This window comes from Mirounga angustirostris, unplaced genomic scaffold (assembly GCF_029215605.1).
Source record: "Mirounga angustirostris isolate CCGP_5_RB_7025 unplaced genomic scaffold, mMirAng1.0.hap1 SCAF_7, whole genome shotgun sequence".
Classification (NCBI taxonomy): domain Eukaryota; kingdom Metazoa; phylum Chordata; class Mammalia; order Carnivora; family Phocidae; genus Mirounga; species Mirounga angustirostris.
In genome coordinates this window covers 128,639,556-128,887,900 of record NW_026991715.1, presented here as the reverse complement: position 1 = coordinate 128,887,900, position 248,345 = coordinate 128,639,556, and the positions used below count along the sequence as shown (strand labels likewise).

Here is a 248,345-nt window from a genome sequence, read left to right as displayed (position 1 = left end):
GACACAAGAATACTCTCCCTCATGCAAGCATTTCTTTCTTCCCTCTGCTTTCTCGCTGTTCTCTCTTTACTTTTCCAGTTCATTTCCAACCACTCTCTTTCCTCTTACAGTCCCTCTTCTTGTTGACTGCTTCCTTCCACCTTACCTCCCATCAATGCATAAGTGCTCCATTTCACCTCCTCCTCATCTTCTCCATGCCCATGCCCCAGACCCTCTGTTACTGGTCTCTCCACAATGTTTATTTATTTACTTATTTATTTTTAAAAAATAACCATTTTTAAAAAAGTTTATTTAAGTAATCTCTACATCCAATGTGGGGCTTGAACTCATGACCCCAAGATCAAGTACAACACGCTCCTCCAACTGAGCCAGCCAGATGCCCCTCCTAATATTTAACATGAGCATTAAAAAGAAATGCAAAGGGTGAATCAGAACTCACTCATGAAGTTTAGGGCTTTATCCCACCTTCTTATGCCGCAGCAGAAACAATACCTCAATTCTTACTTGTGCCAACCTGGCTCCCCCACACCTCCTACAAAGGTATGAGTTCTAAGAACCTGTCTGATTTATCCTCTTTTTCAAAAAAGAGAAAGTGCAGAACATTGGGGGAAAAAAAATCAATGTCATTGTTTTTGACAATACTGATGGGTTTTGTTTTTTTTTTTTAAGATTTTATTTATTTATTTAACGGAGAGAGACACAGCGAGAGAGGGAACACAAGCAGGGGGAGTGGGAGAGGGAGAAGCAGGCTTCCCGTGGAGCAGGGAACCTGATGTGGGGCTCGATCTCAGGACCCTGGGATCATGACGTGAGCCAAAGGCAGACACTTAACGACTGGGCCACCCAGGCGCCCCAATACTGATGTTTCTCTAGGCAAAAGTTATTTGCAGTCCAAGTGTGTTGCTAGGAAAAAGTATCTCCTACACATAGGATATTAGAACCACATTTTAAAGGTAATTTGTCTTGAACTTCATGGAGCAATAAAGCTTTTAAGGCACTGACTGTAACTGCTTTGATAAACTTGTACTATTAGTTACTAGGCTACTTGAATAAAACTGGAGGAGAAAAGACAGGTGTTAATCACTTGCCTAAGAAGATTATTTTTAGGCCAGTTTCCTGCTTGGCTGTTTGGCAGGCCTTTAGAGAATGGAAGAGGGCTGCCGGCACACCTCAGTGAGCAAGCAGGTAACTAGAAAGAGGAAGGTGTGCCTCTTCTCTTTGGTAACTGTTCCTAGAGTTCAGAGTAGGTGTGGCAATAGTGAAAATTGTTTACAACAGTGTACTCTTCAAAGAGGGAATCTGTAGGAAGGGCTCAACTTACCTTTGGCATGGGTTTATTTAAGGAAGGAGTTTGGGATGGGCTAAATCAAGAAGCCTTGGGTCCTTTTCCTGGGTATTTAGTAGTGGAATGGCCTGAACACATTATTTAATCTTTCTCAACCTGTATGACAAGAATAATAATAACATCTCCTCACAGGACTATGGTGGGGGTTAAATGAGGTAGCATTTCTATAAAACAACACCAAGCACAGGGTATTTATGTAAAAAGAACTAGGTGGGATGATTGTGAATCCTTTCAAAATCTACCTTCTAGTAAATGAATGCACTGTGCAAGTCACTCACCTAAAACCAAAAAGTAGGTGGCTCTGCCCTAGGAGGTTTTATGTCCCAGAGTGTACCCAGTCTAGCCAACATGGTAATATGTAGTCCTCTAGACCAAAATCAGGTGGGAGACTTGACTGGAGGAAGCCAATTATAACATCCGTTATCCTTCATGTCCAGAAATGGTTGGCATTGGAATACAAAAAATTACACTTAGCAGTCATCACTAGATGTGCTAGAGTGATGGGTTCAAAATGCAAATCTGATCAAACTCTTCTATGCTTCCTCTCACTCTTAGGACAAAGCAAAACTCACATGGCTTACAGAGTCCTGTGCAGTCAGGCCTACCAGCCTTTTCCAGCATCTTCCTCCTTCTTCCCTTCATTCCAGCCACCTTGGCCTCTTATTTACCATGCTCCCTCCCACCACAGGGCTTTGCAAGTTCTGCCTGACTAGAATGTTCTTCCTGCCTCTCTTCACCTAGTTAACCCTCATGCTTCAAGATCTCCACTCAGTCAATTGCTCCTCAGCCTTCCCTGACCCCTTGATCCATCAGACCCTTTTTATGCTCTCAGAGCCCCAGGCATCCCTGTTAATAATGATTAACATTATTTCTGCCATCAAACTACAGCTTGATGAAGGCAGGGTGCCAATATCGGGTGCCTGGTGATAGGCACCCAGTAAGTACTTACTGAATAAATGAACCAGGCAGTGCACAGCTTAATCTTTGATGATTCAGAAGGCAGTTTCAGGAACCTGTAATGCCTCAGGGTCATCATTAAGACTTCAATTAGCATCTGAGGGCAAATGAGAAAACGTTAATTGGCAGACCCATTAACCACTAGGTGGAGCTAGCCTGAGAAGGCCTGTCCCTAAGCTCACCCCAAATACATCTAGTCACCTTTAGTCACACCTTTGAGTCGAGACCTGGTATCCTGAAAGGCCTTGTTAAAACGCGAACCTGTCAGCCAGAAACGATAGCAATATTAGCTACTCTACATACCAAGAGAATATGACATGGGGAATGAGGGCTTGGTCTCTGAAGCTGGACATTTGGCTTCAAATCTCAGCTCCCATTAACTGGTAGGGCTTTAACAACTTCCTAGAGGTAAAGATCTTAGATCAATGCAGGGTTCATTGCAAGTACTGTGAATGTTGGTTGGTTATTCTAACCATCACCCATTCTTGTGCAACCAGAGATGAAGCCAAAGGATGGATTGGGGTTTTTTGGTAGGGGAAGGGGAAGATCAAGCCCACAATGGCACAGAATGGGCGGGACTGGGATAGGGAAGGGGGCACAGAGGATCATAGGGACGCATGCAAGAGGAGGCAAGGGGCAAACTGCTGCTGCGTCATTATTTCCCTGAGACCCCAGGGAGGGAGCATGAAGGCCACGAAACTCACTTGGAACCTGTGATGGTCTCCCAGGATAATTACAATCATTGCATTTGGGGATAATAAAGAAAGAACAGGAAATGAGGCTCTAGCTCTGGGCATGATTTGGGCAGGCTGAGACTCCAGGCATTCTGGGACCTTACCAACATAGGCAGATGGTGCTGGGAGGGGACAGTGTGTGGAAGACAACAGAGTCAGGCTAGGGAGCTGACCTAGCTGTCACACTGGCTCTTAAGGGCCAAATGGGTAGGACAATGTTCACGATTCAAAGGGAAAGTTCTAATTTTATTTTTATTTTTTTAAAGGATTTTATTTATTTGACAGAGAGAGAGAGAGAGAGCACAAGCAGGGGGGGCGGCAGAAGCAGGCTCCCCACTGAGCAGGGAGCCTGATGTGGGGCTCAATCCCAGGACCCCAGGATCATGAACTGAGCCAAAGGCAGATGCTTAACTGACTGAGCCACCCAGGCACCCTGGGAAAGTTCTGATTTTAATCAAGAAAACTTTAACTGGGGGCGCCTGGGTGGCTTAGTCAGTTAAGCCTCTGCCTTCAGCTCAGGTAATGATCCCAGCGTCCTGGGATCGAACCCCGCATCGGGCTCCCTGCTCAGTGCGAAGCCTGCTTCTCCCTCTCCCACTCCCCCTGCTTGTGTTCCCTCTCTCGTTATGTCTCTCTCTGTCAAATAAATAAATAAAATCTTAAAAGAAAAGAAAAGAAAACATTAACTGAAGGATGTACTCCAGGTGGTGGTGTGATGGTGAAAGACCAGGAAGCATTCCCCTCTAAATTCTTCCGTTCCCCCCTCCCTTTCTCCTTCTCTCCCTTCCCCTCTACTCTCCTCCCTTCTCTCGGAGGAATAACTGTGTAGTCTAGGAGATGTGCTGTAGTAAGGATATTCTTCAGAATCCAGTTGAAGTTCTTTCTTGAGTTTTTGGCCAATGGATGGTGGATGGTGGATAAATGGATGGAGACATGAAGGACTTTGAAAGAATTAAGGAGCAAACTGAGAACCATAGTCCAAGGTCAGCCACTAGGGTAATCCACAGAGGTAAAATGCATCCTTGATAAACACAGTGACACCTACTGGTGCAAATGGGGGTTTAGCACAAAGATGATGTATTTCATCTCTGTAAGAGAGTTTGTGATATAGTGGTTTCTTCTAGGAGTAGGTTTTGTGGATTCAAATCCTACCTGCACCATATACCAGTTGTGTAGGCCAAGGACCAGTTCTATAGCCTCTCTGAGACTCAGTTTCTTCAGGAACTCATAACACCTAGTTCATATGGTTGCTATAGACATTAAATGAATTAAAACAAATAAAGTTCTTAGAACATTGCTTGGCACATAGCAAGTGCTCAGTGCAATCCTTTTGGTTACCACAAAGACTGAATAGATATTAGCAATGTCTCTGGGAGTAAAGGATCTTTTGGCACAGATAGTCCCTGATCTCTGTCACCCTGTTACACTAAATTTTTTCAATTAAATATTTTAATTGAAATATAATTCATTTACCATAAGACTCACCCTTTCAAAGCATTCAGTTCAGTGGTTTTTAATATATTCATAAAATTGCAACTCTCACCACTGTCTAATATCAGACCATTTTCATGACCCCATTAACAAATCCTGAACCCATTAGCAGTCATTCCCCATGCCCTGTTCCTCTGAGTCCCTGGCAACCACTAACCTATTTTCTGTCTTTATGGATTTGTCTATACTGGACATTTAATATAAATGGAATCATATAACATATAGCTTTTTGTATCTGGCTCCTTTCACTTAGTCTAATGTTTTCAAGTTTCCTTTATGTTATAGCATGTATTGGTACTTCATTCCTTGTTATGACTGAATAATATTCCATAGTTTGGATATACCCCATCTTGTTTATCATTCATAAGCTGATGGACATTTGGGTTGTTTCCACTGTTTGCCTATTAAGAACAATGCTACTATGAACATTTGTGATGGCTAATTTTATGTGTCAACTTGACTGAGCCAAGGGTAGCTGGTAAAACATTATTTCTGGGGGTGTCTGTGAGGGTGTCTTTGGAAGAGATTAGCATTTGAATCAGTAGACTAAATAAAGATGCCCTCACTTATATAAGTGGGCATCATCCAATCTGTCAAGGCCCTGACTAGAACAAAAGGGCAGAGGAATGGGGAGTCTGTTCTCTCTGCTTGAGCTGAGACATTCATCTTCTCTTGCCCTGGGACTTAGAGCTCCTGGTTCTTGGGCCTCTCAGCTCCAACAGGGACTTACACTATTGGTTCTGATTCTCAGGCCTTCAGACTTGGACTAAATTTCGTTACCAGCTTTCCTGGTTTTCTAGCTTGCAGATAGCTGATTGAGAGACTTCTTGGCCTCCATAACAGTGTGAGCCAATTCTTATAATAAATATCCTCTTATATATATCACTGTATATTGGTTCTGTTTTTCTGGAGAACCCTGACTAATACAAAATTTCGCATTGACATGTTTTCAGTTCTCCTGAGTGCAATTTCTGGTATACACACACACACAAAAACTTTCTAAATGTCTCAAGTTCTCTTTCTCTGCACAGCCACTGCCCTAGTTTTGTCTCTTGCCAAGGCCATTCAACAGCCTACTAATTGGTCTTTCTAAGGATCTAATCCTCTCAATCCCATTCTCCACATAATTATCAAAGGATCTAAGTTTGAAAAAATAACAGTAATAATAGTAAGAACAACTATGTACATTACAATAATTCATTCTTTTAAAAAAAATCTGAGGTAGAGGGATGCCTGGGTGGCTCAGTCGGTTAAGCGCCTGCCTTCGGCTCAGGTCATGATCCCAGGGTCCTGGGATCGAGTCCTGCATCGGGCTCCCTGCTCAGCGGGGAGCCTGCTTCTCCCTCCCTCTGCCTGCCACTCCCCCTGCTTGTGCTTGCTCTCTCTCTCTCTCTCTGACAAATAAATAAAATATTTTTAAAAATCTGAGGTAGAGACTATTACGCTTATCCCATTTAGAGATAAAACTGAGTTCACAAAGCTGGTAAATGCCAGAGGCAGGATTTAAATATAACACCAACCTGATTCCAGAATGCCTAACCTCTATGACATACCACCTTCCTGAAACACCTCTGGCCAACACGTCACTACCCTGCTGAGGACCTTACAAAGATTTCCACTTGCCTAAAATAAAAACATGGCCTATTACTTATTGTACATGGCTATATCTCATTCGTAAATTCCTGGAGTATTTGTATTATCAACTCTCTAATTTACTCTGAAGCATCCCATACTTTGCATTTCCTCACATACATCAGACTTGTCATTTCTTGTTCAATGTCTTTCTTTCCCCCAGGAGAGAATGTAGTAAGTGCCACAGAGTCAGGAACCATGTCTGTTTTATCCACTGTTAAATTCCCAATGTCTAGGACAATGGCAAGAACATAGTAGACACTTGATAGCTATTTGTGGGATGAACGAGAATAGTTCTGTGTTCTTCATCTCTTGAGGACAATGGCTTTATGATATGTATCTTTGGTATCTCCCTCCACTCTCCTCCAACTCCCACCTGGCACAGTACTAGGCACATAAGAAAATGCCAACCTGTTTTAGTCCTCCTAGCTCCCTTGACATTTTAGCACAGGTTATCTGCTGCCAAGTCTCAGCACCAGTGTTGTAAGGGTTTCTTTGTGTCAGTAACACATTCTGAGGAATCGGAAGAACATGCAGAATTCAAAATAGCCATGAAGAATAACTATTTAGGGGCTTGGAGAAGAGTTCTAAGCCAGGCTGTGATCTCATTTAGAGATTGATATGAAATTAACGAGTGATGCTGAAGGGCATATTGGTGACAGAAACTAAATTTTTAATGTTGTTTAATTTAAATACCCATATTTGGCTAATGACTACCATATTGGAATAGTACAGCACTAGAATCAGATGACCTGGGTTCAAATCCTGACTCCACTTTGTGACTGGCCAATTTATTCAACCTCTTTGTGCCTGCTCTCCTCATCTATAAAATGGGGAAAATAATAATAAGACTCATGTCATAAGTTTGGTGTGAGGATTAAGTGACTACATACACACTTCAAGCTAGCACTGGGGTGGCTTGGAAAAGAGGTCAACTGACATACAAAAAATGGGTCATCTGGTCCACCTGATTAATAGAGTGCTGCCTCTGCTGGGAACACCCTTTTGTGGACATTTACATGGTGTATTAGTTTCCTATTGCTACTATAACAAATACTACAAACTTCTTGACCTGCAACCACACACATCATCTTACAATTCTGTAGTTCAGAAAACTTACTGGGCTAAAATGAAAGTGTCAACAGGGATGCATACTTTTAGAAGGCTCTAGAGGAGATTCCATTTCCTTGCCTTTTCCAGCTTCTAGAGGTTACCCACATTACCTGGCTCATGGCCCCTTCCTTCATCTTCAAAGCCAGCAGCAGAGCATCTTCAAATCTCTATCTGACTCTGACACTCCTGTCTTCCTCTTTTAAGGACCCTTGTGATTATATTAGGCCCATCTGAAAAATCCAGGATAATCTCCTCATCTCAAGATCCTTACATAATCACACTTGCAAGTTTGTTTGGCTGTGTAAGAGAACATAGATTTGGGGACCATTATTCTGCCTACCACACATGGGATATGGACATTTTCACATTCAGTGACCATTCTGAAAGGTCCATCCAGGTATCTCTCCCCTGGATCTTCCAGTCACCATCTTCTAGGCTTGTTCTTACTCAAGTCCCTGCTCAGCTGGCCAAGTTACTAGCCAGTGCTCATTAATAAATATAGATCCATGCTCAGTCTATCTTTACTTACACATGAAGTAGATAATAAGGTATACACCCTAAATCCTGCCCTTTGGGAGGATTTTCCTTTACTACTATATTTCAGGGCTACCCTGACTGGGGCAGTAGGACAAAATCGTCCAATTCTAGCTGGAACCAGTATAGCATGCAGATTGATCAATGATTCTTCCACATTTGCCTCTTTCATTAACGGATCATAGGGAATTCCTGGTGAAGCTAAGGATGGCTGAAGGAAGAGAGGGCAAAGTACTAGGAACAGTTACAGGAGAATCCTGGGCCGCCTGGTTGTGATGGTGTATTTGTGCCTCTGGATTGCTCCAGCCTGGTCTCATACATATACCACTTCTATTTTGGAATGCTGCTATATGTGTCTAATTTTACAGTTTGGTGGATAAGATAATACCCAATTCATGATGGACAGTTCTCATAGGTACTTGGTGTCGGGTCCAGAAGCCTCCCAGGCTAGAAGTAAATTTTTAGTAAATTTCAGTCATTTCATTGGTTCTAATCTGCCATAGATTGTAAAAGCAGCAAAGAAAATAACTCTGCCAATAATAATTGTAAGACAACATTGATTATAATTATTATGTATGCATTCCAAGTTCAGAGATATTAAAATGTGAAAAACAACAACAACCCACAAACCATACATCTTAGAATCAGTAAAATAAGATACCACCTAATCCATTCTTCCATTGTATATGTAAAGAAATAGGTCTAGAGAGGTAAGTGACTCGCCCAAGATCACAGAACCATGGTGGCACATCCAGACACATCTGACTTCTACTCCAAAGCCAGTTTCATTTCAACATAGAGATTTATTCCTAATGATCAGTATAAATAATAGCAACCCCAACTTTGCAAAATAAACTTACATTAAGTGCCCTTATTCTCCTTTATGTCAGAAATAACCAGGAAAAGTAGAGGCTGGGTCTCTCCGGACTGTGCTCCTTACACCTTCCCCTCTGAGTCTATGCTTGCATAATCAGGTAGCTTCTAGAGGACTTGCTTTTCTCTGGGGAAGGGGCCTGGAGGACCAGACTTCCTAAGAGGTGAAGGAGACTTGATTTGCCCTTTTGTGGTGGTTGAAAAGTTTTCCTTGCATAATGAATTGATTTTTAAATGAAAAACCCAGTTCTAAGTACATCTGATTTGCATACATCTTGGAAATACAGTCATTTGTACCCTGGCTCCCCCACTCCCACCTACCTTGAATCTGCTTTCTAGCCGTTACACGGCCCCCTCATCTCCCCTTCCTCTGCCCACTCCACACTCCATCTGTGCGGTCCATCTTGCCTTACTGCAGCCACGCAGCTGAGCTGGAGGCCAGGAGCATCTGAGACCCCTTCTCTGCCTGGAAGGCCTTGGAGTTGTCATTCTCCCTCAGACACACAGTCAGAGCTTCAGAGCCCCAGAGCCTCCGGGTGTGGATGTGACTCAGCCAAGGTTTCTCCTGCCCTTGCCAGCAAGGACCTGAAGTAGCAGTCAGCCTCCGGGACCTTGAGAAAGGACTCCAAGCCTAGGTAGCCACACTCCTACCTTCCCGGGTTCTCGTAGCCACATCTCAAAGCCCCACAGGCAAGATTCTGTGTAAGGTGGGGTGGGAAGAATACATTTAAATGTCTAAACATGCAAGTGTGGAGCAAGTGGAGCTGTCTTTTTTTTTTTTAGATTTTATTTATTTTTGCGTGCACGCGCGCGCGCGAGAAAGAGCGAGAGCGAGAGAGCGAGCGCACAAGCGAGCAGGAGCTGGGCTGGGGGTGGGGTGGGAAGGGACAGAGGGAGAAGCAGATTCCCTGTTGAGCGGGGAGCTGGATGCAGGACTCCATGCGGGACTCCATGCAGGATCATGACCTGAGGGGAAGGCAGATGCTTAACAGACTGAGCCACCCAGGTACCTTTCAATGACTGTCTTACACAAATCATTATTCATGCCCTGGGGTTCTGTTGCCAGAGGTTTCCACCCATTATAGAATAAGGGTTCTGTTAGGAAAGAAAGGGAAAGGCTGCTGTATTCGTCTGCTGGGGAGACTGGGTGATTTCTGCAACCTCGAACTGGAGGCTGTAAAGTCCAATATCAAGGTCCAGCAGGGGCCAGTTTCTGTTAAGTATTCTCGTCCTGTTTGGAAACATGTGTGCTATGCTCTCGAATGCTCTCCCTTTCCTCAGGGTGTGTGCTAGGAGAGGGAGAGAGAGAGCAAGGTCTCTGATGTCTCTTCTTCTAAAGGCACTAATTCCATCTTGAGGGTCCCACCCTCATGACCTCGATTAACCCTAGTTACACCCAAAGGCCTCATCTTCAAATATCATCACGTTGTGGGTTAGGGCTTCAACATAGGAAGGTGGGGGTGGCGGTGGGACACAAACATCCTGTTCATAACAGCTGCCAAGTAGGCAATAAATAGTGTCTGCCATTCCTTCTCTGTGGGATGATTGGGTGCTCCCAGCTTGGTAGCAGTCTGGGGAATATGTCGGTTGCAGGCGACATCAAAGATGCAGTTATGGTACGCTCAGCAATAGTGAAATCATGTTTCTTTCTTTCTTTCTTTCTTTTTTTATTTGACAGAGAGAGACACAGCGAGAGAGAGAACACAAGCAGGGGGAGTGGGAAAGGGAGAAGCAGGCTTTCTGCAGAGCAGGGAGCCCGATGCGGGGCTCGATCCCAGGACCCTGGGATCATGACCTGAGCCAAAGGCAGACGCTTAACGACTGAGCCACCTAGGTGCCCCTGAAATCATGTTTCTCTAGCCACTCAGGCCTAATACATTTTCTCACATTCTCCTTCACAGACCTCCAGAGCTTGGGACTCCTAGTGAATGGGCTCTATCCACAGACAATGTCCTTGATTATCTTAGTCATCGTAGGGCAGGCTGGGTGTGGGTGGATGTTGCTTCTGTCATAACAAGACCTGGTTTATCCCAAAGAATCTAGAATCTATGACGATGTGCAGTAGACTGTTGGCAATTTCCTGAGTTCCCTGATCATGTACTCTTTGTCTTCCTATGCCCACTGTCTCCACCACAAACAACTTCACAGTTATCCACGTTGCCCAATTTTGAGGCAAGGCCTGGGGATGGATATTTCTAGTCTCCTGAATAAAGGAAGTAAATATGACAGATTTATATTTCACCAACAGTAATCTACATACTTGCTCACTTGATATCTTCAAATGTCTTCATTTCTACCACCTTCACCCCAGAAAGCTGGACCTGAGTCATTCACTTCTCTGTGGGTATAAAAATTAGGGATCTTTGATTACAAGTAATAGAAACTAACCCTGGCTGATGAAATCCACAGGGGACTTTAGAAGAGGCTATAGAAAGCTCACATGCTTAGCAGGAAGGCTGGAGGATCACGCTTGGAACTGGATAGAAACAGTCAGCTCTGGAAGGTAAAGAAGCCGGAGCTGCAGGAATAGCCTGGACAGACACCATTGTCTAATGAATGAAAGCCAACCATTTTCAATTCAATTCTCTGCAGAACATTTGAACTAAAGGCAGGATCAATTTCAGATGGCCTGCAAATTTAAATGTGAAAGGAAAAAATCAATAAAGCCTTTAGAGGAAAACAGAGGAGAGCCCTTTTGGGCCAGAGAGGACAGGGCAGGGTGTCACATACAAGCCAGGCTTGTCTAGGGGAGGACTCCTAATCTAGACCAGGAATGGGAAGTGGAGGCAGACCCCAGAGGTTTGGAGGGGGCATGTTTGTGGCTGAGGGGTTTGAGAAGCAAGCACAGCAGATCAAGGCCTGTGGCAGCCTGATTGATTCCAGATGCCTTCCGTGGTGGCGTTGGTATTCCCAATACCCCTTCATTCTTAGAAAGGGTCAGCTCAGCCTGCTGGAAAAAGGCCTCAAGGCCCACAGCTGAGCAGGGACAGATATCATGCATCTCTTCCCCCGGTGAATGCGCTCAGTTAGCTGGGGGCAAAGGATAGGAAACCAGCTTCGCAAGTGCAGAAATCCAGCATTCTCAGGGAAGCTCTCTGAGAAAGTGCAGCATACAGATCAGAGATCAGAGAGGTTGAAATTCAGGGCCCCGGGTTACTTCAGCCGTGGAATAGAGCAGCGGAAGCAGAGACCACATGTTTTGCATATGTTTTCATGAAAAACAACTATGAAGGGCGCCTGGGTGGCTCAGTTGGTTAAGCGACTGCCTTGGGCTCAGGTCATGATCCCAGGTCCTGGGATTGAGTCCTACATCGGGCTCCCGGCTCAGTGGGGAGCCTGCTTCTCCCTCTGACCCTCTCCTCTCCCATACTGTTTCTTACTCTCTCTTTCTCTCTCTCACATAAATAAATAAAATCTTTTTTAAAAATAAAGAAAAACAACTATGACTATTGTGCCAGACCTGTTCTAAGCACCTCACATGCACCATCTTTTCAATCCTCCTGATAACTCTGTTGTGTAAGTTACTATCACTCTCTTCATTTTACAGATGAGGAAACTGAGGCTCAGAAAGTTTAAGGCACTTGTGTTGGATCACACTCTGTGTCAACTTGACTGGGCCAAGGGGTGCCCAGACATTTGGTCAAACCTTATTCTGAGTGTGCTAGGAGGGTGTTTTGGGAGGAGGCTAACATTTGAATCAGTAGATTGGGTAAAGCAGTCCGTTGACTGAGTGAAGAGACAGAGCTGGGATTTAAATGTTGACAATATGGTTCCAGAGATGCTTAGCCACTGTACCTTCTATTGCCTCTCATGGAAGCCAGGCAGATAAACATAGACCCCAAAGCAGACTATTTGGACTGGCAACCAGAATGACTCAGAAGTCAAGGAGACACTGATAGAGATGCATTCCAAGTTTGAGAACCAGAGAGCCAGAAGGGGTGCAGAGCAGGAGGGAATGTCATAGAGCCCGGGCGTGAGAGCGTGACCGTGTTGAGGCACAATTCCATACAGCCCTCATTTACCTTGTACCTCCCTTTGGAGGGCTCCCATATGTGTTTCTTTCTTTCTTTCTTTTTTTTTTTTTTTAAGATTTTATTTATTTATTTGAGAGAGGCAGGGAGAATGCGAGCAGGGTGAGCAGGGAGGGGCAGAGGAGAGAGAGAGAATCTCAAGCAGGCTCCACACTGAGCTCGGAGCCCAACAGAGGGCTCAGATCTCACGACCCTGAGATCATCACCTGAGCTGAAATCAAGAGTCAGACACTTAACCAGCTGAGCTACCCAGGCACCCCCCTTTCTTTCTTTTTTCCTTAGGATTTTTTTTTTTTTTTTTTTTTTTTAGGATTTTATTTTTTAAGTAAACACTTACACTCAACATGGGGCTTGAACTGACTCCCCAAGATCAAGGATTGCATGTTCTACCAACTGAACCAACCAGGCATCCCTGCCCTCCAAATGTGTTTCTTAACATGTATGTGAGACTTCTGACACTAGGCTGATAGTGAGAATCTTAGGTTCCTTCAGAATTCCATAGTGGAATCTGTCCAGTAAATCCTACTGCTTTGAGCATACAACATCAGACTTCTTTAATACCTGCCTTTTTATCTTGGTAAGCGTAGACAGTGATTCTTATTTGCTTGTAGGATAGTGGACTTATTCCTAACCCTGGTCTCTAAAACTCTGCATAATTCAACAACCCCAAATCTCAGCTGCAGTCTGCCCAGTCTTCACTCTGAACCCCACATAACATTTTCGTATTCCAGACTCTTCCACTTTGCTTTGCTGGCATACTCTTTCACCTTGTCTTTAACCATTTAAATGCCACCAATCCTTCAAGGCCTAGCTCAAGTTCCATCCCCTCCACTTAGCCTTCTGCATTAGGTTTTGCCGAGAAACAGAACCAATAGGAGATATATATGTATATCACATTTGGATAATATGTGATATATGTGCTTATTGCCAGGAAATGGCTCCTGCAGTTACAGAGGGTAAGAAGTCCCAAGATCTGCAGTTGACAAGTTGGAGGGCCAGGAGAGTTTATGTGTAATTCCAGACCAAGTCCAAAGGCCTGGGAACCAGGAGACTTGATGGTGTCGGTTTCAGTGAAAAGCCCACAGGCTCAAGAGTCAATGTTCCAGTTTGAGTCCAAAGGCTGGAAAAAGGACCAACATCCCAACTCAAGCAGTCAGGCAAGAGGAGTCCCTTTTTACTTGAAAGAGGGTCGGTCTATTTTGTTCTATTGTTGATTCAATGAAGGCCATCTCCATGAAGGAGGGCCATCTGCTACATCCAGTCTATTGATTCAAATGTTAATCTCATCCAAAAACATACAGCATACCCAGAATAAGGTTTGACCAAATGTCTGGGCACCCGATGGCCCAGTCAAGTTGACACATAAAATTAACCATCAAGGGGTGCCTGGGTGACTCATTTGGTTGCGTGTCTGACTCTTGGTTTTGGCTCACGTAGTAATCTCCTGGGTTGTGGGATCGAACCCTGAGTTGGGCTCCACGCTCAGTGAGGAGTCTGCTTGAGGATTCTCTCCCTCTGCCCTCCCCACTCTCTCTCTCTCAAATGAATAAATAAATCTTTAAAAAAATTTAACCATCACACCTTCCTTCATTTTTGAATTGGAACTATATGCTCCAAGTCCCAAATTGTAACCTATGGTTACTCCTAAAGGGTGTCATTCCAGGAGGAGAAGGGAGAACTTCCATTTTTATTCTTTCCTGTTCAAAAAGAGGGGTAAAAGTAAGTAGTAGAACTTTGAATAAAGGGTGCTTTTTAATTTTTTTGTTAAGTTTTCAAATGATCTATATTAAAAAATGGTGCATTCAAAAAAATGATCCAACTCCAACTGCCAGTTATAGAAAATGCAGAGGAAAAAGGAACATGTTTAATAAACCATGTGATACAATAAGCAAAACCCATGACTATTGGGAACTATTCAGGATAAACAACCTAATTTCTTCAACAGAGAAATTGCAAGTGTTATAAAAAGAAGTAAGGGGAAAACCTATGATTAAAAGAGATTTTAAAAACATAGTGACCATTTGCAGTATGTGGACATTATTTGGATCCCATTAAAAAAAAAAAACCCAAAAAATGAAAATGGAAATATTCATAGCATTTATGAGACAATTGGAAATCTAAAGGACATTTGACCCTATTAAGACTTTTTTTTTTTTTTGAGTGTAATGATTGTATTGTGGTTATATTTTAAACACTTTTAAAGAAACATACTCAGAATTTTAAGGATGAAATAATGTTATGTCTGAGATTTGCTTCACAGTAAATTGGACAAGGGTGTGGATGGGGCACGATTGTCATGGTTGATAATTTTGGGGATTAAGTGATACACAGAGGGCTCATTATACTATTTGGTCTACTTTTGTGCAAGTTGGAAATTCTCTATAAATAAAAAGATTTTAAAAATTATGATATGTCCAGCACAATTTAATTGTAGGTAATTATTTCTACCCCAGCAACTGTGAAAGGCTTATTTAAAAATTTAGAGGTTCACTCAAAAGATAGTTGAAAATTTCAGATCCTAAGAAATTTCCATCTCCATTTTCCTCCTCCCACACAACATAATTGTCATTCCGGTTGCAGAACCAAACTCGTGTGAAACCACGTACAACACAAAGTAAATTGTCAACTCACTTCTGGTTTCTGGCTGCAACTCAGCCCTGAGTTGGCTGTGTTCCTTCAGGTTCCCAGCTGAAGTCTCGGGTGAGACTTTTCCTGCTACAGAGACAGGAGCCAGACCCCAGGGCTTATGCAAAACCCAGAGGGGTCACCAAGATGATTAAGACAGGGCCCTTGCCCTCAAGAACATGAATCCACCTTACATCCAAATGGAGAACCATCCACATTTCTCAGGGCATCTTCCAGAGTGTGAGATTCCAGATACATCGGATCCTCCTTAACTCACTTCTCTCACTACACTTGCTCCTTCGAGAAGTCATCCTGCTTCACAGCTTTCCACGCATCTAAAAGGTGATGCTTCCCAGGTTCACGCCTCCAGCCCTCCTCTCTCTCCTGATTGCCAGCTCGAATGTTCGACTGTTTTTGTGATGAAGGCGCTTCTCCAGCTCCCGTGTAACAGGGCTCCAGCCATTTCCTCAAGGCGCACCGCCACTTCTCTGCCCCTCCAGGGAAGTCATTCCTGATGCTTCTCTTTTCTTTGCTGTCCACATCCAGCTGCTTATTAAGTCCTAGGGACTCTACCTTCAAACTGTTCCCCAAATCTGACTCCTGCTCACCCCTTTACCACTACCATTTGGTCCAAATCACTAGTGTCTCTCATCTGGGTTACTGCAGTAACCTTCCAACTGGTTTTGCTGCTTCTTGCCTTATCATTTGTATTGATGAAGATTAGGTTTCAAAGAGATTAATCAGATTATGAGTCACCCCCCTACTTCCCTCTTAACTCTCTCTAGTGGCTTCCTTTTCTAATTATAACAAAATTCAAATTCCTTCCATGGCTGACAGGCTCCTTGACGACCTGAACCCTGCCTACCCACTGTTTCCCACTCCCTTTGGCTCATTCTCCTCTAGCCACTGGACTTGATTATGCTCTTTGAATGTTTGCTCCAGCCTCAGGTCCTAGTATTTGCTCTTCCTGTTCCAGTTTGTTCTTCCTTAAAACTTCTTATGGCTTGTTCCCTCCCTTGGTTCAAGTGCCTACTTAATTGCTAGGTTCTAAGAAATGCCTTCTCTCTGCCCTACACAAAAGAGCCCTACCTCTTATCATTTACCCTCTTTTTTGGTATAACACTTATTGCCACTTAAAATGATATATTTATGTTTATTTCTTTATTTTCTGTTTCCTTCCCCTCCTCCTCCTGCGAATGTAGGCTTCATGAGGGCAAGGACTTTGTTTGTTTCACCATTGTATTTCTAGGGCTTAACTCAGTAATTGAATAAGTATTTGTTGAGTGAATTGAATGAATGCATCTTCCAGGACTGGTCTGATACAGACTTACCTTCTCTAGAGAATGGGAAAATGAAAATACCAGCTTGTTAGCCTACTTAGAATCTCAGAGTGCAGGCATGAGCTATGGAGTTCATGTGAATTTCTACATGCGCTATCAGGATTCTTTTCTCAAAAGAGCCTGGTACCTGGTACACTGGGACTGACACCTGGCCCCCAGAGCTGGACCCACATTCAATTAGAGATTATTAACTTCACCTTAACCTCTCTGCTGGTATTCTAAAAGGAAAGCAATTCACCCCAACGGGAGCGCTCATACTTGGCCTGTGAGCACTGGTTAGGTTGCTGAGGAGAGAGGGTTTGAATGCAGCCTCGGTAAGAGTCTCAAATCATCTTTAGGCCCAGCTGCCTTGTAACTATCTCCTGGGGAGAGAAGTCTTGTGCTAAAATGCAAGAATTATTTAAGCTTCAGAGCTGTAAAAAGCAGCACAGTGTGGCTCTGTTTCGTGGCCTCATGCAGTTCAACCCAGGTCGGAAGAAAGTAAGTGTTTCATATCAGCTGGAACTGAGGGGGCTTGTACCTCACCTGTGACCCCAGAGACACGAGAGATATTATCGGGGATGGTGGGGGCACCAGCCATAGTGGGGAGGGTAAAGACCTGTGCAGCAAGTCGCAGCGTGTGTCTGGTGAGTAGTGACTATCTGAATGACAGGCGAGGTGCACGGTAAACACCGGGGATGTGCCCAGCAAGGGGCTGGATTAAATTATGTTTAGAGCCCTTTCATGTTTTTTTTTAAAGATTTCATTTATTTATTTGAGAGAGAGAGAGCATGAGCAGAGGGGAGAGGCAGAGGAAGAGGGAGAAGCAGACTCCCCGCTGAGCAAGGAGCTGGATGCGGGGCTCAATCCCAGGACCCCGAGATCATGACCTGAGCCAAAGGCAGATGCTTAAAAGACTGAATCACCTAGGCGCCCCTAGAGCCCTTTGATTAAAAAAAAATTTTTTTAAAGATTTATTTATTTATTTTAGAGAGCGAGAGAGAGCATGCAAGCGAGGGGAGGGGCAGAAGGAGAGAGAATCTCAAGCAAACTTCCCACTGAGTGGGGAGCCCAGCATCGGGCTTGATCCCCCGACCCTGAGATCATGACCTGGGCCAAAATCAAGAGTCAGATGCTCAACGAACCGAGCCACCCAGGCATCCTAGAGCCCTTTGATTTTTAAGACAGGTAATAAATTATATATCTTAGAACAATTTCTATTTCTATTTTTATTTATTTATTTTAAGATTTTATTTATTTATTTGACAGAGATATAGCGAGAGCAGGAACACAAGCAGGGGGAGCCAGAGAGGGAGTAGCAGGCTCCCCACTGAGCTCAGGAGCCCGATGCAGGGCTCCATCCCAGGACCCCGGGATCATGACCTGAGCTGAAGGCAGACGCTTAACGACTGAGCCACCCAGGTGCCCCACAATTTCTATTTTTAAAAAGTAGGGGCTGGGGGCACCTGGGTGGCTCAGTCATTAAGCGTCTGCCTCTGACTCAGGTCATGATCCCGGGGTCCTGGGATTGAACCCCGCTTCCGGCTCCCTGCTCAGTGGGGAGCCTGCTTTTCCCTCTCCCTCTGTGCTCTCTCTCTCTCAAGTAAATAAATAAAATCTTTAAAAAAAAATAAAAGAAAAAGAAAAAACAAAAAGTGGGGGCTGGATCAGTCAGGTTTTCCTGCAATGATTTTGTGTAAACAAATAAACTCAAATTTCAGAGGCTTATAGCAACACCACCACATCTATGCTTCTCACCATAGGTCACTGGAGTGGTTCTGCTTCAGGCTGTGAGTCTGGTTTTGGGTCAACTCCCCGTGTCTCTCACGCTGGGACCAGCAGCTTCTCATGGCACATTGCTGAGGTCCAAGAAGCCACGCCAGACCTTGCAAGCACATTTAAAGCCTCTGCTTAGGTGACGTTCATGAATATTCCATTGACAAACAAAAGAGAGAGTCCAGCCCGACATCAATGGGGCATGAAAAGGTACTGCACTGGGAGACCCTACAACGTCACACGGAAAAGGCTGTGGATGTTTCTTTTTTTCTGCTGGGAGGAAGCGAAGGAGCAGTAACCCAATATCCTACAGGGCCCATCAAGGCTGTTTAGAGGCACAAGTGAGAACATCTTGAGTGAGAAGAGTAAAATCTCAACGGTAGGGGCATGCAGCCAAGATTGTTCCTTTGTTACTGTTACTTTGATACATATTCCTTGATTTTTACCCTCCAGGCTAAAATATGAGCCTACTTGATTTTTGCCCCCAGGCTAAAATATGAGCCTGTGGAAGCTCAGATTACAGGGTCATGAATCTCTGTCTCTGGCAGGAAGCACCAAGGCTGAGAACTTGAGCACATAGAACTTGCAACTTGTAATGTAAGGAGCTGTATGCTCAGGCAGTGAAATGCAGCAACCAGGCCTGGCATGGAAAAATAAAGCTCTTGGGTCTTTTTCAAGTTTGTTTAAAATGACAGGTAAGATCTTCCTTGCTCTGTGTTCACGAGCTTGGTTCCGCCATGATGTCTTTTCGTATCTAAGAATTACAGCAACACTCGGTGTACCGACATTGTGTGAAAATCAAGGTCCCATGCAACTGATATTTCCATGTAATGGAAACTTGCCCCTTCAAGTGCCAAAACAGTGTTTATTTTAACCACTTAAAAAAACCAGAAATTGTTTTAAAGTATGTAACTTGCTAACTGTCTTAAAAAACAAAGGGGCCTAAACATAATTCAGTCTTTTCTTAAAGATTCAGGATATTTGGGGTGCCTGGGTGGTTCCGTGGGTTAAGCATCTGACTCGATTTTGGCTCAGGTTGTGATCTTAGGGTCCTGAGATCGAGCCCTGCATCAGGCTCTGCACTGAGTGTGGAGCCTGCTTGGGATTCTCTCTCTCTCTCTCTCTCCCCCTTTCCCTTTGCCCCTCCCCCTGCTCTCACTCAAAAGTAAGTAAGTAAGTAAGTAAGTAAATAAATAAATAAATTATGGGGGTACCTGGCTGGCTCAGTTGGAGGAGCACATGACTTTTGATCTTAGGGTTGTGAGTTCGAACCCCACATTAGATGTAGACATGACTTAAAATAAATTAAAAAAAATTTTTTTTAAAGATTTTATTTATTTTTTGACAAAGAGAGACACAGTGAGAGAGGGAACACAAGCAAGGGGAGTGGGAGAGGGAGAAGCAGGCTTCCCGCAGAGCAAGGAGCCCAATGCGGGGCTTGATCCCAGGACCCTGGGATCATGACCTGAGCTGAAGGCAGACACTTAACGACTGAGCCACCCAGGCGCCCCAAAAAATGTTTTTAAAAATTAAAAAAAAGTAAATTATGACAACCTGATAAAAATAAATTTTCTGTACTACCAAAGATACATATTCAACTTACAAAGCAAGCAAAAGACTAGAAAGAGTAGTTATCACAAATATAAAAGGTGAAATATTAGCATCCAAAATATATAAAGAATGCCTACAAATTAATAAGGAAAAGATAACCTAAAAGAAGTATGGGCAAAGGAAATGAACAGATAATTCTGTGAAGAGGAAATACAAATGGCCAAAAACATAAAAAGATGTTCATTCTCCCCTGTGATAGAATCATATATAGCAAACCAAAACAAAGAGATCCTTTTTACCTATCATACTGGCAACAATTTAAAAGATCACTTATAACCAACATTGATGAAGATGTGGGGAAACAGTTATTTACACACCTTCTGGCTTAAGTGCAAATCATGTCTAGCCTTTTTGGAAAGCAAATTGTCACTCTTCATTAAATTTTTTAATGTGTATACATTCAACCTAGATATTCACTTCCAGATGGCTTGCCTGAGGAAATTTGCATGTGTGCGCTATGAAACATATAGGATCTTCCCTGGCACCTGTTCACTGGGTGAAAGACTAGAAACAATCTAAATATCCATCAGTGGGGAGAGTGTTAAATAAACTCTGGTAAGCCCATACTGTATGTTGGGGGAATCTCCATTTCTTTTCTGGTCTCATATTTCCAATGAGAGGAAATTAGAGTCTCCCTCCCCATTCACACCTCTCTATGGGAAGAGGGGACGTCTATGATTAATGAATTTGGAAGAAAGAACTGGATATGTTCAGCCAAGTTCTTTCCTTTTTCTCTTTTCTGATGATCCTCAGGGACACTGCATTTTGACCTGTTTTCCACTGCTTGACACGGTAGTAAATGAATGAGGAAGCCTATCTATTTCCACCCCATCTATCTAATTATAGGCTGAACTGCTTGTAGCCAAAGATTTGAATCCATGTTCTATCCAATGCTCAGCAGTGAAAAAGCAGACACTGTGGTCTACTGTCTATTTTTCGGTTGCTTCTGTTTGGGGATTGGAATAAAGAACTGTAAATAGTAACCTTCTAAAAACCCAACAACTTGGAACCTTGAGCAGTAGACTGGGATTGGCCCTAAGAACAGAAAAAAACACATGGGGAGATCATGCTCCTGGCACAGCCCTGGCTGCTGGCATTAGGCTTTGCTGCCGTCGTAGGAAGGACAGGGCCAGGGTTTCTTTTGCCCTTGACTGTTTGAAATACGGTTTGAAATGTGGCCACTTTTTATAGCAGCTTTTAGGGTCAAGCAGGAAATGAACCTCTTAGATTCATTTGGCTTGTCTACAGGTTAAAAGTCACATCCACCATGCTGACCAATTATATAACCTCTGACCATGACTTTGGATTTTAGAGACTCAAAAAATATAGCTCCATCATCAGAATGAATGCGTGCGCGCATTCACATATGTGTTTAATAGACTTTTTTTTTTTAAAGATTTTATTTATTTATTTGACACAGAGAGAGAGAGAGCACAAGCAGGGGGAGCAGGAGAGGGAGAAACAGGTTCCCCACTGAGCAAAGAGCCCGATTCGGGGCTCAAACCCAGGACCCTGGGGCAATGACCTGAGCCGAAGGCAGATGCTTCACCGACTGAGCCACCCAGGTGCCCCTTTAATAAAAAAATTTTTTAAAAATTAAAGTATAACATACATGCAAAAATGTGCTCAAGTGAACACTACCAATATCCACCACTCAGATCAAGAGACAGAAGAGTATCTTATTAGTAAGCAACTATGCCAACCTCTTGGGTTGAAGTAGAACAACACCTCAGTAGGATTACTATAAAGCCAAAGGCGAAGAAGGTGATTAAAATACCTATATCTAGGGACTCTGAAAAACAAACAGGGTTCTAGAGGGGAGGGGGGTGGGAGGATGGGTTAGCCTGGTGGTGGGTATTGAGGAGGGCACATTCTGCATGGAGCACTGGGTGTTATGCACAAACAATGAATCATGGAACACTTCATCTAAAACTAATGATGTAATGTATGGGGATTAACATAAGAATTAAAAAAAAATACCTATATTTAGGAGTCAGAGTGTCAAGGAAGAACTAGTTGTTTCAAACTAGGTTTGAAAAATCTGCTTTAAGGGGTGCCTGGGTGGCTCTGTCAGTTAAATGTCTGACTCTTGATCTCAGCTCTGGTCTTGATCTCAGGGTCGTGAGTTCTAGCTCTGTGTTGGCTCCCATGCTGGGCGTGGAGCCTACTTAAAAAAAATCTGCTTTAGAATAGAGCAGTGGAAGAATACAAGCAAAATAAGGAGAGAGAGATTCCCTTCAGAGAAGATTGAGATCTGAGAGCCTTGGAATCAATGTGTGGTCCCCAGAGCAGTAGCATGAACCTCACTGGGAACTTGATAGAAATGCAAATACTCTGGCCCTTCCCCAGACCTATTTCATGAAAGTTCCAGGGGCAGAGCCCAGCAACAAGCCTTCCAGGAGATTCTGATGCCTGCTAAAAGATTGAGAACTATCTTAGAGCATAGGCTAGATGGATTTGAAAGAGAAAACGACAAATTTTGTCATGAACTGTCATACCTCCCATCTGTTCTTCTAAGGGCCCATTCATCTTTCCCCACAACCATTTACTCTCCTCAGGAGGCCTACATCCCTCTGCCCGTTTCCCCATTAAGATAGTATTTAACCTTGAATTCTAAAGCCCCTTCTGGGAGTTAGTCATTTTCTCCTGGGTATTTCCCATGTACACACGAGGGATACATGTTAATGGACTTCTGTTTGTCTTTCTCTTGTTAATCTGTCTTTTATTACAGGGATCTCAGCTAAGAACTTGGAAAGGGTAGAGGGGTTTTTTTTTTCAATACCTACCCCCAAGGTGGAATTGTTTGATTCAGGAAGATGATATTAGAATTTGTTTGCTTGTTTGAAAATGAAGGCTTTCAGGAAACCCAGAACTCACTAATTTAATGTCTCTTTCTCAGGGACCCCACAAGATGAATTGCAGGTGATTATGTTAGAAAAACAATATCTGGGCCAGAAAGCAAAAGGCTGGTGGGGATGAAGACACTCAGGCCCAGTGAGCAATATCAGCCACGTAGGAGTTAGAGAAGAGAGTGAACGGACATAAATAACTAGCTAAACTGCTTAAAATCTTCCTGAAGGGGGATGGGAACTACAGGGAATATGGAACTCCAGAGGTTTACCCCACTACTACAGAAAAAGACCGGGCAGAAGAAGTAATTCAAGTCCTGAAATTCAAATATAGGACCTCAAAAATATGCAAAGCCAAAGAAAGCCTAGGGCTTGATGGAGAACAGACAGCAAAGGTGTGGGCCCTCTGCAGGCCTCTAGGAGAGTGCTTGACTTCCGAATCTGCTGGAGGTGGCTAGTGGAAACAAAAGTGGGTACTGGGGAAAACAGGCCCTGAAGTCCCAAGGAATGCTGGTGCTGAACAATGAGAACAGCTTTCCTGGGGCATCTCTACTGAATTTAAGCCCTGCACAGACCTGGGTATCCACAGCAAGAGGAGCCCAGGAATGTGCTGTGTCTGTTCAGGAGAGAGTGTGAAGGCTTTGTCACCAGACAGAGCATGGAGTGGCCAGGAACACAGGGGGAGATGGGAACTAAGAGTTTGAAAGTCAGTTGGGTGGCTAAGAAAAGAACCTCAGATAAAACATGGTGACTTTGCAAGAAGACAGGAATGTCTCAAATGCTATCTTCCAAAGGAGACATTTTTCTTCTATGTATACTAAATGTATGGTTCTCTAACTCACTTCTTGTTTTTTTTTTTTTTTACATAGTTTGTTTTCAGGCTATCGTCTCCAGATAGCTGATGTGGATGATTTACTTTCTGGTAGGGCTAGAAACAAAGATTTCTTCAACTAGTCTCCTTCTCTCAGATCCCATGGCCTTGGTCTTTGGTAATCATAAGTTTCTAGATTTAGGTTTATGTACTTACAGCCATCATGGGGTGTTGGGAATTGCTTGAGTTCCCAAAATATGGTAGGTATGTGACTGGTGCTATGACAGTCTTGTGAATCCTGTTTACACTTTGGACTCACTAAGAGAGAGGTACATTAGAGTCTTACATTAGAGTCTTACCTCATTCAGTGTGTGAAGGCTTAATAGAACTACACTCATTCCAGTGGACACCAACAGGAATGCATTTTGCTTCGCTCTACTGGGCATCAGTGTGAGAAACTTCCGGCAGAAACTGAGCATAAGTCAATCAGAGAGGAAGAATTTTGGATTTTAACTGCAAACTTTAAGTTACAAGGTTAAGGGAATTCAATACCTGGACTTTAATTTTTCTATGAGATAGCCATCCTAGGAGGGAGAACGTATTCAAATCTCTATGTTACAGATGTTGTGTTTTTGGTTATTGTGGCAAAATATACATAACATAAAATAACATTTATTTTTATTTATCTATTCAGGCCCTGAAAGAATTGGATGATGTCAGCTTGCACTGGTAAGGACTGATCTTCCTTATTTAGTGTACTGATTGAAATGCGTATCTCTTCCAAAGAAACCCTCGCAGACACACCCAGAAATAATGTTTTACCAGCTAACTGGGTATCTCTTACCCCAGTCAAGTTGATTCATAACATTAACCATCTCAAAGTCCTTTGCCCATTTTTAATTGGGTTGTTTGTTTTTGTTGTTGTTGAGTTGTAGGGGTTCCTTGAATATTCTGAATATTAATCCCTTATCAGATACATGATTTACAAAAATTTTCTTTCATTCCATGGATTGCTTTTCACTCTGTGATAGTGTCCTTTGATGCACAAATGGTTTTAATTCTGATGAAGTCTAATTTATCTATTTTCATTTTTGTTGTTGCCTGTGTTTTGGTGGCATATCCAAGAAATTATTGCCAAATCCAATGTCATAAAGTTTTTCCCTATGTTTTCTGCTAACAGTGTTATAGTTTTAGCTTTCATATTTAGGCCTTTGATCCATTCTGAGTTAATTTTTGTATATGGTGCAATTTCATTCCTTTGCATGTGGATATTCAATTTTCCCAGCACCATTTGTTGAAAACATGCTCCTTCCCCATTGAAAGGTTTTGACATCCTTGTTGAAAATCATTTGACCATATATCTGAGGACTTATTTCTGGGTGCTGTATTCTATTCCATTGGTCTGTATGACTGTCTTTATGCCAATACCACAGAGTTTTGATTACTGTAGCTTTGCAGTAAGTTTTTTTTATTTTTAAATTTTTATTTATTTATTTTTTTAAAGATTTTATTTATTTGCTTGACACAGAGAGAGAGAGAGCGGAATCACAAGTAGGCAGAGTGGCAGGGAGCGGCAGAGGGAGAAGCAGGCTCCCCGCTGAGCAAGGAGCCCGATGTGGGACTCGATCCCAGGACCCTGGGATCATGACCTGAGCCGAAGGCAGACACTTAATGACTGAGCCACCCAGGTGCCCCTGCAGTAAGTTCTTTTTAAAAAAACTTCAGCTTTATTGAGGTATAATTGACATATATAATTGTAAGATATTTAAGTGTACATCATGGTGATTTGATGTATGTATACATTTGAAATGATTCTCCCCATCTAGTTAATGAACACATCCATCACCTCACGTTTATCTTTCATTGGTGAGAACATTTAAGTTTTACTCTCTTTGCAAATTTCAGTTTTGCAATACAGTGTTACCAACTATAGTCCCCTGTTTTACATTAGATCCTTGGACTTATTAATCTTATAGCTGAAAGTCTGTGCCCCTTTGCCAACCTCTCCCTTTCTCCATTCCCTAGTCCTGGCAACAACATTCTATTCTCTGTTTATATGTTTGATTTTTTTTTTTAATATTCCACACATAAGTGATACCATACAGTGTTTGTCTTTCTTTGTTTGGCTTATTTCACTTACTATAATGCCTTCAAAGTCCACCCATGTTGTTACAGATCTCAGGATTTCCTTCTTTCTCATGACCGAATAACATTATATATATGTGTGTGTGTGTATCTATATAATGTGTATGTATGTATATATATGTAATGCATATATAGTATATGTATATGTGTGTATAGATAAATGATAGATCAATCGATTGATCAATCGATCTCCATTCCTCTGTTGATGGATACTTCAGTTGTTTCCACATCTGGCTATTATGAGTAATTCTGCAATGAACTCAAGAGTGCAACTATCTCTTCAATATCCTGTTTTCATTTCCATTGGATGTATACCCAGAAGTGGCATTGCTGGATCACATGGTAGTTCTATTTTTAATTTTTGAGGAACTTTCATACTCTTTCCCATAGTGGCTGCACCAATTTACATTCCCACCAAAGGCGCACAAGGGTTCCTTTTACTCCCCATCCTTGTCAACACTTGTTATTTCTTGTCTTTTTGATGACCGCTATTCTGCCTGGTGTGAGGTACGATATCTCATTGTGGTTGCAATTTGTATTTTCCTGATGATTATGAGTCTGTTGGCCATTTGTATGTCTTTGGAAAAATGTCTATTCAGTTCCTCTGCCCATTTTTATTTTTTTAAATTTTTATTTATTTATTTATTTATTTATTTATTTATTTATTTATTTATTTATTTATTTAAAAGATTTTATTTATTTATTTGAGAGAGAGAATGAGAGAGAGAGACAGCATGAGAGGGGGGAGGGTCAGAGGGAGAAGCAGACTCCCCGCCGAGCAGGGAGCCCGATGCGGGACTCGATCCCGGGACTCCAGGATCATGACCTGAGCTGAAGGCAGTCGCTTAACCAACTGAGCCACCCAGGCGCCCCCTCTGCCCATTTTTAAAAATGGATTTGTTGTTTTTGTTATGGAGTTGTATGAATTCTTATCTATTTTGGATAGTAATTCCTTATGAATATGTAAGTTGCAAATATTTTCTCCCATTAGGTAAGTTGCCTTGGTTTCATTTGCGGTGCAGAAGCTTATTAGTTTGACATAGTTCCACTTGTTTATTTTTGCTTTTGTTGCCTTTGATTTCTGTGTCAAATCCAAAAAATATTTGTCAAGAAGGACATCAAGGAGCTAACTGCCTACTGTTTTCTTCTAGGAGTTTTATGGTTTCAGATCTTACATTCAAGTCTTTAATCCATTTTGAGCTGTTTTTTGTGTCTGGTGTAAGTTAGTGGTCCAGTTTCATTCTTTCATAATTGGCTGTCCAGTTTTCCCAACACCATTTACTGAAGAGACTGTCCTTTCCCCATTGTATTTTCTTGGCTCCTTTGTTGTAAATTAATTGACAAAAAATATGTGCGGGTTTTTTCTGGGCTTTTTATTCTGTTCAACTGATCTATGTGTCTGTTTTTATGCCAATACCATACTGTTTTGATTTCTATGGGTTTTTAAAAAGATTTTATTTATTTATTTGACAGAGAGAGAGAGCACAAGCAGGGGGAGTGGCAGGCAGAGGGGGAGGGAGAAGCAGGCTCCCCACTGAGCAGGGGATCATGACCTGAGTTGAAGACAGTCTAGTCTGCTTAACCAACTGAGCCACCCAGGTGCCTGATTTCTATGGTTTTTAAATCACTATGGCTTTGTAATATAGTTTGAAAACAGGGAGAGTGATGCCTCCAGCTCTGTTCTTCTTTCTCAAGATTGTTTTGGCTATTTCGGGTGTTTTGTGATTCCATACAAATTTTAGGATTGTTCTATTTCTGTGAAAAATGCCCTTGGAATTTTGATAGGGATCGCACTGAATCTGCAGATCACTTTGTGTAGCATGGACATTTTCATAGTATTAATTATTCCAATCCATGAGCATGGAATACCTATTTATTTGTGTCTTCTTTAGTTTCTTTTATCAATATCTTATAGTTTTCAGTGTACAGGGTTAAATTTATTCCTAGGTATTTTATTCTTTTCAGTGCAACTGTAAGTGGGATTTTTTTCTTAATTTCTCTTTCTGATAGTTCATTATTAATACATAGAAATGCAACATATTTCTGTATATTGATTTTGTATCCTGCTACTTTACTGAATTTGTTTATCAGTTCAAACAGTTTTTTGGTGGAGTCTTTAACCCTAAAGACAATTATATATGATATATATAATACCATGTTATCTGCAAATAGTGGTAATTGTACTTCTTCCTCTCCAATTTGGATGCCTCTTATTTCTTTTACTTTCCTAATTGCCCTGCCTAGGACTTGGAATATTATGTTGAACAGAAGTGGTGAAAGCATGTATCCTTGTCTTGTTCTTGATCTTCGAGAAAAGTTTTCAGTCTTTCACTGTTCGGTATGATGTTAGCTCTGGGTTTTTAATATATGATCTTTATTATGCTAGATATTGCATTTTCAAAAGAAGTATCTTTTTGCTGTATAACCTTTGGTGAGTTACACTGGACAATGTGGGCATATTTGTGATGGGAAACAAAATATGGAGCACATTTTTGTTTAGATAACATCAAGGCCTAGGAGTCAATTTAATAAAAGGGCTGTCCTAACCCACATTAGAGTCTTCTGAGGCTAAATTGTAAACTTCACAATGTAAAATTCAAATGTTCACAAGACAGATCTATAAAGGAGTAGTCACTGGTATTGAGGGAATGGATTCATGAAGGCAGAAGCCAGGAACCTTCTGATAAATGCTTGTCCTCTGCTCCAGGGAGAAACGGGGAGTCAACCATGCCCCTGTGCATTTTGGTCTAAAAGGGTTACAAGAACAAAAAGCTGGAAAATGATCAGGGGAATCTCCATTTCCCTGGCCTCAGTTAGATTCTAGGTTACACTCCTGTCCTCCTTCCTTTCCCTCATCCACTTATGCATTCCTATGAGGAGAGGACAGGTTTGCCTGATTGGGAGTTGGGTAGAAGGGGCTGGGCATCTTAGCTCAGCCCTTTTGCTCCCATTTTCCAAGGTGTCTGCCTGGAGGGCAGTGCCCTGCTTTGTAGTAAGCTCTGAAGACTGAGGACATGTGGATATCCAAGGATGCCTGTGACCCCACAATCATTCAGGGGTGAAATGCAAGTCCCTCTAGATGCACCTGTAAACCATGTTTTCCAATCAGCATGTTAACAACACAGATGTTTTGACTTCTATAAGTTTTTGATTTATATCTGTCTTTCCCCATTGATCGTAGACTTAGGAGAGAAAGAAAGGAGTATTATTTTGGCTTTCTAAACTCTCAATACTATGGAATAGTATGTAGCAGTTAAAAAGAACTAAATGGCTCCATATATATACAAATGGAAAGATGTATTGATAAAAGAAGTCTTTTAAAAATATTTTTAATTTTTAATTTTAATTTTATTCAATTTTTTAAAGATTTTATTTTTAAGTAATCTCTACGCCCAGCATAGGGTGTGAACCCACAACCCTGAGATTAATTATGTCACATGATCTTCTGACTGAGCCAGCCAGGCACCCCTAAAGATTTTTTTAAGAAGATTTTATTTATTTATTTATTTGAGAGAGAGAGAGAACGAACAGGAGGAAGGACAGAGAGAGAAGCAGACTCCCCACCGAGCAGGGAGCCCGACATAGGGCTTGATCCCAGGACCCTGGAATCATGACCTGAGCTGAAGGCAGCTGCTTAACTGAGCCACCCACGTGCCCCACCCCTAAAGATTTTCTATTTTTAAATAATCTCTATACCCTGGCAAGATAGCTATCTCTATACCCAATACAGGGCTCAAACTACTCATAACCCTGAGATCAAGAGTCGTATGCTCCACCAACTGAGCCATCCAGGTGCCCCGATAATAGTCTTATTGTTAATTTAAAAAACCAAGCTGCAGAAGAAGATAGGTACAATATGATCCTATTTGTTTTTTTGAAAAGGCTCCACAGGCTCACGAATCTCTGTATTTCTCTATGTATGTTTATATATGTAAATACATATAAGTTCTGGATGGACATACTCCAAACTAATAACAATGGCTTCTGTATGGTATCCTTGATTTTTTTTTTTAAAGATTTTATTTATTTATTTATTTTGAGAGAGAGAATGAGAGAGAGAGAGAGAGAGCACATGAGAGGGAGGAGGGTCAGAGGGAGAAGCAGACTCCCTGCCGAGCAGGGAGCCCGATGTGGGACTCAATCCAGGGACTCCAGGATCATGACCTGAGCCGAAGGCAGTCGCTTAACCAACTGAGCCACCCAGGCGCCCTTTGATTTTTTTTTTTACAATAGAATATATCTGTGTAATTAATAGTTGAAAAAAAATTCTTGTATGTGAGTAGAATGTCTGGCTAAAGGCCAGCTTGTTTTGAAGGTTCAAAGGCCTTTTTTCTATTACTTTCCAGTTAGGAGTTGTGAGGTTTTCCCTAATTAGGGTGGTGGGGATGGAGTGGACCTGCAAGCCAGATGGAGCCCAGGGGCCACAGGGTGAATGCAAGCTCTGTCCCTAAGAGCAGATTCTGGGGTCCATAATGAGAGGTCCAGACACCACCAAGGAAGGGGGAAGCTGGGCAGGCGGGCCTGGAATTATAGTGGGAGCTGGTGGAGTGAAAGGCCCACACTGAACTTGGGACTTAATTTTTAACTGGTGCTTTCTGTGATATACATGTGTAGGTTGGCCTGGTTCAGTGTATTGAGTTCGTTTAGGCAAGAAATGTGCATTTAAGGGCTGCTACATGTCTGCATTTGTAAAGTACCAAAGTACCCAAATATTCCAGGTGTGTGCAATAAATTGTGTAGCTATCACCAGAGCTGATATCCTTACCTATAAAACGGTCCTGATGTATCTTTGAAGAGGACTCTGTACCTGCAGCTCTGTCCCTGAAAAATATCTGCGTGGGTGTTAAGTAGTGAAACCAAGAATATGAAAACTGATTTTCTTCTAAGGTAAATTGTAGTTTACCTTTTAACCACCAGGGGGCGAACGCATTTCGGTCAGCGACCTGGTTTGGGGCTGGGCAGGAGCCAAGGGGGATAATTACCTCCAGGTGTGGAAGACTCTGCAGCCTCTTCTGGAGGCCATAGAAATTAAGCCTTCAATTGTCCAAATGGATTATGTCTTTTTGACTATTGGTTCTACCCTATGATTACTGGCTCTAAATCAGGTTAAGAAAGACACCGAGTTAACAAATTTCATTTAACTCTTGATTATCCCAGCGTTCATTTGAGAACTCTCCCAGCTGGTTGCTTCTTCTTTCTTATGTGTTTAGGCCCTTTGCTAATATGGCAAAAATTGAGTGAGAGAGGAGACGACCTGTTGTCCTCGTTTTTGTCATCAAAGACTAAATCACAAAAAAAGAGCCATTTCCCGGTAAATAGAAAGATAGGAGAAAAACAGCACAGAATTCTAAGAGGCAACGTTCCATCTTTTGTTTGTCTCTTTTGTTTAGTTTTAAGGTTGTGGGCAGATGGCCTCGCTACATCAATAACACATGAAGTCAGAGCTTACTAGAAAAGAGTTAGCTGGAGATTCTGGAGGGCAGGCTGCGCCAATAGCTCAACCCATCTCCCTGGGGCACTAGTTTTCTAAGTATAGTCTGCTTATTGCATCTGAACCACCTGGGGGAAGGAGGGTTTATAAAAATGCGGCTTTCTGGGCTGCATCCCAACCGACTGAATCAGAATCAGGATCTCGGAATTCGCCTTTTAAATAAGTTGCCTAGTTGATTTCTTATGAATGAATATACATTACTTTTGAGATATGAGGTAAGCCTTCTGGGGTGAAGTAAGAGAGGAGATGTGGCAGCAGGGATATTTCTCTGTCAGGTTTCAAGGACCTTACCCTGAGGTAAAGGTCACATGTCCCAGGAAGCTGCCCTGTGTAAAGCAAAGTGGCAGGAAGCTGGGCCTGAGGATGGACAGGAAAGGCTGTGAGGCTGTAGGAGATAGACTGGTGTGTCACTGGGAGCCATCTGGAAGGAGACTGGGGATTATTGGACACCACAGGAAGTCGCCCTAAAGCATCCCTGAGGACTCCTTGTTCTCCGCCACTCAGAAGCCCCCAGTAATCCCAAACACAATACCCAACAATATTGGTATCATCTGCAGAGTACCTGAGAAAAGTTTCTCTTGCCCCCCAGGTATCTCCCTTACTTCAGGAACTCTCGCTTAATCACACTTCCTGGGATTTCACCAAGTATAGCTTCATTTGTGTGGGATTTGTGTTTTGTTTTTAAATCTTCTTTTCAAGTGCAAATCCTCCTGGGGTAATGAAACTTCTATTCACACGCTGGAGGGAATTTCCTTATTACTTGTTGTTGCATGGTTGTGATCTCTCACACTGAGAAGGAAAAGAAACATCTTCATTGAATTGAGAGAAAGAGGTAATTTTAGAGCTGGGGAAATTTGAATGAAGATGGAAGAAGGGGAATAGATCATTGATTCCAGGGACATTCGAAGCAGGGAAAAGTGCAAGGGCTGCTTCTGGTCCTTGTAAGGCTTCAAGCCCTAGGATAATCCTGGCCAGAAGAAATAAGAAATAGTGAGTACTTGCAGCAGGAATGAAGTCTTAGTTTGCAAGCTCCAGAACGGAAGACATAGAACTTTCATGATGTCTCTATGTCACCCCCATTTCTATTTTGCCTCCATGTACCTATCTATTGACTAGGTTAGTTATGACAACAGCCTCCAAATCTCAGGGGCTTACGACGATGGAGGCTTGTTTCTTCTTTATGTCACCTGTCTGGTCAGCAAAGGAACTCTACGTGCTCTTGTCACTTAGGGATCCAGGCTGAAGAACTCATCTCCACAAGTGCTTCCACCATTATATCCCCAGTGTCTAGCCCATATTAACACGGTCACAGAATATATATTAATTAAATGGATGAATACAGAATAAGTAAATAAATTAGAGGGAAATTTCTCATTTGGGTGTCCGGCATTCGATTCCACCTTAAATGTGCTTGATACAATGAATATCTTGAAGTCAATGCTTGTAGACCTGGGAAGGAGTTTCATTTATGAGTCTTACCAACAAGAAAAGAAGAAGCTGAGGAAACTGTTTTATTCATGCAACCATACAGGAGGAGAGAGGAGACAAGCCTAATCCCATTTATTTTATTTTATTTTTTAAAGATTTTATTTATTGGGCGCCTGGGTGGCTCCGTTGGTTAAGTGACTGCCTTCGGCTCAGGTCATGATCCTGGAGTCCCGGGATCGAGTCCCGCATCGGGCTCCCTGCTCGGCAGGGAGTCTGCTTCTGCCTCTGACCCTCCCCCCTCTCATGTGCTCTCTCTCTCTCATTCTCTCTGTCTCAAATAAATAAATAAAATCTTAAAAAAAAAAGATTTTATTTATTTATTTGACAGAGAGATAGAGGGAGAGCACAAGTAGGCAGAATGGCAGGCAGAGGGAGAGGGAGAAGCAGGCTCTCCGCCGAGCAGGGGGCTGGTCGTGGGGCTCAATCCCAGGACCTTGGGATCATGACCTGAGATGAAGGCAGACGCTTAACCGACTGAGCCACCCAGGCGCCCCCCTAATTCCATTTATATTTCTTTAAATTATTGAATGTATTAAACAAAGTAATATAGGCACGTGTTTTTTTTTTTTTAAGTTAAATTCTACAGTGTTGTATACCTCTTATTGTGCACCAAGAATATACTCTGCTACCCAGAGGCAGCCTCTCCGGTTCAGTTTTTTTTTTTTTTTTTTTAAAGATTTTATTTATTTGAGGGGCGCCTGGGTGGCTCAGTCGTTAAGCGTCTGCCTTCGGCTCAGGTCATGATCCCAGGGTCCTGGGATCGAGCCTCACATCGGGCTCCCTGCTCTGCGGGGAGCCTGCTTCTCCCTCTCCCACTCCCCCTGCTTGCGTTCCCTCTCTCGCTGTATCTCTCTCTGTCAAATAAATAAAATCTTAAAAAAAAAAAAAGATTTTATTTATTTGACAGAGAGACACAGTGAGAGGGAACACAAGCAGGGGGAGCGGGAGAGGGAGAAGCAGGCTTCCCGCGGAGCAGGGAGCCCGATGTGAGGCTCGATCCCAGGACTCTGGGACCATGACCTGAGCGAAAGGCAGATGCTTAACGACTGAGCCACCCAGGTGCCCCTCGGGTTCAGTTTTTGGGTGATTTCCTCCATGTGTCTATTATGCTCACAGTGCTGTTTCTTGTTTTATCAACTTTATTTTTTAATTTAATTTTATTATTATTATTTTTTAAGATTTTATTTATTTATTTGACAGAAAGAGACACAGTGAGAGAAGGAACATAAGCAGGGGGAGTGGGGAAGGAGAAGCAGGCTTCCCGCTGAGCAGGGAGCCCGATGCGGGGCTCGATCCCAGGACCCTGGGATCATGACCCGAGCTGAAGGCAGATGCTTAATGACTGAGCCACCAAGGCGCCCTGGTTTATCAACTTTAGACACTATCTCTTGACTTCCTGTTGTGAACGATAAGGATTTAGGCTGCTCATGCTCCTCTCCCAGTAGATGTATATTGTCATTTTTAGTTCTTCTAGTGGTTACTGTTTTGACATTAAATAATGGACATACATGTCTCTTTCTCGTTCCAAAGATTTTAGGTAGTATCTTCGTGACTTTATTAAAAGTCCAAAAAGCTTGCCTTTCTCTTAAACTCCTCTCTCCATGCTCTCTTTCCCAATTCCTGACATCTGTCATTTGTTTTCACATTGTCCAGCCTGGTAAGGTTTACATTCTGTCTCGAAACCATAATTTGTTGTTCTAAACTTTGTCTGTCCAGCTTGATTCTAAAAGATCAAAGTCTCTGGGGGAGGAGAGGAATGAGGAGAGCGATTTGGGAGGGCCCCTGACACAAAGCCTGACCCGAAAAGGCCGCCCAGATGGGATAAGGGGCTTTATTTGAGGCTTCGGGAAGTGAGTGGTAGCTTAGTTATTACCTATCGTTCCCGCGCTCAGGAGCTAGGGCAGCTGTGCTTTGAGAACTTCTCAGTAGTAGCCAGCACCTCACCCAGCGGGGGGGGGGGGGGGGGGGTAGGTGGTGGGTTGGGAGAGGGAGAAGCAGGTTTCCTAAGTCATGGCAGCTGGGTGACATCTGTCTGTCCCCACACCTTTGCTCGGCCCCCATTTGTCTTACCATATATATATATGGCTAATCCTCAAAACAACATCCTGAGACATCAATAAACCCACACAAAAGGAGACTTAAATCTCCTTAGGAGCAATCCTCTATGCTGGTCCTGAGGTCTGAGGGGCTGCCAAGGGACCCAGCTCAAGACTCCGCATCCAACCACCCCCAGGCTGGAGCAGTGGTTACCCGTCCTCGCCCCTCCTACAGGCCTTTAGTAGACACCCTGTTTTCCTCCTCACTTCTCCATCTGCCTCTGTCATATCCACAGAATGTTGGGAGGCAATTCTCCAAGGCATTTCTACACATTTTATGACAGCTTTGGTCTGTTATTTGCATAGCAAACATTCTTGGACGCTAGAGATAAGGTCTCTCTCTGGGTCAGAAGTCAGTTTTGTTTCCTGACTGATATAATGAAGATACTGTCTTCCTCTGGGACATGGGGTGGGGGTGGGGGGGAAGGTTTACTAGTAGTTCCTTTATAAGATTGGGGGTTTCTCAGCTGTGACATGGATCTCTGTGTGGGCACTATTCACCCCAGCAGGCTCCACGGCACCCTCGGGAGGCTGGGGGGCAGGCAGATCAGATGCAAACTTGGGGCTCATGCTGCCTGCCATGCTGTGAGTAATAAACTACGTCTGCTGGGGCTGGTTCTTACCTTACTGTCTATGGCCGTGTGGCAAGTCAGTAGACCTGGGGGCGCCTGGGTGGCTCAGTCGGTTAGGCGTCTGCCTTTGGCTCAGGTCATGATCCTGGGACCCTGGGATCGAGCCCCGTGTCATTCTCCCTGCTCAGCGGGGCGTCTGCTTCTCCCTCTGCCTGCCGCTCCCCCTGCTTGTGCTCTCTCTCTCTCAGTGTCAAATAAATAAATACAATCTTTAAAAAAAGAAGTCAGTAGACACAGCAGCTGCAGAGTCATTGCTGTTTAGGGACAGCTTGACCACTTGTTGCAGACCCTCAGAGGGGCTTTAGGCTTCTTCCCGGGAGTTAGACCTTCCCTGTGTATTCAAGGCAGTGGCTTCCTCCGTTCTCACGCCTGCCTCCAAATCCCTTTGCTGTCGTGCCTCCCTTCCGTTCTCCTCCTTTACCATCAGTGAAAAGGTGTTGGGTGTGGTCAGCGATAGATTATTAATGCATGTGCTCTGATTACCTAGTTGGACCAGAAACTCCATTTGCAATTCAATGTAGACGGAAGAAATAATACAGAGAGGTCTTTTTGAGATTTTCAGGAGCCTCAAATCACACAACATTCAACTAGTAAATTGCAAAGCATATTGAACCATGAAAAGGCATATTTTTGCTGATTCCAAAATCTCTCTTTTTTGCATGGCTCCTCAGATTTTCACCACAGGGATCAGCAGAACCTTTTTTTTTTTTTTAAAGATTTTATTTATTTATTTGACAGAGAGAGACACAACGAGAGAGGGAACACAAGCGGGGGGGGGGGGGGTTGGGAGAGGGAGAAGCAGGTTTCCTGCGGAGCAGGGAGCCCGATGCGGGGCTCGATCCCAGGACCCCGGGATCATGAACTGAGCCGAAGGCAGATGTTTAACGGCTGAGCCACCCAGGCACCCCTCAGCAGAACATTTTGAAGACGAGAGGCTGAATGGTATTTTTCAGCAGCGTGAAGAAAGCGAGGCAGGGGAGACAAGACGCCCTCCACTGCAAATCTGTGGATTGTTTTCCAGAACACCATTCACACATTCCTGTTCACAGGGGCTGGAGAAACCTTCAGTTACCAGACTCCTGTGCAGCTAGGGCTCCTCAGAGCACTCATCCAGTGAGTCTTCAGGGTACAAATGAGGCCCTGGCTGAGGGCTAGGAGACTGTGTTTTCCAGAAAGCATCATAGTGGAGGTTTTGATTCTTCTGGAACAACAGTGATGGGGTTTCTATTGTTTAATATCTGATGTCATCGCATGGTTACTGCTAAGTTATACAGCATCTTTGTATTAACTAGAAAAAGATACCTAATGCAGCCTAAAGCACTTTAATTCCAACTGTCAAAAAATTGTCATTAGGGGGCGCCTGGGTGGCTCAGTCAGTTAAGCATCTGCTTTCTGCTCAGGTTGTGATCCCAGGGTCCTGGGATGGAGCCCTGTGTTGTGCTCCCTGCTCAGCGGGGAACATGCTTCCCCCTCTGCCCCTCCCCCTGCTTGTGCTCTCTCTCTCTCTTGTGTGCGCGCACTCTCTCAAATAATAGATAAAATCTTTTAAAAAATTGTCATTAGGATATTGATGCCTTAGAATAAGACACCATCTGTTGGAATTGTAATCAACGATCTAAGATGCCTACCAAGTGAATAGCACATGCCCTGGGGTTATAAAGAGAATCCTGACTGTGATGCTACGTGGTCTGCAGTGGTTAACGGCGAGGTTCTTGTTAGCTTGCGAGGATGCTTCCCTAATCCGACGCCGCTTCCCTCCATAGTCCTCTCAGAAAAGCATCAGGCTACCTGATACCTTTAATTAATCCCTTTCTGCCTAAACTAACTAGAGGGGGTTCTTGTCAGCGACTCACAACTCTGATCAATACAGACAGAAAACAGCGAAGGTAGCAGCAGTGAGGCAGAGAGCGGCAAAACAATGTGAGTCTTTGGGTCTGCAGGGAGGAAAAGAAGGTCTCGGGAAGAGAAACATGATCTTCCACTTAGCTGCTAGGAAGACAGGGTGACTTCCTTGAAAAGGACTCGTAATCTACATATATAGGGGAGGGTTATAGGTTCAATAGAGGAGAAAAAATACATTTATTTGAAAAAATGAATGTGCTAGATACTTTTAAATCAGCAAAATATCCCTTTATATGATGTCTTACACTTTGCAGGGTACTAGTTGAGTGATTTTGACATAAATAAACATGTTATCCCACTGGTTTACCCCTGTGTTGGAAAGGAAGTAGCTGTCCGATCCCCGCCACGAACTGAAATGCTGATGAAGCCCAGACACCAAGTCTGGAAGGATGTCCATTAGAAGGTTCACTGGGCTGAGGGTGGGGGCTGCTGGAGATCTGTCCTGTTTCATCAGCTCCCCTCCTGGTTTTCTTCACTGGTGTGGAAAATCTCAGCTTAGAACTATTTGAGCCAGATTGCTTCTTCTTCCCTTGCTATCCACCTTTTAGTTATCTTATTTCAGGTCAAAGCGAGGTGGAGGAAGGGCCAGGTCCTTGATTTTGTCATCAGTGTAAAGACTGTATTTCCACCCTTAGCTGTATCTTCTACTTGCAGACGGAAAACATATGGGCCCCTAAAAGATAGCAAAGAGACCCCTTGCCCTCATTTTCTGCCCCCTTGGATTTCTTTCTTTTTTTTAAACATTTATTCATTTATTTGAGAGAGAGAGTGAGCAACACACACACACACACACGTGGGGGGAGGGGCAGAGGGAAAGGATCTTCAAGCAGACTTCCCGCTGAGCGGGAAGTCCAATGAAGGGCTCAATCCCACGACCCATGAGATCATGACCTGAGCCAAAACCAAGAGTTGGACATTCAACCGACTGCGCTACCCAGGCGTCCCTGCCTCCTTGGATTTCTTATCTCCTCTGCTTCTCCACCGTGGCTCTTCCTTCCCTTACCCCTTTTGCCCTCTTCCTCAGTTTGAATTCAGTACCCCAGCCTCATCTGGTTCTTTCTGGATAGATCCAGGGCTTTGGGCCAGGACGGTGCTGGGCAAGAGGGCAAGAGAGGCCTCTGGGAGGGACTGCCCTTGGGAAGTGGCAGAGGAAGGTATCTAAACCTTTGACACTTCCCAGTTTAATGAATCTTTAGGTTATTATGTTAAGAAGTATGGCTGTCTCCTTCTGTTATTCTAATCTATTTTGTGTTCAACCCAGGAGGAGGAAGGGCACAGGAGGAAAAAAAAACCCTTTCCTGCCACATATAAAATATTGCAGATGTTAGCTGATGATTACAAAGACAGTAAAGCAGGCCAAGAAGCTGTTGGGGGAAGGGGGGTTTGCCAAACTGACTGTTGAGGGCAGATGCTCTGGAGGATTAAATTACAGAGAGTGACGTTGTTGGTGCCATTCCCCCGCCCTGCTCAGTAGGGCTGGCAGCTATTTCAAGTCCGTGGGAAAGAGAGAGTCTGCACTATTTGCCTTTAGGAGGCACTTTATTTTATTCCTTGTTTTGGAAAATGATACCCACCTCTGCATGTATGTGGGTGCCTTTCTTATGAAGTGTTACTCAGAGATTCAAAATGCAGAATAGTGCTGGACTGGGCATGTGTGCATTTTGTCTCTCTCTCTCTTTTTTTTAAAGATTTTACTTATTTATCTAGAGAGAGAGAGAGCACACATGAATGAGCTGGGAGGGGGGAGGAAGGGGCAGAGGGAGAGAGAGAATCTCAAGCAGGCTCCATGCTCAGAGCAGAGCCCCATGCGGGGCTCGATGCCAGGACCCTGAGATCATGACCTGAGCTGAAATCAAGAGTCGGACGCTTAACCGTCCGAGCCACCCAGGCGTCCCATGGATTTAGCCTCTTCTGCAGCCATTTCCCCCTCCTCTGGCAACAGCCCTACGATTTTGTGTGGGGAATACCTTTCTTCACTCTCAGTTTCCATAATCAGTGAGACTGAACCCCACCTGACCCGCCCCAATTCCAAGCTGGCGCTTACATCGACATATGCCGTCTGTCACAGTGAATGTACTGGGGTGTCCGTGTGACTTAAGTTTGGGTTGATGAGCGTCAGCCCCAGGACTTTGCTGTCACTGTGTGAAAGTGGGGCTTGCCTTCTGCTGTGGGTGCTGAATGGATGGAATATAAGTCTGGAGCAGCTCCTGGCTTCCTCTGTGAAAGCTTGCTGGAGAATGAAGGCCCGTGCAAGACATCCAGTTGTGTGATGAAGAGAGAAGGTCCCTGAGAATGTCGTCTGAGTGTCCGCATCCAGCTGCAGCTGAAACTGGTACCGCCCAGGACTTTTCCTAACGTGCGCCCTGAAGTCTTCCCTCCTTCCCTTGATCTGCACCATTTTGCATTTGAGTCTCTTGTCACTAGCAACGGAAAGGGTCCTACCTAGTCCACGTGGCTCCAGAAAACTCAGCAGGTTCGTCGTGGTTGCTGTGTTGGGCAGAACAAAAATGAGGGCGGCTCTGCCTTGGCCTCTGACGCTGCTCTTGTGGTGGAGGAAGCATGCAGGCTGCTTTCCAGGGCCTGCTGGACTCGGAGTGCACAGCTGCCTCGGAGAAAGCCTGCCGGCCAGGAGTTAGCATCCAAAACTCAGCCAAACGATCCACATGCTCAGTTCCGTGCTATTGTCTGCCAAGGACACCCATGAACGAAAATGAATGCACATAATAAGTGTCTGACATGAGTTCAGAAAGCCCCAGTTCCATGTGCACCCACGTGAAAAAAAAATTTGTTCTCAGACCCCCTGGGAGGGACAGCTCTTGGCTCACTGACAAGAGCTGATGTGAAAATGTTCCTTGAGTGGAAGGCAGCAGCTGTGACGGGTAGAGCAATGGGAAAGGAGAGGCCACTTTAGTATTAATTTGTTTGTCCAGCAAACATTGATTGAGTGCCTTCTATCATGCTACGGATAGAAACACTAATAAAAGACAGAGTTCGGGCTCTCAAGAAGCTTGCAGGTAGGCCAGGGAATCAAGCCCGAAAATTGATGCAGAAATGTAATTAGTGATACTTCAAATGGAGATAATGGAAATAATAAGAAGGTGAGGCCCAACCAACGGTGCCCATTGCTTCTTCCTTAATTCATAGAATCCTGATTTTATTTGAGGAGGCAAGATGCTCAGGTAGGTGGGCCCCTCCCCAGGCTCGGGATGAACCATGATAGACCCAAGCCAGCGATTTTGGTAGGCATCAGAATCACCCTGGGGGAGCTTTTTTTTTTTTTTTTAAAGATTTTATTTATTTATTTGACAGAGACACAGCGAGAGAGGGAACACAAGCAGGGGGAGTGGGAGAGGGAGAAGCAGGCTTCCCGCTGAGCAGAGAGCCCGATGCGGGGCTCAATCCCAGGACCCTGGGATCATGACCTGAGCCGAAGGCAGACACCTAATGACTGAGCCACCCAGGCGCCCCTCAATAAGCTTATGATTGGTAATGAAACAAATCTCAATAAATTTTATTTATTTAATTATTTTATTTTTTTAAAAGATTTTATTTATTTATTTGACAGAGACACAGCGAGAGAGAGTGCACAAGCAGGGGGTGCGGGAGAGGGAGAAGCAGGTTTCCCGCGGAGCAGGGAGCCCAATGTAGGGCTCGATACCAGGACGCTGGGATCATGACCTGAGCCGAAGGCAGACACCTAATGACTGAGCCACCCAGGTGCCCCTGGGGGAGCTTTTAAAACACAGGATCCCAAGACTCACCTTGCGTTTCTGAGTCACTAGGTCTAGGCGAGGCCCAGGAATTTGTATTTCCAACGAATTCCAGGTGATGCTGCTACTGTTGACCCGAGTCCCGGTCATCGAAATCAAGCATGGTCGCCTGGTCGGACTGTGCTGGGCTTTGGGTTAGGGTGGGGCACACGCCCATGTTCTGGCCAATGAAGTAGCAGGAACCCTCTGCCTTTCGCGCCCGCGGTTCTTGGTCACGGCGCTTCAAAGAATGAAGGGGTAGACCGGACGAAGGGTGGTGGGCAGCAAAGTAGAGCTTACTGAGTGATAGTACAAAGCTCCCGGAGAGGGAGGGGGCCCGAGGGGGTTGCCACCGGAGTTTCTAGGGTTAGGGGTTTCTATGAGCTCTTTTGCAGAACTATCTTCAGCAATCAGGCTGTGCTGAGTTGTGCCAATCAGGGCTTTGGTCACGTATCCGTCTACCTATTAGGTTACTGTCTACGTGCTGAGGGTCTTTTTGCTGACATCTGGGAGCTTATGTCTTAACTGCCCCTTGCCGGAGATAGTGATGGATGCTTTGTGGTTAATTGTCTTATTTTAGGACATTTTGCAGAAGTCATTTCTGCACAGGTTGCAAAGCAGAATGCTAGTGCGCTCCTGTCTAAGCTCCAAAACAGGATGTTAGTGCTGTTTTATCTTAGCTGTCCTGACTCCATATTTTCTTGTTGGGGTCCCTGACCCTGACTGCCTAACTGTCCAACTAACTCCTAACAAAGTGAAAGGGAAAGCCTTTGGAGAAATTCCAGGAAGAATGTTTACTTCCTGGGAAAAAGTGAGTTGAAAGGAGGCCTGCCCTTTCATCCAACTTTGGAGTTACATGAGGAGATGTGGTTTGCATGTTCTGACTGCGTGGACATGGCCAGGAGACTTGAAAAAATCTTGACCCAGAGCCCTGACATGGTCTGGAACCACCCACCTTCAGACTCAGCTGTGTGAAATAATTAAATGATATTCCCATTTTCATTTAGAGCTGGAAATATTCCACCTGATTCTGAGGGCCACTGATCTGAGACTGAGTGGGATGGAGTATCAGGAAAGACTTCCAGGAGGAGGTGAATCACTTATTTCCCAGTGCTTCAGGAAGAATGGCTCCCATTTGTGCTTTGGCAAAATGACAAATGATTACACTTTATAGACTCACTATTTTACAGAGTTACTTTTGAACTGCCTAAAGGAGGAAGGTGAAATTTATCAATGCCAAGGTTTTATTTCACATATAAAAAACTGTGTGGGAACAGAGAATGAGGAAAGCATTCAGTCTACCTGTGATAGAGTCAAGGAACAATTTATGTAGGAGGTGACCTTTGGGCCAGGCCAATTGACAGCTGGTGCCAGGTGGAGGAAATGTATAGTGCTAGAGTCTAGTGTGTAGTATGTACTCATATGTTTGTAGGGCTTACGTGATGTTAAGAACACATCAACCAGGGGCGCCTGGGTGGCTCAGTTGTTAAGCATCTGCCTTCGGCTCAGGTCATGATCCCAGGGTCCTGGGATCGAGCCCCACATCGGGCTCTCTGCTCGGCGGGGAGCCTGCTTCTCCCTCTCTCACTGTCCCCCCCCCCCCGTCCCCCGCTTGTGTTCCCTATCTCTCTCTCTGTCAAATAAATAAAATCTTAAAAAAAAAAAAGAACACACCATCCAGAGGAAATGGCACAGACAGGACAGAGCTTGGTGTTTCTGGGTAAGAGCACACGCCCTGATATGGTGACCTAGAGGCCGTACAGGTTGGATTGTGCCATGATATGAAAAAAGTTGGAGAGCATCGGATTAGATAAAATTAGAAAGCAAAAATCAAGGATGTTACTTAACCAAAAAAAAAAAAAAAGGACTATCCCAACTCTCAAAGGCTTCTGAAACCCAAGCCCCTGAGCCTTCCCTGCCTCTGGTGGGGGGGGAGGGGGAAGGGGAAAGGGTAGAGGGGAGGGGGGCCTCCCCCTGAGGCCAGTCCCTCTGGGGGAGGGGCGCCGCCCCCTACTGAGCCAGTCCCTCCCTTGGAGGGGGAATTGTTTCTTTGTTTCATGCCCTACTTGTCATTTTACAATGCCTGGTAACCAAAATCTAAATACAACATGGCCTGGGGTGGAGCAGAGCAGGGTGTAAAATGAGTCAGGAAATCATAGAAGATGATCATTTGTATAGCACGCTAGGTTAAACAGAGGAGATTGCTTACAGCTGGGGATGACCGGTCCTGGGGCTCCCTTCACCCAGCCCCACCCAACCACCACAAGGACAGGTGGACCAGTAGCTCCACACATCTGTAACCCATTGCTTATTTACTTAGAAAAGTCCTGATGACCTATCTGAGAATGGATTTGAGGATGCTTAAACAAGCATGATGGGATACAGTTTTAGTTTGGGCTGAATTTAGGGAAAAGGGTGCAGTTAAATGCTAGCATGGAGGGGCGCCTGGGTGGCTCAGATGGTTAAGCGTCTGCCTTCGGCTCAGGTCATGATCCCAGGGTCCTGGGATCGAGTCCCACATCAGGCTCCCTGCTCCTTGGGAGCCTGCTTCTCCCTCTGCCTCTCTCTCTCTCTCTCTCTCTATCTCTCATGAATAAATAAATAAAATCTTAAAAAAAAATGCTAGCATGGACAGGAGAGTTTGGCTTTTCTCTTTTTCAGCAACGAACATAGCTTTTGAAATGATGTAAAATAATGCCCATTAAAACCCTTCAGAAAACTGTAAATCAGGATTCACCTTTGGTCCCAGGACATAGGCGCCTTAGACCCACTGCCTGGGGAGGGCAGCTACTTCCTTTTGATCCTTAAGCAACAGCTTTATTGAGATATAATGGCCAGATAAGATTCACCTTTGTAAGGTGTACAACTCAGTGGTTGCGGTATATTCACAAGATTACGGAACCACGCCCTCAGTCCAAGAGGACTGCCCCAGGGTCTGCTGGGACCCAACCTAAAAAGTCCACCCGAGTTGAGGGTTGAGTGGCAGGGAGAGGCCACACCCCCATCTCCTGGGGTGTGGGGTGTAGGAGGAGGAGGAAGGTAAGATAGTGAAGAACAGCAGAGAACCTCCTGAGCAGCCCACCAGAGGTAACCCAGGGAGAAGTGTCATTTTGATCATTTAATATGTTCAGAGAAATGGCCAGTTTGGAGCGGTCAGAAGTCACAGAAAGTAGGAATGGGGTGGTGGAAGGGTTGGCAGAAAGTAAAAAAAAGGAAGCACCAGGACACCTTTCCTTAAGCGGAGGGAAGAAAGATGCTTTAAGTTTATACCAAGCTGGGGGTTCTAGTTATTACACCCGACAAGAGATTAATTTCTAAAATTAGATTTTTCTTGTGGCTGAAAGCAATCAGAAAATGTTTTTCTTTTCTTAGAGTAAGTGATAAACTAGTTTGCCCAGGTTTCATTCTGGACAAACAGTCAGCAAGAATTAGCCCCACAGACCGTATGGTTCCTGTTGTTCAACATAGAAGTTACCCTAATAAATGACTTCAGGGAGGGATAAGTGCTATGACGAATAATAATAGTTCACGTGAGAGATGATGAAGATAAGAAATAAGGTATTTGGGGAAAATGGAGAAAATGGCTTTAAAAAAGGACATGATGGGGTGCCTGGGTGGCTCAGTCGGTTAAGCGTCTGCCTTTGGCTCAGGTCATGATCCCTGCGTCCTGGGATCGAGCCCCGCATTCAGCTCCCTGCTCAGCAGAGAGCCTGCTTCTCCCTCTCCCTCTGCTGCTCCCCCTGCTTGTGCTCTGTCTCTCTCTTGTGTCAAATAAATAAATAAAATATTTAAAATAAAATGGACATCATTTGGGGTGTCTGGGTGGCACAGCCGGCTAAGTGTCTGACTCTTGGTTTCCACTCAGGTTATGATCTCAGGGTCATGGGACTGAGCCCTGTGTTGGGCTCTGCACTCAGGGCAGAGTCTGCTTGAAATTCTCCCTCTCCTTCTGCTCCTCTCCTGAACTTCACATGCACTCTCTCGCGGATAAATAAATAAAATCTTAAAAAAAAATAAAAATGGACATGATTTAGTAGCAGATTAGGTGTGAGAAGTGATAAAGAAGGAAAAGTCAAAGATGGCTCTAAGTTTTCTAATTTGGGGGATTAGGTGGATGATGGTCCCAATACCTGAAATGAGGAACACAAAAAGAGGAGCAGAATTGGATGGGGAGAGGAAGAAAAAGTTTTGTTTTGGACTGAGTTTGAGGTGCACGTTTCCCAGGAAGGCCAGGAAACAGTTGGAAATCGTCTGGATCTCAGGTGACAACTCAGACGGTATGGATTTTGAGTTTTCAGGACACGGAATGCAGGGGAAACAAGGCTAGATAAAATCCTGTAGAGAAAAAGCACAGGGCGAGAAAAGGCTTGAGGAGCCAACATTTAACAGTTAGCAGAAGGTACCAAAGCTACTGCAAAGGAGCCAGTAGAAAGGGTAAAGGAGGGGGGCACCTGGCTGGCTCAATCATTCTTTTAAATGTGAATGTGTAGTATATCGTATTGCATTTTTCTAAGGAATGAGGCTGAATACCTTTTCTTATGGCTATTTGGATGTCCTTTTCTATAAAGTGTCTAGTCAAGTGTCCATCTTTGTATTGAGTTAACAGTCTTTTCTTTTTTAATTTGTAGGAGGTTTAAAATTTTTTAAATTTAGTTACTACACCAATGTCATACCATATTATACTATAGTCTTGTAATAAAACTTAGTAATGATAGAATATGTGCTCCCACCATGTACTTTTTAAGTGTGTTTGGCTATTTTTGGCCCTTAGCATTTCCATATACATTTTAGAATCAGGTTACTATTTTTTGCAAATACACCTATTGGGATTTTCATTGGGATTGCATTGAATCTATAAATTGATTTGGTGAGATTGACGTATGTATAACATTGAAACGTCTAATCCGTGAGCAATGTACATACTTCCATTTATTTAGGTTATCTTCAATTTTTCTCAAAGTTCTCTAGCCTTCTGTGCAAAAAAAAAATATATTTTTTAAGATTTTATTTATTTATTAGAAAGAGAGAGAGAGCACTGAGCTGGAGGAGAGGGAGAAGCAGGTTCCCCTCGATCAAGGAGACTGATGCAGGGCTTGATCCCAGGACCCTGAGATCCCATGACCTCAGATGCTTAACCGACTGAGCCAACCCAGATGCCGTAGCATGTGACTCTTGATCTTGGGATTGTGGGTTTGAGCCCCATACTGGGTGAGAGATTACTTAAAAATAAAATTAAAAAGTTAAAAAAAATTAAAAAATTAAAATTAAAATTAAAAAATTAAAACTTAAAAAATTAAAAAAATTAAAAAAAAAAAAGGAAAAGAGAACATGGTAACCACACCCCTAACATAGGGAGTGAGGGAGGATGTCGGAGCCATACAACCACTCCTTTCAATAGTGCAAACAAGTTAAATATTGGTGATGACTGATCTAATAGTCATAATGTGCTGTTCTTCATAGCACATCAGCTAACACACTTGACCCAGTGATAAGATGTGGCATTTGAGCAATGGATGAACTTGTAGAATCCCACCTGCTCTTTTGCCCAGTGATTCCTTAAAATCAGTGACTTGACCCTGCAAAATAATTGGATAGAGTGGTTTTTGGACCAAGGTCCAGAATGAAGTCAACTGTTGACTTCTGGATCATTTATCAGATCCAAAATGCTTTCACATGGGATAAAAGGCCCCTCCTGCTCTGACTACTGATTCTTTTTCTTTTTCTTTCTTTTTTAAGATTTTATTTATTTGAGAGAGAGAGACAGAGACAGAAATAATGACAGAGATAGTGAGAGAGAGCACGAGCAGGGAGGAGAGGGAGAAGCAGGCTCCCCACTGAGAAGGGAGCCTGATGAGGGGCTCGATCCCAGGACCCTGGGATCATGACCTGAGCTGAAGGCAGATGCTTAACTGACCTAACCACCCAGGCATCTCTACTGATTCCTTTTCAACCTTGTTTTTCACAGTTCCTTTCTGTTTACCTTACCCTTCAGGCAATCCATTTACTCCAGTGTGCCAAGTGCCCCCTCACCCCTCATGCCTTTCCCTATGCTGTTTTCTCAGCTTGGAGTACCGGTCTCCAGCCTAAAACCCTTCGTCAACTTCCTTTTGGTCTTAGAATAAAATTCAAACATGATCATGTATGACCATAACCTTGATTCTTGATAAAGAAAACCAACCCCCCATAAGGAAGTTTCATGTTACCTCAACTGCCAATTAGAGGAGAAGCTGAAATCTTGAGAAAGTCCCGGCTCTGTAAGTTTTTACCAGTGTGTTCCATCGATAGGTAATGCATCCATTATCTTTCACTGAAGCCAGCCTTTTGAATTTGCTAACTTATAATCATATTTCCCTTCCTCTGTGGAATAACATGACATCCTTCTCCCTAACCTCAGTTTCATGACCCTTCCCCTTCTTTTCCTGAATGTCACAAAATCTCTCCTCCCCTAAATGTCACAGGACAATTGTCAGCCAGGTTCTTGAGTATATCTATGTTAAAAGAAAACCTGTCATATCGTCTCTGTTGTTTTTTTTTCCCCAAATCTATACCTTCAGTTTAATCCTGAGAAACCATCAGACAAACCCAAACTCAGAAACATTCTATAAAATACCTGGCACTCTTCAAGAGAAATACAAAAAGACCAAGAAACTTTCATTGCCCGGAGGAGATCAAGGAGACATGACAAGTGACAAGAGCCAAGGTGGTGAGGCCCACAGGAAAACAAAAGCTGGGAGTGGGAGTGCAAATCCCACAGTCCCCAAGGGCAAGAATGGTGCTGCTTCTCCAGCCAAAAAGGAAATCCTGAATTTCCTAATCCTGGATTAGGTCCTGGAATAGAAGGAATCATTTAGTGGTAAAACTGGAGAAATCCAAATAAACTGTAGTTAATAGGACTGTACAATATTAATTTCTTATTTTTGAGAAATGTGCCATGGTATGAAAGATGTTAACATTAAGAAAGCTAAAAGAACTCCTATAGATAATTTGACATATTAAAATTACTAAGGTGTGGGGGCCACCCAGCTTGTGACTGGTGAACCCTCCTCCCCTTCTTCCTTCCTTAGTTCTTAGTAAATGACAAGTACTGACATTAAATTCTAAGTTCCACACTACTTCTATGATCTTATCCCATGCCATCTTTCCTTTGATTCATTTCACTCTAGCCTGGGCCTTCTAGTTCCCGGGACACCAACCTCCCCTGCAGGGTCTTGAGCTTGTCATTTCTTTTACCTCTCAGCTCTTTCCCCTGCTTCTTTGCAGGGCTGGTTTCCCTCCTTCAAATCTCAGCTTAATGTCTTTCAAGGAAGGAGAGGCCTGTCTTGACCAGGTCTCCCATCGATCTGTCACAGCATCTTTGGTATTTTTCTTCATTACACATCATCACAATCCGTAATGTATTGATTTATTTACAGATTTTCTCTCCTCCAGAATGTTTGCTCCATGAGGGCAGAGACCTTGTCTATCTTGTTCTCTGTTCTATCACCTGCCCTGAACACAGTGCTTTGCCTGTAAGAATTGCTCAACACATATCTGTTAAGGGAATGTCAAAGGGTAATTTTCCAAGAGTTGAAAACATGATGCTCATCAAACATATAGTGAGCATGTATCAAATATTTACTTAATCCATTTAATGAAGGAACCAGCAAGATAATACAGCTGGTCTAAGGAGAATTCTAGGAACAGAGTCAGGAGGCATGATGAGATAAGTTGGTTTGGTTAGAGGTAAATCTGGTTAATGTCCTAAAGGGCAAGAAACTGTAACATTTGGAGTTATCTTCTCTTCTGAATCATTTGCATCTCTAATGGACAAAACCCTACAAATTAACAGGTAACTTCACAGAAGCTGGGCCCCAATGATAATAAGTAATAAGTCAAACAAAGGTACATTCTTTAGAGGAATAATGCTTGGGTAGGTCTGCTGGGCAATGCTCCAACATGACATTGGAAGGACATGGAATCATCTTTTTGCCTTAATTCTAAGTATTGGACAATTAAAAAAAAAAAACAAAAACAGAATGAATGAACAAATTGAAAATTTCCAGTTGAAAGGGGGGTGTTCAATGAGTCAGGGAGCAAGGCAGCAGCTACCTGCTTTGAATTTGATTTGCATTTGACCAGCATCATTTGACTTAGCATCTCCTTCAGGAGTCAGCCCATAAGATCCTTCCCTTCTCTGGGAAGTCTGCCTCGAGCTTCCGCTCACCCCTGGTCAGGCAAACTGAGGGATTCAACCTTGTTATTGAGACAGTGAAGTTATCCAAGCCCTAGATTTTTTCCCCGAGACGTGTGTAGCCCTGCCTTATGCCAAGACACCTTACTCCTGTTGTATCCCTTTGCTTCCCAGGCCATATTTTTGTTCTGTGGATATACACGAGACGTCCCGTGGGGATTCCCAGAAATAACTGAGGTGGGGTAGGGAGGAGACTTGGAGGGTGAGATCCCCCATCCCTGCAATCGGCAAGTGAGGCCTAGGGGTCAGGACAAAGTAATCAGAACTATAAAGAGGACCTCATTTGTATTATGGCTGGTGAAATCAGCTGCACACTCATCAGACAAATATCAGAGCTATTTCTTCACTGCTCTCTTGATCCCATGAGATACTATTCTGCAACAGGTCAAGAGGCCAGCCTCCCACGGGTATCTTTCTCTAGTTTTAGAATTTATTCGGGGGGATAACAATCTCTGGGACCGAACTCCTGAGCATCGAACCACGGACTATTCCAAGAAGAAATCATTTCAAGGCGAATAAAGACTCAACTCAAGCTGAAAACAGTCCCCTTAGTATATCAGAGGGGACCTTTAGGCAAGTGGCATCTTGCCAGCGAATCGACTCTAAACAAATCTGTAGCAGCCCGGAGGTGCTGGAGGGGAGTTTCAGAAACAGTCGGCGCTGGGAGGACAGTGCAACAGTTGACAGGAATTGCCTCACTCCCACTTGGAGGCTCATCGTCTGCAGATCTCTCTGCTCATCTCTGCAGCTTCAAAACAGCACGCAGGAATCAGAGACGGTTACATCAGGAGATCAGGAGATCAGGAGACCCTGGAGACATTCTAGTCCATCTCTTTGATTGCGCAGCCGAGGAATCCGAGGCACAGAGAAATGAAAGGATTTGCCCCAAGCCACACAGTGGAGAACTGTGAACAGAGCCTGGATCTCTCGTTCAAGTATTTCCAGGCCCTGGTCACTTATGTATCAGCTAAGCAGGAGACGTGGCGACACGCGGCTTTGCTTCCCTGCTGATTGAACTCTATTCCTGGTGCAGAGCTCGAGCATCAATCAACAAACAGTAGGAAGAGAGACGTGGCCCCAGCGTACGGGAGCGGCACGTGATGGGCCCTTGCAGACGTAAGTAATTCGAGGCAGTGCCATGACAACCAGCATTCACGCTGGCCCCAGACAGCGCCGCAGGCTTAGGGCTTCGGAGGATAATTAAAAATGGCTTCTCCCTTGCTGAGCAGGGTGCTCCGGCCTCTGTTTCCCCTGGAGTGAGTGGCTCTAAAACATACCGAGCCCTGCCTAGTGCAGCTTCTTTTTTTTTTTTTTAAGGTTTTATTTATTTATTTGAGACAGAGAGAATGAGAATGAGAGAGAGCACATGAGAGGGGGGAGGGTCAGAGGGAGAAGCAGACTCCCCGCCGAGCAGGGAGCCCGACGCGGGACTCGATCCCGGGACTCCAGGATCATGACCTGAGCCGAAGGCAGTCGCCCAACCAACTGAGCCACCCAGGCGCCCCCTAGTGCAGCTTCTTTACCGAAGGTTGGGCGTGGGGTGTCTGTGCGTGTGAGTGCGTGTGGTTCCAGCAAGAGAAATAGACTCCAAGCCTCGGGAATCCCCGAGAATGACTATGTCTGGCAGTATACGGTTTTGCTTCCTCTTAGGCGGATGCATTGTTTCAAAATGTGTTCCCTGAACACTGATGTCCCAAAGAGGTGCCCTGGGCGGTGAGGGGAAGGTAAGGGGGAAGGGCACCACCGCAGCTATCTTTCTTTCTTTCCTTTTTTTTTTTTTTTAAGGTTTTATTTATTTAAGAGAGAGACAGAGAGCACGACCGGGGGAGGGGGCAGAGAGAGAAGGAGAAGCAGGCTCCCCGCTGAGCAGGGGGCCCCGATGGGGGGTTCGATCCCAGGACCTGGAGATCACCACCTGAGCCCAAGGCAGACGCCCAACCCACTGAGTCACCCAGGTGCCCCGCCTATCTTTCTTATATACTGCAGGTTCTGCTGCTACCAATTAATAGTACATCAATTGTCAGCCGTGGCAGTGGACCGGGAGGGGTGCTGGGTGACCACTGAGATGCGGAGGCTTCCTTGATTTTAATTAATTAATTAATTAATTAATTAATTAAAGATTTATTTATTTATTTATTTGAGACAGACAGAATGAGAGAGAGAGAATTTAATTAATTAATTAATTAATTAATTTTTTAAAGATTTATTTATTTGAGACAGAGAGAATGAGAGAGACAGACAGCACATGAGAGGGAGGAGGGTGAGAGGGAGAAGCAGGCTCCCTGCCGAGCAGGGAGCCCGATGCGGGACTCGATCCGAGACTCCAGGATCATGACCTGAGCCGAAGGCAGTCACTTAACCAACTGAGCCACCCAGGCGCCCGCTTCCTTGATTTTAACCTGAATGTTCATGTACTCGGCAACACAGAACTCCTCAGACGACCATCCGTTGTCCCTGAATGTGTGCTTTCCCCTTCTTTTTCTGCGTTTCCAGTTGGGCACCTGGGAATACAGACCTCCAGCTTCCCTGACACGTAGGCATGGGCCTCAGACATGTAAGTACTACTACACGTCTACTGAGTAGACGTGCCGCTTTCCTGATGTGCCCTCTCCCGGGCCTTCTCCTCTTCCCTTCGCCTGCTTATAGTGTGACAAACCCCGATGGGCCATGAGGATGAGGGCCCCACCACAGGAATGGCAGAGCAGAAGGTACACTTTTTTGATCATTCAAAAATATTGCTACTTATTTTACCAGTACTAAAAAAATAAGGTAGGAAGTACTCAGTATGCTAGATACATGAAGCCTGGTTCTGAATGAAGCTCTTGAACCTGAACTGCCCTACTAGCCCTCTATTTTTTTTTTTTTTCCTTTACGTAGGCTCCACACCCAGCATGGAGCCCAACACAGGGCTTGAACTCACAACCCTGAGATCAAGATCCTAAGCTGAGATCAAGAGTTGGATGCTAAACTGACTAAGCCACCCAGGTGTCCTCTGCTCTATTTTTTTTTAAATTCTTTATTAACAGCTGAATCAACATCCTATGATGCCCCCACACCCATCATGCTAAAAGTCATGCTAAAAGTGTTATTTAGGATGCTTTGGGGGTACAAGTAACAACAAGCCTGCTGAAAACAGTTTTAAAGCATAGGCATTAAAAAAATGATGTCACTTCAGGGGCATCTGGGTGGCTCAGTCAGTTAAGCGTCTGGACTCTTGATTTCAGCTCAGGTCATGATCTCAGGGTCATGAGATCAAGCCCAGTGTTGGGCTCCTTGCTCAGTGAGCGGTCTGCCTGAGATTCTCTCCCTCCCCCACCACTCTCTCTAAACAAACAAACAAACAAAATCTTGAAAAAAAAACCAACACAAATTTATTCTCTTACAGTTGTGGAGGCCAGAAGTCTGCAATCAGTTTCACTGGACTAGTGTCAGTTGGCAGGGCTGATATTTTCTGGAAGCTCTAGGGAAGAATCTATTTCTTTGCCTCTGTTAGCTTCTGAAGGCTGCCCACATTCCCTGGCCCGCGGCCCCCTCCTTGAGATGCTGCAACATCGCACATCCTGCAGTCAAACCCCCCTCGGCCTCCCTGTCCTAAGGACCCTTGTGGTGACAGTGAGGGCCCACCCAGAAAATTCAGGATAGCCTCTTATTTGAAGACTCTTAATTGCACCTGCAAAGTCCCTTTTGTTAAATAAAGTAAGATTTGCAGGTTTCGGGGATGAGAACATGGATACCTTCGAGGACAGTTGTTAAGCACCCAGGCTCTTTCTGTTTTCCTGCTCTGCCACTCTCAACGTTTTGGTGACATCTCCCTTCAGGATTTTAAAAAATTAATTAATTTTAAAATTCCAGCAGGGTTGACATACCATGTTCTATTAGTTTCAGGTGTGCAACGTAGTGATTCGGCTCTCCCTTCAGGGTTTTAAAATCACTCTGGGGCTCCAGGCATCACAGCCTCATGAGGCCTTGTCTCCAGCAAGAAGAGCGGAGTGTTCCCAGCCGGTCTCTTCGTTTATCAAGGAGGCCCTGGTTTCGCAGAGGTTCTCAACAGAAGCCACGGCAAGTCCCAGGAGTAAGGACTGGGTCACCTGCCTGTGCTCGAGCCCCAAACAAGGCTGGTAATTTGCTAGTCTCTGCAGCAGGACGTGGGGGGCCGATGCCGAGAGGGAGAACGACTGCGAGGTGGGACCTCACTCTGGAACGTCTTGCTGTGGATTCCACAGGCGTGAGTACCACTGAGGAGCCCTGTGTTGCCAGGCTGCCACAAAGGCAAATGTGACGGCATGGATGGAAGAAAAGATATTTAACTTGTGTGTGTGTGTGTGTGTGTGCGTGCACACACACACAAAATCATCAAACATAATGTTGAACGACTATGGTCGCGAGACATGAGCTCTTTAAGGATAATGTGGGATAATCGAGTTGTCTTTCATTCATTCAACTGACACCTGACTCATCTTTTCTGTGACAGACTTCTCCATCAAGGGCTGAAGTTACAAATATGAGTAAAAAAAGTCTCTGGTGTCGGGTGCCTGGGTGGCTCCGTTGGTTAAGCGACTGCCTTCAGCTCAGGTCATGATCCTGGACTCCCTGGATCGAGTCCTGCATCGGGCTCCCTGCTTGGCAGGGAGTCTGCTTCTCCCTCTGACCCTCCTCCCTCTCATGCTCTCTGTCTCTCATTCTCTCTCTCTCAAATAAATAAAATCTTAAAAAAAAAAAAAAAGTCTCTGGTGTCAAAGAGATCCTGGATAATCACGAGAGAGACAATCTAGTGAAGACACAGTGTTGCTCTGAGGCAGACATAAGATACTGGGGTGATGCACAGGGGTGCTTTATGAAACCCAGTGGCTCCCAGTATCAGGAGCCAGGACTGGCCGGTGGTCTCTCACTTTCCTAGCTCATAGTTTCTTCCCTCCGTACCTTCTCTCTTTCTCCTCTCTGCCCGCGTGACTGCAGTCAGACGCCCTACAACCGATGGGCTCCCCCGCAGTTGCCTGTCCCACCGAGGTGTGGCGAGGTCACAGTGTGACATAGTGTGGCTGTAGCCATGCTAGGAGGGCTGTAAGTGCAGGAGACCCCCGTACGTACCTCTGCGAGATGATGAAAAGAATGAGGAAGTGCGGGGCAGGCTGTAATTTGAGGTGGTGCTTGTGATTGGAGTCACTTATGTTAGCGGTCTGTACCCACTTTCAGACAGCTTGTTCCACTTCTTTGAGCCTGGAAAAGAGTGAACAAAAATCATGCTGGGTTTGGAGGAGGGGGGAGCAGCCCACTGCCGTCCCCAGGGAGCCCTGAGGCAGCCTTGGAGAGGCTTGAGGCAGGTGTGGGGAGGTGGGGCTGGCACAAGGCCAGCCCCTGTTGTTTTTGGGATTAAGTAGGGAAAGTTCTTGCCCAGAAATAACAGAGCTGGCAAATGTGTGTGGGATTTCCTTCTTGTGCTCAGCGGGCTTCTCCCTCCATGCTGGTCTCACCTCAGGAAGGGGAAGTTGGGGTGCTGTTGCCCCTGGCAGGCCACTCCTAGTCCTGGAATTCCTTTGACACTTCCACTTCCGTAAACAATTACTGGGCAAATGCTGTGAGTATGAAATCGTCTTTCTGGGGTAGACATTTCTGGTCACACAAAGACCTGGAATCTTGAGGGAAGCTGCCCTTCCTCACTGGGGAAGGAAGGGGTGGAAACGGGGACCCTATCTTAGCCGTTATTAGCGGGCATTTTCCTCAAAAGCTAACACATTTTTCATCTTGACCTCAAATTAAAAACAACGTTGGTAAGAATACTTGGGTAGGAGATGCGAAGGCTCATCTTGTTTGAATACAGAGCATTTTGCCCTTTTCTGTGGCCCCAGGAATACCTCACGGGGACAGGCCTTCATGGGGTTCACACTCCCCTCCAGGGAGGGAAGGTGGAGCAATGTTTTGAAAAGTGGCTTCTCCTTTCCCAGGAGAAAGTGGGTCAAAAAGAGAATGGCTGCTTCTTCGTTGCTCTTGAGACTTTAGTTTTGAAGGGTCAGGGAGTTTTTTTCCTCCTGGCCCATTAGAGGCAATTTTGAGGAGAAGAAAGAAAATGAAGAACGCATAAAGAAAATAGGATGTTTGAGGGGGAGAAGCTGGGGATTCTGAGGAGAAAAGGTGGAGGCAGTGGTGAGAGGTTCTGCTGCCCTAGAGGTGCCATAGGAGGGCCCCCAGAGGAGGGTCATTTGGAAGCTGTTCTTGAGTTGAAGTCGCCCCAGCTTTCCTCTGTGCCTTGTGCAATTTTCACTCCACATTCTGGCTTTCTTTATTTTCTATAACAACTGAATTCCAAGTGCCTAATCCACCGGGGCTTCACACTCAGTACCCCGGGCATTTATTTGAGTTTAAATCTGCATCTGTAGGGCTTATGAACGCAGAAGTGTGATGATGGGGGCAGGGAGGGTCTATCTGATCTTCAGGTCATCTGTCCACGTAGGTGTCTGCCAGGACCATCCCTCCAACATACCAGTTGATGCAGGTTGCACCTGGGATGCCCCTCATTCCTGTCCACTTGGTTCCTGCAAGTCCCACGGCCTTTCCCGTGTTACTCCATTCTTAGTCTTGAGGGCAGTGGAATCCCCCTGAGACATGAACTTCTCTGCAGCAATTAGGGCACAGAGCCCCAGGCCCTTGGCCTCAGTGACATCTGAGGATACTGGTTGTCCATCCCTCTTTTTACCCAGCACAAAGCAATTTTTTCTGGAGTGGAGAAGTGCCCCTCCTCCAATCCCACTTCCAAACATCTGGCCCTGACTGACTCTTCTCAGTACCACTCTGGGCTTTAGGCGTCTAGAAGCCACAGTCAGGAAGAAGTTGGCCTGTCTGTCCCCCTCATTCTTTTTTGCTTTTGCCCTCCCAAATGGCAAGAGGCATGAAATAGATTTATGTGCTGGAAATGGGTAAAAGAGAGAAGAGAGAAAAATGGAAAAAATTAGTTAAGGGTTCAAAATATTATTCTGCACACACATAGGTGGGAACCTCATGTCATCTGCCCAGAACTAAACCAGTTTGTACATCTGGAGTCAGAATCACCCGTGTGCTTCCTGAAACTATAGAATCCTGTCCCCACCCAAAGTCTGCTGAATCAGAAGCCTTCCAGGCAATTCTCCTGTGCACTACAACTTGAGAGTGTCTTAGTCCCAGCCTCAGTCAAGTCATCTACCGGGTTTTAACATCGAGTTGTGCTTGTTCCCAAGCTGGTTCTGAGCACTTCAGTGCGTGTTCAAATCACGCAGGGATCTTGTTAAGTTGCGTGGTGGGACCTGAGATTCTCCATTTCTAACAAATGCTGCTGCTGGTGGAGGACCACATTTTGAGTGGCAGAGTGCCGCAGAGTCTATGTTGCTATGCTTTGCAGGCCTGTGAAGCTGTCTGTCCTGAGACTTCGCAAGTCCCTGGTGCCGCGGTTTCCTTGAACTGGGATTGGAAATTGCTGTACATTCATGGATACCGTGCTTTGTTGACTGGGCTCTACCTCGTGGTCATCTAGCCTCGCTCTGCCTCCCTGTCCCCCACTTCCCTCCCCTTACTGACTCCTACTCCCACCCCTACTCTGCTACGCCCGCTCTGCCCTAAGGGGCAACCCCACTGCCATACCCCGGTCTTCCTCACCCTCTGGGCCTCCTCTGACTATAGATAAATAGCTGGAAGTCTCTAGAGAATCTTTAAATTTGCCGATATGACAAAGTCCTTTCTGTAAGAAAAGGGGAAGTAAAATTTGAGCAAGCAAATAAAGGTGAGTCAGGAGTTCTTTCTCTTTAGGTCCATCCTCAGTGGGAAAGAAACTTGACTTCGAAAGATGAGCTGAGTCTGAGTCTGTGGGAACTCCTGCCCCTTTCTGGGAGGTGGAGGGTAAAGAGGAACCTTAAACTTTCTTGCATGGCATGTGCTTCTCCCTCAAGTCCTTGGGGAGTAGGGAGGACAGTCATAGAATGTAAGAAGTGGCGAGATTCTTTTCTGCATCCACGGAGAACTTCTGTTGTTCAAACTAGCATGGCTTCAATCTCTGTTACCTAAAATAAGGAAGCAGGCCTAAGGTAGAGGAATTGGGAAAAACTGACCTGTGGTGCACTCCAGACATGGAGAATCACTGGTCACATTGAAAGGTCTACAGTTGGAGTGAAGCCAGTAATGATCAGTGGACTGGAATGCCAATGGATCCAGAAGGAGAGCCCTGACCATGTACCTCTGGACCAGAGTGAGATCCCCTAGGCCTGGGAGGATAACCATGGAAGTCATTGGCCCTGTGTCCAAAGACAACACTTCTCAGGGCAGTGGAAACCAGGCAAGGGTCTGTGGAAAGCTCTGTCAACGTCACCCAGGGAAACTGAATAACAGCAGTTCCAATGCTGGCCCCAGAGAGGCTGATTCAGCACGGCCCAGTGGACTATATTTTAAAAAACACTCGTTAAGGCAGTTGATACACACAGTCAGGTTTAGGAACCGATGCCTTAGTACTCGATTTGCCAAATTTTTAGCAGAAAGATTCATTCATTAGGTACTTACTGAGCCACTGTTACGTGTCATGTATTGTTCTAAGTCCTGGGCAAGCAGTGGTGAATAAGACTGGTGATGTATTTGCAGAGCTTCAAAATATGAAACAGATAAAAACGAGGAGTGAATTTTTCAGGAATTTAAAATATTTATATGAAATGTTCAGGGACGCCTGGGTGGCTTAGTCAGTTAAGCGTCTGCCTTTGGCTCAGGTCATGATATCAGGGTCCTGGGATTGAGCCCTACATTGGCCTCCTTGCTCAGCGGGGAGTCTGCTTCTCCCTCTCCCTCTGCCTGCCGCTCCCCCTGCTCGTGCTCTCTCTCAAATAAATAAATAAAACCTTAAAAAAAAAAAAAGTTCAGAATAAGAAAATCTATAGAAACAGAAAGTAGGGGGCGCCTGGGTGGCTCAGTTGGTTAAGCGACTGCCTTCGGCTCAGGTCATGATCCTGGAGTCCCTGGATCGAGTCCCACATCGGGCTCCCTGCTCAGCAGGAAGCCTGCTTCTCCCTCTGACCCTCCCCCCTCTCATGTGCTCTCTCTCATTCTCTCTGTCTCAAATAAATAAATAAACTCTTTAAAAAAAAAAAAAGAAAAAAAGAAATAGAAAGTAGGTTAGTGGTGGCCAGGGACTGGGGGAGGGAGTAGGGAGTGACTGCTGATGGGCAAGGGGTTTCTTTTGGGGTGACGCTGATGTTCTGAAACCAGATAGTGTTTCAGCAACACAATTTTGTGAATATACTAAGACCCACTGAATTGTACACTTTAAAAAGGTGAATTTTAGGACATGTAAATTATATCTCAATCTAAAATTTTTTTTAAAAGATTTTATTTATTTATTTATTTGAGAGAGAGAGAATGAGAGAGAGCACATGAGAGGGGGGAGGGTCAGAGGGAGAAGCAGACTCCCTGCCAAGCAGGGAGCCCGATGCAGGACTCGATCCAGGGAGTCCAGGATCATGACCTGAGCCGAAGGCAGTCGCTTAACCCACTGAGCCGCCCAGGCGCCCCCTAAAAATTTTTTTTAAAAAAGAAGCAACCACAGACAATAAAGCCAGCCCATGGGGCACCTGGGTGGCTCAGTTGTTAAGCATCTGCCTTCGGCTCAGGTCATGATCCCAGGGTTCTGGGATCGAGCCCCGCATCGGGCTCCCTGCTCTGCAGGAAGCCTGCTTCTCCCTCTCACACTCCCCCTGCTTGTGTTCCCTCTCTCGCTGTGTCTCTCTCTGTCAAATTATTAAATAAAATCTAAAAAAAAAAAAAAAAAAAAAAGCCAGCCCATGTTCTGTGTCTAAGAACTAAGACAAAGCTCAGAGCCCTTTGTGCCTCAGCTAGGACCCACAGGTGGCCGCAGAAGGGGACCCAGGGTTCAGATGACAAACTTGGCCAGGCCCAGGATTGCCTTTCTTTGCCAGGGTTTGAAGAGTGTATCAATCTCTCAGACAAGAGCGATTGGCGATGAACCAAAGTATGCCTGTTACACTTAAAATAATTCTTGTTTCTGGGCCTACATTGTTTGTATGTTTGTATTCAAGCCATAGGAATGGTATGTTAATTTTCAAATACTTAATTCATTTTGCTATTTTTTCAAAGACCCAGTTCCAGAAGCCCATTCCGGTTGTCAGAAATTCGGTGCCAGGTCCTGGTACCGTGCAGGTTGGTGGTCTTGGGGACTAGACGTAACTCTCCCTGGAAGCCCGCCAGACAACAGGTACACAGGCCTTGATCGCATACATCTCCTTGATTGAGTCTCACAGGCTCCTGTTGGGTGGGTGAGGAAAGTATTTTGAGGAGAAGCAACTTGGAATTTACATGCTGTATGAAAATGCCTTCGGGGGACAGAAGGTGTTTTTAAGCATGAAACGTTTGGATCATCGATGGGAGAAAAGGCCTGCCAGTGAATCGCAGTTCCACTTTCTGGCTCATCACTGCCTTTGGGTTTTCTCCCTTGACTGGTTCTGACAATGTGCCATGTTACAGAATTTGTCACTCTTGCTTCTGAGCTGCCACATTTGCTTTGCTGCACATCTGGGGTTACTGCAGAAGGTTTGCAAAACCCATTAACAAAAATCTTTTGAATTTGCCTTTAGCATTTTGCAGGGAGGTGGCTCACCAGCTGTTTGTTTATGGTCTCTAGGAGATTGCTTTGCACATTATCAATGAGTAGCATGCAATTACATCATCATCATCATCATTATTATTATTTTTAAATTTCTTTATTTGACAGATAGCACAAGGGGGCAGAGCGGCAGGCAGGGGGAAAGGGAGAAGTAGGCTCTCTGCTGAGCAGGGAGCCCGATGCGGGGCTCAATCCCAGGACCCTGGGATCATGACCTGAGCCGAAGGCAGCCGCTTAACCGACTGAGCCACCCAGGCGCCCCGCAATTACATCATTATAATGGCAAGTATAAATGGAATTCTCAGTAGGTGTTTCTGGGAGAATAGATGTACTCTTTCTAGTCCCAGTGCCCTAAAGAGATTCCATAGTTAGACAAACCAGTGGCTTTAGGGAGATGAGGGCCCCGTGGTCATGTTGCCAAAACTTAGGGCTTCTAGCAATCCTCAGGCCATTAGCCAACAAATCTCAAATGTAGATGGCACACCAAGACTGAGGTTTGCCAAGAAGACCCATCTGAACCTCTTGTTACCCGTATTTTTGATCCAAATTATTCATGACAAACCTCCCTTCTCCTGGAATTGACACTGAATTAAAACGATCCCAGTGATCTGGATGTAATTAGAACCTCATTTGTTCATGCATTTTTTAACAACAGCTTTTATTGAGATATAATTTACATATCATAAAAGTCACTCTTTTAAAGTGTACGATTCAGGAGTTTTTAGTGTATTCACAGAGTTAGAATCTCTCCTCTTGAATTTTAGAACATTTTCATCACCCCAAACAGAAACCTTGTACCTGTTAGCTCTCATGCACTCACTGTTCCCTCTCATTCCCCCCTCCTCTTCTGGCCTCTGTAAACCACTCGTCTACTTTCTGTCTCCATGAATTTGCCTCTTCTGGACATTTTATATAAACAGAATCATACAGTATGTGGTCTGTTGTTACGGACTTCTTTCACTTAAACTAATGTTTACAAGGTTCATTCATGTTGAAACATGTATCAGTACATTCATTCACTTAAAAGTTTTTTAATTGTGATAAAACCCACATAACATAAAATTTATCATCTTAACCATTTTTAGGTCTATAGATCAATAGTGTTAAGTATGTTCACATTGCTGTGCAACCCATCTCCAAAACTCTTTGCAACTTGCAAAACCAAAAATCTATGCCCATTAAACAACAACCCCTCATTCCCTGCTCCTCCTAGCTCCTGGCAACCCCCATTCTACTCTCTGAATCTATGAATCTGATGATTCTAGGCGCCTCATATGTGTGGAACCATATAGTATCTGTCTTTTTGTGACTGACTTATTTAACTTAGCATAACATCCTCAAGGGTCATTCACATTGTAGCATGTGTGAGAATTTCCTTCCTTTTTAGGGCTGAATAATATTCCTGTGTGTGTGTGTGTGCGTGCACACGCACTTGTGCATAATATACAAATCACATTTCGTTTATACACTCTTCTGTGTTGACGGACACTTGGGTTGCTTCCATCTTTTGGCTATCGTGGATAATGCTGTTCTGAACATGGGTCACTGCTTTCAGTTCTTTGGGGTAAATACTCAGAAATGGAACAGCTGGATCATAGGATAGTTCTGTTTTTAGCTAATTGAGGAGCTCCACTACTGTTTTCCATGGTGGTGTACCATTTTACATTCCTGCCAACAGTAGACAGGGTTTCAATTTCTCCTATATGTCTCCAACATTTGATATTTTCTGTTATCATTTTTTTGACAGTAGCTATCCTGGGGGTGTGTGTGGGGTGGCACTCCTTCATTCTCAGTGCTAGGTGGGTGGGAAGAGGGGCTGTCAGTAAGGGAAAAATATAAACAAGATGATAGACATAATCCTTGTTTCAATCTTAAAATTCAATTAGGGAAGTAAGAACATAATTTTAACTTTAACATTTTTAAAAAAACATTTCATTTATTTCTTTCTCAGAGAGAGAGCGAGCGAGCACAAGCAAGGGGAGCAGCAGGCAGAGGGAAAAGCAAGCTCCCCTCTGAGCAAGGAGCCCTGTGTGGGGCTTGATCCCAGGACCCCAGGACCATGACCTGAGCCAAAGACAGACGCTCAACCAGCTGAGCCACCCCAGCATCCCTTAACTTTAACATTTTTAAAGCAATCACTATGTTCCAGGCACTGTGCTAAATGCTTCCCTAATTCAGAACACTTTCCGCAGCCTGTGTGGTAGGTAGGATTGCCGCCATCTTGGAGCACAGGAACCTGGGACATCCCAGTGCTTTGTCAGCTGTCTCCAGGTCAGAGTGAAAGCCTAGATGAGCCACCTCTCACTCTGAAACCTGTGCTCTCTTTCTAAATCAGAGGATGAGGTTAGCTTGATCTTGTCAGCCCAGTCTTGCAAGGCTGGAGAATCTGGTGTGGCCTGTAGAGGCAAGGATAGGTGGTGCTAGGCTTACATTGGAAATGTTCGTCATCGGTTGTAATACGCTTTTACCCACTGTCTAGAACTAGAACAGAATTTGTTTGTAAGTGGAAGGGATAGAGAATCCACCTACAGATGTCCTCTGTCCTCTCCATTGGTATTTTTACAGAGGAGGGAAAAGGGCCCCCAAGGCCTCTAGCTTAACTGATGTCATATAGATGGATATGGCAGGAGAGGTGGGATAACAGGACCTGAATGCTGGCCTATTGACAAGTCTGATTCATGTTTATTCTAGGATTGTATTGTTGTTTATTGCCTACACTGAATATCTATCTATCTGTCTATCTATCTATCTATCTATCTATTTATCTATCTATCTATCTAATCTATCATCTCCAGGTTCCTCACATTGCCACTGAAATAATTTTTGTCCTAGACCCATTTGAAGGGTCTAGCCAACACTCCTAACTTTGAATTAGTGACAAAACCCAGCAAGCCCTCATAGAGGGGAAGGAAATTGTGGACTCCAGGAGGAGTTATAGTTTTATTTATCTATTTTTATTTATTTGAGACAGAGAAAGAGCACAAACAGGAAGAAGGATCAGAGGGAGAGGGACAAGCAGACTCCCTACTGAGCAGGGAGCCTGATGTAGGGCTCGATCCCAGGACCCTTGGATCATGACCCAAGCCAAAGGCAGACGTTTAACTGACTGAGCCATCCAGGTGCCCTGGGAGTTATAGTTTTAGAACAAATATGAACAAGATGAGAATGGGGAAGGCATGTGGCAGGCAGAAGCTACCATTTATCCAGTTGGGTTCTCCAAGTCTAGACCATTGCAGAGGGGCTCCCTGAAGGCAGTTAGTTGCCTAAACCTCCGCTCTGATTCAAACCCTATTGAATCCAGTTCTATTCCACTAGGTGGGAATTTAAGACTACAGTGATGATCAATTTTATGTATTAGCCCGGCTAGCCTGTGACTGTGTTAAACACCAGTCTAGACGTTGCTGTGAAGGCATTTTCAGATGTGATTAACATTTCACTAAGTAGACTTTGAGTAAAGCAGATTACCCTCCATAGTATGGGTGGGCCTCATCCAATCAGTTGAAAGCCTTAAGAGCGAAAAACAGAGGTTCCCCAAGGAAGAGGGAATTCTGCCTCCCACCTGCCTTTGCACTCAAGACTGCAACATGAGCTCTACCCTGGATCTCCAGCCTGCCTTGCCGATTTCAGACTTCGTAGCCTCCACAATCATGTGAGCCGATTCCTTAAAATCTCTCTCTCTCTCACTCTCTCGCTCTTGCTATGTGTGTGTGCATGCAGGCGTGTGCGTGCACACACACATACACATCCTATTGGTTGTGTTTCTTTTGGAGAAGCTTGACTAATAGAACTAACTCAATGTCCAAAGATATATGGCTCTGTGCTCCTATAATTTGGTGTTAGGGTGGAATTTACAGCTGATGGGGGTAGCTCAGCTTTCAGGCCCCATCTTACTGGGGATAAGGCTGTAGGAAAAACCAACAGGAGGCACAGAAGGAAATACAATGCACATTGACAGCCCAATTTAAGCAGTATACAGAATCCTTAAAGCAGCTTGTTTTGAAAGAACCTTTTATTAAAATCAAAATCATGCTCTTTTTTCTCATTATAGCTTTTTGTCTATTTATCTTTCTGATGCAGTTTGTTTTTCCCACTCTGGTGAGGAGTCTGCAAGATAGCAGGTCCCGTCCCCAGGCTTCTTCATGGGGGGACAGTCCAGGCAAGGTCCATCTCTGTTCTTTAGCAGAGCTCATCACCCCACCAGCTGTAAAGAAGACAACAGGGAAGACACAGGGAAGGTACTTTACGGGTGCTCAGAGGCCGGCTTGAAGCGGTTGAAATGGAAGTTCTGGGAGGAGAGAGCTGCAGAGGCAGCTGCAGGCAGAAGCAGTAGGGGAGGGCAGGAGCTAGAAGCAGGAGAGAAGACGGGCCTGGAAAGCCTGGCCTCCTTCAGCGATGCCCTGCCCTTAAAGTCCAGGACACAGAGTGCAGGAGCTGCAGAGGGGGGCGATCCTGACTGGCGATTTCTCTCCAGGCGTCCTGCACATCCCCTCCCGTGACGGAGGTAGTGCGGGGCCTATTACCCCTGGGGCCATCATGGGTGCCAGACACACAAGAAATGACACTAATCACTCTCCTGCCTTGCTGTGGGCATCCTGAGAGATGCTGTGTGTGGAAGCACCTGCAGCTGTACCAACAACACCCATTTTACTATGACCTTTGGTACCTGGAGAAAACGAGCTATAGCCAGATTGCTGTGCCAAATGGAATAAGACATATATTAGCTACCTATTTGCTTCTCTATAGATAGATAAATATTTATAATTATATATATAAATTCCCTGCATTATAAATTTTAAAAGGTTATTAGTTGGGGCGCCTGGGTGGCTCAGTAGGTTAAGCGTCTACCTTCAACTCAGGTCGAATGATCCTGGGATTGAGTCTGGCATCGGGCTCCCCTGCTTCTCCCTCTGCCCCCTGCTCCCACCTTGTGTTTTCTCTCTCTCTCTCACATAAATAAATAAAATCTTAAAAAAAAAAAAAAGGTTATTAGTTGTAGCCATTGGCATCATTTTCAGACAAGAGGAAAGGAGGAGGGAACATTGTAGGTGAGTTTTGTGGATGGAGATGTGTGTGGTGCTCGGAAGTCTCTGTGAGGGGCATAGCAGGGCCCCTAGCTCCCTCCTCCTACACAGCCTCAGGGCTCCCACATAACATATAAAATATATCATTGTAATATACTTTTGGATATAATTTTAGGTTGACTAGAATAATGAGTTACTGTGATATGTCATCTTCTTATTCAGAATTCAGGGGAATGAATGTCCTATGATGGGAAAGTCGCTTTGATTAAGTCAGCTGAGGCACTGACAGAGCCCAAAAGCAGCAGTTCTCAGATGGGGACTATTCTGCCTCCTGGAGGATATTGGGCAATCTTTGGAGCTGTTTTTCGGTTGTCATGACTGGGGGAGGGGTGTCCTTGGCATCCAGTAAGGCCAGGGATGCTGCTAAGCTTTTTACAATGCACAGAAGAGCCCCACCACAGAGAATTACTCCACCCCGTAGGCTGTAGGGTTGGGGTTGAGAAACTCTGCCCAAGGGCCAATCAGCAATCCTTCAGACCGGCCCCTCTTCTCAATCTTTGTGGGCAACAGGAACATTGCTGGCTTCTGTCTTTCACCTGCGTTTTTGGACCCCTTTGTCCTTTCTCTGAGATAGCCTCCTCAGGAGAAGCTACATGTTCTTAAAAGTAATGAAAACAAACAGTCCTGTGTAGACTTGGATAATGTCAACCCTTATTTCTTCTTCGACTTGCTTTGTTTTACCAGCACGTTAACAGGTGAGGCATGCAGGGGCAGCCCACATGATGAAGGTCACACAGAGATGTGAGGGCCCGGCCTCCGACACACCTCCCTTGGTCCCCAAAGAAACCTGCTTGAGGCCAGGCAGGCCCTGGTGCAGGAAGGGATCCTGCAGGCAGGGGCCTCCTTTTGCATTTTTAAGGGACTTGAACTTTGAGGGAAGTTAACCTAAAGCAAATGGTGGGAGCCTTTCAGCTTCTGTTTGAGGGCTCCCCTGCGTGAAGGAATGCCTTGCTTCAGCCCAATTGTCTAGACTCAGAAATTAAAGTGTTTGTAAGGGGCCACGGTGGGAGGAAGGCTGATAAAGTATACAGCTTAAAAGGTCCTACTTGACCTTGTTCAGGTGTACCCCTCAAGGCCTAAGCAAGCCTTGCTTATCTAGAAGCTCCCCAGGCCTGGGTTTAGGAGAGAAGGCAAGGGGCCTAGGGCACCAACTCCACTGAGGCACTCCCTCTCGGGTCCTGTGAGTTCAGGGGCACAGCAGGACCGACTTGAGAGTGTTCCAGCTTCTTCTCCTGCCTCCTCCCAGTCCTGGCCTCTGGGTCCCCTGCCTTCAGAGGGGCTGGAGCTGCTGCTGCTGCTGAAAAGGGTGTAGCAGGGTACAAAATGCTAGTAAGCAGACATCCCCAGGGGCCTGAGTGATCTTGAATCTCCTTTTGTCCAGCTTTGGAGATAAACCCCAACAAAGTCCCTTGGTCTCAGATTCTTCCTTCTAGTTCTGACCCAGCCTATTCTTAGTCCAGATTATTTTACTTGGTTCCCTAAAATGTCCATATTATTTTTTCATTTCCAAATCGCTTATGCTCCTCTTTTTTTTTTTTTAAAGATTTTATTTATTCATTCGAGAGAGATAGAGCGAGAGTGAGAGAAAGCACACATGTTCTGGGGGGGGTGAGTAGGTTGGGTGGGGGGAGTGGGGGAGGGGCAGAGGCAGAGGAACAAGCAGGCTCCCCACTGAGCAGGGAGCCTGACTCCACTCGGACTCAATCCCAGGACCCCGGGACCATGACCTGAGGCGAAGGCAGACACCCAACCGACTGAGCCACCCAGGCGCCCCTATGCTCCTCTCTCTGACTATCCAAGCAGTATCTCTCTTGGACCTGAATTCCTATGGTTCTTCGTGTGCTCTCTTAAATTTTTTTTTTAATTAAGAACAATTTGTTGTTGAGGTATACTTGACATACAATGTTATATTAGTTTTGGGTGTACAACGTACTGATTCAACAATTCTACACACAGTGCTGACCACAATAAGTGTCATCTCCATCTGTCACCACACAATGTCATGAAAGTATTATTGACTATATTCTCTATGCTGTACTTTTCATCTTCATGACTTATTTATTTTCACCCAGAAGCTTGTACCTCTTAATCCCCTTCATCTATTTTACCTACCCCCCCTTCCTGCGGCGAGACTGGCTTGTTCTCTGTATTTAAGAGTCTGTTTGTTTTTGGTTTGTTCGTTTGTTTGTTTTTTTTTTAGATTCTACATATTAATTTTGCTCTTTATTCAAGGCACTTGCCAATGCTGTCATCCTTTTTTTCTTGCACTTATTAATTTATAACTTACCATTCCTGGCAGGCTGAATAATGGCCACTAAGGATATCCACCTCCTAGTCCCTGGAACCTGTGAATGTACCTCACATGGCAAGAAGGACTTTGCCATTGTGATTCAGCTTGGGATCTGGAAATGGGGAGGTTTTCCTGGATTATCCAGATGGGCTGCAAATGGGATCACGAGGATCCTTACAGAATTGATTATAGCAGGAGATGTGATATTGCAGGGACTCGAGGAGGGGGCCAGGGGCCAAGCACTGTGGGCGGCCTTCCGAAGCTGGAGGCTAGTACGACCAGGAAACATATTCTCCTTTCCAAACCTCCAAAAGGAAAGATACCTGCCAACACCTTGCACTGAAGCTCAGTGGGAATGATTTCAGACTCATGGCCTCCAGAACTATAATAGAATAAATCTGTGTTGCTGTGTCACCTAGTTTGGGGTTATTTATTATAGCAGCAATAGGTAACTAGTGAGCTCCCCTTGTATTCTGGTAAATAGTATGCATGTTTTTCCAGACTATATGTCTACAAAGGAGTCAGCGTGGTTTGGGATTAAGGGTCATGGCTCTGGGGCAATCAAACCTGGGTCCAAATTCTGGCTACCCCTTGTAGTGGACATTTGCCAATGTCTTGTCTGCTTAGGTTTTTTGAACTTTCTTCCTGTGTGAGGCAGACTGTGTGACCTAATGTTCTTTTTCCACTTTCCATTACCAACAGAACTCCGATTTTGTACGGGGGTAAGTGTGACGATCTTACTCACATTTCACGCTCTCCTCTGAAGCTACATTAGCCACTGACAGTTCTTGCCTTCTGGTCATTTCTGGGGGGGCTTCACAGGAAGCTCTTTAAAAGAGATTAATTCTGACTGGCATGCACCTTTGTCTTTTGACTTACCCTTTTTTCTCAGAAGCCCACATGCTAAGGATGGTGGAATGGAAAGGTAGACATATCTGGGGTCCCTAATGGAATCCTGGAAACAGGGTTCCAGCCCTGCTCTGCACACTTTCGGGCTTCTTACTTTGTGGGACGAATAAGCCCTTTATTTGGGGAAGCCACTGTTTTTTGTTTGTTCTTGCTTTAAATATTTCTTTGGGGGAGGAGGCACCACGCTTCTCAAATAAGGGAAATATTTTACAGTCTAGAGGTCTTTTATTTATTTTTTTTTTGCACTAATCATGCCATAAATTCATAGGGAATGTGTTTCAGCAGCTCAGGCTCCTTTCTGTTGCTTCTCACAGAGCCCACTTCTTGGGTGGAGCAGCCTGGCCCTTCAGTTGAACCCAAGTACCTTCTCTTTGGCTTCCTCTTTTTCTGTTCATTTTCCTTCAGACGCTTCAGCAAACTCTCTTTGCTCTTAGAGTGCTTAATATGCTCACTACGTACATCAATTCTCTTGGCAAGGCTCCTGCCCTTCACTTGTTTGTTTACAGCAGCCAACAGCACGCTGGGAACCACTGTAGACTCTTCCAGTTTTGCCATGGTAACGTTTGTGGGGCATTCCTTTTTGAACAGTGCTCATTCCCTTGATGTCCACAATATCACCTTTCTCATAAATTTGCATGTATGTGGCTAAAGGAACAACTCGATGTTTTCCAGAAGGCCTAGAGAACGTATAGCCGGAACTCTTCCTCTTTTCTCCTTGTTGGTCATCTTGGGGCATTCCTGGAAGATGGCGGATCTGGCTGAAAGGCTAAGCCACTGGTTTCTTGAGTCCTCTATTACATTAACCCTGTGATTTATCATTTGTTCCACTCTGTGGAACTTAGCCATTTCTATCTTTGATTCTAGTATATTCTAGTCCACTGAACACATATCTATAACCAGGCTCTAAACTTCTTGAAGGAGGCAAATGACCAGCGGGTAGGAACACAGTCTCTGGCGTTCCATAGCCCTGGGATATTTGTTAGGATGAGTGGTGCCAGTGTTATAGCAGACAAAACTCAAGGTCGCTGTGTCTTTGTGCAATAGAAGCTTACTTGTTGTTCACAGGAAGCCCTTTCTGGTGTGCATTGTCATTCAGGGAACTAGGCTTTCACCATCTCATAGTTCTTTACTGCTTAGTTTCCCCGGAGTGGTTTTCCCATGTGCACAGTTAAGAACTTGGGCAGATACAGCTACTCATCAGATTGAGCTGTAAGAAACTGATGATGTTTGAACACAAAAATAGCCTACAAAATGGCAGTTTCACATGATTCTGCCTAATTTTACATGTGTGATTTTATTTTATTTTATTTTTAAAATTTTTATTTAAATTCAATTAACATACAATGTATTATTGTTTTCAGAGGTAGAGGTCAGTGATTCATCAGTCTTATATACTACCCAGGGCTCATTACATCACGTGCCCTCCTTAATGTCCATCACCCAGTTACCCTCTCCCCCCAGGCTCCTCCCCTCCAGCCACTCTCAGTTTTACATGTGTGATTTTAAGCAAGAGACTCTAAATCCATTTCCTCACCTGCAAAATGGGGTACTAATACTTCCTCTCTCTAGGGAGGTTATCCAGATTAAATAAGAGGATGGATGCAAAGGACTCAGGAAAGGCTCTAACACGTAGTAGGTGGCTCAAAGGGCTAGTGCCTAGCGCAGGATCTCTGGCACATACTAGCTACTCTTTAACTATCTTTAAAGAAATTGAGATACAATTCACATACCATAAAATTCACTCTTTTAATGAAACTTACATTTACATTGATGTGGTTGGAACTGGAGGGGATTATGCTAAGTGAAATAAGTCAGTCAGAGAAAGACAATTATCATACGGTTTTGCTCATATGTGGAATTTAAGAAACAGCACAGAGGACCAGAGGGGAAGGGAGGGAAAACTAAATGGGACATCATTAGAGAGGGAGAAAAGCCATGAGAGACTCCTAACTATAGGAAACAAACAGGGTTGCTGGAGGGGAGGTGGGATGGGGTAACTGGGTGATGGACATTAAGTAGGGTATGTGATATGATGAGCACTGGGTTTTATATGCAACTGATAAATTATTGAACATTACATCTGAAACTAATGATGAGTATTATATGTTGGCTAATTGAATTTAAATTAAAAAATTTATTTTTATTTATTTATTTTTTAGAAGATTTTATTTATTTATTTGAAAGAGAGAGAGCACACAGAGGGAGAGGGAGAAGCAGACTCCCCGCAGAGCAGACAACCCGACACAGGACTCGATCCCAGGACCCTGAGATCGTGACCTGAGCTGAAGTCAGATGCTTAACTGACTCAGCCATCCAGGTGCCAAAAAAAATTTCTTTTTTAAAACTCCCCCTTTTAAAGTGTACCATTCAGTGGGTCAGTGGGTTTTAGTGTATTCACAAAGTTGTACAACAATCACCACTAATTCCGGAACATTTTCACCATCCCAAAAAGAAACCTCATATCCAATTAGTAGTCACTTTAATCATCTTTTAACTGCTAGCTCTGGAATCAGTCATCTTTTTTCTTTAATATTATTATTTATTTACTTGCTTTTAATTGAAGTGTAGTGGACGCACAATGTCACATCAGTTTCAGGTGTACGACATAGTGATTCGATAACTCTAGATCCTATGCTATGCTTAACACAGGTGTAGCTCCCATCTGTCACCATACAAGGCTATTAGAATACCACTGACTGTGTCCCTATGCTGTGCCTTTTATCCCTGTGACTTTATTCATTTCATAATTGGAATCAGTTATCTTTTGAAAGAATAAACTTTGTTGAGACTACCTTGCTGAGAGGACTCACTCAGTATTTATTAATTTTATTGGCATGTCCTATAGAGTTAAAGAAACATTCCTTGTCGGGGCACCTGGGTGGCTTAGTTGGTTAAGCGACTGCCTTCGGCTCAGGTCATGATCCTGGAGTCCCTGGATCGAGTCCCGCATCGGGCTCCCTGCTCGGCAGGGAGTCTCCTTCTCCCTCTGACCCTCCCCCCTCTCATGTGCTCTCTCTCTCTCATTCTCTCTGTCAAATAAATAAATAAAATCTTAAAAAAAAGAAACATTCCTTGTTTATTCAACGACAATCGATAACCCAATTTAATGTGCGTGCGCATTTGTGTGTTACATGTAATCACAGATATCTCACGCTGAAGCCCAGGAAATCAGATTCTCCCACACCAGAATAATAAAAAAGATGGAAATAAGAACAACAATCTAATGTTGGTAACAATCCTGGCTGTGTATTTAGGAAGACATAAGGAAGGCTTTGTGAGGCTGTGAGGCTATGGGGACCTCCACGTCCAGGTCTGGGAGAGAATCACGGGGGAGACTAGAAGGAGGAGCGCGGGTTGCTGTGTTCTTCTCCCAGGCAATGACCTTCTTCCTCTTCCCGGTGGCAGCCACTGCAGCTCCTGGAGCCTCAAGAGAAGAAACAGAACCAGTGTTTAGGAGGGTGCCTCGAAAGCTCCTCAACTGTATTTAATCTTTTATTTCAGAGCATTTATTTATTTATTTATTTATTTATTTATTTATTTATTTATTTATTTGACAGAGAGAGACACAGCGAGAGAGGGAACACAAGCAGGGGGAATGGGAGAGGGAGAAGCAGGCTTCCCGCCGAGCAGGGAGCCCGATGTGGGGTTCGATCCCAGGACCCTGGGATCATGACCTGAGCTGAAGGCAGGTGCTTAACAACTGAGCCACCCAGGTGCCCCCAGAGCATTTTATAAATAGCACTCTTTTGGGCACACACAACGAAGGGCAAGTCAAAGTGAAAATAGTCCTTCGTAGCTAAGAATGTCTATGTTCCACACCTGTCAGATTGGACAGGACGTGTCACCGGGAGAGTTTGCCTGATTCGGGGCGGGCACAGCTGTAGAAGCAGATGCATTTTTGCCTGCTTTACGTTCTTAAAGAAAGGTCATCCTGGAAAACAACCCACTTCAGTATTTACATTCCTCGGCATGGTGGATGGTTTCAATAGCTAATCACTATACTATATTTATTTTGGAGACGGTTCATTGCTCTGATTTCGAAACAGCCCTGCCGTCGCACCTGCTGTGGTTACCAGCGCGTTGTTCCGGCTCGGGTCCTTCCTTAAAAGTTATGAGCTGTCACCTCCGAAGGAACAAGAAATGCTGTGCCACTAGGATAAAATCAAAATAGTTTCATTATTTTAATTCCTGATGCCTAGGAATGAACAGACAGATACAAGAGAGAAACTTTTTTTTTTTTTTTAAGATTTTATTTATTTTTGACAGAGAGAGAGAGCACAAGCAGGGGAAGCAGTAGGCAGAGGGAGAGGGAGAAGCTGGTTCCCTGCTCAGCAGGGAGCCCGATGTGGGGCTCGATCCCAGGACCCTGGGATCATGACCTGAGCCGAAGGCAGACGCTTAACCATCTGAGCCACCCAGGTGCTCCCAAGAGAGAAACTTTTAAATGTGAATGTGACCAAAGCATTTAAAAAATTGAATAATCAAGATGAAACTTGCAGACTAAACAAAGCAACAAAAGTGAAATCAAAATATCAAAATAGCCTGTGGTGGGTCCCGCCAGCTGGTTACACAGTTGTCTGGAATCACAGGGAATATTTAGTTTGACTGCTGGCAGAGCAGGAACCTGAGACCCAGAGAGGTGAAATGACTTGCCCCAGCACTATTCTGGTTGATATCACTGTTGGTCTCTGGACTTGACTCTTTAGCATTCTTTCTATTACTCTGTACAGCTCCCCATGTATCAATCCTGAGTGACAATAACACAGAGTTTGGGGACCTGTAGCTCTTACCTTGAATTCAGCTGGCCTAACACTTCTATTGGCTTATGAAGTCTGGAGCAAGCCTGAGTAGGTTGGGGAGTCAGATGGCCACCAAAACCACTGTTGAAAGCATGGACTATGGGTTATGCTTGATATTTGGGATGCAGGCAACTGAGATCAAACTCCAGCACCTCTACTCACCAGCTCTGTGAGGCTGGCGTCCCCAGGTTGCCTTAACAAATGACTAGCTGGCTTGAAGAAACTGAAATTTATTCTCTCACAGTTCTGGAACCAGAAGTCCAAAATCAAGGTGTCAGAGGCATCGTGCTACCTCTGACGGCTTCAGGGAAGAATAGCTCCTCACCCTTTCCTAGCTTCTGGGCCTTCCAGCGAGGTGGTGGCCGTTGGCTTGGAGACACTTCATTCCAGTCTCTGCCCAGGTCGTCACATGGCTCTCTTCTCCATGTCTCTGTAGCCAAATCTCTTTCCTCTTAGAAAGACACCAGTTATTGGATTTACAACCCACTCTAATTTAGTATGATCTCATCTTAACTTGATTATTTGTGCAAAGACCCTATTTCCAAATGAGGGCACATTCACAGGTACTAGGAGTAAACCACTAAACCAGCCTTGGGTCAGAATACCAAAGAATTGATAAAAATTACATAAATGACCTGAATGAATGTAAATTTGTGTAGAGTGTTTAAAACAGGCAAGTTTTATTACAAAACTGTACTGGAGAAGACATGTTTGATTTCACAGAAGACATATCTTGTTTTATTTTTAAAAATTTTTAAAAAGATTTTTGTTTACTTATTTCAGAGAGAGATAGCACAAGCAAGGGGAGCAGGAGAGGGAGAAGCAGACTCCCCACTGAGCAGGGAGCCCGATGCGGGGCTCAATTCCAGGAGGCTGGGATCATGACCTGAGCTGAAGGCGGACGCTTAACCCACTGAGCCACCCAGGTGCCCCAGACATATCTTGTTTTAAAAAAAGATCTAGATCTTTCGAGCAGAGACATTAGTAATCTGAGAATATACTTTTGCAGAATATAATGGGATAAGGGGTCTCCAGAAGTTTCTTTAAAGGTAAATTTTGAGCAACAGCTAAAAAACAAGAAAAAGCAGAGAAGTAAAACAGCAGAGTTGTTGAATTTGCTTAATGGTTATAAGAGTTGAAGTTCTTTTAGGGAATAAGTTGAAAAAAAATATTTGGGAAGAAATCACTTACCAATGACTTTTAAATCATTTAAATTTTAAATCGTTTAAAATTATTCATTCATGTTTTTCATTAAAAATAATTAAAATAAAGACGATGGTGCTGATTTCTTCACCTTGCTATGTCCCTCTGTGTTTAGGTCCCTGTTTTCCTTATTTGGTTCTTTTTTTTTTTTTTTAAGATTTTATTTTTAAGCAATCTCTACACCCGACATGGGGCTTGAACCCACAACCTGGGGATCAAGAGTTGCATGCTCTATTGACTGAGCCAGCCAGGTGCCCCGATTTGGCTCTTTGTCCCAGTCTGACATAGATATACTTCTAAGTGACTTTCTAAATTCAGCATTGTCATATTAAGGAATATAAAGTCAACGATATCCTAGGCACCACCGTGAAAGAACAGAACTACTTAATGCTTGCAGTCCAGGCCTAACAACCTAGCAGAAGCCACTGAGGGACAAGGATGTCCACATAAGGTGTTACCAAAAAGTAGATCTTTTAACAAACAGAGAGAGATACCAGAATCTATATACCTATGTTGGTTCCTCAATCATAGTTACATGTTTGAAACTGAAAGTAAGAAACTGACTGCTTTGAACAACATGTAATTACTAAAGATAGAGTGATGAGAAAAGATCATAGTTCTGAATGAGATAAAGTGTCATTGTCATGTTGACCCTGGTCTGTAGGTTTCTGTGATGGTCCCCATCCTATATAGCTATCCTGGATAGCTTCATAGCTATCTTGAACTCCAGTACTGAGGTATTACCGCATTGGATTATTTGGGTTTCTCAATGCAGGCATCACTCAGCCCTGTGCTCTCTGTTTAAGTGGCTTTGTAGGGCTGTTGGCAGGTAGGGTTCTTGCTTCAGCAGAGACCATGACGGTATTTGATTGTCTGTTCAATCACTATGCCTACCCTGTTGCCTGATAGAGCTCATGCTGTGCTCACGGACAGTCTCCCTGGGGGTGTGATGGTCAACCAGCTAAGTAAACCTTATTGTTGGGCCCCAGCTAAAGAGGAGAATGCTTGGATTGGATTTTCATATTGGTTTCATTGATTATCACAGACCTAGCAACATAGGATGCATGTTAAGTATAGAGCACTCCAGAAGTTTGACTAAGCAATACAACACCTAAATGGACTGTCCTCCATGGTAGTCTCCTTGGGAGGTTATGTACTTGTTCATACAGCAATACCACATTTACACTCCAATTCTTCTTCTTCTTCTTCTTCTTCTTCTTTTTCTTTTTGAGTTGCCACCAGGGCTAGTTAGTGATCCATATAAAGATATCATTTTATGAATGTTTTAATGACTCATATAATCATGGACCTGAGACTTCTTTTGCTCTTTACAAATAGAAATTGACCTCAAAACCTAAGTATTTCCTGGGCGCCTGGGTGGCTCAGATGGTTAAGCATCTGCCTTCGGTTCAGGTCATGATCCCAGGGTCCTGGGATCGAGTCCCGCATTGGGCTCCCTGTTCCTTGGGAGCCTGCTTCTCCCTCTGCTTCTCTCTCTCTCTCTCTCTCTGTCTCTGAAGAATAAATAAATAAAATCTTAAAAAAAAAAAAAGCTAAATATTTCCTGTTACCAGGGACATATAAAAGACTGTGCTTTAAGCTCTGACAGCTATTCTTAAAATGGAGTTCTGGAAGTTAATTCTGACCTATATCAGAGTCTTTGTGATAATCGTACAGCTTCTAAGAAGATGACTTCTGAAGGGAAAAACATTCATTCGGACGTAAGTTATGACATATTTCCTAGAAACTAATCACACTATTTTACAGAGCATTCAATAAGCCAGGTATAGATAGTAAGAGGAGTTATGCTATTCATCTAGTAAAAATGGCAGGTATATTTTTGCTATTATAAAATGCATTCTTCTATAAAAGGTGACATAGAATTTCTAATGAAAGTTTGATCTAAGAATAGCTCTACTACCAAGTTCAGAAAAGTCACCCTAGGGGAAAAATGTTTAGTAGTTTGTATTTAAATAGCCTCCTTAAATACATTCCTGTTACTCATTGCATATGACCTTACATATAATTCATATTTGTTTATAATTACTTGAGTGAGAAGAAGTATTAAACTTTGGGAACTATAAATTATTAACTTTTTGATGTTCTACTATGAAAGCTAATTTCAGCAGATAAAAAAAAAAAAAGCCTGTTGCAGCTTGTTTGGTAGAAGAAAATTCTGGTGAGTAGGGCATAGCCCTGCACATTCAGGAGCAAACACAACCCTCCCTCTCTCCCCACATTCCTATCAGTTTGTCCACTTTGGTCTCCAGCTGTCCACAGAGGAATTTTGCTCTTTGCTTTTGATTGCTGTTGGCTCTTTCATCTGATGTTACTTCTCACTGAAGCCAGGCTCACATAACACTGAGTGAATATTCTGACTGGTTCCTTCCCTCTCTGTCCTTAGACCTAACTTTCCAGACTCTTAGCAGGGTGGGAAAGGGAGAAGAGAAACTACTTTCTCCATCTTCCTCAAAGCCTGTGAAGCATGACTTCTCTCCCTTAGCTTTTTCTCACTTCTCGACGTCTGAGGGATGTCGCTCATATCCTGCGAGGATAGATGCTTCCAGTGTCTCCTCGTAGGGAGAGGGTGCACCACCCTGTTACATTACACTGTCTCCCTTCCCAACTCTCCAGCATCCCCGGGCTTGCTTGCACTTCTTTTCTCATCAGATGCCCTCTTCTAGGTGTTTCCAAGACCTCTAGATGCCCCAAACCACTGACACTTTAATATTCAAATGGAATGGTGGTTGCTACCACTTTATTTGCTGCAGGATCTCCAGTAGTCTCGCTAAGTTGTCCAAAAATCTTCTGGAGAGAATTATGGTCTAATCATTCCAGTCTGCTTCCCTATTTCAGCCTAGATGCTCTTGACCAGGGGCTCTGGGCCTCCCTCGGTGCGCACCCCATCCCTGGCACATGACTCTGCTCCTCTTCCTTTATTTCTTGTCCCTTCTTCTTTGTTACAGGTACAGCTCTTGTGCTACAAACTCAGGCTCAGGAGAAATGTGACTTTCTTGATCTTTCTATCATTGTATTTAACAATCACCATTTGTTCTGTCTAGTGGCAGAAACTTCATCTTAGCCAATTTTAGGTTAAACTCATGATTTCTCCCCTTCCTTCTTTCTCCCATTCTAAATTCTGGGCACAGGTCGGGTGGGCTTATATGCCGTCAGAGCATCAAGGGTGGTGGTGGGGGTTCTAGCCTATTTCCCCTCTTCAGCCCATGCAGGTCTTCGGTTAAGAGTTGGTCATGTCTGGTTTTTGTCTTTCTTGCTTCTTCACACTGGTATTTGTTGAGATGTCCTTTGTTCTGTCCAGTCTATCCAGATCATGGCTGATGAGATCTCCTTGCCTTGACTGCAAGCCCAGATCTGCTGGTTGCCAGTGCCACATCTGGGCTACTCTTGGCAAGGAGTCCTGCGGCACCTTGGTGGGTCCCAGAAATGAGTGAGGCTGCCATCCTCGGCACACAGACATCTTTACCTATACCCTGTGGGGTACAGAGGACCTCTGGAAGCTTGTCCACCTGGCTAGCTAATCACTGGTTTGCTTCGCTCTCAGATCCTCAGACTCTCTGGAGATCATCCCCCAGGGCTGGTCTGAGGACAGGGCACAGGGGAACTTCTCAAAGACACTAAAGAGAACTTTTATCTCATTCCTCTCTGACTCTCCCTTTCCCTAGTCTGGAGAACATCTCCAGGGGTTTGGGTAGGGACAGAAAGAACAGGATTTGACTCATGACATATTGTTTTAAATCTATAATTTATGCTTGGATTACTAAGATTTTAAAAGTCAAAAGCCAAGAATGCAAGCCCTGTGCTCTGCTCTAACATCCTTCTCCTGGTGGAATGCTGTAGCTGGGAAAGTGGGAAGTCAGGGAAATGATAAGGGTCAGAAAGTGGGTAGTGCTGGGAACAGGAACTATACTGGGTAACATTTCAAAATTATATCCTGCTGCCCGAACATATCTTTTTCTGAAGTTTTGGAAGAACCTGGAGGTGTTCTCAGTGCAGTGCATGCAGGGAACCACTGAACAGTCCTCCCCACCCCTCTAGGGCTCTAGGTTTTTCTCCCTACCTGTCTCTTCCTCAAGCTCTGGTCATCCAGCGCAACCGAACTGTTTCCCTCACTCTTTCTCTTCTCTTCTATGTCTGCTCCCCAAACCATGTCCCTTTCTGGTCTACCTACAGACACTCCAAAAGCTCATTTTGTATCATCTGCTTCTTCCAGAGCAAGACCTGGAGTAGGGAATGGGGTCCATTCACATCCAAAGTTCCCTCTAGGATTTTTCCTATAAAAGGAGCAATTCCCAGGGCGCCTGGCTGTCTCAGTCGGACGAGCTTGTGACTCTTGATCTCGGGGATTGTGAGTTTGAGCCCCACGTTGGATATAGAGATTACTTAAAATAAATTTTTTTTAAAAAAGGAGCAATTCCCCACCCTATCCTGTACAAAGGCACATGAATTCACCTCCCTCCTATTATTTGAAAGCGACTGCAGTCTTGTATTGCTGTAAATTAAAACAAAAAAACTTCCCTCCTCTTCCACTTAAATGTAAACACTTATTTTTGTTAACTTTTTGAATTATATATATATTTTCTAAAGGATGGAAATCACTTATTTTCAAGGATTTGCTAACAGTTTCCCCAAATATCAAAACCCAAGAAAACAGCCAACTGCATTTGCATGCAAAGCCTCACATTTCCCTGCTTCTAAAAATTCATACTTCTTTCACAGTTCTCCTCCTCCCAAAGCTCAGAGAATCGAAACCCAAACCCGTTGCAGGCATATTGCCCAGTTCCCTCAGTGACACAAAAACTGAATGAAAACTTTTGTTAAAGGGGGAGAGGATGGAGACGCAGAGGACGCTGTATTTATTTATTGGTGGTTGGTTTACCTAGAATATTAAGCATGATTTTGAAGGAGACCAAACTATGTCATCCCAAAATATGCCTCAAAATTGACATCAAAATTATTTTGAGCTAAAAGCACTTAAAAAAACCCTGAGCTGGTACAAGGGCACTCTGACTATCCCCTTTTTCTTCCTAAATGCAGAAGATAAAACCCCCCATATGGAAGATGTCTTTCCCAAACCAGAAGGAAAGTAACGTTCTTATCATCAAGACAGGAAGTTGAGACTGAGAGAATTCTGTACAAATAGGCCTTGTTCAAATAATTCTTATCTTTCTTTAGCCTCCCCACTTAACTGAGTTGCTTTTCCGCAGTTACGTCTACTTCAACCTAAGAGAAAGGCCTGGAGGTTTTGCAATTACTTTGAGTCTTCATTTCCTTATGAGAGCTGCCGTGCCATGCAAAACTTACATTAAATACATTTGTATGCTTTTCTCCTCTTTATCTGTCTTCTGCCAGTTTAATTCTCAGAGTCAGTGAAGACCCTAAGAGGGTGGAGGTGAACTCTTGCCTCTCCTACAATTTTGTTAGGTAGGTGCATGTGAGAGAGAGGGGAACAAGTGACCACCACCCGCCCCGGGGGGTCAGTGGGCTGTGTCAGTGTTTATTTACATAGCTACTTTTATTTCATTATGATTAGAGTTTCATACACACGCACACACACACACACAATATATATATATGTATACATATATATGTATATATATACACTATATATGTATATAGTGATTTATTTATTTATATACTTATTTATTTTTATTTTAGTTTGAGAGAGTGCATGCACACATGTTTATGAGGGGTAGGGTAAGGGCAGAGGGAAAGAGAGAATCTTAAGCAGGCTCCACGCGCAGCAATGAGCCCCACGTGGGGCTCGATCTCACGACCCTGAGATCACGACCTGAGCTGAAATCAAGAGTCGGACACTTAACCCACTGAGCTACCCAGGTGCCCCACAAAATATATATTTTAAGGAATTAACTTGTGTTTTTATCTACATTTAATCTTTTAAAAGTCAAATAATCCTAGAAGGGGAAGGGTCTGGGGAGGGATGTTATGCATGAGTGTTCAGACTTCGACGCAGCTTCTCAATTCAGTTTGTTCCTCAAGCCCTGCACACATGCCATCCTCCCTCCAGTTTCTCCAGAGAAGATAGGACTCCCTCCTGTGAGACGGGGTGGGATCTTGCTCCATATAGAGTCCCCACCATTCCCCACTTTTCTCATTCCCATCCCGCACCCCCAACCCTTCCATGGTGTCTCAGGCCTGCAACTCTGAGCTTCTGTAGGATTCTGCATCTACTTTGCCAATTCCCTTACCATTCTTCTACCTGCTGTTCTTCTTCATATTTTGGGATTCTGCACCATCTCTGTTCTCTGCTATGGTGGCCATGAGAATGCACATCTCTGTTCTCCTACTTACAGGGAGTGAGATCGACCCAAGGTCTGGTGGTCTCTGCTGGGTACTGTTTTTCACCAAGCGTTGCTCTGCTGGGGTCGTGGCCTCCTCTCTCTCCTGGGTACTGCATCCTCTCTTGTTGTACATTGAGGCCTAGGAGTTTATTTTTGGTGGTCACCTTGAGCCCACACAATTCCACAGTGGTGCCGTAAACAGTGGCAAAGAAGGAAAGTCGACTGTGTTTCCTCTGCATGTAATGCAGGCAAATGGGTTTTACAACAGAGTTGCTTGGACCCAGTGGGTTTAAGTTCAGAACAGATCTTTCTTCTCCTTATTACTCCTAGTGGTCTCTCTGTTGGACCCAGACATGTGCACAGAGAGCTCAGGGGGGCCGAGTCCATATGACAGTCACTTTGATATTCTAGAAATGTATCACTTCTTATTTTAGCAATCAGAGAAACCTCCTCTACAGTGTTTCCAGCCTCTAGCTCTTCTTTCTTCCTTCTTTAGCCCCATGTTCATATCACCCCAGACATTCCCATTTTAACTGCCCTGGCTCAAAAATCTTCCACACTTCACTGTCTTCTTTTTCATATGGGATAATCCAAACTCCTTGGACTTCATTTAGGACATCTGGCTTCATACTACTTTTCCAAAGAATTGCTCACTCTTCCTCTGTGCCAACTCTACTCCAATAGGATTGACACTCATAGCTTCTCAATGTGCATTACTCCTTTTGTGGTTCCACCTTGCAGAGTGTTCCTCTTTTCCCAGTCCACATGTTTTCTCTCATCCCTGCTAAGGCTGTCTTTCTCTTCAAAATGTTCCCAGTTTATTCCAATCCGGAGGCCCAGCTATCTGCGGGATTTTATAGTATTTGTGGTGGTAGCTGTCATTTGATGGTTGTACAGAGCCTTGCACTCTTTCATGTAGATTGGTACCTCAAAAAACAAACCCCTGGCTAACACAGATCCATTTCTGTGGGCACAGACACCGCTGGAGGGAAGCTGTGGGATTCCTTGGTGTTGATTAGCAGCGATGAGGAAGGTGGAAAAGGCAGAGGTGCTGTCTTGGATCTTGGAGAAAGGTGACAACTGGGCCCGGCAGCTCTGCAGAGCCGGCCTGTCCTAGGACTGGGGCAGCCCTGGCACCGAGCCTGGGGAGCTGCTGGGCGGGCCATACCTGTTGTAGGCCCTTGTCTCTGATGGACTTCTACATCAAGAGAACGTTTTGATCTTCAGACTCATCTGGACCTTAGGGCCTTTAGTCTGCCTGAAACTCCCAGCACCGGGGTGCCTGGGTGTCTCAGTCAGTTAAGTGGCCTGACTCCTGGTTTTGGCTCAGGTCATGATCTCAAGGTCATGACATTGAGCCCTGCATCTGGCTCTATGCTCAGCGTGGAGACTGCTTGAGATTCTCTTTCCCTCTGCCACTCTGACTCCTGGGCTCATGCTCCTACATGCATTCTCTCTCTCTAGAATAAATAAATAAATCTTAAAAAAAAAAAAAAAAAAGAAACCTCCAGCACCAGAATTTTTAGCCCAGCTGTCCCTTTTCATTCAGGTCCCTGTCTAAATAGTTCCATTTCATCCCTAATCATATCTAAATTAACCTCACCCAACACTCTGTATGGCATCATCCTGTTTTTCTTATCTGAAATTATCATCTCTATCTAACTCTTTGCTTATTTATGGTCTGTTTCATGTGTTTACAGAGGCCCTATCAATCTTGTTTATTCCTGAATTCCTAGCGCTCAGAGTAGTGCCAGCATATAGTAGGTGCTGGACACATGTTTATTGAATGAGTGAATAAACTAGGAAAGGACCTTTGGGTAGTGTCTTGCATTTGAGTAAAGAGAGTTGTAACTCTATTGTGGAGAAGGAAGAGGGGAGGTTGGGAGTCAGATGGCTACAACCAGTGCTCTGAACCCCATCTCTTCTCAGCCAGCACCGGATTTCCAGGGAGAGCCACATTCGTGGCTCTCAGGGCCGGGGCAGCCCAGTGATCCTCTAGTTACCCCAGTTATATGAGTTCAGTACAACCAGATACCCCCCACAATGCCCTAGGGCACCCATTGGCCTCAGGGGAACTTTGGTCAACTGGCCATAGTGTTGGTGGGGGAGCTCCCCAAACTTCCTTTGGGTGTACAAGCTCTAGGCTAGCAAGCAACCATGCTGGAAGAGTGGTTGGTGAGTACTTTCCATTTTTTTTTAAACAAATTAATTTAAATGTTTTTTACTTTTTCATTGTTCCCATTGAAGTGTATTTCATGTACTGTGAAATGCACAAATACTAAGTGAAATCATACATCTGTGTACACCTGTGTAACCACCACCAACACCAAGACATATGCAGCATCCTAGCAGATTCCTTCATACTTGCTCCCAAGTGATATTCTCCAAGGGTAACCTGACCTATATGCCCATAGATTTTTTTTTTTTTGCCTGTTTTGGAACATCATATAAAAGGAATTATACAGTAAGTGTTTCATTTTTGAAAAGTGGTCATCTAGCCGGATGCTGCATGAACAGGAGAGGGGTAAGAACTTTTGCATTCTCCCCCAGCCTGCAGCAGTCTGAGTCAGGCAGGCCGTGCAGGGTTTGAATGGTGACTCACTCCCAGAACCTCCAGCAGCTTATTCAACCTTGTTGACCCTATAATTCTTTTTATAAAATAGAATAATTATTCCTACTTTGGAAAGTGCTTTTTAGGATGAATGATAATGGTAAAGTGCCTCGTGCAGTGCCTGGCACATAGTGGGTGCTTGATAAATGTGTGTTGGATAAATAAAACTTTATATATATTCTTGGCTATAGTAGGCATTCATTAAATATACACTCAAATACTCTATTGGTCATGTTCCTGCTTGTACTATAGATTTCTCTTCTGTGAACTACCCCCAGGACTTCAGTTTAAGGATAAGGGTGTGTGTGGCCAAGGACTTCTGTAAAGACTTCTTGCACTTTCTGGAATTAAACATGTGACTTTGGCTTCCTTCCTTTGGATTTTACCAGCCAGAGTAAAATATTGGGAATGGGGGTTAAGGACCATTTCTGAGAAAATGGGCTTTTACAGTATGAACACTTCACTTTAGTACAAGAAACATTTATGGAACAAGTGCAAAGCTCGATGTTTCTCATTCATGTTTTCTTCGTGCCCTCATTCACTCACAGGTCATACTTAAACTTTGATGTATTTCACTTTCAAGGGACTGGCTGAGGACGAGGGCCGGTCCCTTTAAGGCCCTGGAAAGGGTCTCGGTGTTGGTTTGGGCAGGGAGGCCACGCCCCATCACGTGTGCGCAATCCCCCCCCGAGGGGCGGGGCCGGCGTCTCTGGGCTTCCGTCACTTCCGGTTCTCTGTCAGTTGCAAGCGAGCGAGCAGAAGGAGGTTCGGCTGCGAGAGTGGAGCGTGAGTGCTGGGGACCCCGCCCCCACCCCGCGAACCCCTGCCTGTCCGGCCCTCACCCTCCCAGCCGGGCCGCGAGCCGCTTGCGGCCTCTACCCCGCTCGCAGGCGACGGCCGGGGGAAATGGCGGCGTTGCCAGACCTCCCCGCCTCGGCCTCCCCGGACCTCCTCCTCCGTCGCCGACCCGCGCCCCATACCCTACAGGCCTCTCCGCGCCAGAAGCTGCCTCCCGGGAATGGCCCCGGCGCGGCGAGTGCGGCGGCCCCTGGCGGCGGGGCGCGGCCGGGCGGAGGCGAGGGCCGCGCGGAGGGGGCCCGGGCGCCCCCGGGACAATGCCGCGGCGGCCCGGGCCACGGCGCGGGCGCGTGCGGAGCCTGCTTCTCCCCAAGCCCTGGCTGGAACTCAAACCCCGGCATCCGGGGTTGGGGGGGCGCTTTCTGGGGGAGGGAGAGAGCGGACCCCGTCGGAGGAGGGCTGGGGGGTTGGGGGAAGGATGGCTGGTGTGCTGGGGGTAGCTAGCGCTTCGAGAGAAGAAAATGGCGCTTGGTGCAAGTCCCTCCTCTTCCCATACGGTCTCCTCCGCACTTCGCCGCCTCCCACGCCCCCGCCGACCAACCTGTCTCCCCCTGCCTCAGCCGTTGCCAGCCCCAGGGTTCCAGCAGCTTCCTGGCACCGCGCGCCCCCCGTCCCCGTCTTGGCGCTCGTCACCCTCGTGTTGTACCGAATTCCTGTGCCCTTTAGTCCACGTTTAATTTTCACCTCGTTTTTTCTAATCTTCCCTCCACGCCATCATCACAGACCGAAATTCATTATTTCAGTTGCGTTTTGTACATATTTTTCACTAGCGTTTTAGTATCACCTTCCTGAATTACTGGCCTGCCTCCTTCGAACAGTGAAGATTCATTAAGTAAAAGTTAAAATCTGTCAAAAGTTCAAAGTGGTTTTAGTTACCATTATCTTTTTTGTTGTTGAATGATCTTCTAATTTGGGTTAATTACGAGGTCGTTCTTTGAAATGATCTTAGGCAGCCCCCCCCCGCGCAGCCATTATTAATAGACCTATAGTTATGCTTGACTGTTTCAAAGTGAGAAAATAGGTTATGTCCAATTTAATTACCTTTTAAAAAGTGTTTCTTGGCATTATTAGCTGCTAGCATTAAAAAAACCTAAATTGCTTTTGGAGTTTAGGTTGTAAAATGGAGCAGTAACAGGAATAGTACATAAAATCTGGTTCTGAACGTTTCTGGTCCCCTCAGGATTTACTCTTCTCCTCAAGAAATTACCAGTTAAAATCAACATGGCTGGTTGTGCATGTTTGAGCTTTTTGAAATTAGTGGCTAGAATTGGGATGGATGGCCCACTTCTTTTACCTTGACCTCCTAATGTGGGACACGTTTAGTGTTAGTGCCAAGGCAAGTTTAGTCTAGAGAGCTGGATTACTTAGGATTTTTTGAGGAGGAAATGAAGTCTTTTTTCCTTTATTCAACATTTACAGACTGTGTGTTGTACATATTGGGCCCTTTAGGGCATACAAAAATTAATAAGACTCAGTCTTTCTGGAGACGGGGAGAGCTAAAGATACTTTAATAATAAGTGGCTTACCACCTGGTATTGTTAAGTGCCTTGAAAAGAGTGCCTTGGAATTCCTTGAAATTTGGGCTTTAGCTTTTTTTTTTTTTTAATCTCTGCAAAAGTAGATGCACAAGGCTCTCTGTCTTGCTGTGCTCAGGCACTCAGTAAAGATCCACCTGAAAGCAAGATAATTGGGTTATGTACCTCTGTTTGGGGGGAGTGAGGGTCATAGTGGAATTTGAGAAAAGGTTTTGCCCCTCCCATAAGCAGATTCTTCAAAATGTAGTTACATTTCAGAGTAGAAAATCAGTGTAAAATGTAATGAACTGTAAAAATTATGTTTAACTTTGTGAACTCTGAATTAGTGCTTGTCATTTTGATGGCATGATCAAAAAGCCAAAGAAAATTAAGAACATTTACAAAGTAAGAAAAAATAGGGTTATACTGGCAAATGAATTACATCTGTAGAGTGCAGCTGTTCCCCATGTTGTGTGAATGTTGGGGTCAGTTCCTGCAGCGAATACTTCTGTTAGGTCTCATCAGTGAGAAATATAAAGCAGTACTGAGAATATTCCTATTCCTGTTTTAACGGAGATTGCTGTCAGCTGCCTTCTTACAATTTATTCTACCTGTAAACATCTAACTCCTCTAAAATGAAGTATAAAAAGACCCAGTGGCTTTGAGAAGGAGGTGTAGGAGTGTGAGATGTGTGTGACATTTAATTCTTTCTCCTTGCTGGTTCTGAGTGTTATTTTCAACTTGGAAGAGTATAAATTAAGAGTATAACTTCTAGCATTGTGCTCAGCGTAACAACTCCAGTACCACAAAATGGTAGAACCATGGAACTTTTTGAATTTTTGCTTGGGAAAGAGTCAAGTTGAAGGTAGTAGAACAGTTTGTAAATTATTGTGTATAATGTATTTTTCTTTCAGGATGCCTAAATCAAAGGAACTTGTTTCTTCAAGCTCTTCTGGCAGTGATTCTGACAGTGAGGTTGACAAAAAGGTGACTATTAATGCAAGTCATTTCTGTGATACTTAATTCAGCAGTATTGCCCACATCCAGTTCTGAAGGACAGCAAGGCATATCAGAATGGTAAAATGAGCGCCTAGGTGGGTGTTTCTCAAAGTGCGGAAGGCTCCTGGACCACTTGACCAAAGGGCCTGGGGTACTTGTTGTACATGCACACTTCCAGCCCCTGAATCAGGCTGGAGCAAGTCTTACAGGAACCCCAAAGCTGCAGAACCACGGCCTTATTCCCTCTGGGGAATAGCATTAGACTGAGGCCAAAGCTGCTATTTGCCATTATTTAGGAATCTGCCTAATCTCTAGGTGTTGTGTGTTGTAGTTGAGTTAAATTACCTGAACTCTTTGAATGCAGATGTCAGTTTTGACTGCCTTCTCAGCCGTTGATTTTTATCCAGCCCACTAGGATTACTTAAAATGTAGGCTTGGTACATTTTAAGTTAGAATGTTATTTACTCTGGTCCCCTCCTTTTAGTTAAATCAACACCCAGCAAAGCTAACATGAAATTCCCCATCTTGACAATAGCCTTTTTCTACCTTAGATGACAGCTGTGCTGGGAGTGGTGTATTTCGCTTAACTGAGCCGCTCACACTGTAGTCAGAGCTTCTGTGCAGAACTGTTTTTTTAATTCCTAGGAGCTTACATAATTATGTCTCTGAGTTTAGTTGGCAGTGTTAGTTAAAAGAGCTTATGGGAGAATCTTGGAGAAGATGGACCTGTATAGGGAAATACAGAATATATAACCTAAAGGTTGAAATAAGGCCTCGACATACATAGCTATACTCCAGAAGGAAATATCTCTTAGGTTTTTTATTCACACCTGGTATGGCCTTTGAATTTGAAAACAAATTTGAAAAATTTGAAATAAATTTTTACTGAACTTTTATGTGTCAGTCCATGGAGAATATCCAGCCCCTATATAAAGAATAATCAATGACTTTCTACTTTTGAGCTGAGGTGATTTTTGCTATTTTTGCTATTAATAGTACATGAATCCTGTAAACACAGTAATACATTCACTTTTTCAGTTTATATACATGTGTACATTCTATTTTACCTAACTTCATCTAATTTAGTAAGACATTAACATATTAGTTTATACTTTCCACTAAGGAACATGACTGCCCTCTGCTGTTTAGGTTGGGAACTCTACTAGTTTTCATAGGCTGTTAGGTCATTTTAAGAATGAGGCTATATAAAAAGTTTTTACAATAATGTTGCTTTATTTAAGACATTGTCTTGATTTTAGATGCTAATCTAACACATTGCTGTCCACCTTCAGTGGTTTTTGTGATGAAATTCTTGAGTTGTTGACTTCTAGTGCCCAGTATAAAATAGCTTTCTTAGCTTTGCATACTCAAAAATTTTCAAAGTCAATTTAAGTCCCTTTTGGAATAGGCAGGGAATAAATAACATATCCTGGATTGGAATAAGTTGGCTGTATTCTTCCTAATTAATATATATCCTATGTAAAAATATAAGTTGCTGACTAACTTTAGTAGACTTGGGGTTTCCAAAATTTATTCAAAAGCAGCAGGCCTCCCCATCACTTCCCCACCCCCCCAAAGAAATTGGATATGGGATCCTGGTCTAGAAAAGAATTGTTTCTCTGGTTATTACCAGTATGATGCCTGAAGTGTTTTTTGGGTTTCTGAGAACACATTTTGAAAACACTGTGTTAGATATTAGGTTAGCTCCATAGTTCTGTTGGCAAGTGAAACTTGCCTGTGTATATGTTTATGATTTTTTCTTAATAAATGTAGTATTTTGAGCCTTTAAGTCTTAAAAAGTAATGAAGTGTTTGCACTTGAGATGTGTCTTATTCTTATGTGTGCACATTTTAACCATTATGCTTGTTTTTCTTTCAAGTTAAAGAGGAAAAAGCAAGTTACTCCAGAAAAACCTGTGAAGAAGCAAAAGACTGGTGAAACTTCAAGAGCCCTGTCGTCCTCTAAGCAGAGCAGCAGCAGAGATGATAACATGTTCCAGGTAGTGTCCGAGATCCTGAGGATTAGTGTCTGGCTTGATCTGATAAATGTTGAAAGTACCTTAATTTAATATAAGGATAGTCATTGAAATATAGGAGCAGGTTCATTGAAATGAAAGTCATTTGTAAGGTGCTAGATTATTGTTAAAGACTAGAAACCTGTAGTTTGGCTAAGTGTTAAACAATTTAAAAGTGATAGATATCCAAAAAAAAAAGATTGAAAACAGCACATTTAGGAAGCAGTTTGGAGGAGATAGGTCTAGTATTGGGCTGTGAAATATGGATGGGGTATTATTGGAGAAGAAGCAACAGTAGGGCCTGCAAAGTTTGGGCTTGATAAGAATAGGAGAGGCGAGGGGCGCCTAGGTGGCTCAGTTGGTTAAGTGTGGGACTCTTGATTTCTGCTCAGGGTTTTGAGATTGAGCCTGTGTTGGGCTCCGCCCTCAGCAGGGCATCTGCTTGAGATTCTCTCCTTCTCTCTCTGGCGCCGCCCCCCCCCCCCCATGCTCGCTTGCTTTCTCTCTAAAATAAATAAATCTTTAAAAAAGAACAGGAGAGGCAGGTGAATTTACTGAAATTGGCCCTCTGTATATAGTGGGGAATAAGATTGAAGATCGAGTTATAGCAAGGGAAGTGTTTCAAGAAGGGGGCATAATTATTAGTTGAAGCCAAAATGTTGGAATGAGGCTGCAAACATTTGGCTGGAAAAGGCTAGTGCATATATATGTATACACACATACATATATATCAAATGCATAGTTATATATAAAATTGATACATATTTTTAATTTTCTGATGGTCTCGAAAGACTGTATTTCATCAGGCCTTACTGAGTTCTGGGTGTGCAGTGATGAGCCAAGTAGACATGGTTCTCTTATAGTGAGGCAGTTTCCATTACCCCAGAAAGTTCCGTCTTGGCCTCCCTTTGCAGTCATTCCCTCTACCTGAGGTAACTACTGATCTGATTTCTGTCACTATATATTTTTCCTGTTCTAGAACCTCATATAAATGGAATTGTTTGGTTTGTATTGTTTTGTGTCTGGCTTCTTTTGCTCAGTGTAGCATCTTGGGGTCAGTTCTTACTGGTAGTTTGTTCCTTTTTATTGCTGAGTGGTATTCCACTGTAAGATTATACAACAATTTGTTACCCATTCACTAGGGATAGACATTTGGGTTGTTTCTATCTAATCTTGGGCTGTTAGGAATAAAGCTGATGGGAACATTCTTGTAAAAGTCTTTGAATTTTTTTTTCCTCTTTGGATCAACATCAGATCCATTTGCTGGGTCATAGGCTAAGTGTATGTTTAGCTTCATAAGAAAATGTTAAACTGTTTTCTCTAGTAGCTGTACCATTTTATGCACCCACCAGCAATGTGAGAGATTCCAGTTGCTTCATATCCTCACTGGGTTTTGTCAGTATTTAATGCTATTCACGTAAGTTAATGGATGTGTAGTAGGAGCTCATTGTAGTTTACTTCGTGCTTTGTTCAAGTCTTTTTTGCCCATTAAAAAAATAGAGGACATTTGATTTATTGAGTTGAAAGAGTTCTTTATGTATTTTAGGTACAAGTTCTTTGTCAGCTATAAGTATAGTGGATATTTTCTTTAGGTCCGTGGTTTGCCTGTTAATTTTCTTTCTTTTTTTTTTTAAAGATTTTATTTATTTATTAGAGAGAGCACAAGCAGGGGGAGAGGCAGGCAGACAGAGGGAGAGAGAAGCAGGCTTCCCGCTGAGCAGGGAGCCCGTGCGGGGCTCAATCCCAGGACACTGGGATCATGACCTGAGCCGAAGGCATTTGCTTAACCAACTGAGCCACCCAGGTTCCCCATCTCTTATTTTATTTTTTTTTTAAAGAAAATTTTAGTCATTTGTCAGCGCGCGCAGGCAGGGGGAGCGGCAGGCAGAGGGAGAAGTGGGTTCCTCGCTGAAAAACAAGCTCGATGCGGGACTCCATCCCAGGACCCCCGGGATCATGACCTGAGCTTGAAGGCAAATGCTCAACCAACCCAGCCACCCAGGCATCCTTTTTTTTAAAGAGCCTCTTAATGTTCTTTTTCTTTTTTTTTTTTTTTTTTTAAGATTTTATTTATTTATTAGAGAGAATGAGATAGAGCATGAGAAGGGGGAGGGTCAGAGGGAGAAGCAGACCCCCCGCTGAGCAGGGAGCCCGATGCGGGACTCGATCCCGGGACTCCAGGATCATGACCTGAGCCGAAGGCAGTCGCTTAACCGACTGAGCCACCCAGGCGCCCCGAGCCTCTTAATTTTCTTAAGCATTTTTAGAAAGCTTTAATTTTGATTAAGTCCATTTTTATAAATTTTTTTCTTTTTATGGTTAGTGCTTTTTAATGACATTACCTACCCCAAGGCCACACAAATTTTGCCACTGTTTTTTTCCCTAGAATTTTTATAGTTAATAACTTTCATGTTTAGGTGTGTGATCCACGTAGAATTAGTTTAGTTTCTCTGTGTATGGTGTGAAATAGATGTTGAACTAATTTCTCTTCCCACAGAGAGATCTAGTTGTTCTGTACCATTTGTTGAAAAGACTTTTTTCCATTGACTCAGGTTGGATCTTTATAATGAAAATCCATGAGTATATAAAATACATGTCTATTTCTGATCTCTGTTTTATTCCATTGAATAGTTTTTACTTCAATATCACAAGTCACAACTACTGCGCTTTTATAGTGAGTCTTGAAATCAGGTAGTGAAAGTCCTTTAACTGATTTTGCTCTTCTGCGTATTTTGTATTTCCATACACATTATAGAATCAGGCTTGTCAGTTTTTACCGAAAGCCTACTGGGTTTTGATTGGGATTGGGTCAGGCTGAAGATCAGTTTGGGGAGAATAGGCAGCTTGGCAGTACTGAGTCTTCTAGTTCACGAACATGGTGTCTCTCTGCATTTATTTAGATCTTCTTAAATTTGTCTGTTTTTGTGAATTTCATTATAGAGGTCTTGCACATCTTTGTTAAATTAAGTATTTTATATATATTTTTTAAAGATTTGAGAGAGACAGTGTGCATACGGGGGGGGAGGGGCAGAGGGAGAGAAGCCTGATGAGCATGGAGCTCGATGAGGGACTCCATCTCATGACCCTGAGATCACGACCTAAGCTGAAACCAAGAGTCAGAAGCTTAACAGACTGGGCCACCCAGGCACCCCTGGTATTTTATGTTTTTTGGTTCTATCAGAAATCTCTGCTCTCTTAACTTGATTTTCCAGTTCATTGCTAGAAAAGATGTTACAGTATCACTAATAAAAATACATGTGTACTGTGTATTTATAATAGGTTGCATATGTACTTTTTAGAGACTTCTTAGAACTTTCTGTGGTGGTGTTGATTTTGTCTGTGTTACATCATCGTTTTAATTCTTTTTCTTGCTTTATTGCTAGTATTTCTAGTATATTGAAAACAAGTGATGAGAGTAGACATCCATGCCTTGTTCCTGATCTTGGGGGTAAAGCATCCTTCTAACTTTCTCCTTCCTCTGATGCCATCCACTATTGCTTAAACTCTGGAGTGAATGTACGTACTGCTATGGTTTTGCTGCTTTGGTATTGGAGAATGAAGTCACAGGGATAAACGTGGTGCATTTTTCTGTAGGGCCCCTCTTGGGAGATTTTCATTAAAACCTTTATGTTAAAATGAACACATACACTGGGAATGAGCTACAAAATGCATAGTAAGTTTCAGATTATAATCAGAGACTCATTTGGGTAGAACAGTGTGAGTGGGTGTTCCCACAGTTGCCCTTCGTTCCAACCCCACAGCTCTTTGGTGCTGCTGTTCTCTGAAACGTTGTTAGCAAATTCTAGAGTATCATTTTACTCATCTGTACCTTTTCCTCACTTTGAATAATTTCTTATTTACTGTACATCAAATAAAGTCACTTGAAAAGTGATTAGGGACTTCAGATTGTACATTCACAAAGTTTTGGATATGTGGATGGTCAGCCATATTTGGGAGGAAGAAAATGCGTCTTCTGTTAATCTGTGGCAAACAAAAATATTTATAGCACACCTCATTGAAATCATGGATAAAGGAGCTTCTGAATAGTTTCTAGGGAGCAAGAGTAGAAATTAAAGTACCTAGCTAACCATTTGTTGTGTGTTTATTGTATTGTTCAGTGTTCTTTTTTTAAAGATTTTATTTATTTGACAGAAAGACACAGCGAGAGAGGGAACACAAGCAGGGGGAGTGGGAGAGAGAGAGGCAGGCTTCCCGCGGAGCAGGGAGTCTGATGCGGGGCTTGATCCCAGGACCCAGGGATCATGACCTGAGCTGAAGACAGACATTTAATGACTGAGCCACCCAGGCGCCCTGTTCCATGTTCTTTATGATAAAATAATTGAATAGTTGTTAGTACTAATTTAAGACTGGTAAAATGCCATTAATATACTTACAACGTGCTTGTCTCTCTTTTTTTAAAAAAGATTTGCTTTCAGTCTTGATTTTAATTCTTTTTCTAGTGCGATTTTATTTTTTTTAATTATTTTTAAAGATTTTATTTATTTGTCAGAGAGCGCACACAAGCAGGGGGGAGCATCAGGCAGAGGGAGAAGCAGGCTCCCCGCTGATTGTGACCTGAGCCGAAGGCAGACACTTAACCGACTGAGCCACCCAGGCATCCCTCTAGTGCGATTTTAAAGTTTTAACCCTGTTTTCAGATTTTTAGATTGTCAGGAATACAAGCCTTGCAGAAGAGAGTAGTAGTAGTAGTTTTTCTGCTTCTGTGTTTTGTTTTGGTCCGTAGTCGAAGAACCTATAAAGGCTCCAGAATTTCTTCCGGTTTTTCAAGTCCTCTTCAGTATAGCTCCATCTAGTCAGCCTGTCCTTGAGTCTCAGCAGTGTTGAATCTTTCTGCTTAGTCCCTTCTATGTCCTTGTCATTTTTTTCTCTTTTACTTAATAGGCTGTCATATTTCAAGGTTAGATCCTAATACCTAAGGTCTCTTCCACATGCTCAAGCCAACACTGAACTCATACTTAACCTAATCAGTATCACTTTAGGAGGTTTTCAGTACATTTTAATATTACATACTCAGCTAGCTCATGGTCTTGTTAGCTCATGTCTGGTTACTAAAAACCAAAATGAAACAATGTTCAGTTCTGTGGTTGGCTGTGTAAGATACTTACACATTTCTTAGCGTTATTAAATCAGTATTATAAATCACAACTAACAGTTTCTTTGTGATAATTATTTTGGTCTTATTTAATTTATCCATTAAAACAGTTTACTGGGAACCTAGTATGATAGGCACTAGGGGGGTACAAAGAAGACTGATGAAAAAATAAGCCATTAAAACTGACCATAAGATCACTGGTGACTTTAGAGTGGGCAGTGGGAATTCAGTTAGTAGAAATGGTATTTTTTATCCTTTCAAAATTTAGCAATAAAAGGAAGAAGGAAACATGGAGAAAGTTATAAAATACTGCAGATTAGGGAAAATGCTTTATAGAAAGAGGGGAATGAGCATGTTAGGAAATGGTAGATAAGCCATTGGAAAGGGAAAGAATGCATAAGTAATAAATGGGATAGAAAAAGTAAAAAGTTAAGAATTGATGGTGTGAGTACAGAGAAGAAAGATTTGAAGGCACTTACCCATATCGAGTGGACTTCATTTTCTCCATAAAGCATGGGGTATACCCTGGAAGTAGGGGCACACCAGCAGGATCAGAAACTTAAGGATAGAAAACTAAAGGAAAATGAACCAGACCTGGCTGAGACAAGAAAAAGCAGTCTAAGAGGACATACGCAAGATGGAAACCATTAATAAGTACTGGGTCAGCACAGCTGTGATTCTGCTACAGTAATACTTAGTATCTTAATTAAAAGGATTGTTTAATAATCAAGGGACCCAGGTTGGAAGGGAAAGGAACATAGCCACACCCAGAATCTTTACATGTTGAGATGTTCTAAGCACAAAAATCATGGCCAATTTTTAGTCAGTAGATTTGAAGAGTTTTAGAATGAGTAAGAGATCGGTACAGGCGTTAAGAGTTTTGATCAGAAAGTATGACGTGTTAGTTGAAGTGCTAGACCGTATAGATGGTATCTTACAGCGTAAGACCTCCTGGAACATGCTTACAGACACTTTGTTGAGTAGAGCCTTTTCCTTCTCTGGGGAATTTGTAGTTTGTTAAAGCACAGTATAAAGTTTTTGAAAAATGGTTTTCTGTGGGTAGTTTTAAGTTCTTAATTTGAGACTGGTGAAGTGTATTAAAGATGTTATTTAAAATGAATGTCTAAAAGGAAAAGCTTTCTCATGTTCTATTGACTGGATCTTTGGATTTTTAGAATAGTATATAGGTAGTGGGGTCTGTGGATTCCTACTGGTTGTAGTTTGTACTGCAAAAGTTTGCTTTCTAATGATTTTTGTGGTAAAAAAACACAACATAAAATTTACCATCTTAACCATTTTTAAGCAGTAGTGTTAAGTATGTTCATATTATTGTGAAACAGATCTCCAAAACTCTTTCTTTTAGCAAAACTTAAACTCCCCTCTCCTTCTTCTCCCGGCCCCTGATAACTACCATTCTGCTTTCGGTTTCTCTGAGTCTGACTAGTGTAGGCACTTGTATAAGTGGAATCATGCAGTATGCATCTTTTTTTTTTAAAGATTTATTTATTTTAGAGTGGGAGCTTGAGTGTGGGGGAAGGGCAGGGGCAAAGGGAGAATCTCAAGTAGACCCACCTAGTGCAGAGCCCCATGTGGGGCTCGATCTCACGACCCTCATGACCTGAGCTGAAATCAAGAGTTGGACGCTTAACCAACTGAGCCACCCAGGTGCCCCAGTATGCATCTTTTTGTGAGTGGTGTATTTCACTTAGTACGTGTCAGTAAGGTTCATCCATGTTGTAGCATGTGACAGGATTCCTTTTTAAAGGCTGAATAGTATTCCACGGTATGTATATATATCACATTTTGTTTATCCATTCATCTCACGACGGACATGTGGGCTGTTTCCATCTGTGGGCTGTTGTGAGTAATGCTGCTGTGAACATGGGTGTTTAATGAGACCTTGCTTTCATTTCTTTTAGGTTCATACCCAGAAGTGGGGCTGCTGGATCAGATATTCTATTTTTAATTTTTTGAGGAACTGTTTTCCAGTTCCAGTGTTGCTCTGTTTTACTAATGATTTCTTTAAAAATGATTGGAAGTGTGAGATGTACTTTGTTTTTTCCATGTTTTTAAAAAAAGATTTCTTTTTTTTTTTTAAGAAAGATTTCTTCTTAACAGTGACATTTTCTTTGGTTGTAGTTTTGATACTGAGAATAGTTACTTTGATTAAAAGTAGAGGGAGTGTGCAGCAAGTTGTGAATATAAATAGGGACATCGCTGTTGAAGTGAATACCTTTCTATGTTTTTGTTTCTTTTGCAGATTGGGAAAATGAGGTACGTCAGTGTTCGGGACTTTAAAGGGAAAGTCCTAATTGATATTAGAGAATATTGGATGGATCCAGAAGGTGAAATGAAGCCTGGAAGAAAAGGTGAGATTTAATTTCCTGAATTTGGTCCTAATAATTAGAACTAAACTAAAAAGTAACCCACCTTATTTAAAATTGAAATAATGTTGGCAGTGCATTTGGAACATCCTCATTCAGTTGATTCTTTGTTTTCTGTATGTAGTCTTTTAGACATGATATTTAACTTATTTTAATGACATGTCTTGAATAGCTGTTGGAATAAAACCCAGAAAAAATAATAACCCTAATATCACTTCATTTGGCTGCTAATTTGCTTGGATGTAACTTTAGAAAAGAAAAAATTGACATGAATTCTTAAGTAGAGCAGGCACGATCTGGGAAGTTGTAAAATTGGGAATGAAAAATTCTGGCTTATAGTGTTTTCCTTTTGGTTCATCTAAAGGATATCCTCTGGGAGGGGGCATCCAAAGTGGGTCTTTGTCCTTCTTCCGTTTGTGCTTCACCCAGTCCCAAGCATATCAGCATCATAGAAGCATGCTTTATTTATTCATCATATACCTAGAGAACATATGTACTAACATAAATTCATATATTGGGGTAGTTAGCTGCTTTAGGTTGATTCTTAGATAAAAATATGCCTCCTTATCTTCTACTCTGCCTGTTTGTCATCTTGAAGGTACCACTTGTTTGCTTCATGCAGTTCTTAGTTTATTAAACCTAACCTCTCTGTTTTAGTACCCTTTAACATTTTCTCGTTCAAGGCCACTTCTGGACTGCTCATTTAGTTGTTTCATTGTGGCCAGTGCCAGATTTCTTCTCTTGTTCCTGCAAGCGTTTATTAAAACAATTTAATCAGTTTTAAAGCCCGTCCAAGGTGTTGACCCTGTATGTTCTTCTGCCTTCCTCTCAAGTTCATGGCCTCCCAGTAGTTTTCTGAGAAATACACTAATTCTTCCAATTCTAGCTTATTTTTCTTTTTGTATGGGTCAAGTATTAGAACATTAGAAGTTCCAAGTGCAAAGTACTTTCTCTTCACATTTTTACTTCTTAAATAGAAAAGACATGTTATTAGCTAACATTTTAAGTGTTTACTTATGTGTCAGGTGATACATTCAGCTTTTCCTCAGATTAGCTAACTTACTGATTCACAATACCGCTTTGAGATGTAAATACCATTTTACTGGTGAGGAGACTGAGGCTTAGAGATTTTTTTTTTTTTTTTTTTTAAAGGTCATACAGTTAGTGATAGGGAGGCTGGGATTTGAGCCTTGACAGCAGGACTCCAGAATGCATTTTTAACCACTATGTACATTCTGAGAAGTCCTGTATGGGTCACGTCCCAGGAATTTTTCCAAAGTGAAATGAATGCTTCTGGAAGAACTCAGCACAAAGTTGTTCACCTTGAGTTCCTATAGAAATTTTGAGCAAATGTTGGAACCAACTGGATGTAGAAATGGAGTGTCACATAGGAAATCTGGACCTGGCCACTTAGCCTGCTAGTTTGCAAGGTTTTGTGAGATACATCTTCACATCATCATTTGTTCTCACAGGTTATATTAAGTATTGTGCAGGATACAGTGTTGGAAGTAAAACTGGGCGTAAGACTGGTCTGCTCAGGTAATTGTGATGAATCTGTAGTAAACAAGAGATTGGACTCTCAGTATGGTCCCATTGTGCCGGTCAAAGTGGCAGTTGTCGATAAAGCAGTTTTTCAGTTGGAAGTATGAAATTGTCAGAGCTTAAAGGGATTTCCAGCTTTCAATTTTTAAAACTTTGTTTTAGGTATTTCTTTAAATCCCGAGCAATGGAGCCAGCTGAAGGAACAGATTGCGGACATTGATGACGCAGTAAGAAAGCTGTAAAATCAGAGCCACATGAAACCTGTACTGTTCTAGTTGTTTTAATCTGTCTTTTTACATTGGCTTTTGTTTTCTAAACGTTGTTTTCCAAGCTATTGTATATTTGGATTGCAGAACAATTTGTAAGATGAATACTTTTTTTTTATGTGCATTATTAAAAGTGTTCTGAGTGAAGCTAATTGTCAACTTTATTAAGGAGGATTGCTTTGTGCCCGCCACCTAGTGTAAAATAAAATCAAGTAATACAATCTTAACTGTTGTGGCCTTTTTTGATCAAAAGAGTTGGTACTGTTTAAGGCCAAAAGTAACAGTTTATAGACCTGTTGGTTTCACCTTGGCTTTTACATTCAAAGGATTTGTATTGCATTGAATTTATAAACTCTGACTTGTGAAATCCATAGTTGATCTGTTTTCTTCCAGCCCAGTGTCTAGACTTGTTGGATTTTTCTACCCCAGTGATATTTCACTTTCCCCTTTGTTTTCTTTACTTTGTTTTCTTTTAATGTCATGTTCAGTTTTTATTTCACTTTTTTCTCTTTCTTGACTATATTATACTAATTTGGAAAGTCAGTGAAACTGTCAAAATGTTAGTTATCTCAATAAGGTACTTGTAATTAAAATATTATATGAGAGCTACAATCACTAATTCTACTGTATTAAATATTAGGAGATATAGTTTGATAAAAAAAACATGACTTGTATGAAAACTCTGAGCAAGTAAGTGTATGTTGTTACCTGTAGTGTTCTGTGTAGTTACCTTATTGCTTAGTCTGCAGAGAATAATGACTTCGATGTCTGATTTACTTTCACTTATTAAACATGTTCACCATGGGATGATGTCTATAAAATCAGATACTGTTATATTAGATTAGGATTTAATAAAAATTGTGAAAGCTTACTGGCCTAACATTTTATTTTATAACATTGAGTATGGATTATATGTAGCCAGAGATATAACTGAGCTTTACTGTCATCGTAGGTAATGTGGTTAGTTTTTGGAAGAAAGAGTATACAGAACATATATTTCTGTTTTTTGGCCTTCTCTTAGTAGACTTGGTTCTTTTTTTTTTTGCAGTTAATCTACTGGACAATAGTATTCTAGACTTAATGTCACTAAGTTTTAGCAGGTACTCTGAAGTGATTTTCATTAAAGTGTAGTGATGAGGCAGACCCAGATTGAGGCACAGATTTCAGGGGCTTTGCAGCAATAAATAGGGCAGGGTGTGCCTTAGGAAGAGAATTTAGGAACTATAACTGAAATGAAAGAAGGTGGCAGTGAAGAGGAAGGAATTCTCTTCAAACTAAATGAGACATAGGATATTTTGAGCACATTGATAGGACACAATTCTAGATGGAATAGTAAAAAGAAAGGTTTAAAGACATGTAAAAAAATTCTTGTTAACAAATTATTTTTGGTAGCTAATCTTAAATGGTTTACTGCCATGTCGGAGAGTTGCACTATTATACAGGTTTGATTACTGCGTCTAAAACGTTTTATAGTAGAATTGTCAAGGACTTGGTTTCAAAACTAGCTGCCAGGAAACACATAGTTACTAAATTTTTTTCTGGCAGCTAATCTGTTTCAAGTATGTTTTTACATTTTTTAGATGATTTTTCTAATGTTTTTAGCAGTAACCCTAATAGGTGCATAATTGGGGAAATAAATCTTCTCTTCTGGTATTTTAGCTTCCATCAGATAATAGGTACCCAAAGTGTTCAAAATGGTATTTTAGACAAATCATACTTGACTGGTGGCTTTACCCTTATTTGGGAACATACATGTGTTCTATTAACTTAATTGGGTGGATTTATAAAGTATTCCTTAATAAATACAGAAAGGGTAGTTAGAACACAGAACTTTGATTTTGGCGTAGTTGAAGAGGGAATAATGGGAAAATTTCCTAGGTATATATGAATTCAGGGTTCATGTGCATTTTGAAACTATCTGCTAATACAGAGATGGTGCTGAAATTTGTTACCTAGGCATTTTCTAGCTGTATAACATTCTGCCATTAAAATCTTCATATTAAGGAGTGTTTCCCTGGCAGAATTTGATAAGTTGACTGCTAAATTCATTTAAATCTGTTACTGGATATACAATATACAGAAATTACTGATCTTTTTTTGGGTATAGAAAATGATGAGAACTGGGTTTAAAAGAAGAGACCAGTTAATTGTACTGAGAAGAGAAAATAGGGAACTGAGGTTTTCTGTTTAAAATTACCTTCTTGGTAAGATTTCTTCCAGGAAGAAAGCTTGGCATTTTAAGGCAGCAGTTTCTTACTTGGTAATGCCAGAATGCATTTAATTAATGCCAGCCCTGAGTGAACTTGTAGCAGGGTTTTTCCAATGGAGTTTTCCTCTTTGTCTTTTCAAGTATGGGTAGTTTTGACCAATTTCCAGTGCCCTTGGCATTTTACTTAAAGAACAACCACTAAAAAAAACAAAAAACAAAACAAAAAAACCTCTTCATAATTTGATTATTCTCTTATGCTTTTACTTTATAAATGCTTTTGAAGAATACTCCTACCTCATTAGCTAGTCAAGTTGCTGTGATGATTGACCTATTTCTACATAGGAAAAAAGACTTAGGGAAAAACAAGTACGTACGTCCTGGCTTGGCTATTGAGGGGAAAAGAGAAAGAATTGAGTGTTATTTAAGTGTTCCTGACAGGGATGTCAGAAAGAGCACTGTAAAAGCTTGAAATTTTTAAAAAGCGCTGGCTAATATTTAGGTATCTCCTGAAATTCTTTGCTATTTACTTTTTATGGAAATTAATCCAGTGAAGCACTTAGAAGTTTTTTTTGTTTTTTTTTTTAAAGTATTTTCCAGATAAAGTCTAGGGGTAAACATTCACATAGTCACAAATATGTAATTCTGTAATTGTGGAATAACCTGTATGCTTTGTTTGGTACATCTTCCATGGAGATGTCAATGAATATAATACTGCATCTGTGAATATTTTAAATGTTGAAATAAAAATATATGTGCCCTATGTGTCATCCCAGTTTCACAGACCTAAAAATGATTGGCTTAGTTATCTGTTGAATGGGTTTTGTTAACAAACAGAATGCCTTCCTGTGTGAATGTTTTTGGAATGTGAATTCGCCGTAGCATGTTAAATCTTCTGAGGACCTCTGGAACCAGACTGGACTGCACTGAATGGGACTGGACTAGATGGGCCAGGGTGGGGTGGGACAGGCACCTTGGGGGTGGTGTGGGCCTGTTTTTCCCATCTACCTGATCCAGATGGAAAAATGCAAATAGGTGTACAGAATCTCTTCTCTCTCTTTTTTTTTTAACCTTATTAATGTTTTGCAGTCTGATTATTCCTTGGTATACTTAACCATATTGAATGCTGGACTCCGTTGAGTATTTTAAACTTACATTTTCATTTAGAAGGTGTCTATTTTTTTCTTTCTTGTTTAGTACTTTTGCTTTGTTATATTTTGAGATCTCATTGTTCAGATTTGTGTTCAGGAAACTTAATACAGGGATAGAAAGACCCATAGAAGACTACCCATGACTCTTCTTGCCCCACCTAATCAACTGTAAGTTTGTTAGAGCATACTGACTCAATGCAGTCAAGAAGAAAAATACAGTACTTGGAATTTACATAGTCACTGACTTAGAGTTTTGTAGTATGGCTCAAAGGAGTTGTGGGATTAAAAAATGGTTTTTTTTTTTTTAAAGCATGAAACATTAAATTATATGGATTTACCGTGTAACAGTTCATCCAAGACTTAGTCCATCTTAGTACAAAATCTCGCCTCACAGGACTTTTTCCCCAACTCACTTTACCTAAGTCCTTTACAGAGCTTAGACCATCCTGGACCTGCTTTTACAGTCATTTCAGCCCTAGATTAACAATGACGTGTTTCTGAGGAAAGGGAAACACTCCTCTCCTTTCACTCTTGTGCTCTTGATCGAATTTAAATAGTTTATCTTTCTTCTTGGGTGACTTATTTTAGCTTGGAAATAATTTTAGGGCACTTTCTTACTCCAACTCTACCAGGAAAAACACTTGTTCTGAATCTCAGCAGTCGGATCCTATGTTCCAGGGTAACAGAAACACTGTGCAAAGTGCTTCTCCCACCAGCCACGCCAGACCTTCACTAAAATTGTGCATGTTGTGGCTCGTGTGTCTTGGAAAGCGATGTGAAGTTCCAGTTTGGCCCTCTTCTAAGTAAGGCCGAGTCTTCTAATAGCTCCTACTCTGACTTCCTTCACCCCCAAATACGAAGTTGTTTTAAGAATGGTGCATACGTATATGTATTCTCTCCATGGGACCACTTATCCCTTCACCCAGAGGCCCTGTTCAGATTCCGCTGATTGTTCCAATAATGTCTTTATAGCAAAAGCTTCCAACCCATTTGAGAGTTGTGTCTCTTTAGTCTTCATTCTGACATGCTTCTTTAGGTTTTCCTTGACTTTTACAGCCTCGCCATTTCTGCAGTTCTGGTCATTTGTAGGCCGCTGGTGATGTTGACAAGGGTGGGGAAGGCAGAGGCAGGCTGAACGAGGAGGAGTGGAGACTCAGCAGCTTGGCTGTGAGGGGGGAAGAGCAAGGAGGGGTGCTGCCGGAGGATGTGGGATCAGGGCAAGGCTGTTTGTGGTTGGAACAGTGCCCCATCTGGGTATGGCTGCGTTCAGTGCTTGTTGAAATTGACCTTTGCGTGTCATCTACAGTTTCAATTTCCCACTTTGGTTTTCCGGTGATTTCTTCCTAGGTGCCACCTGAACTGTGAGTATTTAAATGATTTTAAAGAAAAAATTTATACCTACTCTGTTTTAATGTGACTATGACCATTTGGCTCTGACTTTTTGCTCCTCCAGTTCAGCTGCTCAAGTTCAGAGAGTGGACTTGCCCAGCAGGCATGTGGGCACTGTGTAGTCATGCTTGGTGCATGAGCCGGTCATGAGCCTCTCTCGTTTATTGTTTTTAGGCAAGAGCTCTGTTTCCTCTATTTGCTGTTGGCCTTGGAAGATGAAGAGGAGAAAGAACATTTTCATGTATTCATGCTTGAGTGATACAAAAGGATGAAAGGGTAGTGAGAAGGTATATAGTAGAAATCTGAAGATTTTGAGGAATTTGAGGGTTCCAGCCTCAATCCAGAGTCAAGAGTATCTCGTGGTCAGGTTTGAAGACCAACGCTTTATATTAATTGGGAAGTAATTTCAGAAGCTTTATGGTTTTCCTTAAAATTCTTTATTCGGAAACAAAGGTTTTTTGGCATCCAAGCACTCAAATCTCTTTTTGATCTAGGACTACCCACCCCCCCCCAAATATGGGGAAATGCTTCTTGCTCAGTAGAGTCATTAACTGGTAGGCAGAGAAAGCTCTCAAACAGTTGAGAACATTTTCAACGCATTAGAATCCTGTAACAGTGATTCTTAAATTTTTAAATAGAAAAGCTATTAACTTGTTGTAAAGCGATGTTCAGAGCAGTGTTGTCACAAGCCATTTCCATTAGAAAACTGCCTCCAGAAGGTCAGCGGGTGTGAAAACTTGGAAAGAAACTTAAAAATGCATTGAAGTCTGGGTCTGTAACCTTTTCAACTCCAGCAATCTCCAGGGGGAGAAAAGAAAGGAGAGTACTTACAATTCTTTCCTGTAAGTATTGAAAACAATGTGGGTTAGACTCCTATTCAGAAATTTTTTATCGTAGGAAAGGCAGAAATACTATGTTTAACTCCCAAGTTCATGTACACCATCCCTGCCTGTAAACTGCCCAGTGGAGTAGTAACAACTTCCATTCGTTGAGTGCCCGGGGGAGAAGTGTGGTCAGTGGTGGGTATTTTATTTTATTATTATCATTTTTTAAAGATTTTATGTATTTATTTGAGAGAGGACGAGAGAGAGAGCACATGAGAGGGGGGAGGGTCAGAGGGAGAAGCAGACTCCCTGCTGAGCAGGGAGCCTGATGCGGGACTCGATCCCGGGACTCCAGGATCATGACCTGAGCTGAAGGCAGTTGCTCAACCAACTGAGCCACCCAGGCGCCCAGTGGTGGGTATTTTATTCATTTTCCCATTTAATATTCGTCATTCCATGAGAAGGTACTCTTCTTCCGTACTTTACAAGTGGAAATTGAGGTTTCCAGAGAACAGTTGACTTGGTCAAAGCAACGCAGAAAGTGGCAGAAGCAGAATTGGAATCCGCATCTGGCTAACTCCAAAACCTGAGACTATATGTGTTCCTGTGGGGTAGGCCTTCCGCCAGTGGCTGAATTCTCTCTTGGTTCATTGATTTTGCAATGGACTCTACCCTGATCTTCACTGGTATCCTAAGCTTGGATCAGTGTCTGACCAGGGGAACGTTTTTCATTTTCTTCAAACCACATTCCCAGCAGCATTAGGAAGGGCAGCTGCTCACACTTGCCCCCCAGACATAGTAGCTAGGGTTAGGTTGACATTGCTGAACTCCTTAGTCAAGGCTGAAGTCCTCAAAAGTCTGTGTTGGTTTGCACTGGTTAGGTTTTACCCCTGGGCAGAACTCCTAAATACAAGCAGGTTGAATTAGTCTTTATTTTTTTTTTTTAAGGATTTTATTTTTAAGGAATCCCTGCACCCAACATGGGGTTTGAACTCAGAACCCTGAGATCAAGAGCCCCATGCTCCACCAACAGCCAGTCAGGCGACCCAGGTTGAATTATTCTTGTGTCTAGTGACTAGGATTTCCTTTTGGCCTGGTCGCTACTAACTTCCAGGCACCGTGGGCCTTGTGATAATGTAGGAAAACTTACCCAGTAATGATAATACTGGGGAAAAGAGGGTTACATGAGATTTGGACTTGTTTTCTCTGCCTTTTTCCCAAGCTCTTTTTATTTTTATTTTTTATTTATTTTTTATTCTTATGTTAATCCCCATACATTACATCATTAGTGTTAGATGAAGTGTTCCATGATTCATTGTTTGTGCATAACACCCAGTGCTCCATGCAGAATGTGCCCTCCTCAATACCCACCACCAGGCTAACCCATCCTCCCACCCCCCTCCCCTCTAGAACCCTCAGTTTGTTTTTCAGAGTCCATTGTCTCTCATGGTTCGTCCACCCCTCCGATTTCCCCCCCTTCATTCTTCCCCTCCTGCTACCTTCTTTTTTTTTTTTTTCCTTAACATATATTGCCTTATTTGTTTCAGAGGTACAGATCTGAGATTCAACAGTCTTGCACAGTTCACAGCGCCCAAGCTCTTTTTAATGGGTCTAATGAAATTGGCCATGGAGACGCTCTACACTGTGTGGGCTCTCTTGTGCGCCTCTAAATCCCTCCACACTCCGGCCCTGCAGGCTGGCCTGGACGGCCACAGCTGCCGGCTCCCCTGCTCTCTAGCTGCCGGCTGGCTTTGGTCAGTGCAGAGCCTCGCTAGGACATTGGAGAGGCGGCCGAACAGGGCTCGGAGAGCTGTTCCTCTGGCTTCCTCCCAGGTCCCCTTGGGCTGGCTGTGTCCCTCAACTAAAGGCGACCTCTCAAGGGACCTTTACCCACTGCTCTCCTGATTTCCAGTAGTCACCCCCTTACCTTGTCCCCTGTGGTTTTCCTATAGCCGACTCATGTTTGCAAATGGTCTCTACTCAACCCTCCTCATGTTGATGGGCGTGTGCCATGTGCGCACCGAGTGAAACGGCCCCAGGAAACACGGGGCACATCTACCCGGAGAGGACAGGGCGCACGGGAGTGTGGGGGCAGCGAGACCGGAGTGAGGCGCATTCGGCACGGCGGACGGCGGTCACGTGGAGGCACAGTTGGAGCGCAAGACCGCCATAGACCCAGCGGCTGGGGCGCTTCTTCGTTAGGGCGAGGGGGGCTGTGACCATGTTGCAGACGCCTTACTTCTGGCAGCCCTGAGAAGGGACACGGGCAAAGAAAAAGTGAGAGCAATGACCATAAAATAAGATACGAGCTAGAGAGGCCCCATGGCAGCCTTGGAGGGGCCTCGGCTGTGGGGGCAGAGCAGTTCTGGGACGAGCCAGGACTGGCTGCCAGGCTGCCCCGCTGTGGGCACCAGTCCCATGCTCAGTCCTGCTAGATCTCTTAAGGGCGCTGATGGGGAGAGGAGATGGCCTTTGCGCTGAGGACTTCGAACCTCCCAATTTCCCTGGACCTCCGTTGCTTGCAGAGGCGACCACAGCATGCCCTAGTGCCTCTCGCTCCCTGTTAGAGTCACAGGGCCTGCTTGGGGCTTAGCATCTGTGGGAGGAGCTCCTAAGCATGTTAGACCAAAGGGGCCTAGATGGGGGTGGTCCCTCTCACTCTCGCATCCAGTAACCACTAGAAGAGTGTTTGCGGTTCATCCCAGTGACCCTGGACTTGATCCCCCCACCCAACAAACACACATTTTTATTTGGGGAATTTTCAGACCTACAGAAGAGTGGAAGGAACAGTAAAAGGAACATCCTTACATCCTTTACCTATTATTTTGCCTTTTTTTTTTTCTGAACTGTTTGAAAGTAAATTGCAGATACATAACATATATAAATACATATGTGTACAAACACATACTCATATTCATCGTGTACAACTCTTTGGATGGACTATTTGAAATGAACGGTAGATACCCTATTATTTCGGTACTTCAGTATGCATTTCTTAGAAATAAAGACATGCTAAACACAAGTAACAGCCCTGGGTATTATATGCAGCTGATGAATTACTGGACACTACATCTGAAACTAATGATGTACTCTATGTTGGCTAATTGAATTTAAATAAAAAATTGATAAAAGAAAAATAACCACATTTTCCAAAACAAAAAATGAGAAGGGTCACATTATTTTACCTATTACCCTTCTCTTTAATAGAAGATAGCGGGACTTTTCCTACCTGCTTCTGCAGATAATCTTCTGTGATACATTGGTTTGAAGTATGTGAAGAAAATCCAGCCTCACAGAAATACGTAGTTGGAAAAGAGAGGAGTATTTTAATAGCCTTTTCAGATAACTGTAGATAATGTTTGATAAGAGCCACAAAACTTGACAAGTGATAGTTTCTTAAGGGTTAGTTGCACTATGTGATTTTTGTTTGAAAGCTTGAATTCTGGGCACCTGGGTGGCTCAGATGGTTAAGCATCTGCCTTCGGCTTCGTCATAATCCTGGAGTCCCAGGATCGAGTCCCTCATTGGGCTCTCAGCTCAGCGGGGAGTCTGCTTCTCCCTCTGACCCTCCCCCCCATGCTCTCTCTCTCTCTCTCTCTCATTCTTTCTCTCAAATAAATAAATAAAATCTTAAAAAAAAAAAAGCTTTAATTCCACCATTGGCAACAAATGCTCTCAGTTGTTTTCCTTGAAGTGAGAGGCTCAGTTTATTCATATTTGAGAAATGTCTGCCAAATCCACAAGTCTGAATAATCATAGTTTGGCAGTCATTCTTGCAAGTAAAAAGGGTGCTCCATGGAAGAAAACAACAGTTTTGGTTCATAATCTAAACGGTTGTGTTTATGCTTTTCCTTGAGACAGCCATTGAACTTCAATATGCATCTCCTAAGAATAAAAATATATACTTCTGCTTAACTTCACTATCTATTACCACAACTTGGGAAATTTCACTAATTTTATTCAGTATTCAGTTTATATTTAAATTTCTCCAATTGTTCCCCAAAATGTTCTTTGTTTCTTCCCCTGATGCGGTCAGTGTCTGGTCAAGGTTCATGCCCTTCAATTGGTTACTAGTCTCTTAATCTAGAATAATTACCTACTATTTCTGTTTTCCATAACATTGATTAGTTTTTTTAAACAGTACAAGCCAAGTGTCTTTTTCAAAATTTTTTTTAGATTTTATTTATTTATTTGACAGAGAGAGGGAACACAAGCAGGGGCAGTGGGAGAGGGAGAAGCAGGCTTCCCGCTGAGCAGGGAGCCCGACGTGGGGCTCGATCCAGGACCCTGGGATCATGACCTGAGCCGAAGGCAGACGCTTAACGACTGAGCCACCCAGGCGCCACCAAGCCAAGTGTCTTGTAGTATGTCCACATTCTGGATTTGTCTCTTCATTTCCTCATGGCTCCATTCAGGTGAAATGTCTTTGGCAAGAAAACTACATAGGTGAGGTTCTGTATGTATTGCAACATGCCCTAAAGCCCATCAGGCCAGGTTGCTTCCCTCTGATCACTAGGTTAGTTAATTGCCAGATCTTTCATTTTAAAGATACCTTCCCCCACCCTTTTAACTTAATTCTTTGAGAAGCATGTAAGTTTGGGGGACTTCGTGTGGGAAGGAGGACGATTCCAGTGAATTGGTGGTGGAGATTGTGGCCACCTTGGAATTATCATGCCACTAAACCAATGGACTTTCTGTGTTGGCTGAGTTGACTGATCTTGATTGTGTAGAGGAAGCTGGGCTGGGGAGAACTATGGAATCCAGGCGATTTATTGGTAACCTTTTATACCCCCTTGACCAGTTGTCCTGGTGAATGAAAACTGCATGCTGGGAGAGGTCAAGGGGCACACGGAGTGGACAGTGGGACCCGACACGGGCCTCACAGAGGTTAGGAGTGTCGCAACCGTGTTCCGCGTGACTCAGTTATTTCTTGTCTCCCTTCTCTTTCTCTCTTCCTCTCTCTCTCTCTCTTTTTTGTTTCAAATTTTTATTTAAATTCCAGTTAGTTAACATACAGTGTAATATTATTAGTTTCAGGCCTTTTCTCTGAAATAAGTTATATGGATAACACCGACGTTGGCTAAAGTTTAAGGTTTAGGTGGGAGTATGAGAAAAATCAGTATCGACTTGCAATGACATGGTAGTTGATAGAACTTCTTGCCCATTCTGTGATGGGGGCTTAGTCTTCCCACCAGATGAAGGACCAGAGAGGATGATAAAGTGTGTGTGTGTGTGTGTGTGTTATATGTTCCATCTGTCCTTCCAGATCCATTGTACCTTGTTCTATGTCCTGGGAGGTTGATATGTATGGATCACATCAATAGGTCATCCATCCTCTCTAGTGTCTGGTTGGGTTTGGTCCATCATGAAAGGAAAATGGGGTGGAAGGGGGTCACTTCAAGCTGACTAGGTTTCTCATCACTGCCCCTCTCGAGGTGACTTCTATGTGGGTTTCTTCTTTTGGGTTCCAGTAACTGCTCTTTCCCCCACGTTTTGGCTGTGGACGGTAACAGTTCCTCCATTGTTACTAGTCCAGTGTTAGAGCATGGTGTCCTTTGGTTTTCCTGTGCCTTTGCCCACGCCTTTATAAATACTCTATTTTAATAAACACACTCCTTGAATTAGCTTAATTTGTGTGTGTCTTTTCAAATTGGGAACCTGACTGATAACAGGCAAATAGGATTAGCAGAGAGAACTAGTATTGGGGGAAAAGCTCTGTTGCTTGGTCCTCTGGATTAAAGTCAAAGGAAGATCAGGGGAATGTCTTCAAACTTTTGCCTTTGGCCTTGCAAAGAACTTTGTTCAGTTATTTTTGCTGTGTTTGTTCTCCGGGCGATGAGTGGCCTCTAGAAACTGTCATATCACTGACCAAAAACAACTGCTAAAATCATCAACTAAAACTCACCAATTTCCTAAGGAAGAAAAGTTTTTCAAAGTTGGGTCCACCGATATAATTAGGCAAACTCCTCTACCCGGGCCACAAGTTTTCACCATCTCACTTCCCGAGAGCCAAGGCTGTGAGGAGGGACATGAGAGTAGTGGCATGCTCACGTTGCTGTGCATAAACGATTACCAGCCGCCTGCCACTGCACTGCGCACTTTCCTTCACGCGGAAGCGGTTCCCAGCACGCCCGGCTTCCGCAACTGTTTCCTGTGGCTCAGGCAAACAGAGGGAGAGGAGGATGTTTCTGAGGACAGGTATCTCCGGCTTTTTGAAAGGTCACATGACGCCACTTCGCTTTTACAAAAGACCTCCTCACTACCCGTTTTTGCTAACTCAAAGAAGTTCAAAGAGGATTTTCACTTTTATGAAAAAAGACAAAAAGCAAAAACAGTGCTCAGTGCTCGTTTTGCAGCAGCTCTCACAGAGGCAGTGAGCACCCGGAGCAGTGAGGGTGGCGCCACCCAGCGCCTTCCCTGGGAACTACACGCAACACCTCAGCGTCAAGCAGCCAGAGCTCCAAACTGTGTCTGTGAGCACCTGTGCTTTAGCTTGATCGATTTTGTGCATCTGTTGGCAAGATGTGTACTGAGGCATCAGAAAAGCCTAAGAGGTTATTTTTTGGGTCTGGGAATGCTTCACACTTTTTCCATTATAAATTAATGCTCCACATTTTTTCCATTCTTTGCTTTACACCATTTTGGCTTATGAAAAATTTCATAGGAGTGTTCTCCTTAGCAGGGGAATCCTGTACTTGAAAGGTGGTGGGAGATGTTGGCTGCCTTGGAAACATGGCCAAATTGTCAAGGCAGGTATACAAGTTGGACACCAGACTTGTAGTCCCAAGTGGCAGGCCTGGAAGCCTTGACAATTCATCATGTGAGGTATCAGCTTTTGCCATAGACAGCTTTTTCTTCTCCTTGCTGTCTGCCCCACTGGTGCAAATCTTTCTACAGGGAAGGAATGTATTGAATGCTAAGGGAGTTGGCAATTTATAAAAGTGTTGGTGATAAGCAGGTCTTTGTTATGACCCTGCCAGTGTGGCTGAAGGCATGGATGGCTTTGGTGAACTTTGATATAGGTCATGGGTTATGGCCGGGCCCATCAGGGTTGGATTCCCATACCTGTGAATGGAAAGCTTTGCATATTTCACTTGTGTTTTTAATAGAACCTGGCACATCTTTAAATATAGGAATATTCTGTTGTGAGTGGCTCCTGAGGGGACAGCAGCAAATGTCATGGGCCATCTATTAATGTGGGGAGATTGTCTTTCTGTTGGCTGTGGATCTCATATTTGTGAGAGCTACACGCAAGGCATCTGGCCTCGGGTCTGTTCTATGGACCAATTTTAGCTAGTTATTTTCCAGAATTCTCTTCCACTATTCCACTGCCCTGCTGATTCTGGGAGCTGTGAACACTGAAAAGGCTTTAGAGACATCCTTTGTAATCTGACTTGGATGTAGTTGGCGCCTGTTGTTATTATCAGACAAAGAAATCTCAAATAGAGCCTTCTTGATGACAGTTGTTCTAACAGCTTTGGTGTATAGATTTGCTTCAATTCATGCAGGAAGCCTCTTAGCAACAACTAGCACAATGTATTTATAGGAAAATATATATCTTCATTTGTGCCCACCTCAACGTTTACAAATGTCCCATACAAGGGAGACCGAATTGCCTTCTCTGTGGGCTTGACAATTCTGCCAGACGACACTGGACATTCTCTCCAGTTCGTAGCATACAAAGTGCTTATTCCTTCTCAATTGGAGGTGCCATCCCAAAGGTCACAGAAGCCCTTGGTGAGAAGATCCTTGGGCACCACCTAGTGGCCATCTAGGGACTGCTCAAATTAATCTGTGGCGAAAGACGTGTCATTTCCAATTGGTTGTGGACCAATACTTTCGTAAAATACAACAAAAAATTATTGGAAAAGTTATATAAAAACACAAGTCACAATTTTTTATTAGTAGATTCAACAAAGAATAACATTTTAATAAAGATAATCAGAACAAAAAGTAAGGAGAAAAGAAAAAGTATCCATCATTTACTGTAAATGTAAACAAAACTAAACAGAACGTTAGGGTGGGGTAGCTAGCTCCCTGTGTTAAATGCCTAAATGGGGTTTTAAGCAAATGCCATAGGTACCAGTATTTTAGTTTTGCACCAAATATTTGGTATAAACATGTACCAATATTTGCTCTGTATAAAAATGAAATTTTTATTTTTATTTTTTTAAAGATTTTCTTTTTATTTATTTGAGAGAGAGAATGAGAGACAGCACAAGAGGGAAGAGGGTCAGAGGGAGAAGCAGACCCCCCGCTGAGCAGGGAGCCCGATGTGGGACTCGATCCGGGGACTCCAGGATCATGACCTGAGCTGAAGGCAGCCTCTTAACCAACTGAGCCACCCAGGCGCCCCAAAAATGAAATTTTTAGTGTGATAAATGAACTTGTTTTCTCACTTGTTCAAACTCTAATCTAGATTGAAAATTTATCTAATCTAGATTTATCTGATCACTTGTTAAAATTTATCTAGTCTAGTTAACTAGTTACTCACTGGGAATAATGTGTATTAAGCTGTTTCTATGTTTTGTTTTTAATAACATACATGGTAGGAAAACCAGCTCACAGGGGCTAGTTTGAGGTGCTAAGTTCTCACTTTTATGCAGATTGAAACAAGTGAAACAAGTCATATTTTAAAAAGTCATCACCAATCTTTCACAAGTAGTCAATTCTAACAATATTTCCTGTATAGCTATAGTTAAAATTAAATTATCTTTTGATGAAAGAAATGAATTCGAGATCCATTTCCATATTTTGATGGAAAATAAAATTCAAAACATTCTCTCCAGTATCTGAAGTATTGGTAAATTATTGTTAAATTATGGTAAATGTTATTATAGTCTGTGTAAATTTTGTCTTTCCAAATTACAACTTTCGCTTTTGCCCTTAGATCTTATTTGCAACTGGAGAACATGTTGCATAAAACTATTAAACTCATTAAAAGTACTGATGTTACCAGGCAAATAAGTAAATAAGGTTGTTCAAGTCATATCTTTAAAAAGTAAGAACCAACTTTTTTTTTTTTTAAAACTAAGAACTTGTTCCTGAGTTCAAACATTGTCAGTAAAATTCCCCTCTTGAGTAACCACTGATCTCAGCAAGAGATAATAATTGTTTATGATCAGCTTTTACATTATCACATAATAGAGAATTTATCATGTCAAAGCATTAGCTTTTATGTCATTCACAATTTTTCTATGTAATAAACATCCTATTAGGATTATCTGTTTTTTTTTTTTTACTATAGCAAGATGTAAAGGGGAACTATAATAGGGTAAGGGGTAAAGGGCAATTGAACTCCAGGGATTTAGGGGAAAAACAACAGCAACATACACACACACACACACACACACACAAACACACACACAGACACAAAATTATAAAGCAAAGGGGCAAAATGTTAAAAATTGGTGAATCTGGGTAAAGGGTATGAGGGAATTCTTTGTACTATTCTTGCAACTCTTCTGAAAAGTTGAAATTATTTCAAACTAAAAAAGAAAGAAAGAAAGAAAAAGAAAAAGAAAAAGATGATTATTGGACTGGGAAGTAACCAAATTGCCAAAATCTTCTGTCTACTTCATGACTGCAAGTATTATTAAATCCTTCAGAAAGGTCAAAATAAATTACTTAATAAACAAGATAAATTACTTCCTAATTTATCTAGTAGTATGAACCATAAATTCAAAAGAAAGTTAACTTGACTAAAAATTAAAATTATTGTTAAGATTGCAAGTTGTCAGAAGAAATGCTTACGTTTCCTCAGAACCGCACATGCTTTAGTTTACAGCTGACAAAGCAATGTCAGATAGCACGTCCTCTAATACGGTCCCCGCTGCTCAGGACTCCTACTCAGCTCTGGCACACAGCTCACCAGGGAGTGGGACAGCCCCCGAATGCTCCATGCCCTTTGTCACAGACCCAGTGCTTGCATGTGGCACCCATGTCAAGTTACTTTTGGTTTCCTGGCACCTCCTTTCAATTTCTGTAATTAATTCATTTTGGACCAGTGAACTGTGGACCACGCACTGGTGTGAGGGACACTGTAAGGAAAAAGTCTTCTGTTTTCCTTCTCTACACACCACACTCACATTTCTGGTCTCCAAGTATGTGGGGCTTCCCAACCCCCTCCCCCCGCAAGTGATTCTCCAGTTCTCTGGACAACAGCTAGGTGTCCTCCAATGAAGTTCAGTTCTGACACTACCTGGAGTCAGCATCAGACCCCGCAGGTCAAGGGCTCAGTCCCACAGGACCGAGCCCCTCCCTGCTTCAGATGCTGCAAGTTTAAGTTGTCACCTGCGCCTCTGACAGTTTCTGTAATTTGCCAGAATGGCTCACAGACCTCAGGAGAACAGTGTAGGTACTAGATTACCAGTTTATCATGCAAGGATATAACAACTCGGGAACGACTGGATGGAAGAGCTGTGGAGGGCAAGGTGTGGGGAATGGGAGCTCCATGCCCTCTCCAGACATACCGCCCTCCCCGCATCTCCACGTATTCACCGACCTGGAAACTCTCCAAACCCCTGCAGTTAGGGTAGTTGGGGATTTTTTATGGAGACTTCATTACTGTAGGCTTGATTGATTAAGTCACTGGCCATTAGTGATTATCTTAACTTCTCTCCTCTCCCCTCCCAGGAGGTGGGTGGGGGTAAGGGGGTAGGGCAGAAAATTCTAACCTTCTCATTACATGCTCGGTTCCCCTGGCAGCCAGCCCCCGTCCTGAGGCTCTCCAGGAGCCCCCAGCCACCAGTCATCCATGAGCATTAAAAAAGACACTACTTCAGGGCGCCTGTGTGGCTCAGTTTTGGTTAAGCGTCTGCCTTTGGCTCAGGTCATGATCCCAGGGTCGTGGGATTGACCCCCGCATCCGGCTCCTTGCTCAGCGGGGAGTCTGCTTCTCCCTCTCCCACTCCCCCTGCTTGTGTTCCCTCTCTCGCTGTGTCTCTCTCTGTCAAATAAAAAAATAAAATCTTAAAAAAAGAGACACTATTTCAGAGATTCCAGGTGCCAGGAAATGAGACAGACACCAAATATGTATTTCTTATGTCACAGACATTCTGTTGTTTTTCAAGTCTTTTCTGAATTTGGGACTTGATCTCGGAGCACAGCAACGTTAGGATTGCTAAGGAAGACTGGTTGGTGCATGAGAATAAAGACAAGAGTTAACCTAAAACTTTCGGAATTCATTTTACAAAGTCCTGGTGATTTTTTGTTGTTGTTCCGTTTGCATCATGACAATTATCCAGATGAAAAAGGAAATGAATCACAAAGACACTGTGTGCCCAACTTTCACTTTCTCCCAGCAGTCATTGGAATGCCAGCAATGAAGTCTCTTGAAAGTACTGATCTAAACACAACCCAAAGTTGGTTTCTTTAACAGTGGGGTTGCACGTTTCCCAGGGACACGAAGAAGGCTTGTCTAGGAGTGTTAGTGACCACTTGAATATTAGTGCCCACTTGTGGGACCAATCAGCATGTTTGTATAAATTTTTTTCCCCTAGCAACATTGAGCTGTTTGGGTGGATCATGAGTTTATGTGACATCGAGTTTTGCAGGTGAGTGGAACAGAGGGTGAGGTGGCCAAGGGAGTTGAATGTTTGCAAGAGAGCATTTTAAGTGTTGGACGTGGGATAGAAGGTGGGTGAGGTAGGCAGACAGTATACGGTGCTGAGGGTGAGGGTGGGTGATGGATATTGGAAAAATGGTCATGCCAGTAAGTTGGAGGTCTCAGTGAACTCAAAGACTGTTTGGAGTGGGACTTGGGGTCAATAAGCTATAGTTTGGATACTTCAGTTCAAGATTTACAAGGTGGCTGAGGAGAGGTGGAGGAAAATTTGTTTGAGATGAGTGGGCTGGGGAAAGGAGGGAAGAGGATATTGAATGGATGAAGTCGTCTTTGATGCGTGAAGAAAGGGTGACCAGAAGGTCAGTAAGTGACTGACACTTAACACAGAGGCTTAGTGAGGGCTCAACAGACTTCAAAATCATCTGTAGCTTAAAAAACTTTTGTTTCTGAAATAATTTCAGACTTTAAGAAGTTACAAAGATAGCACAAAGGATTGCTGTAAGCACCTCACTCAGATTCTTAGTGTTAATATAATTGTCAAAATCAGGAAACTAACATCAATACAATACATAGTCTTACAGACCTGACTCAAATTTCACCATTGTCCCACCAATGTCCTTATTTTTGGTCCAGGTTCCAGTCCAGGATCACACACTCCATTTTCTCGGCCTGTCTTGTTTCCTCTGCTTTGAAGCACTTACTCAATCCCTCTTGACCTTGACATTTGGGAAACGTACTGGCCCGTTCCTTTGTAGGGTATCTCTCAATTTGGGTTGTCTAATGTGCGTTGATGATTAAATTCAGGCTCTGCGTTTTTGGCAAGGATGCAGCCTTTTTAGTACATCTTATCCGGAGGTACATGATGTTTATTTGTCCCATTACTGGTGATAACTTTGACAGTTTGGCTTAAGGGGGTGTCTGCTAGGGGTCTCCCGTGTCGTTTCCCCAGGGGAAGGAGGACTAATATGGGGGAGACAAGGAGCACACTTTGGAAGGAGCACGGAGGCCTCTGCCCTGCCTCGTGCCTCCAAGCCCCCCTGCAAGTGAGGGGAGCCCCAGCATCAGTGAGGAAGGCCGCGGGGTAGCGTCCTCAGAAGGTGTCTCGTTCTGTTCAAACAGGGGCGTGAAGGCAATGCTGGGAGGAGAGGTATTTGCGGACAGAAGCTGATTCCAGAGGGCCTCGAGAAGGATGGGAAATTGGGTAAGATGGGGCCAAGCGCAGAGCCGCCTGGGGAGTAAGAGACCGTGATGACAGGCGGCCCGGGGGCTCGGCCTGCCGGTGGTGGCTCGGGGGACAAGGCCTGTGGGACTTGGTGGGCTCAGGCCCATGGCCACGTGACTCGAGAGCCCCTCGGAAGCGTGGAATTCGGGCCCAACTTCAGGCACTGAGGAGCAGAATCGACAGTGTTCGCGGGACGTCCGAGGGGTTTGTAAACCTCTCAAAGAGCACAGTCGCAGCGGACCGGGAGCAACGGCGCCCGCATGGCGGGCATTGCCGATGTCCCCCGCCCGCACCCCCAGCGCCGCCAGCCCGGTCCAGCCTCGCGGCGGCAAGCGCTCGGCGCCTCCGGAGGCTGAGCGAAGGAGCTCGCGCGGTGCGTCAGCCCTGCCGTGTGGCTTGGCACTCGTTCACGGCAGCTCAGCCTAGAAGCAGCTCTTTCTTTAGCCCCCTCCGCGATCCTGAGATACCGGCCCACAAACAAATCGCTTTCTACCTAAAGCGAGTGGGCCGGATTCTGCTGCCCGGCACACGTCTCCCCTGCAAGTGGGTAGGTGGGGACAGTGCTCCCCGGGAGGTGCAGGAGGCAGGCCCCTGCGCGTGGGTCGGGCTTCACGGATGTTCTCCTCGCGGGACCACAGCCAAAGGGAATTGAGAGGTGGGATCTAGCAAATTCACAGACTGGAGACCATGAGACTCCGCCCAGGAGCTGACCTCACTACTGTTATGAGCGGAATGTGACCCCCCAGTATTCAGATGTCCAAGCCCTAACCCCCAGGGTGGCTGTATATGAGGATGGAACTTCTAAGGAAGTATGTCAGGTTAAATGAGGTCATCAGGGTGGGCCTTTGATCCAATAGGATTGGTGTCCTTATAAGAAGAGGCACCAGAGCACCCTCGAGCTTGAGTGCTCCCTCTCTCTCTCTTACTTTCACGGAGAAGAGGTCATGTGAGCGCAGAGAGAGATATAAGCTAGAAGGAGAGGTCTAGGACTGAAACCTGCCTTCCTAACACCTTGATCTTGGACTTTCCAGCCTCCAGAACTGTGAGAAAGAAATGTCTGTGCTTTAAGTCCCCCCAGTCTATGGGATTTTGTTATAGCAACCCAAGCTGACCAGTACAATTACTCTAGCTGTCCCCGCACATGACTTTCTGCAGAATCAACACTGTTTATGCTGCACAATGAAGTCTTTGTTATAGTGAGTAATGAATAATATGATTCCATATTGTATTTTCAGTAGGTAAAGATTTTGTTACAGAATTGATACACATATACACCAAGATTTTATATGTATATATATCATATATAATATAAACATAAAATATATGTATATATAATATGGTGTATGTAAATATAATTTATGTATATATTTATTTTAATGTCAATAAGAAGGGTACAAAACCTTGGGTGAAACTGTCAGGAGTTGGGGGGTGGGACGAGCTGTTCACCAGAGACAGACACGCCTGCTCCCTACAGGGTAGTCTCTGACTTCTCACAGCAGAGTCTGGATTTGCCCGTGTGGCTTTAATGACCTGTGAATAGCATTACACAGGATGCATCCTTTTGCATCAGACATCTCTCCCTCAGCATTTGGCCTGTGAGATCCGTCCATGCTGTGATGTATGGTTCTAGATGGCTCACTTTCATTGTGTTGGTATTCTGCGTGCCATCTCTGCATACTGTTGATATTTAACGTGGGCAGTTCTGTCTAAACCTATTTCCTCTTATATGTACAGTGTGGGTAAATCTTCCTTGACTTTTGCCCATCTTGTTTAGGATCTATTTATCTTGCTTCCTTTGAATGACAGTTGAATGGCTGGGTATTCTTTCCCTTTTTCTGTATACCGGCAGTGTGTTTTCCTTGTGCAGGACAAGGTCAGGTCTTTTGGCACCAAGTGCAGCCATTGGTGGGGGTCCTGGTCTTTCATTCTCTTCTGAGCCATTAAAATGTTCTGTCCGGGGTGCATTTCACACAGCTGTTGGTGTGTCCCACCCCAGTGGGCATAAGCTCAGTCCCCTGACTCAACTTATTGCTCTGGATGAGCTATGGCAACACTTCCTGCTTTGGTTTTTAACCTCAAGAGATGCAGGGGAAGTAAATATGTAGACAAGATGGATTAAACAAAATTGTGGACACTCATTCTAGTCAAAGATCGTAAGATGTTCATTATTTTGCCAGAAGGTGGTAGCAAAGTTACAATCAGATGTTGGGTAAAACATTTCAACGCTCAATGAAAAGCCAACCAAGCCAAATAAAAACAAAAAATGGAAACAAACTAGGAAAGTGATAAAATGGCACCTGCTTATTGAATATGTAATTTTTACGTTATAATCCTATTATTGGAACTCAGTATTATTAGAAGAAAAAAATGTACAAAATAAAGACAATTCTTACCTCATAAGTTTGATGAAATAAATGATTCTAAAAAAATTATTGAAGAGTCCAAAGTCTTTATCAAACTAAATTTCTACCCTCTCAATAGTATTTGCTACTGAATTAAGAGATTGGAAATGAAAACGGTAAAGTAATAAAGTTCACAACATGCTATAAATTTTCATAGTGGTATCCCATTTGGTATCAAGTTACATTATTCAACACGTTCTCCAACAGGAAAAGGTGCGGAAAGAAACTAAGATCTAATAACTAAAATGTTTTCTATTGAGATGATCATGATTAATTTATGAAAATTAAAATAGAGAAATGAGATGAGGAGAACTTAAATAGATACTTTTCTTGCTCCTTTCTTGCCCTCCTGTTCAGGATTTTTTCAACCTTCCTTCATTTCCTTTCCCACTCTTGCCTACCTAATGAACCCCCCAGTTCATTCATTCATTCGTTCATTCCTTATCCTTCATTGAGTCTAATATACGCCAGGCACTGTTCTGGATGCTACGGAAATCACAGTGACCAAGGCAAATAAGGACTCTGCTTTGGTTATAGTCATGCTAGTGTATTACTAGTTTTCAACAGACTAAAACAGAAAATTTTGTCTTTAAGATTTCCAGAGGCTAAGCCTGTCACCTAAAACCTTATATGACATGAACGTTGAAAAAATTTTATGAAGCCTCGTCTCTTTTTGCTGTCAATCAACAAGCAAGTTCCTATTGAAGATACGACTGGCTTCTAGACATGAATGCAAGAACCAGCTCCCCACGGGGTCTGTCTTTCCTTTTACTTGTTAAGGTTTTTCTTCAAGGCTGGCCGATTCGGCATGGGGTTTGGTGAGCAGGGTAGGGATGAGAAAGGCCTTTGAGCTAGGTAAAGAGAAACACAGAAGTGGAGTTGTTAAGAAAAAGTGCACCAAAGTTTTAGAACAGCCTGTCTCAAAGGGTGACTTCCTAAAATGCACTTTTCCTGCTCTCTTTCGTAAGAACCCTGTGGGTTGACCTGTGAAAGCAACACTGGATCCAAGAGTCCCTTCTCTCACCTGCCTGTGGGATCTGCTTTGTGTTTGAACGTGGAAGCCAGGGGAGATCACTGTGATTTCCTGAGACCAACAATCCCATTTTTAGAAGTCAGGAAGTTTTCAAGTGACTCTCCATACACTGAGCTGTAGTTTGTTGCTCCATAAGGTCACCCTCACTTGATACTTTGAGAGCTAAAAGGGAAAGATCTACTTTTCTTTTCACATGAGGAAATTCACATGTTGGGAAACCCGGGGACACGCCCAGTGAAATCCACTAGACGTTCTCCCAGGGCTCTGGAGTCTCCCTGCACTGGATGCTGATTCCATTGCTGGTGCATTTCTCCCCGAGACCCCCTTGCTAATTGTAGCCATCACCACCTTGTTGGCCTTATGGGGACCTTGTCCCCCAACCTATGGGGGGCCACATCCATACCAACACTTCATGCTCCTACCTTCGATCCTTAATTGCCCATAGACAGCCAAGACCAAGAGTAGTTACTTCCCATGGCTCCCACCTTTTTTGACACACACAATGATTTGCAACAATGTCTTTTGTTTGCTCTCTGGAAGCCACCTGCCCATCTGATCCTCTGGGGAGGGCAAGGAAAGAGGGCATGCACAAAGATTTTATCCAAACCTGTTCTCTTTCAAATTCTGTCTTGCTACCATGGTCCTTGCCACTTCTGGCCAAGGCCCCCTGCAGTGTGAGCAATCGATTCAAAGGCAATGGGAGTTGCTGTCGCTGCCCCAGAGTGTGGTTTCCCCCTCAGGCTTGGAGGTGCTGTGTTCTCTGGGTTCTGGGGAGATGGGAGGCAGAGGTGTGGGAGGCAGCAAGGCAGCTGGGCTGAGTCCTCGCCACCTTCCCCCACACCCACATTCTCAGTCACATCATAGTGACTTCTTTTCTTGATTTGGCAAAGACAAGGTGAAATCTACTTAGGAAACCTGTTACGGCATAGTTACTGTTTCTGAAAGGAAAATAAATAATACAACGAAAAGATGAAGAAGTGAATTGAGTAAAGAAAAAACGCTTGGGACATGAAAGACCCAGGACGGGAAGGGGTAGCACGTTCGCAGGTGCGTATCTATTAGAGGAGGCTTAGCTTTGGCCCAGCCTCTGGCAGGTATGGACTTGGAAGCTTTCTTTTAGCCTTAAGATTCTGTAATTCTATTTCCACTGAACAAAATTCCACAGACTCGTCTGGCAATTTCCAATGTCTCACAAGTCTTAGAGTCAGGAAATTGCATGGAAATCCTCAGAAAAGAAGTTATAATCCATGGCACACTTGCCACACATATGGCAAGGGGTCCTTAGCATATGGAGATGTGGGCTGTGACAAGAACCAGGAATTAAAGGACGCTTCTCTGCATCGATGAACTTCTTACATGTGAATTTTCAGCCTGGAAGTTGGACTGTTTTAAGGGACGGGAAGAATACCTCTGAAACCGAAACTCAAGTCACATGGACCAAACCTGCCTTTCAAAACACTAGCATGCTGGAGAGCACCTTAGAATCCATCCCTTTAGCTTCCGTGGTGTTTGCTTTCAGAAACGGCCCCGTGTTTTACAAGAGGATAGCTGGTTTGTTGGATAGTGTTGTCTTCTGCATACATAAACACAGCATTTGGAGTCAGGAGAGTTGGATTTCCGTCTTAGATCTATTCTATTCAGCACGTAAAGGACATGCTAGTGACTTTCTGCACGCTGCTCCATGGGAGCGGGAGAGACAGGACGAGAGCCTGGGACTCAGTCCTTGGGCCTGCTTGGCTTCTCTGTTCAGAGGAGGGGAGCCCTTTGAGAGAGGCGCTAAGGCAGGAGCCCCCAGAATGAAGATGCCTGCTCTGACCCCACGGAAAGTCACAGACTGACATGTGCCCATGGCGGACAGAATCTTTCAGTGTTAGGATCTCTCTTGGTCTAGACCAGCACTGTCCAGTAGAACTTTATGCTATTAAACAATTATGAAAAATTAAATAAAAACATTGTAAAGTCTGCTGTGGTCACGTTAACCACATATCAGGTGCTCGGTAGTCACGTGCAGTTAGTGGCAGCTCTTTTGGAAACATAGGTTCAGACTAGCCGCCCTGGGGGTGTGGGATGGCCATTACTGGGCTCCCAGGATCTGCTCGTCGGTGTCCTGATACAGACGAGAGATCGTGGACTGACCGGCCCTCAGGGGCCGGGTGGGTAAAGAGAGTGAGTGCGCTGGTGGGTGAGCTGAGGAAGGGTGGGCACTGGGCCAACTCAGGAGTCTGTGCCTTGTCCCAAGACCAGCCATTACTTGGCTTTAGCTAATGCTTGCCATTTGGAAATGTAGGTCCCGGTGGGGGTGGGGGGGGAGGGAGGGCAGATCTTTCTTTTTTTCTGTTTTGACATTGATAAATGAATTTCTAAAAAGTCAACATTGTATAGGTTAAAAACAGCAAAAACTGAAAAGCCAAAAACCTCACCACGTGGGAGCCTTGACATAGTCCATGAGCCACCAATTTCAAATTCTGCAGTTGGACCAAACCACTGTACCCGAAACAGCTTCTGTGGGATCAGCCTCATGTGGAGAGGGGGCTGTGGGAATGTTGGCTGCAGGAGGCCAGAACTTGGGGGTGAACTTCTAGAAACAGGCAGACTGAATGAAGAAGATGGTGGTAGGAGTAAGAAGGAACCAAAAAACAAAACACATTTGTCTGGTTTTTTTCTTTTAAAGGTCAAAAGTCAGAGAAGCTTCCAATATGAACACAGGCTGATGGAGAAGGTGGCCAGGGATTGGCATCCCTCGAGGAAGAATCTCTGATCAGAGGCCGTGATTTGCCCCTGGAACCCAGTTTTCCCCATGTCAGCATTTTATAAGTGTGGTGTGGCTCATCCACAGGCGGGGGGGCGGGGGGGACAGAAGGGTTTCCTTGCCCCAGTGCACACAGCTGTCTAGTTGTCCCCAAATCTTCATTGTACAGCCCCAAAGCCCTGGCACAGGAAAGCATCTTGAAATAACCATGCTAACATTTCAGGGGAAGGAATGGATGGCGGGGTGGGGTGGGGCGAGGGAGAGATTTAGTTTAGTTATAGAGATGTCAATAATCTCAATGAATAATTGTCCTGCTCTTCTATGATGAACGTTATCTGTATTCAATTCAACCAGTTCTGACCATATAAGGGTTAGAGACAGCTTTCAAATTATTAAAAGTAAAGTGCATCACAAAGAAGGGATCTGTTTTATAAATTCAACACTGCAAAAAAACCTGCTAGATTTTTTTTTTTAAGATTTATTTATTTATTTCAGAGAGAGAGAGAGCGTGCGAGTGACTGCACATGCACGAGTGGGAGGGATGAGCAGAGGGAGAGAATCTGAAGCAGACTCCACCCTGAGCGTGGAGCCTGATGTGGGGCTCTATCTCATGACCCTGAGATCATGACCTGAGCCAAGATCAAGAGTTGGACTCTTCATGGACTGGGCCCCCCAGGTGCCCCCCAATTGCTATATATTAAAGTTCCAGTCTCTTTAACCATATGTATTACTGGATCGTATTTACTACGTGTTTTGGTTCAGATACTTCAAGAAAAATGATTTATTTGCGTTTCAAATTCCTGGGTTATGTCTTAGTTACGACTCAGACGTTCTGCTGATTATATTAACACTGACGCTTTACGATGCTTTCCCCCATGATGCCAGGAGTATTGCATAAGCCAGATTGAGAAACCTGAGTCAAACTGAGGCAAACGTGAGCAAACTTCATCCAAATGAAAGTAGAATTGGCAGTTTTCAACCAGATATTTACAATGGCTGAGTTTTTGTAAGTGTCAAATTTCACTGGAGGCAACATTTATGGAGTGACTATTGTATACGCTCTCTTACGTGCCCTGGGGTTGGGATATAAGGATAAATTCAACACTTTCATTCTTGCCCTCAGCAAGTTTGAAACTCAGAAATGCAGTCTTTGATATTTCCTTCTGAAGTTCAATGGCAGTTGACAAATAATGACCGAGGGCCTGGGGTGTTCCAGGCAACATGCTAAGCATTTGGAAGTTACTGCAGGAGACAAACAGGAATACAGAACTTGCTGAGTAATAATATAAAATACCGACAAGGGGTTTGCAGATACAAGAATTAAATCCTCTCTCAGAATGTGGATGTTTTCTGGAAAAGAAAATGCTGCTAAGTGAAAAGAAGTTATTGCCTTTGGAACCCGGAGTCCCTTTCCCCTTGGAGGTTTGTTGAGATGCCTCTTTCCCCAGAGGAAAAGTCCTCAGAGAACTCACATCTGTGAATACAGTGTTTTAACAGTCACCTCAGCAAAGCGCAAGGCTATTCTGGGAGCCAGGGGCCTTGCCTCCTGTGTTAGTCCACTTGGGCTGCCAGGACAAAATACCACAGCCCAAGTGGCTTAAGCAACAGAAATTTATTTTTTTCACAGTTTTGGAGGCCAGAAGTCCAAGGTCAAGGTGCTGTCAGGGTGGGTTTCTGGTGAGTCCTCTCTCCCTGGCTTGTAGACCACCACCTCTGTGGCTCACCAGAGAGAGCTCTCTGGTGTTTCTTCCTCTTCTTCCTTTTTTTTTAAGATTTTATTTATTCATTTATTTTAGAGAGAGAGAGCATGGGGGGAGGGGCAGAGGGCAAGAGAGAAGGAGAGGAGCAGACTCTCCGCTGAGTGCGGAGCCCGACATGGGGCTCGATCTCATGACCCTGAGATCATGACCTGAGCTCAAATCAAGAGTCAGACACTTAACTGACTGAGCCACCCAGGTGCCCCTCTTTCTCTTCTTATAAGGACACCAGTCCTGTAGGATTAGGGCCCCACCCTTATGACCTCAGTTGACTATAATTACCTTTTTAAAGGGCTTTCTCCAAATACAGTTGAAATGGGGGTTAGGGTTTTAACATATGAATTTGGGGGGGGACAAAATTCAGTCTATAACAACTTCTTTCATTTTAGATATCAGATCATTTCATCTAGGAAACAGTAGTGCCTGAAAGTAATTGTCCCCCTCCCCTAATTTAATAAAAACAAACCAACAAACAAACCAGGTCCTTCTAGGTTAACCCTGGAAAGAGAATCTCCTGGAGAGGAGGCATCGCTGGATCCTATGGCCTCTTGTTTGTCGCCCACGTTCCACTGCGCTGTGTGTGGGGGGGGTCCTCTTATATGCATTCCTGCCGCCAACTCCATGCTGCCTGGGGGGAGTGGTGAGAGCGGCGAGTATCATTTCCCCTTTAACAAAACCGGCCTAAACAGGGCGGCATGACCTTTCCACGCATGCCTACAGCACAGCTGAGCCAAGGTTATGTCACTTAAGAGAGACTTTCCTGAGAGCCAGGAAGTGACAAAAGGCAGAGAATTACTGACCGCTATAGGAAGCACGATAATCCTTGGGCCAAGTCTTCTCTGTTTGGGGTCCACTAGAGTGAGCCGCCTTGCTTCCTAGTTCCTGGGGTATTAAAGATACCTAACCTTCCAAATGCTATCCCAAGAGAGAATGCCTAAGCAACTTTTCTTCTCTTTCCCATTTCCCCCCTTGCTGGTCACACCAGCAGTGACCGCCCCTCTGCAGGAGAAGCCGTGGAGGCAGAACCCCAGCACGACGACGTACCAGTGTGCCTCTCGGCATTTTCTAACAGGTCAGCCCTTGGCTGGCAATTATCACCCCTTTGTCTCCATGGATGTGGCTAAATGGTGAGTCATCTTTATCTTCCTAGTGCTCCAGATTAAGCACCGAGGTGTGCCAGACACCCTTGGTGGAATAAATGGTTCACATGCCATCTTTTTGTCGGGGTGCTAGATGATCTCCGCTTCATTCCATCTCTTCACTCCTGTATCTTTCTCCCTTCCAAGTGACAGACGTCCAGTGCCCCCCAAAAAGAAGTCAGAAGGGATGAGATCAAATAATTCTACCACATCTTGCTTGCAGAGTTTAATTTTCATAATTACTCAACAACCTCCGACAGCATGAAAACCCACCCTAAAATCCTGATAGGCCCCCCAGTAGTTGCGAAAAGAAGTTATTGCCTTTGGAACCCGGAGTCCCTTTCCCCTTGGAGGTTTGTTGAGATGCCTCTTTCCCCAGAGGAAAAGTAATAACAATAATAATATTGTTGTTAGAACAATAACAAAAGGACTAAACAATAACAAAAGGACTAAAACAGCATATTTACATGTAGATGTTCTGAGCAGCTAATCTTGGTTACAACATTTAAAAAGCACTGTTTCCCATACATGCATTTTATCTACCAAATAAAAATGATGGAAAATGCTTTCATGTAGGAAAGGAGAATTTTTTTTTTAGCAGTGAAAGCCAAGGTTATTTTCCTAACTCAATCGCAACTATAATTCTCAGCCTTCTGCTGTCACTCTTCAAAGCAGGCCCCCAGTCTAAGATCTGGGAGGCGATGCCAATTCCTGATTCAGCTCCTGACTCTCAGTGCGCAGGATTCCTCTTTGAGCATTCCCTTGAAGAACTGAAACCAACTTCCCTAAAGAGAAAATTACAGAACTTAGGACACTGTGTTGTGATCTTAGTTGAGACAAATGTTCAAAAGGAGTTCCTTTTTTATTTTATTTTATTTTTTAAAGAGTTTATTTATTTGAGAGAGAGGGAGAGAGGGTGTAAGTGTCGGGAGGGGGAACGGCAGAGGGAGAGGGAGAAGCAGGCTCCCCGCCGAGCAGGGAGTCGGATGTGGGACTTGATCCCAGGGCACTGGGATCCTGACCTGAGCCAAAGGCTTGACCGACTGAGCCACCCAGGTGCCCCAAGGAGTTCCTTCTTTAAAAATTTATTTTAATTAAAAAAAATAGACAATGATAGAAAAGACCAGGAAGCCAGACTCAATTTTTCTTTGAAAATGTTTAATTTCCGTGTTTCCAATTTTGAGTATTTGGGCATGAGGGTAGCTCTGAGCAGAACCTTTTCAATCCACTGGTGTCCATGAATTAAAACAGGCCTCTCAATCATTCATTCATACAGTAAGCATTTATTAAAGGCCTCCAGGTAGGACTGAGGGATGCAGAAGTGGGAAGGGACACTCTCCCTGCTCTCCAGGGTGCACAGTCGGGACCTACGGTGGGATGAGCAGCCCCCTCAAGCAGCCCGCTCACTGGCACTGGCCGCTTGGTGGCCTTTGCGGGAAAAGGGGTGGCTGGGAGGTTTGGGGCAGTTTGGAATGAAGTGGGGTCCCGTGTCTTTCCATATATAAAGTAGGACGCGAGGGGGGACTCTGGCTGCAGGGCTCGCTGGGTTCAGCAGATGTCAGAAAAAAAGTTATTTCGATGACTCAGTAAAAAGAAGAGAGAGGAATCCAGGCTTTTGATCAAATATAGCTTATTCGCAGGAGGCTGGGGCAGGGAGAGGAGAAAGTGGGGAGAAAAGCATACCTAGGTACAGCAGTGCAGATGCCCAAGAGTCTACCAGGCAAATGCAACTGACTGCAGGGAAGACCTCCAGGGAAGTGCCGCGGAGATGAGCGGATGGACCCAGAAAGCCTCCAAAACAGTGCCTGGCCCATTTATAGTAGCTCTCCTGAGAAGCCTCCGAGGACTTAGTGGTGGTAGGAAATTCCTTTTTATTGTCTGGAACACTCGACAATGCTTTTTAATATCTGTGCTGCCCCTTCTCTACTGATCTCTCTCTGGACCACCCATGGGAAATCCTCCCTGCCCCCTGCCCCCTTTGGCCTTCCGTTGAGTCCTCAAAGCTTCGCTAATTCTCGTTTGACACGTAAGGTGGCGGGTGGTGTCTGATACAGTCAGTAGATGTCACTGCCAAATAGTGCAGGTGTCTACCCAACCAAGCCCTGGGGTCAGAAGCTTCAGGTTCCCTTCAGTGGATTTACTCCCTCCTTGGCTGGCACTGGGAGGTCTAAAATCTGTGCGTGTATTTACTTAAGACAGCGGTGTGGCCACCTCTCCAGTTCAGATCTGACGTGGGAGGCTTGGTTTCCCTGGGGTCTGTGATCGCAGGCTCTCATCGGCGTCCAGCTGTAGCGCATTGCCTCATGCCCTAAGAAGCCACAGTTGCCCTGCAAGGCTGATTCAATGGCATTTAATGGTATCTAACCCTGGCCCATTGCCCTCTGGACTTAGATCTTTAAGTTGTGGCCAAAAGCTCAGCTCCGAAGATGGAGACAGGATCAGGTCCCACATGGTCTTGAGGGCAGGAGTCAGTCTGAATGTGTCCCGTCACTTGATAGCAGACAGACACTCTTCATCAGCTACTCAGGACACCAGGCGCCAGGAAGTAAGTTGAGGTCAGGGAGTTTGTTTTATCTACTGATTTGGAAAAATATTTAGCCTCCCTGGAACAGGGATGTGCATTCCGTGTGCCTGAAGCCATGAAATTTGGCAAGTCCCATATCAGATGCCTAAAACTGTTATACAACTCAGTCTAATTTAGATTGTATGGCTGCCAGAGGGAACTGGGTCTCTCATTTGGCCCAAAAGTCCCCCCTGACAATTCTTAGGGCCCAACAATCAATACCAACCCACAACAGTAATAATGATAACAGGAATAATATCCATTGCCCAGATTCGATAACATAGCTTTGCATAATCAGAAGCTAGAGTTTGGTCCAGAGGGACATGTGAGAACTTGTGCAATAATTTGGCCCTCCTGCAAATGAAGACAAAGGTATCCGATGGTGTGGATTAGAATGAAAACATCATCCAAGCTAGTGTTTCTTCTGTAATGGGCTCTGGCGACCCAAAAAGAAAAGCCATCTTTCTTATAATTTTTCAGAGAAGAGGCTATGCATGTCCCAGGTCATTTTTATTCAAGATTGTCTTAGAAAGATTTAATTCCACTTCATTTTGCATGGTATATATGAATCTATAAGAGCAAGCGCTCAAAACTTTGTTCTCTGGCCAAGTAACACGTGAAAGAGAAAAGCAAACTCAAAACCAGTATGTCGAACACTTACCTTCCAAATGGTGAGTGATACTTACGTTGTGTTTCTGTGTGTATGTGTTCAAAACCATGGAAAGGGTGTATATTCTATTTTTTTTTAAGATTTTATTTATTTATTTATTTGAGAGAGAGAGACAGAGATAACAACAGAGAGCATGAGTGGAGCAGGGAGCCTGACGTGGGGCTCGATCCCAGGACCCTGGGATCACGACCTGAGCCAAAGGCAGAAGCTTAACTGACTGAGCCACCCAGGTGTCCCAAGGGTGTATATTCTAGATTCAAACAGATGTGGGTTCACCTTGTCCCACAGCATATCCTTCGGCTTTCTCATCTTTATGTTCTGCTCATCACACCAAAGTGTATTTTGTGGAATGCTAATTTTGTAGAATAAAAAACAAGGATCCCGGGAAAGAAGCAAAGAAACAGAGTTAAAAATTAAGTTTGGGAAGGGCCAGGTTGAATAAAGTTCTACTGGCTTTTTAGTCGTAGGGTCACTCAGAGCCTTTACTATATTTACATATAATGAGATTATCAAAGAGGGGAGCTGTATAAATGAGAACACAAGGAATCTCCAAGAGTGGCTCAAACTTATCTATGGAAACTCTTTCTCCTAAGCATCTCATGGGATCCAGGAATTTAGAAAAATCATGACTACACCCCTCAGGACTCTTCAGTTGTAAATAACAGAGACCCAACGCTAGCTTAGACATTTGCTCGGGTAACCAAACGGAAGGCAGGACACGGGTGCGGCAGCTTATAACAGTTACTATTTGTTGTGAGATGACCACGTGCCAAGCACTGTTCACCATGCTTCACATGTGTTAATTCGTTCAATCCTCACAACAACCCCATGAGTTACGTACTATTATTATCTTTTTACAGATGTGGAACTCAGGTTGCGAGGCGTTCTTGCCCAAGGTTACCCAGGTAGTCTGACTCCGAGCCCACACCTGGAAGCACCGTGCGTTGTGCATCTCCAGGGACTTCAGTGCTGTGAAAGTTTATTTTCTTAGTGTGACTCTTGTGTCCTTGGGTCTGTTTCGTTCTCTTCAGCCAGCTTTCCCAGTGAGATTAGAGACCAGGGTCTCACCTTTTAGCCTGCTCCTCACCTCTTTACCAGGAAAGGGATCCTCCCCTATAATGCTCTATTGAAAACCTTCTGGAGAAGGGCTACGATTAGCCGACTTGAGGTCACACACCCCGTCTTGGTGGGCAGGAGGGGGAGGTGTTCTCATGAGCTCAGCTCACATACTGCTACTGTGGCTGGAGGAGTGGAGGACGTGATTGGCCACATCCACTCTACCAACATGGTCTTCATGGTGGGGGAGGAGGGGAGCAGGTCTCTGAAAGAAGGAAGGTGTGTTTTCCAGAAGCAGCAGCCTGGGGCATTGGTATCCTGAATTCTGACTCACCCTGGGATCTTTTAGGATCGAATGGACTATGTATCTAGAGCGGCCAACACCGTCCCTGGCTCTGAAATAGGTTGTCAATTTATTGCTGGCTCCTTGCAGAAGAGAAAGCCCCTCCATTTAATGGGGGCACTAATCTAACTAGTGGCATGGCTGGCCAGGCAGTGTGCTTTGTAAAAAAGTCACAAGAGTTAGTCATGTCAAGGTCTGCGTCTCAGAGATCAGACCAACCTGGAGGACAAACAAAGCCAAGTCACGGGCGCCTGGGTGGCTCAGTTGGTTAAGCGACTGCCTTCGGCTCAGGTCATGATCCTGGAGTCCCTGGATCGAGTCGCGCATTGGGCTCCCTGCTTGGCGGGGAGTCTGCTTCTCCCTTTGACCCTCCCCTCTTTCATGTGCTCTCTCTCATTCTCTCTCTCTCAAATAAATAAATAAAATCTTTAAAACAAAACAAAACAAAACAAAAAACAAAAAACAAAACCAAGTCACAAGTCCAGGGAATGGGGCAGTGAGATCCAAATCTGTCATAGAGCATAGATAGACGTGCTCAGATGGGACTCATCAGGAGTCTGTGTCCAGAGGTTTCCAATCTAAGTAGAGGGCACAGCCAGGAGTCCAAGCATGCAGGACGTGGTCCAGCTCAGAGCAAGGTCTGGATGTGCCCACTGGGATCAGAGAGCAGGATCCCGGGCGGGTGGATCCCAGGGAGCCTCCCTCAGACATAGAACAGGGAGACAAGACCTCAGATTCCAACATCAGGGGTTGACTAGGGAGCAAGTGATACCAGAGTGTTTCCTCCAATTCCTGGATGGGAAAGATCACACAAACAACACACCGATTTACTGCAGCCCACCACACCCACAAATTCTAAAGGCCATTGACTCCTTGCAGGAATGGGCTGCCAAATCCCCAGTGGGGCTCTGCGGGGAGCACTCGCGGCTGGGGTTCTGAAGGACACTCTTCTGCAGGTTAGTCGTGGTATTGGCCGCTCTGGTTCTCGGACCAGGAGGGTGTGGTGCGCCTCCTTTTTTGTGAGTTTCGACAAGGTGGGTCCCCCTCCACCTTTGCTGTTGTTCATTTCACGCCGCCACTGTCATAAATTACCACAAACTCAGCGACTTAAAACAACACAAATTTATTACCTCTCAGTTCTGGAGCCCCGAAGGAGGCACTGGGCCAAGATCACTGGGCTAACATCAAGGTGTTGGGAAGGCTGTGTTCCTCCTGGAGGCTCGGGGGGAGGATCCCTTTCCTTGCCCTGTCCAGCTTCTAGAGGCTGCCACGTTCCTTGGTTGGTGGCCCCTCCTCCACCTTCAAAGCCAGCAGCCTAGCATGTTCCAGCGTCTAACTCTGACCCTCCTGTGTTCCTCGTTAAGGACCCTTGTGATTACATGGGACCCCAGCCCCTTCCAGATAATCCAGGATAATCGCCTCTTCTCAAGGGACCTTAACTTAATCATACTTTCATGGTCCCTTCTGTCATGCGAGGAAACACATTCACAGGTTTCAAGCATTAGATGTGGAAATCTTTGGGGAGCCATGAACCTGCCCACCACAGTGTCATGTTCACTTTTAAACCTCCAACAGCTTTGGCTGTTTGTCACATGCATACATCATTTCCACAGGGCTTCTCCGGTTCCGGGTTTCCTAAGCACCAGCCTGGGTACCTGCAGGATGAAAGCTGCATGCCCTGCATGTTTTAGCTCTCCCTGTGGAGGATGATGGGGCTGGAGGGTCCCCGCTGTTCCCCAACGTGGGATGTGGGAGTCATTGTCTATGGTAGAGGCCCAGGTCACCCAGAGAGCCCTCACCGACCATTATGATTTCCTCCACGAAGGGGAGAATTTCTTGGCAACCTGTCGCTAGCTGCAGTCATATAAATCTGCTATATTTAAGCAAGCTTTATGGAAAAGCAAATGGGATGGATAGGTCTCTGGAAAAATTCTCATGCCTGTTCTCCAGGAAAAATGCATGAGACTATTCATCACTGTTTGGTTGGAATGGTGAAAAACTGCAAACAACTAAAATTTCCTTCAGTAGCAGAATACTTAAACTATTCCTACACCCTATGGTAATAAGCACAAGTCTGTACATGAATATGGAAAAATATTAAAAATATAATATTAAGTGAAAAAAAACCCCAAGTTATAGAATAATATTGTTCATGTACTTAGGAGGTAAAAGTTTAAAAATATGCTCGGGATGGAAACACTTCAGCTTCAGGATAGTGGGCTACTCTGGACTGGAGGGAGGAAATGACGTTGGCTAAGGCCACGGAGGAGACAGTAGTCGCACTGCTAAGTTTCATTTCTTGAACAGCAAAAAACTGAAGTGAATATGGCAAAGTGAGAATATTTATTATAGCTAAGTGGTATAATATACTACAGTATTTTAGTGTATGTTGAAATATTCGATAATAAAGTAATAATGAAAAAATCTAAGCATAAGACATAATGGTTAGTTTTTTTTTGAAGCAATATTTTTTATCTATAATATAATGTTAAAAAGAGATTTGAATTAGTCCCGTTATGCGGTCAAACTCCATACCGAGCCAGTGAGTGATCTGTAGATTTTCAGTGCTGTACCCCGAGTTACTGCTGGAACCTCGGGTCTTTAATTCCAATGCTGCAGCTAGTCCTCTGCCTGCTTGTCTGTCTACTTAGCACGGCCAGTGAGAATGTATTCTCTTGTTTTCCTCTTATACAAGATCCCACTTGAAAAGGGGATAAGGTTTTTGTTTGTCTACCAACACTAATTCTCTTTTCAATGCTTTTTTAAAAAAGATTTTATTTATTGATTTGGCAGAGAGAGAGAAAGGGAGGGAGAGTGTACAAGTGGGGGGGAGGGGCAGGCAGAGGGAGAGGGTCAAGCAGGCCGCCCCCCCCCCCCCCCCCGCTCCGCCCCTTGAGCAGGGAGCCTGATGCAGGGCTTGATCCCAGGACCCTGGGATCATGACCTGAGCCGAAGGCAGACTGAGCCACCCAGGTGCCCCTTACCAACACTAATTCTTACTAAGAACCTCTCTAGTAGAGTTCCGGCATGAACTTGCTTTTTAGCAGGGTAAAGTCAATGTTCCAGATTTTTTTTTCCCCCAGGGACTTATGCAATAGACATGAATTTTCTCTCTGGAACTAGATGGAAACATATGCTAGGTAAAATTTTTATAATGAATATGGAATTATCTTTTCACTACAATCATTTTGAATTTTGATAGGACATCATCCAAATAACGATGTAAGAATGCAGCTTCCCCAGGGCTACATTTCTGCCTTATCCCCAATGTTACAGGCAAGTTTAAAAGCAACTGCTGTTTAGAAATTTGATACAATCTTCCTGTGTCTTTTCTTTTCCAGTCACCTAGCACTTTGTACTTTTCTTCTCTCTGCACGTCCCATGTTGTACTATTTCTCCAGTCTTCCCAAATTGCAAGGAGAGGTTCCTGACACTCTGCACGGAAGGAGAATTTATAGTTGAAAAACAAGATTTTAAGGAGTTGAGGTAGTGGAGTCAGAAGTGAACATATAAAGGTTTTTATACAATTTCTTATTGTTGTTCACTAAGTTTAGAGCAGTATAGGTAATACATTCATGGCTGCTGCTAGGCCATACAGAAGCTCTGTGCAAAATTTAAAATGCACCCCTTTCTCTGGGTGGACACAGCCTCAGTTGGCCAGGTGCCCTTGTGCAGGGCACAACCTGCCCAACCATACATGGCTGCTCTGAGAGGGATTATCCATAGCACTTCATACATCCTAAAATACTAATATGGATATGCTACAGATAATTTAAATGTGCTTGACAGAAACTTTTTAGGGTCTTTCTTCTGCACTTGAAACAATATGCATGCAAATATCTTTGCTGAGATAGCTTGTATAGTAAGAGACATGTTTCTTCCTCTGCATCTGTGTCCATCCAAATAGTCAGCGAGTGGGGACTGTTGAGTCATTTCCCACACTCACGGTGGCTCCAGGGGTGATGCCCCCCACAGAGCCTGGAGGGTGGTGGGAGCAGGGCCGATGCAGCACGGGAAGGCAGTAGTGCACTGGGAAATTGGTTCAGACAGATGGCACCTATGAGTAGAAATAAAATAACTGGAGTGCCAAGCTGTGTCTCCGGACTGTTCTTGCGATGCCCACACACAGTCCATCCAGCCAGTTAACAGTGAGCCGTCCCAGCAACTGGGATCCGCAAACCAAGGAAAGCATGGCATAGGGAGCTTCGTGTGGATGGAATAAATGATGGAGGACGGCTTTCTTTTATTATTTAATAAGCCTCCCAATAATTGGCTAGGATTAGAAAATTCCAACGGGAAACAACTACCACAAAAGCTGGAAACATTCTGTTGGATTTTTTCAGACCACTGACTACATTTCAGTCAGAATTGAATTCGCGTTTCTCGTGCACTTTTTTTTTAAGGTTTTATTTATTTATTTGAGAGAGAGAGAAAGAGGGAGAACACAGAGGGAGAGGGAGAGGGAGAATCAGGCTCCCCGCTGAGCAGGAAGCCCGACGAGGGACTCGATCCCAGGACCCCCGGGACCGTGACCTGAGCCAAAGGCAGACGCCTAACCAACTGAGCCACCCAGGCGCCCCATCTCATGCACTTTTAAAAGATATAATTTGGAAGCAATCACACAGGAAAGCTGTAAGTACCCCACGGAACATTTTTACCTCTGAGACTTTTCTTTTCCTCTTTGTGATTAGTCAGTATTTTTGTGGGGAGACATATACATCCTGTACCTCATTGAACTGACAATTCATTGATTGTGTTTTTCCAGTATGAGTATGGGTTCACGTGTTTGGGTAAGAATCTGTGATTACCATAACTTATCTTGATCAACTGTCCCCCTTTCGGCCCCCATTCAGGCTGGCTTCTGTGTCCTTTCTGGCATGTCCCCTCATTCTCTGAGCACTTGGTGCTTTCTGGCCTCAGATGCTCCAGATGTTCCAGCCTCATCTTCCACTGTCCCTGCCCCAGCCTGGGGGTGGGCCGGCCATTTCCTCGGGGAGCCCTGGTTCTCTTCAGTGACCAGTGGTGATTAGGATTCAAGATCTGGGTACTGGGTGTACTCACTGTTACTGGAGTATTGTTGCTCCCAGTCCCCTTTAGTAGGCAGATTCTCTCTCTGTCCCTGTCTCTCTTGATATATGTATGTACAGATACACACACTTAAATTTATATTAATTTCTGTATCTGATGTTTATTGAAACTCATGACCTCACGCCAATACCTCCAATTGGAATCCATCACCATAAAAGTTCCTTCCTTCCCATATTTGTACTTCTCTTCTGCATGAGAAGCCTGGCTCCATTACCTTTACAGTTGTCCCCCCTTATCGGAGGTTTCCCTTTCTTGGGCTTTGGTTGGCCATGGTCAGCTTTGGTCCAGAAGTAGACGATCCTCCTTCCAAACTATTGTCAGAAGGTCCCTAGTTGCCTAATGGTCTGGCACCATGCCTCCGCCCCAGTAAGATATTTGGAGAGAGAGACCACATTCATGTAACGATTACACAGTGTATTGTTATAGTTGTCCTGTCTTACTATTATTGTTGCTAATTTCTTACTGTGCCTAATTTATAAATTAAACTTTTTCACAGGTATGTGTGGCCAGGAGAAAATATAGTATATCTAGGATTGGTACTCTCTGTGGTTTCAGGCATCCATTGGGAGGGTCTTGGAACATATCCCCCACGGATAAAGTGGGACAACTGTACTGTACTCCTTCGATCAACCAGTCTGCCACTCTTTGTCCTGCCCAGATGCCCTCTTCACTCCAGAGTGTGGGTACCCCTTGCCTGGCTGCCCCTCCACAAAGATACCCTTCTCCCCCTTGCCCCAGCACCCTGGCCTGGCGGCCCCCCACCTCCAAAGGATGCCTGCTCCTCATACAGAGTTCTAATGCACCCCCTGCCCCCGTGTGCAGATACTGCATTGCCCTGGCTGAGCTGACATTCCGTTCTGGGCCACCATGGCTTCTTCTCTCTTCTCTCCTTTTCCTGCCTCATCTGGTAGCTTTTGGACTGAATGGTTTGAGAAGGAAAGAGAAGAGAAGCAGAAGGAGGAGGAGGGGTTATATGTACTTTTTAAGAATGAAAGGACCCTAGGGGCGCCTGGGTGGCTCAGTCAGTTAAGCGTCTGCCTTTGGCTCAGGTCGTGATCCCGGGGTCCTGGGATTGAGCCCCGTGTAGGGCTCTCTGCTCAGCGGGGAGTCTGCTTCTCCCTCTCCCTCTGCCCTCCCCCTCCACGCATGCTCCCACTCTCTCAAATAAATAAATAAAATCTTAAAAAAAAAGAAAGAATAAAAGGACCCTAACCTTAACCTCACTAAATCAATGTTGAACCATTTTAAAAAATAGCGTTGATTTGGTGACATGCCAAATTGTTGGCCTTCCTGGGGCGCCTTGTGTCTCTGCTCAGCCCTGGCTGTCAAGCCCTCTCATAGATGTCTTAGTTCCTTCCTTCTATACAATCCCAGAGCCCAATCCTGAGGAAGTAGGCTTCTCTCCGCTTCCTTTACCTTCCTGAGTTTTCACTGAAGACTCTGTGGTCTACCCTCATTTTCTGTTTTCAGCAGTCTGGCTCCCGCCTGCATTCTTCCTTTTCTAAATATGCCTGTTGGGAGTGACTTGGGTTTACTGGCATCAGAATTCTCAAGCTTGCCACAGAGATGGATAGGTTTGTTGCTAGAATTTATCAGGAACTTGTGACTGAATTTCTTTACATGTTTATTCCTGAGTCTAGAGCTGTTTTTCTTCCTTCCTTCTTTTTTTCTTTCTCTCTCTCTTTTTCTTTCTTTCTTCTTTCTCTTTCTTTCTTCTTTCTCTTTCTTTCTTCCTTTCTTTCTTTCTTTCTTTCTTTCTTTCTTTCTTTCTTTCTTTCTTTCTTTCTTTCTTCTTTCTTTTCTTTCTTTCTTTCCTTTTTCTTTCGTTGTTTTTTTCCTGAAATCAAATTAACAATATTTCTTGACTCGGCAGCTATGGGAAGGCTAGGGTGAGAAACAATACAACAAACAGGAAAGAAATGACTGAGTCTTGGTTCTGGACATGTATTTCTCAGTCCCCACTCTAAACGCTAATAGACGTGTGACTTCATTCAAGTTACATGACCTCTCACACCAGCCGCAGACTCATCTCTCCAGTGAGTGTTTGGCTGGATGTCATCTAGTGTCCTGGCTAGCTCGAGGGTCCTAGGAGCTCTTGAACTGGTGTGGAGGAGAGAAATAGAGGCATAAAAGTAACTGATGAGGACTCTAAAAGTCCTCCAGTGGTTTGCCTCATTTGGACTTATGTTTTCATTCCCAAGCCTAGAGATTAGGTTTTAAAGGATGCAACCTGAAAGGATTTGGAGAAAAACTATTTCAGATATCCACAGGAGCTGTTTGAAATATCATGTGGAATATAAAAATGTTGAAGGCACAGTCTTCTCACAGAGGAGTTTCACTCTCCGCAGAGAAGACACGCTGTGCAAATATGCACTAATGTTGCAAGAATCCAAATAAGCCTGGATGAAGTGCTAACATTACAAAAGTATAAACAATGGCCATGGTAGGAATTCCGAGATATGTGGTCTACAACAGGAGAAGCTGTCCCTTTGTTCTGGAGTCAAGACAGGCCTTTTGTAATGAAAGGTGAAGCAAAGGCCTTCCTTTGGACCTGACGGGGGTTCGCTAAGTGACTTGTCTCTGTACATGGGGTCGCTACTGTGGGCACGGCTGCCTCGCTGCCCATTGTTTTTGCATTAATGGGGCTTCTCTAAGTACAGATCCAGGACATGATGCTTTGTATGTCAGTGCTCCAATATTTGGAGAGAGAGACCACATTCATGTAATGATTACACAGTGTATTGTTATAGTTGTCCTGTCTTACTATTATTGTTTTTGCATTAATGGGGCTGTGTATGTGTTCTTGCTCCCATATCAGGAGCAGAGACCCTGAAGAGTCTGGGAGCACCCGCAGCTCCAGTCTCCTCTTTCCTTATGCTGGAGGAAAGACTGTGCCAAGGAACTTTGCTTGGAGCAAAGCGACCTGGGTGGGATTTGGCTGACTCCAAATGGTGTTATTAAAGACTGAATCCCCCATTTGGTAAATGTACTGATACAGAAATGTGTTCTGATGTCTTTTGGGGCTAAAGAACAATACTGTAGTCCTGGGAGTGGAGGCTGGAGTTTCCTGTGAAAGGAACGGACAGTCTGACCACCAGTCTGTCATTCTGGAAATGTCAGTCCTGGGGAAGGAGGTGGGAGCATAGAGGGTGGGTCTTAGCAGAGGCAGAGGAAGAGTCTTCTCTCTAAGGTCTCAGGTCAGTTAGCCTGGAGCACTTAGGAACTATTTCCAGGAAAGCTTCTATTTCACTTGCTCTTAGACTTACTTTGAGTACTCCATTCCAACCAAAGGAAAAAAAAAAAGCCAATTCTTTCCCCACAATTCTTTATTTTGGTAAACATGCTCATGTGTCATGGCGGCTCACAGCATTTAATTATCTGGTTTACCCAAGATGATTGTAAAGAAACAATGACATAAAATAAAATGTTGAAATGTCCAAGTGAAAACGTCAGAGATGATCTAGGTTAGTTTCACAATAGGGTTGTGTTGATTTTCTGTTGGAACAATTCTTTGTTGTATGGGACTGGCCTCCTCATTACAGGGCATTTAGCGTTCTTGATTCCCTTAATTTTTGTGACAACCCAAACCCACCCCACACATATCCAAATGCCCCCAGGGTGGAGGAAAGTAACATTCCTGTTGAGAACCACCAAAACCTCCATTAACTAGAGGATAGGAGGCCTGAAGTAGTCATGTGACTGCCAAAATTACAGAGTGAATTAGAGAGCCTGAAAAGAAACCAAGTCCTCTCACTCCTATGGTCAATCTTATTATCCTCTTCACCTGAAATTAAGAAACTAAAGTTCAGAGTGGTTAAGGACATGTCTTGGATCACACAATTCATAAAAGGCACAGCCTGTAGTCAGCCCCAGACCTGGCTGGTTTCAAAGCCCACCCATTGCACTTCATCATGTGATGCTCATAAGCTAGCTCGTATCCAGTTAGAAAATGAAGACCCTGACGTGCCTGACACTTTCTGCAGGGTGTCTCCTCCTTCCCCAACTTACAACTAACAAAGTGATAATCCATAGATTTTTCTTTTCTTATTTTTTTAAAGATTTGTTTATTTGAGAGAGAGAGAGAGAGAGCACGAGCATGCGAAAGCAGGGGGAGGGACAGAGGCAGAGGGAGAGAATCCCAAGCAGACTCTGCGCTGAGCTGAGAGCCCAACACAGGGCTCCATCCCAAGACCCCGAGATCATGACCTGAGCCGAAATCGAGAGTTAGATGCTCAACTGACTGAGCCACCCAAGAACCCCCATAGATTTTTCTGATATTTCTAAAATGTTCTAATTTTTCTCATATAAGGTAATGTAAAAGTTGACATTTTAAAGTGACAGATTATGCAGAAATCTCTAATTTTTTTTGGTTATTACTCAACTATTAACTCATTTGGAATTGTGCAAATAATTAAACTTGCCCAACCCTGCATTCTTTCAGTATGACCAATTTCATCATGGGAGTTTTCATACAGAGATCTAAAATGTCCACAAAATATGTTACTATTAATGTATTACTATTAAAAGCAAATTCTTCAAATTTCTAACTGTGGAAATTAAGGATTACATATTATATTTTGTGTAAAATGAAACTAAATTTTTTTAAAAAGTTTTTATTTATTTATTTGAGAGCGAGAGAGAGAGCAAGGGGAGGGGCAGAGGGACAAGCAGGCTTCTTGCTGAGCATGGAGCCTGACGCGGGGCTCGATCCCGGACCCTGAGATCATGACCTGAACCGAAGTCAGATGTTTGACTGAGCCACCCGGGTGCCCCAAAATGAAACTAAATATTGAGAAGATGTTTCTGTATAGCCTCTCTTCATAAACCTAGCCTATTAACTAGTTCTGTTGATCTAAGTAATCAGAATCATTCTGGCATTTGGAACTAGCACATGCAAGTTTACTTTTTTCTTCTATAATGATTTAAGAGCTATTCTTCATTGAAATAGTCTCAGTGCTATTTGTTCATGTTTCTAAGAGACTTGTAAACAAAGCATAACTGTAAATTAAAGAGACCCATGTCACCAGTGATAATCAAAATCTTTCTCATTGTTATAGATGGTCACCCAGATAATCATAACATGCTGATATTAAACTTTCTGAGGTTATTTTAGAAATATAAATGCAAAATTCAAACATTCCTGGAAGACTCTACCTTACATATGAAAGCATTTCTCTTCAGCTATCACTGTTTTGTGCCTTAAGATGCTATAATTCTGAGTCTAACTCAGCCACATAATTTAGAATAACTTAAAAAATGTATTTAGAAAGTCAGTGCTTGCAAAATTTGGTTAAGTTGATCTTTTTAAAGGGAGCAGAATGTCGTTTAGTCTTACTGGATCAGAAATATTTTAAAATCAAGTGCTGTGTTTCACAATCACTGGGAAGCAAAATTCTCCACATGTGCATTTACTCAGAATAGCTAGATAATTATTAGCCATTTCGTAACTAGAGGAATGGTCAGAATCCCAACCCTCTATTAACTCAATTTACACACTTTTTTTTTTTAAAGATTTTATTTATTTATTTGTCAGAAAGAGAGAACAAGCAGGGGGAGGGGCAGAGGCAGAGGGAGAAGCAGGTTCCCCGCTCAACAGGGAGCCCGATGCGGACTCGATCCCGGGACCCTGGGATCATGACCTGAGCCGAAGGCAGACGCTTAATCGACTGAGCCACCCAGGTGTCCCTCAATTTACATGCTTTTTTAATACAATTTGACGAACACGTATTACTGTATTCATAGAAACTGGAGTTTTCACCCACTCCATAGAGGTTATCAAGAGGCTGTAAGGTATTTTTTTTTCTCTTTAAATACAACATGCAGAATATCAAGGGCAGAAGAACTATCAGAATGCATATGGAAATTTTATACCCAACACATACGTAGGAATTTATAGCAGCAAGTCATTGTAATACCCTTTTCAAAGGGTTCATTACATACTTATTCTAAGGATGATGCCAGTGCTCTAAACACCTGTTTCTCAAACTGGGGGTCACAATGCCTGGGGTTCCAAGGATATAGTCTCAGATATCCATGAATTTGCCATACGAAAGTTTAAAAGTTGTATTTATGTTTCTAAGGTACTCTAAAAAATTTTAATATCAGCCATGTTATGGATCATCCGAGTGATCGTCTCATTACTGAGCATTGCCAAGAATTTTTATGCCTCTGTTTGTGTTTCTGATGCGTTAACATCAAATTATTCTAATTATCGTGGGTTAATAGGAGAGCACAGATATTTTCATGCCAAATGAAGGCCAAGTCATGACTGGCCCTGCTGTTCCAAGTTTCCCCGTGGATTGAAGGGATAAAGTGGCGGGAGAACTGAGTCATCAAGCATGCAACCACACCGCAGTGCTGAACTCTGAAATGCCTCAGGGTGGCAGGCAGAAGCCGAGGCACTTTGGGAGTAGCAGCTCCGTTTCAGAAAAATATCAGCTGTCAAGTTAGACTTGTGTAAGTAACTTCAATTATATTGGTTTCATCATTTTGTTTGGGTCGAATTTTAAAATGTGTTGTGCCTTTATAATTTTATAAGTGCTGTAAATCCAAGGAAATTTTTATCCCTGTTTTCATATTTGTACACATCTAAGTAACGTTGCAGTGAAAAGTAATTTAAGGCAACACTAGATGGTCCATGAGCTTTTCTTTTAAAATCTTTTATTTATTTTGTTACAAGTGGTCCTTTTGAGAAACAGTGCTCTAAACATTTTGGACCATTTCTCGAGGAATTTTCTCTGTTGTGCATTTCCTTGAATATTTCACCAGTCCAGATCTTTCTCCTCTGACCACGGATGTGTTGAGGTCATTGTGGCAGACATTTTGTTGCCTGCCCAGCACCAAAGAAGTCTATCTACAGTTACTGCCCCTCTGTTTTCCTTTCTGCAACGTGGGTCTCAGTGGAACCGCCAATCACGGTGCCCCATCCCACCTCCACCCCCACTCCCTGGCCCGGGGCTGGATGCGGATCCCAATGATGTCAGACAGGCTCTCGCTGGAATTTGAGGCTTGACGCAGAGTGACATGAGGACTGAAAATAGTTGAAGCTGATTCATCCCAAAGGGTCGAGGCTCCTGCTACTTTATTCCTTGGTTTTGCCTGGGTTCTGTCCTTTCCAAAATTTGCTGATCAGTCATCGCTTTAATTCTGTGGGCTAACCTTACCTTTCAACCCATCCCTTTATTTTTGATAAGTTTAGCCAGAGTTGGTTTCTATTACCCACAACAATTGATGGAGCCATAAGAGTGACATCTGGTAAAAAGGGTCAGTGATGATACCAGGAAGTTTTGTCTGGGTCACAAAAAGAATGTATAGCATTTATTGGGGTTCATCATGTGGCTGTTCATTCTACAAACACTCTTGAAAGAGGCTGTGGAGCCTAGTGGCTTTAGTATCACAGGGAGCTAGTTCTCTCACTTATCAGCTGTGTAGGTCGCCCTGGGCATGTTCCTTAAACTCTCCAAGCCTGTTTCCTCACAGGTAAGCTGGGATAATAATAGTAAATACCACATGGTATTGTTGTGAAGATTAAATGAGATAAGATACATAAAGCTTAGAGTAAAGACTTAAAATATGAAGTGTTATTCTTACAATTTTCATATGTTTTATGAGATAGTCACTGAGCTCCATGCTGGGGATGCAAAAGTAGTAAGAGAAAAGAAATTAAGTCCACCCATATTTTTCTTGGAAAAAACATTGACTTTGTTTGAAGAAGTACATTGATAATCTGCCTGGGGTGGAAAGCAAGGAATTAAGCACCACCGAGGAAATCATTAATTGAAAGTCGAGTGAGAATGGGAAGAGAAGAGAAATTAGCCAAAGAATGACAGATTGGGGATTTTAGAGTGAAAGGTGATGTCATATGTAGCCTATGTACAGTTAGGGGACAGTTGTTATCTGTGTTTTATTTCCGGAGTCCTATGTGGGATGGTGGAATTAAGGGACAACTTCCAGTTTATAATTTATATGATACTCAGAAAGCAGACCCTTGAAACAGGATTTTGAGATTGGGTTGTGTATAGCACAGAGACCGTGTGCTCGGTAGGGGTGAGGGGAGAACGGGACATGGATAATTCATGGCGTATAGCCACAACATGACTCCCCAAATGATCATGGTATGATAGCAAGAAGCCAAGTGCGGTGGAGGGCAAGGCATGGGGAGGTCAAGTGGCTGTGGGACTTAATTGCTATAGCGATAGTCGTGTTTGTAAGGATCATGGAGACACCTGGCTTCTTCTGAGAACCCTAGATAGTCCAAGGGAAATGAAAAGCTTTAAAGATACACTTAAGAATGCACACAGGGAACCAGAAGGCCTCCATGACCGCTTGGAGGGAATCCTTCCTTTTTTGTAACTGCAGGGTTGATACGGCTGAGGGGTAAAGGGTACAGAGGGTGAAACCTGCTAGGCTTCTTACCCTAGGGTAAGGGCACTGGTGGGGCTGGAGTGGGACATGAAGCATGGCTGGTTTGAAGACATTTGGGCAGACATGGACAAGGCTGAGAACTTTGAATCGTTAAGTTCCCCTTGCCTCCCTTGCCAGCAGAGGAAACCTCATGCCTCTCTGAGGGAACAAACCTTCCTCTCCTAAAAGCCTTTATACCTGGCAATTGTGTCCCAAACTAGTGTCACTGCTCATTATCTTCAGGCCCCAACAAGAGTTGAAACCAACAGAGCCCTGATGGAGAGGCACAAAGGCTGGTGTGGGAAGGGAGAGTTTATACCTAGCTCCAAGATGTCACTGATCTGAATTGGCAAGAGCCTGGGAAGCAACTGTCAGAGTGGATTCTAAAGGTGTTAGACCTTGGGGCACCTGGGTGGCTCAGTTGGTTAAGCGACTGGAGTCCCAGGATCAAGCCCTGCATCCGGCTCCCTGCTTGGCAGGGAGTTTGCTTCTCACTCTGACCCTCCTCCCTCTCGTGCTCTCTCTCTCAAAAAACAAAACAAAACAAAACAAAACAAAACAAAACAAAACAAAACAAAAAAACCAACTTAAAAAAAAAAGTGTTAGACCAAAAAGGACACTATGTGAGGCTTTTTTGGTTTGAATTATTAACACTGGAGTACTCTTCTGGGATTCTAGATTTAATGTGTTGGCTTCAGTGTGCTCAATTGGCTGACCAAAATCTGGACTTGGCAGCCATGGCGTGGCAGGTTGTGTTTTCTGAACTGTTTGGAATATATATCCTACCCCAGATGCTCAGTCCTAGGGCTAAGTCAGTTCTCTTGCTTTCTATCACAGTGCAGTTTGGAGGAATATTGGTCATTTTGCTATCCCTTAGTAGATGGAATTATGCTAATGGAGTTGGTGGTGAGGAAGTAGCAAACCGCTTTGATGTCTTACCAAAAAACAAGTATGCCTTAGGGTGAAAAAGAAATCCTGAGAAAGTTTAGGGCTTTGACATCTTGGTGAGTTTCTAGAGTCCAGTGATCTGGTTATTTGGGGCTATTCCTTCTAAAGTGAGAGACATGTTGCACCTCACCTGGCTCACTCGGTGAGCTTCTTTGGATTTTGGAGGCATATACCCCATTTGGGCATGCTGCTTTGACTCACTTATTGGGCAACCCATAGGATACCAGTTCTGAATAGGGTCTGCAATAAGAAAAGGTCGTGCAGCGGGGCTGGGCTGAGGGCTCAGTTGTCCTGCCACTTGAGCCTTATGACCTAGCGGAACCAGCAGTAGGAGAGAATTTCCTTGGGAAAAGAAACTCCAATATAATAAAAATACATACGATTTTTATTTTCTCATTTTTATAAAATACATGCTTATTATGCAAATTTTAAATATACAAATAAGGAAAAAGAAGAAAATAAATCAATTATAACCCCACAACCCATATAACTGTGGATCCTATTTTGGTGCATATCCTCCCAGTGTTTTTTGTTTTTTGTTTTTCCCTGAGGCATGTAAATACTTACCTTTTTCTTTAGAAGAACAGACTATATAGAACTATATAGAATTCTATAACTTACATTTTCCATTAAGTATGTTAAAAGCCCTTCCTTATTCTTCAGCATCATTATTTTAAATACCTGTTTCATGGTTCATTGTATGGATATCTCATGATTTACTTAATTTCTTAGCTGTGGATAGTTAGATTATTTTCCATTTTTAGCTATTATGACAGGTTTTGCTGACCACCATATTTTAATTTTTATTCTATTAAACTAAAACCACAACCTATAAAAAAAGAAAACTATTACCTGAAAAGTAATATATCTTTAAATTAAAAAACGTGAAAAAAAGTACATATATTTTAATTTGGGGAGGAGAAATGTAAAGCGTGCATCTATCCTTACAATAATGTAAAACTTTCTGGACGTATTGCTTTTGTGAAGTAGGTGATTAGTCCAGTTTCATATCCCACGAGCTTTGAGCAACAAACGTCTGGGACAGAATTACACGTCAAACCCACAGACTGTAGAGATTTCCTCTTGTTTTTTTCCATCACTGTTGATGAGCATCAAATAGTTTACTGTGACATTTTGGTTTGGGTTAATTCTGCCGAAGAACAACTTCCCTAAGAGTGGCCTTCTGTATTAATCATGATTTCTAGTTTCTATATTTTATGATGTTTGACATCTTGGGAGGCATTGCTGGCTGGGGAGAGACTGCCCCTTCCTGGGGCTACTTGGTTCCTAGAGAGTGCCAACAACTCCCTAGTGAGCATCTTTTTCATATGCGCATCAACCCATCCAAAGTCTGCCTCCCCAGCCACTTCCTTTACTTACACACTCACACACCAAACCACCATCTCCCCTGCCCTAAATCAGGTACTGGGCAGCTGGAGACCACCCCTAGAGCTAGAAGCCCTGTTGAAATTCTTCAAACTATTCAATCTTCAGCTTGTTCAAACCTGTCTACCCTGCCTTACCCATTCCTTTCCCGAGAATAAAGGCTCTGGGTCATCTTATCCTCACTCCTTCTGCCTCTTGGCGCTTTCCCACACCCTGTGTGGTGTGTGGGCCCATCTCTTGGGAAATGGAAGGAATCAACTCTTCTTTCAAAGGTAGTTTTCCTGTGTCTGTCACCGCACCACACTTGATTAAAACAAATCCCAGGTACATCTTAGAACACCTCCCTTCTCTCTTTAACCGGAAATATTCTAAAGCTGCCTGGGGTCCCAATTCTATGCCCTTCCTTAGCCTTTTCTGGTTTATGGCCACATCCACATGGGGCTGGTGTGCATCTAGCATTTTTGGATTGCCTGAGCCCTGAAGTTCTGTACACTGTGTGGATAGAGTTTTTTTTTTTTTTTTTTTCCCGTAATACAGAATGCCCTTTAGGTATTACAATTTGTTTTTTATTTTTCTGGTTTTATTATTATTATTATTTTAACTGGATCTTCATGGTTTTTTCTTGTTCAAAAGAAGAAAATAATCCATTATTTTGCTTCATAATCTTTGAATAGCTTCATGAAACAAGAGGACCCCTGGATTTTATATGACGAAAATATGTCTATAGCAAATGTAAATTTTACCCACTGTGTGTCTTTCCCCAAAGCCCAGTAATTGGACATTTAAAAGATGTCAACCGAAGCCTCCGTTTGATCTCCATAGCTCTGGCAGCTTAGAAATAACTCCCGCTGAGAAACAGACAAATGCCTGCTCACAATGAGACTAGGAAGCACAGGGACCTCTAAGAAAATGTGCGATTCCCTAGGAAAGTATAAATCAAACAGAAATCGAACCTGAGGGCTTATGTACATTTTATTTTTATTATTATTTTTTTAATGTTTTATTTATTTATTTGACAGAGACACAGCGAGAGAGGGAACACAAGCAGGGGAAGTGGGAGAGGGAGAAGCAGGCTTCCCGCGGAGCAGGGAGCCCGATGTAGGGCTCGATCCAGGACCCTGGGATCATGACCTGAGCCGAAGGAGACGCTTAACGCCTGAGCCACCCAGGCGCCCCGCTTATGTACATTTTAAAAAGACATTTTTTTCCCCCCTGCAAAATAAGCTTGGTAGATTTTTTTTAAAAAAATGACTTATTTGATAAAATGCTGAATTTAGCAAATTTAGAAAATTCAGTCAAACATTAAATGCTCACTGAGTACCATGTCTACAGCTTGCAGGCTCAGAACAAAAATGGCAAAAGCTCTTAATAACGTAATGTATGATAACACAAAAAGACATATACCGAGGAGTGATGGAGTCACAATGCCTCAATTCTTGGGTGGGCTTCACTTAGTGACAGTGGGTATCCCTTCACTTTCCAGACCCTTCTTCATTCGTGAAATGAAAGGACTGGACTGTCTGCATTCTTCCCATTCTAAAACTCTGACATATTAAGAATTTACTTGGGATTCTTTCTATGACTATTCCAAGCCCATCTTTAGATCTTTAAATTAGAAAACCCTCTGGTAGAGATCTTTCCTCTTAATTTATTAGCAGTACCAACCACTTCTGATTTATGTCAAAATATCGATGCATGCATTTACATTTTATGATGAAGAAATGAAAAAAAAGGGGGGTGCCTGGGTGGCTCAGTTGGTTAAACGTCTGCCTCTTGATCTTGGCTCAGGTGATGATCTCGGGGATCATGAGTTCGGGCCCCGAGTTGAGCTCCAGGCTTGGCATGGAGCCTACTTAAAAAAAAAAAAAGAAAAGAAAAGAAAAAAAAAAGAGTAATGGCTAAAATGGAAAACTCTTTGACAATGGTTTCTCGACGAAAGGAGGGTAGACGGCGTTCATGCCAGTTGTGGAGTCGGGGAGCGCCCCACGCTGGTAGGCTCTGAATTGCTCGCCTCTCTAATGGTGACACTAGACACTGGCAAGTTCGGTCCCAGTTCTGGTTGAATCCAAACCCCTTGTTTTGCCTGTGGAATACGCCTTAGGAACGTGGGCTTTCGAGTTAAATAACTGGGTTCTGATTCTGGCCCTGTCACATACTGCCTGTGCTACACACCAATTATTCCATTTTCTGAAGGTTCAGTTTCGTTGCCTCTAAAATGCAGCTGAGACTAATGCCTGGTTCAGAGAGTAACTGTGAGGTTTCAGTGAGCGAATGGCTGCTGCCGTTTGTTTTCACTGAGCAAGTGCTCAAACAGTGGTTCCTCTTATTAGGCCCTATTGCCTTCTTGGATCTCAATTCCGTGCCCTTATGATCTTGTAGAACTAGGAATAGTAAAGAAAAAATGTGATATGATTTATAAATAATATAAAGGAAGTTGGGGGGAATAGAGCATCTAGTATAAGAGAAAGATGAACTATTTCACGAAGGTAGAAAATAGATCCTAATAGAGTTTACAAAGGCAGAAAAATTAACTTAAGAAATGACAGACAGGAAAAAAAAATCAGTATCAGATTGGGAAGGGACAGGACATTTTGACTCTCCTAAAGCTTTCATACCACAGACATTTTGATAAGCAGACGGCAAAGGCTGTGATTGTTATTTGGGTGATAACCAGTGGTTTCATACCTTCTTCATAACCCTGGAGAATAAAATGAAGTAGATTCAAGGCCATTAGGTTTTTTTCTGCTTGGAGTTTGTCTTTTTTTCCCGTCTTTTAAGAGTTCAGCTCTTCTTTGTAGAAGCACCCAGCTCACGTTACAAGTCTTTTTTTTTTTTTTTTTTTTAAGATTTTATTTATTTGTCAGAGAGAGAGAGAACACAAGCAGGGGGATGGCGGGCAGAGAGAGAAGCAGGGTCCTTGCTGAACAAGGAGCCCCATGCGGGACTGGATCTCAGGACCCCGGGATCACGACCTGAGCCAAAGGCAGACACAACGTTGCAAGTCTTGATGGGAGGAGACACCTACCCCTGACGTTGGAAGCCAGAGGGAACACTTTCTCTTTTCCAACCTGCACACCCAGCCAGGGGCAGCTCTGGAGCTGCGCTCTGCAAGCAGACACATCTCTCAGACTTTGGCTCCTCTGGGGGGGATACAGTGCGACGTGTGGACTGGGCTCTTCTTGCCAGGCCTACCCCTTCTGAGTTCTGTGATTATCTATTTCCCCGTCTTGCTTGTGAGCTTTCCCTCCCCTCAATCCTTCGCACCTCCAGGAGCCTCCCAGTGAAATCCCTTTGTGCTGAGGGGAACCTGTTTAGTTTGGTTTCCCCCAGAAGCAGACTCTGGGGAAAGAGTTTGAAAGCAAGGAGTTTATTTGGGAGGTGGCAGAAACATCGGTTAGGAGAGTGGAGATGGGAGGTGGGAAGAGAGAGCGCTGATCAAAAGTGTATAATCACAGCCATCTGGTGGGCTCCAGAAATGAGGAACACGGATCGTGCGGAACGTGCAGGAACGTGCAGGAACACAGATCTCTGAGTTCTCTTGCTCACGTGGGGGCAGGCACGGGCGGAGTTAGATACTGATTTCTGTGAGTCCGAGCCTCGGGGCTGCTCCCGGCTTGCTCACTGTCCGATCCTTCTGGCTGCCACCAGCATGGGTAAGGGCAGCCTGCTCCTGTTCGGGGAAAGCCTCCCGTCAGAGGGCCAGCTCCTGGCAGTTGCCCCCGGGGTGCAGCACGCAGAGGCGAGGCAGGGGGGCTGCTGAGAGCATCTGCTGCTGAGCCAGCCCGTCCCAGTTGCCTGAGAATCAGAACCGGGCCTGCCACATGCCAGAAGCAGGGCTGTAGCCAGACGGGCCACTCCCAGGTCAGTCATGCCGACCCCACCTGCCTCCCCGACATGGCCACGTCTTCCTTGGAGTCTCAGCCAGCCGGGTGCTCCTCCTTCCAGATTCCTGGACCTCGGCAAAACCAGGCCGGCCAGTTGTGTGCTGGCCGCCCGGGAATGGGGAGAGGAAAGGCTCTCTTTGACCTGATTTCCCCAGTGGGAGGCAGAGCACTGAATCCCACCTCTATTGTCCTAAGATTGGGAGGGGTGGGGGTTGGGGAAGTCATGGGGAAGGAACCCTGACCCATATTCACGGCAGCCATCACTTTGGCGTTTCCATTTCCACCTTCAGTAGCATCCCCAAATCACACAGCCCAACAAGAAAATCACCTGCCTAACATGATGAATTATTCCTCCGGTAACTAAAAATGCACACACTTGTTCTCCTAAGGAAGATCAACTAAAATCACATCGGTTATGGTAAACACCTTCTGGGTTGGGATTTCTCAATAGGGTCTGTTCTTTCTCTAATTCTGTGGTGATCCCATCACAATATTCCTACTGCTGGAGAGTGGAACAACCAAAGGATCAGGCCTCGTGTGTAATTAGAAGAATACTAGTGCTCCAGAGGTGGTTGTGTTCTCCAATTACCAAGTCTGTGACACCCAGGTCAGGGCCACGACTGGGAAAGGGCTGGGGAATCTGGGTCGATGCCTCAGAAAATCTCGAAGCCCCAGACTCCTCTGAGTGTCCTGAGCCTGAGGAAAGGGCGTACTACTTCCTGTTAAAAACCATATTCCCTGCTTGTTTAAAAACAACACAGAAGCGTCTGCCATGCAACACAATAGGGAGTCCCCTCAGGATCTCCAGCCATCTCCTGCTCTGGCTATCAGACCAGTAAGCAGGGTTGAATCCAATAAAACTCAACTGTGGGAGTGCTGAGCCTGCTAAGGAAGGACAGAGGCTCTGGGGCAGGGCAAGGAACCAGGGAACTCACCAGCATGTGCTAGCAGCTGCTGGGAGGGTGTAGATGGAACTGGATCCTGACGGTGCCTGCTGAAGGGAGGTTAGAACATAATAAAGAGAGTTTATCATGGGAGCATTCTTCCATAATACGTGATTTAACACCTTTGGCAATGACCCTGGGAAATGATGGCTCTTTAAAGTTTGCAGAAAGGCAAGGCCCACACCAAGTGAAGTAGAAATTCCAGAACTGCTGTGGCAGGAGGTGGAAAAATAGGTCAGAAGGCTCAGAGAAGAGGGCATGCTAGAGTGGACATATAACCCAAGGCCAGAAAGCCCACCAACTGATTACGTTCTGGGGCAGGGCCCAGAGGACAGTCCATTTATCAACATATTAAGGAATGTTCTATCGGGGCACCTTGGTGGCTCAGTCAGTTAAGCATCTGCCTTCGGCTTGGGTCATAATCCCGGGGTCCTGGGATTGAGCCCCACGTCGGGCTCCCTGCTCAGTGGGGGAGCCTGTTTCTCTCTCTCCCTCTGCCTGCCGCTCTGCCCACTTGTGCTCTCTCTGTCAAATAAATGGATAAAATCTTAAAAAAAAAAAAAAAAGAATGCTCTGTTGAGAGGGCACCAGATTCGCTGAGAGTCTCTTTGGTAGTTGTCCCTGGAGGACAGGGCTGATGATAGAATAGGGCTTCCTGATAACAAGGGGATAAAAGGACTCCAAAATAATAAAGACCAGCAGGTCTTTACTCATCAGAAGCAATGAGGCTACAAAATCGGAGTGTCATGGGGGTGGGTGGGGCTGATCACTAAGAAGGCTACAGAGATGGTTAATAGATGTGTTCCCTGGGAGAGAGACTGATGGACAGGCAATAAGGGTATTGCTTAATTTAAGCCATTGAGAGAAATCAAGAATGGATGATAAGAGATCTGAGCTGTTTTAAGACCCAGATACCCTGAATTAAGGAGAGACCATGTCTCCAAGAAGGAAGGATACGGCAACACCATGGCTAGTAGATACGGCAGTGATTCCTCTAGTCCTTTCCCAGGGAGACCCATGGCCATTTGCTCATACAACCAATCACTGGGGAAAGGGAATAACCAAACATTTCCAAACCTATTGGACATAGGGTATAAGTTGACAGTGCTATCTGAGAACCCAAAGCAGTTTTGTGGTCCACTGTTAGAGTGGGGGCAAATGGGAGGCCAGGAAATAAGAGCCTTGACTCAGGTCTACTTCATAGTGGGTCATCTGGTCTCTAGTGGGTCAGTTGGCCCCTAAATTGGTATTTAGGCAGAACCTCTACATTGGCTCCTTGGCCTGAAAGATAAGAGCACCACAGTGGGTATTCCTTGAAACTCCTCATCCCCTTCCCACTGCTCCAGCCCAAACAATATTATATCTTCATGGGAAACAGCACAGGCTAAGGTTACCCTAAAGGATGTAGGAGGTAGTGGTTCTCTTGCATTCCCGTTTAATTTGCAGATTTAGCCCCTAAAACATCTAGACCAGTCCTGGAGGATTACATAAGATTACTCACACTCAACCAGGTAATACCTTAGACTGCAGTATTGTGCCAGATGTGGGCATCTAAACAAAACCTCAGGTGCACAGATAGTGGTGAATGAATGCTGGTGTGAATGAACATTGAACGGTGAGGAACGTGTCCTATTCCATTCCTGTCAGAGAGGAGATTAGAACAGTTCATATTTTGCCAGGGTGGACCACATTTGTGGTCTGTAAATGTTCTTACCTTGAGTCACTTCTCTTTCCACATGAAGTGGACAACTAAGTGTATGGCCCTAGGCTCTGCTCATTGTGAATACCTGCCTTCACTGCTGTGTTTTGGGGCTGTCCCTATGGGACAGCAGCGGTCCATAGGGACCATTTTCAGCCCTGCATAGCGTCGTCAGCTGGTCATCAGGGACTCTCCTCCATACTGCTTTGGGTGTGAGCTGAGCTGAAAGAGGGGAACTTGATGAACCCATCTGGAATGCATTCCTCTGCATTATGCTAATGGATTTCTGTCACCTCAACTTTGTTTAACATTGGTCACCATAGTTTAATTTTGGAGAAATTCAAGCTGCTTGTGGTGGCACGCCGAATCCAGAATCCAGAATCTTGGGTAGGTTACCAGTATCAGTCCAGGTTCAACCAGAGAGACAGAACCAGTGGAAGATATACATTAAGGGATTTATTCCGCAGAATTGGCTCACGTGATTGTGGGGCTGGCAAGGCAAGTCCAAAATTTATAAGACAGTTTTTCAGGAATGGCAGGTTGGACTTCTTGAATAAGAGCCTTTTTTTTTTTTCTATAAGATTTTTATTTGTCAGAGAGAGAGAGAGAGCACAAGCAGGGGGAGCAGCGGGCAGAGGGAGAAACAGGCTTCCTGCTGAGCAGGAAGCCCAATGCGGGACTTGATCCCAGGACTAGGATCATGACCTGAGCAGAAAGCAGACATTTAACCAACCGAGCCACCCAGGCGTCTCTTGATTAAGAACCTTATCTGCTATCCACAGGTGGAGTTTCTTCCTCGTGAAAGCCTCAGTTTTACTCTTTAAAGCCTTTCAACTGATTTAATCAGGCCCACCCAGGTTATTTATAATCTCCTTCACTTCAAGTCAATGGATTGTGGACTTTAATTACATCTACAAAATACCTTCACAGAAACACCTAGATTAGCATTTGATTAAATAACTGTAGGACTATAGCTCAACCAAGTTGATGCATAAAACTGACCATCAGAGTACCTGTAACATTAAATTCAATCCCATTTAAAAATCAAATCTTAAAAAAAAGCACCAAATTTATAGATACAGAGAACAGATTGGTGGTTGCTAGAAGTGGGGGGTAAGGAGTGGGGGGAAATAGTTGAGGGGAGTCAAAAGGTACAAACTTCCAGTTATGACAAATAAGCTACGGGGATATAATGTACAGCACAGTGACTCTAGTTAATATAACTTTATTGCGTGTTTGAAAGTTCTAAGAGAGTGAATCTTAGAAGTTCTTACCATAAGAAAAAAAATTCTGTATCTACGTATGGTGACAGATGTTAACTAGACTTATGGTGGTGATCATTTCCCAGCATATGCAAATATCTAATCATTATGTTGTACATCTGAAACCAATATGCTGTATGTTAATCATACCTCAATAAAAATCATATTTTAATGTTTTTCATTTCTTTAAAAAAAAAGACTTCATTTTTTCCCCCAAGTTTTTATTTAAATTCCAGTTAGTTAATATACAGTGTAATACTAGTTTCAGGTGTAGAATTTAGTCATTCAACACTTCCATACCTCTTTGACATTGGCCATAGCTACTTCTTACTAGATGTGTCTCTTATATGGGAAACAAAAGCAAAAATAATCTATTAGAACTTCCTCAAAATAAAAAGCTTCTGCCCAGCAGAGGAAACAATCAACAAAACTAAAAGGCAATCTACGGAATAAGTGAGAACATTTGCAAATGACAGATCTGATAAAGAATTAGTATCCAAAATATACAAACAACTTATAAAACTCAACACCCAAATAATCCAGTTAAAAAATGGGAAGACATGAATAAACATTTTTCCAAAGAAGACATCCAGATGGCCGACACTTGAAAAGATGCCCAACATCAGGGGCACCTGGGTGGCTCAGTTGGTTAAGCGATTGCCTTCTGCTCAGGTCATGATCCCAGGGTCCTGGGATCGAGCCCCACGTTGGGCTCCCTACTCGGCGGGGAGTCTGCTTCTCCTTTTCCATCTGCCACTCCCCCTGCTAGTGCTCTCCTGCTCTCTCATTCTATCAAATAGATAGATAAAATCTTAAAAAAAAAAAAAAAAGATGCTCAACATCACTTATCATCAGGGAAACGAAAATCAAAACTACAACGAGGTATCACCTCACACCAGACAGAACTGCTAAAATGAACAACACAGGAAACAGGTGTTGGTGAGGATGTAGAGGAATGGGAACCCTCTTACATTGTTGGTGGGAATGTAAACTGCTGCAGCCGCTCTGGAAAACAGTATGGAGGTTCCTCCAAGAGTTAAAAATAGAGGTACTCTATGACCCAGTAATTGCAGTACTAGGGGTTTACCCAAAGGATACAAAAAAAGAAAAGACTTCATTTTTAAGGGCAGTGTTAGGTTCATAGCAAAATGCAAAGGAAGGTATAGAGATTTCCCATATAATCCCGCCCCCCTAATTATCAATACCCCCCACCAGAATGGGACATGGATTACCACTATTGAACCTATACTGACATATCATGATCACCGTAAGTCCATGGTTTACATTAGGATTCATTCTGTGGGTTTGGACAATTGTATATTGACATGTATCTATCATTATGGTATCAGATTATTTTTGCTGCCCTAAACATCCTCCATGTTTTGTGTATTCATCTCTGTCCCCTCCCCAAGCTCTGGCAACCAGTGATCTTTTTACAATCTCCATAGTTTTGTCTTTCCAGAATGTCATATAGTTGGAATCATACAGTATGCAGCCTTTTCAGATTGATTTCTTTCACTTAGTAATGTGCATTTAAACCTTTCCCATGTCTTTTCATGGCTTGATAGCTCATTTATTTTTAGGCTGAATAATATTCCATTGTCTGATGTATCACAGTTGATTTATCCATTCACCGACTGAAGGACATCCTGGTTGCTTCCAAGTTTTGGCAAATATGAATAAGGCTGCTATAAACATCCGTGTGCAGGTTTTGTGTGGGTATAAGTTTTCAATTCCTTTAGGTAAATACCAAGGAGCATGATTGCTGGATCATATGGTAAGTGTATGTTTAGCTTTGTAAGAAACAGCCAAACTGCCTTCCAAAGTGGCTGCAACATTTTTCATTCCCATCAGCAATGAATGAGAGTTCCTGTTGCTACACATCCTCACCAGCATTTGGTGTTGGTAGTGTTTCAGATTTTGGCCATTCTGATCGGTGTGTTCTGGTTGAATCATTTTTTGACTGGAAAGTTTTTAGATCTTTCCGTTACTTTTGAGTTATTTGGGAACTCTTTTGAATAAAGGGTTCACCAATAGCACAAGAAATAAACCCTAGTGTTACTTGGTACCAGGCAGCACACTTAGGGTTTTACCTGTATTGTCTCATTAAAGATTTTATTTATTTATTTGAGAGAGAGCAAGAGAGAGAGAGCACAAGAGCAAGGGGGAGGGGAAGAGGCAGAGGGAGAAGCAAATTCCTCACTGAGCAGGGAGGCTGATGCGATATGGGGCCTCGATCCCAGGACCCCAGGATCATGACCTAAGCCAAAGGCAGATGCTTCACCGGGGTGGCCTTGAGCCACCCAGGCACCCCTGTATTGTTTCATTAAATACCATGAGATCAGTACTCTTGTTACCCTCTTTCATTTTTGAAGAAAGTGAGATTTAGGGAAATTGCCTAAATTCATTCAGCTGCAGTTCAACCTAGGTCTGTTTGGCTTCGAAGTTTATGGCTTTTTATTTTAGAATAGTTTTAGGTTATAGAAAAATTGCAAAGATAACACAGAGCGTCCTGTATTCCCAGTGCTATGGACTGAATGTTTGTGTCCCAGGATTCCTGTGTTGAAGCTTAAACCCCAGTGTGATGATATTGGGAGGGGTGACGTTTGGGAGGTGATTAGGTCATGAGGGTGGAGCCCCAATCATGAGATTAGTGCCCTTGTAAAAGAGACTCCAGAGAGCTCCCTCACCCTTCCACAATGTGAAAACACGGCAAGAAGATGGCCGTCTGTGAGCCAGGAAGTGGGTCCTCACTAGACACTGAATCTGCCAGCACCTTGATCTCAGACTTCCAAGCCCCCAGAACTGTGAGAAAGAAATGTTTTTGTTTAAGCCATCCAGTCTATGATATTTTTGTTATAGCCACACGAATGGACCCACAGACTCAGTTTCCCCTAATATTAACATCTTCTGTAACTGCAGTACATTTGCTGAAACTATGAGCTTAACCTTGGTTCATTACTGTTAACTAAGCTCTAGACTTTACTCAGATTTCACCAGTTTTTCCACTAATGTCCTTTTTCTATCTTAGGACCCAGTCCAGAATATACCGAATTGCATTTAGAAAAGCTTGTCATTTTAACCATTTCACTTGGATTGCTCTATAGAGAAGTTTATAAATCTACAAAAAGGTAGAAAATTCCATAATTGTTCTTTGAGTCTGGGTGACACAGCCTAATTATGGAATTGTTCAGGTCGAACATTTCTGTTTTTCTTAGAATATAATAACCACTTTGATTTTCAGATATACTTTGATTTTTGTGCCTGATCCAAAAACTCAGAGACTTTTCCTTAAAGCTTTTTGTAATAGCTTTCAGTAACACTCTTAGTTTCTTAGTTTTCCAGAGAAATAAGCTCCCAAGTAACCATGTTAGTGTTACTCAGAACTCTGCAGTCCTCTTGTCCTGATGGCTTCCTTCCACAAGCCTTCATCTCTGTTCCCTTCATCTGTGTTCCCTTCATCTCTGTTCCTGTTGCTATCACCTGAGTCCATTCAGGAGAAGACTATTTCACATCCGGACTATTATAAGGACCTTTAAAGGCTCTTCTAACCTCTAGACTCCCTTCAGTTCCAAACCCATCTTTAATGTCAAGACCAGACTGACCTTTTAAAATCATTAGCTTCATCATATGGTCCCCCTGCTATAAAATCCTCAGGCTCTGCTTGATGATTTCAGGAGAAATATTCAAGCTCTAAAATGTTATTAAAAGCTTTCCCTATTCTTTTTCCATTCCATCTTCCTATGAACCCTTCACCTCAGCAAGTCCATTCCTCTGAGACCAGCCAGCACACTGCTAACTGACTCGGAGCCCATGCTTGTGAGACTGCCCTTATTTGGAATGTCCATTGTCCTTTCTTTTCTGTGTCCAAATATTTTCCATCTTTTAAAGAATCATTCAAGGTTTATCTGATGGCTCTCCAGGGTGTGTAAAGAGTAATTCTCTTCTCCTAGTAATTTGGAACCTCCAGTGTTTATCAATGTGTCCTAGTGAGCAGGGGAAGCTAATTTGTAGTTCTCATTATGTCCCCTCATGTGTCCTTTCATTTTGTTATTCCTGCCAGCCACCTGTACACAGTCTGTCTAGGCAAGAATCTCTTGCCTTGTGTTCCCTGGGTATAACTGAAACAAGGACAGGGCTTCGAAAGACTTTCTGTAAAACAGGGGGAAAAAAAAGGAAATAAATCAAGTTTCAAAAAGCCACAAATTAGCCCAGTGTACATAGTACAAATCACTCAATCTACCTTGATGTACTAGTTAGGATTAAATCCAGATGTATTGGCTGAAAACTCAAAGAATGGCTTGAAAATAGTTTGTTCACTCTTGTAAAAGAAGCCTACCAGTCTATCACTGGGGACTCAGATACTGATTTTCCTACTCCACCCTCCTTGGCATGAAGGCTCCATCCCCAAGGTCATTTCACAGTCTTAATATGACTGCTGGAGCTCCAGCGATCATGTACATATTTCAGGGAGGAAGAAGAGAAATGGCCAATGGAGTCAGAGTATGTCCCCTTTTAAAGAGCCTTCCTGGAACTTTTACCCAACAATTAATTTCCACTTACATTTGACTAGCCATGTTTATTATTTTTTATTATTTTGTTATCTTTTTCAAGGTTTTTTAAAGAAGATTTTATTTATTTATTTATTTATTTATTTATTTATTTATTTATTTATATATTTATTTATTTAGAGACCCTTGGGGAGAGGGGCAGAAGGAGAGGGAGAGAACATATCAAGCAGATTCTGTGCTGAATGAGGGGTCCACCATGGGGCTGGATCTCATGACCCTGAGATCGTGACCTGAGCCGAAACCAAGAGTCATATGCTTAATTTATTGAGCCACCAGGTGTCCCTATTTTTTCAAGTTTTTATTAAATTCCAGTTTGTTAACATATAGTGTAATATTAGTTTCAGGTATAGAAACTACACCTGACTCATCACTTACATATAACACCCAGTGCTCATCACAAGTGCCCTCTTTAATACCCATCACCCATTTAGCCCATCTCCCTGCCCACCTCCCCTCCAGCAACTCTCAGTTGTTCTCTATAGTTGAGTCTGTTTTCCGGTTTGCCTCTCTTTCCCTCCACCCATGTTCATCTGTTTTGTTTCTTAAGTTCCACATCTGAGTGAAATCATATGGTATTTGTTTTTCTCTTAACTTATTTCACTTAGCATAGTACTCTCTAGCTCCATCCATGTTGCAAATGGCAAGATTTCATTCTTTTTAATGGCCAAGTAATATTCCATTATATATATATACACCCCATCTTCTTTACCCATTCATCAGTCGATGGGCACTTGGGCTGTTTCCACAGTTTGGCTATTGTAGATAATGCTGCTATAAACATTGGGGTGCATGTATCCCTTTGAATTAGTATTTTTTTATTCTTTTGGTAAATACCTCGTTGTGCAATTGCTGGACTGTAGAGTAGTTCTATTTTTAACTTTTTGAGGAAAATCCATACTGTTTTCCAGAGTGTGATTAGCCATATTTAGCTTCACATTGCCATACTTAGTTTCAAGGGAGGCTGATGAATATAATTTTTCATTAGAGAAGATTCTTGCCTTGAATAAAATGGATCCTATTAATAAAGACAAAGGGAAGAATGAATATTGGGTGGACAACTAGCCCTCTCTGCTGCAGATTGCTTCTATGGCTGAGAAACCCTCTTCAGTAGATGTCCTCCAACTCCAAAGCTCAAAGTCTCATTGTCTGTTTTGTTTGTACCTTGAACTTTTCTCTAGTCTCCATGTGGGGGTGTTGTCTTAGAATCCATTAGCTCAGTGTTCCCTCAATCTCCTGGGCTGGCTCAATCCATAAGAGCCAAATATTTCTCTAGGTTTCAGTTTTTGGCCAGGGAGTTGTACCTCTTTCTAGGTGACTCTCAGTAAAACACTAGTTTTAGTGTAGCATGCTGTGGAACTGTCCTCTAGAATAGTAGACGGTTATTTTAATGGCTCCCAATGAAGCATGCATCTGGCACTCACTCCCTTATGTGGCACCTTCCCACACTGATTTTGGGTTTGGCCATATGACATGCTTTGGCCAAGGAGACATCAGCAAATGTCAAGCCAGAGACTTGATATGTGCTCTTGCACTGAGGCTTGCCTACTGTGATCACCTCTGTGTAAGAAATGCAGGCCATCTTATCAGAGAGGCTGCATGGATGAGAACTGAGACATTCCAGCTGGCAGCCCCATTTAATCTCCAGGCATGTGAGTGAGGCCCTCTCTGATCTTCCAGCCCCAGAGAAGCTGCCAGATGATTATAGCCATGTGAGTAATTCCAGACAAAATACCAGGAGAACCCCTCAGTTGAACTCACTTACAGAATCATGAGTAAATAAATGGGTTCTGTCTCAAGCCATTAAGTTTCGAGGTGGTCTCTTATGCAGAAACAGAACTGAGCCATCTTGGATATTGCTCAGAGATGTTGTGGCTTGGGTTGAGACTGTGGATTGGTCAAACCTACTAACCCAAGGCTATAGTTTTAAGAACACTTACTTGTTCTGGTCATTCAACATCCATTTCTCTCTCTTTTGGTAACAACACTGGGATTTTAGTTAGGGCCATCAGTTATTCACTTCTCACGTGTGATTCCTTTGGCCACAGTGTTTGGACAGGAAGAAGTAGGTGACCTAATTAACAACTAAAGTCAGGTTTAGGACTTGTTCAAATTCTCTTATCATCTAGAAGACAGACTCTGCAGTTATGAAGTGTCTGAGGAAACTGGTTCAGCCCTCCTCTTTGGTAATGGAGACACACTAAATAGGCATTAGGAACATACTGAAGTTTTACTCTAAAGAAGTTCCTAAAGGAAACCCTCATGTGGAGTTGGTGGGGATGGAAACTAATGCTGGTACTCTGCAGAGTAGTCTGGCCATAGAGAGTAAAATAAAAACACACACACCTTTGGCCCAACAACATAAACCCCAGGAAAACTCTCATATAGGGGGCCCAGATGACGATCCTCATCCGAGCCATTTCTGGCAGCAGAGAATTAACATTGGTTGAAAGCTAGAAGAATGAACAAGTACGCTATGGTAGACTAATATGCAGCACTCAAAAGTAACAATGTAGTTCCGCAACGTGGCCGGCCAGAAGGTCCTGATGCTCCTCTACCCCACAAAAGGAAACCAAAAAACCAGTAAGTGAACAGCTGATGAAAATGGATCTGGGAAAGCTCTGGACTACAATGAAGGATTAGCAGAAACTCTGCAGAGCCCCACAACTGAGGATGTTGAAGAGTACACATAGACAAGAGTAGGAAACATTTTACCTGTGTCATCCCAGCCCCCTGTCCAAAATAGCTCAGCACCAAGAGGGATCCCCTTAGAGGGATTTTACCCCACGGGGGGAAAAGGAGAGCAAGAGAACCCTAGTAATCCTCACTCCTGAGGACACCCACAGTCCTCACCAACATGGAAACCATGTGCTGGAGCTGTCCAGAGTCCCTGCTGCTGTGTTCCCTTCCCAGGGCTGGAGCTGTCACTGCACTGACCTAAGAAAGTCTATAATACGACAAGCCCACAGCCATCATCATACTCAATGGTGTAAAGTTAAAAGACTTTCCTCTAAGATGGAACAGGAAAAGGATGTCCACTCTCACCACTTCTGTTTAACATAATATTGGAAGTCCTAGCCACAGCAATTAGGCAAGGAAAAGAAATGAAAGACCTCTAAGTTGGAAAGGAAGAGGTAATGTTATCTCTGCAGTTGACACGATCCTGTGTAAAGAAAACCTAAAGATTCCACTAAAAACTGTTAGAATTCCATTAATAAATGAAGAAATGAATTCAGCTAAGTTTCAGGTTACACAATCAACATATAAAGATCATTTATGTGTTTCTATCCACTAACAATAAACTATCTGAAAGAGAAAAAAAGGAATCCCATGGATGGTGGCATAACAAAACAATAAAATACTTAGGAATAAATTTCACTAAGCAAGTCAAAGGCCTGTGCACTGAAAACTATAAGACATTATTGAGAGAAATTGAAGACATGATAAATGGAAAAGATACCCCATGTACTTGGATTAGAAGAATTAATATTGTTAAAATGTCCATATTACTGAGAGCAATTTACAGATTCAATGCTATCCCTATCAAAATTCCAGTGGCATTTTTCACAGAAATAACAAAAACTATCCTAAAATTTTTATGGATCCCCAAAGGACCCCTAAACCAAAACAATACTGAGAAAGAAGAACAAAGGTAAAGTATTATACTTCCTGATTTCAAACTATATTACAAAACTATAATAATCAAAACAGTAAGGTTCTGGCATAAAAACAGGCACACAAACCAGTGGGTGAGAATTGAGAGCCCAGAAGACCCTTGCATCTACAGTCAACTAATCTTTGACAAGGGCAACAAGAACACAATGGGGAAAGGATAGTCTCTTTCATATGATGTTGGGAAAACTGGAGATCCACAAGTGAAGGAATGAAATTGAACCCCTATCCCTACACCACTTACAAAAATTAACTTGAAATGAATTAAAGACTTACATGTCAGGCCTGAAACCACAAAAAGTATAGAAGAAAACAGGGAAAAAGCTCTTTGACATTGTTCTTGGTAATAATTTCTTGGATAGGACACCAAAAGCATATAGGCAACAACAGCTAAAACAAACAAATAGGACACATCAAACTAAAGAGCTTCTGTACAGCCAAAGAAACCATCAATAAGGGCGCCTGGGTGGCTCAGTCGGTTAAGTGTCTGTTTTCAGCTCAGGTCATGATCCCAGGGTTCTGGGATCAAGCCCTGCGTCAGGCTCCTGGCTCAGTGGGGAGTCTGCTTTTCCCTCTGACCCTCTCCCCTTTTGTGCTCTCTCTCAAATAAATAAATAATTTTTTTTTTAAAGAACCCATCAATAAGTTGAAAAGGCAACCTATGGAAGGGCAGAAAATATTTGTAAACCATGTATCTGATAAGGGATTAATATTCAAAATATATAGAGCCTATACAAAATAGCAAAAAAAGTAAATAATCCAATTAAACAATGAGCAAAGGACCTGAATAGACATTATTTCCAAAGAAAATATACAAATTAATGGCCAATAGGTATATGAAAAAATGCTGAACCTCACTCATCATCAGGGAAATGCAAATCAAAACCATAATGACATTATCACCTCGTATCTGTTAGGATGGCTGTTATCAAAAAGATAAGAGATGAATGATGAAAATGTGGAGAAAAGGGAACCTTTATACCTTATGGGTGGGAATGTAAATTTGTGTAGCCATGATGAGAAACAGTATGGCAGTGCCTCAAAAAATTAAATATAGAGCTACCATATGATCCAGCAATCCCACTTCTGGTAATCTATGCAAAGGAGATGAAATCAGTATCTTGAAGAGATATCTGCACTCCTGGGTTTCCTCCAGCATTATTCACAATAACAAAGATAGGAAAACAGCTTAAATTTCAACAGATGAATGGATTCAAAAATATATTTATATATATATACATATTTGCATACATATACATATATAATGTAATATTACAATGAATATATAATGGAATATTATTCAGCCATAAAAAGAAGGACATCATGCAATTTGCAACAACATGGATGAACCCGGAAGACATTATGCTAAGTGAAACAAGGCAGCCAGACAAAGACAAAGACTCTACGGTATCATTTGTATATAGAATAAAAAAGAAAGCTGATACCATAGAAACAGAGAATAAAATAGTGGTTGCCAGGGGGGAGGGGGAAATAGGGAGATGTAGGTCAAAAGGTATAAACTTTCAGTTATAAGAAGAATTAGTTCTGAGGATCAAATGTACGGCATGGTGACTATAGTTAATAATACAGGACTGTATACTTGAAAGTTGCTAAGAGATTTTAAGCATTCTCACCAAACACACAAAAAGAGCTAACTATATGAGGTGATGTATGCATTAATTATCTTGATCTTGGTAACTAGTCCACCATGTATATGTACATCACATCATCACATTGTACATTTTAAATATGTATAATACTTGAGAATTATTCCTCAATAAAGTTGGGAAAAAAGAGATTACCAGTTCTAAAAATTAAACAAAAGTAATGACACAATGACATAAATTTTTCACCTAATAGTTAATAGTATATATAGTATATATAGTATCCATGTTACTCTCTGTGAAAATAAATAGCATAATACAATTTCCATATTGGAATGACACAGGCTTGCACAAGAAACACTCTTTTTCAAGAATCTAAGACCTATCTGTGGCATATATTAAACACATAGAGAGGATCCTGTTGAGTAAAGGGAATGTGAAGAGACCAATGAAGGAGAGAAATTAAGACAAGAAACTCACAGACTGACATGTACCAGATTGAATGTGCCAAGAATTGATGCTATGGTTAATTTAAAAATTTGTACCTGAGGTGAAAAAAACCTCACGGTGATCTACTACGGCATGAATGGTTTGCAATTTGAGACAATTTGTACACTTCCATACACTTGAATATGAGAAATTGCCCAAGTAGAAAGTCATTTCCATGTCATACCTTGAGACTTCCAAGAGTCTGCAATGCAACGGATTCAGGTTAAAATAATCTTTACTATTTTTCCCAGGCAGTTAGTAAAGGGAGAAAGAGAAAAAGGGCTGAAAGGAGAATATTCTTGTAGGATGGATGAAGAGGAAAGAACATTTAATGTCAAAGGAGTTACCGACAATTGAAATCTAACAATGTCAGCTTGAAGAAACAATTTTCTCCAGTAGTGTCAGGGCGAAATTGGATGTCACAACATGACCACCGAAAATATGAGAGGGCAAATGTCAAGAATTTTCCTGATGTTTTCCTCATGGCATTCTATTCTATTTTAGTCTCATGTATCAGCTATCCAAGATTTAATACCTAGTGGAATGTACTTGCTGGAAAGAAATAAAAAATTATATCTCACAACATTGCACATAGTGTAACAAAAATTTTCCTCATCACCTTAAATTCCGTTCATAGCATTACAAAAGATAATATACTGATTTTTTTTTAGGATACCGCATTTTTCCCACTAACAAGGAAATAATCAAGAATTGAGTACAGGTGATGAGATGCTGGTGTATCCATGTGTTAAGACCTCTTAAAATTGGTATTTAGATTTTGGGCCTCCCACGTTGTTTGCATATTCAGAAATCCAGCATGGTCATATCTGAATGTTTTTGAAAATTATGAATTTAGAAGTTTATATATATGTTTGTATCTATGAACGATTTCTCTTTGAATTATCTTTTTTCCTTTCTTTGCTTTATTATTTCTCTTCTAAATTCTGTTTTATGGGAAATTTGTATTCTTCGGATTTACCATCGTTAAGAAAATTTTAGGTGCCTGCTATATCCTTCTTGAAGGAGGGAATGCAGGATTAAAGAAAAAACCCTCAGTCCTCATGAAGTCTGTATTCTAATAGATTAATGCTCGTTAGTTTAGAGTATAAACCGTTCAATATTGTGATGTAATAACAGCAGGAAAATTATTTTATAAGATGTTTTTGAAATTTGATAAAATTCTGTCCTGATAATGTTTCTCCAAAACACAGCACAGGTGAGTATTTTAATGTGATTTTCTATCACATACAAGTAAGTATAACTTGGGTCAGATCATAGCCCCGAACAAAACAAATGAATGTCTGATTGAGTAGGTTTAAGGAAGCCCCAGAACACCATAGTCCTTGGCACACTATAAGTATCTTAAAGGGTTTCCTGAATTGGACAAGAACATTAAGCTCTTTTTATTACCTGGGTAGTTAGTACATTAGGATACATTTTATTCTTTTCTCATTATTTGTGACAATGTCCACTATCTATAAAGTAAACAATTCCTTCCAGCACAATCCTCTTTGTGCTTCCATACAATCTGCCTCTTGCTTCCCCATCCCCAAAGTCCTGTGCCCTGCACAACGGCTCTATTCCCGCCCCCCCTGCCTTTTTTTTTTTTTTAAAGATTTTATTTATCCATTTGAGAGAGAGAGAATGAGAGACAGAGAGCACGAGAGGGAAGAGGGCAGAGGGGGAAGCAGACCCAGGGGGAAGCAGACCCAGGGGGAAGCAGACCCAGGGGGAAGCAGACCCCCCGCCGAGCAGGGAGCCCCATGTGGGACTCGATCCAGGGACTCCAGGATCATGACCTGAGCCGAAGGCAGTCACTTAACCAACTGAGCCACCCAGGCGCCCTCCCCCCGCCTTTTTAAAGAAATCACTCTCTGATGTATCCCTGGCTTCCCTTGCTCCTTTAGTTCTCTGAGGCTGGAGGCAGCCTGACTTTGTGGAGGAACCTTTTAGATGGGAAGGGCAGCTGTGGGTGGCAAACATCAGCTCCTACTCTCTTTGCTCCACTGTGCAGAGGGAAGACATGAACAAGCTTTTGTCTCCAGCTTACTAGGAAATATCTGAGGTTGCGAATCCAGGGCCAGTATCACAGTGATTGCCAAAAGGGTTCCCCCTGGGAAACCACTGTCACCAAACAAACATTATTAAGTAAGGTCGATAGATAATTCCAAGCAAGTTACACCAAAAGCCACACCAGTTCAGGTTTTGAATTAATTCTTTCATTCCATAAACATTTATTGAACACTTACTTGGCCTAGTACTCTTTACCAGGCATTAGAGGGAATTTAATAACGAGAGCTGCCATTTATTTTCCTATGGGATACAAAGCATCCTGCATCTATTTTTTCTGATCCTTATTTCTGCAACACCAGGACAATATTATTATCTCCCGTGTAGAACCAAGAAAAATCGAGGCCAGTGAGGACACTGAAGGTCAAACAGGTGAGGTGATAACCTGCCTAAGCGCTGGGAGGGTTCTATGGGGGTGCTCTTTCCCAAGGATGCCCCTGGGAAGCCCGGCCCCCAGCCCGGTACTCAGGTTACACCAGAGCAGTAGCTCTACGTTTTTCAGAAGTCTTTCTTTCTTTCTTTTTTTAAAAAAGATTTATTTATTTATTTATTTATTTATTTATTTATTTATTTATTTGACAGAAAGAGACACAGCGAGAGGGGGAACACAAGTGCAGGAGAAGGAGAAGCAGGCTTCCTGCTGACCCTGGGACCACGACCTGAGCCGAAGGGAGTCGCTTAACGACTGAGCCACCCAAGTCTTTCTAATGTCATTTTGTCTCAGGACATCTTCGAAGAAGTGAAAAGAGATTGTGGCTAATGGGAACCTAAGAGGGGACAGTAAGACAGAAACAAATCTGACCTTAAGAATGTAAGTCTGTTAGAGTTGTTTTCAAAAGAATCCCTCAAGCCCACCTTTAGCCGCAGTTTCTGGTGAAATTGAATCATACATTTAAATGGAAAAAATATGTAATTGCTATTTTTTATAGTGCTGGAAAAAAATCACAGATTTGTAAAATAGAAGAAAAGGGGTCAATGAATAGAGTCCCTGCTTGAGGAAAGATAAAGCCCAGAGGCAAAGTTGTAATTTAATTTTTTGGCATTCACTGATTCCTCTCCCAGGTCTTGAATGGTTCCCTCTAAAACATCAGCTATATGTTAAAACTAAAACCTCAATACTCATTAAATTACAGAAATGTTCGGAATTGTGCATAATATTCTTTCATCTTTTCTGCCTCTAGGGGGAAGTGTGTTTTCAACAATTCTGTCCCCAGAAGGTATTTTCTTTGTGGGCTGCTGGCTTCACAGGGATCCTTTACTGTCCCTTACTGTGACCTCAGGACTGGCTTCACGAGGGAGAAGATGTTCTCTGTGAAAATCTGGAAAGGTTCTTACTTGAGAGGTTGCCACTGGGTTTGTGAGGGAGAAGGTCATACAGACTGTTAAAATTGGTGGAGAAAACTTCCTTATGATAGCATTTCTAACACATTTCAAAGAATGGCGTGTTGGGGTTCTCTGGATCATGCTGTCTTTCCTGGTGGTAGAAGAATTAACATACAGACACCGGACATTTCAAAGAGCCGGCAAAGAAACAACTGAATATAGAAAACTGGTCACCTTATTTTAGTTAACTTCAAGTTCAAAAATATAGTTTGTGGATATGGAGGAAAACATTTCTAAATCCTATATAAGAGTCAACTAGGTTTTGTAATAATCCTGTTTAGAGCTCACATTGCCTTTCATTTGGTTAATTTTATTTTCAGCATTTCCCTGTAACTTTCTTTTGTTTTCATTCAGCAATTGTTGCCAGAAACAGTGTACTAAGTGAAAAGGTTAGGGATCTTTTTTTGTTTTTTTTCCATTTCACTGTTTTACAGACTTGAAAGGAACAATGTTTAGAAATTGACCCTAAGGGATGAGTTATTTCTATTTCTTTTCTTTTTTCCTTCTTTCTTGGCTTGATCCATCTTCATGTTTATAGTGCTGCAAAAATTCTTTTATACTCTATTAATAATTAGCTTAGTGTGCTGTAAAACCTCAAAACTTAGCTGCATATAAAATAAAATTTTAATACAAAGAATGTTATTACTTAATGAAAATTAGCTTTGTCTCCAAACCTCTCTTACATGGTATAATAGGTGGTACATGCTTATTTCTAATTCAATCCCATTTTAAAATACTCTCAAGGACAAGGATATATTTAAGTACCTCATTTTTATTCTTTGGCCTTAATTCACCATCTAGTGAGTGAGGGTGTCAGTGTGGTGACTTCTAAAATCTTTTCCAGTTCTATGATCGGAGAACTTCATGGTATTCAAGAAATTTACATAGACTTTCAGCTGCTTGGAAAAAATATAATTTGATGGAAAGTAAACAAACTCATAACATTAAAATTCATATACTTCTATTACTTCCTATAATGTGCACATTTTCAATTAAAATTTTTCTTTAAAAATCCTAATTTCTATAAAATAAGTAAGTCCTGGGGAGGTAAGATATAGCGTGTTGACTATAGTTAAGACTGCATTGCATATTTGAAAGTCGCAAAGAGATCTTAAAGTTCTCATCACAAGAAGAAAATTTTTGTAACCATGCATGGTGATGAAAGTTATAACTAGACTTATTGTGGTGACCATTTCCCAATATATACAAATATGGAATCATTATGTAGTACACCCGAGACTAATATAATGTTACATATCAATTATACCTCAATTAAAAAAAACCCCAACTTCTGCTCACTGGAACAATTTAAGGGGTGCTTTGAGCACCAGCAAGGGCAGTAACGCTGGCTTCTCTGGTTCTGCTCTCTAGTTTGGGGGCTCTTCCTTTCCACAGTTTGGTTTGTCGGTGCCCTTGAGTGACAAGCTGGAAGTTGAGAGCGCTGATCCAAAGGCCACCAAGAGGCTATGATAACCAAACATAAACGTACTGCCCTGGGCGTGACCCTCAGTGTGACTGGGGCAGAAGCGATCACGACCGGTGCCACTGAAACCCCAGACTCTCCTATTAAGCCCACACCACCCAGTGTGCAGAATCCTATCCCTATTGGCCGGTGTTCTCCAGACACAGGGCACAGAAAGCAGTAATAGGAAACCTTGGTTCCTTCATGTCTCCTGGCAACCAGTTTGGAAATCCATTAAGACCCTTGGAATTCGTGATTTAGTCCTGTTCTCTCTTCCTTCCTTCCTTCCTTCCTTCCTTCCTTCCTTCCTTCCTTCCTTCCTTCCTTCCTTCCTTCCTTCCTTCCTTCCTTCCTTCCTCCCTTCCTCCCTTCCTCCCTCCCTCCCTCCCTCCCTTCCTCCTTCCTTCCCTTCCTTCTTCCCTCCCTCCCTCTTTCTTCCCAGGAGTTCAGGGAGGGTTTAATTGCTGTGAAGTGCTAAATCTCAATTTCCAGTGTGTGCAAATTACCCTCTTTGTGGAATTAAAATTTTATAAAGATGCCTCTTTTGCTATTGATTAGCAGCTCTCATTAAATAAATGAGAGTTCTTGTAGGAGTAGAAAGGTCCTACTTGAAGATTCAGGGATCATAGTACATAATCTGAAATCTAAAAGACCCAGAAGGTGACCTGTTGTCCATAATTACATTTCCGGTGCCAGAAAGAGCGTTCAGGAGGTGCTGTAACTGGCATCCAGCGCTGTTGCTTAAAGTTGCCACGTCTCCTGTAATCCCAGTTTGCCTTTTCACTGTTACAAATGAGAACGATTGCTCTTTTGGGGCCTCCCTGTTGAAAGGAAGAGAAAGGAAAAGCATGGAAAAGAAAAGAAAAAAGAAAAGAAAGAACAGCCAACAGCAAACCAACCAAACGCAGCGCCTGGGGCGGTGGCATCGGCGATAGCAGCCGGCTGCAAGTTTCTGCCGAAAGAGGGCGTTGGTCTAAGACTAATAGAAATTCGTGGACACAGTCTAATGAAAGTCCATTTAAAAACATTTTCAATTTATTTTAATTTGCGGCACTTAAGTATCAGAATTCCCCAGTCCAATGTAGCACGTTCGCACTGCAAATGACTTCGGTGTGTTGTCACTTTCAGAGGGTCAAGTTCCATTTGGACCTGCCCTGTAGCGTGGAGGACTCCCGCGAGGCCCCTCTGGCCACGGACTTCACGGCCGTTTCCATCCTTGTCTCCGCTGCTGTTGTGGCTGTGACCAGTGGCAAGACTAGGTCTCGACACAGGACATTTCTCGGCAGTGCAGGACCGCGAGCACCGTGTCTCTCGCGACCGCGAGGAGAAGCGGTTGGAACGGACGGTGCTCCTGCACTCAAGAGACCCTCGGGTGACGATATAGGGAGGTCTCTTTAGTTCCCTGGTTTGGCAAACAAAACCTTGAGGACGCCTCGGAGATGCTCTTCAAACTATTCGCCACCTCCAGAAGCCGAACTCTTCGCTCGCCTTTGGGAGCAACAAGTTTCTCTTTTCCGCTTGCAGCTCGCCGGCTGAGGGTCTTTGCGTCGGGTCCCTGGAATCCTGGAAACGCGGCGACTCCAGCGCGAACCGCGCGGCCCAGAGGCAGGACGCGGGCGCGTGGCAGGGGAGAGCGGGGGAGGGAGGGGTGCAAGTACCGCCTGGGCGAGCCGGGAGTTCCAGGTCCTCGATCGAGCCGTCTGCACTGGGACCTTGTGCCAGGGGCCTGGGAAGGTCGGGTGCCCGCCCCGAGTTGCCGCGTCAGGAGGGAATTTGGCTGGAGTGAGGAAGAGGTGAGAGTGAGCGGGATTTACCGATTTTTGCAACGAAACTACAAATTTCTAGGACCACCCCCTTCCTCTAATCCTGTTGTTTTTTGCACAGTGTGTGTGCCTGCGCTCATTTACTTTCAAACACATTTCCCTTTTTAAGCCTGGAGCTGGAGAAGGCGCTGCCGCGTGCGGGGCCAGGGTAAGGCGGGGGACCCCAGAGGCGGTGCGGTGTGCTGGGGACTCCCGCCGGTGCGGACGTGGGCGACTGCGGCTTTAAGGGCAAGGCCGGGGGCTGGCTGGGAGTTGTTGGGGTTAGGGACCGGGGAGGGGTGGGAAGGTAGGGGTGTGGGGAGGAGCCCTGATGTAAGAATGTTAATGAGAGGCTCCCCCAGCCCAGCCCCCACCACTCTCCCCCCCACCCCCCCCCCACCCGCTGGAAATACAAGCCCAGCCTCGGAGCGCCTTGTGTGGTAACACGCTCCGCCGCTGCCACGCTATTTAAACGCGGGCTATGGATCCAGGAACCGGCGCGAATCAATGAGATCAAACGCGGGGGAGATGCACCGTCACTTACAAGCACTTGGACAAGTCTAACTTTTTTTTCTTTTACAAATACGCTTTCAAAAGCAATCTTAGCAACGCCCAAATAAGAAGCCACCTCTAAGCAAAATAGTATATGTAAAGGGAGAGCGAATATATATATATTTATAAGTATATATATATATAAATATATTACAGGCGTACAGGTTTACACGCGGTGAACTTTTTCTTCCTCTTCTTTCTCTCTTTTTTTTAAACGAGTGACACTGCAAAGAAAGACTCTTCCTCTCTGTCTTTTGGCGAAGGGGGTATTCTATTTTCTTAGAGCGCCCAAGGGGGCGCAGGGACCTCGGAGAGAAGAGTGGGGAGGAAAGAGGAAGGGTGGGTGGGGGGCAGAGGGCGAGTCGGCAGCGAGGGCAGGCTCTTTCCTGCGGCACGATGCCGTCCCTGCTGGTGCTCACTTTCTCCGCGTGCGTCTTGCTTGTCTGGGCGTTGCTGGTCGGCAGCACCCTTGGCGGTGGCGGCGGGGGCGCCAGCCTCGGCGGAGGGCGCCGGGAGAGAGAAGCGCTGCAGCCGCAGAAGATCGAGGTGCTGGTGCTGTTGCCCCAGGACGACTCGTACCTGTTCTCCCTGGCCCGGGTGCGGCCGGCCATCGAATACGCGCTGCGCAGCGTGGAGGGCAACGGGACCGAGCGGCGGCTTCTGCCACCCGGCACTCGCTTCCAGGTGGCCTACGAAGACTCGGACTGCGGCAACCGCGCACTTTTCAGCCTGGTGGACCGCGTGGCGGCGGCGCGCGGCGCCAAGCCGGATCTCATCCTGGGGCCGGTGTGCGAGTACGCAGCAGCTCCCGTGGCCCGGCTTGCGTCGCACTGGGACCTGCCTATGCTGTCGGCAGGGGCACTGGCCGCCGGCTTCCAGCACAAGGACACGGAGTACTCGCACCTCACGCGCGTGGCGCCCGCATACGCTAAGATGGGTGAGATGATGCTCGCCCTGTTCCGCCACCACCAGTGGAGCCGCGCCGCGCTGGTCTACAGCGATGACAAGCTGGAGCGGAACTGCTACTTCACCCTCGAAGGGGTCCACGAGGTCTTCCAGGAGGAGGGCTTGTACACGTCCGCCTACAATTTCGATGAGACCAAAGACTTGGACCTGGACGACATAGTGCGCTACATCCAGGCGAGTGAGCGAGGTGAGCAGGAGTGCGCCCCGGAATTCCGGCCCTAACCCAACCGCTCTGGGCGGCTCTCCCTACACACCCGTCCGCTCCTCTGCGGACCCTACTGCCCCCTGCTGCACCGAGGACCCGGGGAGGCCGCGCACGCGGGGATTCGCCCGGGTGTGCACCGTTTGGCTGCGACAACCTTTGACCATCTCCCGTCGCGGTCGCGGGGTGAATACAGAGGTCCGAGGGGGGTGGTGGAGCCTGGGGGAGGGGCGTTTGGGCCTGCAGCTCCCGAGTGCCCAGTCCGACAGGTGCTGTCAAATTGCTTGGGTTTTTCTTCCTCTCTCGCCCTTCGCCAGCGCCCTGCTGCAACCAGGGTCTGAAAGCGTCCCGCGGCCGAGAGAATTTGTTACTCAGTCCTTTACCATCGTGCGCCCCCTCCTAGTGCGGAAGCATGTTTATTCGCTCCACCACTGGCTAGCGGCTACTTGTCTAGCTTGGTTCCAAGGGTTTCCTTGGCTGCATCTTCCACAAATCCCCGCTTTCTTTTAAAGGGTCATTGTTTCGCCCTTCTCATTCCTTCCGTGGCCCTTATAAGCGAGCCCCTGTGGTTTCCACCAAAAATGCCTCGCTGTGTCTGGACTCAGGCGACGCTCACTCCCCGCCCCCCCCCCCCCCCCCACCCCGCGCGTTCGGCACCAAGGTCTCTAAAGCGCCCCGAGCGAGGCTTTGCGAGAGCGCGCGCTGGGGAAGCGAGCGCTTACAGCCTTTGCACGTGTGCCCCAAGTTTTCTCCCCGGGTCTGTGGGAGTTTGAATAACTACCAAACCGGACAAAGCTCAAGGCTGAGGATGGCGACTACCGCTGCAGGGAGCAGGGAGCCGGAGGAGAAGCGGGTGGTCGAGGATACCTAATCGCAGAAGACCCCAGTGCGGCCCATTTTACTGCAGTGTAGGCTGCGTGAAGGTGGGCTGAGATCCCAGCATAGTGCATTCCCTCTTTCCTGGTGTCAGGTTTGGGGTGCAGAGTCCCCGGGGGGAGCCGGGGAACCCACCTCGGCTCCCCCTTCGGCGCGCACGCGCCTGGATGGCCAGTGGTGCAGTCGGGGCAAAGTTCCCCACGACCCCACGCGGGGAGGCCACAGGCCAGAGAGGGCTGAGCCAAACACAGGGCTGGTCCACGACTCGGCACGGCCAGGCTCCTGGGCGCTGTGGCCGTGGGACACAGCGCAACCGGAAGCTAGAAGCCTCAGGAACAGGTGAGAGTGGGCAGAAGCTCCCTGGAGGATGGCGCCGTGGTCGCCCCCTTGCCCAGTATGGCCACTCGGACTGGGGAGTAAACGCACTCTTTAGAGAGAAGAGGTGGGAGGTGTTGACAGTGTTGACAGTGGGGATGCATGGCCAAGTTTTGAGCGTTCGAACTCCAGGCTGTCTGCGCCGAATCACTGCCAGACAAGCAGGCGGGGCGCCGGTTTTGCCGATTATGAAAAAGGACACTTGTGTCCAACCGCTGCGGACTCGTCACGCCCGGCGGAGAAACCCACATCTACTTCTTTCCCCTCTCCCAGTCCCCAGGTTCTTGCAGAGCCCTGTAGACCTCAGGTTGCCCTGTGTCCCCGGGACCTGATTCTTCAGCTCTGGTTTTCAGGGCACGAAGGGCTGGAGATGGCGGGGGGCCGGGGGTGGGGGTGGGTATTATCCTGAGGGCGCGAGCCGCGGTCTGCCAACCCGTCTATGCAGCCACAGCCCTGAAGGTCTAAATGCTGGCGGTGACCCATGCACACACGGCCTGAGATCCATGGCCTAAGGGGAGCAGTCGGCCCCATGAGGGCAGATCTCGGCCACTGGTCCCCTCAGCCTCACAATGGTGTGGCTGAGGCAAGGGGTAGGGAGGTGCCAGTGCCCTGCTAGGCCTGGGGGCTTCAGAGAGCTTGGACTACAGTCTGGTGCCGCGGATTAATTTAATTCCGGAAGCCTCATAGCTGTTCCCAGGTCTTTTTGCTGCTTCTCCTTCTCTTTCTTTCTCTCTCTCTCTCTCTCTCTTTTTTTTTTTTGAATTTAGTGGTGAAAGTTTGCTGGGCTGAACTGTATGTTTTGCAGGTGATGAGGCTACCATTCATATTCTAAAGTCTATTTCCAACAGTGACTTGGCAGAAGGATAAATATTCATAAATATAAAACAAAACCGTTTCTCTACTAAGTCTTCTCCCCCACTCCCTGTTTGCCTACCCTCGGGTGAAAGTTGCTTGATCACAAAGCTCTCTCTGGGGATCTTTTACTAATCACCCTTACTTTGCCATAAGTGGTTAAAATGTTGAATAGGGCTTCAGTTCCGGGGTTCCGTGGAGTTTGACTTCCAGAGCCCCTGCCCTGGCAAAAGAGGTTGGGCTGCTGCTACTAAGCCTCATACCTCAGGCTCCTCAGCTAAAGTGGCGTAGCTGGGGCAGCCCATGTTGGGGATGCTGGGAGGGTTACGTGAGCGAACACGTGGAACGTGCTGAAACGGTGCCAGGCACATACCGGATGCTCAGTCAATGTGACGTTTGATTATGGTTATTATTTTATATATATGATGATAATCGTCCTTACCGAGGTGAGGCCATGCCTTGGGAAGAGAACCCTGGCAGGAGGAGCAGATGCTCTGGCTTTGGGGTCCCCTCTCCTCTGCTGCATGGCCCCGGGCAAGGCATTTACCTTCTCTGAGCCGGGATTTCCTCCTGCTGGAACAGTGGGGTCAGATGAGAATTAGGCCTCTTCACGCCGATCTGGGGTTTGGATTTGTGCTCACTCAAATATTAAAAACATAACCGACCACAATTTTGTCTTCAAAAACTCCATATGAAACATCACAGAACCAGAGGGTGTCTCTCCCCCCCCCCCCATCTTTTGGTGGTAACATTCTTAGCACTTTTTCTGAACTTATTTTCATCTTTAAAATTATACCGCGAATGTTTGAATTTCCTAACGGGTAAAAACTGATAATGCCACCATCTCAAATAATAATATGACTAAAATTTCACTTGGCTATGTGCTGTGCTGTAAAATGAAGAACCGAGGGGAACTGATCATTCCTTTTAGGGATTTACCATCAAGGCCAATAATTAAAAATGTTTTCCCTGTCTCTTGTCTTTAGCCAACATAGAGCATCACCGAAATACACACGCCTGAGTCTATATCAGTAAAAACATAATGATCTTTACTTAAAACTTATTCAATTCTACAGTCCACGACTGCCCTCAGTATTCTCTAGTCAGCAATAAATTTATTTTGTAAAAAGACAAGTTTAAAAATAACAATTTTTTCAAGCAATAGAAGCTAGCAGTTGTTTTGTCTGTGCATCTTAGTAGACGCAGAATAGAAGTAGTGTACCCACACATTTTTGTATGAAGAACTGTAGTTTTATCCTCTTAGTTATTAGTATGTCATTGATGTGGGCCTGCTAACAACTATAGAGACAATAGTATTTAATCAGTACAAGAGCCACTTATTTTTAGATTTAGGCTGGGGTAAATGACCAAATGGTTGATCAGCAGAATTTTCAAGCAAAGAATGCATGATAAGTGTAAAATAACTAACACACAGCAGGGGAAAAAATGAAGCATTGTAAGCTGCAGTGTAGAAACTCTGAAAGTCTTTGGAGTGGATGGACCTTTGTGAACAATAAAAATAAAAGTGCAATCTATTTTGCAAATAAAACCCATTGCTGTATAGTGTAGAAATGGCCAGAAAGAAGTCTTTTTAAAAAAAAGATACTAATTTTATGGGAGTTAGTTATACAGTTACATAGATGAAAAAGAAAGAAGATTACCCAAGCCTTATTAGGAACAAGAGTTTGCTGCCTCGTACTTGCCATGTTTGACTTGCCAGAGGAAAGCACTTTCAGCTCTTGCAGTGATTTCTGTAGGTATTTGACTTCATACCTCTAAATAACATGTGACTTCAATTATTTCAGTTTGAGGGTTTCTCTCTTGCCATCCCAGGGGCAGATGATAATTTAGTTCTCTTCTCCTGTGTATTAACCACATGCTTGAGCTCTCCTTGCAGACATCCTTTTTTTTTTTTTACCTTATTTTAATTAAAAAATTTTTTTATTAACATATAATGTATTATTTGTTTCAGGGGTACAGGTCTGTGATTCATCAGTCTTACACAATTCACAGCGCTCACCATAGCACATACCCTCCCCAATGTCTATCATCCAGCCACCCCGTCTCTCCCACCCCCCACCACTCCAGCAACCCTCAGTTTGTTTCCTGAGATTAAGAATCTCTTATGGTTTGTCTCCCTCTCTGGTTTCATCTTGTGTCATTTTTCCCCTCCCTTCCCCTATGATCCTCTGTCTTGTTTCTCAAATTCCTCATATCAGTGAGATCATGTGATACTTGTCTTTCTGTGATTGACTTATTTTGCTTAGCATAATACCCTCTAGTTCCATCCATGTCATTGCAAATGGCAAGATTTCATTCCTTTTGATGGCTGCATAATATTCCACCGTGCGTGTGTGTGTGTGTGTGTGTGTGTGTGTGTGTGTGTAGTGTGTATATATATATATATATATATATATATCTCACATTTTCTTTATCCTTGCAGACATCCTTTCAGAATGGTTGTGTAAGAATTTTTGGTTAGCTCAGCTTTTAGTGTCTATATCATTATTGCCTTCTAAATGCTATTTGTAGTTGGACCATATCAGCTATTACAATGACATTTCCTGATTTGCTCTAGCTTTCCTTGGGTTAAAAAAAAGTCCATTTTTGCTTGTTTGCTTAGTTTCCTATGGAGTTACAACTAAATCATCCATCAACTCTATTGTAAGCCCCTGAGATGCTCCAGTTTGGTTATTTTCTAAGCAGATTGCACAGTTGTCACTCTGGATTCTTTAACACCCCCTGCAACTCCCATTGCCTCTCTCTCTCTCTGACTAGATCCCTAGGTGTTCCTTTTTCTTAGTTTGTGTTCTTGTTTTGGTGGAGCACTTCCTCCAGGAGCTTTCTCAGAAAGGATATAGGAGAGCTAAAGCTTGATACATTGCATGACCGAAAATGTCTTCATTCTACCCTTAAGCATTTTTATGGAATTCTAGGTTGGAAATAATTTTCCCTCAAGATCTGAAGGATTGTCTTACAAATTCCTATGTTGCTACTAGGAAGCTTGAATCAATTTGGATTCTTGACCTATTGTTTGTTATCTGTTATTTTTTTCCTGAAAAATTTAGAATTTTCTCTTTGCTCTCAAAGTTTTAACATTTTGTTATGATGTACTTTCATGCCAGTATCTTGCCTTATGCAAGTCAGGGTATTGGAGGGTACACCTCTTCAGTTCAGAGACTCATGTTTTTTAGTTCTGAAAAAATTTCTTAAATTATTTCTTTTATCCCGTTCATTTTCTCTGTCTTTCTAGAATTTGTATTATTTGGATCTTAGACTTCCTGATTGAAACTCTACCTTCCTTACCTCTTTTCTCCTATTTACCACCTGTTTTTTAAGAAGAAATTCCTCTCATTTAGATATTTCTTTGCTCCCCAAATTTCTATTAAGTTTTGGTTTCTAATTTCTGCTATCATACGTTCAATTTGCAGCACATGGCATATATTGCTTTGCTTCCATAAAGTAACATCTCTTTTCTTTTTTAAGCTTAGAATTAAATGGAAAATGGATGCAAGAGTCGGATGGAGAATGTGAATATATGTTTTTTTATTTTTTATTTTTTTAAAAGATTTTATTTATTTGACAGAGAGAGAGAGAGTGAGAAAGGGAACACAAGCAGGGAGAGTGGGAGAAGGAGAAACAGGCTTCCCGCTGAGCGGGGAACCCGATGTGGGGCTCGATCCCAGGACCCCGGGATCATGACCTGAGCCGAAGGCAGCTGCTTAACCGACTGAGCCACCCAGGCGCCCAAATATATGTTTTTTTTAAAAGACTTTATTTATTTGAGAGAGAGAGCGTGTGAGCAAACACGAATGAGGGGAGGAGCAGTGGGAGAGGGAGAAACAGACTCCCCACTGAGCAGGGAGCCCAATTAGGGGCTTGATCCCAGGACCCCGAGATCACGACTTGAGCAGAAGGCAGACGCTTAACCAACCGAGCCACCCAGGTACCCCCAAAATATGCTTTTATTATTGATAAAACCAATCAGAAAACATGGATTTAGATTTGTTACCAAAAAGGCCTATTTACTGTTACTTCTCCCTTAATATGTGCCCTCTGCAAGCAGACATGCACCCAAAAGAGGAAGGAAGAAAGGACCCAGCATGCCATTTTTGTTTTCAGACTCACCTCACCAATCCAACAATTTACTCCTTTTCCTCTGGGTGGTGGTGGGGGACGGAGGGATAAATGAAGGCACATTGAGGGATGAGGAGTCTCACCCTCTTAGAGGTTACTCTAGATGGAAATGTGAGACTGGGGAAAAGATATCCCCCCCTAACTCAGGTGTGCCACCTGGACTGTTTCTGGTTCTCTGAATTGGCTTCTGTAGCCACCCTTTAACACTTCTCTCTGCCATTCTTAGAGTGATTGCAAAGTCACTTCCAGAAGACACTGGGAGTCAGATAGTGGAGGATGCCATGGGACATCACAAATCTTTGGCAAAGACAGAAATAGAGCAGAATGATGAACAGTCCATCTAGAAACTTAGAATCACACCATCATCCCTCCTTTTACAAATTTAACAATTTGACCAAAAAGTGAGTATTTATATATTTAACTATACTTAACTACAGCACAAATTGTCTTTTTTTTTTTTTTAAAAGATTTTATTTATTTATTTGAGAGAGAGAGAATGAGAGACAGAGAGCAGGAGAGGGAAGAGGGTCAGAGGGAGAAGCAGACTCCCCGCTGAGCAGGGAGCCTGATGCGGGACTCGATCCCAGGACTCCAGGATCATGACCTGAGCCGAAGGCAGTCACTTAACCAACTGAGCCACCCAGGCGCCCCCAGCACAAATTGTCTTAATTGACTATCATTTAAGCAGCTCACAGGATTAGCTGCAGCTCTTTTGCTCCACACACTTTATTGACTGTTGGTGAATGCTGGTCATTATATACTTCTCCTGATTATGGCCACACACTTCTCACACTTGTCTATATACTCTCTAAGAGTTGTCGCCAAATCTGTTTATACCAGTTGTATTTATTATAATACATGTGTAATTTAATTAGTTATTATATAAACTGATGAAACATGAGTAGGAGGAGAAAGCTATTTTAGTGAAAACTATTTTAAACCTTCTGACAGATTATATAAAGGCAAGTTGCTAAAAATAGTTGCTGTTGAATTAGGCATGAATGAAACAGCCATATGGGATTAGGAAACACCCTACAAATCTAGAAGGATTCTGCATTCTCTCTGCTTTGCCAGTGTCTGTAAGTGCTTGCTCCAACTTCAGCTGGATGATAATGTGCGTTATGGGCTTCTTTTATGCAAGAAAAACAGTATCCTGCCTGTGAACTTGGAAATTAGTTCTCACAAAGGAGGATTTAACTGCATGGGCAACACAAAATGGATGAGATCTAAAATAATCAAAGTCTGCTCAGATAGACACACTGCTGCTCCGTGTCACTCTTCCTCAGTCCCAGCAGGTATTGACATTTAAAGAAAGAGTGTGTCTGTCAGAGGGCTTGGTCTTTGTGGTGATGGGAATAGGGAGAGAGAGATGGGCCAGAGCTGTAAAAATAGACAAAGAAGTGACAGGGGGGCAGTGTCAGGCAGAGCATCCAGGACTTAGGGAAGCTTATGTTCTGGCCTGAGGACACAGCCTGTTAGGTCCTGGGCTAGGTATAGCACTTCCGTGGATGCTTATGGTTACCAAGGCCTGATGCCTTTGGATGCCTGAATCCTCCAACTGACCTCCCTGATTCAGATTCCATCCTCACTAACATCCTACTGCTTACACTATGGCTTCTCATTTGGCATGCCCAGGGACATGTTGATGCAAATGTGTGTGTGACCATTGGGGTCCTCATTGACATGAAGTAATCTGCATTTAGGAGTACCTAAAAACATCTGAGTTAGATTATTGGGATTCTGCTTCCAAGCAATGACTCTACTCTTCATGTGCCGATAGAATTAGGTTCTATATCTGGGGGTTTAGGGCCAGACTCCGGGCTATGCAGAATGATGGGGGCTGCTGGTGGACGGTCAGCTAGAGCCTCCGGGGTCCTTCTGTAGATGCCCACTCTTGGAATCTGCACTCTTCAAACTTGTCTAAAGCCTCAGCCTTTTCCTTATTGGCCGCTCTGTGGGACACCGTGGCTCTTTTTATCATTTCAAGGGACTAAAATTGAATCAGAGCTGAAACAAGAATGTAGGTCCTAATGAGGGATGAAGAGTTTCTTTCAAAGCTTCCTTGCTGAGGCATCTTGGAGTTTGACTATTTCTTCCAAATATATACCAGTATTTCTAGGCATAAACAACACCTACTCCCACAGTTACAGACCTTATGGAATTTTGTATTGTTAAAACTTGTTCTCCAGAGCATGAGCCTGCACAGCGAGCCCTTCTGTAGTAAGAAATGTTAGAGGCACGATCTAACACTCTGTATTAACATGTGTAATAAACGACATATCAACAGGCGCCTAACCCTTCGTGCGTGTTGCCAAGGCAGCTTTGGCCCAGCCTGGAGTTTGTTTGACGTCTTTCAGCACCCATGCTTTTACAAAGAACAGACACATCGCAGAGGGCTGGCGTGTGTGGTGATAATGTGGGGACAGGCCCCCTGAGCCTCCCCGGGTCTCCTCTCTCCGTGTATGCAGCGAAACACAGTGGTCTGCGTCATGGGGACCAGGGGCCACCGACAGTGATGGAATTAACTGGATGACAGCCAGGTACCCGCTTCACGCCGGCTTGGTGTAGCTCTTACATGGCAGGCCACAAGGTTCTGGAGCTGCCTAAAGCTCCTCAAACCTGGCAGTGTGGGTACAAACGGAGAGAACATGAGGACGGTCCTGGAGTCTCGTTAACTATTTCCTGTACACGTTGAGACAGCTTGAGAGAAATGGTTCAACATTCAGACAGCAGAAAACTTACACCACTCACTGCATCCTCTGATTTGCCAAACGACTGTTCTCCCTAGAGCCATTCAGTTTGCTTTCTCAGGAAAATGTGTTTACCATGCTGTGCAGTACAGAAAGCTGTTGATACTCTTCACTGGCTTATATTGGGCAAATCTGATGATATCTTTGAAGTCTTTTTAAAAAAACTTGATTTTGAAATAATTTTATACTTTTGGGAAAGATGTAAGAAAGTGTAAGAAGCCTCTGTACAGCCTTGACCTTGACTGTCACCAGCTGTAACATTTTGCCCCATATGCTTTCACTCCAGATCTCTCCCCCACTCTTTCCCTTCCTACCACCGACAAACACACACACACACACACACACACGTATCTTTTTAGGAACCATTTGAGAAGTAAGTAGAGCCATCATGCTCCCTCACCCTTAAATACTTAGGTGCTCCCCAAGAACAAGGGCACTCACTTACAAAGCCACAGTGTAAGTATGAAAAGCAAAAACTTTGAACACAGTTGCAATACTGCTGTCTAATTTACTATCTAACTTACCCAAATTTTCCCAGTTGTCTCAATAATGCCCTTTATAGCCAAACTTTTATTATTATTATTTTTTTAAGGTGCAGGATCACACATTTAGTTTTCTGTGCCTCGAGGTCTTTTGGGGGGTTAGAACATTTCCAAAGCTGGGTTTTTGGCTGCTCTCCTGATTGGATTCACGTTGCCCATTTTGACCTTTTGGTCCCGGGTGTCGGTTCATGCGTGTGCTCCCATGGTTGGTGATGGGGGCTCCCATCACCCGGTTATGCAGGCGTCCGCTTGCTTTCTCCACTGTCAAGCTGCTCTTCTTTCCCTCTGTAATTACTGAGTCATGAGTGAGGAGGTGCTTTAGGGCTATATTAGTCCCTGGTTCCTTGTCAGACGTCCCCACCCCTGGTTTCCGCGTCCTCGTTTCACACGTGTTGTTTGTTCCTCCCTCCCCAGTGGTGATCATGTGTGCGAGCAGCGACACCATCCGGGGCATCATGCTGGCAGCGCATAAGCATGGGATGACCAGTGGAGACTACGCCTTCTTCAACATTGAGCTCTTCAACAGTTCTTCCTACGGTAACTGTGCTTCCAGTTTCCCCTCTCTCGATCTAAGGTGTCCAAAGAGGTCCTGAGAAAGCCAGTAATTTGAATTACCTCAATAGACTTGGTTCCATAAAAAGGAACTTAGAAATTTGTGATATTGAGCACTCCCAGGACTTCTCGTAAGTTCTCAAGCTTTTCTTCTCTGAGAACTCAGAGCAAGAAGATACCTCCTCCTTGGGGTAGCCACGCATTGTCTGGGAGTGAACATCGCTCCCTCCAGTGCTCTGGATGGTCATAAATCCAGGCCCTAACGACCCCTCTCAAACGTGTTTCCCACTGCAGGTTACCACCGTGATGGACGGTTGGAATATTTTAATGAGATTTGGGCATGATTTTTAATAGAATAGACTAGACTATATCGATGTAATAGAACATGTCAAAGTGTGTCACACATGCAAGTGTATTATTTCACAAAGCTTTTATTTTGGTAATATAATTGCATGTGTCTATATATCTAAGCAGGTTACACATAGGGGTTTGTAATGGGCTGCAGTGTGAAAAATAAAATAACCATTAGTGTAAATTGAGGTAAAAGCATTTTTTAAAGCTACTGCTCCCAGCCCCACTTCCTTCCAGATTACTGCCCGTTCAGCCTCCCATATAGAAGTTTGAGATCCACCAACACATATGATTGAAAGCATATGATTCCTTGAGATGGATCTGGGGAAGTTCCCAGTGTTCCTGGGATGGAGGGTGTTTAAAAAGGCCATGAAAATCACAGGTACAAAACATTTCCTCCATATGTGATTAGGGCTCTCTCTGAAGGAGACAGCGTAGGACAATGGAACATTTTCGCAAATACTGCACATTGCCTGCTCAAAACTGAGCAATTATAGGGAGTCATAAGTGTTACTTGTCACAAAGGGCTTGTTTATGCTGAGCTCTACTTCCCTGTTCTTGCTGTTGAGAGACAGTTAGACTGGATCTAAACCTTAAAGCATACACCTCACTTTCCTGCCTTGATAACCTGGCTTAGTCAATCAACTCACACAATAGAGCATTGCACATAAACAGATAATAAAACACAATTCTCACAGGGCTAAAGAAAAGTTGATGAAACAAAAGCAGCTCCTGATTCCTGTAGTGGATAAGATTGGAGATTTGAGGCTTGCAGGATAAACACCCATTATTCCTCCTTGCTGCCATGGCTGTCTTTCCCCTTCTCTTTGCATAGGCAAAGTGCTGGTTTCACTTTTTGACTCCAGATCAGAATGTAATTATACTATTGGCTATACAATTGTGTTCACTGAGATAGTGGTGGAGACTGGTCATAATGAAAAACATTTATTCTGAGTTTTGCAAGTTGGTAATGCAAACATAGTTTGTATTTAGAAAAAATGTATGTGAGTGCCCCTTATAAATGGGCCAGTGCAGTGCAAATATTAGATACTGGAATTCCTTGCATTCACAGATAAAGCTTGTATTACTTTTCTCTGCTAATTACAATACACGAGTACTATAGAAAAATTGAGAAACAGAAAGTCACAGGGAAGAAAATAAGTTACTATAATTCTGCCACCTAGCTAAAAAGTATATTGATAATATTTAGAAGTATGTGCATCTTCCTTATTCTATAAAAAAATTTACAAAAATATTTTTCAATAAAGTGATGATACTATTTCAAGTGTGGCTACATAGTATTTTATAATGCTGATATGCCATCTTAACCTAAGCAATCTATCATTTTTCAATATTTACGTTGTTCTCAGCTTTTTACTATTAAGAACAATGCTATGTTGAGTAGCCTTGTATGTGCATGCACACACGCACGTACCCATACTTATACATACATATTACCTGTGAGATACATTTCTTCAAGTAGAATTTCTGGGTTGAAAGTTTTAAGTTCTGATAGATCTTGCCAAGTTGACCCCTAAAGAGGTTTACCACTTTATGCTTTTGCAATAAGCTATGAGATTGTCTGTTTTCCTGCATCCTTACATCATCTAACTTTTAAATTATTTTATTTATTTGAATTTCTTATGTCCTTAAGCAACATTTTGCAGTTTCTTTTTTTTAATTTATTTTTATTTTTTAATTTTTTTTAAAGGTTTTATTTATTTATTTGACAGAGAGAGACAGCGAGAGAGGGAACATAAGCAGGGGGAGTGGGAGAGGGAGAAGCAGGCTTCCCGCCGAACAGGGAGCCCGACGTGGGGCTCGATCCCAGGACCCCAACATCATGACCTGAGCCGAAGGCAGTTGCTTAACCAACTGAGCCACCCAGGCGCCCCATTTTGCAGTTTCTTTATTTATATTCTGTACCATTCTTGTTGAGTTCATTCTTAGATATTATGTTTTCTGGTTGTTATTATGATCATGTTCTTTTCCCATTACATTTTATAACTGTAGTTGTTATATAGAAAAGCTATGAGATTCTGTTTATTTATTTTGCAAGAATTCCACATATTAAATCCTCTGTTTTGATAGTTTTTTATATTATTTTCATATAGCAACAAGTGTTTTTCTCCGTTTTGACAGTTGATCATCTTATTTTTCTTTTTTTATTGCATTGGCAAGAACCTCTAGAATTATATTATATAACAAATGGTGATACTTTAATTTCTGACTTCTTGAATTGAAGTAGATGTTAAAGTCTCCTTTTATTTCTAGTTTATTAAGTGTGGTTTTAAAAATTAGAAATGAGTAGGGAATGTTATCAAGTACATTTGACCTATTCTTTTATTCTTTAATAAATAGGAGAGTGAGCCATTGTAGTATTCTTGGAAGTAAGTATACTTTTTTAGGTGTATTGCTGATTTTAACTTTTTAGTATCTTATGTAGGACTTTTGAGTCTATATTCATGAGTGAGATTGGACAGTAGTTTTCTTGCCTTGAGGTGGTATTGGCAGATTTTAATATCAGGTTTATGTTAGCTTTATAAAATTAATTGGGACACTTTCCATTGTTTTTGTGCTCTAGAACAGTTTATATACCATAAGAATATTCCTTGAAAGATGGAAACAATTCAACTCTGTATCTGGACCTAACTTCTTTTTAGAGGTAATTTTTGAAAAACTTAAAAAAATTTATTTTGAAATAATTTTAGACTTACAGAAAACTTGCAAAAATAATATAGAGAGTTCATGTATACCTTTTACCCAGATTCCTCTAATGTTAACAATTTAAATAACCATAGTACAATTATCAAAATAAGAATATTAACATTGGTACCATATTACTAACTAAACTACAAGACTTATTTGAAATTTACTACCTTTCCTCCTAATGATCTTTTTCTCTTCCAGGATCCAATCCATATAGTTGTTGTATTTTCTTAATCTTTGCCAATCTGTGTTATTTCCTCTATCTTTCTTTGTCATTCATGATCTGACAGTTTTGATGAGCCTGTTATTTCGTAGAATGTCTCCCAGTTTGGATTTATCTGTTGTTTTCATGTGGTAAGATTGAGTTTATACTTATTTGGCAAGAATACCACAAAAGTGATATTGTGTCCTTTACATTGCATGATATACCTGTGTAAGAAGTCATAGCCCTATGACTTAGTATTGGTGATCGGGGGATAACTTTTTAAAGTTGTATTTTTAAAGTATTTTTCCATGAGTTCAGTTTTTCTGCTTCTTGAAAATTAAATTTCATAGAGTTACACGGTGTGCTCTATATAACTTGCAAAGTATCCTTGGTGTTTCTGATTAGACCTTTCTTTTTTTACCTTTTATAGCATGGGTGCTCAGGCTTTGGGCTCTGCTCTGCCTGCCTGAGAGGCTGTGCTTGATGTAACCCTGCCCTCCCCTGTGGGCCTTAGTTTCTTTTAGTGATAATAATAGTACTTACCTCATGGCATCAAGCTGAGTAATAAATGAGGTAATGTGTGTGAGATACATAGCAAACTTCTTGAAACATAAAGAGTGTTTAATAAATGTTAGCTATATTATTAGTCTTAGTTTACTCTGATGATTATATATAGTTCTTAAAAATGGTAAGTTTATACATTTTTCTTGGTGTAGTTATTTTTTTTAAGATTTTATTTATTTATTTGAGAGAGAGAAAGAGAACAAGAGAGCATGAGCGGGGAAGAGGGGCAGAGGGAGAGGCAGAAGCAGGCACCCTGCTCAGCAGGGAGCACCACATGGGGCTTGAACTCAGGACCCGGAGAAAGAAAGGCAGATGCTTAGCCCATTGAGCCACCCAAGCACCCCTCTTGGTATAGTTTTATAGATAAGTTTAGGCCATACATTCTGTTAACAAATGAACCAACTTTTATCTAATACAGCCTAAGAATGGATGTAGGTGCATTAGAAATTACATCTGCATGCAAATAACCAAGACTCCCACCTATAGTTATTTAAGCAAATGGAGAGGTTTATCCTCTCACCTGTAAGAAGTCCAGAGGTGGGCAGTCCAGAGTAGAGATGGTGGTTCCATAATACCATCAGGGATCCAAGCTTCTTCTGTTTCTTGGCTCCCCTAATCTTAGTGAGCAGCATCCATCCTTAAGATCAGAAGATAGTGGCTAGGACTCCAGGGATGGTGTCTTCATTCTAGGCAAGATGAAGGGGGAAAGATGAAAGGCAAAAAAGACACTATCTCAATTGACTCAATTCTGTTTGAAGATCTGTCTGTCTGGAAGCCCCTCTGATTAACTTCTACTTATATATCATTTGCTACCCCTAGTTGTGAAAGATGCCAGAAAATGTGTGCTTTCAGCTAGATTCTTTGTTACCCCAAATCAATTTAGGAACCTGTTACTAAGGAAGAAGGAAGAATGGATGTAGGGAGGCAAATGTCTATGCTTGCCACAGACCCTGAAGCAGTAAACAGAATCTTATTGCAGGCAGAGAGACCTAGTAAAGGGCCTTCTTGGAGATTTTTAAAAAAGATTTATTTATTAATTTGAGAGAAAGAGAGTGAGCAAGCATGCATATGTGTGAGTGTGCATGAGTTGGGGGAGGGGCAGAGGGAGAGACTCTTCAAGCAGACTCCCCGATGAGCGTGAAGCCCCACATGGGGCTTGATTCCGCCGCCCATGAGATCATGACTTGAGCTGAAACCAAGAGTCAGAAGCTCAACTGACTGAGCTACCCAGGTGCCCCATTGTGCCCTAAGAATCAGATATATGTTCATGAAAAATTCTTCAACATCGTTTTCTCCCTGTGCTTCTTCCTCACAGCAAACTCTGTACCAGTTCTAGAAAAAGGCTCTATTTTAATTAATACTTACTTGCTATTGGATTTTTTTTTTTAAAACATATAGTGTGTCCATATTTACTGATTACTGGGTTGTTTGGTCTTGGTGAGGACTCAAACAAATTCTCAGATCTGCCCAAATTATAGTTATAGGAATTCAGAATATATTATGGGGGAATTCAAATGGCGGAAAATAAGATTGAAAGGATGGGTTTAAAAAATCTAGAGAGAAGTGGTGACTGGGTGGCTCAGTTGGTTAAGTGTCTGATAACTTGATTTCAGCTCAGGTCATGATTTCAGGGTTCTGGGATTGAGCCTCATCTAGGGCTCTGTGCTCAGCATGGAGTCTCTGCTTGAGATTCTCTCTCTCCCTCTCTTGCTGCCCCTCCCTCCTGCTCACTCGCATGCTCTCTCTCAATAAATAAATAAATCTTTTAAAAAAATCTAGAAAAAAGATGATATATATTGCCCTGTAGAGTTCTTAATAGCACCTCCTTGGCATTCTTATTCATTGGCATTATCTTCTTTGGATGTAAGTTAGGTGGCAAGTTATTTGGGTGATCCTGTCCAGGACTGTTAAGGTTATTGTAGAGCTTTCTTGAGTTCCTGATAACTCAAAGGGCACTAATTAAGGTGAAGATAGAAGTATAGTAGAGCTAGGTGATGCACATAAATTATTTGACTTGCTAAAAGGGGAAAAATAGAAAAATTGAGGAGAGATTAGATTTATTACGTTTCACTACAAAAGTAATATATGCACATTCAAGTCAGTTTGGGATGATGTGAAAAGAAAAAGAATTCTCATACAATCTTTCAACTGTAACGGTTGTCAAACCACATTTAGACACTTCCTCTTCTGACTTTTCTTTCTGTGTTACTTTTGTTCTTAACACTTTTGTCATCCCATTGCATGGTCAGTTTTAAAGCTTGGAACACCCCAAACTCTGGGGAAATGAATATAGAGCAGGGACGGCATGGCACCAGTGTTTGGAGTCTGGCTTGCACTTGAATCCGTCTTCTGTTTATTGGCTAAGTGACTTGGGGCACGTCAGTCTCCTTGAGCCTCAGTTTCCTCGTCTGTAACGTGGCACTTATGCTTACATCCTTCTCATGGGGTTTTTATGAGGATTGAAGAATGAAATGCTACCGGCAATGCCATTCACAATGGCATCGCCCAATAAGCGGTGCTGTTGTTACTGATGGGAGCAAGTGGACCAGCCTAGGTCATGGCAAGTGTGTAACACCCGGACATTTGGAGAGGGTCGGGTGAGGCGAGGTCAAGAGCCAGACTGCTATACAGTCAGCCCAGGGGAGCTCCAGGCATTCATTTCTTGGACATATTCTGTGATTTCTTAGCTAGTTATCCCAGGGTGGGTACCTCTTGCCAGCTCCAGACCCCTGGCCACAGGACTGCTGAGTCCAGGGCTTGGTGGTGAGCAGGTTATTTCCTCTTTCTTTCTTTCTTTCTTTCTTTTTTTTTTTTTAAGATTTTTATTTATTTATTTGACAGAGAGAGACACAGTGAGAGAGGGAACACAAGCAGGGGGAGCAGGAGAGGGAGAAGCAGGCTTCCCGCAGAGCAGGGAACCCGATGCGGGACTCGATCCCAGGACCCTGGGATCATGACCTGAGCCGAAGGCAGATGCTTAACGACTGAGCCACCCAGGCGCCCCTGTTGTTTCCTCTTTCACAAATATCCTGTGCTCTTACTCTAAACACAAACTTGGGACTCCATGATGTTTAAAACAAAACAAAGCAAATTCATTTTTCCTCATTCCTGAAACAACCTCAGAGGATCACCTCCTCTGCCCTACTCTTCGCTAGCAGCCTTCTTTTTCCTCTTCTTGATCCCTTGCTCAGGACCACTGAAAGAAGATGGCATTAGCAGTAACCACTCTGAAAGTGTTATTGTCAAGGTCACCGATGACCTCATCACCAAAGCCCTTAGTCTTAGGTCAGACCAAGCCTCCATGCCTCTAAAGCAGTGCTGTCCGATGGAACGTTCTGTGATGCTGACTGTGTTCTGTTCTGTGTTGCCCAGGATGGCAGCTACTAACCACACGTGGCTACCAGGCACCTGAAATGTGCCACGTGTGACCGATGAACCGAATTTTAAATTTTATTTAGTTTTAATCAATTTAAATTTAAATAGTCATACATGTGGCTGGTGGCTGCTCTATTAGGCAGCACAGGTCTAGTCCAGAGCATTCCATTTTGTTTTCACCAATTTCTTTCTGGAAACCTGTTTTTCCTAGTGTTGGTCGCATGGCATTCTTTGGTTCTCTGTTAGCTCCTCTCTGTCTCCTCGTACTTCTGCCCACTAGAAATATCATCCCCAAAGTGTCTGTGGTCAGCCCTTCTCCTTTTTTCTTATCCAGTGCCGTTAGGCCCTGGTCTAACTTGAAGGCATCTGGAAAGGACATCCAACACTCTCTCTAGCGCTCACTCCTCTTTTGGCTTCAGACCGCTGTTTCCAGCTCCAGCCTGGTGTTGTCACCTTGGATTGACCGTGACCCTGACTGAAAGAAATCATTACCATTTCCATGTCATTTCCCTCCTCCTCCATCTGGCTCTGCTTTTTCCTCTAATAACATCTCCTTTTCCTTTCCTCTCTGGCGTCACCAGATGTGATGTGATGTGCCTCCCTTTCTGTTGTCCCTCACTCCCTCACTCTTGTAGAGTCTTGAGATTCCTCTTGCACTGTCCTCCGCTTTTCATTCTCAGGGGCTCTCCCTCTTCTTACGATTCCAAAAGCAGTAAATGTTTACTATTGAAAATTCACTAGATTCCCAAAAACACAAAAAAGGGAAAAAAGAGAAAAGAAAACTTGCCCATGGTTCTAGCTACCCAGAGAAGCACGCTTAGCTTTTTGGTGTGTGACTTCCCCTGGATTGCCTCTCGTAACCTCTTGCCTGGACGGCTGTGATTGTGAACCCTCCGTGTCTCCCCATTCTAATCCATTGCTATTTCCCAAGGCCTGATTCTGATCATGTCATTCTTCTGTTACACTCGTAAATCTCCAGAGGCACCCAGTTGTCTACTGAATTAAATTTGTCCCTACTGATGGGGCATCATGCCAAGCCAACTCTGCTTTTCCAGTGTTCAACAGCCTGGGTGTGGGCAGCATTACTGACACATTACAATAAGGAACATCCGCAAAAGCAGGAAGTCACAGGATCGATTATGGTGGTGACTAGATAAGCATTTAGTTTGGATTAGATTTACTAAGCATGATTGTTTTCCATTTTTTTTTTTTCTTGAAGACAGAACTCCCAAGTTATTACCCTTTGGATTGAGGTAAACAGATCTATTGTATTGGATTTCACTTCTTGGGAAAAGTGTTTTCCTCTTTCAGTGAGTGAGATAGTTGCTGTTTCTAGTTCCGTATGTGTTGTCTAACTCTGCAGTAGAACCCTTCAGGGTTAAGTATTTTCTTTCTTAAGCACCTGGAGAGTACTCTTTCCCAGAGCTGAGAAACTCTGACCCTCTGCCTACAGAACATGACTCTTGTTGTCTTGATATCTCAAATCAGTTATAAAGGAATCAATAAATATTGATTGCACGCTTAAAAGAAATGGGTTCCTCCTTGGGATGAAGATGTTCTGGACATTCCTAGAATTGGGGGTCTTCCTGGCAAATGGGTTTGGCTCCTTAACAAAGGCCATGTTGTCTGTGTCTCGAGCTTGCAGCTGGGCTCCCCCTGGCTGGGGGCAGGGACAACAGCTCTCCCTCGCTACAGGCTCGGCTGCCTGCCCTGCATGCTGTCGCCTCCTTGGCGTTTGGGAGGTTTCATATGGAGGAGGACTTTGTCAAGTTTTGTTTGGTGGCCCGAAATTTAATCTGTGCTCCTTGAGAACGGATCTAGTCCTTAATGAATTCTGTCCTCAGCTCTGTCTATTTATCTTTTAACAGCTCCCTGGCACATAGAAGCAATTAATAAATGGTTGCTATTATTAGGATTATCATTACACAGATAACTCCACAAACAAATTCTTTGTCTCGGCCTTTTCTTGTGCTCGAGACTGAGGCTCCCAGCTGCCTACTGGATGGCACACACATTTGCACCTTTGCCTGTGCCACGGGCTTGGCCAAGCACACCTTTCCATCCTGCTCGCCTTCTGTTAAAAGCCTAGTCACACACTTAGGGACGGCCGATGCCTCCTCCTCACTTGAAACCTTCCCCCTTGGGAGTGTGGGAGCTCCTTGCCTCTATCTGTACCCTCCACATTGTTTCTTTCTACTCCCCGCCTCCTGCCACAGTGAGCTAGCTGTTCCCTGCTGTAACTTCAGCTGTTCACACGGATGGCTCTGAATCCCTCTCCTGAAGGTGGTGGAGGCTGTTCGAGACCTCCGTAACGTCTGCTGGGGTGGCGATCACAGAACCTTGCGTGTGGTACCTGGCTGATTACTATCTGTCTGATTTAAGCGGGGCTAGAAGTTCCCAAGCCACCAACTGTTTCTTGAACTGTGTCTGTAAGAGAGTGAGATCCACGGAGCCCTGGCGGCACGCTCCGCAAGCATCCTCCTCGCTCCTCAGCTGCTGGGCTCCAGGAGTGCGCCGTGGACTAGGGGCTCGGTGTGAACAATTGGCTCTGGTGCTGGACTCCAGCAGGTTGAATTCTTCGTTGTGACTCCAGAGAACTGTAGGGATCATAAGGATAATTCATAGAAACAACAGTTTATTGCCAAATGTTAGAGGTCCACATTTCCTTTTGGGGTCCTGCAGGCCACATGTTTCCTCAAAAATGAGACCATAAAGAGAAGAGTACTAAATCTTATCCATGTAATTTGCCTTTGCTTTTGTGAAAGGGAGCACTGTGAAGCAGGGGGGACCCAGTTTCTCAGTGCCTCAGTTTCCCCATCTGTAAAAGAGGATGGATAACATACCCAAACCAAGGAGTCTTGTGAAGATTAAATGAGTTCATACATTAAGGAGTCTTGTGAAGATTAAATGAGTTGATAAATAGAGCTTTTTAAAAAAGATTTTATTTGTTTATTTGAGAAAGAGAAAGGGCACGTGTGAGAGAGAACATGAGTGGTGGGGAAAGGCACAGGGAGAGGGAGAAGCAGACTCCTTGCTGAGCAGGGAGTCCAACACAGGACTCGATCCTAGGACTCTGGGATCATGACCTGAGCCAAAGGCAGATGTTGAAATGACTGAGCCCCTCAGGTGCCCCAATAAATAGAGCTCTTATTATTATATATGTGCTCAGTAAGTGTTAGCAATTTTTATTTTATTACTGTTGATGCACTGATGAATATTGTCCAAAAAATAATTTTTATATGAGGTTGCCAGCACTAGAGAGAGATAAATCCTCATGGTCACCTAAGTCACCTTCATTCTGAGGAGATTCCAGAAATAGTTAAAAAAATATCAATAATCCCAATCTCCAAAGGTTTTCTCTGAATAGCGCCCACTTTATCATACTTGCGCATCTCCGTTGTGATACACTGCGTTCCTGTCGTTTCACATCCACACAACCTCAGGTGAATCGTACTGTAGTAATGCCTCGGTTGACCTCCACAGTTGACTGTAGATATTAAAAAAAAAAGTGAATGGAAAGGAATAAAAGCTTTATTCTTACTCCTGCAGGGCTGCAATTCTTGGGGGCTGAAAATTACGGTTACGCTGTTATTATAAAGCAGTTAACTCTAGAATGCTTTGCTTTGTCTCTCGCATTTCAAAGGAACAGGCGTCCAAAAGGCCTTCTTCTCCTTTGAGGATCTTGGCATCGTCAGGTTATGTCCAAGGGCACGACTATGACAATACCGTCTGCCCCAGCTGCCAAAAGTAACACGGAGTGACATGCTGCAGTCGAAGGGGGAGAATGGTCCCTTTATGGTGACTGCCTTGGAATTATAAATATTTTTATTTCTCTGTAGGAGATGGCTCGTGGAAGAGAGGAGACAAACATGACTTTGAAGCTAAGCAAGCATACTCATCCCTCCAAACAATCACTCTACTGAGGACAGTGAAGCCTGAATTTGAGAAGTTTTCCATGGAGGTGAAAAGTTCTGTTGAGAAACAAGGACTCAATGAGGAGGATTACGTAAGTGCTTGATTGCGGGCCTAGGCCTTCTGCATCCCGAAAACAGTCTTCTAATTAAATAAGAGGTGACAGTGTCCCATTCTGAACCATTCAGAAACTCCTAGGTTCGTGTCTGAATGTCACTGAGCTTTCTGTGTGTTTTTTTTCTGGCCCGCTTCCACCTCCCAGTCACCCCCCACCCCACTTTTCCAACTGCTGCAGGAAGGAAAATTGCTTTTTGTGGGTACTTGTGGTGATGCTGAGCAGATGTTGGTAGACTTCCGGCGCCTATCGGACTGGGAGCGTCTTGTGGGGGGAAGATGGATGATGGAGTGCCCAAGTTTTGCATGCCGAATTTTTCCAACGCCTGATGGCAGGAGATATTTTGGGTTTTAGAAATCTCTTCCTTATGGCAATCTTTTTGGTGAGTCTGCCCCTGTCTCCTGTGGCAGCGTCATTTCCTTTGGGGCTTCTAGAGGTTTCTGCTCCTCAGTGCTGTTGTTACTGATGCATTTTCCAAGAGAGGACAAGGGTCAGGAGCTTTGGCCATGCTAAGGGCTGAGCAGAGTCGCTCATCTGAGAGATGGCACCGAAGCCGGCTGGCCACACCTCGCTTGGCACCCTTGTTCTGCCACCTCTGGTTCCTCAAAACTCTGCATCATTCCTGTAGATTCGTTCTCAGAGCAGGGTGAGCCGTGGATTCCTCAGACCGGTTGGGTGCCTGTGCTGGTTTTCAACACTGTTCACTCCACAGTGTCCAAGGCAGAAAAGAGACACCTTCTTAACGGGAGATACCGCTTTGGATTGTTCTTGCCCGAAGTGGATAATGACCATCTTCGTAAGACCAGCTTCACTTGGGCACTTCCAAACAGGGCCTCTCTCAGTTTCTTTAGTTGAAGTACTGCAGGGTCCAGACAGACCTACATTCAGAGCCCGAAGCTAACACTTCTTAGCTGTGTGATCTAGGGCAAATTACACAGTCTCCCTGGTCCAAACTACTCCTCCCTGGTGGGAGGATTACAGAGAATCTACCTGAAGCATCTAGTGTTATCCCCATCAGAAAGCTGGAGCTCCATAAAGGATGCCTCTTTCATACTGTTGTTATATTACTCCGGGCTTTATAAGAATTTGCTATCAAAAGACATAAAGGGTCTTATAAACATGTTTATTCATGTCTTAAGTGTTATATATAATACACATATCATTTAAAATACCTTTTGACTTTCTAAATTAGTACTGTCCAGTAGATACATATATATATATATGTGAGTTGCAAATGTGAGCCACGTATGTAATTTAAATGTAATTTAAAATTTCTAGTAGCTACATTTTTAAAAAGTTAAAATAACCAGGTGAAATTAATTTGAATACTAAATTTTATTTAACTCACATAGAAAATGTTCTTTCAAGATTGAATCAATGTAAAAACTATGGATGAGATTATATATTCTTTTTATTGTGTAAAGTCTTCGAAATCCAGTGTGCATTTTACCCTTACAACATATCTTAATTCCCTTCGAATGCTCAGTAGCCATGTGTGACTAGTGACTACCATATTGGACAGTGGGTTCTGAATTATGAAGGAAGTGGAGCTTCTGCAGTAGAGCCCAGATTTGAGGAAACCTACGATAGTATTATCATCCAAATCCTTTGCCTCAGGAATAGGAAAGAATGTAAAGGCACTGAGCATTTTTATGTGGCCTTGTACCTGAAGCTGTTGAAGTTCAAGCGTCACAGTAGAGACTGTCCCACATAATGATACTTTTTGGGCAAAGAAGTGTGTACCTTTGTACCTACTATAAAGATCTATAATATATTCCAAACCAAGTGCTAGTGCTTTAGAGATTAGTTGTGCTTGTAGATTACAATTATACAAATACAATATACAAATTATAATTTTAAGTAGAAATTAGAGCTCAAATAATTTATTTCAATTCTGAAATTGTGTCTACTTTTCATATTTTATGTATTTTTTTTTTAAGATTTACTGATTTATTTTTAGGGGGGAGGGGCAGAGGAAGAGGGAGAGAGAGAATTTCAAGCAGACTCCCTGCTGAGCACAGAGCCGGGGTAGGGGCTGGATCTCTCAATCCTGAGATCATGACCTGAGCCGAATTCGAGCGTCAGATGCTGAACTGACTGAGCCACCCACGCACGCGCCCCATCGTATTTTATGTGTTTAGTTGGGCTCTTCTGAGTGCCATCGGGTTAGTGTGGACAGGTAGTTGTGGTGAGTATTGTGGAAGAGGGAGATGTGGGAGCCAAAGACCCAGGAGCTGCTCTAGCTGGGACTCACAGGTGCTAGAACTTAATCTAATGCCGTGGGAGACGCTTAACACAGCTAGCGAGGCTTGGTGGTCTTCATTCTAGGGCTCAGCTCTTTCCTAGGTCTTTCTGCTTCTCTTCTTTGTACTAATGGGTTGTCTTACCTGCTTACTTAGAACTTCAGTTCATGACACTCATCACAGGCTCTTCAGCCTCTGCTGTTGATTTCAAATCCAGCAACTTTGGGTGGACTCTTATTAGTTCTAAAATTCACCACTCATTTTTTTAAACAATCACATGACTTGTGAATAGTGACAATTTTGTTTCTTTTCAATTCTTCTCCTATGTATGCTTAATTAAAAGTATACTTCATTAAATTAAGCATATTAAATTAAATTAAATATAACTAATTACATTAAAACTTTTAATGGCACTGGGGCGCCTGGGTGGCTCAGTTGGTTGAGCGACTGCCTTCGGCTCAGGTCATGATCCTGGAGTCCCGGGATCGAGTCCCGCATCGGGCTCCCCCTGCTCGGCGGGGAGTCTGCTTCTCCCTCTGACCCTCCTCCCTCTCATGCTCTCTGTCTCTCATTCTCTCTGTCTCAAATAAATAAATAAAATCTTAAAAAAAAAAAAAACTTTTAATGGCACTGGCTAGGATCCCAGTACAGTATTGAATAAAAGCAGTGATAGTGAGCATCCTTGCCTTGTTCTTAACTTTAATATGAAGAACACATAATGGTTTCATATCTGTTCCAAACACCATTTAAGCATAATGTTTAGTGTGGGATTTGGGGGAGAGTCCGTATTAGATTATGGAAGTTCCTTTCTATTCTTTGTTGGTGAGGTTTTGTTTTGGCAAACCATATCTTTTATTAGAATAGCTGAAACAAAGGTAGCATAACAAGCATCGGAGTTTATATAATGGACGTTAGGGAAAGGCGATGGACACAGGTTTGTATTGTAGGCACTGTAAATTGTAATATATCCCTGACCCTCTGTCATATATGTTAGTACTGCTTTCATCATATTTAGTATGTAGGCAGCAGCCTTGGAAAGGTTATGATCTTCTCAAAATGCAAAAACTTGAAACTTTAAACTTTGATAGCCTATACTGAAACTTGGGAAGTTGGAGGGGGTATGATTGTTAAAATAAAATTACTATTTTATGTTTTTAATTTATCAAATTTTGATGGATTAATGCCATTTTGTTTCCATAAATCGATCTTTTCCTTCATCTCTCCCTTTTTTCCTCAATCTCCACCTCTTGCACTGTCTTTTTAAAGCTGATTTTTTAATTGAGATAATTGCAGTTTTAAGATGCAGTACAGAGAGATCACTTGTATACATTGCCCAATTTCCCCCATTGGTAACATTTTGGAAATTATATATAAGATCACAATACAGATATTGACACTGACACAATGCACTGACCTTAGTCCTGTGTGTGTGTGTGTGTGTGTAGTATAGAGTGTGCGTGTTAAGTTCCATGCAATTTTATCACCTGTGTAGGTTGGGGTGTTTGAATTTCATCAAATGCCTTTTCTACATCTGCTGAAATAATCAGATGGGTTTTTCTTTATTCTGTTGTAATGTACTAAGTTGCATTACCAGATTTTTCTCTTCTCCAGTTTTATTGAGATATAATTGACATATAACATCATGTAAGTTTAATATTTGATATACGCATATATGGCAAAATGCTTACCATAGTTAGTTTACTTAACATCCATCGCCTTGCATAGTCACAAAATTTTTTTTTCTGGTGATGAGAAGTTTTATGATCTACTATCTTTGCAACTTTCCAATATACAATACACTATCAATTATAGTCATCACACTTTACATTAAATTCCCAGAACTTATTTATCTTATACCTGAAAGTTTGTAACTTTTAATCACTTCTGTTACTAGATTTTTCTAATTTTAAAAATGTCTGCACTCCCGGCATAACTCTGCTCTCTCTACACTTCAAGACTTTGAGCTTTTCCATTTCCCAGGTCATATTTTGGAGAATAAGATTACGGTTGAACGTACACATGGTTGCCTGGGTGCAGCTTCTTCAGCTGTGTCATCTCAAGGGCTATTAGCAGCCTGTACATTAGCATGTCTGGGTCAAATATCTACTCCTGTTTCCTTCATCTTTGGTGGGTAGTTTGGCGGGTGCATGTGTGTGGCGTGATAGAAAATCAGACTGCTTAGGGCTGGGCTATCATTGGGACTGTATGTGTTGCATGTACTGTAATGGTCTAGTTATTAGTGTATGTGTCTTATGATGATGTTTCTACCATTCCTATGGGTAATATAAAATATATATATTTAAAAGATGTATTTATTTATTTTGGAGAGAGAGAGAGCGAGAGCAAGTGCTTGTGTGAGTGGGGGGAGGGGCAGAAGGAGAGGGAAAGAATCCCAAAGCAGACTCTCCGCTGAGCGCAGAACCCTATAATGTGGGGCTTGATCACACCACCCTGAGATCATGGGGACCTGAACCAAAATCAGGAGTCGGCCACTTAACCAAGTACGCCACCCAGGCGCCCCTAAAAATATTTTTTTTTAAGTACATTTGTCCTCTTACTAGTGAACCTAGTGGAGACCTACTCCATTCTGATACACCATGTTTTAGGAGAGCCCAAGAGCCACTACAGCGTAGCCTATGGTTAAAATATGTAGGCTGGGGAAGATGTCCATCAACAGATGAATGGATAAAGAAGATATGGTATATATATACAATGGAATATTATGCAGCCATCAAAAGGAATGAGATCTTGCCATTTGCAATGACGTGGGTGGAACTGGAGGGTATCATGCTGAGCGAAATAAGTCAAACAGAGAAAGACATGTATCATATGACCTCACTGATATGAGGAATTCTTAATCTCAGGAAACAGAGGGTTGCTGGAGTGGGGGGTGGGGTGGGAGGGATGGGGTGACTGGGTGATAGACACTGGGGAGGGTATGTGCTCTGGTAAGCGCTGTGAATTGTGCAAGACTGTTGAATCTCAGATCTGCACCTCTGAAACAAATAATGCAATATATGTTAAGAAAAAAAAAAGAAGAAGAAGGTAGTGGGAGGGGAAGAATGAAGCGGGGGAAATCGGAGGGGTAGACGAACCATGAGAGACGATGGACTCTGAAAAACAAACAGGGTTCTAGAAGGGAGGGGGGTGGGAGGATGGGTTAGCCTGGTGGTGGGTATTGAGGAGGGCACATTCTGCATGGAGCACTGGGTGTTATGCACAAACAATGAATCATGGAACACTTCATCTAAAACTAATGATGTAATGTATGGGGATTAACATAAGAATAATAAAAAAAAATATGTAGGCTGGGGTTTCATAGACCTGGCGCTGCCTCTTACTGTTCTTATCTTGGGCACATTTCTGGGAAGCTCTGTGCCTTAGTTTACTGACTATAAAATGGGGAAAATGATTTTTAACTGACAAGGCTGTTGAAAGAATTATATATAAATAATATTTAACACAATGCCAGGCACTTAGTAAATATTTAATGGATGATAGTTATTTCTTTTACTTTTGTTTCTTATACTCCAGACCAATGTACATGATGCTCCTGCATGCCTACAGTATCCAGTATTCCTACTTACCCTTCAGCTCTCAACTCAGGCGCCACCTTCTTAGGACGTGTCTTTCCTGACACTCCAGACTGTCTTAAGTCACTCTGATCCTTCCCGTCATAGCCTTTAGCTATGTGTGGGATTTTCTAATTAAATCTGGCCTCTTCTACCAGACAGTAAACTCTGTGAGAGGAGGAACTATGTCTGTTTCTGTTCATTCTTGCTTCCCCTTGTTGTATGCTTGGTACAAAGGAAGCAGCCAATAAAAATAAACTTTTATTATCATGCTTATTATTTTAGTTATTATTGAACCAGAGGACATCAAATCCAACCTATTCCCAGCACAGTGATAGAAAGGTAGAAACTGAGGCCCAGGCAAGTGAGGTGGCCTTTCCAAATATAACCAGGACGCTGCACTCAATATAACAATGTTGGGTGGTGATGGAATCCTGTGCCTAGACCTTGTTAGGTCCACAAAGCGAGGAGTTCAGTGTCACTTATACTGTGGGAAATTGTATTGGGGGATAGTAATGGGGATAGTTTTCATAATGGGGATTCTGAAGACCCTCTGGGAGTCATCAGAAATCTCAAATTAGAAGTAAAACTCCACTGGGAGAGGCCCTCAAGTATCAGAGGGGCTCCCAGCGTGGCTAGGACAAGTGTTTGCAAAGTGCCTGCCTGGCCTTCTCTGCTGATTTTTATTGTGTTGCCTACATGGGTGGTGGCTCTCACTTAAGGGCATCTTAATGGGTGTTTGGCCTTTGCCATGTGAGTGGTTCCAGTTCTAGAGCCCTGGTATTTGGCTTTAGAATGTGCTGTGTGGTGGCCGAGCCAAGATTAGTTGCATCCCCTGACTCCTGCCTCAGTGACATCAGTCTGACCCTTTTATTAACAACACACCCAATATGGGGGTGAGCCTGTGACCTGAAGATTAAATGTCTTGGGCCCTACAAGTGAGCCTGGCAGGCAACACAGGCTGAAGTCCTTCCTACCTTTTCCTGCACCCTGCTGACCAAATACACACTTTTAAGGTATCAGTTTCTCTTTACTCTTTTACACGCTTTATGAAAGCTGGCCAGAGCTCTGTCTCTTCTTCATCTGCAGCAACCTGTTTTCTTCTGAAGTGTAAATCATTATTTTATAGATCATGAGATACCGTTCATTGAGTGCTCCAGAGAGCATGGCTGTGAGCTTGATTTGTGACCATGCAGTGGTCCAATCCTGGGTGAGATCCTCATCACCTAAAAATGCTTAAGCAGGTCTATCCATGGCCATGAGCTCTGGAAGCCCACAAGAGCCACATTTCTATGCCAGCATGGATATAAAACATTATGCACCTCAGTGTAGAACATTCGCATATACTGATGGTACTCACAGAGATGAGGACAATTTATCTTGTAGCAGACCGTATGTGGTGGATATGTGAAAATAACCATGGTCCTAGAGGAATAAAATCAACCACAGTGGAGTGGGTTCACTTAGTTCTTTAGGAGGAAGCTCCTTCCCAATTCATCCAAGTTTCCATGACCTCTTTAAGTGGATAATGGTCTCTTGACTTAGTGTGCATTAACTCTTTATAATTATGTGCAGACTTTTGTGTGTAAACAAACGTGTATATTTCTGGAGAGAGAGGCCAGTACCTCTCACCTGATTCTTAATGGGGTCAGTGTCACAAAGAAGTAAGAATCATTGAATTAGACCTTGGCTAGTCAGCCTACCATTTGCCCAGTTATTGTCTGAAGCTGTATTTTTTCTTACGGATAGAGTACAATGTTGTGCACACACAGCTGCCTTGAAAACTCACTCCCCTCGAAGAAAATGAAGAAACACCTAAATGCTGGAGGATTTCCTAATCTTAAATTCTAAAACCATTAGTTTTATTGCTGAGATGAAAGAGATACCAGGTCATTCCTTCCTTCCTTCATTTTGGACTAGAGAGTCAGTCTAGTCTTTCCAATTCCTAGTGTTTTCACAGTATGTCTTGAAGAGGTAGACTTAAATTTATCCTTGCTACTATTTCTCAGTTTAGACTGAGCCAGTGCTGGAGACATCTTTTCCCCTCTGGCAGCCTGTCTGACTTCTCAGTCGTGTAAATCCCACTCTTGGCCTTGCCCCATTCGCCCTATTGTGTTTGGCACTTCTGAGGCCCATTCACTGGCTGGCTTCGTAAATAGTTGGCTCTGCCTTTGGGTGAAGTTCACCTTCTTCCCCTGATGTTGTTGTTGTTGTTGTTGTTGAAACCAAAATAATACATGACTTTCTAGATTGAATACAATAAACAAAAAAAAGAACCAGATGGAATTAAAAATAAATTTATGGTACTGTAAGAGTTATGGACAGACAGCAGTGTCCTGTTCTTCTCTGCTCCTGGCTCCCATTCCTTAGAGGCAATAATCCTTAATGTTTTTATTGGCTTCTTCTGCTGTTTCCCTCTATATTTCTAAAATAGCTTATTTATGCTGCTGTTTTTGATATGTAAAATCTGGTATCATTTCATTTTTTTTCTAAAATGGAAAGAGATTTAGCTCCTTTACACACTTTCTCTACAAGTACTTCCTTTTCCTCCCATCCTCCCAATATTTTATAACATAGTTTTTAGTTAAAGGTACATTCACAAAGTAAAATTTGAAGAAAAGTACCTCCCCCACATTCAGAGCTATTAGTATTATGACCATATATATAATGAACCACATAGCAGAACCATGTGGTGTTTTATGATTACCTTTCCTCTCCTGTGTAGGCTTTTTTCTCTGAATTTAATGATTTCCTTGTTTTTTTATTTGCTTCCATGTAGTTCTCGTTATGTGATTCTCATTCCCTCATTCTCATTCCTTAGAATGATGTTAATGATTTTTCTTCTTCAGCACTTTGTTTCCTGCTCCAGTTTAGAGTAATTGCTTCCTTTAGTATCAACCTGGAAATGTCCTTCAGTTTTCTCCTGTATTAGTTCCCCTTTTTCTTGGATATCAAATCTCCTTCTTAGTTGAATTTCACCTTAATTTTGAAGAAGATGATATGAGTGGAAAATCTTTTGAGACTTTGAATATTAGAAAACATTTTGTTTTATTTTTATATATAATCGATTATTTAGCTGGGTATAAAATTTTAGCTTGAAGATTAATTTTCCCTCAAATTTTGATGTCATTGCTCTATTATTTTGCAGCTTTTGGTATTACCATTCTGATTATTTATTTTTTTCATGTCACTCTTTTTTTTCACTCTCTCTAGAAGCCTTTAGTGTTTTCTCTGTATTGTTGATTGTTTAATCAGGGTTTAGTCAGGAAAAACTAGGTAATTCAGCAGAAGCAATTTAATAGGAGAAGCTAACTGTAAAGTGTAAGAAAAGCTGAAATGCCAAATAGAATAGTAAGGCAAGCCAGGGCGCCTGGGTGGCTCAGTTGGTTAAGTGACTGCCTTCAGCTCAGGTCATGATCCTGGAGTCCCTGGATTGAGTCCCGCATCGGGCTCCCTGCTCGGCAGGGAGTCTGCTTCTCCCTCTGACCCTCCCTCCTCTCATGTGCTCTCTCTCTCATTCTCTCTCTCAAATAAATAAATAAATAAATCTTAAAAAAAAAAAAAAAAGAATAGTAAGGCAAGCCAGAAATTAGCAACAGCAAAAGCTGTTACCACTTCCAGAGCTAGAAGGACCAGGAAAGAAATAGTTTTACCAGGACCAAAGAGTTAGGGCTGCTCATAAGAAATGCATCCTCTGCCAGGGATTCTTCCTAAGACGAGATGAGAGAGAAGAGGAAATATCTTGGCTTTTCCCTTCTTCCTGACTCTTCCATCAGTGTTTCCTGTTGGCTGAACCAACCAGAAGTCAGCTGACAAGGAAATGCAGCCTGGAAGACTCATTCTCCTATGATGTAGAACGGAGCAAATCAGATGCTGGGAGGGAAATGAATTGGAGGTCACAGGCAGACAATTGGCTCACTGGGGCTCCCGTTTTTCACAATGATGTGTCTTGGTGTGGGTCTTTTAAAATCTTTGCGCTGATCACTTTGTTTGCTCTTTCCAGAAATTTTAAAGTTGGATGTCGGCCCTTTTCCGTTGATTCTTCAATTTTTTCTCCCATTTTCCTACTCGGCCTTTTTCTTTTCCTTTCTGAGAGACTGCTTCAACTTTATCTTCCAAAGTGTCCATTGAATTTTAAAATTCTGCTATCATATTTTTAATTTCCAAGAGCTCTCTCTTATTCTCTTTCTAAAAAATAGTACCCTGACAATGTTTCCTGGATTCAATATCTTATCTTTCTGCGTATACCCTTTCATCAGTTCTAGATTACATTTCTTTCACATTTTAACTTATCTGAAGTTGGGATCCATTTGATAATTGGTGGACTGTCACAATTTAGTAAGTAGAATTTTTTCTAAGGGAACATAAAACAAAGATGCTTTTTACAATTCTGGTATCTTACTTTTGTTGAGACAAGGTGTTTTTTGTAAGTTTTCTTTTACTTTTTCATTGCTTATTTTGAGTTCCTTTAAAAAATATCACTTTTGATTTCTTTCTTTTTCATATTACAAGGTTTTCTTAAACTATTGGTAACCCTTAGCTATTTATATTTAAGGGTGATCCATGAAAGAGGCTATCTAGAAGGTCTGTGTACATGAGAACTAGTTTAGAGGTAGATTTTATTGTAGGGCAATAAGGTATAGAGCTAGTTTTTTCAAAGGGTTATATCGAATATGATTAGCTGGAGGTTGTTTCTCTTAGGCTTATCGGGTTCATTAAAGAATTCTCCTCTAAATCCCTTCTTGAGAGTTGTAAGGCTTCCCTACATTCTCGGAGAACATGGTGTGGAAGCCTCACCTTTAGGATTGTAGACTTTTCACTTAAACCTCATTTTCAGTTTTATGCTTCATCTGAGCTCCTCCACCTGTGCCTGATACCTTCCTGTTCAGATCTTTTTGTGTCAGCACTTTTAGCCAATAAACCTCCTGTTTTCTGTCTGGATGGAAAGGGGCAATTTCTTCTCTGGGTAAGGTGTGGCCGTGGGCTGGGGGTGGGGCTGGGGAGGGGCAGGGAGCTGCATTTGAGTTGAAATGATCTGTATACAGACTTTCAACTAATCCCACCATTTTCAATTGCATGGCATCCCTGCCTCCAGAGGTAAATAGTATCTCCAATTCTAGAACTTCTTTACCAGAATTTTTTTTTTAAAGATTTTATTTATTTATTTGACAGAGAGAGACATAACAAGAGAGGGAACACAAGCAGGGAGAGTGGGAGAGGGAGAAGCAGGCTTCCCGCCGATCAGGGAGCCCGATGTGGGGCTTGATCCCAGGACCTGGGACCTTGACCTGAGCCGAAGGCAGATGCTTAACGAGTGAGCCACCCAGGTGCCCCTCGAGAATTCTTTTTTATTGGAGCTCCCTGCCCTGTTCCTGTGCACAGTCTAGTTTTAGTTTCTTGGGTCTATTGTGTCGGTTACCCCTTTCCAGCTTCCAAAATTTTGTTGACATTTCTCATCTACTATTTCCTTCCCATACCCTTTCCACTTACAAGTTTACACCTTAAAAATTTCTTTTATTGTTGTCTTGGTAGGGATTTTGGAGGGAATGTGTGTATTACCAGAAGTTTCCCTGGATTGTTGAATCTCAGGACAATGCAAATATTCAAAGATGGTGATGCCATCTTGTTTTGTATGTTTGTTTGTTTTTTGGTAGTGACAGGTGTGGGAGGTTAATCTCATTATATTCAAAGCAAATAAGAGAGTTGTGTGTGTTTGAGAGAGGGATCTATCATGTTTCTTTTGGTCCCAAATGCTGTAGCTCCTTTAGAAATTCCTATTTGGTTCTCGTTTCCCTTCTAGTGGCTACTTTTTCTTGACTTCCTAGGTTAGTGCTCACTTTTTCACCCTCACAGACATGTCTGCCTTCTGTGATTCTTTAAAAGCAATTATACACAAGCAACATACATTAACAGTAATACTTACTAAGAAAAGGGTTGTTCTTTTACAGGTTTGTTATACTGGTGTATGAAGACCGTCTTTTTTTATTTTACTTTGTGTCTAGGGCTAAACTCCTCTTACATAGCTTATATACCAGCTTCACTTGAAAAATGATTCTTTTGTACACATACAGGAACATCATCTAGGGATTCTGTTGCCAGTCCAAGTAGAAGTTTAGGTTTTAAAGTAGATTTTTTTAAAAGCCAAGCTGACTCAGCTTAAGATTACAAGATGGGATATTTAGGGGTGCCTGGGTGGCTCAGCCGTTAAGTGTCTGCCTTTGGCTCAGGTCATGATCCCAGGGTCCTGGGATCAAGCCCCACATCGGGTTCCTTGCTCGGCAGGGAAGCCTGCTTCTCCCTCTCCCACTCCCCCTGCTTGTGTTCCCTCTCTTGCTCTCTCTCTGTCAAATAAATAAACAGAATCTTAAAAAAAAAAAAAAAGATGGGATATTTAAATAAAAATAATGGGAGCTGTTTGTGTCCTGGCAGGTTATTTGTAATTTATCATAGTGCAGTGGTAGCAATTTAAAACCCTTTCTAGAATCTGTTAGGACTCTTTTATTGTAAAACAAAATACTTCAGAAAAAAAAGTTAAAAAACATTTGAAGATATTAAGAGGGCCCCAATGTCTCAGTTACCTTCCAAAGCAGAGACTGTCTCCTCTGAATGTGATCCAACCCCTACTAATCTCCACTATTGCAGACAGCATTATTCTAGAGCCAAATGCAATCCAGCTGGGAAAGGGCTGTAGGAGAGAAGGCAGACTTCCTGACCATGGACTAGGGCAGTGGACTTGGGCTGAGAAAGTCCTTGGCCAGGTCCCTTCACCTCTTGGAGCTTCCTCTATTATAAAACCAGAGATTTGGGCTACCACCCCAAGGAGCTTTCCCATTCCCAGGTTTCTGTTATTACATATTGAAAGTGTTTTTCTGACTTTGGTCTTAATTTAGAGGCTGCATTTCATTGTCCTTATCTGGGTATGGAATGTACATATCCTTTACTGAAAAATCACAGTGTAACAATCGTCACAAGGCCCCCTGGCGCCCCCCCCCCCCCCATTTTAGGAGACTTATTACAATGTACTATTCTGCTGCTTGCAACCTTACATCAGAATAGTCTCTTGGAAATTTTCATTACTCCAGTTTTTAAGAACAAAGGACCAACTTTTCTTCAGCTTTGAAATGGTCACCATTCTATGGCATCTGTTTGAATATACAAAACTCACCTTTGCATACGTAAGGAATTGCAGTGCTCTGTGTTCAATTTGCCTTAGCAAAGACAGAGCTGCAAGTGTAACTTTTGCAAACACAAAATTAGAGCCTAGTTTTTAAGAATGGATCAGAACTGTTTTTTAGTCTTTCTCCAGTGAACCTCAGAAATGGATTTTTGTTGTTACAAAAAGGTGTTCTAGTTATAAATGGATGCGTAGAGTCCATTTTTTTTTTTTTTTAAATGAAATAATGCTGCATCCTTAGTGCTTTGGCTTTCAAATTCAGTTTCATGCTTCTTAATGCCACCTCTGTTCTTGACTTGGGGTAGAATTTGGTAAATGCTGTTTTTATTTCTAACCAGGTATTCTGAGCAGGGGGTGATTTTATAACCTTGAATATTTGCTCGTTTGAGGTTAGCGGGCCACCCATAGCTTGTTTTTTCTCCTTATTTAAAAGTTGAAAATTTAACTAATTAAACAAATATTCCAGCAGTGTTTGATGCCCAGCAGTATTGTTAGGGAGGTGGGATGTTTATTTGGGCATTGTCTCTCTCCCACGTTTCCCACTGACACTCCAAAATGAAATGGGAGCCTGGGGAGCAGCCGATGTATCTAGCCAAGGTATTTGAACAGAGACAGGTTTAATAAATCATTGTTTAGATAGGCCACACATTACATTTTGGAAAGCCCAAAATGTTGGAAAACCCCGCTCTCATTTCCTTCAATGAGGGGATGGCCTAGCAGTAAAACTGTCTAAACCAGCTGGTATTTTGACACTGGTTTTGCACAGGAACAGTGTGGGAGGTGACATCAGTTGAAAAGTTATCAGATCATCAATAAAATCTTAGCCGGGCACTTCACCCCCTCTTGCCTTACATAATGTCATTTAATGGACTCTGTATACTCTTACTGAGAGTTTTAAAATTTAGCTCTTCAGTAAAAGTCATGAAAGCAGAAAATGCAGCTGATGGATGCAAGCCGTATTTGCCCCACTTCTGGTGAGATGGTGCGTATTTTGTGTCTGCCAGAGATGCATCAGAATAGAGGAGGACCTCCCCCACCGCCCACTGGCCAGCTCCCTTTTTTGTCCTCACCCCCTTTCTTTAAAGCCAGCCAGGGAATGATTTGTCCAAATGAAAAGGCCCTTTCAGGCACTGGAGAGCTTTGCTAATTGTATTTGAAAGAGTAAAAGTGAACCACAAGTTGGCTTTTAACAACAGAAAAATAATGAGTTCACATGCCAACATATTAATAAGATTAGTTTTATTAGGAAAATGTAATCAGGCAGACAGCGGCACTGCAAAAGGATGGCTTATTAAAAGCCATTCTTCGTGCTAGCTGAAGAAATACCAGTTGGCTTTCAAAGCACATTAAAAAAAAATTTTTTTTTTAAAGATTTTATTTATTTGACAGAGAGAGATACAGCGAGAGAGGGAACACAAGCAGGGGGAGTGGGAGAGGGAGAAGCAGGCTTCCCGCTGAGCGGGGAGCCCGATGTGGGACTCGATCCCAGGACCCTGGGACCATGACCTGAGCCGAAGGCAGAGCTTAACGATTGAGCCACCCAGGCGCCCCTCAAAGCACATTTAAATAAAGATGCACTGAAATCTAAAAAATAGTCACTTTCCTTTTCTTGAAATAGGAAAATTGCTTTGAAACTGCTTATTCCTATAACTTTTAAATAGCTTTAGTTGTGCCAAATTAGAATATTTTAAAAACTTGGGAACCTCCCAACTGAAGTGCTTTTTGTTTGATTGTAAATCATTATCCATTTGCTTGTGAGTTTTCACAAATTGGCAGGTGTGGATTTATTAATTGCAAAAATAGTACTGAATAGGTGTAATCTGAAAATGTTTGAAAAAGGAAGAACCACAGTACCTATGAAAAAGGACTTTTCCAAGCAGTAGGTTTCATTGACCTTTTGAAAGACAATCACTGCTTTTTTATTTCCATTATGTACAGTGATATAATTTCAGTTAGAAAGATATTTTGCAAGAATGGCGACAACATACTCAAATATGCATGACTAAAATAGCAAGGCAGTGGGGAAATACGGCTCACAATTGAAAGGCTGCGTTGTTTTACCTTTTTTTTTTTTTCTGCATGGAGTAGAGGGCATTTTGGCACATTTGGCCAAATTCTTCACAATGAAAACACAATCCAAGTTCTTTTTAGAATAGTCAGATCACTTAAAATATGGATTGTGGCTACATTACCAGTTCAGCTTGCAACGAGAACATGAATCCGCTCGAAAGATTATACCCATTCCCATTGGTGCCAGTGAAGGAGCCCACAGCAAAATTGTCGAGGAGGAAAGCTCTGATTTGTTTTTTTTTCTTTTCTCCCCTGGTGCTCCTGGAGGCTCAGAGTCTCAGCCTCCCTCTTTTCCCACATGGTGAGGAACTCATTTACACAAAGATATTGGGGTTCGGGCGCCTGGGTGGCCCAGTTGGTTAAGCGACTGCCTTCGGCTCAGGTCATGATCCTGGAGTCCCTGGATCGAGTCCCGCATCGGGCTCCCTGCTCGACGGGGAGTCTGCTTCTCCCTCTGACCCTCCTCCCTCTTGTGCTCTCTGTCTCTCATTCTCTCTCAAATAAATAAATAAAATCTTAAGATAAAGATATTGGGGTTCATTAGATTAGCACCACCAGGATATCTCATTTATAGGAAGAACCTAGAAAAGGAGGGCGTACAGTAAACGAGCCTAACGGTGGTATTTTGCTGTCAGGAGGAGGAGGCGAAAGAGTCTCCCATAGGCCAGGTTTCGTTCTTTCTCGAAGAGCTCTGCTTGGGAAGCCTGGCTTTCGTCGGACCACCCCCTGGCTGGAGCAGCTCTTCAGCTCCCTGATACGAAGCCTTGCACTTTACTGATAGAGCAGCAGGAGGAAGATTGCGTTTCGCATCAAGTGACTGGAACCAGAAGCGAATGCCCACGCGTCCAGCCTCCCGGCTTGGGAGAAGGGAGGCGGACGGCCGGCCAGCCTCGGGGCCCACTGCCCTAACGCAGGATCCTGGTGTTTGATGCTGAAGGCAGCCGCAGGGTTTTCAAGTCCAAGGGTAGAGCTCTGGTTCATAAGGCTTGGCCAGTGATACTGCTCTCCGTGCGGGTGGACGCGGTGGGAGAGCCCGAGGCAGTGGTTCAATAAGTATTAATTAATGGGCATTAAAACAATTGATGGCCTCGGGGCATGCCACCTTGTGCGCCAGAGACTTTGATCTGTGAAATGGAGAAAACCGCACCGAGTTGCTCTTGGAAGTTATGGAAAATGATTGTAAAGGGGTTTTTTTATAAGCTTAAGGGCTTCAAGTGATAGTGTCCAAAGAAAAGAGGCCGGCAGCCGAGGGCGGGACATCCCGTAGTCCTGCAAGCAGCGTGCCGCAGTAGTTGGAGGTGACATCCTTTCTGGGGGCCGGCCAATTGTTAAAGGAGAGGGACTAGAATAATATGTTGCCAGGGGCCCAATCCTCTTCCCAGGCGTGAAATCTGAAAGTAGCTCAAGCTGGAGGAGATTATTTTGGATTAGTATTTGTCTCCTGGTTTTTGCCCACCCTGGAGTGAGCTTGCTTCATTTTGCAAAGTTCTTAAAAATCTTGCTCCCACAGGCTGTGATTGGAGGTAGGGAGGAGGCGAACGGAGGATTTTCTTTTCTTTTTTTTTTTTTTTGTATAATAATTTGACAATTGGCCTAAATTGGGGGATCTTTAATAATTATTTCCTTTATTCTTTCCTTTTCCTGTTCTCTCGATGAGAGATAATTACTGACTCACCGAAGCCAAATGGCTGTGTTTCCAGCCCATCGTAAAGATCTTAAAGATTTAATTTCTCTATTAGTAAATGGCCCCATGTCAGATTGGCACCCTAATTTGCCCACTGTTGCCATACAAATTACATGCATTGCAATTTTAGGACATTTTTCCTTTTCTGTACTCAGCAGTGACATATATTTAATGTCAAACCCATGTCCAAGAATTTCTTGGGGAGGGGCACCTGGGTGGCTCAGTCGGTTAAGCATCTGCCTTCTGCTCAGGTCATGATCCCAGGGTTTTGGGATGGAGTCCGGGTGGAGTCAGGCTCCCTGCTCAGCGGGGAGCCTGCTTCTCCCTCTCCTTCCAGCTTGTGGTACTCTCTCTCACTGTCTCTGTCTGTCTCTCTTTCAAATAAATAAAATCTTAAAAAAAAAAGAAAAGAACTTCTGGGGAGAGCAGATTTCAGATACAGTTCCTAGGCTGTCTAGATGCACATATATTCTTGCTGACCGCTTGACCCCATGCATCAGCATGCATATAGTTAAGCCTGGAGATGGTTGTTGTTTGAATTTACCAAGTCCTTCCTTTGGTCAAGGCATTGTGTCAGGTCCTGTGAGGACAATTCAGCATCTGTGTGGGTGGCTCTGGAAGGACAGGTAAGAAGAGATGGGTACAAATGAGCCTCCTAAGTGAGGCTAAGTGAATCTAAGCTCAGAAGTAAGAATGCCTTTAGACGCATTTAGGGAATAGTGAGCAAAATAACCTGGCTTGACTGGAGGGATTTCACAGAGGAGTAGTTTGGAAAGGTCTCTTTCTGTGTTGAAATTTGCCCCTCCCTTGGCTGCCAAGACACCTCCGTCTCCAAGTTCTCTGCCTACACTGCAGTCCTTCCTAGTGTCCTTTCATGAATCCTCTTTCCCACTTGCTCCACAAATATTGGTGTTTCCCATAGTTCTTCCCTTGGCCCTTTTCTCTCTAAACACTATTTCTGGGCAGCACATCCACTTGTCTGGGCAGGACGTTCACCTCTATGTGGATAGCACCTAAATTTATATCTCCAATTGCAACCTCTCTCCTGAGTGGCAGGCCCCCCTCTTCCAATTTCCCACTGGCACCTCTGCCTGAATAACATGGTGTCTGCCTGCTTCATCCTTTTATTGGGAATTGCTCCATTCCGGCACTTGGCTGGACAAAGCATAGAGGGGAGTCAAGGAGGATCAAGTTTGAATTCAAAGAACTTGTCCTACATGCAGAAGGAAATAGGAGATTGTAGTCAAAAAGAGATTGTCAAGGATTTTGAAAGTAGAGCAGATGATGACAAGGTCTAGGGTCTTGCTACTCAAAGGGTGGTCTCTGGAGCAGCTACATTAGGATCAACTGGGAGATTGTAGAAAGGAGGACTCTTGGTGCCTCATTCCTTAGATCTACTGAATCAGAATCTCCATTTGAACGAGGTTCCTATGTGACCTGTATGCACATTAAAGACTGAGAGGCATTGGTCTAGGGTGTGTGCATGAGAGTGAGTTGAAACTGAGGGGAGATGAAATTTGCCAAATAATGGCAGTCAGGGAACCAAGAGGCTATGGTGTTGAATGAATGAATAATGCACGGGGACATTGAAATGGCCCAGTATGAATGCAATAACGTGGGTGGAGAGGAAGAATGTGAGCTGACTGCCAACCTCCTTAATGCATTCATTATGCCCTGGGAGTGAGGGAGGGTCCTTGCCTCAGATGACAGTGATATTTGACAGAGGATTTTTGACATCTCAGTTCTTTGAGAATAGAGTCTCTAATTAGGATTCCCCCCCAACCCCCGCCTTTAAATTCCATGTCTCAGCTCTTAAAATAACATAGCAGGTTCTTAAGTGATGCTTTATGAGCAGTGGACTTAAGGCTAAGCTCTTTTTTTTTGCTTTATGTCAATTTACAATTTTTCTTTTCTTCTTTTTTTTATAGCAGCAAGAGCTGACTTTAATGATCTGTTACCCAATATTACCCTTTTTTTCTTCCTTTGATCCTATCTTCCTGACAATTAAAAATGTGTTTGCTAGGATAAACTTTCGCATTCTTTTTTTCTTCCTCCTGATATGTAGAAATCTCATGTTAGAGAAGTTATATTAGTCTTTGAAAGAAGAGGCTGATATCCTTGGTCCTCTATCCTGGCATAAGAATTCGGCCCTTGGGGAGGTGACTTGCTTGATAAGCAAGTTAACACTGATGATGAAGGTGCTGGTTTGGAGTTAGGAGACTTGAGTTCTGGTTGTAGTTCTGTCCTGATATCTGCATGACTTTGAGTGACTCAGGCAACTGTTATGGGCTTCAGTTTCTCCTGTAACGGTATGCTGGTTGGACTGTATGAACTCTAAATTCCCTTCGATTTGTGGAATTTTGTAATTCTCTGATTCTTTTGGGCTATACCCAGGAGTTCCTTCTATCGTGGCCAATATATTTATTGAGCTCAGTGTTATTCTGCCTTTCAAAATATTGGGGCTACTGCCATGAATCAGAATCATGACACATCTGCATCTAGAATACTCTGACTGTTTTGGTAACTTTTTTAAAAAATTTATTTATTTATTTGAGAGAGAGAGAGAGAATGAGAGACAGAGAGCTGAGAGGGAAGAGGGTCAGAGGGAGAAGCAGACTCCCCGCTGAGCAGGGACCCCCCCCTCCCCCCCCGATGCGGGACTCGATCCTGGGACTCCAGGATCATGACCTGAGCTGAAGGCAGTCACTTAACCAACTGAGCCACCCAGGCGCCCCTTTGGTAACTTTCTTAAAGAGAGTATCGAGTCTCCTCACATTAGCAGAGTATGTTAGCTCTACACATTTTTATTTTTATTTTATTTTTTTTAAAGATTTTATTTATTTGACAGAGAGAGAGATAGCGAGAGCAGGAACACAAGCAGGGGGAGTGGGAGAGGGAGAAGCAGGCTTCCCGCCGAGCAGGGAGCCCGATGTGGGACTCGATCCCAGGACCCTGGGATCATGACCTGAGCCGAAGGCAGACGCTTAACGACTGAGCCACCCAGGCGCCCCGCTCTACACGTTTTTAAAAAGAAATAGAGATTCTTTTAATTGCCCAAGGGAATGAAACAATTTTCTTAATGAGATAGACTTAAAAAGACCAACCTCTTCAAAATGTATAAGATGTAGCATGAGTCAACCTTGTGAAGACTATGGGGCATTTCTTGAAATTTGAAGTCTTAACTGAATTCTCCAACTATAGACCTGAAGGCATACTTTCAGGATAATTACAAGGGATGACTGTTTTTCCTGGTAGTTAGTAAGCATATGAAACTCATTATTTGCATAGTTTCCAAAGGCTGTCTTAAAATGTGTTCCAGAATGATTTAGATAAGTTCATTATGATGGATTCCAAATGGGATTGAGAGAGTGTTGATCATTTGGTGCATTGCTCTACTCTTTTAGGTTGATATTTAAGATCTATAAATGTCTTTTTAAAAATCATTGATTTAAAAATTAAAAGAATTTTGGGGCAACTGGGTGGCTCAGTTGGTTAAGTGACTGCCTTCGGCTCAGGTCATGATCCCAGAATCCTGGGATCGAGTCCCATGTCGGGCTCCCTACTTAGCAGGGGAGTCTGCTTCTCCCCCTCCCCCTGCTCGTGTTCTCCCTCTCGCTCATGCTCTCTCTTTCTCAAGTAAATAAATTAAAATCTTTAAAAAAAATTTTAAAAAATTTGATTGATGTTAGAAAAGGCAGAACTAGACTGGACAAAGCATGAATGCTGACCTGATTGTTATGTATTTTCATATGTTCTAATAGCACCAACTGTGGAAAATTTCCACTATTCTCCTGGCTTGAGTTGTTCGTTTAGGGAATTGATTAATAAAGAAAACTTTTTATTGTGGGAAATTTCCAATATATACAAAAAGAGAGAGCGCGGTATAGTGAAGCTCCATGTCCCCATCACTCAGCTTCAATAACTACCAACTCAGTCTAATTTCATCTATAAACTTGCCTGCCTTTACCCCTGACACCTGATAATTTTGAATCAAATCTAAGGTATCCTCATTTCATCTGTAAATATTTTAGTTTGTATCTAAAAGATAGGACTTTATTATTTTTACAAGTATACAATACAGTATTGTTAACTACAGTTACCATGCTACACATTCGATCCCTAGAACTTATTCATCTTATAACTGTAAGTTTGTACTCTTTGACTAACATCTCCCCATTTCTCCCACCCCCAACCCCTGGCAATCACCATTCCACCCATACCCAAAAAAATCATTGCCAAGACCAATGTCCAGGGTTTTCCCTATGTTTTATCCAGGTAGTTTTCTAGTTTCAGCCTCTCGTTTAAGACTTTAATCCATTTTGAGTTAATTTTTGTGAGTGTTGTAAGATAGAGGTCCAATTTCATTCTTTTACATGTGGATATCCAGTTTTCCCAACACCATTTATTAAAGAGACTACCCTTCTCTATTATGTATTCTTGCTTTCCTTGTCAAGGATTAATTAATCATATATGTGTGGGTTTATTTTTGGGCTCTAGACTCTATTCTGTTGGTTTATGTGTCTATTTTTATGCTAGTACCATACTGTTTTGATTACTATAGCTTTGTAATATGTTTTGAAATCAGAAACTGTGATGCCTCTTGCTTTGTTCCTTTTCTCAAGAATATACTATGTGTCTGGCTTCTTTTACTCATATGCTGTTTTTGAGATTTTGCATGATGTCTTATGTATTAGTTCATTATTCTCTTTTTAAAATTTTTGAGTAATGTTTTATTGTGTACCATAATTTTATAATTTATTCTCCTGTTGATGGACTTTTTTTTTTTTTTCCAGGTTGGGACTATTATGACTAAGGCTGCAATGAACATTCGTGTATAAGTCCCTTTGGGGACATAGGCTTTCATTTTTATTGGATAAATATCTAGGAATGAAATTGCTGGGTCATAACATAGGTGTATATTTAACTTTTTAAGAAACTGCCCAAGTAATATTATTTTAAATTCCCACCAGCAATGTATAGTTACAGTTGCTCTACAATCTCATCTACATTTGGTGTTGTCAGCTTTTTACTTTTAGTTAATCTGATGGAGGTAGAATGGTACCTCATTGTGGTTTTAAATTGCATTCTCCTGGTGACTAGAGATTTTGAACCTCTTTTCATGTGCTTGTTGGCTTACTTCATTTTTGTGATCTGTTTGCTGAAGTATTTTGCCCAATTTTAAATGGAGTTATTTATCTCTTGTTATTGACTTGAAAAGTTCTTTTTAAATATTCTGAATATAAGTCAGATATATGTATAATAAATATTTTCTCTCAATTTTTCACTTTTTAATATCTTTAATGACACTTTTTGATGGCAGAGTTTTTTATGTCGATGAAGCCTTTTTTTTTTTTAATGGTTAGTGCTTTTTTGTATTCTCTTTAAGAAAAACTTGCTAATCCCAAAGACACAAAGATATTCTGTTTTCTTTCAGAGCTTTATAGTTTTAGCTTTTATGTTGAGATCTGTGATCCATCTCAAATGAATTTTTGTATATGCTGAGAAATAGAAATCAAATTTTAGTTTTTTCCTGTATTTTTTTTATCAATTTGTCTCATCACCATGTGTTGAAAAGATTCTGTTTTTCCCATTGTGAATTGCTTAAATGATTTAGTCAAAATTCAGATAACGATGTTAAGTGTGGATTTTGGACTCTTTATTCTGTTTCATTACTCTATTTGTCTGTATTTATACCAATTCTATACTGTATTGAATACTGTGGCTTTACAGTAAATCTTGAAATCTGAAAGTCCTCTAATTTGCCTTTCTCTTTCAAGGAAGTTTTGCATGTTCTAAGTTCTTTCCTTTTTCTATATAAATTTTAGAATCAACTTGTCAATTTCTACAAAAAAACCTCTGGGATTTTTTGATTTGGATTGGATTGATCTGTAGACTAATTTGGGGAAGAACTGACATGTTAAAAACCTTAAATCTTCCAATCCATGAACATGGTTTATCTCTCCATTTATTTGAGTTGTCTTTAATTTTTCTCAGTAATGTTTGTAGTTTTCTGTGTGGAGGTTCTGCATATCTTTGATTAAATTTATTGCTAATAATTTTATGTCTTCTGAAGCTGTTGTAAGCAGAATACAAATAAAATTTTCAATTTTTTTGTTGGTAGAATATAGAAATGAAGTTGTTTTTTGTATATTGACTTTGTATTGTTTCTGTTTTTTAAATTGAGATATTTATTGTTGATACATCTTTTTGATCATGGACTCAATCTGCTTTTAAACTTAACCAATGAATATTTCTTTTTTCAATATTGCACTTTTCAGTTCTAGAATATCCACTTGTTCTTTTTTAAAGCTTCCATTTCTCTGCTGATTCTGTATTTGATCATTCTTTGTGGTCATCTTTTTCTTTAAGTCTTGGAACATATTTATAATAGCTGCTTTAAGGTTCTTATCTGTTAATTTCAACATTTGGATCATTTCAGGGTCACTTTTTATTCACTATTTTCTTGACTATAGATCATCTCTCCTGCTCCTGAATGTCTACTATTTTTTGAGTTTGTAATGTATGTTGTGGATGATATGTTATAAAGACTGTATTCAGTTATGTTACTCTGAAGAGTAATTTTTGTTCCAGCAGGGAGTTAAATTACTAATTACTTTGAACTTTTGGAAGCTTGGTTTTATTTTTTATTAAGGTGACTTTGCTTTCTTTGGTTTGCTTTTAGTTTTAGGATGAATCCGTAGTCTCTTGGTATAGACTTTACTTCTAAGGTGTGGCCCATATAGGGTTTTACTAGAAAGCCTAAGATATTTGCCAGGTTACAAGCTCCTAACACTCTTCTGGGCAGAAGGCAGCAATTTAAATGTTCCTTAGCATCTTCAGCTGTCCAGATCTTGCTTTCTACTGGATTTCTTGGTGTCTTTCCTCTGTGTGTACAGTTTAGGAATCAACCAAGGACAGCAGAATTTATGAATTAATTTGAGTGCTCCCTTCTCTGTGGCTCTCTTCTTCCCAGTATTTACTACCTCATTGTTTGTCCTCAGGATCATCTCTGAACTACATCCTCTGACCTCTAAAGCCAAGAAGGCTCTGACTTTCTGCTTGAATCCTAGCTACCCCATGTCTCCTGGACAAGGAGTACCCTTAGAGGATACTCATATACATTTAGTTCTCATGGAATATGGTCCCTTTATCCAAGGATCAAATCTCCTATATTTTCTGCCTCTTTTTGGTCACTTCCCTGTGTCTTCAATTAGTTCTTTTTAAAAATTTTTGTTCAGAGAGTATAATTGTTTTTTGAAATGTTAATCTGATACAAACTACTCTACCACTACTGGAACTCTCTTTTTAAAAACAGAACTATAATGCTATTATCACACCTGAAAATTTCCAATAATTCCTTAATTTTTTCAATAAACAGTGTTCAAAACGTGTAGGGAATTAAGTTTCTTGTGAGGGAGGTAATACTTAGTTTTGTGTGTGTGTGTGTGTGTGTGTGTGTGTGTGTGTGAAAGATGGCATCAAGAGAGGCACAGTGAAAGTAACAGGTAGTGACAGGTGACAGTGGAGTCAACTCCAGTGAGTGCAGTTTCTGTGTTAGATGCAGGGCTAGATCCCAGGGAAAGTAAGATACCTACCGTATGGTTTGTGCATCAAGTAGCTTGTGGAATGTCAGAGTATGGAGGCATGTAAAAGTGTGAAATAGACTGGTCAGTGAGATAATACAAGTTTGCATTAGGTGCACTTGTGGAAGAAAGGAGGAATTGGATGGTTCAGGGAAAGATATAGCAAGAACAAGTTTGAGTGGCTCACAGAAGGTTGATGTGTCCATCAGGATCCTGGGAGGAAATAAAAGACACATTGAAAGGAAATGAAAGAGACCTCAGTGAAGGGACGATTACAAAGTTATGTGTGGAGTTAAGGAAGATCAACAGAAGATGGCAAAGAACCCCAAGGCCTGCAAATGTGGGAAGCTGTTACAACCCCTCAGCCAAGAGGAGGGGGAGGTTACTAGCACCCATGAGGCTTGTGGCAGTTGGGGAAAACCACCTGTGACATCTGGTGGAGGAGTGCAGCCCCTGACATCCTGACCTTTATCTCCTTCTACCCTCTCATCTGCTGAACCAACCAGAAGCCTGGGGACAAGGGGACCCAGTTGAGTTGTCCATATATGTCAGCCTCCCAGAGCACAGAGCTAGTTGAAGAAGGGTGGAAAGTGGATCTGGAGGGGGTAACCTGAGAATATCCAGTAAAGTTGAGTAGCAGTTTGCTTTGGAGGAGACAAGGCCCATGGGGAGGGCATTCCAAGCCCAGGGGCTAGTGTGTAAATGTACCTCATGGCATGCTCAGAGAATCCAAGAAATTTGGTAAAGAGTAGGGCATAGAGTTCATTCGGGAGTGTGGCTAATAATGAAGAGTCAACAAGGAAGAAGTGAGAATATCTAGGAACATACAAGTCTGGTGTCAGAATTGTATAAAGAGCCCAGTGCACTTTTTAATAGCAATGAAGGCTACTGGACTTCCTATTGTCATAGCCTTACATATGGAGAATCATAATAAGTTACTATCACATACAGCATACTTGTGCTATCAAGGCAGGAATGTATGTAGCTAATTTAGAATATATGTGGCTTCCCCTAAGAATACTTCCATCAGAAGTGTTTATATTATTTAAAAATTTTGATCCTTAGAGAAAAAACATTTAAGAACCTGGAGACTTTGCTTATATGAAACATCTTTTTTCCTTTGATGAAGCTGGGTAGATGAAGCTTTGCTACATTTATTACTATTATTTATCAAAGTCATCATATTTCACACTGAGTGCTAGTTAGAAAAACATTACATCAGTAGATCTTTTATTACCTGGTTTGGTTGCTGATGTGCTTGGAACAGACTGGTCTCTGAAGTAGGACCCTCATCCTTTACATCCAGCTTGTTTAGATGCTCCTTTGGCATACAAGGTCTTTTTATTCATTGCAAGGTCAACTTTATTTGAGTCCATGACTTTTCAGAAATCCTGATCCATTTGATCTGAGTCATGTATTAACTCTGGTTTAAAGATTGAATTAAGAGATGAGGGACAATTAGCTTGTTGCCTCATGTCCCCTTTCCTCCTTTTTTCTTCTGTCCTCTGCCTTCCCATTCCCTCTCCAGCTGTGGATTTTGCTTCTCCATCACTGAAGAACATCGTCAGTCTTAGTCTTCTCTTTATTACTCTTATTGCTCTTTCCAGTCTACATACTCAACTTGTAGAGCTACCAAGCCAATTAAAAACACAAACTAGAGCACAAAGCTGTTTTCCAGTATTAGTTGGCTGAATGTATGTGTCAATAGGATAAATGTCATAACTAGGCAGTCCTGGTTTGGACCCCTACTAAGAACTTGCCCATCCAACATTTTCTGGAATCTTGACCCCATCCATTGACCAAGATATCTCCATTCTGTTAGAGGGTTAGTTAGAGTTTCTCTCGGGGATAATAACAGTGCCTATCTATGAAAGTTTTGTAAAGACAATACAATAGAACTTAAGTGTTTACATAGCTCCTAGCATGTAGGAGATGTTCAATGAAAGTTAGCTGTTACAATTACCTGGCATTAAAGAGAACTGCTTGACTTTGTTTAATCTAACATTTTGTAAACTTGTTAACCATAATACTGCTATTTCTAGTCATCCTTTAACATTTTAAGGAATGCTGCTGCTCTACGGAATACATCTTGGGAAACTCTGAATTAAGAACTGAACAAAATTAAGCTTTTGACTATTCATAGTGATTGAATAAATCAGTAATTCTTGAACTAGGAGTTGGGGTTCTGGATCTTAGCTCAGTCCTTACCATACCTTGAAATTGCTTAAAGAAAAAGGGAGATGTTTCATTTTAAGATACATGACAGAAATGAAAATAAGTCCACCCCTTCCCCCCAAGAAAGAAACCCCAAAGCTTGGATTTTTGCTCATGTCTTCCTTGCCATCACATCTCCAAATGACTTAGGGGAAATGGTCTGAAGTTCTCAGGCTATTTAAAAGGATGTCATCAAGTTGGAGAACTTAGAATTTACATGTTCCTTCGTATTTTGGCCTTTCACAAATAATGAAGCCAGGAATTGTCCTCCTGTGTTTCCCTGTCTCCATCTCCCTCTGGCTTGGTCACTCCTCTTCTGTTCTTGGGTCTACCTTACCACCTGGCAGGGAACATTGCAGGCCATGCAGGGTCCTGCTGTCTGCCCCAGCCCTTCTCCCACTGGATTTTGGAATATGCATTTATCCACTTCAACATTGTGCCTGATAGGGCCACAGACCTCTGGGAAGAGAGGCCAATGAGCATCCAGAGCAGTCTGTGGGGGTTGAGTCATCAAGACTTTTAGAGGCACAACTATCTGGTTGGGCACTGGCGGGATATCAAGGCCAAGGACAGATACCACTCACTTGATCATCTGAAAGCCAGGGACAGTTATGTCAATATGTATGTGCATTTCTCAACTAAGCCTTCAAGGTAATGGGTGATGAGAAGCATCCAGATATGACGTGTGTGTGACACATTCAGAGGGCAAATATAACAGATGACTGAATTCTCTGCACGAGCAAAGGGAAAGTTTCTGAGTCATTCTCATTTGCTTGTGCTCCACAGCCACCTCTTCGAAGAATCCAATTCCATAGAGTCTTCCTCTACCTCCTTGCTCCCTACCAGGTGGCCCCATGTGGCTTTCCTTGCTGAGGTGTGCTCGTGTATGCCATATACCAGCACTGTGGTGCCTGCGCTTAGCCTCCGCAGCTGCTGCAATCTTTAAAAGGGCAGCCAGTTGCTGTAGAATGAGAGGGATCATAACTTGACTTAATGATCTTCCCAGGACTGCTTTTGTTTAATGATCCATTCTGTTTTAGGTGATGAGAGAGAGAGAGAGAAAAAAATCTGCTTCTATCTGTAGGCAGCCGAACTCTAGGCTGTAAGATCTGAGTTAATCCTAGGGTAGGAATTGCTACATGGGTGGACCTGAGCCCAGGATAGGACAGTCATTTGGGAAACTTAGGGCAAACCCCCATCCCATGTAAGTCATAACTTCAGTAGGGGGAGGAAGAAATCTGCCAGACATGATGGCAATGCTTTGGCCGAGCGCACAGCTGGGCCCTGGCTCTCTCCCTGATGTGCTGCCTAACTGTTGTTAGTAAGCCTCTTGGCCCCGGCATTTCCTCAGAGTTCTAGGATAAGGATTTAGATTTTCAACTTAACTTTCCTCAAGGCTAAATTAAGCAAGTGACCAAGTGTGAATTCCATGAAGGCAGGTCCAGTGGAGAAGAGCAGGCATTGGAGTGTCTGCCAGTAGGAATGAGAACTCCCTCTTTTGGTGTTGAAGAGATTGTGATGTCACTTGGTTTATGGACATTCTTGCAGTGACCCTAAATTACAGATTTTTAATTTTATGATTCAACAGAAAGCTGAATTAAAAGGAAATCTCTGTTTTTATTGCATGGAGATAACTTGTAAAGTGTTCATCAAATGGATAATATTCTTTAACCTTTGGCCTATCCCCGCGGCATGCTGAGGTCATTTCTTTGCCCTGTCCGTGATCAACAGGGGCCCGGTAGGTCAGGATAAGTTTCATTTAAGGGTCTTATTATTAATCAGACAAGCTGTCATTGTTCCTGATATGATGGGGAAAGGGAATGTCCTAGACCCATCTCTTTTCTTACCTTGTCACCATCAAAATTCCCATTTCCTGGGGCTGATATCAGTGGTGCAGTTGGTTGAGCTTCCAACTCTTGGTTTTGGCTCAGGTCATGATCTCAGGGTTGTGAGATCGAGCCCTTTGTCAGGCTCTGAGCTCAGTGGGGCGTCTGCTTGAGTTTCTCTCTCCCTCTCCTTTTGCCCCTCTTGCTTTTGCTCTATCTCTCTAAAATAAATAAATCTTTTAAAAAATTTCCATTTCCCTCATCTTCCCTTCAACTGAATGAGAGGTTAAGGGTCATGTCTTTTTCGAAAGACTCTTGAAAAATGTTGCCCAACACCCTCAGCTTTCCTCATTTGCACTGGGAACCATAGGGTTTGTGGTAAGGAAGATAGAACCACTGTGTGATAGGCTTGAGTTATGTGAATACCACAAGTAAAATCCCAGGACAGCCTAGCCTTGCATTTAACTTTCTCCCCGTAGCCTCTGTCTGAGAGCTTTAAAGGCTTTCTCAGATATCCAGACGACCCGGGGAGCTAGATTACTCCTGTGTTATTCACTCTCACTTTACAGAACAGCTGAGGCATGCAGCATACTTTGCTTACTTGTTGGGAACTTAGGCATTGAGGAATTCATCTATGAATTTGCCCCTCCAAAGAGAAATGAGAAAGACTCCACTCACTGTCACAGATAGGAGCCATGTCATGAATGGTAATTCTTTATGATCAGTTAAAATATAACAAGATTTCTATTCAGCTTTCCCCATGATAGAGGATTAAACAAACAAACAGACAAACGAACACTAATAGACATGGCTGACAAGTGCTCTCAGAGAGGGAGGCCAGTGGCAAAATGGCGTTCTTTCATTTGGAATACCTGCTGCTGGTCAACTACAGAGGGCAAAATCAAGAGAATGGCGATGAAATGATGGGAGTGTTAGTGCCAGCATGCTACCTTGTTCTGGCGAACTTCCCACAATGAGTGGAAGATGATGCGTGACTTCCATTTTGTTTAAATGATAGATGCTTTATTTGATACACAGCATGAGTAATTATTACCCTGAAACTTGCCCCTCATCGTGGTCTACTTCATAACATTCTTGTGTAGAGTCCATCTGTGTGATTTGTGTTGCTGTGGTCCTATTTGGTTGAGATTGTAAACTCTCAGGGCTCATGAACTATATTGCTCAGGATCTAGCAGGGGAATGGCTGTGTTTAGGAATTTAATTAGGACTTATGGGGTGCCTGGTGGCTCGGTGGTTAAATGTTTGCCTTCGGCTCAGGTCATGATCCCAGGGTCCTAGCATCGAATCCTGCGTTGGGCTCCCTGCTTAACAGGGAGCCTGCTTCTCTCTCTGCCCCTCCCTCATTCCCTCCTCCTCTGCTCTCTCGCTATCTCTCTCTCAAATAAATAAATAGAAATCTTAAAAAAAAAAAAGACTTATGCCTAGTGACGGTAAGGAAGAGCTTTTGACTAGAAGTGATGCTAAATACTGGAATACTCAGGTGAGGGAATCCTATTTTCTTTGATTAGTAACAATAGCATGATCTGTCAGTCAGGACTTTGCGGCTCAAATTTTGTTATGACCAGAGGCAGGGGGACATACCAGATGACTTTGTTCCTTTTAGCCTGGAGGTCGAGTGAAAAATATTTCAAAGGCAACTTTGTACTTTGGATCTTTTTCTCCCTCATCAAAAAAAATTTTTTTGCACTTGAAATTTTCAGTGTCTATAATGTGCTAATGGGCTTTCCTCCCATTTAAAAAACACGTGTGGATGTGAGAATGTTCTCCTCGAGAAAAGACGGTCTCTAGGGTTTTGTTTCTGGCTTGAGGTTCTATGAGGTAGGTGTTATGAAACCTCCCCCGCAGCAGGCTGGGGTGCCAGTGAACCTCGGCGGAGGTCAGCAAATCTCCTGCTAATTTGGGCAGGAGAGGGAAACACTCAGCCACTTTGAGAGGAAAGAAGGTAAATTTTGCGATCCATTTGCAAATCAAGGTAGAATGAGTTTTCAGACCTGGACATGTGTTCAGAACCTATCTGTTCTCTTCTACCATCAAACCTGATAGGAAAAGAATAATCCAAGCTCATGTTTTTCAGCCGGATAATTTGAGAGTGTAAAGGGGGCAATCGAGAGAGCATATCAAGGAGGAAGGAAGAGGAGGGGCCAGAAGAGGGTTGGGGCTGTCCTGTGCTTTGGATCACCAATGGCAGCATGGTGGCCCCAGGTTAGGATTTTGAGAAGGAATCAGGAAGAAGAGAGAGAGAAGTGGACATCTGATACCCAGTAGCTGGTGCTTTACAGTTTAAGCAGGGGGCATACTAGGCTCTCCAGGAACGATGAGTAGAGAGGGAACAACCCTCCATTAGAGAGTGCAGGAAGACTGAATGGGAGTGATGCTCTTTTGGTTCTAAAAGTAAGGAGAGGATTAGACCAGAGCTTTTCTAAGGCATCTTACATCTCCCATATCCCAAGTTTCCATGATTTCCTTTTGTAGCAGGCTGAGTTTTATATAATTATCAAAGGGAAGATAGAGTTATCTTTTGAAAAAATTTTTTATTGTGGCCTGAGAAATTACATAGCTTAAGTTCACTTATTAAAACTCATTAACTCATCAGCATGCACACTTTCTCAAGCCATGATGACTTCATGGCTTAAGTGAAAATTTCATACTCCTTTGGAAAATTGAATTAGCACAGCCAAATCAGCAGAAAAATTATCTTTGACCAGTAGATGTTATTTCTGTATCATTCTTCTTTGCCTAAGAAAATAATGACTCTGAGACTTAAGCTTGACGACTAAGAGTAAAAGCCAATGTCTACCATTTGTTCTCGTGGTCCCAGAAACTGTTTCAAGATGTTTTATATGCACTAATTCATTTAATCCCCAGAAGAGCTCTGTGGGATCAGTAGGTACTAAACCCCCATTTAGCCAATGAGGAAATTGAAGAGTACAGAGATTAAGCAATGTGTCAGGGCTAGGATTAGACTTTGGGTCCAGCAGCTAACTGAGATTTTCTGTGAACCAACATGCTTCCCAGCCTCCTCCTCTTCTAGATGGTCAGTGGAATTGACCAGTGTGGGCTGCATGCTTCATGCTTGCGCAGAATTAAGGGTGTGACACTCTGGAAGTAAGAGAACTGCTTGGTATGTTAAAGCATGAACAAGAAGCCTTAGTTTCCATTAAGTGTAAAATGGGTCCAAAAGATATGTTATACCATAAGTAGATCACTTATTTTCTGAATACTGCTATTAAGAATTAAAGGCTAAGCAAGATCCCTTGGTTTATAATTCTCTATATGTAGACAATAACAACACCAAAACCTAACAGTGAGTACTGACTCTGTCAGGCACTGTTGGAAGTCTTTCACATCTATTAATTCATTTAACCCTAAGAGCAACCCCATTGGTACTAATATTTTCCGGATAGGGAAAACTGAGGCCCGGAGTTGTGGAGAAACACATCTAAGAAGTGGCAGAGCTATGTAGTGAGCCCGTTATTCTAAACTGCCTCCAGCACTGGGCTTTGGCAAATCCAAAATATTTGCTTCTGTGATGAGAACAGGACTCACTGTGCTTAAGGATGGGATGAGGCCAACTAGTACTGGACACTGGGCTGTGTCTTCTGTGAATGCTTGTGTATTTGAACCAGGTGATGCTGGTCAGTTGTGTCTCTCGTCCTGTGGGATCTTTTTCTAGGGATGAGGCATAGAATGCCTCCTCACAAAGACTCCCAGTGGTCATCCGTGGGATGCCGAATTCATTCTGCTCCATGGCATTCCATTCTTGACACTTTCTCCTGAAATAAGAAAACTTGTTTTGATTTTTGTTTTTGTTTTTTGTACTTTTATGCAGAATTTGTAAGCTACTCAATTTCAAGATTGTATTTGCTCATATCATGTTCAATGAATGCTCAGTGGGTTTAAATATGGTATCAGAACTTTCCAATGGTGCTTATGGAATGAAACAAGGCTGAAAGAAATTAAGAGGCTTCCCCAAATTCACATGAAGCTTAAGTTTCTTGAGGACAAGGACTATCTTATTTGATCCAGGACTCAGCTGTGATAAACCAGTGGTCCTATTTCCATTCCTGTTTGTGAGAGCTTGGGAGGGGGGTGGTCCAGAGGTTGGGTAGGGAGTGGTCAGATGAATAGGAACCACTAGGAACACAAACTGGAAAGAGAAACTGAGATGCCATTGCCGATGGAAGAGAGGACACAGATGCCAGGCAGGTAGAAATGGCAGTGCCCGCTCCTCTTTGAATCCTTAACACCAGTCCTAGAGTAGGCTTTCAATAGTATCTGAAAATAAATGAATGGATCTGTACTGTTCTTTCAGTCGATGTCACATTCAGAGCATGGAAATATCATGGGGACCATTAAAGATGGTGAAGACCTCACGGGGGAGGTTGGACTTAGGCTGGCTTGAGGTAGAGAGTAGACGTGAAGAAGGAGGAGGGCTCCTATGTAGAGGGAACTTTGGACAAAGGCAGATGCACCTGGAATACTTAACCTCGTCAACTGCTGCAATTTCCTTGACTTCTGTAATATCTTGTCTGCCCTCCAAATTCCTGAACTGAGGGAGGGTTTTCCTCACTAAGCCAGTGCCAGGAAAACCAAGGCATGATTCTTGTTAGCTACCCTTCTGCCCATCTCGGCCACTGTTTGTGGACCTTGAGTCTAACTTGTTAACTGCTTTGATTTGCTTACATTATTCATGAATGTTGAGACATTGGTGTTTGGGCTCACCCAACTGGAGTTTCCTTTCCAGGTTAACATGTTTGTTGAAGGATTCCACGATGCCATCCTCCTCTATGTTCTGGCTTTACATGAAGTACTCAGAGCTGGTTACAGCAAGAAGGATGGAGGGAAAATTATCCAGCAGACTTGGAACAGGACATTTGAAGGTGAGGATTCGGTCTGTAAGGCGACGACACTGTAGGTGATCAAGCTGCTTCTTCCTTGGTTCTGCTTTTCTCTCTCACACCTGTGGGACATTGTCAGTTTCTTGTTTTTCTCAGCTGTAAAGTAAGGATAGTAGGTCAAGATCAACCCACCTCACAGGCTTGTTGTGAAAATTAAATGAGATAAAGCTTGTGAAAGTGCTTTGATAGAGTCCTACTGATAGAGGAAGTGCCTCGTCTCCGTCTGATTATTAGATAACAACTCTATGCTTCTTCAAATTAAATTTATCACAAGCCTCATTCACAACAAATAATCAGTTTGTGAAAAGTTCTGTGATCAGTTTTAAAAGAAATAGTACTAGATACATACATTCATCTGTTCAGTCCTGGATGGTTTGGGATGATAAGCAAGTCCAAACAAGTCCTGTGCTTTTATTTTATTTTTAAGATGGTGACTATCAGCTGTGGCTTTCTTAAGAACAGGGAAGTATAAGAACCACGGCAAAAAATGGCCCATAATCTCATCACTCAAGCAACCTCTGTTGACACTGAAAAATTGTACAAGAATGAGACTACTCTTGGCTGGAAAATTTAAACAGTACAAAAATGTTCAAAATGAGAAGTGAAAGTTTTCCTTCCCACCCTAGTCCCCTCTCCCTAATGTAAGTACTATTAACAATTTCCTATGAGTTGGTCTAAAAAGATTTTGTGCCTTCTGCCACCCCTTATGCTTTTGTATATCTTATCAAAAAACGTATACAAAAGGAATCATATAATGAATGCCACTCTTCATCTCAGCTTTTTAAACTTCTATGTCAAGTAAAAAAAAATTTGCCATATGAGCACTCATAGATTCAGCACATTTTTAAATGGTAGTTCCATTTTTTTTGACCATGTGGCTGCATAAAGATTCCTTTAGTCTGTCTCCTATTGATGGATACTTGAGTTGTTTACAGTTTCTGCTGTCATGCAAAATGCCCTCACAGGCATCTTATACATCTTGATGAATATTTGTGAGTACATCCAACAGGGAACATTTCTAGTCATGGGATATCTGGGTCGAAATGTATGTTAGTGCTTTTTAAATTTTTTTTTTTTTAAGATTTTATTTATTTGACAGAGAGAGACACAGCGAGAGAGGGAACACAAGCAGGGGGAGTGGGAGAGGGAGAAGCAAGCTTCCTGTGGAGCAGGGAGCCCGATGCGGGGCTCGATCCCAGGACCCTGGGATCATGACCTGAGCTGAAGGCAGACGCTTAACGACTGAGCCACCCAGGCGCCCCTGTTAGTGCTTTTTAAAGTTAATTAAATATGGCCACATATCTCCCATAAAGATCTACTAGTCTAAATTTTTGCTAACAGCATATAAAGTGCTGGTTTCCTCTCAATTCACTGACACACTCAAAGAAAATGAACATGAGAATGACCCAGTTGCGAGAGACTTGCAGCTATCAATTTCATATTCATTCAGTCGTTCATTCATCAAATAGTCTTGAGCACCTACTATGTGCCAGGCATGGTTCAAAGTGATGAGGATTCAGCAGTGAACTAAAGACCCTTCCTGCAATCAACTGAGTTTCAGGGTTGTGGGGGGCACTGGTGATAAACAAATAAATACACTATTTCAGGGTCTATAAAATGAAGCAGGGTAGGGAGACAGAAAGTGGCAGGAGCGGGTGGTAGGAGATGGCTAATTTAAAGAAAGTGGCCAGGGAAGGTCTCTGATAAAGTTGCAGGTGAGTAGAGACCTGAGGGAAGTGAAAGAAATTATGTAGATGTTGAGGGAACATTCTAGACAAAGAAGCAGACACGGAGACCTTGAGTGTGCCTGTTGAGAGAGTGCTGAGTGCTGAGAACAAAGAGGCCCATGTGGCTCGAGCACAGCACGCGAGGGGCAGTGTTCAGAGCCACAGTCAGAGAGGTAGTGGGGGCTGGATCATGTGGACATGGAAGGTGTACGGAGGACTTTGGGTTCCACCCTGAGTGAGAGAGAAAGCCCCCAGAAGGTTTGGAGGGACGTGATCTTTCTGGAGTCTTTAAAAGGGGTCCTTATGGGGACTATGTAGAAAATAAAGTGTAGTACGCTGATGGGTATCATTTGAAAACCCCTGATATGGAATACAGATCACTGGACCAGGGTTCAGGAGACCTGCATCCGAGCCACTGACTCAGTATTTTGGGCTTCTCTTTCATTACCTGTACGAAGGGGTCGGACTAGCTGATGACTGATGGGGGCCCTTTCAGTCCTGCATCCCTGCCAACTCTTCCCTTGAGCCCTTTCTACATTTATTTGCAATTCAATGAAGGAGATTTTTCAGTGATGGGAAACAAGTACTTCCAAGTCTGGATTTGGGGCCCATATATATGTTTTTTCATTTGGGACTTCAATGCACTCCATGGTCTCATCCTGCCCTTGTTTATTAGAAATGGTAGGACAGTGCTGAGGGGTCAGGTTCCAGCTGTCTGGTGACAATTGGATTTAATTTCTCCTTGGTGGCTTTATTGAATGTTGCATCTTACTCGAAACTAGAGTGCCATCTACTTTAACGTTAGACAGATTGGAGGACATGAACCAATAAGCCTCTCGGATTGTCTTGCTCAACTTCTGACTGCTTTAGTTGAGGAGCTGGAATCAAATAGAATAATTCAGCGGGCATGTTAGGACAGAGTCAGATTTCCCAGAAGTTGTGCCCAATACACTGAGAAACCGGCATGTGTGGACACAGGCTCGGCAGGCCACATCCCGTTCTTAGCTATTCCTCACTACATGGTGTGCTCATTTGTTCTCGGTCTTCTGAAGGAGGTTGTTAAGGGAAGGGCAGGTGCCCACAAGGGCTGGAATTCAGTTTTTTATAGAGGGCATGGACTAAATTTTCCCATAGCCTGTCTTGATGCTTCCATTCTAGGGCTAGGTCTACACTGGCAATATGGAATAAGTTAGAACAATTGACTATACAGTTCAGGCTAAACTTAGAATCTTATGTGTCAGAATGTAAAGATAATTGAAGCCAATTGGGCTTGAATTGTTTGGAAAGCCCATTTTATTTGCTAAATAGTGATCAATCTGAGGGTAGCCCCCCCAAGAACTCTGAGAAATGGTCACTCTGTAAGTGACCATTAAATTGTCAAGGGAAAAGTACTCTGGAGGTTATTTGACAAATTTGGATTTTATTACTGTGAAACCTATGACCATCTCTCAAGGCTCTCAATAAATGGCCTGGGAAGAAGCTGAATTTCCTCTCTGTGTGAGAGGTCAGAGTGACAAGGAAAATAAGACTGTGGCTCAAACCTGAGGTCCACTACAGGCCAATAGAAATGGGGGTAGAATCTCATTACTTATGTACAGGAAAATTCTGTTGTCAGCCTGACAATCTCACCTTAAACACAATACTCTCAGGTGAAGTCTCACTTGCTAATCGGCCACCCAGAGGGTTCTCACCCCATTTCTTGGCAGAATTGTAATAGCTTAAAGTGTAATGAGGTCTTGAATTACTAGGGCCATCATGTTTTATAAAATACTCTGCAAAAGCCTTAGCAGAACACACCTTTATAAACACCTCTGAACAGAATGACAAATGGTTTTGGATAGGCAATATGTTTGGAGATAAATATGATTTTTAAAAATGACATTTCTTACTTAAATGTATAGGCTGTCAAGGATAAACAAGTTTGAGATAGGTGTATCCTTTGTAACCAGTCTATATTAAAAAGACAAAAAAAAAAAAATCAAGATGAATGGTAGCTCCATTCTGTTTGTGGCAAAGTAGACCAAAGTCTGGAGAAATCAGTGGGCCTTCAAACCACAACCCAAAGGACAGTAAACCCAAATACTTGCCCTCTCCAAACCACACCAGAGGATGGAACTTTCCCTTGGGATCGCTTTTCCCAGACATTCATTTTACTTCCGGAGAGAATCAAAATCAGTAGAAACACTAAGAATTACACTGAACTCTATTACGGTCTAAACTGAAAGAAAACAAATAGCCTTAGTTAATTAGGAAGTGGCTGACATATGCCTTCTCTTACTTAGTTAATGAAAATTATAATGCAGACATATTTAATAGCAACTAATGATACATACTTGCTTTTACTGATTAGCTGTCTAAGCCACTGTTGCTAGCCAGGCAAATTCAAATCCTTCGTGAGGGCGCTTAGGGCCACCGGATTCCAGTCTGACATCTCACTGCTTCCTTCCACACACAGGGGCCACCTCCCCCAGAACCTCCTGGTCCCTCTGCTTCCTTTCAGCTTCCATGCCTTTAAATACTAACAAGGCTGGCCTTTCTGCTGAGAATAGTGCTACTCCCTCATGGCTGCTTGTCTCAGTCATGGACTTCACTAACATTCCTATAAAAGACCTGCCCTTCTACTGAGTCTGCTTGAGTCTCCAACTAGACGCCAACTCCTTCTCTGAGTGGCATGGGCACGATCGGAGGTCCACTCCCAGACTCCAGGCTCAGTGGCCATAGCAACAGCAGAAGAAGGCAGCTAACGTCTTTTACACCTGTGGTGCAAGTGCTCGACCTGTCGTGGCTCAGTTAATCGTCTCAACAGCCTCTTGGCTGGGAGGTGCTGGTGTCCCTCTTTTACGGTCCTGAAGACCGAGGCCCAGAGGGCTAAGTCCTTGCCCATGGTCACGGAGCTCATAAATGTGAAAGCTAGGATTCAAATACACGTAGTCAGAAATCCTTAGTCCGGGCTGCCCCTGTCTTGAGGGGGGGAATGTGTCCAGTTCATCTTTGCCTGGGCGGTGGCATTAAACTCAGCACCTAGTGCTGGCCCAGAACTCATCTGGATAAACAATGACTGATTTAGTGTGTCTCTGTGAGATGGTGGATATCAACTACGCTTGACGTGGTCACTGTTTCACAGTATATGTAGGTCAGACTTTTGTGCCGTACACTTGAAATCATACAGTGATGTGTGTCAATTATAGCTCAGTAAAGCTGGGGAGAAAACCCCAAAACAAAACAAACAGGAATGGACACAGTGGGGTAAAGACTAGCTCCTCTTTAGCTCTTGGCCCCCATGACCCGTGAAGCAGGCCCTCAGCTTTCCTGGGCATCACGGGAGCGCATAACGAAGCAATTTGCTGAGTCCTGGGCCTAGAATGAGTTTTCTTTTCTTTTCTTTTCTTTTTTTTAATTTTATGTATTTTAGTACGAGTTTTCTTTTCTAATGTTTGGCCAGTGATAACACATACTCATGACAAGTCTAGGAGCGCACTGCACCTCCAACCTCTCTCTCCTTGCAGATTTTTTTTTTTTTTTAATTAATACAAAACTCTGGGATAAGCATGCTGCTTTCAGGATTAGCCTTAATTTTTTTTTTTTTTAACATATTCCCCAAAGAAGGTCATTTATTTCTTTTTCTTTTCATTTTTAAATGAAGAAATGTTAAGAATTTAGGAATGCAGACACAGATGAAATTGCAATGTCTTTCCAAATGCCAACAAAAATGCTCAGAGTCTGATGAGATTCCCTGTGGCATGAGTTTGTTTAAAGAATCCTGTCAATTCACTTTCTTGTTTTTGTTGGCGGATGGAGGTCTTGTAAGTCACTAACTTGGAGTTCTTCACATCTCATCCTCTAGGTATTGCTGGGCAGGTGTCCATAGATGCCAACGGAGACCGGTATGGGGATTTCTCCGTGATCGCTATGACAGACCCCGAGGCGGGCACCCAGGAGGTGAGCAAATTACACCCTGCCTCGGCTGCTCCTCCTGCTTAAGATTCCAAGGAATGCATTTGTCCCCATGTCCACATAGCTGTCCCCAACGCAGCCTCCAAATAAAAATGAGCTGAAAGTCTTGGTGTTTCTGAGTAGGGAGGGCTCACTTCTGGTTGAGGATATCCCGGATGATTTCAAGAAATGGTTCCATGTTTACCCTCAGTGGGCAAATGCTATGTTTCCAGTGGCCAAGTGTGCTTCTTTGATGGCTGTCACCAGAGTTGATGTTCCCATGGCACTTGATGGGACCTGGCATAAGGGACTTGCTGCTTTTCTCCTAGTGCACACGTATCGGTCCTTTGTGGGAAGAGCAGAGCCAGCAGAACCTGGCACTTGCTACATTTACATTACATTACTGCCTCTTTAACCCTTGGAGTGGGTCTGGGTCTTGTGGACATTCTGGTCTCTCCCTCTGTGAAAGGTGGATAGTAATCATCCATTGTAGGGTGGCTGTGAACATTCAGGAGTGGATGTGTGTAAAGTACTTGGTAAGTGCTCAGCACATGCCAGTGATCATTAGATTTTGGTGATTATCTAGAAGTCTTTTTACTACGACAAGAACTAGACTGTGGAAGCTTGCTGGGCCTCCATCAGGAGAGAGAGGGGCGACATCACAGGCCGCTCAGGGAGCAATGTGTGGGTGCCCAGCAGAAAGAGAAGCAGATCCCGAGAACCTGGGTGGGAAGGTACTTCCAGATCAGGGCTCAGGTAGCTGGTGAAACATCGGTTTGAACCAGAAACTGTGGATAAACCTTGAACTGAGTCAGCAAGGAAGACTGTGTCAGTTGAAAAAGAGGGTTCAGTCTGGAAATGGGGGTGCAAATAGGTAAATTCACCAGAGAGGAGAATGTAACTCCTGAAGTCACGGACTAATCTTCCAGCCAGAGAAGGGTGAAAGAGGATGTTCCTAAAAGACACTTTCTCTTTTTTTTTTTAAAGATTTTTATTTATTTATTTGACAGAGAGAGACACAGTGAGAGAGGGAACACAAGCAGGGGGAGTGGGAAAGGGAGAAGCAGACTCCCCGCTGAGCAGGGAGCCCGATGCAGGGCTTGATCCCAGGACTCTGGGATCATGACCTGAGCCGAAGGCAGACGCTTAACCTACTGAGCCACCCAGTGCCCCCTTTTTGACTCTTTATATGCCCAGCTGATTGAGTAGTATGAGGCCGTGCACCTGTAATGGTTTAATCTGGCTATGAGGTGGGCCCCGACTCTCTCCCACATCCCTGAAAGCAATCTGGGCTTTACAAATGGCTGAATGCATGGGCTGCGCGGTGGCGGATGGCAGATGTGTGGAGCAGCACCTCCTCTGATGAGCAAGGGAAAAGCCATAAATTCTGAGATTGTTGTTTTCTGTATAACCACTTTCCTGCCATAAGGAGCCACAGTCCTCCCTAAATTATGCTTGCCTTAAAAGCACCATTAGTGACTGCAAATCTTGATTTACGAAGTCCTCAAAAAGACATCATTATAGTCAGAGTGATGGGGTGCCCACCCTATGCCTCCTTTGGAAACAGAGAACTTTGAGCTTTCAGTTTGCACATTTGTTTTTTGCTTTTACATAGGTCATTGGTGATTACTTTGGAAAAGAAGGTCGTTTTGAAATGCGGCCAAATGTCAAATATCCTTGGGGACCTTTAAAACTGAGAATAGATGAGACCAGAATTGTGGAACACGCAAACAGCTCTCCTTGCAAATCATGTAAGTTTAGAGACTTAATTTGCTCTGCTTTTCACCGTCTGCACTATCACCATGATGCAAGTTTAAAAGACAGATTCTATCCAGGAGCTCATATTCTGAAAGTCCACCTTCCTTTTTCTGATGTGGTAAAATCCATGGGAACAGTTCACAAACCGGCATCCCACTTTCATCAGATGTTTCTAGGTCTTTCTTCTTTTTTTCAGAATGGTAGAAGACCTCTCCCTATTATTACACCTCTTACCATAATACAATCTCTTCACATTTGAGATGTCCACTTAGGGAAAAGAAAAAGATCCCATATTAAATGTGTAGAAGTCTCATTCTGATTTTCAGAGTTTGTAGGTGTCCTCCTATCCCTCAGAACCAAACAGATAATGTCCCTTAAACACCCTCAGATTTACAAATTGGCAAATCAGTGTAAAATATGCTATTTATGAGTGTTTTGTTTGGATATCAAACAAACATAAATGTAGAAGCAAGTGGACATTCTTTTTTTTTTTTTAAGATTTTATTTATTTATTTGACAGAAACAGCGAGAGCAGGAACACAAGCAGGGGGAGTGGGAGAGGGAGAAGCAGGCTTCCCGCTGAGCAGGGAGCCCGATGTGGGACTCGATCCCAGGACTCTGGGATCATGACCTCAGCCGAAGGCAGCCGCTTAACGACTGAGCCACCCAGGCGCCCACAAGTGGACATTCTTATAAGGAGCCTACAAATAGGAAATTGTTGGAAATCCTTGCTTTAGAGATAAGCTAGTGAGGGAGAACCAAGTGAATATCGATTTTTCAGGCCAGTTAGTCACTTTAGGCTAATATATGTATGCTCCTTACTTTGGGACCAGCCTTCAAACGGTGTTATTTATGTATATGCGATAATTATGGGAAGGAGTAAAGCAGACGTATGTTAAAAAAAGTCTCTGGAGTTGTGGGTGTGGATTTGAAATCCCACCCTTGTCACTTAGTGGTTTTGTGATCCTAGGAATGTTCCTTTATCTCTTTAAACCTCAGTTTCCCCATATGTAAAATGAAAAATGTGTACCCAATCCTTCGGGCTGAGGATTAAATGGGATAATGCACTAAAGGCTGACACTACACTGTTTATATAAAGACTAGCTATTTATCATATTTATATAATAACTGGGACGCTACTGAACTCAATTGTTTCAAATTGTTATTCGCATTTTCACAAAGCTATATGGGACATTTTGACATGAAACTCCAGCTTTGGTGAGAGAACATCTAAAAACAGAACATTAGACCAATGCATTTTTCACCAAATCTCCTAGCACTTTGCAGTGTCATCATCTGTCTGTGAAAATAAGATGTGCTGGGTCAGTCCCATGGTCCGTCCAGTTGTCTTCTCTGACTAGGAGCTCAAGAGAGGATGGATGTACCTGAAAACCTCCGTTTCCAGCGTTCCTCAGATCTTTCTTGAACCTGCTTTATTCCCATTGTTCTCCTATGGCCCTTTCTTAAATGCTTCTTAAGCTTTGTACTTGGCAAAAAAAAAAAAAGAAAAAAAAAAAAAGAAAAAGAAAACTGCAGGATCCCTTAGAAAAACTTTCTTAAAAAAAAAAAAAGAAAATTTGCCACAAGTGGGAAATTGAGATATACCTTCCAGTGATTAAAACTTGAGACATTTCTGTTTCTCCAAATGAACTCTGATGATCTATGTTTCTTTTTTAAGCAGGTGGTCTAGAAGAATCAGCAGTGACAGGAATTGTTGTGGGGGCCTTACTAGGAGCTGGCTTGTTAATGGCTTTCTACTTTTTCAGGTTAGGATGTTTTATCAAGTTTTAGAATTCACTCTCCTCTATTGCCTTGGTCACTCACCTTTGCATAGTCCTCCTTGTGACTTGTCCATATCTTGCTCTTACCGAAAACATGGCGGTTAAAAGAACGATGCGGTTCTTTTTGACGGTCATCATGACCCTGCTGGTTTGGTGGTCAGTGAGTTAGCACACTGGGCAGTGGGCCAGGGCTTTCTACCGCATCCCCCTGTGGGCCACAGAGCCCTGCTCGCCTTTGATCACAAATATTCTGATGCAAATTCCTACCAAATGTGTAAGTTGAGAGGGAATCTGGACAAAGGAAAAACAACTTACCTATTCTTACGCTTCCTCCAATCCAGAAATAAGTGTCTGGGTTCACCTTCTGAAGAGGAGGAGGTGGCTCTGAGCAGTCCACGCTCTCAAGCTGGTCTGTGCTCAGTACTTGGAGAATCCACACGTTTAATTGCCACTGTGGTTAAGCCCCCAAGCTTGTAAAATTGTAATATTTATGTGTGTTCAAGGTATTGATGGTCGCAAATCATGAGAGCGGTCCATTCCTCTGTAATCTTTGGTGACTGAGTTTGTGGCTTAGTCTCAAGTCATTAGACCAAGATTTCTTCATTTCTGTATGGAAATGTAACCCCGGGTGTATGTGAGTTTTTGTGGGAACAATTGTATTCCTGTTCCTTTGGTCACAGTACACTTAATCTGATCTTTATCTAGGGCATATCCTGGGAGTTAGGGAGAGCTTCTGTGGCAGAATAGACAAGACTTAACCCACAAGGCACCCAGGGAAAAAGGGGAGGGCTTGTTCTATGGCATTTCAGAAAGCATGCCAATTTTCCTCCTTGAATAAGGGCATAACGCCTCGGGGCACACTGCTTTAATCTCTGACCAGGGTTTCATATTCTGTCACTTCTCATTTATCAGCCCAAACCCAGATGTCCCTTGAGGGCATTCTTTGTAAGAGAAACCATAGTATTTTGTAGCCAAGTGAGATTTTATTACTACATTCACTTTCCCTTTACCCAGGAAGAAATACAGAATAACCATTGAAAGGCGAAGCCAGCAAGAAGAAAGTAATGTTGGAAAACATCGAGAGTTACGGGAAGATTCCATCAGATCCCATTTTTCAGTGGCTTAAAAGAAAGCCTTTTCTTTTGGCCTGAGATTCTTTAAGGAGATAGATGGGATGAAAGACATCAATGGAACAGAAGGGGCGCTCTTGAAGAACTCATTCTTTTAAGCAGTTAGTCATTTCATTGTAAAATTTCTTTAGAAGCTCAGGAACTATTATTAATCACCATATGCCTCCTGGCCTTTCACCTGATTACAAACAAATACGAGAATACAACATCACTCTGTTAAATGTTCATACTGTTTCAAGGGCATATGATTAGATTTATGTTTGAAAATCTGATGTCTCCATATCTTGGTGGTTTTTGGGGGCATTTCATATAAGGCTACAAAAATGTGGTTTTCTTAAATGCAATGTTTTATAGCTAGAATAAGATCATTTTTACGAGTAGAATATTCTTGGAAAGAATTTAACATCCAAAGAGGAAAATGTAATGAAAAATCTCAAGTTTGGAAATACAGTGTTCCTTTTTCTAGTGCTGGTGGACAGATTAGAAGTTGAGGACTGCTCTGTCCAATGTATATATATTCAGGACCTGACTTCGTATCTCGAAAAAGGATTTCCTGCTTGTCTCCTTCAGTGTCTCGTAAAAGCTATTCTGGAAAGTTGTAACTATTAATAAGATAAGAGGATTTATATAAGAAAAGCAAATCTAAAATGTTTCACTTTTTAATGTAAAAAAAAAAAGCCCTATTTCACACTAACATTTTATTTTTAGGTATTTTAATCTTATATTTTGCTATTAGAAAATGTGTCTATTTTTTCATTTTGAAGATTAAATTCCACTTATATTTTAAAAGCATGGGTAAAGTGTACAACAAACCAGCAATGATGAAAGATGCTTCTCTTTTTCTCCCTTTTTCCCTTTCCCCCTTGGCCAAAGCCAAATGCCAGTTGCTACTTTAATTACAGAGATCTAGAAATGTATTCAGATCACAGACGCTACAGGAGGACATCGATTTACCTGCTTTAAATGCAAAGTTATTTTAGAATAGACCTCTTCCAGTTCTGGTCAAATGATGAGTTTCAAGATAAAGAGTGGAACTAATTAGAATTAACTAGGGTTTAAGGCAGCCCTTTTTCCTTAAGAACAACTTATATAGAGTATTAGAATTTGACAGTAAGCACAGAAATGATAAATTTAAAAATGCATACATGACATTTTACTAAGATTCAGTGATATTTTGGTTAAAAGAGGGAATCTGATAGCTACTATATTCCTTTTTAGTTGACTCCACAAAGCTTTATAGTCATCCACTAATAACCCGTGTAAAAGCGGGTGAGGTGTAGATATAAGAGATTTGAACAAAGTTAAATAAATATTTACTGAATATCTATTTTGCACCCAGTACTCTGCACATAGGTGTAAACTCAGGTTGCCATTTTTGCTGACAATTTATGGAGAAAAGAGTGCGAGAAGAGTAGGGAGTTGGCAGATTAGCGTACCATGTTGTAATTATGTCACTAGGGGCTTTCTTCAGTAACATTTGAACATCTGGAAAATAGTTTTTAAAATTATCTTAGTGACTATAAAAGATCATGCATAGGGAGGAAAATAGGGGAGTTCGAGCAACTCCTTGGTGGTGATGGAGGTCGTAGCTCACACAGGCGGGAGTGGAGGCCGGCAGAGGGAAAAAAGCTGCATATCTTGGCAGCTGGCCTGAACTTGTTTCCCTGGAGGAGTCTGCTTCTGTCCCTCCTACTTCAACCAGCCAATGGATTATTTCAGTGAATGGATTATTTCTGTGTGAGGCATATTGCCCTTCTACATTTAAAAAATGGGATTCAGGCAGTTGGAGAGCATGTTAACTGAATGAGCTATGATCAACTGAAATGACTGTGTTGTAGTTCTCCATGGTGGATGCAAAGGAAAAAGTGCTGACTTCAAAAAATGATGGCAAAAGAAGACAAGAAGGCAAGCTCCAGAAATTCCAATTTCCAAATTCTAGGAAAGCAAAACATTTAGCAACTCAGGACTCCTCAAAGTGAAAACAGAATGGAAGGTTTACATCCATCTTTTTCTTGTGAATTGAAAGCTTATTTCTCTCTCATTTTTATTTTTCATGATGTTTTCAATGTATTTTTTAGAGATATTCATTTTATACTACCTTGTGTTTGTGAAAAAAATTTAAATTTCAAACCTATGTGCTTATTACAGGGGGGAAATCACTCTGCCTGGTTGCAGTCTTTGGACATAAACGTTTCTAACCTTTCTGGAAGTAATATAGGGGCTGTAACTGTAACATTAACTGTAACATTTTTAAAGCAGATATCTTTTATTTCTACTTCATGTAGAGGAATAGTAGAGGTTTCTCATAGGTACATGCCATTCAGTTCCAAAGTTAACCGTTCTGGGAGTTCCTAAGATTGAGTGCTTATTTACATGTCTGTTTTCACTTCTTTCCTCCTTGAAGTCATCATATGAGTTACCAAAACTCCATTAAGTTGGAAAACTTTGTTACAAGTGTAGGTGTTTGGCGCAAGCGTACCCTGGGTTAAGACCTCTAGAGATTATAATTTGGGACTTAATTTCCTTACTGCTAAGCAGCATCTTTGACAGCTAGTCATTCATACTCCACCAGAAGCCACATATCATACAGTAAAATAAATAGGCTTTAGTTCTTAAATCACTCTATAAATTTTTACCCTGAAATCTAGGGCATTCAGATTTCAGAAGGGAAACTTTATCAGTATTTTCTCATCTGGCCAAAGAAGCTGATATTTATATAGGTCAAAATGAGTACATATTTCTTGTATATACTCATGGTGTTGGAAATAAGTGTAGGTTTTATGGTCATCATTGTCACATCCTTAGGTCTTTTTTTCTGGATTCAAAAATAAAAGCTTTCTCCAGATGATCACTTCTATCCAGGAATAATTTTCTGTATAGAGTGCATATCTTCCCCCAGACTGACTACAGTTTCCACGAGGAAGCCCCTACAACATTACATTTCTCAGAACTGTCAGCTTGTTCTTTCCTGAACCACAGACATAGTTTCACAGGCTTTGAGATAATTTTTTTTTTTTTTTACATTTCAGAAGCTATATTTAATGGAGGGAGAAGAAAAATGTATGGAAAGAGAATGCCTCCTTTTCTCCTCTTCCTTAAATTCAGACTTTTGCTTTAGAATTTCCCATCACTTCTCCCTGTTCACAGGTTCTAGGGTTCTTAACTTATTCAAGGTACCTGTGCCCCCTTTGTGCCTAATTTACCACTTTTCTTCTGGTTGCTACTGATTTTGGGAGTGTAAGGTATGCTGTTGGCGGTGAAATTAAAGCTACTGTATAGACCTCATACAGACAGTGACAATTCAGAAATTAGCTTCCCATGGCATCACCACCTTCTTGTGAGTGAGTATACAGGGCTATCTGTGGAAGTCTCTTTAGGAGGCCAAATAAAATATTATACCACCAGTATAAGGGAAAGTTTATAAACTGAAAGGAAGGCATACTTATGTTTCTTGGGACACAAAGAACCCAGATCCTGAGTGGGTACAGTATAAAACCAAACACCATCTCAAATTAGGCCCCTTGATCTATATTTCATGGGTTCTGTTTAGTTATGCCCCTGGTGGTTAGTGCTTCATGGAGAAGATGAAAATGGGCTGAATTTCTTCTTTAGTGGAAAAAACTGAAACTGTCTGAAAACACAGAATATGTTTTGGGGGCAGTGTGGAAGCACAGAAGATGAGAAGGTGCTGTTCAGAGGGATTTGTTTCTTTTTCAGTTAATCTTTAGAACTACAGAATACCCAATAATTTAGCCCATCTTCAACAGCCAGACTCCGCAAGAAGCTTGGGACACATCCAGCCAGAAGAATCGGGAGCTTGATCCTCCAAAAGAAACAGAAGAGAGTGGCACTGCAAGTAGCCCCTGTCCTTACCACTCCTTTCTCACTCACTCCCCCCGCCATCATCCATCTCCCTCAACACCCCCTCCTGCCCCCGCACCGTCCACCGTAGCTCCAAAGATGTGTTGGCATTTTGCCCATGCAGGTAGAAACTTGTGAGTGGGACCTCTGTACTTCCTCAGAGGGGAAGAATACAAAATAGTGCTGCCTATAAGAACATAGCTGGCTTTGGATCAGAACCCACACACGCTCTGGGGCTGGACAAGCCTGTGATGTGCCTATATTCCAACAAGCCTCGCTTTGGTTTTCAGCATGTAGATCTCACGAATGTCTCTTGAAGGCATACCCCACAGCTAGACTCTAGGATTAAAATGACTTTCAAAAGGGGCTGGATTGGAGTTTGTTCAAAGTTTTCATTAACCACTGATGTTAATTCATACCAAAGGTAAAGCAATTCTAAACCAGCTGATGCTGTTAATGTTCCTGTTTTAAGCTACATCAAACATGGTGAAAGGGTTTCAATGGGAGCTGAGTGTCAGAAGTAAAAATGCATGTGTTATAATAGCTCTTTGATGTATGAGGCATGGAATGTTTCTTAGGGGAGACATTTGAACAAGCAAAATCAAGAGTTAGCAAAAATGGTGTTGCTTTGATTCACATGTTTAAAAACCTAAATTTTATGCACAGGAATAAAGGGCCCTTCCACCAAGGGTGTAAATCGTCACATGGACTACCATATTTTTTTATTTGCTAGGGGAACAAAGCTGTGATGGCACACAATAACTAGGCAGAAAGTTCGAGAAAGAGGAAAATTTGGATTTCAATACAGGATGCCCTATTTATTATTTAATGCCAACATCTGAAAGAGTTCAAAGTGGTGCATCTTACTTGCAAGACAGCAATGGGGTGCCCTCAACAGCCTGGAGATGCTGTGAGTTTGCAGACTCTTTTTGCTGGGTCCTGGGAATCTGAGCTTTGTTCCTCATGCATGGTGAATAGTTGAAACCAAGAGGACATGGAATAGATACCGTGGAGGAATATTTCTGCAGCCCTTATCTTCTGGGCCATATTACTCATTGTTATTCTAAATATAGGACTACCAAACAATACAAATCTACCATGAGTATGGTAGAAAAATAAAATAAAAGCTGCACAAGCTACAATTTATTATTCTAATGTAAGTAGAACTATCTGCATATAATGTGATTTAATTTATTGTTTTGTGTAGAAAATGAAAATTAATGACTGTGGATATAACCCCCGTTTTGTATAATATATTTTATTTCTGGTGCAAACTGGTCATTTAAAGTATCTACTTCATTTGGTGTTTGGCTAGAAATGTGTATGTGTTCTTGTAAATGTTTCTCTTAAGCAAGAATGCCACATGCTTGCAGTATAACAATGTGTCCTCATTAAAAATACATCCCACGGAAACCTTTTCCTGTTTATAATTCAACCAACATACACTGCACATATCCATATTCTCTGAGGACTTTCTGTTTTCCTAGGGTGAGTTTAAGTAAAGATCAATTAGTGGTTGTGACGAATTGTACTGCTTGAATGGTACCCATGAGAGAACACAGAATTTTTGCCCAGCAAAGGGAAGTTTATAGAAATAAGAAAACAATATATTATAATGAGTGGTAAACCTTGAACTGGCAGGTAAGGAAAGAACTCTTCAGAAACACCGTTACTTTGCATCTCTACATGGTTACACAGTTGGCCTCACCGACTCATAGGATGATGTCCCTTGCCCAGTTGGAAGAGATCCTAAGTCAGTTTTGTCACTCTAAAGAGCTCCTCAGGTTCTAGCAGACTAAGCAAACTGATTAGCCTCAAGCATCTCCAGTTGCCTCAGGGTTGTAAAAAGCTGCTTCATTATCTGGAAAGTTATTTATGATTTATTTTAAGCTGGAGAAACACAGCGATTCTTATGGTTGGAGTGATGTTTCCCTGGCCCTGCTGTGGCTATGGCTGCCGGTGATCTCCCCGGACAGCACCACAAATGCCATTCACGCTGGGTGCCCAGGTTTGAGAAGATTCTGAGCAGGATGTGATTCTGGGCTGCAGGTGGGAGTGGGGGGTTGGGTGTGTGTGGGAGGGGCTACCAGCAATGAAGGGTGGGGCCAGGAAATCTCCAGGAAACACAGGCTGTCCCCTGGGGCTGCCAGACCAGAATACCACAGACTGGGGGTCTTCACCAGCAGAAATTTATTTCTCACAGTTCTGGAGGCTGGAAGTCCAAGATCAAGATGCCTGCTAATTTGGTTCCTGGTGAGAGCTTTCTTCTTGGCTTATAGATGGCTACCTTCCTGCTCTACCCTCACATGTCCTTTCCTGGGTACATACATGTGCAGAGAGAGAGAGAGAGAGAGGTATGTGTTGGGAAGCCCAAGCCAGTGTACTGAATTAACAACACGCAGAGTATGACCTCATGAATGAGGAGGCACAAGGTACCCACGCAGGGTTGGCAGGTAGCTCCCTTAGCATCGGAGCTCCCACTTCGAGCAAGTGAAAACCTTGGGGTTCTTTTGATTGAAGGCACAGTTTCAATATACTCACACAAAGGAAGTAAAGTCACAAGATTTATTACTAACAAATCCCAGGAACAGGTGTGTGGAGGACAGGAAATGCAATGAGGGGAGTGGGGAAGGGGGAAGGCAGTCCTCTGTCCCAGGTCATGAGTCAGCATGAGACAGACAGCAGGAGGGGTGCCTGAGTTGCTCAGTTAAGCGGTTAAGCGGTTACGCATCTGCCTTCAGCTTACATCATGATCCCGGGGTCCTGGAATTGAGACCCACATTGGGCTCCCCACTCAGTGGGGAGTCTGCTTCTCCCTTTCCCTCTGCCTCTCCCCCGCTCTCACTCTCTGTATCTCTCAAATAAATAAAATCGTAAAAAAAAAAAAAAAGGAGAAACAGCAGGGTAGCAAGCATCTATTATTTATCAGGTAGTAGGGGCAGAGGTCTCTAACTTTTCACAGGCTTAAGTCCAAGTGGTTATTTTAAAGGACACCCTGTGAAAAACAAAGCATACTTTCAAATTATTTCATTACATTTTACTATTATCTATGCATTTGAGGTTATTTACATCTATTCCATCTGCAAGATATCTGTAAGGAATCATGCACTACTGTACATCACTTTTAAGCTCCACAGTCAATGGAATCAGGTTGGTAGCTTGACATTGGCCATGTTATGAGTATTTACACCATAAACACCAACAAATGCTACAAGTCATGCCACATTCCCTCCAGAGAACTGGTTGTTAAATGTTTACCAACGTACCATTGTTTACCATTTTCCTCTTCCTACTAGGTGAACCCAGAATGCAACCCATCAATGATGCTTCTCTTCCACAGAAAAAGAAACTGATATTCTGAGAAGTTCAATGACCTTTTCAAAGTCTCACAGTTGATAAACAGTAAACCCAGCACTAGAGCCCAGGTCTTCAAAAGCCTACCTAGTGCTCTTTTTACGTTAGGGAACGAAGGATACTTCAGACTCTAAAAAGAACCTTGAATATTGGGATAAACTTCCCTGCTTACTAATGGCCCTGGAGAAAGTGCTGCCCTGAGGGTCTCTCAAGAGATCAAAGATTTGATTCCTGATTCCTTAAAAGACAAAAATGCTTTTATGGCCACAGCTAATAGTCCCAAGTTGTTTTATAAGAAACCCTCGGTATTGTATGTGCAGTGGAAGTTGGAGGATGGGAAGGGAAGGTGCCAGAAGGATGACAACCCTTAGGAATCTGATCACTGGAAACTTTGCTTTTGTTGAACCTTTAAGAACCCCATCTCTTCCCTCATTTACGGCTTCCACCCCCACACACCACATACCCATACATGACACACATAATAAAGTTGGAAATGTGATTAAAAATATAGAAAATAGTAGGCCTTCCAAGTAAGACGTCAGTCCATGCATTTGCATTATACTATATCTTGTGGCATTTTAAATATTACATTTATAATGTAGAACCAATCTAAGCACACTCATAGTGCAGCAGAGAAATTTTACAGGCTTCCTCAAGAGTAATGAGTAATATAATTTCCTAAACAGAATGAGGAATCCAGCCTCCTATATAAACTCTCAGAGACCCACCATTATTTTTTAAATCACTTATAGAACAGTGTTTTTAATATACTTAGTTTTATTCCATAAAATTAATAAAATTAATGTAATAATTGATAATAAATTAATGGCTTGCCTCATCGTTTCATGATGTTTTACATGGCCCAGCTACTGCCCTCTAAGGACTAGGGTTTTCTTTTTCTACCCTCTACCTTCAGCCAAGCATGTTCAGTTCCTCTGTAGGTATCATATCTATACTTCTGTGATGATATATCTTTTTTTTTAAGATTGTATTAATTTGTTTAGAGAGAGAGAGTGCATGAGTGGGAGGGGCAAAGGGAGAGAGAGAGACTCTCAAGCAGACTCCCCACTGAACATGGAGTCTGACTTGGGGCTTGATCCCCGGACCCTGAGATCATGACCTGAGCTGAAGGCAGACGCTTAACCAACTGAGCCACCCAGATGCCCCTGTGATGGTATTTCTGACTCAATACTTGATTTTCAATTTCACACCCAACCTCCCACCACTCAAATTTTATCTTATTTTCTATCGTAGGAACTCAGGTACATTGTAAATATTTCCCTTGACAACCACAATATATACTGTTAGTAATAGAGTATTTGTCTAGATGCAATGTTATGCTAAATACAAATGGGCAGGGAATATTCTCCATGTCAAGCCATAGACCTAGGTATGCAAATTACAATGATCCCCTGAAATTTTTAATAATGAGTGATGCTTTCTGATATATAAATAAAGGACTGTGAATAAGCAAGAAATGGACACTGAGTATATCTATTGGCCCTCTGGAAGTTTGGGGATCATTTAGATGTTCACATGGTTCTCCTCTTCACTATTGTTACATCCAAACAGGATACTGAGAAGTGTAGGAAGCTTATCCTGTTTAGTTTAACACAAAACTTTCAATGACGAAGAGAGATCTGGGTAACCTTGATAGATTTTATATTGCCGTGTTCATATATCATGTAGAAGATACAGAGTCCAGGCGTGCCCTATCTCAATTAAAGCCACCCTCTAATTACTTCACTGCATTTGGTGAAGACGATTCCTGATGCAATTCGGACTTCTCGCCCTTTGCTTGAGAAGCCCATGGTAACTCAGCTATACTGGTAAGGTCCCCAAGAGCTTCATTCCTTAAATCCCTTTCAAACATGTAGAGGAGACATTCCTGCAGCCTACTTAGGAAACTATTTCTTGAGGTACGGTCATCACATTTCTGAAAAATTATGGTGGCAGCTGATCCAAAATCTTGGCCTTGAACTCCAGCCAATGTTTTCTTGACTCCAAAGTGTCCTGCCAAAACAAAGTAATTGCACAGCTGACAGAACCTCTCTTGTTACCTCTTAGGAATGACCATAACTTACAGCCAGCAATGCCAACGGGGGTCTCCCAATGAACATATAGCCGCTCTGGGTGCATTTCAGTGAGTTATCTCAGGGCTAATGATCTTCTCATTTTTACCTTCTCAGGAAAATACAAAATTCCTTGTCTGAGGAGAATGACCATCACTGATAAGGAGCTCTGTTTTTACTGTAACTATGTGCTCCTTTTTTTCTTTCTAGATGTCTACCGGTTTCCTGACAGTTTGGTACCATTTCCTGAGACCTCTAATTCTTCAGCTAGGTACTGGTTCCAGGCCTGAGGTGGCCAAGACCAAAGCTGTCACTATGGAGACTTGTTAAAGGAAAGACATCCTATTTGGCTTTAAAAACAGGTAGGCAGGTGAGGTGGTTGCCAGAAGGGAGATGGTGGTTAGAGGGGTGGGCAGAACAGATGAAGAAGATCAAGAGGTAGAAACTTCCAGTTACAAAGTAACTAAGTCACGGAGATTAAAAAGTACGGTATAGGGAATATAGTCAATAATATTGCGATAACATTGTATGGTGACAGATGGTGACTACAGTGATTGTGGTGAGCATTGAGTAATGTCTAATATTGTCGCATCATCAGTAATGTATAGAATTGTTGAGCAGTATGTTGAGTGATGTATAGAATGTTGAAGCAGTAGTTTCAGTACACCTGAAAGTAATATAACATTGTATGTCAATTATACTTCAACAATAGATTAAGAAAAAAAACTAAGCTCATACAAAATTCATCTTTGACTTGAAGGTTGCAGAGCAGGAGGAAGCCAGAAAGAGGAGAAAAAAGAAAGCGAGAAAGGCTATGAAGAAAAGACTGGGAGACTGGTCTTTAGAGCAGGAAAAAGCCATCCCCGGAGCATGGGATTCCCTTTGCAGCACAGAGGAAAACATCACCCAGCCTGTTAATGTTCTAAGTAGCAACTGAGATCACAATCCAGAAAAGCCGCCCTTCTGTGCTGAAAGACTGATTACATGATGTGGTAAAAAGGGCTGCAAGCATTCACTGGTCATTCAATAATTTTCTTTTTTTTTAATAGAGAGTTCATGAGTGCTTGTGAGCATGGAGGGATGGGGGTGGAGAGAAGGGGGCAGGGGTGGGGGAGGGGCAGACGGAGAGGGAGAGAGAATCCTAAGCAGGTTCCGAGCTCAGTGCGGGGCCCAACATGGGGCTTGATCCTGACCCTGAGATCATGACCTGAGCCAAAATCAAGAGTCAGACGATTAACAGACTGAGCCACCCAGGCGCCCCTTTTCATTAAATGCTTTAAGTGCTTGTTGCTAGATGTTGCGGACATAATGATTCCAAAAAAAAAAAAAAAAAGGAAATCTAACAAAACAAACAAAGAACTTGTAAGCTTCCTTCTTCTAAAAGGAATAATTATTGAATTTTTCTGAAAGAACATTCTAGGTTTAACTGTTCATTTTACGGCAAGGTAGGTTCTGGCCTCAAGATCCTCTGGGCTATAGATTACAGAATCTAGGAGCCTTTAACGAGGCAGGTGAGAAGATGTATTCCTAAACTTTGTGAACCTGGATGAGAAGATGAGATGCTAAAGGCTCATGGATGACTAAATTTTGCACAGGCTAGAAGACTCTGAGGGTCTCCAGGGTTTGTTATTGTACATAAGAAGCTTCAATGTCCTCTGCTTTCTGAGATAAACATATCCAGAAGAAGCACTGAAGAAAGTTCATTATGTTCATC

The 248,345-nt window shown here is 43.0% G+C and overlaps 2 protein-coding genes and 2 long non-coding RNA genes across 14 annotated transcripts; all 4 read left to right on the top strand.

The window, feature by feature from the left end:
- The first annotated feature begins 49,752 nt into the window (after positions 1 to 49,752).
- LOC123834040 (uncharacterized) lies at positions 49,753 to 54,428 on the top strand. Of its 2 annotated transcripts, XR_010413338.1 has the most exons (4): positions 49,754 to 50,550; positions 51,928 to 51,988; positions 53,314 to 53,659; positions 53,906 to 54,428. It is a non-coding gene; the product is annotated as an uncharacterized LOC123834040 (long non-coding RNA). The 2 variants fall into 2 exon arrangements; XR_006788386.3 differs by having other exon boundaries at positions 49,753 to 50,550; positions 53,314 to 54,428.
- Positions 54,429 to 83,926: 29,498 nt separating this feature from the next.
- On the top strand, positions 83,927 to 98,832 carry SUB1 (SUB1 regulator of transcription). Its single transcript, XM_045862890.3, has 5 exons — positions 83,927 to 84,057; positions 86,558 to 86,630; positions 88,522 to 88,641; positions 96,030 to 96,138; positions 97,858 to 98,832. Exons 2-5 carry the CDS (start codon positions 86,559 to 86,561, stop codon positions 97,935 to 97,937), a joined length of 381 nt encoding a protein of 126 aa, XP_045718846.1. The 5' UTR covers positions 83,927 to 84,057; position 86,558; the 3' UTR covers positions 97,938 to 98,832.
- Positions 98,833 to 125,025: 26,193 nt separating this feature from the next.
- LOC135365449 (uncharacterized) lies at positions 125,026 to 157,092 on the top strand. The gene is made up of 2 exons (XR_010413337.1): positions 125,026 to 125,387; positions 141,345 to 157,092. It is a non-coding gene; the product is annotated as an uncharacterized LOC135365449 (long non-coding RNA).
- A 14,299-nt stretch (positions 157,093 to 171,391) lies between these two features.
- Positions 171,392 to 247,655, top strand: NPR3 (natriuretic peptide receptor 3). Of its 10 annotated transcripts, none has more exons than XR_010413336.1 (8): positions 171,392 to 172,400; positions 182,362 to 182,484; positions 193,543 to 193,709; positions 226,862 to 226,997; positions 232,587 to 232,681; positions 234,291 to 234,426; positions 246,842 to 246,993; positions 247,392 to 247,655. XR_010413336.1 is itself a non-coding variant. In XM_054504602.2 (8 exons), exons 1-8 carry the CDS (start codon positions 171,644 to 171,646, stop codon positions 241,341 to 241,343), a joined length of 1,731 nt encoding a protein of 576 aa, XP_054360577.1. In that variant the 5' UTR covers positions 171,392 to 171,643; the 3' UTR covers positions 241,344 to 242,618. The 10 variants fall into 10 exon arrangements, 9 of the variants coding, with proteins under 9 accessions (XP_054360577.1, XP_054360571.1, XP_054360584.1 ...); XM_054504602.2 differs by lacking the exons at positions 246,842 to 246,993; positions 247,392 to 247,655 and adding exons at positions 236,115 to 236,199; positions 241,112 to 242,618; XM_054504596.2 differs by lacking the exons at positions 246,842 to 246,993; positions 247,392 to 247,655 and adding exons at positions 236,112 to 236,199; positions 241,112 to 242,618.
- Positions 247,656 to 248,345: the final 690 nt, after the last annotated feature.

Coding starts and splice junctions, on each gene's coding strand:
- SUB1 (XM_045862890.3), top strand. CDS start 86,559: ATGCCTAAATCAAAGGAACTTGTTTCTTCAAGCTCTTCTGGCAGTGAT. Junction 86,631..88,521: donor ACAGTGAGGTTGACAAAAAG/GTGACTATTAAT, acceptor TTTTCTTTCAAG/TTAAAGAGGAAAAAGCAAGT. Junction 96,139..97,857: donor AATGAAGCCTGGAAGAAAAG/GTGAGATTTAAT, acceptor ACTTTGTTTTAG/GTATTTCTTTAAATCCCGAG.
- NPR3 (XM_054504596.2), top strand. CDS start 171,644: ATGCCGTCCCTGCTGGTGCTCACTTTCTCCGCGTGCGTCTTGCTTGTC. Junction 232,682..234,290: donor CCGAGGCGGGCACCCAGGAG/GTGAGCAAATTA, acceptor GCTTTTACATAG/GTCATTGGTGATTACTTTGG. Junction 234,427..236,111: donor CAGCTCTCCTTGCAAATCAT/GTAAGTTTAGAG, acceptor TTCTTTTTTAAG/CAGGTGGTCTAGAAGAATCA.